The sequence below is a fragment of the Schistocerca cancellata genome, chromosome 2 (assembly GCF_023864275.1).
Source record: "Schistocerca cancellata isolate TAMUIC-IGC-003103 chromosome 2, iqSchCanc2.1, whole genome shotgun sequence".
In the NCBI taxonomy this organism is placed as follows: domain Eukaryota; kingdom Metazoa; phylum Arthropoda; class Insecta; order Orthoptera; family Acrididae; genus Schistocerca; species Schistocerca cancellata.
In genome coordinates this window covers 167,739,577-168,027,934 of record NC_064627.1, presented here as the reverse complement: position 1 = coordinate 168,027,934, position 288,358 = coordinate 167,739,577, and the positions used below count along the sequence as shown (strand labels likewise).

The following is a 288,358-nucleotide window of genomic DNA, read 5'->3' as shown; positions in this document are numbered from 1 at the left end:
AAAAGACAATCATTGAAACTTAGTCTGTATATCGTATCGCCAATAAACTGCTACCTACTGCTTACTGCTATTAATGCTTATGTCATCTACATTTAATCGAGTACATTAGCAAGGAAGCTATTGCTTTGAAGAAAAGCGGCTACCTCCTCACTTTTACTATATATCTGTTGTTTATCTGCTATTACTAGCTTTTACTTGATTAGAATTGTATTTTCATAATAAAATATATTTTATATCTATAAATATGGAGCCCTGTAAATATTCTTCAGGGGATAGATGGCCGTTGGCGTATACGACCCCGCAGAATTGTCAGAAGAGTCCAGGCTCGACGAGGGATCGTTATGGTCCTGGGGAATGTTTTCGTGGCGTTCCCTCGTCATTCTGGAAGGCACAAGGAATCTATCCTTGGGGACCATGTCCATCCCTACGTGCAGTTTGATTTTCCTTCGGCACGATGGTATTTACCAACGGTACAATCCAATGTGTCGCACAGCCCCTATTGTATGTGAGAGTTGCGAAGAGCACCAGGATGAATTTACCCTACATCCGTGGTCGCCAACCTCCGTAGATTTCAACCCAGTCGGAAATGTCTGGGGTCCTCTCGATCCAGCTTTTGGCGCCATGGGTCCTCAATCGAGAAACCTAGTACAGCAGGCCACAGCACACGAATCTGCATGGCGTTACATCCCTGTCAGTACCTTGCAGGATCTCATTGACTCTCTTCCTAAGTGTCCATGCTGCAGAAGATGGTTATTCTGGCTTTTGATAGTTTGCCATATTGATGTGACTGGACCGTGTAGCACATTACCACTTGTCGTGTAGGGTCCAGTATTTCAAGTATAGTTTATACTGGTAACTTGACAATATTACAAAAACGTGTTAAATGCAAAACCTAAACGCCAACGAGAAGTAGTCTCTGCTGTACAGTAAATATCACACAACTGCGTGAAATGTCAGCGACAGCAGCTTTGGGTTCCATACTCAATAAGTTTTCCAACTTTTTTGTTGTGTTTCACTGCGAATTTTAAAAAGCGTCAAATCACAGTATCTCTTCTAACAAATTCTACAATGAAGCAAAATAAAGCATACTGGCCTGTTAAAAAAAAACAGTTGACTGATAATCTCGGTTGACTTCGGTCACGAATCATTCAGTCAAAATACTTGTCCTTGTGCCTACTACCTGATGTCGGAAGCTTTGAAGCGATAAAGCTATGAAATATCAATGGTGGACACATTACATAGAACATCTACCACATAATCAATCTCATCTATCATTTCATGCGTCTACTATTTCAGTACCTTTGGCGTTTAGACTTTTAATTAGGAAATACCTGGCACCGCGTATCAACCTTTCATAATTGTTAGACCCTTTGTCACTTTTCGAGGTGCAATATGGACACTTGCACCTGCTACGACACCAACTGTGGGCTAGAGTTTTGACACAGGTCTCTCATGAACAGCTCGTACAGCGCCTGAGGCACAGCTGAGAACGCCGCCTCTGCTGTAGCACCTTATCGCCCTACCGTAAAGCAGCCAGACACGCTAGCGAAGCCTACAGACTCACACTTACCGATACGTTACGCAAGGCAGACTTCGTAGCCCGTGCTACCGATCTCAGAAGGGTACTGGTGCACAGCTGGGCGGCTTTTTCCACCTGCCGTGATCGGTACGCAACAACGTGGGATGCGACACGCTGACAGTCCGGGCGGGTGCAGCGCCTTTGTTAAATAAGTCAGTTCGCCACCACTCTCTGTGCTTTTGTGTGCAGTGTTAGTGGTACTGTGGCATTCGATTGATTATGGCACGAAGGAGTCGTTCTCTGAGTCGTTATCAGCACAGAATCTAGGTGGATCAGTGGCATCCATTATACTTAATAAACGAAGGAAGATACTAACCAGTCACTGCTTTCTATTTTTTAATGCACACAGAAAACTTTTGCACGTGACGCACTGGTGCCAATTCATGTATGTCGCCTTCAACTAAGTCAGTAAAGTAAGCACACGGACGTAACACCTCTTCGACAACCTTGTGATTTCTGTATATATAGCCTTAAAGTCAAGTAGTGTCTCATATGAAACTGTTATTTAAAGCTCAGAACATCTCCATCTACATTGATTATGCACAAGCCACCACTTGATCTTTGCAGCAGCGTACATAACGTATCAATTCCATTTTAGGCTTTAACAATTCAAATCACAAATATTTCGTTAGAAAAAACTAGCGTCAGTAAGATTTTGGGGCAGAAGTTCTTTGATTGTAAGTCATGGTACTTCTCCTCCACAACATTTATCACATATTTGCCTGTTATGCTGCCAATCTCTTCCTCGAAATACGGAAACACGAACACTGCTCACTTAATTTTAAATAACAGAAATAAAAACGGAGGTTTAAGGCATCAGATGGATTTACGTACTGGCATAATATTGCCACAGTAAATACTTTCTCTGCGAAGTCTTCGGGTTTTAGGGTGCTAGGGATATTAAAGATAAGAAGTCCAGTAAACATGGGCTTCAAAATGCCAACGTCAAGAGCTGATCTTCTAGGCTACTGTGAAACAAACTGCTTCTATTGAACAAGTGCTCGTAGCTCTTTAGGTTGGCATTTTAGAATTTCGTTTTTATCAGACTTTTTTTCTTGCTTTGGTCTATACTCGAAATACGGAAAGCAAAGGGCTAGCAGCAGAAGAGATGTTTCACAAAAACGGATATAAACAAGTGCTCATAGCTCTTACACTATGCGTTTTAAAGCCCATGTTTACTGGACATTTTTCTGTTGTTTTGATCCATAACGCCACCTCTCAAAATATTGAACACTTTTCTTTAACATCCTGCGTATTTAATAAGGAAGGAAAGAAAATTGAAATACGGTGGATGGATACCACCTGCCTAAATAAAACACCCACTGTTTGCAGGGTAAGACCTAATTTAAAACACAATGGAAAACAGAACTTCCTTGTATTGTATTGTACGTGATGTATGTTAACCGAGGGCCGAGAAACGACGGAGAGGCTCCGTCCCTGCAGCAGCAGCGGTGGTCCACAACCCCGCGACGACTACCGCAGTCCACTTCAACCCTCCGCCGCCCCACACCGAACCACTCTTTCACGGTTATTGTGCGGTTCACGTCTCACACCATACGAATGTATCTCTTACGTTTGCGTGGTAGAGTAATGATGGTGTACCCGTACGTGAAGAACTTTTTTGCGCAGCAATCGCCGACATAGTGTAGCTGAGGCGTAATAAGGGGAACCAGCCCGCATTCGCCGAGGCAGATGGAAAACCGCCTAAAAATCATCCACAGACTGGCCGGCCCACCGGACCTCGACACAAATCCGGGGACCAGGCGCTCCTTCCCAATTCGGAAAGCCGTGCGTTAGACCGCACGGCTAACCGGTCGGGCGAACTTCTTTCTTAATAGTTGCGAGGACATGTTTCATTTCACTGTGCAATGTGTGGCTCCAGACACTTCTTCCTCCTATTTCCAAAACACAAGTCCTAGATATTGATTGCTGCACCTATCCTCTAATGTTTAGATCCTACCTTCGAATCAAGAATGTCTTGAGTAATATGACAAACATTAAAATTAATATCCTCGTTGTAGCGAAGCAGCTTAAATCACTTAATAAAAGCAAGTCTTCAGGTCAAGACAGTATATCAATTAGGTTCCTTCCAGAGTATGCTGATATAATAGTCTACAGACAGAAATCATATACAACCGCTCACCCTACGAAATATATGTACAAAAAGACTAGAAAGTTAGACAGGTCACATTAATAGTCAAGAAAGGAAGTACGAGTAATCCGCTCAATTTTAGATCCATATCACTGACGTCGATTTGCAGTAGGACTTTGCAGCCTATACTGTTTTCGTACACAATCTGTTAACACAAAGCCAACATGTATTCAGAAAATATCGTTCTTGTGAAACATAACTAGCTCTTTATTCACACGAAGTAATGAGTGGTGTCGACAGGGGATCTCAGATTGATTCCCTATTTGTGGGATTCCAGAATGCTTTTGACACCGTTCCTAACAAGCGACTTCTGATCAAACTGCATGCCTATGAGTTTCGTGTCAGTTGAGCGACTGGGTACGTGGTTTTCTGTCGAAAACTACAGTTCTTAGTAACTGAAGGAAACTTATCGAATATAACGGAAGAAAAACATCTGGCGTTCTCCAAGGAAGTGTTATGAGCTGTCTACTGTTCGTCAGCTACATAAATAATTAAGGACAAAATCCGAGCAGTCCTCTTACATTGTTTGCAGATGGTGCTGTCATTTATCGTGAAGTAAAGTCATCAGGACATCAAAACTATTTGCAAAATAATATAGACGAGATATCTTTAGGGTACCAAAAGTGACAACTGACTCTAAAAATAACGGAAAGTGTGATGACATTCACGTGAGTACTAAAAGGAATCCGTTGGAAAAAATGGAATGATCGTGTGGCACTTGGCCAGGAGGCGTCACCTGGGTAAGTTCGGCCGCCTGGTTACAGGTGCCGCCACATTGGGCGACCTATGTGTCGGTGATGATGATGAAAGGATCAGAAGGACAGCACAACACCCAGTTCACGATTGGAGAAAATCGCCAACCCGGCCAGGAATCGAACCCGGGCCTGCCGCATGGTAGGCAAACACGTTACCACTCATCTAAGCAGGCGGACAAGAAGTCCATTAAATTTCAGTTAAACAATCAATCATACAAATGTAAAGGCTGTTAATTTATCTAAATCCGCAAGGATTACAATTACGAGGGCTATTCGGAAAGTAATGTCCGATCGAAATCGAAAGCACTATGATAAGCCAAAATATTTTATTTTCAACAATGAACTACACCTTCCAGCTTCTTTTCTACACTGTCGTCGCTCCGACTTAGACATTTGTTGTGACATTCTACCAACCTTCCAATACCATCGTCATGGAAGGCAGCCGCCAGTTCTTTCGCCAATTCTCTACGTTGCTCTACGGCTCGTCTGTGCCATAATGTTGTCCTCATATCTAACTGTTCATCTGAGCAGCGATGAAACTCAGAGACAGCCAATTACTGGCTGTATTGTGGATGATCAAACACTTCCCATCGTAAGCGCTGCACGAGCATCTTAATTGCCCCCACCAGACTAAGGCTGAGAAATGTCACCAAGAAGGAAATGAGTGACAGTTACGTTATGTGGGGCTGCATGAAATCAGGCGAAATCTCTCACGAAGCCCTCATGTCTGGTGGGAGACACTATTTATATAGGCATCTTCACGTGCTCATTGCGCGCTGAGAATAAACGAGCGACGTAACGCGATCGACGGGCATACTAGAGGCACTGCCCAACACATCTGTGCGAAGCTTCACCAGACTTTCATTGTGGTTTCCATTTCGCGCCTATTGCTTTCCGAATAGACCTCGTACGACCCACTTAAAAAGGAGAGTTCACATAGACAATGTTGTGGGTTCAAATGGCTCTGAGCACTATGCGATTTAACATCTGAGGTCATCAGTCGCCTAGAACTTAGAACTAATTAAACCTAACTAACCTAAGGACATCACACACATCCATGCTCGAGGCAGGATTCGAACCTGCGACCGTAGCTGTCCCGCGGTTCCGGACTGAGCGCCTAGAACCGCTAGACCACCGCGGCCGGCAGAGAATGTTGTGGGAAAGACGAACCAAAGACTGAGTTTAATTGGCAGAACACTTAGAATATGCAGCACATCTACAACATAGATAGTCCACACTACTCTTGGTCGTCCGCTTCTGAAGTATGCTGCGAGTTGTGGGATCCTTACCTGATTAGATTGACGGAAGACACTGAAAAAAGTGAAAGTAGGGCAGCTCGTTTTGTATTATAGCGAAACAGGTCAGAGAGTGTCACAGATACGATGCCCAAATTGGCGTGGCAATCATTAACAAAAGCGTTTTTCGTTGCGACGAGATCTTTTCGCGAAATTTCAGTCTCCAACGTCCTTCTTCTAATGCAAAAATGTTTTGTTGAGACCCACCTACATATGGAGAAATTATCATTGTAATAAAATAAGAGAAAGCACACTTCGCACGGAAAGATTTAAGTGTTTGTTTTTCCTGTGCGCTGTTCAAGAGTGAAACGGAAGAGAAATAGTCTGAAAGTGGTTCAACGAATCCTTTACCAGGGACAAGGGTGCACTGCAGAGTAATCACGTAGATGTAGACGTACTTTATGATTTCATTAGTTGATTACAAGTCTGGAATCGTTTTTTGTCCAAGCAAAGTATCTTTAAAGTTGTCGATGCATATTTATCGATATTTTAATTAATTAATTAATTAGATTAAACAAATTACCTGTACCGGAATTATTTGACCTCGTATTTCGACTGAAGACCTCGATAGCTTCAAAACGGTTTTTTAAGAAATTATCAAAAAATAAGGTGTGCCGTGCTATCGTATCACGCTCAGTGGGATTCGTCCATTGCAGCTGTCTCCCACAAAATCTGGTAAGTCACTGCGAATAAGTGGGCTTCTGACTTCCACTAAATGTTAGTAATATTGAGCATACTTTGTAAATATCAAAGCCCTTAGCGAAACATGCATCACAGAAGTAAAGATACTGATACTAAAAGAGATGAATAATTTATTACAACAAAAATTATCTGTTACATTGCATCAGAACCAAATTTTTTACGTAAAAATTGAGATTATGATGAATAAAGTACCCTACGTCAACAGCAATGGATTAGATGTAGATCTAGTGCATGCAGTCGATCTAAAATTGACAAAAATAGCGGAGAACTCTGCATAATTACAATGCAACACCACCCTTCTGATTTTCTCTTTCGAATAGCCACCACAGTTTAGTGTTTGCATACGATAAACAGCACACGATCACACGCAGCACATGCTGTCTGAGGGGTAGGCGGAGATGCCGCTTCTATTTGGAATCCCTGAAGGCCAGTTTTAACTCCACTTGGTATTCCCCTCTAGGACCACTTGAAATGTCTAGTTTATGATAACCCAACATAAACCTATGAAGCTCTGGTAGTAGAAACTCCAACTCTGGACGCTGTGCGCTGTCTCAGCAGTGAGGCAGAATTAATTCCTCGACCTGATTTTGTACCATTTGTATCAAGGGATAGGTACCTCTTCCGCTCATGCATTCTTATTCAAATCATTATATTCTCCGGCTGAACGCCTAAACACTTTCAATGTTTGCTGATAACGAGCCGTATGGCGACACAATGTAAATTTAAACGGTCGTCGGAAGAAAGTACAGGGTGTTACAAAAAGAATATACGTATTACGAAGTATTATATTGTCCAAATCATCGATCGCGGCGCCACGGTTCAGTTATTGGGAGAGTGAATACATTGTCTAGTTGGTATTCATTGCTGCTATATGTCAGTTGCCTTCTCTTAACTTGTTCTTAGTCACATGTTGCAAAACGGCTACTCTGCAGCAATAATCATTTTGTGTTCTCGAGTTAGCGACGTTTAATTCCGTGATTAGAGTGCGAGGACTTTACCGTTGAGATACCAAACTAATCCTCCTAATGGATGGAACATTCGCAGACAGTTTGGAGACGCAGGATGAGTATGTAAAGGAGAGAAACTTGGCCGCTCTTGTGTTTCCGACGATAATGTCGCACGAATTCAAACCGCTTTCCAACATAGTCCTACGAAATCAACTCGTCGTAGCAGTCGGAAGTTATAACTGCGTAGAACAATAATTTTGCTTCTTTTGAGAAGTATGTCGGTTATGAAACCATACGAGTTGCAGCTGTTACAGGATCCAAGTCATGACGACGAACGCAAACGTGTGGCATTTTCTGACGAGCTTCAAAATTCTCTCGACTATGATAACACTTGCGCACAACGTATCGTGTTCAGTGATGAAGCGACTTTCCACCTACTGGAAGAGCAATGTAACACAGTGCTCGAATTCGGAGCCTACAGAACTCACATGTACACATTGAACATGTAGGAGATTCACTCAGAGTCAATGTGTTTTGTGTGATACCTCACTCATCTGTTTATGGCCCCTTTTCCTGTGACGGAAACGCGGTTAACGGTTAAGAGTATGTTACAAAACCGGTTCTTTCCGAGACTGAACGAGAACTATTCAATTTTTCAACAAGATGGGGCAACCACTCACTGGAGTTGTCAAGTGTGTGAATATCTGAATGAAACTCTACAGAGCCGTTGGACTGGTCGTCAAGGAGCTGGTGACTTAGCATGTCTCAACTGGGCTCCACGATCGCCGGATTTGACGCCCCGTGACTTCTTCCTGTGGGATTTATGCACCAATACTACCACAGAACCTAAAAGATTGAAGCGCCTGATATGTACTGCCATAACGTCAGTGACGATCAGCATGCCTACCCAAGTATGAGAAGAATTCGAGTGTCGATGTGATATTGCTCGTTTCGCTAGTGGAGGTCATGTTGAATATCTCTAATCTATACTTGAGACTTTCGTAAATATGTGTCCCAAGTTTCATAGTTGTTTGTCTTACGTGCTTTCGAAATACGTATATTATTTTTGAAACATCCTGTACTAGCCCACAATTTCTCCATGAGTAGTGTCATTCCTTTGTCTATTATGTTTTCAATGTTGGTAATAAGTAGTTACATTAGTACAGCTAGAAGGAACTCTCTATTGTATGAACTGCTTTGTCTTACTGTACTTGTATTATTATCTTCGAATTTAACCAACATGTAACGTGCAGTAACTTAGATGCTGTCGTTGGTTTGCAGTTCCTTCCGTCAATCCTTTCAGTTTCACAGCCACTAAGTTTTTAGAGCTCGCGTTTCAGAGTTGTGAAACTCTTGACAAGAACGTAGCACGTAGTTCCAGCTGACACATTAACTGAGGCAAAGATTACAAACACATGGGAATGATGCTTCCGGCCGTGTGTGACGTCACCGACCTTTACGTCGTAATTACTCCCGGGCGAGTATATCCCGCTGACGGATAACACAGGACAACCTTGAAAATGTGTAACATATTGCCAACGGCACGTTATGCTACTTTGTTAGAACTAGTTGTGAAGACTGTTGGTGAAATTTGGCTGTCACCTGAGGATGTTCTTCTAGAACGAATCTGGCTGTGGCATAATAAACGTACCTGAAATACATCTTTGGTGGTTTTTATGACAGGTACTTTATGCAGCCACGGAACACAAAATAATCAAGATTTATTAATCTCACTGTAAATCAAAATACATGGTCCAGTGACATTAATGTGACCTCCGCCTATATTCGACGTCAACAACAACCTCTCACAGACGGTAGGTGCATTACTAGCAGTGGAGTACATAATACGTGTCGGAGGACACGGAAAACAGTGCAGTCCGGGGTGTAATGCGGAAACGTAGTGACTTATATGACGTCCAAATGGAATGATCATTGGCTTTCGGGCCACGGGTGAAAGCATTTCTGAAACGTCTAAGCCAGTAAACCGTTCACGTGCTGCTGAAGTTAAAGTATACCGTGCATAACAAAATGGTGCTATCCAAAACCGGCGCTTTAGCAACTGTGGTGTACCACAGGCTGCTGATGACAGGGGCTAACGGCTGCTACCGAGATGTGTACGGAAAATCAGACGTACAGCTGTTGAGCAACCAATCACACGGATGAGCCAATGGTCTACCAACATTGTCTGTTTAACGATTGTCCAGCGAACGTTGCTAAGTATAGCTCCCCGCAGTAGGAGCCTATTGATGCACTCATTCTGATCACTGACGACAAAGGCTGGAATTGGCACTCCAGTACTGTTACGTCGTAAAGCCACTCCTGGCACACCAGCCGCGAACGACAGAGAAGAGACGGCTGTGACAAAAGGTCAACCAATCGCACGCTGACTGACCTCCCTCCAGGACGACAACGCAACGGCAGTGGTCCCTAAGCGAAGAGGACATAAGCGCCGCCCCCGACTGGTGGTGGCCCACTTTGATAGCAGCTTCAATGTTAGCCACTTCGTTAGCAGATGCACCTTAGCCTATATCATTAGTACTCTGTATGTAGCAAAGGACTAGAAATTTCTCTGAGCACTATGGGACTCTACATATGAGGTCGTCAGTCCCCTAGAACTTAGAACTACTTAAACCTAACTAACCTAAGGACATCACACACATTCATGCCCGAGGTAGGATTCGAACCTGCTACCGAGGCGGTTCCAGACTCAAGTGCCTAGACCCGCTCGGCCACGCCAGCCAGCTCTGAAGAAGACTGATTATTTTGTTTGTCGCCCTTTGTTTGCGACACATCTATCAAAAAGTATTTGTAATTGCCTTATTGCAATAAAACTCATTAATACGAGTTGTTTGCTTGTTTGTCTAGCAAACTGAGTATACAGGATTCCTAGACACAACAAATACCACAAATGGACGTCCACTGAGTGGTGACAGGTGGCCTTTTCGGATGAATCACGCTTCATGCTCCATCGGACAGATGACCTTTGACGTGTACAGCCCTGGAACAATCGCTGGCAGAGAACAGGCCGGAGGAGGGAGCTTTATGGTCTGGGACATGTTTTCGTGGCATTCTCTGGATGTTCTCGTCATTCTGAAAGGCACAGTGGGTCAACACAAGTATGCAGTTATCCCTGAGGACCATGTTCACAGCCGGCTGGGGTGGCCGAGCGGTTCTAGTCGCTACAGTCTGGAACCACGCGGCCGCTACGACCGTTGGAATCCTGCCTTGGGCATGGATGTGTGTGATGTCCTTAGGTTAGTTAGGTTCAAGTAGTTCTAAGTTCTAGGCGACTGATGACCTCAGAAGATAAGTCCCATAGTGCTCAGAGCCATTTGAACCATTTTGAACCATGTTCACCCCTACTCACAGTTTGTTTTCTTCGGCACGATGGCATGTACCAGCAGGATAATGCTGCTGGTCACACAGCTTAGATGTACGTGCCTGGTTCAAAGAGCACCAGGATGAGATTGACGTACTCCGCTGACCATCACACTTCCTGGATTTACACCCAATATACAATCTGTTGGATCACTTCGATCGGGCTGATCGCTCCATGGATCCTCAACAGAGAAACCTAACACAGCTGACCACGGCACTGGCGTCGGCTTAGCTACACACCACTGTCTGTACATTCAAAAACCTCACGGACTCCCTTTCCTGCACATCTCGCAGCGGTTCGCGCTGAAGAAGGTGGTTAGTCAGACTTTTACAGGTGGTAGCATTAGTGTGACTGGACATTGTACTTTGTTCTGTACTTAGGATATGAAATAATTCATTACACTAGAGAGATTTTCAATGTATTGGCTTAAGTTAACTGGTTTCTGAGGGAGAGGTAGTCGTTATTTAACGAATTTTGCTCTCACTCAATGTTTCCCCACTTCAGATTGCTTAACGTATCTAAGCAGAAATAAAGAACTGCAGAAACTGCACTCGCTCTCCTGATCTGAATACGCCAATTTTTGTAATGTTTTGCTATGTAATATCAGGCAGCTGTCCTTAGTCCACCCGTTTGCGCAATTGAAAGCCTGGCAAAAAATTAGCATTTTTGATTAACCTTAATCGCAATGGAGGCCAAGCGAATATTTCTGCCGTAATATTGCGCACGATGCAGATAACAAGAACATAAAGCACGCGAAATTTCTCTGCTCATAGAACAGTTTTCTATCCACGTAATAAAGAAAATTGTGATCCCTCCGACCCGCCCACCCCGCACACCATGATGCCCAGGTTTGGTCCAGTATGAAGGATGAAGATTAGGGTTCAACGTTCCATCGGCGGCGATGTCGTTCGATACGGATCACGAGGTCCGACTGGGTAAGACTGCAAAACAAAATTGGCTGTTTCGTTTCCAATGGGATCATCCGGGCATTCCCGTGTTCAGTGTAGGAAAGTCACGGGAAACATAAATCGGGATGGACGGGCGTTTGAATCTTCGTCCTCCCGTATACATTTGGTGATCCGATATGTCGCAGCCTGGATGCAGTACACGCTTAAACATTCACAAAAATGACTTCACTATTGTGATCCCTGTAATTAGACAGTTTGTACGTACCGTGTGGTTATATTTAAAGTGCAGCCACTCACGGAGATCCAGTGTTGGCTGTAATTATAATACTGCAGCGAAACTTGGTAACCATTCTAATGCGCTAATGCACAGCCGATTTATGCTGGAAAATAATTAGTTCCAATTTTGGTAACCGGGTGCAAATCCGGCACCGTATACTGTTTTTATGACAGTATGATGTCAACGCTCTTATCTGACGAGCCATGAAGTGTGTAAACAGCGTGGTTATAGGGAAGAGAGACCGTGCGCTGTTAACGAAACTGCTTTATGTGAACCGTAGCAGTTACAGTGATACATGGAGAGAGTATCGTCCAGTAAAAGGTCTGAGAAGAGGCCTGATGTCAGTAAATGGTGTAAAGAAGTTGATAATGAAATTCGAAAACACGGGTGAGCTTGGTTTGGCATCTCAAATGGCAAAATGGCTCTGAGCACTATGCGACTTAACTTCTGAGGTCATCAGTCGCCTAGAACTTAGAACTAAGTAAGCCTAACTAACCTAAGGACATCACACACATCCATGCCCGAGGCAGGATTCGAACCTGCGACCGTAGCGGTCGCTCGGCTCCAGACTGTAGCGCCTAGAACCGCACGGCCACTCCGGCCGGCATCTCAAAGAGGAGAGCTTTCTGTCCCGGAGGAAGTTACTGACTAGGGTATTCTTGCTGTAACTGACCACGGAGCAGGTTCCATGGGTAGTGTTAGAGCTCGTGCAGTCTCATGAGAATTGTCTATCCCATGGTCAGCAGTATCGAAAGTCTTATGGCCTATATTTCACTGGTACCCATGCAAGTTCCGTACGGTGCAGAAACTGAGACCTCTTGATCCGCAACAATGTTTTGAATTTGTCTTCGGCTTCTGGGAACGATCGAAGTTGATGACATATGTCCGGGCAATTTTCTATTGAGTGACATTTTACACAACAGTGTACAGTGAATACTCAGACTGCCGATTTTGGGATTGTGTTAAATTGAGAGATGCGCGCGAAGCCACTGCATTCGTCGGTTTGTGACTATGTGGTGTGGATTCGCAAGCATCTCAGTCCGTCCTTCTTTGAAGAGAATATACCCAGAGCCTGTGCCAGATGTACAGTGACTCGCTCTTTGGAAGAGCGTAACTGCATGGGAAGCATTGTTTTCATGCGAGATGGGGAAACACCTCATGTTACTCGCCCACTGAAAGATTTGCATAATGCAGTCACCCACCAATGTTTTACCTTCAGAGGTTTTCCAGATGCAGGGCCTGCAAGCTCACCTGATCTGAATCCATGTGACTTTTCGCTCGATCTGATCTGAAGGCCAGTATGCAGGAACACGTTGCTCACACTTACCGGAACTGCTGCGAGCAACTGTTGATCACTTCGATTTACGGACGCAACATCTCGTCGAAGCCTCCGGTGTTCATATTGAACGAACTGTAAGCGGCAGCTGATGATAAAATCAACATCATGCCTCTCCCACTTGTTTGACTTTTCTGACCACGTCCTGTTCCTAACCCATGAAATATGGAAACATTTCTATACGTCTTCCTTGCATTCACAGTGCGATACTTGCACCTGGTGACCAAAATTGCAACTAATTTGTTCCAGGGTAAAAAAGTTCTCCATTAACGCATTAGATTCTCTATCAAGTTTCGTTGGCATAAGATAACTACAGTCGAACTGGACCTCTCTGACGAGTGAACATTGACTGTGAGACAACAGGAACAGATATAAGAATCTTTAACAACCCGGTATGAGCGGCTAGACACATATTTATTCTCTTTGCCATCACTTGTTAGCAGTGGAGGTCTACTACTTCACAAATGGTACACTTGTACTTCTCAGCGAGCTCGTACGCTCTACACTGAAAAATATTCAAATCACACATTACTATCTGTTGAGCTATTCAGCAAATTTTCCATCTTGTTAGGGACACACAGCTTCTCTGGCTCCACTAAGGTAAACAGCGACAAGTCTCACCCAGCACACACCTGAGGCTCAAGAGCATATACTACACCGGTGTGTAAAACTCAAGAATGAAAGTAACATTCGCATGATGTGTTACTACCAAATAGCCTAGTTCAATGAAAGAACTGCGACAATATACACTACTGGCCATTAAAATTGCTACACCAAGAAGAAACGCCTTGACGAACGGGTATTCATTGGACAAATTTATTATACTAGAACTAACATGTGATTAAATTTTTACGCAATTTGGATGCATAGATCCTGAGAAATCAGCCCCCAGAACAACCACCTCTGGCCGTAATAACGGCCTTGATACGCATGGGCATTAAGTCGAACAGAGGTTGATGGCGCGTACAGGTACAGCTGCCCATGCTGCTTCGACACGATACCGCAGTTCATCAAGAGTAGTGACTGGCCTATTGTGACGAGCCAGTCGCTGGGCCACCATTGACCAGACGTTTTCAGTTGGTGAGAGATCTGGAGAATGTGCTGGCCAGGGCAGCAGTCGAACATTTTCTGTATCCAGAAAGGCCCGTACAGGACCTGCAACATGCGGTTGTGCATTATCCTGCTGAAATGTAGGGTTTCGCAGGGTAGAGCCACAGGTTGTAACACATCTGAAATGTAACGTCCACTGTTCAAAGTGCCGTCAATGCGAAAAAGAGGTGACCGAGAAGTGTAACCAATGGCACCACATACCATCACGCCGGGTGATACGCCAGTATGGCGTGTGCTTTCAATGTGCATTCACCGCGATGTCGCCAAACACGGATGCGACCATCATGATGCTGTAAACAGAAACTGGATTCATCCGAAACAATGACGTTTTGCCATTCGTGCACCCAGCTTCGCCGTTGAGTACACCATCGCAGGCGCTCCTGTCTGTGATGCAGCGTCAAGGGTAACCGCAGCCATGGTCTCCGAGCTGATAGTCCATGCTGCTGCAAACGTCATCGAACTGTTCGTGCAGATGGTTTTTGTCTTGCAAACGTCCCCATCTGTTGACTCAGGGATCGAGACGTGGCTGCACGATCCGTTACAACCATGCCCGTCATCTCGACTGCTAGTGATACGAGGCCGTTGGGATCCAGCACGGCGTTCCGTATTACCCTCCTGAACCCACCGATTCCATATTCTGCTAACAGTCATTGGATCTCGACCAACGCGAACAGCAAAGTCGCGATACGATAGACCGCAATCGCGATAGGCTACAATCCGACCTTTATCAAAGTCGGGAACGCGATGGTACGCATTTCTCCTCCTTAAACGAGGCATCAGAACAACGTTTCACCAGGTAACGCCGGTCAACTGCAGTTTGTGTATGAGGAATCGGTTGGAAACTTTCCTCATGTCAGCTCGTTGTAGGTGTCGCCACCGGCGCCAGCCTTGTGTGAATGCTCCGAAAAGCTGATCATTTGCATATCACAGCATCTTCTTCTTGTCGGTTAAATTTCGGGTCTGTAGCACATCATCTTCGTGGTGTAGCAATTTTAATGGCGAGTAGTGTAGTAGGGTGCCTGAGCACTACCAGACGACAGTGTACCCTCTGCAATGTGCTCCCTTGCAGGCCACGAGGCTGGTACGACTTATTGTGGAAGGGCGTTCTCCTCCCCTGGTGCGGTTGACAATTGCTGGATGAGCGTTGGTGCATCCCAAGCGTGCTCGATGGCATTTAGGTCGGAGAAACGGGCAGGCCAGTCCATTCGCCGAATATCCTCTCGTTCCAAGAGCTTCTCCACCTGCGAAGTCCGATGAGGTCGTGCACTGTCATTCACAAAAATGAAGTCGGGGCCTGTAGTACCCCTGGAAAGCCGCATATGGGGAAGCAGTACAGAGTCACAATAGCCGGCAAGTGTACCGTGATTAAAGATTTGAAGGTCAGTATGCCCATTCAAGATTATGCCTCACCACACTGTAATACATGGATCATCAAAACGATCATGTTCGATAACGCACGAGAGTGCATTACGTGTTCCCATCTCTCGCCGTACGAGGGTGTGCGAACATGATCGTTTTGTTGGTCCATGTGCTATGGTATGGAGGGGCATAATGTCGCACCGACGTTATCTTTGAACTCGGTACACTCACCATTCAATTTTGTTATGAAAATGCGCTATCGCACATAACAGATACGTGGAGGATCTCGGAGAACAAGAAGACATGCGGTGAGTGGACTGGCCTATTCGTTGCCCCGACTTAAATCCCTCGAGCACGTGGAAGTTGTGTTGGGAAGACGTGTTGTAGCACGGCCACATGCACCGACAACCATCCAGCAGATGTTAACCGCACTACCAAAAGAACTCCTTACCAGCATGGGAGGGTATATTGCTGTCCGTGGTGATCACACACTCTATTAAGAAAGACCAAAGACCCGCCTTTCTTAATATCCAGGGGAACATCATAAATTGAGGTGACTTCATTGTAATTATTGTCTTTAAATAAAAGTGTCATTTCTGTTAATGCCATTGTGTATTTCTTTGACTTGCCCCCTACACTATACTATACTACACCATACAATTCTGTAGTAGTTCTGTCTATGTATGGTTCAAGTTTCATTGAGCTACATTACTTGGCACAGACACACAACGCGAATGTTACTTTCGTCCGTAAGTTTTGTACATCATCAACCCTCAAAGTACCGCACCCTTGGGGACATGTAAGTAATCAGACTTCCTGCGATCCGTACGTGAATGGAATGCACGAAAGCCCTGGTGCAATGGGAAGTACCCTCTGCCATTTGCTTCACAGTAATTTGCAGAGCATGGGCAGTTCGATGCGGTCACGCATTGTGATCCATAATAATGAAGTCAAAGCCCAATGTAGTTGATACCTTTATTCGAGGACAATAATTACACTGAAGTTATCGCGATCCATGATGGTTCCCTGGACATTACAATAGACAGAACGCGATTCTTAATGGAGTGTGTGATCATCAGAGAAATTATGATCTCCAACGCGTGACCTCATGATGGCCACAAGATTGGTAAGGAGTTCTTGCGGTACGGCATTCCATTCCTCCACCAGCGCGCTTCACATCTGGCGAAATACTTTTTCCTTTTTTTTATTGAGGCGGAGAGCAGCGTTTCCCAAAAATGTACTTGTCACTAACGTAAAAGAGCTTATGAAACATCCCAGAAGGTACGAGGCGTGTTTTTTAAGTAAGTACCGTTTTGAAATTTAAAAAAAGACATGCTAAGCTATCTAAATACTTTTATTTTTACATGAAAGCCTGTACCTTAATCTACTCACTGACGCCATTACAGTCTGATTCTTCCTTGTTTACGTTGTGTACTGAGTGTTTAAGATGCCTCCGATAATCGTGAGTCCCGCCGACTGTGAAGTACGGGCTGTTATAAGATTTCTTAGTGCTAAAGGCCTAAAAGCAACCGATATTCATCGTGAGATCTGTGCAGTTTACGGAGAAAACTTTATGAATGATGGAATGGTAGGAAAGTGCGTGAGAGCATTTAAAGATGGCCGCACAAATGTGCGTGATGAACAACGGAGTGGGCGTCCTTCGGTCGTTAATGAGAGTTTGGTGCAGGAAGTAGACAATAAGGTGAGAGAAAACAGACGCTTTACGATTTCCTCCTTGCGGGATGACTTTCCCAATGTTTCTCGTAGTGTTTTGTATGGCACTGTAACCGAGCACTTGAATTACCGAAAATTGTGCGCACGTTGGGTACCGAAAACGTTGATGGATGTGCATAAAACCAAACGTTTAGACAGTGCATTGACTTTCCTTGAGCGGTACCACAACGACGGTGATGATTTCTTAAGCCAAATTGTTACGAGCGATGAAACATGGGTGGCCTAAGTCACACCAGAATCAAAGCAACAGTCCATGGAATGGCGGCATTCAGATTCACCTAGAAAAGTGAAGTTTAAGCAAACAATTTCTGCCGGGAAAATCATGTGCACAATTTTTTGAGACAGAAAAGGAGTATTGCTTGTGGAATTTCTGCCTCGTAAAGAGACAATCAATGCAGCAGCTTACTGTAAGACATTGCACAATCTGCGCCGTTCAATTCAGAACAAAAGACGTAGCAAGTTGAACAAGGGCATCGTTTTGCTGTAAGACAATGCCCGACCGCAAGTGGCGAATCATACCCAAGATCTCATCACATCTTTTCGATGGGAAACTCTAGATCATCCTTCGTACAGCCCCGATCTTGCGCCCAGTGACTACCATCTGTTCCTGCACTTGAAGAAACACCTGAGCGGTCAGCGTCTTCAAGACGATGACGAAGTCAAAACAGTGGTGATGTAGAAAAGTAGATTAAGGTACAGGCTTTCATGTAAAAATAAAATTATTGAGATATCTTTGCACGTCTTTTTTTAATTTCAAAACGGTACTTACTTTAAAAACACGCCTCGTACATTCAGGCTGACCAGTGAACCAAACCAATAGTTGTTAATTCGACGCGAGAACTCGATCTGGGTCTGCCTCACCTCGCTGTCTCGTAAGAATGTACCTGTAAGAGCAAGTCATACTGGCGTCATGTCTTTCCCAAAAGAACTTTCACATGTAATTACAAAACTTTCTAATTACCGAATGTATGTATGAAGAACCGGTAAGAGACTTCTGTGGTATGTATATAATAATATCATAATATCAATTTGTAAAAAGTTTGTGTAGTAAAATTGCAATTATGAAATTGGCGGTGAGCTTTCCAATTTGCTGAATTACGACAAATGAAGGTATTGCACTCTGTTGATTTGAGATAAATATGTGAAAATTGTAGGCCAAAATTCGAGATATAATACATTTTATTGCCTCAACCGACAGCTACAATCCCGTCTTGGTTCACCACATCTTACATAGGAAACAAAAATTAAAATTCATATTCCTTCTTTATGGCCCATCTACTGCCCCTCTCTGCAGCTACAAGATTTCCTACTATGTGAAGAACATCACAGCCCAGACTGTTTTCAATAGCAAAGAAAGACCCAGTTAGTAGTCGGGAGTGGGGGTATTCAAAATTATTTGGTCTGATAGTGATAAATTTTATATTGGTCGGTCAGCCAGAGACATTGCAAAAAGGCTGGCTGAACATTAAATTAACATAGCTGGAGGGTGTAGATTTCTCTCTCCACATTTGCTGAGCATGTACTGAGTGACGGTCACAACTATCACCCACAGTCCAATGTTCTTACTTAGCAAACAAACGCCAAAGACTCAGACTGCTGATAGCCCTGGAAATCGATATACATTTAGCCCACTCACTGATATAATCTTAAATGACAAAACACAGCTTAATATTTCCCTTCTTAACTTCACACAGTCCTCTTGGTTTTCCACTACATTTCACACTGTCTGTTCCTTCACATTCCTCCATTTGCCTGTATTTTTTTGATTTATTTTATAAAAAATGGCTCTGGGCACTATGGGACTTAACATCTATGGTCATCAGTCCCCTAGAACTTAGAACTACTTAAACCTAACTAACCTAAGGACATCACACACATCCATGCCCGAGGCAGGATTCGAACCTGCGACCGTAGCAGTCGCGCGGCTCCGGACTGAGCGCCTAGAACCGCTAGACCACCGCGGCCGGCGATTTATTTTATACGAATTACCTATGTACTCCAAATATTCTGTAGTTACAAATGTTAATTCTTTCTCTTTACTTGGTTTCTGTGTCCCTTTCCATATTTAAGGTCCCTTCAAGTAACCTTGTCGAGTACTAATTTTATTTTATTGGGTTTGTTTATTAATGTACACTGTTATGTAGGCACGGTTTTCCAGTTTAGAATAAATGTTTTTTCCTGTTTGCTCCCTTTATATTTATTTGTTGTTTTGCCTTTTACCTTCTAAATTGCATTACCACAACACTGGCAAACATGTCATTACTGTGTGTTTGTGCCTCAGTCTAGATGTGCAGCGTCTTTCCAATGATTAAAAATATTGTAACTTCTTTGACGACGTGACCCATTTAAAGTCTGAGGATGGTCTTGCAAGCAGAGAACCGGTTAACGCAATAGATCAGCCTTGCAGAACATAAGCAGTATAGTGCATTTCATTTATCAACACTCGAGAGTTTCTTTAATGTCTGTATAAGACGTCCTTACATCTCATGACTACACGTCTGTTTCTGTACATATTGTCTAAAATAGTACGCATTTGGTTTTCCTCAGAAAGCGCCTCGCATCAATCTCACTTAGCCGGGAGTTATACAACGGCAGTTAAGTGACGGACGTTTCTAATGTGTTAATGAAGCTCCAACAGCGCACTAATTAGCAACGAGAATGTGATAAGCGATGCACAACACGCACTCGCTTCTTTTACAGCTATGTTGTCAGACGATATCAGAATCATGGTCTCGAGCCTAGATAAACAACCCACTTCTCTCGGCAGATTGCAGGATCCATTACCGTAATGGACAGTGCGTTCTCCCCCAACTGAAAACGCTTGACAGTGACGAATCGAGAGGGCATGGGTAGTAAATTTTGAATCCTGATCCATCTCTCTTCCGGCTCTCTCTCATGGCGTTCCTTGTCTGATAAGGAGTGATAGCATTCTTATTGAGTCGTGTTGTTTTCTGCGAAGTTGCTTTCTGTTCTTGTCCACCATTGTTAGATTAGCGATGACACTACCGTACTTCAGTGAAGTAATGAATGTACGGGAAACAGTTGTGTACACACGACAATGTAAGATTTTTCAATTCATTTTCCTGCAGCCAATCATATTTTCCTTAAGGACTTGTCTCACAAGGCGATGACAGTAGCAAGACGTATATTCATGTAAAGTGCAGCGTACCTCAGTTTACTACACAGACCGTCACATCCTAAATAGACCTTAAGTTTCGAATGACGCAGTGCTGAATCCTACACAAGACGAACTGCTTACCTCTTTTCCTAACAGCAAAGTATTTCGCTGTTTGCAGCACCCACGACTTACTTCAATTACGCTCGGATCGGCCCTCGAATCTGAGCGACTTTCTTTCAAGAGCAAGGATCTAAAGGAAAGGAGAAAGGTAATAGGGTCTTGAAATAGTGAAGTGATATTAAAAGGCAGGTAATCCTCGAATCCCCAAGTATTAATCAGTCTTGAAAGCCAACAAGTCAAATTCGAACGACGTTAGTAGCAATTACATACAGCCGTTATACTGAGACTGTGTCAAACATAAAAATAGAAAGTTATTGATGGTGGGTTGTTCGATTAGGTAACACATTACACTGTAGTGATAGCAGCTTACGATAGAGGGCTTCTGTGGAAGAACCTCAAATTAATGTTAAAATTTAGACCCAACCACCTTTTACAATGCAAAACGACTTCACGCCTTTCGAAAGAACAAGACCAGTCATCAGAATTAACCTACAAGAAAATTTTAAAAATGATAAAAATAATATCTTTATAAGTAGAATGTAAATGTTAGGTTGTTCACAATTGTGTATGACCGAAAGTTCTTCACCTATTGCTTTGAAGTTCTGGCACAATGTTGCATGCGAATGTGCGCGTGTTTTTATATAGCTATTATTTTAATACATATTTTAATAGATAATATATGTATGTATATAAATGGGAAAATATTACAAAGAATCTGGAAAAGTTCTTCACCGATTTACTTCAAATTTTTAAACAATTCTTTAATGAACATTCCGAACTACGTAAGCTATATATTTTATCATTATGTAATATGTAAATATATATGTAATATATAAATGGGAACATTGTTAAAATATTTCAAAAAGTACTCGACCGATTTATTTCAGATTTTTACACGTTACTGTAATCAACTTTTGGACACATATAGGCTAAATATATTTTTAATGTATGTTATAACTATATGGACAGAGAAAGAGAGGGCGGGAGGAGATGGAGAGAGAGGAGGGAGGAGAAGATGAACATAGAAAGGGGGGAGAAAGCGATGGACAGAGTGAGGGGTAGAGAGAGGGAACAGGAGAATATGGAGAGAGAGAGAGAGAGAGAGAGAGAGAGAGATAGAGAGAGGATAGGAAGAGATGGACAGAGAGAGGAGAGAAAAGGAGATTGACAAAAAGAAGAGGAGGAGATGGATAGAGACAGGGGAAAGAAGAAGAATAGGACGTATATTCAGTTCCCGTACATATTAAAAATGTGTGCTTTCTCTCTTCTTTCTTTTCCACTCAACCAGACTAAGCCACAGCAAAGCGTAGTCAGAACAGCTAGTTATAAAATAAATCGGCGTATTCAGTATCATAACAACAGCTATTCCCCCAGGAAACACACACCCGGTAACAAACATGTAGCGTGTGTAGATAACATTATGTTATGCGGGTATAGTTAAGGATGTAGCGTGCAGTATGTGCCATACTATTCCACTAACAAGGAAGCCACCTTACGTTGCGTTGCAAACGACAGGTACGGCAATCTGGTCTAGAATTCCATGTTACAATAGGGACGAAGGTTAGGAGGTTCGCGAAAGCAAAGCAACTGACACAGCCTTGGGCTGTTTAGCTTTACTGCCAGCTATTCCGGTACTTGTTGAGTCTCATTAATCTCAACCTAGAAACACGGCATCTGTCGCAATGTCTGCAGATTCTGAAACGGACATACTTTACGCAGCGAATTTAGACCATGATGTGATTCACGGCCTAATGGGGCTCTGATTAGCACTGCGAGCGCAGTGGAGACAAAACACCAACGTGTGCACTCTGGCCCATCAAAGACACCACAGTTTTGGTCACTATTACTAATGCACATGCAGTCTGTTAAGTTAGAGGGTGATTGGCATTATACATATGATGGTAAAAGTTCTTTCACAGTCCCCCTAGACGGAAATTTTGTCCTTCGTGCAATGTCCATAAAGCATTAGTTTACTTTGAATTCTTGACTGAATTTGCACGTGTTTGCTGAAGATTTAAAAACGCAGATGTTACCAATTTATCAAAGATGTTTGATGCCGACTGTCAAACGGTGGTTCATCGGCAAAAATGAACACTGGATACTGCAGGAGGACAATGATCTGAAGCACAGCAGCAGGCTTTACAATGACTGGAAAAAGGAGAAAGGTGCGCAGGTACTGTATTGGTCCTCACAGTCACCTGACACTAATTCTTTTGAAAATGTATGGCTTCACTTCAAAAAGAAGTTGAAAGGAGAACAGACTTTCACATTGAAACAGCTGTCAACTCAGATGTGACGCATTTGAAGTTCTCTACCACGTGAACATGCGGAAAAGTTGGTTTCAGACACGCCTCGGAGATGCCAAGCAGTTATCGGCGCTGCGGGCGATAGTAAGTATTGTTAATTGTAAAATAATTTTTATTTTGTTCATGTATGGTGTATGTATATGTTTTAGTTTGTTATCAAATAAATTTTTCTACTTATTAACCTGACTACGATCTTACTTAAGAGATTGAGTTCTTTCCACTGCGTAATAATTATAATTTGACGTGGCTCAATGGCCCTCTGCAAGTCTTCCAATTGCACGCTGTTTCGTGTACTTGCCTGGCTCTAACTTGCCCAGCCATCCTACCGGGCAAAAGGGTTCTACAGCTAAACGTGGAGTCGGAACGACGTGGTATTTCTGGAGAATCTCCATAGACATTGAAAAGTGAATGTTAGAGGAACTACAGACTGAAAAATGAGTTGTCTGACCGGGACTGAATCCGTGACCTTTGGTTTTCCAGACACGCGTTTCATCGCCAGACCACGAGGCCCAATACTCCAACAGTGAAAACGTCCTTCACCTCATGCGTTTCACATATTGAGGGAATAGATTCGACACAATAGGTCAAACTCCTACGAAGAACACATTTTTCATTATCTCATTGCATCACACAATTCCTGCGCACCTGCTGTGTTACGAGCTGTTTACCGTAGATAATAGAGCGAACGTAAAGGAAAGTTTGATTGAAAGAGGGGAACGGAATTCAACAGACGACGCATGATAGCTTTGAGAGAAGAGATAGTAAAGGCACCAAAAGTTCAAATAAGTAAAAAGACAAAATCTAATCGATATCCTTGGATGACACACGAAATACTGAAGTTAACTGACTAAAGGGGAAAATAAAAATGCAACAATTGAAGCTGGCGAAAAGAACTATAGACGTCTAAAAACAGAGACTGAAAATACAAAATAACTAAGCAGGAATGATTCGAGTACGATGCGGCGTTGTAGTAACGTGCATGATTAAGGGAAAAATAGCTGCCACCAATAGGAAAATTAGAGAGAAATTTGAAGAAAAAACAAGCAGCTGTGCCGACCGATGTGGCCGAGCGGTTCTAGGTGCTACAGGCTGGAACCGCGCGACCGCTACGGTCGCAGGTTCGAATCCTGCCTCGGGCATGTGTGTGTGTGACGTCCTTAGGTTAGTTAGGTTTAACTAGTTCTAAATTCTAGGGGACTGATGACCTCAGAAGTTAAGTCCCATAATGCTCAGAGCCATTTGAACCAACAAGCAGCTGTCTGAATATCAAGAGCTCAAATGGAAAGCCAGTACTAAGCAAAGGCGGGAAAACTGAAAGGTGGAGGGAATATGTAGAGGGGTTATACAACGGAAATTAAGGCAGTGATACAGAAAGGGACGAGGAAGTAAATGAAGAACAGGTTGGAAATATGATACTACCAGAATAATTTGACAGATCATTGAAACACTTAAGTGGAAAGAAGATCCCCTGGATCAGGCCACATTCCCTCAGAATTTCTGAGATCCTTGACACAGCCAGCTATGTCAACTATCCCAGCTGGTGAGCAAAATACAGTACATGAGACAAGTAAAATACAGATATCTAGATGAATATAATAACAGTTCAAAAGAACATAGTTGTGAAAACTACTGAATCATCAGTTAAGAAGGTAATGTACAGAAGAATGGAATAACTGGTAGAAGCCACCCTTCGGGAAGATCAATCTGGATTCCGGAGAAATGCAGAAACACGCTAGGCAATACTGACTACGACATATCTTAGGTTGAAGAAAGACAAATATATGTTTTTTACATTTGTAAATTTAGAGAAAACTTTCGACAACGTTGATTGGACTAAACTCTTTACTGTTTTGAAGGTAGCTGGGATAAAATACGGGGAGCGAAAGGTCATTTACAAAGTGTACCGAAACCACACTGCATTTATAAGAGTCGAAGGGCTTGCAAGGCAAGCAGTATTTTTCAATCCGTTCGTTCAGCAAGGAGAAAAGACAACCAAGAAGAAATTTGGAAAAGTAATTAAAGTTCATGTAGTATTTACAAAAAATTTGATGTTTGCCGATGACATTGTAATTCTGTCAGAAACACCCAAGGATTTGGAAGAGCAGTTGATCGAAATAGATAGTGTCTTGAAAAGAAATTATCAGATGAACATTAAAAAAGTAAGACAAAGATAAAGGAATGTAGTCGAATTAAATCAGGCGAGGTGAGAAAACTAGGTTAACAAATGAAACACTAAAAGCAGTAGACAAATTCTAAAAAAAAAAAGTGGAATTTATTGTCTAATATAAATTTAGAAAGTCTTTTCTGGAGGTATCTGAAGTGTAGTCTTGTACGGAAGTGAAACGTTGACGATAAGCAGTTCGACAAGAAGAGAGTAGCAGCTTTTGAAATGTGGAGTGAAGTGCGTTAGTGGAAGCATCGGACAGGAATGCGAATGGCGCATTCGATTGAGTTCAATGATATATGTCAAAATCAATTTTACTACACAAGCCACCAAAGACAACATATGACTCTTCTCATAAACGAAATGAGGGGGAGGGATTCTCTTGATAATCTTAGTAACATTTACTTCACTTTTCGCAAAATATTGATTGGAGCTCCATCGGCCGTTTTATCAACAACTACATGCAAAAAGTAAGAAAGATAAAAATATCAGGCCGCGCGCCTTAGAACAAAAATAACATATTAAAAAAAAATTATTGACCATTACGCTACGTCCTGTCCAGTTCAGGGATTTATCATAACAGACAGGATATGATACGTGGAAACTATAATTGTCATATTTTGACTTTAAACTGAACCAACACAATACGTGAAGAACAAATACCTTCCAGGCACATTAAATTAACATACTCCAAACAGTTAGGAACAGGAGAGGTAACAACCCACACCTCAATATGTGCTTATATATATATATATATATATATATATATATATAAGGTTTATTTCCATGCAATTTGCGTTTTTTGCGTTTATAGGTTATTAACGAATGTTTCTTGAGCCCGTTACGCAGATGAAGCCGCTATTATCACGGTCCTCGACAGGAGAATTATGTTGGTGGTATGATTTATTATCACTACACACAGTTCCAGGGTTTCGCGTTACACCATATTAATGAAATCTTAAGGACAGCAGGCCTTCTTGCCTCCTAATATTCGATCGACATGCCGGCCTATCTTCAAAAAGAATTTTTCTGTAAGACCTTGTGACCCAATGAGGCCTCAGAGCAAAATGTCTGCTAATAAAAAAAAAGCTCTGTTATTACAAAAATCTCTGTTAACAAAAAATGTAATGAGCTATTTTCTTAAAATAATTGAATTATATTGTTTAATAGATCACTAATAATATTCAGCAAGAATATATTTTATAGCTCGGGAAAGTAATTTGAGTCATAGGGGATATATCATATTGTAATAAAGTCCACAACACGTTTACCACTGTCCACCAACAACCACGGCGTCAAGCAAACAATACACAGATACACAGTTATCGTAACATTTCAGACAGCTGTAGAACTTTTATGTACAAACCTAAACCATTCAACAATTAATTTCACTGGATAATGGAGGAAAGAAAGCTTTACATTTAACATTAGTCCTTGTGCAGCATTATAATATTGCTATTACTGTTACTTTTCTTTTTGGTTTCAGGTTCGTCACCAACATTCCGACAGTGCAGGAGGAGGCTCATACATGCAGTCAATCACTGAAAGGCGAAGAACGCGATCATGGAATGGCGATACGGTCCAAATAACAGTGAATCAGGTCAATATTATGGTTGCAAAAGTACAGAAACAATCTCGTGAGAATGGTAAAGGAATAATAGCTTTTTGGTAGTCCTGAATGGACCATAACGGCCATTGTTGAACACGATGGTACCTGGAACTATAGTTATTCATTTTACAGACTAAATTGAAAGCCAGTTATTTCAGAAAGTGCTCAGTTTTTAAAATCTCTCAAATGAAGATAAAGAACCGTTCTCCATTACTGACGTAAAAAAGATTACACTGTCTTCTGTCGGGAAGGGCAATCTATCGGCTCCAGGTTTTGAATAATTAAGATATCTCATTATGTAGTTTGGCCAGGTGAAACCTATCCGAGTGTCGGTTCCACACTTGTAAACAATTAACTTACGAAACATCCAGTACTTGAGCCCGTATGGGTTGCAAAGGGTAAATGAATCACGGGCGGGGATACAGAAATGTCTGCATGATTAATCCCAAATTCTCTCCCAAGGAAAAGAGAGAGCTACTAAGAATACATGGATTATACCTGTATCGTCAGTAATAGCGAACTCCTGGATGCCTGTAACGACCACAATGTCGATTGAGGGAGACGTAGAACATATATGAAATGCAGAAAAAAGCCTATTAGTGCAAGACTTGTGCGACGAATACGCGAAGCCGAGAAAAATGTGAAGACGCAAGTGGTAATGGTAAAGCAGGAAATTAATTGGAGAATTCAGATAACAAAGAAGGAAAATATTCTGGCACACATATTACATCTAAAAGGGATTGGAATTTGTAAACAAAGATTTCCTGGACAAAAGAAATACGCAGATACCAAATGCTGACAAGAAAGAAAAGATGTTTCTGGGTGCAGCATTGAATGTAAGTTAAACTTTAGTGGTGATAAATCCTGAAAGCAGGAACTGGAAGAATTTTGAACGTCGTACTATGTAAATGAATGGAAGCAGCACGGAGTTAGTTACAAAATGAAAGACGAGGAATAAGTCTGTTGAAAGTCATTGCCAGAAGAAGGAACAGCTGAAGGAAATGTCTGACAAAACATCCAAATGTAGTTAACCTGGAATTGAAACGAACAGAAGACGGAAAAAATGTTTATGCACGACAAAGATTTTAATGTAGAAATGAGATTATCATGGATGTTAGGTTCACAGAAATAAATGACAGAAGCAAATGTAAGACGTTATGGAACCATCTAGTACAGTGGTTCCCAACCTTCCTTAGACCATTACTCTCGAGTGCAATTAGACACTAGCTATACCCCCACCGCCCCCTCCTCCTTGCCCATCCCGCTGCCGTCTGTATCCCCTCCCGCCCCCCTGCTCCACTTTATCACCAATTTTAGCACCCAACTAAACTGCAGAATGAAAGACTTTTCTTGGAATACTTCTATTTTTAAAGTTATGAGAGATGAATGGTATGTAGTTTGTTGGTGGTGTGGGAGGGGGGGGGGGGGTGGAGGGTATTAGAATGAATGACGAAGGAATTTGTGGAGCATCGCAAGTGCTACACACGACTCCTCCTCAGATAAGAAAGCTAACTATCCACAGTGAGGGTAGACACTTGTCACAGCACATACTTCCCCTGCATTACTTCTCTCCATTCCGGCACTTGCTTGACCTACACACTGCAACCCCATTTCAAACCAACCAAGTTCAGCTCTGTGCACTGTACTTACTGTTGCTTGCTGCACTTCTTACTTCTGAACTTGCAGAAATAGGAAGACTTCAGGCTCTTAATGCTTTGTGTCTGACCAATAGCAATAATAATAATAATACTGTGTACATTACGGTAGCAGTCCTTATGTAGTTACTGCCGTGTCATACTGTCAAGTAATTCGTTTATCTGTTTCGAAGCGAGTAATGAAGCATATTTCTGGACTACTGTAGATGAGATCTACAACTTGAAGACGACATTTTCTTGAGATATTTAGCAATTGTTATGTATATGTTTCACTTTTATCATCAGCGATGTACGGGAAAAATAACAACATATGTGTGTAGTGGATGGACTATGTGAGGAACCTGTAACCTCCATCGCTTTAATGCTAGTAATCGAGAAAAAGTAGTTATTGATAACTTAATCAGTATCAGAGTATTACAAAATTGTGATAATAGTAATGATCTTTTGAAAATAATTTACTTTCGTGACAGAAACAGAATCGAATCGTTTAGTTTTTACCTCTCAGGAAATTTCATTTTACTCCTTATGCAGTAATTACCCCCAGGTTGGGAACCACTGATCTAGTGAAACTGTAGAAAATACGACAGAAGAAAAATTGCCTGAGGCGGTTCATCAGTTGCAAGCGTTATTGAATGGATCTTCAGGAAAAAGTGTGATGGAAGATAAGGTACTTGTCTGAGTTAAAGGTGCAACTCATGACTTCGGTTCAAGTGACCATAAACAAAAATGGCAGCGACAGCAGTGATGATTCCTCTGTTAGTACCAATTTCTCGCCTCGGTAACCATACCATGAAGATCGAAAATGTGGCTGTGTGACATTCAGCCTCAAAATTTCAGTGCAACGAATGCAACAACCCCATCCTACAAGAAATGGTTACTCGACTCCTGGAGCATGAAACAGTAAGTACTACTTTACTCTGAATTCCATAATGTTACTCTTAATTGCATAATGTATCCACTAAAACCACTGACCAAATCAAATTTGCTCGTCTGTGCCTCCACTGTACATCCACGTGTATACGTACCGCCCACTAGACCGGAAGCTACGTTAGATGTCGGCGTTTGGTTGTCAGTACAAGTAGTTGGCCAGACCGTCACACTTGGGCGTGGGCGTGCAGGGGCTCGGTGGGAGATGGTGCCTTCGGTGCCCTAAGGCGCTAATAAAACATAATTAACGAACATTTATTGTTCAAAATACATGACTGCCAGCAGTAAATGTGAGCAGAAGTGGCGCACGCCCCGCCAGGACGCATTGACGCCCGTGTGCGCCGCGCTGTCTCGGTCCCTGCAGAGATGGAAGAACGGACTCACCGTCCAGCGGCGTCACGGATCGCTGGACGCAGCTCAGCCACAGTCTGTGCTGCCTCAGCTGCTAATAGGACTGGCGGGGATGTGGGGGAACCAGGATACAGATCTTTGCCTTTCGCGGGCAAGTGCTCTACCAACTGAGCTACCCAAGCACGACTAACGCCCTGTCCTCACAGCTCAGTTGGTGGAGCACTTTCCCGCGAAAGGCAAAGGTCCCGAGTTCGAGTCTCTGTCTGGCACACAGTTTTAACCTGTCAGGAAGTTTCATATCAGCGCACACTGCGCTGCAGAGTGAAAATCTCATTCTGGAAACATCCCTGAGGCTGTGGCAAAGCCATGTCTCCGCAATATCCTTTCTTTCAGGAGTGCTAGTTCTGCAAGGTTCGCAGGAGAGCTTCTGTAATGTTTAGAAGGTAGGGGACGAGGTACTGGCAGAAGTAAAGCTGTGAGGACGGGGCGTGAGTCGTGCTTGGGTAGCTCAGTTGGTAAGCACTTGCTCGCGAAAGGCAAAGGTCCCGAGTTCGAGTCCCGGTCTGGCACACAGTTTTAATCTGCCAGGAAGTTTCATATCAGCCCACACTCCGCTGCAGAGTGAACATCTCATTCAGGATACTCTTGTTGGCATCGTAGACGGCGGCCCAGGAAGTGCCCATTGGTTTCGCACAGAGTGTGCAAAGTCCGGCTGTTTCACATTGCAGCCTCCGACAGTAGTAAAGCCCACAGCATCGAAGTACGCCCACACGAACGGAAGGCAGGCAGTGGCTACAGCGTGCCCCCCACAGTGTCGATTGTTGACTGCTCCCTCGACCTACCAGAAAGCCTGTTGGCTGATGTCATCCCCCTACATATTGACCTGACTGAAAGGACGGCACTGAGGCTTGCAGTGTCCTCCAGGTAGGATGTGCTCGTCCATCAGAGATTGGAGACAGTCTTAATGAGCACAGGATAGACCAACACTCCTCCAGGTTGGAAGGCTGCAGGAGTGATGTTTATATCAGGTTGGCTCATGTGCTTTGCTACTGTGAAAGGGGCATGATGTCATCTAGAAATAACTGGACACGACAAGGCTATTCTTACAATGCAAATCGTGACCAAAACAGACACCACCCGTATGACAACCGTTGCAAAGTAGTAATAATTACAGGGAATGATCACCTCTCAACGGTAATGACTATGACAGAGACAATCAGAGAAACAGACAATGTGGGAACCAAAATAATTATTATCAAAGGCGACAGAATAACTTCAGACGCAACGGTCCACCGCGCAGTTACGACTCATGGGGAAATTCTCCACCACGTGACCAACAAGAAAAAAATTACAGCAACTACCGACATGAAGACAGACGATTAAACATTAACAATAGAACAGAATTCAATCAGAACTGGCGGGATTCAGACAGGGCAGGGCCCTCTCGACAAGGTGAATTTGTAGAAGTTAAGTCTCCTAATCCCAATACCGACGCGCGCCAATAAAGAGACAATAGGCAATGACTCACACGGCTAGCGGCTACAAAACGTACTTATGAAGCTAACGACGTAGCTGCCATGGCTAGTAATTACGTAAAAATGGAAGTCATTAGGGATATATTACTCCAGGAACACAACGTAAAACATAACAACATTGCTTATCCTGTAATTCACATTATAGTAAATGATGTAAAATTTTCGGCAGTACTTGACTCTGGCAGTCCCATTTCAGTAATTAATGAAACAGCTTTTAGCAAATGCAACAAATCGAACGAATGCCCCACACTTCCTTTTCGTAAGATTAAATTACAACGTGCAATTTTTGGAAAAAGTTTAGATGTACACCAACAAACCAACTTAGAATTCTTTTGTCAAAGCCACAGTTCTCTATGAATTTTCTTATTATTCCATTATTGTCGACGGAAATTTTATTGGGAGTAGACTTTTTGAATGAATACAAAGCAATCTTAAACTTTCACGGGGGCTGTGTAAGTAGGCCATTTAGGTTTTTATGTTGGTAACGTCGCGTAGCGCTCTGTATGAAAATCACTGGCTGTGCTGTGTGCAGTCTGTGGCTGGTTGGCATTGTTGGAATATTCGCTATTGTAGTGTTGGGCAGTTGGATGTGAACAGAGTGTAGCGTTGCGCAGTTGGAGGTGAGCCGCTAGCAGTGGTGGATGTGGGGAGAGAGATGGCAGAATTTTGAGAGCGGACGATCTGGACGTGTGTCCATCAGAAGGAGTAAATTTGAAATTCTGGATATCATGAACTGATATATTAATATGATGACTTTTGAATATTATTAAGGTAAATACATTGTTTGTTCTCCATCAAAATCTTTCATTTGCTAACTATGCCTTTCAGTAGTTAGAATCTTTTATTTAGCTGACAGAATTGGCGCTCGCTGTTTTGCAGTAGTTCGAGTAACGTAGATTTTTGTGAGGTAAGTGATTCATGAAAGGTATAGGTTATTGTTAGTCAGGGCCATTCTTTTGTAGGGATTATTGAAAGTCAGATTGCGTTGCGCTAAAAATATTGTGTGTCAGTTTAGTGTTGATCAGAATAAGTAAGGAGCGAAATGTCTGAGTAGGTTCAGTTCTGCTCAGCTGTTTGAAAATCAAATAACGTAAGGGGTTTATCAGCACAGTAATTCATTAATTTTTCTAAGGGGATGTTTCAACTATAAGATTATAGCAGACTCGTAAATAATGGCGAGAAATTCATAACAAACAGGAACATTTCTACAGCCATGAATGTATATTAAAAAAGACAGACATAAGACATCACCAAATTATACTGGTATCCTACGTTTAAACAATTTCGCCCACCCAACTGTGCTGCTACCACCACCATTGGGATATGAGAGGAACAATAACGATGTATTTATTATAAACAAGAAAAAATGTGGGAGAGTATCTTCCATGATCCGCTCCGTTCGCGCCATGACACACCAGTCATATAGACATCATTCCATACACGGTCAGGCCGCCAATTGCTGCCACTGCTGCTGCCTCTGCTACTGCCTTCACTCACACTGCCTTCACCACCTCAGTCATCACCACCTGTCATCACCGTCCCTGACATGCAACAAGGTCACCTTACGTGCTGCGTCTACTCAAGTCGGAAATGAAGTCTCAAATGATTTTAATAGCGATGCCAGCAACACTGTGCAAGGATGGAACAATTGCCAAGGGGCTACTGCAGGACACCTGCATAAACAGGTCACCACAACCAGTAGCAGCAGCAGAACCAAATAGACCTTACTCTTCGAACTCCGGCACCGCCCATTCCTCTTTTGTTCACCACGCACGCAACCATCGTGACCAGCCCAAAACAGCTTGTAAAACTAATGCTCATGATCGGAGAATCATAAACGACTCTTAACAGATCCACGTCTAATTATAAAATTTACTCGAGAAGTTGCTTCCATCTTAGCAATACACAATCTACATTCCACTCACACTGTGTGATGAAAAGTATCTGCAGACCAACCAGTCGACATTAATATGTGGTGTTCCCACCTCTCGTATCTGAACCTTTTTCTTTTTAAATAAAAAAATTATTACTAGTAGTAGAAGCACGGTTGGTTAATGGTGGCAGGGGACAAAACAGCGAGGTCATCGGTTCCATACTCATTACACAATGAAGCGCCAAAGAAACTGGTATAGGTATGCGAATTCAAATATAGAGATATGTAGACAGGCGGAATACGGCGCTGCGGTCCGCAACGCCTATATAAGACAACAAGTGGCTGGCGCAGATGTTGGATTGGTTACTGCTGCTGCAATGGCACGTTATCAAAATTTAAGTGAGTTTGAAAGTAGTTTGTTATAATCGGCGCACGAGCGATGGGACACAGCATCTCCGAGGTAGCGATGAAGTGGGCATTTTCCCGTACGAACATTTCTCGAGTGTACCGTGAATATCAGGAATCCGGTAAAACATCAAATCTCAGACATCGCTGCGGCCGGAAAAACAACCTGCAAGAACGGGACCAACGACGACTAAAGAGAATCGTTCAACGTGACAGAAGTGCAACCCTTCCGGAACTGCAGATATCAATGCTGGACCATCAACAAGTGTCAGCGTGCCAAACATTCATCGATTGAAATCATCGATATGGGCTTTCGAAGCAGAAGGTCCACTCGTTTACCCTTCATGACTGCACAACACAAAGCTTTACGCCTCGCCTGGGCCCTTCAACACCGACATTGGACTGTTGATCACTGGGAACATGTTGCCTGGTCGGACGAGACTCGTTTCAAATTGGATCGAGCGGATGGACGTGTTCAGGTATGGAGACGACCTCATGAATCCACGGACCCTGCATGTCAACAGGTGGAACCTCTGTAATGATGTGGGTCGTGTGCAGTTGGAGTGAAGTGGACCCCTGATACGTCTAGAAACGACTCTGACAGGTGACACGTACGTAAGCATCCTGTCTGATCACATGCATACTTTCTTGTCCGTTGTGCATTCCGACGAACTTGGGAAATTCCAGCAGGACAATGCGACACCCCACACGTCCAGAATTGCTACAGAGTGGCTAAAGGAACACTCTTCTGAGTTTAAACACTTCCCCTGGCCACCAAACTCCTCAGACATGAACATTATTCATGTCTGGGATGCCTTGCAACATGCTGTTCAGAAGAGATCTCCACCCCCTCGTACTCTTACGGATTTACGGACAGCCCTGCAGGATTCATGGTGTCGCTTCCCTCCAGCACTACTACAGACATTAGTCGAGTCCATGCTACGTCGTCTTGCGGCACTTCTGCATGGTTGCGGCGGCCATAAACGATATTAATCAGGTGTGCCAGCTTCTTTGGCTCCTCAGTGTATATGCACCACAGATTTGCAACCAATTGTCTCTTACACACGTCAATCAAATACTTTTTCAAACATATAATGTGCAATTTCTGGGCTGATTTCTCATCTCCCCAGCAAATGGAATTTTGTGGAAGAACAACAACTAGGTCCTTAAGCTAATTGGTTATTTTAAGGAATAAGCCTTTGAGGCAAACTGTGTGATAATCATACTGCTACCATCATAAATATATTTTGTGTAGAGGCCATAGGAACAAGATCAGAGGGTTTAGAGTATGTATATACAACCTCAATTCCATTGCTCAATATGCATACAGGGCAGAAAAATGGCTAAACTCCTTATAAAGCAACACTCTGACGTGTACAGTGATCTGTGGTATTTGTATGGGTCTAGATGGGATGAAAAGTGTATTTAATATTTTGAGCTATGCGTCGCTTAACAATGTTACACACCGAACAACAAGATACCATATGTAAAGATATAGGGGTTTCAAATGGTTCAAATGGCTCTGAGCATTATGGGACTTAACATCTTTGGTCATCAGTCCCCTAGAACTTAGAACTACTTAAACCTAACTAACCTAAGGACATCACACAACACCCAGTCATCACGAGGCAGAGAAAATCCCTGACCCCGCCGGGAATCGAACCCGGGAACCCGTGCGCGGGAAGCGAGAACGCTACCGCACGACCACGGGCTGCGGACTATAGGGGTTTGATGCAGGCATTGATTAGATTAGATTAGATTAGATTAATACTTGTTCCATAGATCATGAATACGACACTTTGTAATGATGTGGAATGTGTCAGGTTAATAAAAGATGTCTGCACAAGATATTACATTACACAAAATATTGCTTGACACTAATGTTTAAGTTTTTTTCCCCCTTAATTTATATCTAAACATTCAGCCAATGAGTAGAAGGAGTTGTCATCTAGAAATTCTTTTAATTTATTTTTAAATGTTAGTTGGCTATCTGTCAGGCTTTTGATGCTGTTTGGTAGGTGACCAAAGACTTTTGTGGCAGCATAATTTACCCCTTTCTGTGCCAAAGTCAGATTTAACCCTGCATAGTGAAGATCATCCTTTCTCCTGGTGTTATATCTAGGCACACTGCTATTACTTTTCAACTGGGTTAGGTTATTAACAACAAATTTCATAAGTGAATATATATACTGTGAGGTTACTGTGAGGATCCCTAGATCCTTAAATAGATGTCTGCAGGATGACCGTGGGTGGGCTCCAGCAATTATTCTGATTACACGTTTTTGAGCAATGAATACTTTTCTACTCAACGATGAATTACCCCAGAATATGATGCCATACGAAAGCAGTGAATGAAAGTAGGCATAGTAAGCTGATTTACTGAGATTCTTATCACCAAAGTTTGCAATAACCCTAATAGCATATGTAGCTGAACTCAGACGTTTCAGCAGACCATCAATGTGTTGCTTCCAGTTTAACCTCTCATCAATGGACACACATAAAAATTTTGAAAATTCTACCTTAGCTACAGACTTCTGTTCAAAGTCTATAGTTATTACTGGAGTTGTGTCATTTACTGTATGGAACTGTATATACTGTGTTTTATCAAAATTTAAAGAGAGTCCGTTTGCTGAGAACCACTTAATAATTTTGTGAAAAACATCATTTACAATTACATCACTTAGTTCTTGGTGTTTGGATGTTATTACTATACTTGTATCATCAGCAAAAAAAAACTAACTTTTGCATCTTCATCAATGTGGGATGGTAAGTCATTAATGTATATCAAGAACAGTAAAGGACCTAAGACCGAACCCAGTGGGACCCCGTACTTGATAGCCCCCCAGTTTGAGGAATCAGCTGTTGTTTTAACATTACATTGTTCATCTCCCATGTCTTATTCAAGTGTGGGATTACATTCATACTGGATTTAGTGCAGGGTAGCATATATTTCATCCCTTTATTTTAGAAAGCTAATAGCAATTTCTTTAATATGGATCTGCTTAAGTCTATTTCTTACATTGCCTCATCTTCTTAATACCTGTAGAGTAACAGAGTTTACGGGAGCAGTAACAGTTTACAGTGATTTTTCTTAAATGCTATAGAATACTACGATGCACAGCGTCCAGTGCATCACATACTGATATAAAGTAAACATTGTAAGGTGTCAGTCAAATCTAACACCTTCCATGAAAACCCTGACATGATAAGCAAATCCAGTAGTATGTCACATAGCTCCGAATAAATCGTGACATTAAATTAACCAAAGTAATACGAGTAACGAGTGAGCAAATGGAATACCACAGACTAACACAAGAATGCCTAAATGCATGTCATACCTTCCCACCGCGAGACAGACGCAGTTCCGAGGGGACAAACGAGAACAGAAGCCGAGAGCAGAACCGTGTTAAGCTAGAAGGCCCTACGATAAGGGACGGACACCCACGTCGCCAGCTAACCGACAGGACCACCCCCCAGCCCATGTTAAAAGCTAGAGCCCTCCAGAAAAACAGTATAGATCTTATGATAACACTAAAAGGGCCACACCAGCTGCAAGTTTTAGCGTGAGCCTTTTTCGCGTCTCTGTTACGTTGCAAACTTTAAAAACATTGCCCCACCATGAAAAGTATAACGTTTCTCATTGGATAGACAGAATTTTTGTAGATGGAGCTTAACATTGAGACCCTGATTGGTCAGATGAAAACACAGCCAGATAGTTTTTTTTTTAAACCAAATTTGGTAAATTGTAGTAACGAGACGTTAGGGGAGAGTTGCTTCCGAGACGGCGAGGTGAGCAGAGCTGTGCTGCCCGCCGCCCCCTGACGAACACCGACAAGGTAATGAACGCACGCGATGCCGCATTTTTGAGCGCATAAGGCTTCACTCAGAACTGCAGAAGTCTCTTCTGTTACATCCCCATTTTACATAATACTAGTGTCGATCGTCAATTGAAGCTCATGGTATTCACATTTGCTACGTAAGTTAAAATCTGAAACGCGATGATTTTTCTGTTATATAATTATTGAGAAGCCACATCAGCCAATGTAATTTACGACAAGTTAGATAAGCAATTAAAGATAATTGAGTGTCACTGTAGACCATTTTGATACCTTTCTCTTTTGTGAAACTTAATTTAAACCTAGATTATAGATGTGATGGCATAGGTCATCCTTCGATCCATTGTAGAACTTGGAAACCCATTCAGGGAATATTCGTTCACATTTTTGTTGAACGCAGTTGGTTTTTATCATCCTGTATTAAAACATTTCCTTTTATCAATAGTGCAATTTATAAACAATGTTTTGTGAGTAGAATAAAATTTCCAATGGTAAACTTAACTGCTTTTTCGACGTTATTTTACCAGCTAACTAAAAATAGGAAAGCCTTGAACCCCTTCCACTAAATTTAGTTAGTATTAAGATTCTTTTACAGGGAGTACAGTGGAGCTGACGCTGAAATCATTAAGTATTTGGTTATATCATAGCTAGTCTCACTGAACTCTTCTGAACTCTACATGTCATGTGTGGTCTGGCGTCTCCTTACCAGCAACAGGTCCCAGGTTCAAACTAGTCAATTCCCTAAAAAACACTCTCAGAGCGTCGTTGCGCGGAAGTGGTAGGGAGACACGACTTAGAACAAACAGACACCACGCAGAATGTTAGAACATCCTTTTCGAAGTGAATCCAAACAAATGTTTGTTAGTATTCTTGGCAGCAACTCTATACTAAAAAGATATTGTCTACACTACATCTCTCAGTCTGCTTTACGTTATTGCTTGTTACTAATTTTTCATATATTCTTACCATTATCAAATGAAACATAAAAACTACAGTCCTCATGATGCATCCCCAATTCCCGTCTTCCTGATGTTGTTATGCAATTTGCTTATTGTTGTCAGCACATCTCTTTCTGTAATTGTTACATTTTAATTTGGAAATCATCCAAAATGTACTAATCCACTGTTGATTCCATAATGGTATACTCCTTCGACAACTACTGGTATACTCCTTCCACAACTACGGGATTGGTAGGTTCCTAGTACTTCTGCATGACAGCAAAGAACCGCTATATATTATAATGGTTCATTTGAGCTCAGTTGTAGACCACATATCACCACCAAAGTCAGGGCATTAGCCAGGGCAATAGGCTTCCCCTCATTAAGTTCCAAAATGCGAACACTGTCGTAGCAGACAGAGATTTATAATCTCATTAATGTATTATGGCACGCAACCTACATGTGTGTTTTGTAGGAACTGAATTGGGATTCCAAGGAAAAAAGCAACACCTTAGAAAGGTCGATGGAGTTCCCCTCATTAAGTTCCAAAATGCTGACACTGTCGTAGCAATGAGTGATTTACAATCATACTACAGTATCATGACATGTAACATGCATGTGTGTTTTGTAGAAACTTAAATGGGATTCCAAGAAAAAAAGACAACAGCTTTCCGAGATGAACCTAGTGCCTATACCGAAAATCAAAGGTGCAACACCCGCATGCAATCTTAAGATAAGGGTTTCCATCATTTAACCCATGTTCATACTCCATTCTTGTAAAAAAAATTCTGTCGATAAGAACCCAATATTAACTCTAATTTCTCATTGTGATCATTTTGTAAGACGTACGCGGGAGGAAATACTATACTGCCCAAAACGTACCCCAATGTATTTTTTAGCAGTTAACCTCTACCATCTGTTGAGCAAGATGTATGAAACAGGCGAAATACCCTCAGACTTCAAGAAGAATATAATAATTCCAATCCCAAAGAAAGCAGGTGTTGACAGATGTGAAAATTACCAAACAATCAGTTTAATAAGCCACAGCTGCATAATACTAACACGAATTCCTTACAGACGAATGGAAAAACTAGTAGAAGCCGACCTCAGGGAAGATCAGTTTGGATTCCGTAGAAACACTGGAACACGTGAGGCAATACTGACCTTACGCCTTATCTTAGAAGAAAGAGTAAGGAAAGGCAAACCTACGTTTCTAGCATTTGTAGACTTAGAAAAAGCTTTTGACAATGTTGACTGGAATACTCTCTTTCAAATTCTAAAGGTGGCAGGGGTAAAATACAGGGAGCGAAAGGCTATTTACAATTTGTACAGAAACCAGATGGCTGTTATAAGAGTCGAGGGACATGAAAGGGAAGCAGCGGTGGGGAAGGGAGTAAGACAGGGTTGTAGCCTCTCCCCGATGTTATTCAATCTGTATATTGAGCAAGCAATAAAGGAAACAAAAGAAAAGTTCGGAGTAGGTATTAATATCCATGGAGTAGAAATAAAAACTTTGAGGTTCGCCGATGACATTGTAATTCTGTCAGAGACAGCAAAGGACTTGGAAGAGCAGTTGAATGGAATGGACAGCCTCTTGAAAGGAGGATATAAGATGAACATCAACAAAAGCAAAACGAGAATAATGGAATGTAGTCGAATTAAGTCGGGTGATTCTGAGGGAATTAGATTAGGAAATGAGACCCTTAAAGTAGTAAAGGACTTTTGCTATTTGGGGAGCAAAATAACTGATGATGGTCGAAGTAGAGAGGATATAAAATGTAGACTGGCAATGGCAAGGAAAGCGTTTCTGAAGAAGAGAAATTTGTTAACATCGAGTATAGATTTAAATGTCAGGAAGTCATTTCTGAAAGTATTTGTATGGAGTGTAGCCATGTATGGAAGTGAAACATGGACGATAAATAGTTTGGACAAGAAGAGAATAGAAGCTTTCGAAATGTGGTGCTACAGAAGAATGCTGAAGATTAGATGGGTAGCTCTCATAACTAATGAGGAGGTTTTGAATAGGATTGGGGAGAAGAGAAGTTTGTGGCACAACTTGACCAGAAGAAGGGATCGGTTGGTAGGACCTGTTCTGAGGCATCAAGGGATCACCAATTTAGTATTGGAGGGCAGCGTGGAGGGTAAAAATCGTGGAGGGAGACCAAGAGATGAATACACTAAGCAGATTCAGAAGGATGTAGGTTGCAGTAGGTACTGGGAGATGAAGAAGCTTGCACAGGATAGAGTAGCATGGAGAGCTGCATCAAACCAGTCTCAGGACTGAAGACCACAACAACAACAACAACCTCTCCGTGAAGCATAGCTCCTCTCTTGTAGCGACTGCCATTGTAATCTGCTTAACATCTGCTATACGCCTAGGGACGAAATTTAGCGGTGTATATGTATTTAAGTGTGGCAGCTACACTGCATCCTTGTGCAGTAAAGCGATACATACTGCAAACCTCAATGTATTGTCAACATTCTTAATTACTGCGATCTCATACTTGAATCTTTGACAAACTGGTGAAGTGTCCCCAGACAGTGTCGTCTTCACAAAACGCATGCTTTATGTTCTGGGTCACAATACCATATTCGGACTATGTAGCACATTTAAAAATACATGAACAGTAGAATGCCCTTTCCTTACAATAATCGAAGTAAACTGCACCCACTTTATTATTTACAGAGCACTGCTTCCCTCCCTCTTGCTTGCAAAAACAGTTCATGACGTCCTTTCAATTCTATTTTTAGCCTATGACCTACTGTTTTGCTGTGAAAGGTCTTACACCCAGGAAATTCAAAATAGTAGCCCTCCCCACCACTCCACCCATCTTGGCCATCCTGGACTAACTTGTTTCAGTTTGCTCACTCTACTCCATCACCCTTGATTGACAGGTTTGAACAAGCTCCAGCTTGTTCACCCTGGACTGATTGGTTTCAGTTTGGTACCTCTCCCCACCACTCGAGGCTGACGTCGGCTGTCTTGATTGGTAGACAGTAACCAGTGTGGGGTGAGTCTGTGTGGCTGTAAATCCTGCAGTTGACCTATCTAGGTAGCTGTCAAAGCAGTATTGCCATTCATAAGTACGTTTTATTTGACTTCTTGGAGGTCAAAATGTAGTATTGTTGGAATAGTGCCAGACTTCGAGTTTGCTGTGTTTGTTGAATGAGAGAGTGCATAACAGTGCAGAAATGTTCAGTTTGATCAAACAGAGTGGAGGTGCTAGTGTAAAAATCTGCCATAAATCAAAAAGTCAACTGACTGCAAAACACATGTCCACACAAGCTGAACATCAACACCAGCAGTATCAGCCTCAATAGTGACAGTGTCCGGTGGTACAGCACTGAAACCACTGGATCTTGAGGCTACACATAGTGTATGTTTAAAGCAGCAAAATGTTTTACACATACGAAGTCCATTTGAAGCTGTGTATTTTGCCATAGACAGAACATGCCAGTTAACTGACAGTGTAGATAAAGTGTTCAATAACATGCTGGAATGTGCAATGTGACTTAAAGTTTGTGTGGGCATCAAATTGGGTGATTACATATCTGCACAAAATTTAACGTTTACAAAAGACAATTATTTGCTAAATATTGCGGTATGCCAAATGGTTATGATGAAAGACGAATAATCATGTATTAATAAGTTTGTACAGTATATATGCCCGTCCTCGTTAGCTGAGTGGTCAGCGGGTTCGATTTCCGGCTGGGACAGGAGATTTTCTCCGCTCAGGATCTCGGTGTTGTGTTGCCTCAGCATCATTTCATTCCCATCTCCGACGTGCAAGTCGCCAAACGTGGCGTCGAGTGCAATAAGTACTTGCCCTCGGCGGCCGAACTTTCCCCAATGGGGGACTACCGACCCAAAAAGTTACATCATATGTTACATTTTCAATCATGCCTGTTACTATACTCCCATGTATTACTTTTAAACATTTATTACAATGTGAGAGATGCATAAAAGTGTTCTGACTTCTAATATGTTATTATCCATTATAAATGGTTTTCCTGAAAACCTGGTACTGAGAAAACAATGCTACCAGTCACGATTTTCTTTTATTTACGTTTTACACGACGCGTTTCGGGAAATGATTCCCACTTTCAAGTGTGTATTTCTTTGTATTATGCTATTTCTTCGTAATGTTTCCTGTGTCTGAAGTTCTGCTTCGTTTTGTTGACGTTACAGCTATCTGCATTGCACATTTTTGACATATTTGAAAATGCCATTTTCGACTGTGTTATGATGATTTGAAAATGGATCAAGGCCCGAAAACAGCCATCGAATGAAAAAAAGTAAAAATTTGCCACTTTAGACTGGTTTTTCGTCCTACTGATTAACAGACGTTGCTGACTGAAGCTACTCCATTATTCTGGAAGTTCCTATAGAACACTGAAGTTACGAAATTAATGCTACAAGTGTGTTTTATACTCCAAATCTTATTTGCTTTTGATAAATAATGCAGACAGTTTTTAATTTTGGATTGAGTACTGAATTTTTTCATATGCAATTAGAAATCTATAACTGTACTTGCCTATCACAAAAAGGAGCAGACATTTTTTATGTATGATGTTACTCGGTGGCCTATCTGGAGATCTGCAGAGCGCTTCCGAGAGGGAAAACTTTAGCTCTGTGTTTTTCGGGGTTGCGTAATTTTGATTTGCGGTGTACTGATTCTTGTGAGTGCCGACCAGTAAGACGTTGTTTTACAATATTCGGGCCTCCCGTTCTTACTCGTTTACTTTTTAAATTTTATTTCACAGGTCTTGTTTCGTAGGGCCAAATTGAGTATCAAGTCTCCAAGGTCATGGATTGTGTCAGTACATGAAATCACAGCATAAAAGTAACAACAGATAAAATTAAATGTTTATGAACCCAAAAAAATAAAAGTCATAAATTCATGTAAGCGCAGTCAACAATATAACACAGGAATCAGCTTAATGTTTCAAGGAACACCTCGACAGAATTGAATGAGTTACCCATGAGGAAACTCTTCAGTTTCGATTTGAAAGCACATGTATTACTACTAAGATCTTTGAATTCTTGTGGCAGCTCACTGAAAGTGGATGCGGCATTATACTGCACACATTTCTGCACAAGAGTCAGGGAAGTGCGATCCAAATGCAGACTGAGTTCCTGGCTAGTATTAACAGAGTGAAAGCTGCTAATTCTTGGTAATAAGTTGATATTGTTACTAAGAAACGACAGTAAAGAATATATGTATTGAGAGCTCAATCTCAGAATACCCAGACTAATGAACAGGTGTTGACAAGAGGTTCGCGAACTTACACTTGCCCAAACCGCCCAGTTCTCGGCCAAAAATATCCTTTGCGAATGGCAAAAGTTACCCTTAATACAATACCACGCGTCATAAGCTAATGAAAATAAGCAAAGTAGACTACTTTTCGTTTCGAATCATCAGTTAGTTTAGATACCGTTCGAACAGTAAAAATGGCAGCATTAAGTCTTTGAACAAAATCCTGAACGTGGGCTTTCCACGACAGTTTGCTATCTATCTGAACACATGAAAATCTGAGTCGTTCAGTTTCATTAATTATATGCCCATTCTGTGAAACTAAAACGTCGGCTTTTGTTGCATTGTGTGTTAGAAACAGTAAAATCTGAGTCTTACTGTGATTTAGCGTTAGTTTATTTTCTACAAGCAATGAATTCGTGTCATGAAATGCACAATTCGAAACGGTGCCAATGTTGCATACAACATTCTTTACTATCAAGCTATCTCAATCATCAGGAAACAGACATATTTTAGAATCAACTGTAATACTAGAGGACATATAATTTATATACATAAGGAACTGGAGTTGCCCCAGCACTGATCCCTGGGGCACCCCCCAGTTTACTGTGCCCCACTCAGACCCTACAACATAACCACTCTCAACACTGTGGGTAATGACCTTTTGCTGTCTGTTTTTAAAGTAAGAGGTGAACTAACTGTGAACCACTCCCCGTATTCCATGACAGACCAATTTCTGGAGCAATATTTTGTGATCAACACCATCAAATGCCTTAGATAAAACAAAAAAGAAGCCTATCGTTTGAAACCTTTTGTTTAATACCTCCAGTACCTCACAGAGAAAAGAGAACGTAGCATTTTCAGTTGTTAAACCACTTCTAAAATTGAACTCTACATTTGATAGAGAACTATGTGAAATATTATCCTTACATACTCAGCCATTTCAATAACTTTAGCAAACACTGATGGCATAGAAATAGGTCTAAAATTGCCTACATTATCCCTTTCTACCTTTTTATAAAGCGGCTTTACTACTGAGCACTTTAATCGTTCAGGAAACTGACCATTCCTAAAGGAAAAATTACAAATATGTCTAAGTACAGGGCTGACATGGGCAGCACAGCGCTTTAATAATCTGCTAGGCAGTCCGTCATATCCATGAGAGTCCTTAGACTTCAGAGATTTAATTATTGACGCAATCTCCCCCTTGTCAATATCACAGAGGAGTATTTCAGACATCACCATCGGAAAGGCATTTTCCAAGAGAGTTATATGATTCCCTGTAGAAATTCACCACCAATGCTCAGAAAATAATTGTTAAATGCTGTACATATATTTGACTTAACAGTAACTGAAATATTTTTACTACGAACTGACTTTATATCGTCGACCACGTGCTGCTAACCAGACACTTCCCTCGAGTCTGACCATATGATTTTAATTTTATCATATTCTATTTGCGTACCACATATTCTTTGCCTTCCTAATAACATTTTTACGCACCTTACAACACTGTTTGTAATGAGCTACTGTAGCCTGATTGTGACTACTTCTAACATTTTGACATAATTTCCATTTTGTTCTACATATTATCAATTTCCCGCTAGTCAGCCACGCAGGCTCCCTTTTACTGCTATTACCCTGTTACGTTCTAACGGAAATTAATTTTCAAAGAGCATGAGAAATGTGTTAAGGAAATGATTATATGTATCATCTATGTTATCAGTACTATAAACATCCTGCCATTCTTGTTCCTTAACGAGCTTTGAAAAACTCCCTATTGGCGTCGGATTAGCTTTTCTACATAGTTTGTAATTATATATAACATTCGTTTGATTACAAAAGCCTTTTAGTGTTAAAATTTGTGTGTCATGATCTGTAAGGCCATTCGCCCTTTTTCTAACAAAGTGCCGATCTAGTAATGAAGAAGGAATAAAAATACTGTCTATTGTTGTGCTACTGTTCCCTTGCAAACTGGTTGGAAAAAAAACACAGGCTACATCAGATCATATCCTTTTCTTGCACAATCACACATAAAATAAATATTGAAGTCATCAAATGTAATTAATTTTTGGTACTTCCTATAAAGTGAACCAAGAACCCCCTCTAGCCTCAGCAGAAATGCTCTGAAGTCAGAATTAGTGGACCTATAAACAACAACAATTAGAATTTTAGTTTCACTAATTTCGACTGCCCCTGCTCAACATTCAAATACCTGTTCAGTGCAATGCCGTGATACATCTACGGGCTCAAATGGAATACTCTTCTTTATGTTCATGGCCACTCCCCACTCCACATAGAACTGCTTCATATGGTCACCTAGTTAAATTTGATAGTCTTGGGACTCTAAAATGTGCTCGATTCACTCCTTCTCTTTGCCTTTCATCATATGCTGGGCAATATGGTTAGATTCTCTTCTCCCACTCCTACATTCTTTATGTGAGCCAATAGGAGCTTTCTTTACATTTCTTTAAACATTCATTCAGTCACACTGTCGGGTTTTGGCATCTCATGTACTACAAAGAAGTCTCAACTTCTTCTCCCATTCCACACGCTAAGCTGTTATCTTAACAGTCCATCTTCCTTGGCAAAGTTTGACTTCATGCTCTTTGCCCTTACACAAGCAGTTCTTCTGGGACTCCGGACAGTAGTTAGCATGCATCCTGTGGACATGGCTTGTTAAAAACAAACTGTTGTTCTGCACATTTATGATATGTACTCTGCATTGTCAGTTGGCAGACACGGTGTCAACTGTGTCACTCTTTCTCCCTCTCAGCAAAACACTGCTCTGGCCGATTTCACATGCCTCACGTTTCCTTTTGTGGCCTACACCACGGCCCTGACACTCATCAACGTCCAACTTGCTTTTACAGAGGCCTCTCATGTAGCTAGGCATGCACTTTAACATGTGAAGTCGAGATATATGTAGTTATGTTTTGCCCATTTACTAGTAAATTCAGATTCATTATCTGGTGAGGATTAAGTTATTCCAGTTTAATATGACCATCGAAAGCGGGTTTCACAAAAGTTACACAACAGTTTGGGTAAAACGTTCATGTAACACGCTGAACAACGATGAAAAACAGTGCCGCATTCACTTATAAAAGACTGTCTTCCCGCACTTTTCCGAAGGAGTGGAGTTCAAGAGCAAAAATCTTTATGCTACCATTGGCTGGCCGTCATCATTGGATAAATACTGATAGCAGACATTGAAAGGTAGGGAAATATCAGAACCTTATTGTTGTCATGCCGCCACTACAGTTGAAATCCACGAACGCCACACACATTTAAGATAAAGTGTTAAATGTGCTGTATCACAGTACCAAGAAGAATGGCTTATACTGTAGGTTTTATGAACATATGAGTGCCAGCCATAGTAACTAATACAATGAGGTGACAAAGTCGTGGGATGCAACCTAATATCGCGTCAGACCTCCTTTTTCCCGGCGTAGCATAGTATGGATTCAACAAATCTTTACAAGTCCCGTGCAGAAATATTGAGCCAAGCTGCCTCTATAGCCGTCCATAATTGCGAAAGGGCTGCCGGTGCTGGATTTTATGCACAAACTGACCTCTCGATTAGGACGATGGGGTTCGTGTTGGGTGATCTAGATGGCCAAATCGTTCGTTCGAATTTTCCAGAATGTTCTTCAAACCAATAGCGAACAATTGCAGCCCGGTGACATGACATCGTTGTTTGGGAACGTGAAGTCCATGACTGGCTGCAAATAGTCTCCCAATAACCGAACGTAAACGTTCCAGTCAATAACCGGTTCATTTGGACCAGAGGACCCTGTCCATTCCGTATAAACACAGCCCACACCATTATGGAGCCAATATCAGCTTGCACAGTGGCTTGTTGACAACCTGAGTCCCTGAAAGTTCCTGGCAGATTAAAACTGTGTGCCGGACCGAGACTCGAACTCGGGACCTAACCGAGCACGACTCACGCCCCGTCCTCACAGCTTTACTTCTGCCAGTGTCTCCTGCCTTCCAAACTTTAAAGAAGCTCTCCTGCTTGGTTGGTAGAGCACTTGGCCGCGAAAGGCGAAGGTCCCGAGTTCGAGTCTCGGTCCGGCACACAGTTTTAATCTGCCAGGAAGTTTCATATCAGCGCGCACTCCGCTGCAGAGTGAAAATCTCATTCTGGGAACCTGTCTACGTAGGGTCTGCGCCAAGCTCGAACCCTACCATCAGCTCTTACTAACTCATCTGACCATGTCACAGTTTTCCATTCTTGGGTAGAACCGATATGCTAACGAGCCCAGGGGATGCCCCGCAGGTGAAGTCGTGCTGTTAACAAAGAACCTCGGGTTCATCTGCTGCCACAGACGATTAACGTCACATTTCGCCGCACTATCCCAAAGGATACGTCAGTCGCACGTCCCACATTGATTTCTGCTGTTGTTTCATAGTGTTGCTTGTCTGTTGGCATTGACTACGCAAATGCCGCTGCTCTCGGTCGTTAATTGAAGGCCGTCGGCCACTGCGTTGTCTGTGTTGAGAGGTAACGTCTGAAATTTGATATTCTCGGCACGCTCTTGACACTGTGGATCTCGGAATATTGGATTCACGAACAATTTACAAAATGGTACGCCACATGCGTCTAGCTCCAACTACCACTCCACGTTCACAGTCTGTTAAATCCCGTCGTGCGGCCGTAATCACGTCGAAAAATTTTCACATGAATCACCTGAGTACAAACGACATCTCCGCCAATGCACTGCCCTGTTACACCTTGTGTACGCCATACTGCCGCCATCTGTATTTGTGCATATCTGTATCAAATGGTTCAAATGGCTCTAAGCACTAGGGGACTTAACATCTGAGGTCATCAGTTTCCTAGAACTTAGAACTACTTAAACCTAACTAACGTAAGGACATCACATACATCCATGCCCGAGGCAGGATTCGAACCTGCGACCGTAGCAGCAGGGCGGTTCCTAGAACCGCTCGGTCACAGCGGGCGGCCATATCGCTATCCCATGACTTTTGTCACCTCGATGTATTTGTAGAAGAACAGTCCAGAATGAATGCAGTTTCAATAACGACGACGGCTAGAGGCTTCTGGCGTTGTGGCTACTCATCGTCAAGGAAATAAATACCTAGTCACTGCGCGCGGGGGACATAAAAAACGACCAGGAAACCACAGCGGCGGAACAACCACATTTTCAAAACACGCCCTCCGTCTTTCACTGCCACCTATGATTATCTGTTCAATGTCTCACCAATGACAGGCTGAAGACTTTCACCCAATAACTTCCCTAGAAAAGCGCAGGGAAACAGCCTTCTATAAGTGGACGCGACGCTGTTTCTCGATAGGGTTCAGCCACCTGATGACACCAGTAGAATCCCGAAGAAGATCGCAGCAGAGAGATCGAAACGTCGGGCATGCTAGATTTTTTAGAGAAATATGACACAGCCTAACAGCTGAGAAGATTTTATCATCAATAGCGTACGTATAGCCTGGAAACGGAAACCTTCCATTCCATTTCCACAAATATCGTTCAAATTATCCACAGAGCGTTTAAGTAACTAACAAAACACGCAGATGACAAGTTAGAAAATTTATGTTTTGGCCTTTCTCACTGAGTATAGTGCGTCTGAGAATGAGCTAAACTGGAAAGGAAGGAAGGTAAAGCAGTTATCAACTCTACTTGTTCTAACAAAATCACAATGCTTTAGTAGCAGTGGTTTTAACGGAGTGAAACTCAGTTACCGCTTTTCTTCATATTATATCCACTTCCTACGATCGAGTGGGACATCAAGTGAAATTTATGGCTCGATTGAGGATTTCCGCGTAATAATAATAATGTCGTGTGGTTCAGTTACAGGGGGCAAGTCTTTCAATTGGACGCCATTTCATCGCTTTGCGAGTCCCTAATCACACCAGTTATCCTCCAGGGGAAAGAGGATCTACAGTTTAACGTGGAGTACAAATCAGGTACCTTAACCGGTGACTCTTCACGTCACTGAGAGGGAAGGCTAGTTTAAAGGCAGACAAAATTTCCAAAATTTCCTTGGTCCGACCGGGATTCGATCGCGTTATCTTTTCGTTTCCAGAAAAGTGCTTTGCCACATAGTAACGACAGTATCATGCGACTAAAATACCCATGAGTCACAATTTGAATCACTCAACACACAAATATCTGGTGGTAACAGTTTGTGGATTTGTGAAATATAATGATCGTGTAGGTTCAGTTTAAGTAAAGCAAACTTCTGTTCATAGGCAGATACTGACAAAATGCTGTCAATCTGTAAAGAAGACTGCCTACAATACACTCAAGTATTCTATCCTAGAATATATGCTCAAGTATATGGAACCCACACCAAAAGGGACTAACACGGGATAATGAACATGGCGGTATGTGTATGTACAGTATGCAACCAGTCGCTTTTTGAATGTGTTATGTATTTATTGTATCATTAACTACATTTAGATGCACTTGATTTCTGGTTTCACAGTAAAGAGTATGAAGACGCAATATATCACATTTTGTGAACCTGAACGCAAGATGGATTAAATTACAGAATAAAATATTTATAAGCATAGAAAATAGACGTAAATAAACATTGCAAGATGCAGATGTGTCCAACTTTTGACAATACGTATCTGCAGCTTGCGGTTTTCATCTACGTCCATTATATACGTATCTCATGTCACAGGCCACTATGTGGCAAAGTGTGATACCTACCATCTTCATACTCTACTATTTACTGTGAAACCAACTGCAGTTAATTCTGAGTGTGTGTGTGTGTGTGTTTGTGTGTGTGTGTGTAAGCTGAGAAAATGTAGATCAACAGAATGAACTTGTCTTGAATACCACGAGGCAATCCAGTGCAAATAAGCCTTTAACATAATGATCTTATCATTTCGTAAATATTTCATTAAGGTAACGAAATTTCCGTTATTTCCATCAGCACCACAACCCTAGAGTCTAGCTGCACTTTCTCCAAGATGTTATTATGTGGCAGTTTATTTCAAATTCTCCTGTAACCTATTCTGTAATTTAATATGCAGATCACAACAGTCATTCAAGTCAAATCATTAACGCTGCATAAGAAGCGCAAGAAATACTCACCACTGCTTGTGATTGAATTTCTAATTATTTCTATACCTCCTTCCCTCTTGGTACAGTGAGAGGGTCGTGTAATTACGGCAGCCTTGGGGCTTTTACCTGGCTCACGAAAGGGAAGTTTCACTGAGGGGAGTGAGTGGTCGTGAAGCTGTTTTCTGTTGAAAGTTATTCTCCATACATATGTAGAGCAGAGGAGGAGACTCTATCAGCACAACCCAGCAGGGCATGGAATATGGATGGGCAGTGCGCCATAAAACTACATTGTGTGAAAATCAAAAGGAATCCTTGTTAGCTAAAATAAGACGCTGAAAGACAGGAGAGAACATGAGCCTACGAAATGCGGGAGCAGCTGTTATGGCCAGTGAACGCAGCTGCAATGTTTGCTGAAATTTTAGAAAGGAGTTCTCTGTTTTGGCTCATAGTAATTATTTCAGTTGCAGGGAGAGTTCCCGCAGGAGAAATATACCTCATTGGTTAACTGCGACAAAATCTGAAAGAGTAGGAAATTATTTAGATGGTTTATCACATTATCATTGGTTGGAACACGCAAGGTCTGCCGCAATTGGCCAGACAAATTCCGACGTTAACTTGCTTAGAGTAAAGTAGGAACACACTTCTCCTTAGGCAGGTGCAGAAGATACCTGCTCCAGGTTGTTGCAGAGCGTTTCGCAGATCTAACTTTCACAGTCAGGTAATTACACTCATCCTGCACTAAGGCGAGTGTATTGGCGTTCGTTGTTGCTTTTCCGGGACCTCTCTTTAAATCATTAACCTTCTACGCAATACAGTTTTATATTGTTTTTTATGTATCCTCTACCTGTGAAAGGTTTAGTTCATATTTCCAGTCCCTTGTCCACTTGATAAATTTTGGAATTTTTAACTCAGTACGCAAATTTTTATTTTAAATCTTTTGGCAATAAACCATTGTGTAATAGTGACGATTAATTACATTTCATAGTTTGATGGGTCCCGTTATAAACATATCCGTGTGACGTCAGATAAACACGATTTCGTGCTTAATTGGAGCACCCGTAGTAATTTTCATTTAATAATCTGTTATCCATAGCACAACCTCGTGTCCTTTAAATTTGATTGTTCTCGTGGGAAGCTTTCCATCCCTGTAACTTAACAAGGATAGGATCTATAGTATCTTAGGGATATGCTACACAGCTCAAATATCACCTCACAACATAATGTTTCTGTAATACGTCAATATGACAACGAGCCTGCGGTGGGTCGAAAACCAGTTTCGGTACAATAAATCAAAAAGCGATTGGTTCCAAATTATACCTATATATACCGCCAATTTAAACCACAATTGCAGTTCGCCATCCGCAACGGATATAATGCTACTGAACATATACAAAGGAAGGAAGCACAAGTGGTCACAGAAACGCTGACAAAATCTCAGTCAGCAAACGATAGATAACAGACGCCAATTTCCCGCGAAAGCCTACTTGCAAACTTTCAAGAACCAGTATTCCTGGAGAACCTAGGAATACACAACAGCTCCCAAGTATGGTTCACATTGTGACCTCAAATTCAAGATTAGACTACCCCACACGCAGAGGCGTTTAAACAATCATTATTTCCACCCTCTGTACGGGGGTGGAACGTGATGAAATTGTATTATGTGGTGCATGGTAAGTACACTAGGCCATGCACTTCACAGTGATTTGTAGAGTACGAATGTGGATGTAAATGTAGGTATAGATTGTACATTTACGTTCTCTGTCAAACGCAGAATTAAGGGATCACTTTTTCGAAATTCCGTAATTCTCACCTACGAGGTGCGACAATAAAGTAATGAGACTTATTTTCTTTGCAAGCTGTGGCAATCCTACAGGCTTGCGCAGGCACAGTATCTTAGACCTTGGTCTATAAGCTGCTTCTAGTCCAAGCGGCACACCGATGCATCTACTCACTCGTGAGTTGTGCTTTAATAAGTTAACACGTGTTGGTGTCTCTCGTCACGGAAATGGAACCGCATAACATTGCGCAACGGTATGCTATTTCTTTTTGCGTTAAATTGGGTGAAAACATGACGACAACTTACGGTAAGCTTCAGAAGGCTTTTGGAGAGGAGTTTATGTCAAGAGCTCAAGTTTTTCGTTGGCATAAAATGATTAGTGAAGGGAGAACGAATGGTGAAAATGAAGACCGCAGTGGAAGAACATCAACCTGACGGATAGATGTCAACTTGGCCTGGGCGCATGAACTCGTACGATCTGATCGAAGATTATCCATGAAAATGATTGCAGAAGAACTGAACATCAGTCGAGAAACGGTTCGTCTCATAATAATTGAAGATCTTGGTATGAGAAAGATTTGTGCAAAAATTGTCCCCAAAAATCTCACACCGCAACAGCGAGAAACGCGGAAAAATTTGGCAGCCGATCTGTTAGAGCAAACGGAAATCAATCCAGAATTGTTGAGCCGTGTTATCAATGGGGTTGAAAGTTGGTTTTTTCAGCCGGCCGCGGTAGGCGAACGGTTCTAGGCGCTTCAGTCCAGAACCGTACGACTGCTACGATCGCAGGTTCGAATCCTACTTCGGGCATAGATGTGTGTAATGTCCTTAGGTAAGTTAGGTTTCAGTAGTTCTAAGTTCTAGGGGACTGATGAGCTCAGATGTTAAGTCCCATAGTGCTCAGAGCCATTTGAACCATTGTAAGTAGGCTGTTTAGGTTTTCTTATTGGTAACGCCACGTAGCGCTCTGTATGAAAATCACTAGCTGTGCTGTGTGCAGTCTGTGGCTAGTTTGCATTGTTGTCTGCCATTGTAGCGTTGGGCAGTTGGCTGTTAACAGTGCGTAGCGTTGCGCAGTTGGAGGTGAGCCGCCAGCAGTGGTGGCTGTGGGGAGAGAAATGGCAGAGTTTTGAAATTTGTAAGACTGGATGGCATGAACTGCTATATATATTATGACTATTAAGGTAAATACATCGTTTGTTCTCTATAAAAATCTTTCATTTTCTAACTATGCCTATCAGTAGTTAGTGCCTTCCGTAGTTTGAATCTTTTATTTAGCTGGCAGTAGTGGCGCTCGCTGTATTGCAGTAGTTCGAGTAACGAAGATTTTTGTGAGGTAAGTGATTTGTGAAACGTATAGGTTAATTTAGTCAGGGCCATTCTCTTGTAGGGATTACTGAAAGGCATATTGCGTTGCGCTAAAAAAATATTGTGTGTCAGTTTAAGCACAGTCATGTATAATTTTTCTAAGGGAACGTTTCATATATCGACACCTAGCTGAGGATACCTCACTGGAATCTTCTGATTGTTTTCTTGTAGTTTGTGCAGTTAGTGCAGCCTTTGTTTATTGCTAGCGCGTAATTGTAGAGAGAATTACCTTTGTAGTTGTAGTTTTTCATTGTTGTACAGTAAAACAGTTGTGGCATACATGTAGATTTGCACCAAGTATTTTGCAGCTGCGCTTGCAAATAACGAGATATTATTTTCAATGCTATGTTAATGTGTTTTCTTATTTTGCTCTGAAAATTGTGCTTTTCTGTGTTGTCGTGTGAAATATTGTGACAATAATGGCGTGTGAATAACGTAATACTAGGCTCCAAAGTAAACTGAGAAATGACAGCGAAGACGAAAGCAGTGTGTTAGCGCCCCCGTGTAATGAATTAACTAATGTTCAAAATAGTAATTTGGTAATTGTGCATAGGGAAATGGAGCGGGCTGCAAATAATGGTGTAGGCAGTGAAACAATTAGTGAACAGGGAAGCATTATCGATTGATCGGTCGGCAACAGCTTGCCTCAGGGATCCGAAATGACAGGACACAATCCTGCAAATACTGTAGATTCAGGTTTTGCGTCCTCGCCGTTTTCTCAAATAAGTCAAGACACATTTCCTGCTTTTCAAAATGCGAATATTGCCGGTTAAAATGCATTGCCGAATAGCACTGAGGAACATGTTTCAGACACCAGTGCGTTGTTATTACAATTAATGCAGCAAATAGGACAAAAGCTTCAAAAGTTAGACACAATGGAACAACACCAGAGACAAACACAGCAACAGTTAAACACAATGGAACAAAATCTTCAAAAGTTAGACACAATGGCACAACACCAGAGACAAACACAGCAACAGCTTCAAAAGTTAGACACCACGCTTGAACAAACACGTGAAGATTTAACTACTGAGTTACATAACATTGAATCGAAATGTCAAAAAGTCTGTAATGACGTAAAAACACAAATTTGTGAGCATTTTCAACCTATTTTTTCGCGGCATGAAAATGCATTACAGAATCACGAAGCAGCCATAAAAGAACTGCAAACTATTGTTCATGAAAAACATGAGACCTTGCAAGCTAAAATTGACTCAGTTTCATCTACCGATTCGGTTACGCAACTTGCAAAAACTCAGGAAAACTTAAAGGACACAGTAGATACGATTTCAACACAAATTGACACTCTGAAACTTGGTTCAGAAAAACACACTGAGGAAATAAGTACACTATCGGAGAAAGTAGCCGAATTTTCGGATCAGTTCACTAACTTATCTACAAAGGTAGATGATGATCTGAATGACACAAGACCTGTAGTCATAACTGACACAGAAGAGTATGAACAAATTAAGAAATTAAAACAAAATCAGAATCAAATTAATACGCAACACAAAAGAGAAATCCGGGAAGTACAAGCCAGTTGGCACAAGTAATACAAAAATTACAAATTTCAGAGGACACTCGCGCTCCAACACGGGAAGAGGGACTTAGAAATACGAAACAACCACAAAATAATAACACAGGACACTTCGGAAATTATGAAAGAAATTGGCAAGGCGCACCGAATTTTGAGATGGAACCGCCGACACGACGTAACAATGACCGACATGCGACTCGCCGACACGATGATTTTGACTATAAGCTGTTCATTACTACACGTAAATTCAAAACATTTAAGAATTCCGGCAATGACATTCCCCCCCCCCCCCAACTGGTCATTAGAGCACAGATTAGAATTTATGTGTGGCTATTTAGAGAATGAACCAGCTGTAAGAATGCGATCGGTCATTCACGATTGCCACAGTGAAGGAGAATTTTACCATGCCTTCCTCTCAGCATATTGGTCTCAAACCACACAAGACCGAGTAAAACATAGCATCATAATGATGAAACATTTCGAACAATCTGAATTTTCCAGTCTTGTGAAATATTTTGAAGACATGTTGCACAAGAATCAGTATCTGTCAAACCCATACAGCCCCTCAGAACTCATCCGCATTTGCTTAATCAAATTACCTGAACATTTACGACATATTATTTTGGCAGGACGTTGCAAAGACGACATTGAAGCTTTTCAGGGACTCTTACAAGAATTAGAAATTGACACTGACAATCGCGAAAACAGGAACACAACAATTACAGGTCACATACGTCGCAATTCCGCGATGAAAGAACTGATAACTGGACACGACAAGGCTATTCTCACAACACAAATCGTGACCAAAACAGACACCACCTGTATGATAACCGTTGGCAGAGTAATAATAGTTACAGAGAAAGATCGCATTTCTGTAGTAATGAATGTGACAGACACAACCATAGAAACAGACAATATGGGAACCAAAACAATTATTATCAAGGGAGACAGAATAACTTCAGATGCAACGGTCCACCACGCAGTTACGATTCCGGGAGAAATTCTCCACCACATGACCGACAAACAAGAAAATATGTAAACTACCGACAAAACGACAGACCTGAATTCCATCAGAACTGGCGAGCTTCAAACAGGGCAGGGCCTTCTCGACAAGGTGAATTTGCAGAAGTTAGGTCTCCTAATCCTAATAACGACGTGCGCCAACAAAGAGACAGACAATGACTCGCACCGCAGGCAGCCGTGTGCTCCGGCTGGCTCAGAGAAAAATAACATAGAGGCTAACCTTGAGAAAAATTCCAGTATTCTTTACCGACGTTACCGCATGATAATTGCATTGAAGTTGAAACTCTGCGTACTAGGAAGAGTAAAGGATTGCACCACATTTCACATGTAAAACCGTTTATTGAAAGATAATCTGCTTTTTAACTTAGTCTTTGCCATATAACTTTTCACTCTACATTACTAGTATGCTTTGTCAGACTTAGAATCTGTTAACATGCAACAATGTTTGAAGTTAAAAATCCAATCAAGAACCAAGAGAACTTATTTAAACAGAAATTACGAATGCATTGTTATAGTGAACAGACGACACAGTGTTATTGTGTGTGTACATTCTTGCTTGTTAGTTGCACGATTACGTAACGACCATAAGGCTCACATACTTAGAACATGTACTGGTACTGCTAATGAGATTTTAATGCAACATTTTGGTTTACTTGAAAATACATTCTGGATTTAAAGTACTTTCTGTGAGATACCAGATGATACAGTGGTTAGTTTATGTGACAGCTACACGATTTTATCACGACACTACTAATGAGTGACAATTTACAATGTTGCTTTTGTGGTGTTTCTGTTTTATATCTGCACAGTTTTTCTGAATTATTCTGGAAAGTAAAACATGTTTTAGTAGTAACGTTTGTGGTATAGCTACAATGAGACAGCCTATTTCGTAGCACAACAATACGTTACACTATAGTACTTTCTTGATCGCGGTAAGGTACGTAATAACTACGATATCTATACGCAAAGCATTTCACTTTCGTTTATGATGAGGTAAGTACATTGACTTCAGCAGAACTTTGCTTACAGAGGACGATAACTACGACACTTCCACAGAATTATCTTACAACAAGACGCACATTTAGCGCTACAGGAGACACATCTGAGTGATTAATTTTGTACTTAAACCATTTATTTTTCAAGATTTTTTAATTACAAAGAAAGTTTTCCGTGATACATTTCATTCCATTGCTGTAATCTGTAACACCTGAGGGTATAATTACATTAATCCTCAGGGTGGTACACGTTTACTTTGTGTATCATATGTTTGGCAAGCACAAGGAGCCCTAGCTAATATGGTATTTGCTTATACAACTTTACACATCGGTACCATATTTCTCTAACACAGATTTAGACAGCTATCTGATTATTTAACAGAGAAACAAATTTTTTTTACTACGTCAGTGACAGATATTTATGGAATTACACAGTTGGATAGGTTCACACTTATGAAATTGTATTTCGTCTGTACTTTGCGAACTGTTCATATTTTTTCAGAACCATTGTGATACTATGAGAGCTAAGAATGATGTATTTGGTAAGGGATCATGATTTTTGAAGTATGTTTGAGGTAGATGACTTTATTGAAGGTCTTGAAATTATTGAAAGAAGCTGCAACGATTCTGAGATGTGATTGATCTGTTTTGATGTTATTATTGTGATGACGATGTGTATTATGCTGATGAGGTTTCTTTATGATCAATAAGCTGAGAATCGTACTTTAAGAGTTATGAAATGTGTGTGCATGTGTGAATGTATCACAATGCTGCCAAAAATTTTTTGGACTCTGTTATATTGATAGGATTTTGTTTCTACACATTTGTAACGCAAATTCTCGACCTGTGAAATTTTTTATATGAGACTGTCACTGTAGTGGAAACTGCTGTCGTAAATATTTCGGTAGTAAAGTTACGTGACCTCCACGTAATGCGTGGTGGGCACCCAGCTGCGCGATAGTCGCCTGGGAAAAAACCATTAGTGTGTGCCTTTCAGAGGCACAGGTGGAGAAAAAAAGAGACCATTAACCTCGCTATTGACATTCCTTTGTAGAAAGCATCGCAAATATGACACACTCATTACTTCAAAACATATGATTACTCATACTTTGTGCTACTTACTGAAATGTTTATGAATTGATGGGAAATATTCGTACATCTGCACACCTGATTATGACAAGTGTCTTTCTACAAGAATTGAGAGAATTTCTACTAACTTATGAAATGTCTCATGACTACTGGATGATTATGTTATGCTTTACTTTGTACATAGTTGCTTATTTTATTTGATATCTGTTTCCCAGGTGTGTTGCATTATTGCTTTTATAAAATAAAATTAAATGCATTTGCTAATGTGAACACTTTCTGTCAACAGATCTTTTAGATATTAATTTTACGATCCACATTCTTCAAAAAAAAAAAAGGGGGGGAGCACTTGAAAAGGAAAGGACAGTAAGAAGGGACTAATAACAGTAACTACATACATAATTTACTTTTCAAGTACTTGGTAATTTTTATGGTAGAATAAGTTGTGGTGCACCACTTTAATTACACAGACATTAAGATGTGAATAGACATTTCCCTTACCTGCATTGTTGTCTTTAGTGTACTATTTTTTCTGCTTGAGCTTTGTCATGTTTAGGTATAAGTTATTGCATTTGCTGCTGCTGTGTGCCAGGCATAGTGCTACTGATTTTCACTTTGTATTACTCTGTTAAGCCAGTTTTACTACTGATTTATTTTTCTTGTTGCTACACATTGGCTCATATTAGTTGTAATGTTGCATTTTCTCTGTTAATTTAGATTTACTGCTGCTTGCTTTGCCAATTTGCATGTTTTTTTGTCATTGCTGTTTGTGTTAATTGTTTTGTGCTGCTGCTTTGCCTCGTCCCTTAGTTTAGCATCTGAGCTCAGTAGATTTAAGTTAGCTTAAGATGGGGTAGGCTATATAAGAGAACAAGTTGTGATGAACTGGAAGAAATGCATTGAGAAGCTATAAGAAACTGGTTTGGCCAAAAAAAAGTATTTTGAAAGAGGATATCAACAAAAAAGTAGGGTTTATGGACAACAGGTTTAGGTAGGATTTTCTTGGTAAGATAATGGAAAATAAATAATGAGGTAAGAAATGTATGAACATATAAATACAGAAAGCATGCTTGAATAGAATTTTTTTGGTGGAAACAAATGTTGAAATAAGAGGAAAGATATATGGAATGAAATTTTGGGGTGGGCTACCAGTACAAAATATCACACTGAAAACAAACCCTGTCCCGTATTTTTGTGTTATTACACTATGTGAATTTTTGTTTTTCTTGTCTGTATGTGTTTAGCTAATAAGATTTATGTTGTAGAATTTTTCTGATAACATGTTCTTTATCTTGTAAAGATGCTTAGACATTATTTATTCTGTTTTGTTTTAATGCTCATGTGTGAAGTTGATGTTTCAAAAATTATTCTGATCTTTTATGTATACACTTATGTCATAATTCCTGTAACACTGATGTATATGTTATTTCGATTCTTTTGTAAAGCCCGTATTAGTACAAATGTTATCTGTATTGTTATGTTCTTTAATGATGTATATGGAACCTTTCTTATTGTATTCTTATGTTATAAAATTGTAATTGACACCAGTTTATCAAATTAAGTAAGTTACATTTCACTTTGTTGGTCATAGTATATGGACAATATGTGAGAAGTAGGGACTGATAGTGTTTTCACGTGTGTTAATAATTCAGCAAGGGACTGGATAACAGCATTGCTGGTTCTAAGGACAATTCCAAAAACTTTGTGAGTGCACAAGTGGTGGTTCATGGACTTGCTATATTGTCCACAAGACTCTTCTATGGTGACTGTGCACCTGCACAGTCGCAATGGATGGCTGCTAGCCATCTCTACAAGGACTACAGTGGGTCTGCACCTTTAATGGCTCACCAGTACCATTATTTCTACAAGGCGTACAGTGGATCTGCACGTATGATGGCCCACCAATACCATTATCTCTACAAGGACTGCAGTGGGTCTGAACCTCTGGTGGCCCACCGATACCATACTCTCTACCAGGACTACAGTGGATCCGCTCTGTGATGACCTACCTACCAATATTCTTCAAAACTTCGACTGACTCTGCTGTGGGTTTGCTCTGTTGTGGCCCATTACCTGTCTGCATGTCAAGAGTCAGCACTGTCTTTCTGTTGGAAGGACAACACTACTTCTTCAAGACGGCATGGAAATCCACTACTTCCGTGTGCATTTTCTTTCACTGCTCAGACTTTGAGAAAAACACTGCAATTTTACTGTGATGAACGATCAGGACTGTCTTTATGGACTGTGAGAAAATTTTAGCTTTTGACCAACATTGTATCAATAAGTGTGTGCATTTGATTTCTTTGTTATTGTAATTGTGAAAAAATTTTAACAATTATGTATTGGCCAGTGCCCAAAGGAGTTTGTAAAATTTTTTGTGGGGAGCATGGGGGCTATGTAAGTAGGCTGTTTAGGTTTTCTTATTGGTAACGCCACGTAGCGCTCTGTATGAAAAGCACTAGCTGTGCTGTGTGCAGTCTGTGGCTAGTTTGCATTGTTGTCTGCCATTGTAGCGTTGGGCAGTTGGCTGTTAACAGCGTGTCGCGTTGCGCAGTTGGAGGTGAGCCGCCAGCAGTGGTAGCTGTGGGGAGAAAAATGGCGGAGTTTTGAAATTTGTAAGACTGGATGGCATGAACTGCTATATATATTATGACTATTAAGGTAAATACATATTAAAATCTTTCATTTGCTAACTATGCCTATCAGTAGTTAGTGCCTCCCGTAGTTTGAATCTTTTATTTAGCTGGCAGTAGTGCCGCTCGCTGTATTTCAGTAGTTCGAGCAACGAAGATTTTTGTGAGGTAAGTGATTTGTGAAACGTATAGGTTAATTTAGTCAGGGTCATTCTCTTGTAGGGATTACTGAAAGTCAGATTGCGTTGCGCTAAAAAAATATTGTGTGTCAGTTTAAGCACAGTCATGTAAAATGTTTCTACGGGGACGTTTCACCATTTCTTTGGTTTTTTCAGTACGATCCAGAGACAAAACGCCGAAGTTCGCAATGGTGCTCAAAGGGATCACCCATATCAAAAAAAGAAGCTCGCATGTCAAAGTCAAAAGTGAAATGTATGCTTGTGTGCTTCTTTGATTCCAAGGGAATTGTTCATAAAGAGTGGGTGCCTCCTGGACAAACAGTTAACCAATATTACTACAAAGAAATTTTAGAAAGACTTCGTAAAAGAGTTCGTGTGCATGCCAACACTGCTGATTATTGGATTCTGCATCACGATAATGCGCCATCCCATACTGCTCTGTCAGTACAGCAATTTTTAACCTCAAAACAAATTTCAGTACTACCACAGCCACCTTATTCAACAGATATCGCTCCGTGCGACTTCTTTCTTTTTCCAAGAGTCAAAACGGCGGTCAAGTGACACCATTTTCAAACAACACAAGATGTCGAAAAACCTGTGATGAGGGTCTTGGAGGACATTACAGAAGATGAGTTCCAAAAATGTTACCACCAATGGCAGAAGCGCTGGAAAAAGTGTGTGCAATCAGAAGGGAACTACTCTGAAGGAGACAACACTAAACTTGACTAAAACGGTAAGCGACATTTTTTTTCACATCAGTCTCCTTACTTTATTGTCGCACCTCGTATTGCAACACTTAACTCTGAAATTTGGCTCATAGCTGCGTACAACGTTCCTCTGTAATGGTGCGGATGCCACCGAGGGTATTGTTGAACTGGGGCGAGAGAGGTGGGGGGGGGGGGGGGGGTAGGCTCTTAGGGTGACTCTTTGGCGTTTTATTCACGCGTGTCAGTGTAGCATCCCCCTGCGATCACGCCGCAGAAGGACACAAAACAGGAGCGCTGAAAAAACATAAGTACCTTTTACTGATTTGAATCACGTTCAAATGTCGTCGAGTGGTTTTGAACGGTCGCTAGTAGTTCCAACCGAAAAGTGTGGTCGCGCTACATTCAAAAAGGGTGCCATCACATTCGATAGCCGTACGTTGTCCTTAGAGGAGGACTGAAATGCCCAAGGGTATCAGCGGTTACACAGGGTGTGAAGAACGTCTTACTATTTCTCATCGCACTGCAAACCGCAAAATCTGCCGGATTCAACGTCACAGTAACCGGGGTGGTTTCACTGATGCCTTTTAAGCCACCCCCCTGAGGCCTTTTTGTGCCGATTCTGAGCGGCGGTAGGTCCGGAATGTTTTCTTCGGTCAACCATAACAAAACCGCGTGGTTTCGACGCTGGGGGACGCCGTTCTGACCTCCATCGCAGAGGCGTCAAAAGAATGGATGAACTGTGGGTAAGAGGGGGTGTTACGACACTTCGATTGTGTACAACGTCCTCAATGGTATTGGTCAGAAGTATGATGAAATTTGGTGCCAATATTACATCATTAACCCACCTTAGACATCATATGAACTACTAGGTTGTAGCCTTTTTTCCGCATGTGTGGACACCTTGCTGTTGTGGAAAGCCCATGTTCAGGATCTTGTTCAGAAACTTAATGGTGCTTTATTTACCATTAGAACAGTATCTGAAATAAGTGACACTTCAACACGAAAAGTAGTCTACTTCGCATATTTTCATACGCGTATGTCATATGGTATTATATTCTGGGGTAATTCTTTTGATTCAAAAAGGGTATTTTTGGCTCAAAAGCGGGCTGTTCGAGCTATGTGTGGTGTAAGTTCGAGAACCTCTTGTCGACCCCTATTCAATAGTCTGGGAATTCTGACATTGCCCTCACAGTATATATTTTCCTTAATGTCGTTTGTTGTTAGCAATATTAGCTTGTTCCCAAGAGTTAGCAGCTTTCACTCAGTTAATACTATACAGAAATCAAATCTGCATGTCGAATGCACTTCCTTGACTCTTGTGCAGAAAGGAGTGCACTATTCTGCTGCATCCATTTTCAATAAGCCACCACAAGAACTCAAAAATCTTAGCAATAGCCCAAACACTTTTAAGTCTAAACTGAAGAGTTTCCTCATGGCTCACTCCTTCTATTCTGTCGAGGAGCTCCTGGGAGAGCTGAAAAATTAAGCAAATTCCAGCGTTACATTGTTGATTTTCTTTATTTAAACTTACGAATTGTCGCCTGAATATGTTTTTTATATTTCATGTTATCTGTTTCTACTATCGTGTTATAATTTCATGTATTGACTCGTTCCATGACCATGGAGACTTCTTCTTAATTTGATCCCTCGGAACAACAAATAAACAAATAAATAAATAAAATAAATAAAGCGCGTCGAGCCTGACGGTGAAGTAGCGGGGCGCCACGTTTTTTCGCCATTGCAGAGGAAGATTGTACCCATCTTTGAGCCAAATTTCAAACATGAGCGTTCAGGTGGGAGGGAATTACGGGATTCCGAAAGAGTTATCCTTTAATTCTGTTAAGTTTGTCGTTAACGCCATTACGCGAGATTGTAACCATGTGAAAGAGATTTTAAGATTCATTCATTACTGTTATGAGTACAATACGGGTAAGAACATTTTTTTCCTGCAAATTCGGAATTTCACACGAACGTAATTTCGGTTTGCATTTGATCATAATAAAGAACGCAATGACTGGACGGTACGGCCGTTTTAGCCTTGCTACGTCGGTGTGTAATACTGATGAGGTCTTCTATGCCACAAAAGAAATCAGACGTATGAATTGTTGGCATGCAACGCATAATTATGTGAATAATAGCCTACCTGCATAGTCCGATAGCTAAGAATATTGTCTGCGAAAGGGGTGGTTGAGAATTCAATTCTCGGTTCGGCACGGAATGTGCCACGAAGTTCCAGTTTGTTTAAGTAATGATACCGTCCGTCACCTGTTGTTATTTTGGAAACCACGGAAAACCTGTATCGGAAGGGCCGAGTGGGTATTGATCCCCGCTCTCCACGAGCACAGCGCACTACTACTGTGACTTAATCCAACCACCGTATCGCCTCGCTCGCTTTCGGCTAATCCTCGCAGACCCACCCTCCGACATTAGCGTATCTCTTTGTGTCAGCTTGCTACTACATTTATATCATGCAAATATTGAATATCTGCGCAGCCCTTTTTGTATACGGCATGCCAATGTTTGTTCATAATGTAACTCCTCTTGCTGGGGATACAAATATCCAGGTCTGTGAAGCCGTAGAGGGAATTATATCGCTGATTCGTCACCTCTCGTGACGAGATTAATTAAATTAAAATATGGGGCACGATCGGTCACAATTGTACCTTCAGCTACGTCACTGCTTCCAGAAATTTTACACAGAAATTTGGGCTCACCATCAAAACTGAATAGCTCCTTGACCTTTCAGCCTCGTGTTTGAATTGCTTACGGGAAAAAAGCAAAGCAGCTTTCACAATGCTGGAAAAGCCATAAATCTACAATTCTGGGATACTACTGCCACAAGCGAGCTATCAACAGTGTAGTAATACGTGGGAAATTACTCGATGCATTGAGAGAGAACCAATCAGAAGGAAATAAACAAGCAGCTAATGAGCCACGAGAGCAATAGAGACGGAAAAAGAAGAGGCGGGCAGATGAACGCATTGATTTTCACAGATGCATTTACGAGCACTCGGTGGAAGCTTGTAGAATCGGGACTGCGTCTCGTTACTCCGATCACGGCCATAACGTGCATCGACTTCAGATGTGTCCAGATTCCTAAATTGAATTTACTGTACTCGTCTGACTTCAAAGCAGTCAAGTTCAGAACATGTTCCAGCTAATATAGCGGCTAACTTTCAGGCCCAACGTCCCGAAGTACTGAAATCAACCGACTGCAACTAGAAGATGCTTCAGAGTGGGACTCCGGAACGAGCGTCTCGGTTTTGTTACGTCAGCGGTGGCGTGGCTACTCTGGAAAGAAACTTGACCAAGCGGCAGTTCTGACCTCTTGTGGTGTTTCAGCAACACCACCTAGATGCAAAAGCCCTGCAACTGAGAAAACTCGAAGTTGTGACGTCACTGAGAAGCGGCAGAAAGTCAACAGCTGTCTTGCTTTGTATCAACGAAATGTTGGACATAAAAAAAAAAAATCATTGTGCTATGTGATAGTTACGAGGTTGGTATTTCAGTAAACAGAAATCATTATGTGTTACTAAGTTGTGTTTCTATGCGTTTAAAGCAACATAATACAAGTTTATTCATTTTCATCTTCATTATGATTACGATGTGCCGAAATGTAAAGGAAATTACACAGAAGAAAACAAGGTCCATGTGTTCAAATTTCCTGAAGACGGTATAATGAGACAGAGATGGCTCTATTCAGTTCCAAGGCAGGATTTCACAGTTACAAATAATTCACTGGTAAGTTTAACACGTATCTTTGTTTTGAATGAAATTTACTAATGCGTGTTTTAGATTATGGTATACAGTTTACCGCACCACTTGGCTTGGCTACGATATTCCTGTACTTTACGGCTCACTTTTCAGGTGCGTCACAGACATTTCAAAGCTAAAGTCATTATCTGGGAAGTATCTGCCACAGATGGAAAAACCGTAGCTGCTATACTTTCATTCCAGCGGCTTGATTCAAATGTAGTGTCATGCACTTTTCCTACCTGTCCAGCCTAACAACCCTCAGCTATAGGACCATCCACAGAGGGACCAGATGAGAAAAGGAGCACGTTGGAGGTAGAAGCATTGAGGGAAAGCATCAAGATTGTTGTAGGCAGCCAGAATGAGTATTTAAGAAGAACATCACATAACAGCGTCCAGCAAGTGAAAGATATAGTTAATCTGATATATTTACATAAGAACTGGTTTAAAAAATAAAAGAAGAGTATATTATCTTTAATACATCGAGCTGTTTGTGGAGTCCCATTAGTTAGTGTATATTGTGATTCCAGAATGAGATTTTCACTCTGTAGCGGAGTGTGCGCTGATATGAAACTTCCTGGAAGATTAAAACTGTGTGCCAGAAAGGGACTCAAACTCGGGACCATTGCCTTTCGCGGGCAAGTGCTCTACCATCTGAGCTACCCAAGCACGACTCACGACTCGTCCTCAGAGCTTCAAGTCTGCCAGTACCTCGTCTCCTACCTTCCAAACTTCACAGAAGCTCTTCCGCGAAGCTTGGTAGAGCACTTGCCCACGAAAGGCAATGGTCCCGAGTTCGAGCCTCGGTCTGGCACACAGTTTTAATCTGCCAGGAAGTTTCATATCAGCGCACACTCCGCTGCAGAGTGAAAATCTCATTCTGGAAACATCCCCCAGGCTGTAGCTAAGCCATGTCTCCGCAATATCCTTTCTTTCAGGAGTGCTAGTTCTGCAAGGTTCGCAGGAGAGCTTCTGTAAAGTTTGGAAGGTAGGAGATGAGATACTGGCAGAAGTAAAGCTGTGAGGGCGGGGCGTGGGTCCTGCTTGGGTAGCTCAGTTGGTAGAGCACTTGCCCGCGAAAGGCAAAGGTCCCGAGTTCGAGTCTCAGTCTGGCACACAGTTTTAATCTGCCAGGAAGTTTTATATTGTGATTGCTAATCAGTCGAAAGTGTAAATCTATTGAAAAGGAGTTTCATTAAATAAAATTCTAGTCATTGAACTTGTTCTTTGAGTTATACTGGTACAGAAACTTGTATACAACCGACTGTTTCGTACATGTCTTACAGTTTTTGTATAAAAATACACCCTAAGACAAAGAAAACACGATTCACTACAAGGGAATTATTCGAATCGGAGGGAAATCGGTTGATATGATGTACATGAGCAGACAAGCAAATGATTACTATTTCAGAAAAACTGGATAATTTATTCAAGAAAAAGAGCTTCACAAACTGAGAAAGTCAATAACGCGTTGGTCCACCTCTGGCCCTTATGAAAGCAAGTATTTGGCTTGGCACTGATTGACGGAGTTGTTGGGTGTCCTCCTGAGGGATATGGTGCCAGTTTCTGCCCAACTGGTGCGTTAAACCGTCAAAATCCTGAGATGGTTGGAGGGCACTGACCCTTAATGCTCCAAACTTTCTGACTTTTGGAGAGATCCAGTGAACTTGCTGGCTAGGGAAGGGCTTGGCAAACACGAAGACAAGCAGTAGAAACTCGCCGTGTGAGGTCCTTACCTTGCTGAAATGTAAGCCTAGGGTGGACTGTCATAAATGGCAACAAAAAAAGGTCGTAGAATATCGTCGACGTACCGCTGTGCCGTAAGGGCGACGTGTATGACGACCAAAATGGTCGCTATGAAATAAATATCACCCGAGACTATAACTCCTAACTGTCGAGCAGCATGGAGGGCAGCAGTTAGGTTTATATCCCATCGCTCTCCGGTGCGTCTCCAGACACATCTTCAGACTGGAATCTCGTTGACCTGATTACAACTGTCTTCTGTGAACAGTCCCGGTTCGAACTGCGCTTCGATGACCAGCGAATACGTATTTGAAGACGTCCCGGACAGCGGTGATGTACCAACTTCACTTTCGCCAGCCATGCTTCCCGACAAGCAAGAGTGATGGTCTGGGATGCCATTTTTTTTCATAGCAGGACCCCTTTACTTGACATCAGCGGCACCCTTACAGGACAGCGGTACGTCGACGATACTGTACGCCCCGTTCTGCTGCCATTGCATAAGGGCCAGATGTGGACCAACGCGTTACTGATTTGCTCAATTTGTGAAACTTTTTCTCTTGAATGAATCAACCAATTTTCCTGAAATTGTAATCGTTTGTTTGTCTGTACATCTACACTCCTGGAAATTGAAATAAGAACACCGTGAATTCATTGTCCCAGGAAGGGGAAACTTTATTGACACATTCCTGGGGTCAGATACATCACATGATCACACTGACAGAACCACAGGCACATAGACACAGGCAACAGAGCATGCACAATGTCGGCACTAGTACTAGTACCTTTCGCAGCAATGCAGGCTGCTATTCTCCCATGGAGACGATCGTAGAGATGCTGGATGTAGTCCTGTGGAACGGCTTGCCATGCCATTTCCACCTGGCGCCTCAGTTGGACCAACGTTCGTGCTGGACGTGCAGATCGCGTGAGACGACGCTTCATCCAGTCCCAAACATGCTCAATGGGGGACAGATCCGGAGGCCAGGGTAGTCGACTTACACCTTCTAGATCACGTTGGGTGGCACGGGATACATGCGGACGTGCATTGTCCTGTTGGAACAGCAAGTTCCCTTGCCGGTCTAGGAATGGTAGAACGATGGGTTCGATGACGGTTTGGATGTACCGTGCACTATTCAGTGTCCCCTCGACGATCACCAGTGGTGTACGGCCAGTGTAGGAGATCGCTCCCCACACCATGATGCCGGGTGTTGGCCCTGTGTGCCTCGGTCGTATGCAGTCCTGATTGTGGCGCTCACCTGCACGGCGCCAAACACGCATACGACCATCATTGGCACCAAGGCAGAAGCGACTCTCATCGCTGAAGACGACACGTCTCCATTCGTCCCTCCATTCACGCCTGTCGCGACATCACTGGAGGCGGGCTGCACGATGTTGGGGCGTCAGCGGAAGACGGCCTAACGGTGTGCGGGACCGTAGCCCAGCTTCATGGAGACGGTTGCGAATGGTCCTCGCCGATACCCCAGGAGCAACAGTGTCCCTAATTTGCTGGGAAGTGGCGGTGCGGTCCCCTACGGCACTGAGTAGGATCCTACGGTCTTGGCGTGCATCCGTGCGTCGCTGCGGTCCGGTCCCAGGTCGACGGGCACGTGCACCTTCCGCCGACCACTGGCGACAACATCGATGTACTGTGGAGACCTCACGCCCCACGTGTTGAGCAATTCGGCGGTACGTCCACCCGGCCTCCCGCATGCCCACTATACGCCCTCGCTCAAAGTCCGTCAACTGCACATACGGTTCACGTCCACGCTGTCTTGGCATGCTACCAGTGTTAAAGACTGCGATGGAGCTCCGTATGCCACGGCAAACTGGCTGACACTGACGGCGGCGGTGCACAAATGCTGCGCAGCTAGCGCCATTCGACGGCCAACACCGCGGTTCCTGGTGTGTCCGCTGTGCCGTGCGTGTGATCATTGCTTGTACAGTCCTCTCGCAGTGTCCGGAGCAAGTATGGTGAGTCTGACACACCGGTGTCAATGTGTTCTTTTTTCCATTTCCAGGAGTGTATATCAAATCTACCAATTTCCGTCCCATTCGGACAATTCCTTCGTGGTGCGTTCTTTCGTCTTCTTTCTTTCTTTTTTGCTGTCTGAAGACGTATCATTTGGAAATGTGTGAACGCTTAACTAAATAACTGCAATACGTATGTTTTTGGATAGCGTCTGCCTTAATAAAAGCACAGTTTTGTATTTTAACACAATCATGATTCACTGCAGTTGCAGAATCTTCAGTGGGCTTTTATTTTCCATCTGTTAAAGATAAAGAATGTTCTTCACTGTTTGTATACGTGTAACTATTAGTTTTTAAATCATACTTACAGATATTTGAAAAAACACATAAATTATGAATTCATACCTTTTTACCACATGGTGTGGTTTTTCTGATGTGTTGTGTTTCTACAGTGACTGTTTTGCTCCACAGCTTGTCATCTGCAACCACTTACACCTTAAAGTAGATCAATTGCTTAAGCCAAAATTACGATTTGAAAATTGTTATTTCTATGCCTGAAATTCATTAATTCTATGCGTGTGTGTGTGTGTGTGTGTGTGTGTGTGTGTATGTGTGTGTAAAGGGAGAGAGAGAGAGAGAGAGAGAGAGAGAGAGAGAGAGAGAGTGACGGTAGGTTTTAGGATTTGTGTGTGTGTGTGTGTGTGTGTGTGTGAAGGGGGGGAGAGCTCTATAGGTTGCTCTTGTCTAATATTCTTTGAGGTCAGAGAAAAGAGGTCCATTGCAGAGAGCTGTGTATTCATTTATCACTTGTTTTCCTTCCACTATGGCTTTTTGTATCTGTAATTTTCTTGAATTATTACTTTAGTTTTGTGGGGCGGGGGGGGGGGGGGGGGCTGTTGCTGCATTTGAGAATTTTCAAATCAGTATTGATATTTGTTGGGTTATGTTTCTTGTCCATGAGGTGTCCAGCAAAAGTGGAATGACAGCTGTTACTTTTTAATGCTCTTCTGTGTTCTGTGTATCTGGTATTAAAGTTTCTGCTTGTCTGCCCTATCCAAAAACATACGTATTGTTAAAGCAAACACGAAAAAAAAGAGCTTCAACCTCAAGATGATTAAATACCTACAGTACATTTAAAAACGCTCCAGACATTCCTAACAGAAGAAAAGACGTGAGTTCTGTTTAGAAATGTGCTAGTTATATTGCACATGCTATGCACCAAATTAATCGCAATTACGCGTTCTTAATTTTTTGTCTGATTTCCACTAAAACATCTACATGTAACGTCTCTGTTAATTAACTTCATTTAAGTACATCTCAAGGATCGATAGTTTTACAAACCACATAGTTCTTTTGGCGTTGGCTCTTCCGTATTACGCTTTCCGCTTGGCTATAATGTTACAATATGGTCGTTTGGCCTTGCCCCTAGCTGGTTCAAAAAATGGCTCAAATGGCTCTGAGCACTATGGGACTTAATTTCTGAGGTCATCAGTCCCCTAGAACTTAGAACTACTTAAACCTAACTAACCTAAGGACATCACACACATCCATGCCCGAGGCAGGATTTGAACCTGCGACCGTAGCAACTGCGCAGTTCCGGACTGAAGCGCCTAGAACCGCCCTGCCGGCCCTCTAGCTGGACTTGGTTTCAGGTGGAGAGGCGGGGGAGACCCCCGGCGTTTTAGGTTGGACACTCTGTGGGGACGCCAGATCAGCCCCCACGCGAGAACGTCTCCGTCTACGGAACTGTGTCTTTCGAAGTGAGTTTGAACTCGGCGGCTCATGTCCCCTGGTTCAACGAACAAACCGTATTCGTACTAGTTTACTATATTGATTTCCATAAATCTAAACAACATTATGTGGACTTTACTTAATGAAGTCCTTTTCCTTGGAAACACAGTGGTCGGTTCGAAATCACTGGGAAAATTACTTTTAACGGTGAAATTTGCCAATCAAAATTAGCAACTCGTTAATTATCCTTGCAATCAACTATGACACCAGTTGTTTGGTTTGTCATCTCTTTTACAATTCGAATTTTCTGTCGAATTTTACATTAATTAACCATTTCACATACCGTTCTTTGTAACGCTAAACTAAATGGTCGTTGGGACTTCCTAACGTGGGTTCTCTGTATTATTAGAAAAGTTTCCTATTTACAACCTTGACTTGGATACAGATACTGCACCCGAGTAATCTCCATTATCGGTCACATAAGTGGATCATGAGTGTTCTCTTTGTTAGATAAAAGAATCATCCAGCATCCAAATCCAATCTACCCCTTAGATTTCATATATTCACCACAGTTACTCCCATAGAATGATATGATTGACTCCAGTTAAGGCTCTTGAATTGTGCAGTACAGATTATGAAGTGCACAGCTCACATTTTACTAAATTTTTTGGGTGATTCACAACCCGCTTGAAATACTGTCATCTGTGGCATACGTATGGTTTTTTTTCGGATAGTTTTTTTCCATTGTGCCTGCAAGAACTAATCAATATACAGACAACTATTTATGTGGTGAGATATGTGTAATGTACTGTAACTAAAAAAACAAGATACGTTTACGTGTAACTAGAGTACAAAATCAATTCACACGAATGTAAAGTATATGTTGTGATATTTTGTAGTGTCTTTATTACAGACGAATAGATCAAAACTGTGTGCCGAACCGAGACTCAAACTTTGGACCTTTTCCTTTCGCGGGCAAGTGGTAGAGCACTTGTCAGCCGAAGGCAAAGGTCCCGAGTTCGAGTCTCGGTCCGGCACACAGTTTTAATCTGCCAGGAAGTTTCATATCAGCGCACACTCCGCTGCAGATTGAAAACCTCATTCTGGACAGACGAACACTCTGCAAAAGACCATTAAATTCACATTATCTACCCCATACTGATGCAAATACGATTGTCCACCTATAGATGAGACATTAGGACGACGACTAAGCTACAATTTGTCAGTGGGAAATTTCGAGTATGATACCAGAAATGACAGAGGCCACATACAGGCGAATTTGCCGTTGGGATAACATATTTGCCCTTGCAGAGGAAATATAAAATAGACTTGACAGGGATCAACTGAAACAGACCAATTTAATCTAAAGGTACAGAAATTTTATAGGATATGACCATTTCCGAGTCTGAAGCGATCCGTAAAATGCAGATTAAAATAGATAGACAAGAAAAAAGAAACGACTCATCAGACAGGAAGCCCGAAATGTAGATGGTGACATTTAACGAAAGAGAGACGTAACTGATGAATTCAAGCAAAAATCAGAGGCTCTTATAAGGATAAGACGATATAGAAAAAGGCGAAAGATACTTACGCAAATAACAAAAGCTGTTACATCAAATGGAAAGAAGCAGCTACCACAGTAAATGTATTTCAAGTAAACGATAATAGAGACATGTTAGAAAATACAGACTTAGCCAAAACTATTCGGAAATATCTTCGAGAGGACAGGAGATGATGCAAAGAAAACCTGGTGAAAGAAATCACAGAAGACAATAAGACAAGGAGGCGAACGGCAATTAAACTAATGTTGCGTAAGAAGCTCATTAAAGCCGTTAATAAGACAAATGACACAGTAACTATACTATACGAGCTTTCGAACATTTGTTTTAACATATGTACAGCTCAAGAAACGAATGAGAAATACATATAGTTAATAACGAAAATAATTTCATCGCTGAAGGCATACGGGATACCGTATATAAAGCCATTCCAGGTACGAAAAAAGAAAAGACATCACAGAAGAATGTACACTCTAAGAAAAAAAGAAAGAAAGAAGACATGCTCCACAATGGCATTATCCGAATGGGGCGGAAATTGATAGATGTGATGTACAAGTAAAGACAAACAAATGATTAGAATTACAGGAAAATTGGATAATTTATTAAAGAGAAAGAGCTTCACAAACGGAGCAAGTGAATAACGAGTGGGTCCGTCTCTGGCCCTTTGACAAGCTGTTATTCGGCTTGGCTTTAATTGACAGAGTACATGGATGTCCTCCTGAGAAATAACGCCCAATTGGGGCATACTGCGTTAAGACTTTGACAGAGCACTGAAAGACCTAAGTCGAAACAAGGCCCCGGGAGTAGACAACATTCCATTAGAACTACTGACAGCCTTGGGAGAGCCAGTCCTGACAAAACTCTACCATCTGGTGAGCAAGCTGTATGAGACAGGCGAAATTCCCTCAGACTTCAAGAAGAATATAATAATTCCAATCTCAAAGAAAGCAGGTGTTGACAGATGTGAAAATTACCGAACTATCAGTTTAATAAGTCACAGCTGCAAAGTACTAACGCGAATTCTTTACAGACGAATGGAAAAACTGGTAGAAGCCGACCTCGGGGAAGATCAGTTTGGATTCCGTAGATATGTTGGAACACGTGAGGCAATACTGACCCTACGACTTATCTTAGAAGAAAGATTAAGGAAAGGTAAACCTACAATTCTAGCATTTGTAGACTTAGAGAAAGCTTTTGACAATGTTGACTGGAATACTCTGTTTCAAATTCTTAAGGTGGCAGGGGTAAAATACAGGGAGCGAAAGGCTATTTACAATTTGTACAGAAACCAGATGGCAGTTATAAGAGTCCAGGGACATGAAAGGAAAGCAGTGGTTGGGAAGGGAGTGAGACACGGTTGTAGCCTCTCCCCGATGCTATTCAATCTGTATATTGAGCAAGCAGTAAAGGAAACAAAAGAAAAATTCGGAGTAGGAATTAAAATCCATGAAGAACAAATAAAAACTTTGAGGTTCGCCGATGACATTGTAATTCTGTCAGAGACAGCAAAGGATTTGGAAGAGCTAGTAAACGGAATGGACAGTGTCTTGAAAGGAGGATATAAGATGAACATCAACAAAAGCAAAACGAGGATAATGGAATGTAGTCGAATTAAGTCGGGTGAAGCTGAGGGAATTAGATTAGGAAATGAGACACTTAAAGTAGTAAAGGAGTTTTGCTATTTGGGGAGCAAAATAACTGATGATGGTCGAAGTAGAGAGGATATAAAATGTAGACTGGCAATGGCAAGGAAAGCATTTCTGAAGAAGCGAAATTTGTTAACATCGAGTATTGATTTAAGTGTCAGGAAGTCGTTTTTGAAAGTATTTGTATGGAGTGTAGCCATGTATGGAAGTGAAGCATGGACGATAAATAGTTTGGACAAGAAGAGAATAGAAGCTTTCGAAATGTGGTGCCACAGCAGAATGCTGAAGATTAGATGGGTAGATCACATAACTAATGAGAAGGTATTGAATAGAATTGGGGTAAAGAGAAGTTTGTGGCACAACTTGATCGGTTGGTAGGACGTGTTCTGAGGCATCAAGGGATCACCAATTTAGTATTGGAGGGCACCGTGGAGGGTAAAAATCGTAGAGGGAGACGAAGAGATGAATACACTAAGCAGATTCAGAAGGATGTAGGTTGCAGTAGGTCCTGGGAGATGAAGAAGCTAGCACAGGATAGAGTAGCATGGAGAGCTGCATCAAACCAGTCTTGGGACTGAGGACCACAACAATAACAACAGCAATCGTGAAGACAAGCAGCAGAAACTTTCTCTGTGAGCGGGCGGCATTAACTTGGTTCAAATGGCTCTGAGCACTATGGGACTTAACTTCTGAGGTCATCAGTCCCCTAGAACCTACAACTACTTAAACCTAACTAACCTAAGGACATCACACACATCAATGCCCGAGGCAGGATTCGAACCTGCGACCGCAGGTCTAGAACCGCTCGGCCACTCCGGCCGGCGGCGGCATTAACTTGCTGAAATGCAAGGCCAGGATAGCTTTCCATGAAGGGCAACCAAATGGGGCACAGAATATCGTCGACGTATCGCCTTGCTGTAAGGGTGCCGCGGATGACAACCACAGGGGTCCTGCTAAGAAAAGAAATGGACCGAGCGAAATGCCGCAGTGGTTAGCACACTGGACAACGGTTCAAACTGGCGTCCGGCCACACTTTTAGGACTTCCGTGATTTCCCTAAATCACGCAAATTCCAGGGTGGTTCTTTTGAAAGGGCATGGCTGATTTCTTTCTCCATCCTTCCCTCATCCTACTGAACCAATTTGACCTCGCTGTTTGGTCCCCTCCCCCACGTCAACCAACCAACCAACCAAAATAAATGGCATTCCAGACTGTCACTTCTGGTTGTCTGGCCGTATGTCGGGCGATATTCAGATTGATGTTCCACCGCTGTCCGGGGCGCCTCCAGACATGCCTTTGACCTGTAATTTTGTTGTCTGGAGTAGAAATGCTTCAGTGTTGTGTCCCGCTTCCAACTGAGCCCCGGAGACTAGTGAAGATGTGTCCGAAGATGCCCCAGATAGCAATGGGATACCAACCAGCGTGACGCCCGGCATATGGACCCACAACCAGGAATGATGGGCTGCGGTGCATTTTCTTTTCATACAGCACCCGTACAACACAGCGGTACGTCGACAATATTCTGCTCCCCGCTTGGTTATCCTTCATGGTAAGCTATTCTGGGCTTACATTTCAGCAAGATAATGCCCGCCCTCACATGGGGAGAACTCTACTGCTTGTCTTCGTTCTTGCCAATCACTGCGTTGGCCAGCAAGGTCGCCAGATCCCTCCCCAACAGAGCACGTTTGGAGCTCTATGGGCAGGATCCTAAAACCTGCTCGGCAATTTGTCGATTAAACGCACCAGCTGGACAGAATTTGGCACGATATCCCCCAAGAGGACATCCAACAACTTAGTCGATCAATGCCAACCCGAATAACGGCTTGCATGACGGCCAAAGGTGGGCAAACGCGCTACTGATTTCCTCAATATGAATAAATCATTCAGTATTTCTGAAATTGTAATTATTTCTATTTCCGAACGTGTTCAAATGGTTCTGAGCACTATGGGACTTAACATCTGAGGTCATCACTCCCCTAGATCTTAGAACTACTTAAACCTAACTAACCTAGGGACATCACACACATCCATGCCCGAGGCAAGATTCGAACCTACAACCGTAGAGGTCGCGCGGTTCCAGACTGAACCGCTCGGCCACAGCGGCCGGCTTCCGTACATGTAAATCATATCAATCGGTTTCCGTCCCATTCTGATAATTCCTTCGCGGTGAGTCATTTTTTTACTGTTTTTTTCTTAGAGTGTATTTCAGTATGAATTATTATATCTACAGTGTAAGTTGAAAAGAAAACTGCGAAATTATTTACAGAATGTTGGCGAAAAAAGACAGATCTGAAAAAATTGACACTGGCTGTTATCATTCGATATCATGGAAACCTTGTGTAAAGTTTTACAAAAGTGAAGTGCAAAAAATGAAAATTTGGCAAGATAAAATTCGGGTTCCAAAAAGCATAAACTTGCGAAGGGATAAAGCACAACCGTGTCTTCTCACGGCTACAGCTTCTGCTAGACTGTCAACTTGAATCATGTAAGAAGGAGTAATAAACACCACTCAACGCTGAACATGGTTTGCAAATGGAAGTAAAGTGTGTCTTATGTAATCCTGTCCTACATTTCTGTTTGCTTAAGACAGAAAAAAATAACGGGTATGTTTCGTTTGTAAAACACATTCTAAACCAAAAGCCGATATTACATTTACGTTTTTGTCTGTTCGTCAGCCTCAAGAACTGGAGGTCCTATGCAGGAAGCCCAGAATGTTCGGCTCACTGAACAGAATTTGGCATAAAATTACCATCTGGAGAATGACCATGATGAACACAATTTTTATTTGTCTTGATCGCACAAATTTTTGAACAGAATTACCGGTTGCTGTTATGCAATAGGCATCTTCATATTGTACAATGGAAGTAAAAGGCAGTACATTGCTAAGTAATAAGATACTAAAAACAAATGACAGAAGTTATAAAAAATATGTACCTCCGATTATACTGCACTGCAACAAGTCACAACACGTCAAAAAACACGAGTCAAAACTGCCATGCATGCATCAACCAGTTATATGTAGGATGCAACGCAATCCTAGAGATGGTTGATACATACATGACGTTCATTTAAAATTACATGTCTTTATTCCCAGCTGATTATAAGAAAGCAGTTATTTTAATGTAAAAAATGTTTGTTCATATAAAATGAATCCGCCTTCTGACAGATTAAACTGGTCAGAATTTAACAAACTGTTAAAAAAGAAGAACTGATTACAGATATCATTCTAAAATTGAATACAGTGCATAGGCTCTAAAATCAGACCTAGAAAGGAAGAAGACGGAATTAACTTCAAGAAATAAATATTCTCCTGTTTCTCATATTCCATTTTATATTTAGATTAGGATAGTGTGTAATAAAAATAAATATAAAACGGAAATAGACGTAAAGTAACCAAAAAATATACGACAAAGTTGAAATAAAATAAAATATCGCTATTTATAATAAAACGAGTGGTAGACGGATCAACTCCGTCGTGCTTGTCCGCTCCTTTGTTGCACTTCAGAAAGGGATGACTCAAAAACAGGCTCGTAGTAAATCGTTACGCACTCAGTGAAGTGCGGTAGTAGGTCAAAGCTTGCGCGCAGAACGTTTAGGGCACTTGCCAATGGGCTGCGCTCGTTCGTACGTCGTCCCCCGCCGCCGAGTGGCTGGCGCACTCACAGAGATATTATTTGTAGCGGGGGGTCCAGCGACCTTGGTGCACAGCCCGCGGCTAGACGCCGGCGCCGCACCGATCGCTCCGCTCTGCGAGTCCAGCATCCGCGACTCGGTGACGTCACTGAGGCGCCGCGTCACGTGACTCCCTATGCTGTCACAGCGGAGGGGGAGTAGGGGTCGCTGTCGAGGGAGACGGGGGTAGCGGAGGTGCGCGCGCAACCCAGTTGGGTCTGCAGTCAGGCAACGGGCGGCTCGGTGGATCCTGCAGGACACGGCACGCGGGTTCTGGTCGATAGATACATCAAGGCGCAAGATGGTGACGGCAGGGTCGACAGTCGCTTTGGCGGGATTCTTGGTCCTCTGCACGCTTGTCGCAGGTGAGCCGACGTCTCTATCATGAATGGTTCGCTGTAGTACGATGTGTGCTTCAGCAAGAATGAATGAATGTGTGTGTGTGTGTGTGTGTGTCATAGGAAATGGCAGTTAGCGATGGAACACCTGTCGACAATCAATCTTCTGTGAAGTATTACGCTTGTTTGCACTCAGAAGTCTCTTGTTTCTGACATATAATATTTCAGCAGTCACTTTATACGACACAAATCTGTGCTGTCTGTACAAAAGTACGTATTAAAAGGATTACCGGAAGTGGGTGCTTCACATTTCAAATCTGCGTTAAATTGTGCGCCCCGAAAAACAAAATACGTAGGTCTAATTCAGCTTCCCGACAATTTAAAGCATTGTGCTAGATCCTTCACTGTGGAATGTCCTTACATTTACGTCTGTAATCAACCCGCCTTTGTAGGACTGCAGAAGATCTTCAACTGAGAAAAGGATCACAAAAAAAGACAATTTGTGCAATAAGTCGTTGCTTTCTAGAGAACGTAATGTGAGAAGTTTAACAACGGACGTCCTTCAGATTGGCACATTTAGCTCAGTTAAAATTCCAACAACGTACTTTGTCGTATCCATACAAAATCGAGAATGCGTTTACTGGACGAATATTATGTGAAACATTCCCATGCACTTATTAGAAATGCACGTCGCACATTAAATTGTGTTTTTCTTGCTATGGCATTTACGCTACCTTCCTGTCATGAAGATGGTTTCATGGTGTCGCACAACAGTCGTTTCTGTTATTGACTGCATGAGTCCTTATTGTTACATTACTTTACCGTAATCTATCTCAGTAAGTTTGTACTATAACAGCTTTAGAAAGGTTAAGTTTTATGTTTGATGTTATTGCATGACAGGATATTGGTGACAGTGCTGGAGCGAGAAGCTGCCATTTGATATTCTTATAGAGAACAATATTTCCTCTTGTATTCTGACTTCAGTAGAAACTTAAACGGCATTTTTCAGTGTTGCATTCCAGGCCGGCCGAAGTGGTCGCGCGGTTCTGGCGCTGCAGTCTGGAACCGCGAGACCGCTACGGTCGCAGGTTCGAATCCTGCCTCGGGCATGGATGTGTGTGATGTCCTTAGGTTAGTTAGGTTTAACTAGTTCTAAGTTCTAGGGGACTAATGACCTCAGCAGTTGAGTCCCATAGTGCTCAGAGTCATTCCAGGATTCCTCTCCAGTGAAGCAGCTACTTAGGCAGGGAAATCGTTAATTTGAGAACAGTGCCAACGACATTGCTGGGAGATTAAAAATTTCAACCATTTGTTTGGATCCTGGCAGTGTTTCTTTGAAACAGATACTCTCATTCACAATGACTCGTACAATCGGTCTTCCCTGCGCAGTACTGCTGGAGAATGAAGCGTTAGCGCTTCAGACCAATTCCGATCGATATGATGAGTTGTTTAAGAGTGTCAAAGGCAGATGTAGTTTACGATTACAGACGAAACAGGCGGTTATCACGGCACGCCCAACAGAATTCTTAAGTTCGTAAAACACAGCAACATCTCAAGGCAACGGTTGTCGTCTTCGACACACGAAATAAGACTTCATGTAACTGATTCGTTGCAATCACTCTGCAAGCATGTTTGTAGACATCCCCACTGAAAATTGATTCATCATATTGGTCTGACGGTGATTTGTCTTCCTGTTGTACAACACAGTGCGATCACACGCTGTTCTAAAAGCCCCCAGGAGGAAACGGGTCAAGGCCTCGATCGCCTTCCAGATTTAAGATTTCCGTGATTACCCTAAATCACTTACGGTAAGTACCGGATGTTTTTTTTTTGGTGGGGGGGGGGGGGCGGCACGGTCGATTTTCTTCTCCAGTCCAAGACTGTATTCTGGTCTCTGAAGACCTAGCCGTCTGCGGGAGTGCACAACCGTAAACATTTTTCCTTTGAAAGACCATTCAAAGAGTACGAGTCATTAAACGAAAATATTCACGGTTTATCCAGACCGAAACCATTGCATGACTTCTTAAAATGAAAATATTCCAAAGTCTTTGCGATCTAATCTTGACGAACTACTTTCCTGGTGCGAAGAGATTGACAGTAAAATGTAGACGGAGAGAAATGTAAAGTTGTGCACTTTGACTACACAGTCAAAAATGAAGGACTACATGTGACATGGAAGTTTGGAAGTAACAGTGCTGAAAGGTTTAAACGGTCGCGTACGCTCAGTTGTAGGTACAGTTAATGGCATATTTCGACTTTTCGTTAACATACTAAGAAGACGAAGTTTATAGGGAGAAAAAGGAAGATATGGGTTAACGTCAAGTGGATTATGATGTCATTAGAGACGACGCACAAGCTAGGATTGCGTAGAGAAACCGGCCGTTTCCTTTTCAAAGAAACCATCCCGGCATTTACCTTCAGCTGTTTAGGCAAACCACGGAAAATCTAAATCTGGATAGACGGTCAGGGACTCGAACCCCCGTCCTCCCAAATGCGCGTCCCGTGTCTCACCACAGCGCCATCTCCCACTGTCTGAAGTTTGCCTACGCAAGATACTGTTTGTAATCACCTGTACGACCTGTATCCACTAACAGATTAGCAATACTGTCATAAATCGAAATAATTAAAAATTAGGATTTTAGCTTGACAAACCTTTCACATCACTTAAAATAACTCCGTGTAAAAGTCTCCAAATGCGCGGTTTGGGTAGCCCTCTACGATGCAGTCCACATTCTTCCACTTCCTTTATTGAGATACTGTGTACATGATTGGCATCTGTGTCGAAATTGAGAGTGGACATGGGATGTGCACAACGAAATGTGGTTCAAATGGCTCTGAGCATTATGCGACTTAACTGCTGTGGTCAAAAGTCCCCTAGAACTTAGAACTACTTAAACCTAACTAACCTAAGGACAACACACACATCCATGCCCGAGGCAGGATTCGAACCTGCGACCGTAGCGGTAGCGCGGTTCCAGACTGTAGCGCCTAGAACCGCCCGGCCACTCCGGCCAGCAAACGCGGTTAGTAACAGGCGTATTTCATTGAGGGGGAATTTAAATAATCAGGCACTTGAAGAAAGACGCCTAAAATCTCACAAAAATCTGCTAAGAATAGTCCCGGAACTGATTATCACCCTTAAAATCTGTTAACATTCTTTACCTCCATACATATCCATTCAGGGATTGCGAAGAAACACTAGTAAGAGGTCACACATGGTCCCATAAGCAATCATTCTTCTTGGGGTCTGTCCATCAATGATACAGTAAGAAATCGAACTATACAAGGTGTTAGTGCAGATATTTTTATTGGGGATCGAGGACAGTGTGCTGAACAACATTACATCATCACTTACTTCATTTGCAGACTAATAATTATAGCTATTGGGAGTAGTATGTTTTCAGGTTGTTTAGTACCTCCAAGTGCATGTGGCAAGAGCAACCCATTAATCCCAGGCAACATGTAAGGTGTTCAAGTGTGGATGCGAGGATGCGAAACAGTTAGTCTATAGTGACAGATCTAGCCCACTTAGTGATGCAGTTACGACCGTGTAGAAAACATCAGGTAATAAATTATCTGACGTGTTTGCGGGAAGGCTTAAATGCACAGAAGAAAAACAACTAACACAAGTGGATACAATTAAGGTAGCAATGATCACGGTATCTCCTAACTCCCTGTATAAATGTATGGCTATCAGTCTCGGTTTGAATCCACTTCGGTGAGTCGTGTGTCAGTTTAGCAACTTATTTAATCAAATAGCTTCCCATTTGGATCGAGTGGGTCTCATTTCAATCTTTACCACCAGCAAAACTAGGTAAGTGATCACCACGATTTCTTCCTCAGCATCTAGCGCCGTTAGTCAGCGGACTACGAAGGTGGGTAAAGTATTGTCTGTCACGAACATATTACTGATCTGCAGAGTAAAGCTGTCAGTTGGAGGGTTAGTTTGATCACCTCAATGCCTGAGTAGGTATGGTCCTACTTGGAGTGGCGTCCCCTTGTCTTCTCCGACTTATAATATACAAACTGTTGTCAGAGAAAGATGCGCTAACAAAATCCTAGGATCAGGTGAGAATTCAGAGCCAGACCTTTGGACTCGTAGTCAGACGGTAATCACTATAATTTATCTGGGTAAACGGCCCAACATTTTCAGGGCTCTAAATCGTGTCTCGATATTCGAGAGTTCGAGGACAAAAAATGAAAAATGAACACGTTCGCAACATTACCTTTAAATTGTAAACTATAAATTCCTATGACAGTTATTTATTTAATTTTTAACGTTATTTGCGTCACCGCATTTCAGCAACCTAAAGTCTCTGCCATTTCTGTTTGCCCATTGTCTAGGTCTCGCTTACATACAGTGCTGCTGAGACCTTAATATGCAGTTTCAGACGTTATGTTCTCCATTGTAGGCCAGTGTTAGACTCCAGATAATTTCGTTTGATGAAGGCATCTTCTCTTCACCTTTGATAGCCTTCTAGTTAAAACCTTCGTTGCTTCCGCCATTTTGTATAACCTCACGTTCCAAATAGGGACAGCGTCCAGTTTATTTATTGCATCAGTTCGCCTGCCATTATTCTTTAGGTTTTCGTCAAAACAGTTTTTGGCTACTGACAGATAAATTCGTCAATTTACACTGTTCCTTTCACTACTTTCGACCGCTAAGGGCAGAGTTATTTCATAGGCACTTTTCATGGTGCCATTCGCAGACAATGACATTTTTTGTGACCGGATTTTTGTTGTAAGCCTAAGCAATGTAATCACCTACAAGCAAAACTAATTTTCACAGTCACTGACTTTTCCATGTAACGTAACTTGCGGAATACAAAAACCGACTATCAGAAACCGTGTTTCGCCTTCATGTTTAGCCCGATCATATACCTGTTTTCCAAGCAGAGTTTGTTTCACAGGAACTGTGTTTAGGAATCAGCTGTTTCGACTTTGTAAGTTTTCTCAGACGAGGTTATTAGTAGCTTCGTCATGTTTTAGTAGACAGAGAACACGATTTACTCATTGTTGATATTGAGATAGTAGGGAGGCGATGAGATTGTTTAAGAAAAGATGCGAAAATCTTACCCAGGCCAATTAATACCTGAGAAACTTACATTATAGCCATCTAGATCACGAGCTATGTGGAAAAATGTGCAAAGTGGTCATTGGTGGAAAACATTGTTGTACTCCAACAATTTGGCGACTCTGGATGGCTTGGAAAACTTCCAAACGTGAGACACCGATAGACGTATTCCCGTGCACAGTATCACCAAACGTTTTATCATCATCCACTGTATGTGTGAGCCTTTGGTACAAAAAGAGATAATGGGGAAAGAAGTTTACAAATTAGATATCTGTGCGACATGGAAGATCGTCAACAATTCGATTTTGCTAATTTAGGAAATTTAACACAATATCTATGACTCTTTCCGTGTAATAAAGTTAAAATGTGCGTGTTTTAGAGCAAACATAAGAAATTATTAACATCCCATCGAGTCCAACACAGTTTCTTTTCCTCCGTTCTGTACAAAATTATTTTCTCTAAATTAACTGACGTTTAAATAAGAACCTAGCAATCTGACAACCCAGTCACAATTCAAATGCGGTATAGCTTTTACATAGAGAAAACCCACAATTCCCTAATCGTTAGTGGAGTGTATACGTGACGAACGAAAAGCGGTATTGGGAAATCGGTGATTGGATAAAACGAATAGGTCTATGGGAGCTCATGTAAACGTTCTAATTATAAAGTGAATTATTTATTTGTAATTAAAAATGAACGTCATCAACTTGTTTATACCTAATTTCTTTCACAAAACAATAAATTTTAATGGAACCTGCTCAACAAGAGAGAGAAGCAACAAATCGTTAACATGTACCCTCAAAACCACATGTGTGTCAACTTGTCAACTCAGTCATCTCTGATCATCAACGGTGATTTTAAAGGTTCTAGTTGACATAGTTAAATATAAAATTAGTTATACATAAATAACCTTTTCAGATCACAATATTTGTCAGACTTTTGTATCGGATTATTACAGAGCGCATGCTACCACATGATTCATTTCGATATTAGACTCATTAGAGTCTTTATGTTTGTTGCCAGAGGACTCGGCATTTTCCACAATTTACTTTCGTACAGAGCATAATTAGTGCATCCCATTGTAACTGTTAACGAGGATCCGAACGTGCGAAACAGCTTCTCAGATGTGTGAGCACTTGAAGACAGTAGAAAGTTGTCCTGGACGGCGAGTGTTCATTGCAGAAAAGGTTATCGTCAGGAGTGTCTCGGGGAGTTTTAATAAGTCTGCTCTTTTGTTCACTGTATACATACACGATTTGATGAATAGGTTGGGCAGCAGATTGCGGCCGTTTGCTGACGATGCTGTAGTTTACGGGGAACTGTCGTCGTTCGGCGGCTGTAGGAGGGTGCAGAATCACTTACTCACAATTATTATTTGATCTCGCTAATGACAACTTGCTCTAAATGTGGTAAAATGTAATGCCCACAAGTAGGAAAAATAATACTCTACTATTTGAATACGGTTATTAGTGGTATACTGTATGCCAGAGTCACTTCGATTAAATATATTGGCGTAACATTGCAAAGCGACATGAAATGGAACGAGCACATAAAGTCGATTGTAGGGAAGGAGAATGCCCGACGTCGGTTTATTGAGAGAATTCTAGGAAAGTGTAGCTCAACTATAAAGAAGACCGCGTATAGAATACTTTTGCGACCAGTTCTTTAGCACTATTCGAGTGTTTGGAATCCCACCAGGTCGCATTTCAGGAAGACGTCGAAGCAATTCAGAGGCTGGCTCCTAGATTTGTTACCAGCAGGTCCGATGAACACGTGAGTATTAAGAAAATGCTTTTGCGCTAGACTGCAGATGTGAATATTAAGGAAATGCTCCATGAAGTCAAAGGGAATCCCTGCAGAGAAAGAGACATTCCTTTAACGAAACGCTGTTGAGAAAGTTGAGATAAACGGAATTTGTGGCTGACTGAAGAACGGTCGTACTCCCAACAACATTACTTGTCGCGGAAGGACCACGAAAACTGGATAAGAGAACTCGGGGTTCGTACGGAAGTATACGGACAGTCGTTTTTCCCTCGCTCCATTTGCGTGTGGAAAGGGAAGGTACCCTCCGCCACGCAGCTTATGGCGCCTTGCGGAGTATGTATGTAGGATGTAGACCATAATCCAAATCTCTGTCCTCTCCTGAGTGTTCAGTGCATCTGATAGAGCCCACTGTTCTGATCCTAGATGCCGCGCATGCAGTTTACACTCGTCGCATCAGTGGAAGCGCTGCTGACCTTCGCTCGCCCAACTGTCGTTTCCGCGTGCAGAATGTGTTTTGCTTGTTGTGAAACAAAGCAGTACCTTATCCGCGGCTGCGCGCACTGCGAAGCAACTAAACCGGTTCCGATACGCCAAGAGAAAACAGTCGGTAGTCACTGATAAGGAAACACTGCTCACGAGACAGCAGCTCTTTAACTGTACTTCACAGCTGATAATATGTCATTTGTTCGAACTGGCATAAGCGTCGAAATTGTAGGTCATACTGTATTCGCTGCTGTAAAAAGTAGTAAGAATGGATTTATGATCTGTTGAAAGAAGGGGGACCCAGTCTTAGAAAGCATTAAAATTGATTGTTTCGTTTTGTCCCACTTTTGCAGGAATTGTCTCTATCAGCTTTATTTCTTTTTCCACTTTTAATAGCACTACAGATATGCCTCTTTATTCGTTGACTGTACAAACGCTGTTCTTTGTGCCTTAGTACTGTAATTGTTTGTACAAGGTGCATTCAAGTTCTAAGACCTCCGTTTTTTTCTATTTAACTACTCACCCAAAATCCATGAAACTGGCGTTACTTCTCGACGTAATCGCCCTGCAGACGTACACATTATTCACAACGCTGACGCCATGATTCCATGGCAGCGGCGAAGGGTGCGGCCACCGAGAGTGTCTTTCATTGTTGGAAAAAGCCAAAAGTTACTAGGAGCCAGGTCAGGTGAGTAGAGCGCATGAGGAATCACTTCAAAGTTGTTATCACGAAGAAACTGTTGCGTAACGTTAGATCGATGTGCGGATGCGTTGTCTTGGTGAAACAGCACACGCGCAGCCCTTCCTGGACGTTTTTGTTGCAGTGCAGGAAGGAATTTGTTCTTCAAAACATTTTCGTAGGATGCACCTGTTACCGTAGTGCCCTTTGGAACGCAATGGGTAAGGATTACGCCCTCGCTGTCCCAGAACATGGACACCATCATTTTTTCAGCACTGGCGGTTACCCGAAATTTTTTTGGTGGAGGTGAATCTGTGTGCTTCCATTGAGCTGACTGGCGCTTTGTTTCTGGATTGAAAAATGGCATCCACGTCTCATCCATTGTCACAACCGACGAAAAGAAAGTTCCATTCATGCTGTCGTTGCGCGTCAACATTGCTTGCAATATGCCACATGGGCAGCCATGTGGTCGTCCATCAGCATTCGTGGCACCCACCTGGATAACACTTTTCGCATTTTCAGGTCGTCATGCAGGATTGTGTGCACAGAACCCACAGAAATGCCAACTCTGGAGGCGATCTGTTCAACAGTCGTTCGGCGATCCCTCAAAACAATTCTCTCCACTTTCTCGATCATGTCGTCAGACCGGCTTGTGCGAGCCCGAGGTTGTTTCGGTTTGTTGTCACACGATGTTCTGCTTTCATTAAACTGTCGCACCCACGAACGCACTTTCGACACATCCATAACTCCATCACCACATGTCTCCTTCAACTGTCGATGAATTTCAATTGGTTTCACACCACGCAAATTCAGAAAACGAATGATTGCACGCTGTTCAAGTAAGGAAAACGTCGCCATTTTAAGTATTTAAAACAGTTCTCATTCTCGCCGCTGGCGGTAAAATTCCATCTACCGTACGGTGCTGCCATCTCTGGGACGTATTGACAATGAACGCGGCTTCATTTTAAAACAATGCGCATGTTTCTATCTCTTTCCAGTCTGGAGAAAAAAAATCGGAGGCCTTAGAACTTGAATGCACCTAGTAATATACTTGGGGCATAATGGGCGCAGAAAACCGACCAGTATTCGCTCCAAGGTTGCCCAACGCACTATGTCAATCGTCAATACGGATGTGTCTCGGTCAGTACTGAGCAGAATTAACTGAGGAATCGTGCGTTCTGCTTTTCCGGCGGCTAAAATTTCCGTAGCGGAGCCAGTGTACGACAAGAAAGACGAACTTCATTAATGACGAGGGACAAACTCGGATTGAGGGCAGGATGGGAAACTAATCGGCCATGCTCTTTTCAAATTAACCATCTCAGCATTTGCCTTACCAATTACGGAAATCACAGAAAACATTAAGCTGGATGGTTAAATGTGTGGCCTCAATCGCCGCCCTTTTGAATGAGCGCCTAGTGTACTAACTGTTGTTCCATATTCCTCTGTAAGAGAATATGGTGTAACGTTTGGGGACGACGGTCGCTAAGTATTTCCTCCGTACAAAATCCGTTCCAACATTACCTGGAAATAAGTAAGAGAAAATACAAAAGCAAGAAAAATTGGAACTGGATGCAGTTCTACTTTAGATGAGCGGCGTATTGGGACTTCAGGGACGACATACAGTGACTGATTGCTTCTCGAACGGTTGTGATGCTGTCTCTAGCAATATTTCTATAGTAGGACTATTATTACATCTTTTGCGCAATAACGAATCGTCTGACGTAGTCTGTAACAAGCAGGAAGTTGGGTTCCTTCTGCTAGAAACATTGTAGCATTGTAGAAGTCTTGCAACACCCAAGGACTATGACATAATGCAGAGTCAAGAATTATGGATCTGAAGGCGTAAGGAAGCGAGAAGATATACCTTTTTCATACGTAATGAGTCTCACAGACTACAGTTGTGGAATAGATGATGTTCCGAAAAAATGCCCAAAACCCCTGACCGAGTATCGTGTCCGGTTTTGTGCACGTTGATGAAATGCCTACGCAAAAGTTTAAGCAACAGCTTCATTCAGAACTTACTGCAGAACGACCCATTTAGGTAGGCCACTATAAGGACTTCCAATTTAGTCAACCGACAGTTTTTGTCCAGACAGGTTCTGCAAACAGGGCCTCACTATCTAGCTAGATTTCGAAGGGACAAGACGCGCTTTCACATTCTGTATAGCCTGTGAGGAATACATACGCGTCCACTGCTTAGGGGCCGTTTTGACAGAATTATTTGCTGAATGCTGAAGCGTCGCAATAATAGGAAAACCAGCGCAAGTCTTGTTACCCTCGAGATGCGATACCACGTCTGCAAATTTAACTATGACATTTGCAATTTTGTACACCTAGCGAATGACTGCTGTTACGTCGTCGTGATTAATGAATGTATTCGAATTATATGTTGCCCGTGTACTGCTACGTGTACACTACTATTTTTCTGGATATGCACTTCTCTTTTGTCTGAATGTCTTTAATTCATCAATAGTTTGCAGGTTTGCCTCCTTTGAGACAGATTAGGGCGAGAAAGGAAACTTCCAGAAAATCGGGGTAAAATATCTTTCATTCACACACAGTTGTAGGGTCAAATGATAGGTCCAGGTCTGTTCTATGAAGTTTACTATGCCGATGGAGGAGAAACAGTGCTGCATCCGTATTCATTTTTTAGATACCGCAGTGTAAATTCTGGGTGTTCACAAATTTTTAGATTCAGAAAAATTTGAGTGTGTGAAATTAATAGCATCTACTGTATAACAGTTGCGCTTATCAACAAGTTTATACAACTACAACCACTGCCAATAATAATAACAACTCTAATAATAAGAAGAAGAAGAATAAGCATAACTTATCTGACGAAAGAATTGCTTTCTGGAATTTTGTTGTTTTGTACACAGTAAGTACGGTTTAGGGTAATAAAGAAATAATGTGTAAGCGTTCGCAACTCTCCATTTCGCATTTTTGTGTAAATGGGAGTTTTCGTGATTTTCCATTTTTTCGGACAAAGGTACAGGATCCCTAACAGATATATTAGTTCACGAATTTACTTCTGGGCTGAAAATTAAATATTCTTACGCTGCACCTGCAAGTCAACTTTGTGCTAACTGTAAACTGTCTTTTTAAACGTGAAATTGCAGTCACGCTTGTTTCATTCCGTCACTCAGTCAAAGGATCTGTTCTCGGAGGCTAACTTATCCTGACAATTTTATTTTCTGTTCCGTGAATGAGATTTTCATTCTGCAGCGGAGTGTGCGCTGATATGAAACTTCCTGGCAGATTAAAGTTGCGTGCCAGACCGAGACTCGAACTCGGTAGTTTTGCCTTTCGTGGGCAAGTGCTCTACCGTCTGAGTTACCCAGCCACGATTGACCCGTCCTCACAGCATTACTTTCTGTTAACTCTTGAAATAGAGACAACGTAGTTCATGTTTACACTGCACACGAAAGCCGATTCCCGCACAGTCAACAATCAACTCCAAACACAATGTGCTGTTTATGGAAATGATTAAACTCAAGTAGTAATATCTACCAACATGGTCACTTGAGTAGAATACAAATGAGGCGCTGAGATCCATGAGGCCCTAAAGCACACAGTGATACAGCTTTTCGTGAATTTTTTTATATGCAATGTGGGCCTACAGCACAGATAAACCTGACTCACAATAAGATCAACAGGTTTCAGAAGCATGAATAAATGCTACAATCTTACAATCGACGGTGATGTGTTTTAGGTCCTTATGGTTCTCAGCGCCTCAAATGGAATACTGTACGATAAATTCCATAACGTAATATTCAATAACTCTTTCAGAAATGCACAAAATAGATTTACTGTCAGTACAACTTTAAAATATACTGACGTCCGAACTAATTTTACTACAGTATACAGTGAGTGAATTAGCATATTTGAGGCGTGTGTCTCATCTATATAGCAGGATTTATGCCGAGCGAACAGGGATAAAAGTCTGCTGCAGTGTGCTACCACCTGGTGACACTGACATAAACTCCTAGTTGAGTGGTAAGGACTAGCTGTGCACATCCTGAACCGTGCACATTGTTTATCAGATCTGTATGTATTTGGCCCGTAAGGCAATTACGCCACGCAAGTTGCGCATGCGCAAAAGCTCCTTAAAACGTGCACAACTGAAGTTGTGCTCGCGATCCTGATGCCAAGTTTCATGGAGCCTAGAGGAGCAGTAGCGCAGTAGATTTAAGTGCCGTTACTTTCAAATCGCAGCATCTATGTTGCGTTTAACAGCATTCAAAGAAAAATAAACAAAAAAATCCGCAGGTGTCGAAAGGTAGGGTGTTCACGTGCTCTTATGCTCTTACGCAGCAGCCACCACTACTTCTACAGAAACATTACACTTATTAAAAATTGTTGTAATATTATATTCCACCTTACAAAAGCTCTACATTTATGATAAAAATGCAGCATCCCTTCGAACTATAAAACACTCATTCCAGTATTTCAGTACGGAAAGATGACCACACAGCAAAATACTCACATCTGTGAGTTGTATCAACTGTCGGAAACTATATTTCCGTAACGTTTATCTAGCATTAATTGTGTGCACAGTAAGATTGTGGCCACCGGCCAGTACTAGCATAAACAACGCCGAAAGGAAATATTGAGCACTATGTTTTGGAAAGCGTAGTGTTTAAAATGCTCATCCATGCCCAAGCGGTATTCGAATCTGTAACATTCAGTTAGACCAGTGGTTCCTAATCTTGGGCTAATTACACATCAGAAACTACATAATAGCTACTATACTGCTGTACACAGTATTATTATTATTAGAATGGCTAGACACAAAGCATTAACATCCTGAAGCCTTCCAATTTCTGCCAATTCAGAAGTAAGGAGCGCAGCAATCAAGTGACTTACAAACAGTAAGTATAATGTACACTAACTTCGTTGATTTTAAATGGGGTTGCAGTGTGCAGGTCAAGCAAGTGCCAGAATGGAGAGGAGTAATGCAAGGGACGTATGTTTTGTAACGAGTATCTACACTTACTGTGGATAGTTACCTTTCTTATCTGAGAAAGAGTTGTAGGTATCATTTGTAAAGCACCACGAAATGCCTTGGCAGGCGAGAGGTGGAAAAGAAGTGAAGAGGGATATACATGATGACGATGATACTTGGTTTGTGGGGCGCTCAACTACGTGATTATGAGCGTCTGTACACATACTGAATCTTTTCAGTGTCCAGTCTCGCTCTTCCTCAAATGATGATGAAATGATGATGAAATGATGAGGAAAACCCTCCCCACACATACACACAATTCACCTTTCATCATTTTAAAAATGGAATTATTCCAAGAAATGTCTCTCATTCTACAGTTTAGTTAGGTGATAAAGTTGGTGATAATATGGGGGAGAGGTGGGATACAGACGGCAGTGGGGTAGGGGGGGGGGGGGAGGGGAGTGCTAGCTAAAGCCTGACTGCACTCTATGAAAGATTGGGAATCTGTGCGTTTGCGTATCGCCAAATAGAACAAAGGTTAAAGGGAACTAGTAATTTCTTCAGAAAGGTGTAACTTACTCGAGTTCCACACAAAGAAATGTGGCTAAGACGACAAAGAGACTGATGAACCTCTCCGAAGGCGAGGGAGAGAGAGAGAGAGAGAGAGAGAGAGACCGCACATGAATGATTACAGCAATAGCAAACTTGTCAAGTAAGAGAAGCAGCGCGGCGCTATTAATGGGTGTAGTTTCTGCTGACGCCGGGCACTAATGCACCCTGTTAGCACCTCATTGTTTCGTAACAGCAGCGGAGGGTGCATTGCTCCCCAGAGACGGAAGAAAGTGGGGCTGCCTCTCGCCAGTGCGGCATCGCAGCTATTGATTTTCGGTCGCGTAGAGACGCAGACGCTTTTCAGCCTTGACCCACATTTCACCAGTTTCCAGTTTCCGCCCGGTCCATTGTGTGGAGTGTGAGCAAAGAAAAGTAAATTTTTTGAGGGAAATCAGGGGAGTGAATTTGGCAGGTGAGAGGTGGAAAAAAGATGAAGGGGAATATGCATGATGACTATGATAATGACGATGATACACTGCTGGCCATTAAAATTGCTACACAATAAGAAATGCAGATGATAAACGGGTATTCATTGGACAAATATATTATACTAGAACTGACATGTGATTACATTTTCACGCAATTTGGGTGATAGATCCTCAGAAATCAGTACCCAGAACAACCACCTCTAGCCGTAATAACGGCCTTCATATGCCTGGGCATTGAGTCAAACAGAGCTTGGATGCCGTGTACAGGTACAGCTGCCCATGCAGCTTCAACACGATACCACAGTTCATCAAGATTAGTGACTGGCGTATTGTGACGAGCCAGTTGTTCGGCCACCATTGACCAGACGTTTTCAGTTGGTGAGAGATCTGGAGAATGTGCTGGCCAGGGCAACAGTCGAACGTTTTCTGTATCCAGAAAGGCCCGTACAGTACCTGTAACATGCGGTCGTGCATTATCCTGCTGAAATGTAGGGTTACGCAGGGATCGAATGAAGGGTAGAGCCACGGGTCGCAACACAACTGAAATGTAACGTCCACTGTTCAAAGTGCCGTCAATACGAACAAGAGGTGACCGAGACGCCATCACGCCGGGTAATACGCCAGTATGGCGATGACGAATACACGCTTCCAATGTGCGTTCACCGCGATGTCGCCAAACACCGATGCGACCATCATGATGCTGTAAACAGAACCTGGATTCATCCGAAAAAATAACGTTTTGGCATTCGTGCACCCAGGTTCGTCGTTGAGTACACCATCGCAGGCGCTCCTGTCTGTGATGCAGCGTCAAGGGTAACAGCAGCCATGGTCACCGAGCTGATAGTCCATGCTGCTGCAAACGTCGTCGAACTGTTCGTGCAGTTGGTTGTTGTCTTGTAAACGTCCCCATCTGTTGACTCAGGGATCGAGACGTGGCTGCACGATCCGTTACAGATATGCGGATAAGATGCCTGTCATTTCGACTGCTAGTGATACGAGGCCGTTGGGATCCAGCACGGCGTTCCGTATTACCCTCCTGAACCCACCGAGTCCATATTCTGCTAACAGCCGTTGGATCTCGACCAACGCGAGCAGCAATGTCGCGATACGATAAACCGCAATCACGATAGGCTACAATCCGACCTTTATCAAAGTCGGAAACGTGATGGTACGCATTTCTCCTCCTTACACGAGGCATCACAACAACGTTTCACCAGGCAACGCCGGTCAACTGCTGTTTGTGTATAAGAAATCGGTTGGAACTTTTCTCATTTCAGCATGTTGTAGATGTCGCCACCGGCGCCAACCTTGTTTGAATGGTCTGAAAAGGTAATCATTTGCATATCACAGCATCTTCTTTCTGTCTGTTAAATTTCGCGTCTGTAGCACGTCATCTTCGTGGTGTAGCAATTTTAATGGCCAGTCGTGTACTTCGTTCTATCGTGTTCTATTAGGGTGTGCTGAAAAGTAATGCCTTCGAATTTTTATGTGAAAACCCTTAAAGCGTTTTAAATCAAATATACGTTGTTAACATTGTACATCTTTATTCTACATGTTTATTTCTCAATATTATCACCCTGGCGGCGAACACGTTTCTGCCAACGAGAGATCAGTTTGTTGGTACCATCACTGTAGAATGTTTGCATTGACGGAGCCACGGCGTCACCTCTCTTACACCGCTTCATCACTATCAAAGTTTAGTTCTCGACGGTGCTCTTTATGTTTTGGAAATAGATGAAAATCCCATGGTGCCAAGATGGGACTTTATGGAGGATGCTAGATGACAGTGAACCCAAGACCTAGGGTTGTTGCCGACGTCGCTATGCTCGTGTGTGGTCTGCCATTTTCACGCTGAAGGAGAGAGTGCTCCATGAGCGGACGAACTCTTCGAATTCGAAAATCGGTTACAGCACTCTCTTTCGCGTGCGCCTGAATAGCTTCGTTACACACCGCCATATTATACGCTACAGTTCGGAGCCCTGCAGCGGCAGAGGGCTGCAGATACGTAGACATGCAGAATAACGATGTAGAATGTTAATAACGTTTGTTTTATTTTAAAAGTTGTAAGAGTTTTCGCATTTACTGCATCTGTACCCGGTGCATGCTACACTGAGGTGACAATAGTCACGGAATAGCAATATCACATGTACAGGAAGTAGCCCGTACACAAGGTATAAAAGGGTAATGCATTGGCGGAGTTGTCTTTTGTACTCAGGTGATTCATATGAAAAGGTTTCCAAAGTGATTATGGCCACACGAACTGAATTCACAGACTTTGAACCCGGAATAGTAGTTGGAGCTAGATGCATGGAACATTCCATTTCGGTAATCCTTAGGTAATTCAATATTCCAAGATGCGCAGGGTCAAGAGTGTGCCGAGAATACCAAATTTCAGGCATCACATCTCACAACAGGCAGCTCAGTGGCTGAAGGCCTCCACTTAACGACCGAGAGCAGCAGCGTTTGCGTAGTGTTGTCAGTGCTAACAGACAAGCAACACTGCGTGAAATAACAACAGACATGAACGTGGTACGTACGACGAACGTATCCGTTAGGACAGGGTTGGGAAATTTGGCGTTAATTGGCTATGACCGCAGACGATAGAGACGACAGCACGACATCGCCTGCAGTACCTCTGTTGGGCTCGTAACCACATCGGACGGATCCTAGACCACTGGAAAACCGTGGCTCGGTCAGATGAGTCCCGATGTCAGTTGATAAAAACTGACGGTAGGGTTTGCGTATGGCACGGACCCCACGAAGCCATGGACTCAAGTTGTCAACAAGGCACTATGCAAGCTGGTGGTGGATCCAGAATGGTGTCGGTTGTATTTACATGGAAAGTACTGGGATCTCTGGTCCAATGGAGCTGATCATTGATTGTATGGTTATGTAGAGCTATTTGTATCAATTAATGGACTTCATGTACCCAAACAACGACGAGATTTTCATACTACACAATGCGCCGTGTCAGCGGGTAACAGTTGCTCGCAACTGATTTGAGGATCATTCTCGACAATTTTAGCGATGTTTTGCCACCCAGATCGCACGATAAAAACCTATCGAACATTTTTGGGACATAATCTAGAGGTCAGTTTGTGCAGAAATCCTGCACTAGCAACACTTTCGCTTTAAGGACAGCTTACTGGGCAGTATGGCTCAGTATTTCTGCAGAGTGCTTCTAATGGCTTGTTGAGTCCATGCCACGTCGAGCCGCTGCACTACGCCGGCCTAAAGGAGGCCCGACACGACATTATGAGGTATCCCATGGCTTTTGTCACCTCAGTGTATAATGTGTTAATCAGCATTACACAGACATGAAACTTCCTGGCAGATTAAAACTGTGTGCCCGACCGAGACTCGAACTCGGGACCTTTGCCTTTCGCGGGCAAGTGCTCTACCATCTGAGCTACCGAAGCACGACTCACGTCCGGTACTCACAGCTTTACTTCTGCCAGTACCTCGTCTCCTACCTTCCAAACTTTACAGAAGCTCTCCTGCGAACCTTGCAGAACTAGTACTCCTGAAAGAAAGGATATTGCGGAGACATGGCTTAGCCACAGCCTGGGGGCTGGTAGGAGACGAGGTACTGGCAGAAGTAAAGCTGTGAGTACCGGGCGTGAGTCGTGCTTCGGTAGCTCAGATGGTGGAGCACTTGCCCGCGAAAGGCAAAGGTCCCGAGTTCGAGTCTCGGTCGGGCACACAGTTTTAATCTGCCAGGAAGTTTCATATCAGCGCACACTCCGCTGCAGAGTGAAAATCTCATTCTGGATTACACAGACAGTTGTGGGCATGCCAGCATAGGCAAACAATACGTAGAATTACAAGAGGCAAAAATTAAATGCATTGAAATTTTATCGCCGGGTTCTGTGGCCGAGCCGTTCTAGGCGCTTCAGTCTGGAACCGCGCGACCGCTACGACCGCAGGTTCGAATCCTGCCTCAGGCATGGATGTGTGTGATGTCCTTAAGTTAGTTATATTTAAGTAGTTCCAAGTTGTAGGGGACTGATGACCACAGATGTTAAGTCCCATAGTGCTCAGAGCCATTTGAACCATTTTTGAAACTTTATCAGTTACGAAAACCTCGATGTTACTACAAGGGACAATACTGCAAATAAAAGTTGGTAAGACTTTTCCATACTCACACTTATTTCGTGTATTTTGCAATAGTATATCACTACCCCACCATGCGCTTATGATGTTGCCCGAAGGGAACTGTCTTTCAGATGAAATTTCTGATCAGCTCTCGCCGCCAAAATTTCTTTCACTATTAGGTCTTCCAAATCTCCAACTTGAGTACACGTACTTCGTCCGCACCTTAGAGCTAATTCATCTGCTTGCGTTGCCGAGCTGACGAAGTGCCATTCTAAGCCGAAGGTAGTTGTTTCAAATGGTTCAAATGGCTCTGATCACTATGGGGCTTAACACCTGAGGTCAGCAGTCCCCTAGAACTAGGAGGTCCTCGTTTTCCAAAAATCGTCATAGTACGTGAGCATGAAACGTATTCCACACTTCTGCAACAGATTGACTTCCGATATAAGCCTGTAATTGTGTGCATCTGCCCCCGGACGCTTCTTGAACGCGGGAATGGCCTTCTCTTTTTTTCCCTCGCTAAGTATCCTTCGTTGGTACAGCGACCTACGAAATATCACTGCTAGGAGGAGAGCAAACAGTCTCTGCAGAATCTCACACATATACAGATGCCGTTTACTGTTCCTACCTTACCTCCGTCTCTACGCGAAAAAGTTACTTCTAAATGCTGGCCCCATAGTGGATTATGCTTTAGTGAGAACTTTCTGTGGTATCTTCAATAATATAATTATTGGCGACCGCGTAGCCTAGTACAATTAGTGTTACTCTGCTCCAAATTACACTTTTGGCACAGCGTGCCGTAGTAAGAGAGAGGCAGCAGACAGCTACTCAGAGACCACTCCTAGGATGACTCTGCGCGATGTCTTCGCCGCGCCCTACTCCCAGATAACAAGATCGCAGCTCGGCCTTATCGGCGAAATCCTCCGCGTCTAAGCCAGCCAGTCCCCCCTGTTGCCCAGCTTCGGTCGCGAACAGTCTCCAGATGGAGCAACCCCGCCCTCACGCCCTTCCTTCCCTCGTCGCCTACGTGCTTCTGCATGCTGCTCCCCTCGTTAGCTGCTGCGGTGGCCAGCAGTCTGCCGGTGCTTGGACTTAACGATCACCGCCATTCCTGCACGTCTTCCTGTAAGGCAGACCGTAAAACATAAAGAGAGCGGCGTTGTGGGACTCCGCCGTGTTGCCTTGTTTCTGATGATATGATAAGACCTGCGTCCCTCCCGAGCAAATTGTTACCCAGCTAATTAGATTGTTATTAATATGCATTGCAAAAACTTTCTGCTTTGGGCTAGAATAATTTTCTTCTTTTTCACCGATGGATTTTTTTTAAACCACACTTTATTGCAGTGTGAAATCGGGGCTCTGTTCGGTGGCGGGGGTGGGGAGGGGAGGGCGGACGTGAGATCATAGTTTGTTACTGTCTCCGCCTCCCCCCCTTCTCCCAAATGTAACTTACGGTCACTCCCCCCCCCCCCACCACCCATCTTCACTTTTAACGTGTCTCAGATTACTATGATTTAAATGCTAACAACGGTAAAACATAAAATGCTTTAATATAATAATACACTGTTTAGTTACCATAGAATGTTACAGTTTACGGCCACGCCGCAGACATAAAACTGGTTACCCTCACATCACCGAAGTTAAGCGCTGTCGCATCTGAAGCCGCGCCGTGACGGAACGCTGCGTCTGGCATACAAAAGTGGTGATCATGTTGATTTTGGTTTGTGAAGTAGTGAACGGCGTGATTCTTAGCGCCCGTACAAATTTCCAATCTTTTCACTGTCCAGCCTTGCCACTTTCCCGACTGGTGATGAAATGAAGAGGACAACACTAACACCCCGTCTCCGGGCGGAGAAAATCCCGAGCCGCGACCGGGAATCGAACCAAGGATCACGTGATCCAGAGACAAAAACGCTAGCTAATAGACCATGAGCTGCGGACGAATACACGGAGTGACTGGTCTTTAAAGGACATGGTTAGAAACCGAGCGTTAAAAAATAAACGTATCAATAAAAATAGCAACTGTCAAGTGAATAACTTATAGATATAGCCTAAGATAAAACCCTAAAGCTTTTTGTTGGCCATTTACAAACATATAGAATTATAAAAATCTTAAAGATTATCACAATTTCTTCAAAATTTCTTCTTTTTATTAAGATCTGCGCCTGATTATGTAATTTAAAACTACGAAACCGATCATGTCTTTAGTAAGGGATATATAACAGTTGCAGCAGTTTTTATTCAACATATAAAATATTGTCATGTAATAATGTTAATTTGTTTACATAAGTAGCCGTGCATTGCCTTAGCAGAACGTTTAAAGGTATACAGAACGCCCTATGCTTACAATGTTAAATTGAGCTAAAAGTTAGGAACATTTTCTCATTTGTTATTTGAACGATACTCTTGATTTTTTCACAGAACGCAGAGATATGTTCTGCTTTTATGCTGAATTATTAATTTTGAAAAAATAATGTATAGTTTTTCATATATTTTATTTTTTGTAAATGTTAAAAAAAGTTATACATTTTAACAAGTATTTTAAAATTTTCATCCATTAATACAAAATAATTCCACATGTCTTTTAATTCAGATACATTAGAAGGTCTTAAGGAACAACTACAGATAATTTCATCTTTCTACTATAAATAGGCCCTGAGAAAATGTACCTCATACACAAAAAAACTAAAGTTACGGGAAATTAGCTTCAAAGTTTTTACTTCAGTACAAGCCTGCTCCATAGCTTGTATCATCAGAATCGTCCAACAGCTTCCTCTTGATGGCTCTGCTATGCTGTCTAACCATCTTTGAATATACTTTTATGGCATTGTCTGAAGACCTGAGCCGTTCCTTGTCCAAACAAAGCATAGCTGCGGCAGTTCGTAGTCCTACACAGAGCCCCAACTTCTGCAGAACTTTGCACTTTGTTATATTTCCCTCATTGAATGATGAAACAGCATCATAAACGCCAAAGTGAAGTGTGTTTATACCCACAAACACAGTTTTAGGTAGTCTATTCCATATCACATGGTTCACACACTCATTTGGATTTTGAGTCCAGCCATGAAAACATTTCTTTAGTAGACTAATATCTGCAAGGTCTCGGAATATTGGTTTTATTTCATCCATTATGGCAGGTGGCAGGTGATATGGGTGATTGTATTGTTTCTTAGTTACCTTGCCTCTGTTGTATTTGCACCAACTATCGTCTCCTTTTGGACATAGCCCATGTTGGGGATTCTAATTGTTTGAAGCTGTATGAAAAAACAGAGCCCAGACTGCTCTTCTCATTAATTCTGCATCTGCTGTATTCTGACTTATTGCTAGACCATAGCACTTCTGAATATGATCTATTGTAGCATCTGTCAGTCTATTTTTCCCATCTAAAGTTTTTCCATCGCTCAATTTCTTCCTTTTCATGCTAGCCTTGAGCCGTCGAAGTCTTGATCCCATCTTTTTCTGAACATGGCCAACACACTCCAGTTTGGAAATTTTCACATCGTTACCATAGAGTCTCAGTTCCTCAATTTCTTTGAAAGCCTTTGAGTCACCATCTCCAAGATAATTTATGTATCTAACGTTGTACCATTTTACTGAGCGTTGATAAATACTTCTTACACCAGCAACTTCCACACCACCACTTGACCCATAGTAATTTGCCATGCACTCCTCTTCATGATTAGTTTTCATTTTCTCCTTGCATCTGCAATGCTTGGGAAGTATTGCCACATCAACTACCTTACCAGTGTCCATACTTGTAGCTGTTACTACACCATTCAGAGATGTGTGGCCTCTCTTCTGCCAGCTTCCATCAAAAGCTATGGACAAGTCTCTGCTATTATTATTTTCAACAACTGCTTCCTCAACAGCATCTTTCATGTTTTCCCGTGCCACATCTTCTACAGCAGAGCCTATTGCAATTATGTGTTTGTTACATTTTGAACGTGGAGGAGGGAGGTTCATCACACCACACAACATGGCACCTGCAGCCCTGCCCTTTCCTATACACCGTAATCCATAAACCAGTCAAATGTTTATATCGTATAGTTTACCTGTATCTGCAGTAACATGTGAGGAATTGAAGAAAGTAACACTGTGTTTGCAATAACTGCACATCAACTCTAATTCACAAGCAAGTCCTACATGTAAGTTTGTTTTCAATGAAACACCACATTTTCCACATTGTTTGCAGCACACATTGTTCTCCAAAACGTCTGATAATAAAGAGACGTTAATTACCTCATATTTTGTAGTCCCAGCATTTAGTTTCTTGTATTCTTCTTCAATTCCAGCTAGTTTTCTTCTTGAAGCACTTTCTGGTGTAGTGGCAGCAGCATCACTCAATGTATCACTACCAGTGTTGAGGTTAGTCGCTACTGGGACATCAGATACTGATGAAGATGAATCAGACGAATTTTTAGTACACTTTACTTTTTTGTGCCAATGTACACGCTTTGTAAATACCTTCAGACTAGGTCTTGGCATGTTGAAGGAAAGAAAACTCAATGACTTCTCCACATACGACTTTCACAACAATGACATGGATGTACTCACAAAGGAAACAATACAAGTGGTGCAGAATCTATTGTGAACTGGCTGGCAGTGTAGCCAACAGAAAAGCTAACTCTCTTGTGCTCAATTATATCTCTGGCAAGGCTGTCTATATCAGGTATATTTCGCGTCTCATATACAAGGTGCGGAACATCGTGTGTCGAAATTATTTTAAAAATTTATTTAAAATAGTTCTATTCACGTCATCCAAATATTTTATACATGGTACTAAACGGGAGAGTCTAAATTTTTCGAAAATGCATTTACCCAAAAATCGATTTTTTCATCGAAAAACTCATTCCGATACCCTTAAGACTTTGCAATTCAGAAAATCATAAAAGCATAAATCGGAAAATGGGAGTAGTTCGTGTGTCACGCGGTTAATTTAAATCTATAACAGCAACATTCATTGTCTTAAAATTTTGGGAAACGTCGTAGTTGGAGGAGTCTGCGGAAGACGAGCTAACACTCTACTTAGGAAGGATTAAAATGTTCACGTTGTCTGTTGTGTTGTCGAGTGCATCATATGTTGGTAGCAATAGTTCCATATTAGGCGCTAGAATGCACTGTCTATTGGTTCAGCAAAATCAAAAAGTGATATCAGATCAGTCTCCACCTACTAGCTGAGCAAGAAAAATGGCAATATGTTTTCCATGTCTCCGTAAAGAATACCACAAGCATGCCTATAGCAGTTATGTGTCACATTAGCTCAAAATGGCTCTCAGCACTATGGGACTTAACATCTTAGGTCATCAGTCCCCTAGAACTTAGAACTACTTAAACCTAACTAACCTAAGGACATCACACAACACCCAGCCATCACGAGGCAGAGAAAATCCCTGACCCCACCGGGAATCGAACCCGGGAACCCGGGCGTGGGAAGCGAGAACGCTACCGCACGACCACGAGATGCGGGCGTCACATTAGCATTACAATTAGTTTTTAATATTCCATTATCATCATTTTTCACTTTTAGCAAAGTTCGCATTGGCATTATCTGTTGAATATGAAGCCAGACTTATAGAAAACCGCCTAAATGACTGAGCGAATTTTTTTAGGGTTTCATAAGCACTGGACACTAATTCGTCAGCATCTTCAGTTACATTCAAAACCAACAACGAAATCAAGGTTGAAAATTATATAGCCAGTTAACCCAATCAAGAAACGCCTACTAATAAAAATAAATTGTTTCCACCGTATTCCTACGCAGAGCATATGGAACGGAAATTTTTGTGTTTCTTTTTCTTGGAAGCATCAGTGGAAGGAAATGTTTTTACTGTGTGCGTTCGAGGAGGTCCTTCAATATGTCCACAAAATCTTTTACATCTTTCGGTGCTGTGATATGATAACGCAAACGACGTTTAAACGCCACAACTGAGGTCTGTTCACGAAACCGTTTTGTGCAGAAGTAGTTACCGCTTCCCCTCCCGTCAGCGACAGATAAATTACAACTAACATATTTCGCCGTAAACGAATTATTACTGACGCCTGATAGCCATGGATATTTCTTTTCCACTCTGTTTAAAACACATAGCTATTTAACTCACTTAATAGGTGAGTTAGACATTATTACTTCGATGTTAATCGTATTCGTGCAACAAACTACTGATGTCGACTGTTTATGATTGATGTCTATTGTCTAGCGGTCCGCCTGCTTAGCTGGGTGGTAACGTGCTTGCCTCCTATGAACTGGACCCGGGTTCGATTCCCGGCCGGGTCGGAGATTTTCTCCGCCCGTGGACTGGGTGTTGTGTTGTCCTTATCATCGGCCGCAAGTCGCACAATGTGGCGCCGAATGAAATATGACTTGCACTTGGCGGCCGAACCTGAATGGGACATCCCGGCCAACAATGCCATACGGTCTAGCGTAATTTCCTTTGGTTCGGAGCCACAGTTAGTATTAGCTGCTTTAAATAAAGCATCGTTCATTGTTGTCGCAACCTTTCAAACCATAAAAAGTAAATTTTAATAATACATAAACCGTATTATTTAAATTTTCAATAAATGTATACAGCCAATAGGTTACATGAAGCTCATTAGAATAAGTCGATTGACTGTCTACATCTATCCTCTGCCATGCACTTCACGGTGGTTTGCAGAGTATAGATGTACATGTTGAAGTGGATGTAGATCATTTATTGAACGTCTGTTTACAGTTGCTGCTGTCGCCAATGTTTAAGACTGTTCATATTATTTAAGTTATTCTGACAATTGACTTCGGCCACAATTTAAATAAGATAAATTCAAACTTAATTGCACTGTCCAATAATAAATAAGTAAATTGATGATGTACCGTACCGTGCTCATGATAAACGTGTTACACGACGAATTCTTACTTCCATACTTTGATCAGCGACATGTAGGCCTGACAATCAAGTAAATTCGAAAAATCAATTACACGAATGGGATAAATTAACGGAAAAATATCAAATACGAGTTCAGTTTTTTATTCCGTAAATACGGGAAGTCCCATACAATACGGGACGGTTGGCAGACCAGAATATCTCACTTCGTTCCACACCAAAAGCTGTAGCTGAAGTTACTTTATAAGGCATATATTTGTCTCTATTAAGAGACAGCTGTCGTCGCCATTTGGTTAATGAATAAATCGTGCCAATGCTGCGACGTAGCTCTTCTGCTTATTCGCCATTGTCTTGTCGTCCATCGCATACGACTGACCATCTGCACCACGTGCCATTTCTGGCCGCTCAGAATTAGCGACAGCGAGTGGCGCCCGTTTCCCCATATATCTCGTGGGTATTTTTAACACTAGTGTCAACTGCAGCAGCACCGGCACTGCACATGCTGTCTCTCAACGTGATCGGAAGGACTCTACGGTTGGTAACATGTAATTTATACCTGTCAATCAGTTGCAATGCGCCTGTCACATTTCAGTGGTAAAATTTGAACTTTAACCTCTTTTGGTCTCGGCGAGAGTGAAGCGCTTCACGGTAACTACGAGCGTTGCTAACAGTAGGAAAGGTCAGAGCTGCAATGGAGTATGCGTTATTATTATGTCACCCAATATGTAATACAGTTATAAAATTCAGATGCGGGCCGGCTGGGGTGACCGCGCGGTTCTAGGCGCTACAGTCTGGAAGCGCGCGACCGCTACGGTCGCAGGTTCGAATCCTGCCTCGGGCATGGATGTGTGTGATGTCCTTAGGTTAGTTAGGTTTAAGTAGTTCGAAGTTCTAGAGGACTGTTGACCACAGCAGTTAAGTCCCATAGTGCCATTTGAACCATTTTTTACAAAACTCACTGCAGAACTGAATGTCGTAGTCGCGAACCCTATCAGTAGCAAAACAATAAGAAGGTGCTCCAGAAACAGGGAACTGTAGGACGAGCTGGAATTACAAACCCATCAGTGATGAAAATGCTCTTCACTGGAAACGGCAGTGCACAAGCTATAAAAGCCGGATTACGGAGCAACTGAAGAATGTCATTTGATCGGATAAATTTTGTTGCACACTATTTCTAACTTGTGGTCGAGTTCACGTTCCAAGAGTGAAACATGAGTGGGGTTCGGTGATAATTTGGGCAGCCGTATCGTGGTATTCTAGGGGCCTCGTAGCTAGACTGCAATTTCTCATTACTGTCAAAGATTATGCAACTGTTTTGGCTCATCAGGTCCAACCCATGGTACAATGTTTGTTCCCCAATTGTGATGTTGTGTTCCAAGACGATTGTCCCCTGTTCACACATCCCACATCGCGTAGGACTAATTTTGAGAGCACGAGGATGAATTGGCGCAACCCCTCTCGCCACCACAGGTACCAGACCTCAATATTATTGAACCTTTGTGGACTACTTTGGAGAGAACTGTGCCGAATTACTATCCCACCCCACCATCTTTACCTGAGAGTGGCACTATTTTGCAAGAGGAATAGCATAAGATACCATTGAAAACCATATAGGACCTGCATTTACCCATTCTGAGCCGACTGGAATCAGTTTTGAATGGTAGCGGTATTTGTACACTATGTTATCATGGTAATGTGTTTCTTTTACCAATCCCTTGTTCTGGTATCACTTCTCCATAGATGTCTTTTCTCACCTATTCTTATTGCTTGTTCATTTTAGACTTTATTTTTAGCATCCGTCTATAATCGCTACTATTTCTCAAGTGCTACCTTTCCCGCAATTTACAAAACATTCTCATGCACGGAAATACATTGAAATTTACTTTAATATTTCGTTCCGAAAGAAAGAAAGGTTATTGTTTAACATGCCGACGACTAAGTGGTTCAAATGGCTCTGAGCACTATGGGACTTAACATCTATTGTCATCAGTCCACTAGAACTTAGAACTACTTAAACCTAACTAACCGAAGGACATCACACAACACCCAGTCATCACGAGGCAGAGAAAATCCCTGACCCCGCCGGGAATCGAACCCGGGAACCCGGGCGTGGGAAGCGAGAACGCTACCGCACGACCTAAGTGGTTCAAAACAAAATGGCTCTGAGCACTATGGGACTTAACATCTGAGGTCATCAGTCCCCTAGAACTTAGACCTACTTAAACCTAACTAACCTAAGGACATCACACACATCCATGCCGGAGGCAGGATTCGAACCTGCGACCGTAGCGGTCGCGCGGTTTCAGACTGTAGCGCCTAGAACCGCTCGGCGACCCCGGCCGGCGACTACGTGGACATTGGAGATGGAGCACAAGCTCCGATTAGGGAAGGTTGGGAAATAAAATCAGTCGTGTTTTTTTCAATGGAGTCATTTCGTTATTTGCCTTCTGCGATTTAGAAAAATCGCAGAAAATCTGAATTTGTATAGCCGGACTGGGATTGAAACAGGCGTCCGTCGAACGCGAGTCCAGTGACTTACCACTGCCCCACCTCGCACTTTAAGATACGCTTTGAGTATTGCAGCAAGCTTAGAGCACAGAAGAATAGGAGTTTTAATTAAAGTACAGCAAGAGTTCCAATCTCGTCGACGTCGAGAACCTTCGATAACGTATATTAACTCAGTCGAAGCAGGGATTAAGGAGGAAATCATTTGTGTCCACGGGCCTGCAGTTGTTTACATAAACCACGGAACACGTAAATCAACTAGGCCGAACGCAGAACGCTGCTCCTCCGAAAATAATTGCCCCGTGCCTCTCAGTATGAGAACGTTAATGTAGTAGCGGCAGGTGGGCTTTAAACTGTTTCTCTAAACAGGGCATTGTGAAATCATCGACCCTGAACTAGTCGCCTTGTGCAAGCCCTGTGTATCCAACCGGACTGTTCTATACGCTTCGAAAGTGTTTGTTCTTCCCGTCACTGTTTCTTCTTTGCGTGACTAGTGGAGGGGAGTGGAAATGGGCTGGAGATAGAGGAAGGGCAAGCTAGGCTAAAAATACTCCCACGAGCTGCTAAGCGTTACAGACCTACTACGCCTCAGGTGGCGCAATGGATGGTCAGTCATAGGTCGCTATAGGGAGTATACAACTGATATTTCTAGCTATCCGGTATTATTTTTTGAACAGAAGGTCGATAATAGACAGCCGAACAAAAAAAAAGAAAAAAAAAACGATCCGGAGATCGTGTTGGCTACGGAAGTACCTCAGCATCACGTAGACAACTCACAGAGGCACGCGCCATGTGTGAACGAGCGTTGTCCTGTTGAAAAATGGCATGACGATACTCTCGCAGAAGAGGATGCAGTTGTGCAGTCAGAGTTTCCTCAGTCACTAGCAGCCGGAATCTGAAGTTGGATACACCATGACACTAGAAGTAACACTACTGTAAGAATGAGACCTCTTTCCATTTCACCGCCTTTAGAAGCCGATGACGATAATGAATGGAGGTGTAGAACCGAGATACATCGCTGAACACAATGCGACGCCGTTTTCTGGCATCCTATGCCTCCGGGTCACAGCAACACTCAAAACACAGCTGTTTGTGGTTCAAATGGCTCTGAGCACTATGGGACTTAACATCTATGGTCAGCAGTCCCCTAGAACTTAGAACTACTTAAACCTAACCAACCTAAGGACATCACACAACACCCAGCCATCACGAGGCAGAGAAAATCCCTGACCCCGCCGGGAATCGAACCCGGGAACCCGGGCGCGGGAAGCGAGAACGCTACCGCACGACCACGAGCTGCGGGCAGGCCGTTTGTGTTGGGGTAATAACGGCGGACTACGCATGGGACGGTAATTTCCCTGTCCGGCTGCTGCTGTCTCAGGCCGATGGTGCGATTTAACTCAGAATGTTAAAAGGAGTCCATTACTTCCATCTCGGATGGCAGGCGCAGATGTGTCACCACATCCTCGGCACTCCACTGTTGGCACTGCACACAGCAGGGAATGATCTCTAGGAATTATCCAAACCCAAATCCTTCCATCGGATTGCTACACGGTACAACCTGTAATATGGCCAGTGCTAGTTTCCCTCCTGATCCTTGTCCAATTGAGATAGTGTCTCTGACGAGCCTGATATCTACGAGACGTTAAGCTCTAACCTTCCTTCTTGAAATATGATAGTGTTACGTGATATCGGGAAACGGTAAGTAGCATAACAACATTTTATCGCTGATATTTAATGCTTAAGACTGAAATTCAAGACTTCTGGGACACGCGGCATCTCTGTGTACACAAGGACAAACACAATTTCATTTATTTGTTTGTATGAAAAGCAGTACACACTTGTGAAGTGGCTCTGGTTGTTGATTATGACCAGTGTTCACGCCTGTTTGCGGAAAGCGTAATATTTTTCTTGGAATTACACGCTGAAATTTACAATGAAATTTTAAAATGTGTGCATTTCTCTGTGGCATTCGCCTAGAAATTATACAAGGGATTTCCTCAGATTAGAAAGTGCATAGTCAAGAGTGTACGCAATCTAAATCTTTAGATTAAGAATATATAATTCTCACCATAAATGTAACGGGGGGGGGGGGGGGGGGGGGGGAGAAATGGTCTCCTCGGGGTAAAAATCAACCCCTCCCCCCTTCCGGAAATCAAAAAATTGTTAGTGTGTCCCCCTCCCAGCAGGAACAAATCCACCCCACAAATTTTATCCCCCCAGAAAAACATTTAAACATTTTTAGCTATTACATTTATGCTCTTTTTCCATATGATAGTATGTTTCGTTTACTATGGCTGGCAGGTGCGCCAACACCTCGAAGCTGAAAGACCTCACTGCGCTGGGGAAATAGGGTTAACTCTAAAAATTCTCAAATATGTTAAAGTGTTTCAATTCCAATATCTTTGAAGCTGCCAGATAAGTCGAAAAGATAGTTCGCTTCTTTTACATCCCTAACACTGCCCAACACATATTCGCCTTTTTTATGCTACGTTAGGGGCATTTTTCAATCTGATTCCCAGTTTTTTCTCTACCATAATTTTGACATTAGAACGCCACAACTTGGCAACTGATGTAGATTGTTGTTGACTCAGACGACGACAGAACCGGTATAGTTTCCTCTATTGTGTTTCGAGCCGTGCTGCTTGTATGTTAGCCGGCCGGTGTGGCCGTGCGGTTAAAGGCGCTTCAGTCTGGAACCGCGTGACCGCTACGGTCGCAGGTTCGAATCCTGCCCCAGGCATGGATGTGTGTGATGTCCTTAGGTTAGTTAGGTTTAATTAAAGTTCTAGGCGACTGATGACCTTAGAAGGTAAGTCGCATAGTGCTCAGAGCCATTTGAACCATTTTTTGCTTGTATGTTAGAAACGGATAAGGCTTTCACAAAACAACAGGACGACCATTAACGACGTGATTTGGATCTGTTCCCACAAGTTCGAAACATTGAAGCAGCGCGCGTAAAAAAAATCACAAAACATGTATTTTTTGCACACAAAATACTAATGAAGGTAGCTTTTTGAAAGCGTGTTTCCAATGTTATCGTAAGAACGTATTTCTTATTTATTTGATTCACTTTAAACCTTTTCCGCTCATTCACTTCACGTAAGAACGAATTTTACGCGCCACACTTAGCTCTACATTCAGCTTGACATTACACCATCGCATCTCGATAACCGATAAACATTATTGGATAAAATGATATAGTTTTAACTTTGTTCATTTGTCTATCATAGTCCAAAGTTTGAACCGATTCGCACAGGTTTGAAACACAGAAGCGGCGCGAGTAAAAACCTCCCAGAAAAACTTGTTTTTGCACGTAGAATCCAAACGCAGCACCGTTTTTCAAACGGTTAGGAGTGATCTTGGACCAAGGTCCAGTACACTGGTGGACAAAATTTGAACGATTAGACCCGCTCCAGTCCAGAGTTATTTAAGGGTGACTGTTTTTGCACGTAAAAGCCGAACGAGAGCTACTGTTTTGCACAGCATTTTCCTAGTTCAAATAGGAGCCCCCCCCCCCCCCCCCCACCAGGTTGGCGCCGGTGGCGACACCTACAACGTGCTGACATGAGGAAAGTTTCCAACCGATTTCTCATACACAAACTGCAGTTGACCGGAGTTGCCTGGTGAAACGTTATTGTGATGCCTCTTGTTAGGAGGAGAAATGCGTACCATCACGTTTCTCACTTTGATAATGGTCGGATTGTAGCCTATCGCGATTGCGGTTTATCGTATAGCGACATTGCTGCTCGCGTTGGTCGAGATCCAACGACTGTTAGCAGAATATGGAATCGGTGGGTTCAGGAGGGTAATACGGATCGCCGTGCTGGATCCCAATGGCCTCGTATCACTAGCAGTCGAGATGACAGGCATCTTATCCGCATATCTGTAACGGATCGTGCAGCCACGTCTCGAGCCCTGAGTCAACAGATGGGGACGTTTGCAAGACAACAACCATCTGCACGAACAGTTCGACGCGTGTATTCGTCATCGCCATACTGGCGTATCACCCGGCGTGATGGTATGAGGTGCCATTGGTTACACATCTCGGTCACCTCTTGTTCGCATTGACGGCACTTTGAACAGTGGACGTTACTTTTCAGATGTGTTACGACCCGTGGCTCTACCCTTCATTCGATCCCTGCGAAACCCTACATTTCAGCAGGATAATGCGCGACCGCATGTTGCAGGTCCTGTACGGGCCTTTCTGGATACAGAAAAAGGTTCGACTGCTGCCCTGGCCAGCACATTCTCCAGATCTCTCACCAATTGAAAACGTCTGGTCAGTGGTGGCCGAGCAACTGGCTCGTCACAATACGCCAGTCACTACTCTTGATGAACTGTGGTATCGTGTTGAAGCTGCATGGGCTGTACACGCAATCCAAGCTCTGTTTGACTCAATGTCTAGGCGTATCAAGGCCGTTATTACGGCCAGAGGTCGTTGTTCTGGGTACTAATTTCTCAGGATCTGTGCACCCAAATTGCGTGATAATGTAATCACATATCAGTTCTAGTATATTTGTCCAATGAATACCCGTTTATCATCTGCATTTCTTCTTGGTGTAGCAATTTTAATGGCCAGTAGTGTAATTACGAGTCGCCGAGGAAGCTTCCGTTAATCTGAGGTGTCCGTCACTCGAAGACTGCCACTGGATGTCGATAATTAAATACACATTACAGAAGCTTTTGGTGGTTTCGCGATGCCGTTTTTTATCAGTTGAACTATGATGCTGGCTTCATTACGTACACGGAAGACAGATGACAAAAAAAAATACGATACGCGTGTTATTAACGCTCCGATACAGCAGAAAGACTGCCACAGTAAGAAGCAGTTGGCGTTCTCTCTTCTTTCGCGAGTCCAGCAGACTGTTCGGCTTAGTAGTTTGCCCATTGGCTGGTCGTAAAGCGCCGCCCGGGTTTTATCGCGCTGTTACTTGGCTGCAGTCGCTTTGTGGCTAGCCGCGAGCTGCAGGCGTCCATTGACGGAGCGAGTGCTTACAAAGGGTACGCACCTGCCCAAATATTTGGTGTTTGTGTGTGTGTGTGTGTGTGTGAGGTAAAAAAATCAATGGAATTCTGAGTGACTCTCTACAGACTTGAACCGTTCGATGACTGAAAGAAATGTTCTGAATAATTTTGCTACAAACCACTCAGAGATTCTGCGCCAGAAACATTCGATTGAAGTCGTATAAGGAAAGGTGGACTGCTGCACTGAATTGCTGTACTGTTCGTTTCTCAGTTACTCTCAAGAAACTTGATGAACTCTACTGCGTTATTGTTGATGGGTCCTTGGGCTCAAGGTCCGTTTCACATCGCTTGATAGACCGTGTGACGCAGTGTACCGTCCGTGTGACAGCCTGTCACGTAGCTACGAGTTCATCATTTGAACAAAAGCAATGGTATGTTTTTCACTGTCATAGAAAATATAAATATGGATCCATACAAGAACACGCGTGTTTTGTACGTAAGCTTTGAATAATGAGGCTTCGGTTTCTCCTTTTAATCACTTCAGTGAAAAGTAGTACTTTCTTAACTTTTCTTGCAGCGACGTACTTCGAGGTAACAACGGCGTTAGTGTGAAAAGCATTTAGTTTGGAACATGGTGCGTCGTTGCTATCAAAGTCGTTTGATATTATATTCTAGTACCAAAAGTTCGCCTGTTACAGGGAGTGTTTATAATATAATTGAGGTTATCGCACAGTGATACACATGGCACGGAAAAGTGACGAAAAGACGCTACGAAGGTATCTTGAGGGGCGCCAAGAACTTGAAACTCTACAGTATTACTGATAAAACTGTAATTCTTAGCTGAACTTGGAGTGATCAATAACAAGTGACATGTTGAAACTTCTTTATTTAAATGAGTGCGTCTGTACTTAAACTGCTGAATGACTGAGACCCACAATATCCTAGCGCAATGCAATCTGACTGCTCAAAAAAAAACCTGACTTCAAATAATTAATTCAAAAGAATGGCCCTGACTAAAAAGAAATCCTAACAATAACCTATACATTTCATTAAGCACTTACTTACAAAATTCTTCATTACGTGAAGTACAGCAATACAGCGAGCATCAATACTGCCAGCTAAATAAAAGATTCTAACTACTAAAGCCCCTAGCTACTAATAGGAATGTGGTTAGCAAAGGAAAGATTCTGTTGCAAATCAAATAATGTATTTTTTTTTTTGCCTTAATAATGTGACATCTCGTTCAGACACGAAAATAAATCGTCATTGACATCTAGTGCAAAGGTTTATATATAATCATGAATAACATTCAGTCTCCAAGTCGAACATGTACAGGTCGTTAGCCTACGCTAACGCTTCAGACCTCTACCCTCCATCAATGCTAACTTCTCACACCTAACATCCATCACTGCTGGCTGTTCACCTCCAACTGTAATTCCATCGCAGCTGCCGACTAACTTCCAACGAGTCCGACCAGCCACAGAGTCTCCTACAAACGGCCGGCCGGAGTGGCCGAGCGGTTCTAGGCGCTACAGTCTGGAACCGCGCGACCGCTACGGTCGCAGGTTCGAATCCTGCTTCGGGCATGGATGTGTGTGATGTCCTTAGGTTAGTTAGGTTTAAGTAGTTCTAAGTTCTAGGGGACTGATGACCACAGCAGTTAAGTCCCATAGTGCTCAGAGCCATTTGAACCATTTTTTTTCTCTTACAAACAAACCGCAGTCAAAGATCCAATCAAAAGCGCTACACAGCGCTGCCACCACAGAAGCAGCCCACTTACAATGTCAAATCAAACATTTCATTTGCGGCCGTAAAAACTAGTAGGAGACAGAGCTGTTCCTAGAGAATTTCTGGAACACAGGATTTTTTTGGTTGGTACTTCATCTAGTCACTGATTTTTAGAATTACTTTGAAGGAATGCGCATTAGAAACTCCCATTTCCCACAGTATTTGATGTTGTTAGACACGAAGTGTGTTTTGTGCAGCATTTGTAGAAATTCGCGTTCTACACTTTTACGTCCGTTATAATACTGGGTGAGTCACTAACTATTGCCACCTGGATTAACTCTGAAAGTATGATAGTAGCTGAAAAGTACGTGGAACAAATGTTGCATGGGCAACGGGGGCCATAGTACGAAGTTGGTTTTTTGTTGATAGGTGGGTTCGCGTCAGTTGTGTAGGTCAACTTTTTTTTTTTTTTTTAATGGGATGCTATAGTTTGGTACTTGTTTTCTGATAGCTCCTCTCGAAACGAATCCAATGATGTGTAACAGAAAGTTATTTGAAGGTCAAAAAGGGGGCTTGAACGTCGATTTACAGAAGGTGTTCGAAGTGATGACCATTGGTATCAATGCAGTGCTGCAATCTTCTTATCATGCATCGACTGGTATTCCTTATCACTTCGGCACTTATCGAAGCACATGCTCTGTCACTCCTCTCTCGTATATCATGCAGGTTGTAAATATTCGCCGAATACAGCGTATCCGTCTGAGATACCGTGTCAGGTCGGACTAACAAACGACGTTTACAAAGACACGTAGTGTGATTGGTTACAGAATTGTTCGTCTGGAGGGATAGTTTAGTGGAAATTCTGTCCTCTGTCAAGTGTTCAGGTGCGTTTACACTACGCGGGACCTGCCTCGCAAAACAGTTGCTCGAGTCTCTTTCGTGAGATACCTGTTTCGCGCCCTTATTTACAGAGAACGAAACGTTGCATGAAACAGCCACGAAAGTGGTAGGCCAAATACCACAGAAGGATACCAGAATGGTTCTCGCCAGCTGCCGATTCTCCCTATCATCACCGAGACAGTGGTTTACCTCGAATATCTTCGTGTAGAATTGACATTAAACTGTTACAGTTATCCTCGCTTATAGCGACGTGCCGATATCGTGGGAAATAAAATATGCATTATCGATCATTCGTAGGAATGGCATGATGGCTTAGTTGATCGAATGCTGGTGCAGTGCCTCAGTTTACCGATCAAAGCGACGAAGTTTGTACCAACCAAACCATCTGCCCTTCATTCCAGCATTCAGGTTGATGATTGTTTTATTTATTTATTTATTTATTATTAATAGCATTCATCTCAAGCGATCGCCCATATGAAGATAGTATTCGAGCATACTTCCTCATTTACACATTGTCATCTACTCATTGAGGATTATAGCTACTTACTGAACAGATATTTGCTCATGCCATTTGAAAACCGTCTTATCAGCTTATGTGCGCCTCCAGCCTTTGTAGCCAGTTAATACACTTTAGTATTACAGCGTAACCCACAGGTGGGCAACTGGCCATAAACATCAATCTCACGGAAGCTACAGTTTTGACTTGAAGCGCTATGAGCGGTGCTTTCTCGTGCAGAGGCGTCCCGCGAGTTTAAATATGTGAATCAGGCCTGTTGGTCACCAAAGGTTGCCCATTCCTGGCGTAACTGATAGACGAAACTCGTGATGCTAGGTTGATACTCTTATGTACCCGCGCCTTTTGGAAAATTTACAGCAACTGCAAAAATTTACTGATGACATGGGAATGCAGCATTTCAGTTAACATTACAACAAACAGCAAAATTAGAAAACAACTGCATAAGTATTTTGCAATCAACGTACTGAATATTTCCCCCTGATTCGCAGATTAAGGTCTGCTTCAAAAGGGTGCTGAGTACATATTTATTTTAATTAACAGAAAAGCACTAAAGCAACTCTGTCCAGTTAATGTATCTCTTTGGCACCATAATGTATCTTTTTCTGTCGTTGCATGTTTAAAGTTTAAGTTACTTTTGTGCCACCAGGTATGAGTTGATACGATGTTAACTAATGGAAGTATTCAACAATTCCTTTCCAGTGGACCCACGGCTTAAAATAAAATAATGGAAGTATCTTTGAAAAGTAATTTAAAAAATGCTACAAGGCGGGACGAATATGGCATACAGGTCATATGGAGCGCTGTTGACAGACTGCAGCTCGTAAGAAAATTCAAATGAAGGGTTAACCTCTTCAGGAATGAAATCGAGTGCAAAGGTTTTCTTCAGGTTTCGCGAGATCTGTGCCATGTCGTATGTGAGGCGGTAGAGTTGAGTGGAGATGGAGTGAATACCAGTGGCACATTTGACTCGAGCAGGTAAGCAACACATTTTTCGGAGTCCACTGAGTACCATACCGTTTTCTGGATCGGGTGCAAAACAGTAACGCGACCAGTCTTCCAGCTTCTCAATTAACTAGTCAGTGGAAATAACAGTATCGAGAAACCTGATGAATAGGGATGGAAGCTTCGATTTTGATAAGGCCAGGAATTGGACACTTAAATTACTAAGATCTGCCGCGCCAGATTGGGATAATGCTAAGTGAAGGAACGGATTAGGAATGCAGCTGCCGACGCCGGACGCAACGTGCACATTTAACGACGCTGGCGTGACCGACGTTGTTAATCGAATCTGAGTATAAATAGCGGCTAGAGTGCAATCAATGTATCACAGCCGGTTAGAGTCGAGACACTGAGTACGTTTAAAGGTTTCCCTGTCGTAACACCTGTCGGACACTCATTAGATTCACTTGCCCTAGACGAAGTATTGTATTTTTCTCCGAGGTATTTCTAGAAGAAACGAATCGTAACCAGCTTGATAACTAATACAAGGTGCATTCAAGTTCTAAGGCCTCCGATTTTTTTTCTACGGACTGGAAAGAGATAGAAACATGTGCATTGTTTTAAAATGAGGCCGCGTTCATTGTCAATACGTCCCAGGGATGGCAGCACTGTATGGAAGATGGAATTTTACCGCCAGCGGCGAGAATGAGAACTGTTTTAAATACTTAAAATGGCGACGTTTTCCTTACTTGAACAGCGTGCAATCATTCGTTTTCTGAATTTGCGTGGTGTGAAACCAATTGAAATTCATCGACAGTTGAAGGAGACATGTGGTTATGGAGTTATGGATGTGTCGAAAGTGCGTTCGTGGGTGCGACAGTTTAATGAAGGCAGAACATCGTGTGACAACAAACCGAAACAACCTCGGGCTCGCACAAGCCGGTCTGATGACATGATCGAGAAAGTGGAGAGAATTGTTTTGGGGGATTGCCGAATGACTTTCGAACAGATCGCCTCCAGAGTTGGCATTTATGTGGGTTCTGTGCACACAATCTTGCATGACGACCTGAAAATGCAAAAAGTGTCATCCAGGTGGGTGCCACGAATGCTGACGGACGACCACATGGCTGCTCGTGTGGCATGTTGCCAAGCAATGTTGACGCACAATGACAGCACGAATGGGACTTCCTTTTCGTCGGTTGTGACAATGGATGAGACGTGGATGCCATTTTTCAATCCAGAAACAAAGTGCCAGTGCTGAAAAAATGATGATGTCCATGTTCCGGGACAGCGAGGGCGTAATCCTTACCCATTGCGTTCCAAAGAGCACTACGGTAACAGGTGCATACTACGAAAATGTTTTGAAGAACAAATTCCTTCCTGCACTGGAACAAAAACGTCCGGGAAGGGCTGCGCGTGTGCTGTTTCACATAGACAACGCACCCGCACATCGAGCTAACGTTACGCAAGTTTCTTCGTGATAACAACTTTGAAGTGATTCCTCAAGCTCCCTACTCACCTGACCTGGCTCCTAGTGACTTTTGGCTTTTTCCAACAATGAAAGACACTCTTTGTGGCCGAAAATTCACCAGCCGTGCTGCTATTGCTTCAGTGATTTTCCAGTGGTCAAAACAGACTCCTAAAGAAGCCTTCGCCGCTGCCATGGAATCATGGCGTCAGCGTTGTGAAAAATGTGTACGTCTGCAGGGCGATTACGTCGAGAAGTAACGCCAGTTTCATCGATTTCGGGTGAATAGTTAATTAGAAAAAAATCGGAGGCCTTAAAACTTGAATGCACCTCGTACTTCTTCTACCTTCATCTATTCTCCCCAAGCAGTCTTACGGTGTGTAGCGGAGAGTACTTCAAGTAGCACTATCGTTTCCCCCTCCCTCTTTCCCCCCTTTTTATTTTCCCTTCTCGAATGCCGCATGCGAAGAATAAACTTCCGTATGAGCTCCCAGTCTTTCTGAAGTTCTCGTTGTGATTACGCTAGATGTATGTAGTAAAAAGTAATGTTGTCTGACTCTTCCCGGGACGTACTTTCTCCGAATTTCAGTAGGAGATCTCTCTGTGATGCACAGTGCCTCTCTTGTAGCGTCTGCTAAGGGAGTTGGTCGAGCATCTCCGCAACACTTTTGCTTTGACTATCGGATCCCGCGACGATACGCGCCACTCTTCGTTGGATTTTCTCCATGACTTCCGTTAATACAACCTGTCCCTGGTCGTATAGCGATGAGCAGTTCTCAAGTATCAGACGAACAGGTGTTTTGGAAGTCACTTGTTTTATGAATACATTATATTTCTTAAGAGTCTCATAATGAAGGTCAGTCTGGTTGCTGATTTTCCTATAATTTGCTTTATGTGGCCATTCCTTCTCCTAGGTATTGTATGGTAGTTACTGTTTCAGTCATTTTTCACTAATTTTTCAGGAATTCTTCTACATGTGAAACTTCCCCTTAGAAAAATTATACATGACTGTGCTTAAACTGACACACAATATTTTTTTAGCGCAACGCAATCCGACTTTCAGTTATCCCTACAAGAGAATGGCCCTGACTAAATTAACCTATACGTTTCACAAATCACTTACCTCACAAAAATCTTCGTTGCTCAAGCTACTGCAATACAGGGAGCGCCACTACTCCCAGCTAAATAAAACATTCAAACTACTGAAGGCACTAACTACTGATAACCATAGTTAGAAAATGAAAGATTTTGATAGAGAAAAAACAATGTATTTACCTTAATAGTCATATATAGCAGTTCATGACATACATTCTTACAAATGTACTGTTTCTGATGGACACACCTCCAGATTATCCATTCCCAAAAATCCGCCATCTCACTTCCCCACATCCACCACTGCTGGCGGCTCGCCTCCAACTGCGCAACGCTACGTGCTGTTAACATCCAGCTGCCCAACACTACAATAGCCAACAACAATGAAAACCAGCCACAGACTGCACACAGCACAGCCAGTGATTTTCATACAGACCGCTATGTGGCGTACCAATAAAAAAACCTACACAGCCTACTTACATAGCCCCCATGCACCCCACAAAAAATTTTACAAATTGTTTTGGGCACTGGCCAATACATATTTGAAAAAAAAATTCATAATTACAATAACAAAGAAATCAAATGCACACACTTATTGATACAATGTTGGTCAAAAGCTAAAATTTTCTCACATTCCATAAAGACAGTCCTGATCGTTCATCACAGTAAAATAGCAGTGTTTTTCTCAAAGTCTGAGCAGTAAAAGAAAATGCACATGGAAGTAGTGGATTTCCATGCAGTCTTGAAGAAGTAGTGTTGTCCTTCCAACGGAAAGACAGTGCTGACTCTTGACATGCAGACAGGTAATGGGCTACAACAGAGCAAACCCACAGCAGAGTCAGTCAAAGTTTTGAAGAATACCGGTAAGTAGGTCATCACAGAGCAGACCCACTGTAGTTCTGTTAGAGATTATGGTATTGGTGGGCCACCAGAGGTGCAGACCCACTGCAGTCCTTGTAGAGATAATGGTATTGGTGGGCCATCAAAGATGCAGACCCACTGCAGTCCATGTAGAGACGGCCAACAGGTGGACAATCACCATCGAAGAGTTTTGCGGACAGTATAGCAAGTCCATAAACCACCACTTGTGCACTCACAAAGTTTTTGGAATTGTCCTTAGAACCAGCAATGCTTTTATCCAGTCCCTTGCTGAATTATTAACACACGTGCAAACACTAACAGTCCCTACTTCTCACATATTGTCCATATACTATGACCAACAAAAACGTGTGCAGTGAAATGTAACTTACAAGTTAATCATTTGATGAACTGGCGTCAATTACAATTTTATAACATAAGAATACAATAAGAAAGGTACAAAATACATCATTAAAGAACATAACAATACAGATAACATTTGTAGTAATACAGGCATTACAAAAGAATCGAAATAACATATACATCAGTGTTACAGGAATTATGACATAAGTATATACATAAAAGATCAGAATAACTTTCGAAACATCAACTTCACACATGAGCATTAAAACAAAACAGAACAAATAATGTCTAAACATCTTTACAAAGTAAATAACATAGTATTCGAAAAATTCTACAACATAACAACATCAGCTAAACACATAAAGACAGGAAAAACACAAACACACAAGGGTACACAAACACATAGAGGGATAAGACAAAAGGAAAGGACAGGGTTTGTTTTACTGCAGTATTTTGCATAGAGATCTCCCTTCGTTCTGCATTATTCTCAGAAAGTCCTATCTAAGCCTGCTTTCTGTATTCTGTTCACATCCTCTTTCAAAAATAGTTTTTCTCCACTATACACTACTTTTTTGGCCAAACCATTTTCTTATAGATTCTCAATGCATTTCTTCCAGTTCATCATAGTTAGTTTCTTATATAGTCTACCCCCTCTTAAGCCAACTTAAATCTACTGAGCTCAGATATATATACCAAGGGACGAAGCAATGCAGCAGCACATAACAAATTAACACAAACAGCAATGACAAAAAAATGGAAATTGGCAAAGCAAGCAGCAGTAAATATAATAACTTATATCTAAATATGACAAACCCACAAGCAAAAAAAATATTACAGTAAAGATGGCCATGTCTAATACCTATGTCAGATCTTAACACTAGACTGATGCATCACAAAATCTTACTCTGCAAGAAAGTTACCAAGTTGTTAAAAAAATTATTTATGCAGTTCCTGCGAAGGGAAATGTCTATTTGTGCTTTCTTTTCGAAGCAAGTACATCATAAACGTATTCTTTACTGGGTCTGTAGACAGAAAATAGTGATATTAGTACATCTATTAAATTTACTGCAGTGCAACTAGAAACTCGATATTAAACAAAATGAGCAATCTCTCAACTAGAAAGACAATAGATGAAAAATGTTTCTCATCATTTCGTTAGGCATTTTAGTAAATATCAATGCTTTCTACAAAGAAATGTCAATAGCGAGGATAATGGCCTCCTTTTTTCTCCACCTGTGCCTCTGAAAGGCACACACTAATGGCTTTTTCCCAGGCGACTATCGCGCAGCTGTCCACATAATGCGTCGTGCCCATGACGCATTACGTGAAGGTCACTTAACTTTCTTACTGAAATATTTACGACACCAGTTTGCACTACAGTGCCATTCTCATATACAAAATTTCACGGGTCGAGAATTTGTGTTGCAAATGTGTAGATACAAAATCTTACAAATATAACAGTGTCCAAAAAATTTTCGCCACCTTTGTGATACATTCACGCATTTACACACATTGCATAACTCTTAAAGTACGATTCTTGGTTTCCATCATCCTTTTTCACAAGTCAGAGTCCCTAACCACTATTCATTACTCCTTACCTTATTACACATATACATATTCGTCGACAATTCAATCTTGCGACGACACTTCAATATTTCATCACAATAAATACATAGCATAATCAAATTTCTCATATAGCATCAGGTTATTGATCATAAACATACCTCAACAGCATCGTAATAATAACAACATAACACCTCAGTCAAATCTCAAAATCGTCGTAGCTTTCTGCAATAATTTCAAAACCTAAAAAAATTCTCTGCTCATTTCAATAGTGTCATCTACCTCAAACGTACTTTAAAAATCATGATCTCATACCAAATACATCCTTCAAAGCTCTCATAGAATCACAATGGTTCCGAAAAAATATGAACAGTTCACAAAGTACAGACAAAATACAATTTCATAAGTGTGAAGTTACCCAACTGTGTAATTGCGTAAACATCCGTCACTGATGTAGTAAAAAGATGTTTGTTTCTCTGTCGAATAATCAGATAGCTGTGTAATTCTGTTTTAGAGGAATATGGTGCCGATGTGTAAAGTTGTATAAGCAAATACCATATTAGCTAGGGCTCCTTGTGTTTGCCACACACATGGTACACAAAGTAAGCGTGTACCCCCCTGAGGATTAATGTCATTATACCCTCAGGTGTTACAGATTACAGCAATGGAATGAAATGTATCACGGAAAACTTTCTTTGTATGTCAAGAATTTTGAAAAGTAAATGATTTAAGTACAAAATTAATCACTCAAATGCGTGTCCTGTAGCGCTAAATTGTGCGTCTTGTTGTAACATAATCTCTGTCATTACTTAATGGTAAAAAATGTGCCAAGTGTCGTAATTATCGTCGTCCCTAAGCAAAGTTCTGTGGAAGTCAATGTACTTACCTCGTAATAAACAGAAGCGAAATGCTATGTGTATAAATATCGTAGCTATTACGCTTATTGCCGTGATGAAGAAAGTACTGTGCTGTAACGTACTGTTGTGCTACGGAAAAGGCTGTCTCATTGTAGCTATACCACAAAAGTTACTACTAAAACATGTTTTACTTTCCAGAATAATACAGAAAAACTGTGCAGATATAAAACAGAAACACTGCAAAAGCAACATTGTAAATTGTCACTCATTAGTAGCGTAGTGATAAAATCGTGTAGCTGTCACATAAACTAACCACTGTGTCATCTGGTATCTCACAGAAAGTACTTTAAATCCAGAATGTATTTTCAAGTAAACCAAAATGTTTAAATCTCATTAAATTTCATTTAAATCTCATTAACAGTACCAGTATATGTTCTAAGTATGTAAGCCTTGTAGTCGTTACGTAATCGTGCAACTAACAAGCAAGAATGTACACACACAATAACACTGTGACGTCTGTTCACTATAACAATGCATTCGTAATTTCTGTTTAAAGAAGTTCTCTTGGTTCGTGACTGGATATTTAACTTCAAACATTGTTGCCTGTTAACAGATTCTAAGTCTAACAAAGCATACTAGTAATGTAAAGTGAAAAGTTTTATGGCAAAGACAAAGTTAAAAAGCAGATTATCTTTCAATAAACGGTTTTACATGTGAAATGTGGTGTAAACCTTTACTCTTCCTAGTACGCAGAGTTTCAACTTCAACGCAATTATCATGTGGTATACGTCGGATTCTGTAAGGTCCATTGTAAACTAGAAAGAATTTGTGACTCAAGTGTTTCTTCTTATGTGACAATAAATGAGCTTTAATGAGAACTTTCTGACCAATATATAATTTCTTTGCATTTGCTTTACCGTGTAGTTTTCTCCTTTTGTCTGCTGCAGATTTTATATTTTTAAGAGCCAAATCAATTATGTCTTTGTGTCGAAGTTTACGTGTATTCGGGAAAGGTACAAGCTCTCTGATTCTGTTCGGTGGTTCTTCATTCTTCAGTACAAGAGTAGGTGGTAAAGCAGTGGAATCAAGAGGCATTTCATTCAGCAAATTTTGAAATAAGTGTAAATATCTGTCCCAATGCTGATGCTTCCTGCGACAATAAAGTCTGCAAAGCTTATAGATTTCTTTCATAATCCGTTCAGACGGGCTACAATATGGTGAGTACAATGAAATAAAAACAGGTTTGATTTTATGATTCCGAAGCATGCGTGACCAAACAGCAGATCTGAATTGCGGTCCGTTATCTGAAATGACTTTAGCAACGTGGCCAACTTCACGTAAGAAATTTTTAACAAAGGCGTTGGATACAGACTGTCCAGTGGCTTTACATAACGGAGTGAAAGAAACAAATTTTGAAGTAAGTTCAACAGCGACTAGAACGTACGAAAATCCATTTGATGTTCTGACAAGGGGTCCCAAGAGATCAACAGCAGCAAATTCTTTTAATTTAGAAGGAATAATAGGAAACAACGGAGCACGATGTGAGATAGTAGATGGTTTCGCCTTTTGACAAAGTTTACAAATAGACAAGACTCTTCGAATTCTCTTTTCCATATTGTTAAAATAACAAGTCGTTCGAAGAATATGATAACATTTTCGTGGACCAAAATGTGCGTAGCTGAAATGAATGTACCAAATGAGCTTATTAACAAAATCGTCTGGAATGCAAAGTACCCATAGCTTGTCATCGACAGTGCAGCGTTTGAAGAGTATGTTGTTTCTAATCAGGTAATAATGCCGAATCTGAGTGTGTGTCTTTTCATGCCATTTACTTTTGATGTCTTTCCAAATCGGATCTTTATCTTCTTCATGAGCAATGTCCTTTAAAGATGTGGTGATGAAGTTTTCAAAGGCGACTTTCTGAATGTAAAGAACACTGAAATTTTTCTCGAGGTTGCCTTCTGTGTTACTTTTCTCAAGCCCAGCCGGTGCGCGTGACAGTGCGTTCGCAACAAAGTTCTCCTTGCCGGGAATGTAGACTATTGTGAAGTGGAATTATTGCAGAAACAATGCCCAACGTTTTAACCTGTCATGATTTAATTTTGAAGACATAAGAAATTGTAATGCACGATGATCACTGTATACTTTTATGTGCTTACCAGAAAGAAAGAAACGGAATTTGTTAAATGCCCAAACGATAGCTAAAGCTTCTAATTCAGTAACGGAATAATTTTTTTCAGATTTTGTTAGCACTCGGCTAGCAAAAGCAATGGTTTTCTGAACAGTAGTGTCATTTTCTGTGGCTTCTTGAAATAAATGGGCACCAAGACCGACTTTAGAAGAATCCGTGCTAAGGCAGAAATCTTGTGACAGATCTGAATGAGCTAGTATTGGCGCGTTAAGTAGCGATTCTTTCAAAGAATTGAATTCCAACTGTGCTTGTTCGTCCCAGTTCCAAATAGTATTTTTTCCAGTGAGAGAACAAAGTTTTGGTGTAACTAGAATTTGCATATTCAGAAAACGACAGTAAAAATTTACGAGACCTAGAAAACTGCGGACTTGTTTTTTGTGGATAGAACTGGAATGGCACTGATTGCTTCTAACTTTTCAGGATCCGGCTGAATGCCTTCAGAAGAAATAATATGTCCCAAAAACTTCACCTTTCTCCTACCGAATTCAGACTTTCCCAAGTTAACTGTAATTCCAGATTCTGCAAAAATATGTAACACGCTGTTGAGGATGCGATTGTGTTGTTACCATAAGGCTTCTGCTATCAGAATACCGTCCACATAAAAGGTGATGTGACGTTTTAAGAACTCACTTAATATGGAATTTAGCCCGCGAATGAATGCTGCCGATGAAATGTTCAAACCAAAAGGAAGTTTCCGAAACTGATAACAAACGCCGAAACAAAGGAAAGCTTTTAATTTTCTACATTCTGGATGAAGTTCGATCTGATAAAAGCTGGATCTGAGATCAATAGAAGACAACACTTTTACACCATTAAAATTATGAAGAAGTTCTTCTAACGTTTGCGGCCTGTCTGTTTCAGGAATGATGATAGTATTGTTTTGTCTCGAATCTAAGACAACCCTGATTGATCCATTTTTCTTCTCAACAACATGTAATGGATTGTTGCATGAGCTTACTGCAGGCTCAATAATGCCCTCGTCAAACATAGATTGTATTTCTGTTCTAACACGGTCCCTATAATGTCCTGGAATTACGTATGGTCTAACACAAAATTTAGTATGCTCACGAACACGAAATTGGTATTGAAATCCCTTGATTGTTCCTGTTTTGTGAGTAAAAACTGTGGAATGTGCTTGCAAAATCTCAAAAAGGTCTAGCCTATCAGTGTCATTACAATTCTCAATTGTTTGAATTTTATTCTGAATTAACTCATTAGTATCAAATGCGCCATCGATATCATCCCTGTCAGTACTTGCAGAGTGATTGTTAGTGTCAAGTTCCATCGAAAATTCCGTACTGTTGTCTAACAGGAGGTAAAGCTGATTAATTTCTTCGTCATGGTTTGAGAACCAATCTTCAAATTTCAAAGCTATTGACCTACCTTCTTTCTCTAAACTTATTTCAGCATCGTGAAAGTTTAAGATTACTTTGTATTCATTCAAAAATTCTACTCCCAATATAATTTCCGTCGACAATAATGGAACAATAACAAAGTTCATAGAGAAGCTGTGGCTTTGACAAAAGGATTCTAAGTTGGTTTGTTGGCGTACATCTACACTTTTTCCAAAGATTGCACCTTGTAATTTAATCTTACGTAATGGAAGTGTGGGACAATCGTTCGATTTGTTGCATTTTCTAAAGGATGTTTCACTAATTACTGAAATGGGACTGCCAGAGTCAAGTACTGCCATAAATTTTACGTCATTTACTGTAATGTGAATCACAGAATATGCAATGTTGTTATGTTTTACGTCTTGCTCCTGGAGTAAGATGTCCCTAATGCCTTCCATTTTTACGTAATTACTAGCTACGGCAGCTGCGTCGTCAGTTTCATAAGTAGGTTTTGTAACTGCCAGCGGTATGAGTCATTGCCTATTGTCTCTTTGTTGGCGTGCGTCGTTATTGGGATTTGGAAACCTAACTTCTACAAATTCACCTTGTCGAGAGGGCCCTTCCCTGTTTGAATCCCGCCAGTTCTGATGCAATTCAGGTCTGTCGTTACGATCATATTGTCTGTCGTCATGTCGGTAGATTCCATAGTTTCTTCCTTGTCGGTCACGTGGTGGAGAATTTCTCCCTGAATCGTAACTGCACGCTGGACCATTGCAGCTAAAGTTATTCTGTCCCCCTTGATAATAATTATTTTGGTTCCCATATTGTCTGTTTGTCTGATTGTCTCTGTGATAGTCACTACTGCGGAGAGGTGATCTTTCCCTGTAATTATTACTACTCTGCCAACGGTTGTCATACGGGTGGTGTCTGTTTTGGTCATGATTTGTGTTGTGAGAATAGCCTTGTCGTGTCCAGTTATTATTTCTTTCATCGCGGAATTGCGACGGATGTGACCTGTAATTTTTGTGTTCCTGTTTTCGCGTTCCGCGATTGTCAGTGTCAATTTCTAATTCTTGTAAGAGTCCCTGAAAAGCTTCAATGTCGTCTTTGCAACGTCCTGCCGAAATAATATGTCGTAAATGTTCAGGTAATTTGATTAAGCAAATGCGGATGAGTTCTGAGGGGCTGTATGGGTTTGAAAGATCCTGATTCTTATGTAACATGTCTTCGAAGTATTTCACAAGACTGGAAAATTCAGATTGTTCGAAATGTTTCATCATTATGATGCTATGTTTTACTCGGTCTTGTGTAGCTTGAGACCAATATGCTGAGAGGAAGGCATGATAAAATTCTCCTTCACTGTGGCAATCGTGAATGACCGATCGCATTCTTACAGCTGGTTCATTCTCTAAATAGCCACACATAAATTCTAATCCGTGCTCTAATGACCAGTTGGGAGGAAAACAATGAGAGAATTGATGGAGCCACACTTGTGGATGAATGCCGTTGCCAGAATTCTTAAATGTTTTGAATTTATGTGTAGTAATGAACAGCTTATAGTCAAAATTATCGTGTCGGCGAGTCGCATATCGGTCATTGTTACGTCGTGTCGGCGGTTCCATCTCAACATTCGGTGCACCTTGCCAATTTCTTTCATAATTTCCGAAATGCCCTGTGTTATTATTTTGTGGCTTTTCCGTATTTCTAAGTTCCTCTTCCCGTGTTGGAACGCGAGTGTCCTCTGAAATATGTAATTTTTGTATTACTTTTGCCAACTGATCTTGTACTTCCCGGATTTCTCTTTTGTGTTGCGTATTAATTTGATTCTGATTTTGTTTGAATTTCCTAATTTGTTCACACTATTCTGCGTCATTAAAGACTACTGGTTTGGTGTCATTCAGATTATCATCTACCTTCCTAGATAAATTATTTAGCTGATTCGGAAGTTCAACTACTTTCTCTGATAATGAACTAATTTCCCCCCTGGGTCTTTCTGAACCAATTTTCAGAGTATCTACTGTGTCCTTTAAGTTTTCCTGAGTTTTTGCAAGTTGTGTAACCGAATCGGTAGATGCAACTGAGTCAATTTTGGCTTGCAAGGTCTCATGATTTTCATGAACAATAGTTTGCCGTTCTTTTATGGCTACTTCGTGATTCTGTAATGCATTTTCATGCCGCGAAAAAATAGGTGGAAAATGCTCACAAATTTGTGTTTTTACGTCATTACAGACTTTTTGACATTTCGATTCAATGTTATGTAACTCAGTAGTTCAATCTTCATGTGTTTGTTCAAGCGTGGTGTCTAACTTCCGAAGATTTTGTTCCATGGTGTCTAACTTTTGAAGCTTTTGCTGTGTTTGTCTCTGATTTTGTTCCATTGTGTCTAACTTTTGCTTTGTTTGTCTCTGATTTTGTTTCATTTGTTGCATTAATTGCAATAATAATGTATTAGTGTCTGGAATCTGTTCCTCTACGCTTTTCGGCAGTGCATTTGCACCGGCAACATTCACATTTTGACAAGCAGAAAATATGTCTTGACTTATTTGAGAAAACGGTGAGGACGCAAAACCTGAATCTACAGTATTTGCAAGATTGTGTCCTGTCATTTCGGATTCCTGAGCGAGCTGTTGCCGACCGATCGATCGATAATGCTTCCCTGTTCACTAATTGTTTCACTGCCTACACCATTCTTTGCAGCCCACTCAATTTCCCTATGCACAACTACCAAATTACTACTTTGAACATTAATTAATTCATTACTCAGCGGCGCTAACACACTGCTTTCGTCTTCACTGTCATTTCTCAGTTTACTTTGGAGCCTAGTATTACGTTTTTCACACGCCATTATTGTCACAATATTTCACACGACAACACAGAAAACCATAATTTGAAGAGCAAAATAAGAAAACACATTAACATAGCATTGAAAATAATATCTCGTTAATTGCAAGCGCAGCTGCGAAATACTTGGTGCAAATCTACATGCATGCCACAACTGTTTTACTGTACAAGAATGAAAAACTATAACTACAAAGGAAATTCTCTCTTTAATTACACACTAGCAATATACAATAGGTACACTAATTACACAAACTACAAGAAACAATCAGAAGATTCCAGTGAGGTATCCTGGCAGGGTCGCCATATGAAACGTCCCTTTAGAAAAATTATACATGACTGTGCTTAAACTGACACACAATATTTTTTTAGCGCAACGCAATCTGACTTTCAGGAATCCCTACAAGAGAATGGCCCTGACTAAATTAACCTATACATTTCACAAATCACTTACCTCACAAAAATCTTCGTTGCTCAAGCTACTGCAATACAGGGAGCGCCACTACTCCCAGCTAAATAAAACATTCAAACTACTGAAGGCACTAACTACTGATAGGCATAGCTAGCAAATGAAAGATTTTGATAGAGAAAAAACAATGTATTTACCTTAATAGTCATAATATATATAGCAGTTCATGACATCCATTCTTACAAATGTACTGTTTCTGATGGACACACCTCCAGATTACCCATTCTCAAAAATCCGCCATCTCACTTCCCCACATCCACCACTGCTGGCGGCTCGCCTCCAACTGCGCAACGCTACGCGCTGTTAACATCCAGCTGCCCAACACTACAATAGCCAACAACAATGCAAACCAGCCACAGACTGCACACAGCACAGCCAGTGATTTTCATACAGAGCGCTATGTGGCGTTACCAATAAAAAAACCTGCACAGCCTACTTACACATGATAATACTATATTAATGACTTTTTGGTCTTGCAAAACTAATATTGCCTTTCTTCAGTTGCAAAAAGCGGGTCCTAACCTAAAAATCATTAATATCATAATGTTCTCGGTTTTCCAAGAGGGTGTATTCACCGAAATAGTGAGACGCTTAGGTGAGTGTCACATCATATTCTGAAAAAGTATCGAAGCGGTATCTGTGTCGTTCTTTATAAATAAAGATGATGGGAGAGACACTATTCGAAACGTCACGCAATTTCGACGAATTGATTGGAAACCCGAGAACTTTATATCCCAAAAGATTTTACTGGAACTAGTCTCAGTTCACAGTAGCAGAAGACAGTAAGTATATTCGGAGACAAGCTGCTCTGTACTCCATCCACTTTTTATTTCATGAAGATGTATTGCGCAGATCCTTGACAAATTCAAGGGAGGGAAACAGCATAAATGACGTCTCACTTCCATAACAGAAGTTTTGCGAGTTGAGGAATTGAAGAAGGGCCAAGTTACACATGGTATCCCAGGAAAGAATGTCAATATTCAGGGATGTGACAGAAACGATCATGTGAAGCAAAAACGGGCTTTGCTGTGCACAGTAGCTAATATGCATACCTTAAGAGCTTCGAGCAATTGATCAGTAGAAGAGATGTGTTTCACAATAAGGAAGATGAACAAGTGCTTATAGTTCTTAAAGTACGCACTTTTACTGGACTTATTTTCTTGTTTTGGTCCATACTACCAATTGCCAAAATGTGGAAAGCAAAGAACTTGCAGTTGAAGAGATTTGTTTTACAGAATGAAGATGAAGAAGTACTCGTAACTCTTAAGGTATGCATTTTAGAAGCCCTGTTTCCTAGACTTTTTTGCTTCGAATGGCTGTGCCTGTCATATTCCTGAATACTGACCACTCCACCTGGGACACAGTGTATATTGCGCAGACATGCGGGTTTTCTGTTAAAAACACTACATCTTTATTTGCAAAGACATTAATTGTGTCTCTTAATGAGAACTGCCACATTCGTTGCACCATTGTTGGTAAATAAGAGATAACTTTCTATAGACGTAGCCCAGCATGCTCTATAGTTTACAACATTGTCCTAGGAACACTACAGATTTGTCAGCATTCCATCGATCAGGAGAGCTTACGACCAAGGAGACGCTGTTCCGAATATAGTCACGAAAACTTTGTCAGAAATTACCCATTACGTAAGCCATAACGAGTGGGATCGATGTGCTTGAATAATCCCTGAGTACTCAAACAGTGGCTGCGTGCCCCAAATACTGTTCCAGAGTTTGGTAATACGTCTTTCAGGCACATTATGTTCGTCCATCAGTCAAAAGAAAGTGTGGAGTTTACAAATGGTTACTCACCTTGTGCCATTATGCTTGTCGAGTCTTAACTGCTGGAGGTCCTGAAAACACGCTCTGCACCAACTTACGACGCACGCGATTCCTCAACACGACATAACTACAGCTCTGTCGAAGAAGAGACGGTTTATGAACGGACCCGCATCTATTCTCTACACTACTGTATTAATGAAAAGCTTGAAGTTATACCGCCTCTGCAACTGTTGTATAGGAAATCTTTAAACTTTCACAACCTGCTGCATTCATCCAACATCATCTGACAACAAATGCCTAAAACCTTGTAGAGTGCTATGGTACATATCATTTTCAACAACATGTAGCTCTACGTAACTGATATTGGACAGAAGGGTAGTGAGAGAACGACAATGCTTGCGTGCAATATATTTTACAATTATTCAAAGCTGATTCCTTAAACAAATTCTACTAAAGATAATTAAAATTTATGCTGCCCAGCGTTATCTCTAAAGTGAAAAATTCAACATTTTAACGAATCAGAATATGTAATCCTGAGAACCGTTAATCATATTTAACAATAACGCACTGTACGACACTAAAACCATTTTGAAAATCAAAATTAACCTTGCAGGATTTACATAATACAGAACTACATCACTGCCTTAAAGATGAAAATTTGTCTTTCATGATAGCCAGTTAATTATAAGAAATATTAACGAAATCCATCAACCAAATATCAAATTAAAGAATTGACAGATGAACTGGGGTCGCGTTTAGGCGCTTTGGCCAACCGACCGACCAAATTTTCTTGTCGGGCGTTCGATTTCACCGCAGCCCACAACGAAATTTGCCGTGCGTTGCCCGACAGAAGTTCATCTTTTGCCACTGCACCAGGGATTAAATGCTGTTCTAATGAGGTGGATACAATTTTGATGACAAAGTTTCTAATGTTTGTGCGACACGTCGTGCGAGAAGTATAGCAATAGATATGCAAGAAATGAAGCTCTTGCTTAATTTTTTAACGTCATCATCATCATCATTTAAGACTGATTATGCCTTTCAGCGTTCAGTCTGGAGCATAGCCCCCCTTATACAGTTCCTCCATGATCCCCTATTCAGTGCTAACATTGGTGCCTCTTCTGATGTTAAACCTATTACTTCAAAATCATTCTTAACCGAATCCAGGTACCTTCTCCTCGGCCTGCCCCGACTCCTCCTTCCCTCTACTGCTGAATCCATTTTTTAACGAATAAAATAAAAAATTTTTGACGAATAAATATCATGTGGTACACAGAGACAGTAAAAGATTATAGTTTTATGAATGAAAGTCTGTCCATCTCCTGTGTTTCGATTCTTAGGTGTTATTTCCATCGGAAATAAAACCTAAAAGCCGAAACAGAGACAGATTACATGTTAGATTTATCGTAAATAAAATACAGACAGATTAGATTTCAGATTTCATTTCCCATATGAATCAGTAATAAAACCAAAAACTGAAATCTAGGCAGTCGAGAGATTTTTATTCATAAAATATGTACTTATTCATTGTAGCAAGTGTTAAAAAAATTCGAGCCTACCGCCACGTCTTTTGTTACAAAGAGCAAAGTGTAGGATATTTTTTTTACAGTTCTAGCATCAACATCTATATCTACGTGATTACTCTGCTATTCACAATGAAGTGCCTGGCAGAGGGTTCAATGAACCACCTTCAAGCTGTCTCTGTATCGTTCCACTCTCGAACGGCGCGCGGGAAAAAAGAAGCACTTACATTTTTCTGTGCGAGCCCTGAGTTCTCTTATTTTCTCGCGATTATCGTTCCTCCCTATGTCAGTGGGTACCAACAGAATGTTTTCGCAATCGCTGGAGAAAACTGGTGATTGAAATTTGATACGAAGATCTCCTCGCAACGACAAACGCCTTTGTTTTAATGACTACCACTCAAATTCACGTATGATGTCTGTGACCATCTCCCCTATTTCACTATATTACAAAACGAGCTGTCCTTCTTTGAACTTTTTCAATATCCGTCAGTCCCACCTGATGCGGATCCCACACCGCACAGCAACACTCCAGAATAGGGCGGACAAGCGTGGTGTAAGCAGTCTCTTTAGTAGACCTGTTGCATCACGTAAGTGTTCTGCCAATGAATCGCAGTCTTTGGTTTACCCTACCCACAACATTATCTATGTGATCGTTCCAATCTAGGTTATTTGTAATTGTAATCCCTAAGTATTACGTTGAATTTACAGCCTTCATTTCTTTTGTATCTGTTGCCTTATTTATTGTATGATGTGTGCCACCACCATTTGTAGTCTTTCTTCTTCTATTCTGAAATAAGTTTCTTAATACTACATAAGTAAATAACTTAGTAAAGTTTGCATAGCGTTTGTTTTGTTTATTTAACTTTACCGTGATGTTCTTTTCAGGCAGCTATAAACCACAATGAAGGTTTCAGGACTAAATTTAGATAATAATTGTGAGGATATAACTGGAGTGATGCAGTGCTTGTAATTTCTGCTAGTGGTAGAAACCGAATTTGTAGCTAACAGCCCCTCCTCACAGCTTATAGGTTCTTTCTTGAGTGTACTCATTTTTGCCGGCCTAAGTGGTCGTGCGGTTAAAGGCGCTGCAGTCTGGAACCGCAAGGCCGCTACGGTCGCAGGTTCGAATCCTGCCTCGGGCATGGATGTTTGTGATGTCCTTAGGTTAGTTAGGTTTAACTAGTTCTAAGTTCTAGGGGACTAATGACCTCAGCAGTTGAGTCCCATAGTGCTCAGAGCCATTTGAACCATTTTTTGTACTCATTTTCGTCAAATATGGTTTGACGACATTCAGCAGCTCCGAAAAGCATGTTTCTTCCATTCTTAAATAATTTCTAAAATGTTCGGTTCCCAGCTCATTACGTAGCAGAGCGTGCGTGAATTTCTTCCGTTGCATTGGCCGCCCGTTGTGGTCGAGCGGTTCTAGGCGCTTCAGTCTGGAACCGCACTGCTGCTACGGTCGCAGGTTCGAATTCCGCCTCGGGCATGGATGTGTGTGATGTCCTTAGGTTAGTTAGGTTTAAGTAGTTCTAAGTCTAAGGGACTGATGACCTCAGATGTTAAGTCCCATAGCGCTCAGAGCCATTTGAACCATCCGTTGCGTTAACTATTTCTTTGCCCAAAACTTTCTTTCGGGTTTTTTGGCCTTATTAGTTGCAAAACAGTTTTTATGTCTGTGTAATACCGACCTTAACAAACAGAAGATAACAATCCACAAACAGCAGCAGGAACAAGGCGACGCTGTAATCGCCGAGTGAAGTCGGTCGGGACGTGTGTAGGCTGCAATGACATTGGTCGGGCGGTCGGTTGGCCGATTAATTGGTGCGTGTATAGCACCCTTAAGACTTCGTCTCTTAACTGGTGACTGTAATGACAACCGAAATGACCTAATAGATTACTTAGGACAACAATCGAACCGACGTAAACAACAACATACAATGACCGCATCGCCAACTCATCGAAGACCGCAGTGTGAATTCGGTCAGTGCCCCTCCCACCAACTCAGCCACGCCCGGGTGGCGGCCTACTTCCTGGTTGCTGTCTGCTCGCGTAACCGTCCATCTCGGCCAAGACGTGGACAACAGTGCACCTCTAGTGTCCTCGCTCGGCAGTGACGTCGGTAAATTCAACTGGAACGGTGCCGTTCCGAGCAGGGAGTAAATTAAAAGATGCCGTGCCCGTCACAGCACAATACTAAAGGTACACGTAAGGCTACTAGCTGCTGAAACCGTTTTGACAAGTGTCAATGCACTCCACTAGGTCTGACGCACTTTTCAACAGTTGACGTTCGAGTAACATTGTTGTGAGTATTTAAGCATTTTCCAAACAGCCAAGATGGGTGTTCGCATGTACCTTAAAGTATCAACAGCAACTTGATCTCGAGTCTCGGAAAATGCTTAAAATTATTGTAAATAATCGTCGTCAGCCGCGTTATGACCCGCGAGGCGCAATTCAAATGACAGAAGTCAAAGTCAAATGACACGTGTCTGATGCAACTGATTGCCGCCCAGAAAGGTAGGAAGAGTAGGGTTAAGCCTCTCGTCGACGACCCGATATTTACTGTAGGCTCATGGGAAGCTTTAGGAAAATCAAGGAAAAACTAAATCTTATTCAGCCTATGGAGAACAGCGCCCTGATGCTATATTTAAGTTAAAATGAACAGTCGAGTTCGCAAAAATATTTTATTGACCTGCTTCAGCTTATGTAGAAGCCACCTTCAGAATTTTTGGCCCCCTACAGCTGGTGCTCGTGGCTCGTGGTATAACGAGAAAATCGACGAGCCGCCATCAGCCACAGGGGGTCAAAAATTCTGGAGATAAAACCGGTCAATAAACAAATATTTTTGCGATCTCTACTGTTCCTTTTAACTGAAATCTTGATTGCCGGAAGAGGATTCGAACCGCCTTTCTCCCGAATAGCAAAGCATTGTCTCCCTATTGCGATATCTCTTTGCGTTTCATGTCCCAGGAGTACACCGTCTGCACTCAGACAAATTCGTAAATCCGAGCAATAAAATTCAGCCGGCCGGTGTGGCCGAGCAGTTCTAGGCGCTTCAGTCTGGAACCGCGCGACCGCTACGGTCGCAGGTTCGAATCCTGCCTCGGGCATGGATGTGTGTGATGTCCTTAGGTTAGTTAGGTTTAAGTAGTTCTAAGTTCTAGGGGACAGATGACGTCAGATGTTGAGTCCCATAGTGCTCAGAGCCATTTGAACCAATGAAATTCAAATATACATCGCTACCAGTCTCTTTTTAAACTCCTACTGGCTGCTCGCAACATCGTTATCATCTCAACATAGAGAAAGCAACACAATAGCTGATGAAAGATTTGGAGGCCCGAAATTGTCATTATAACGTCACTGCAGTAAGTGCTGAAACTACATAGCTTATTTTACTCTCATAATCTCATAAAGTCTGTTTCTTCGACTAGTACATACTCCAGCTATCAGCTCTCCGATCTAGTATAAGGCTATCGCTCAACAAAGACGTCCATTTAGGCTAAACTACGGAATGCAAAGCCGGAAACTGTGAATCACCTGTCATTATACCAAAGACGCCAAGGTAAAATGACGTTTGCCTTTGCTAATAACGCAACATTCGCCTACGTAACTCGTAGCTGCCTCCGTGGGACCATGACCGACTCCAAAGTTCCTGAAGTATTATAGAGAAAGACGCTCGAAATTGGTAAAACATTTGAGGCCTTTTACCTAATCAGCGCTGAGGCTGTTGAATGATTGGATTGTCACTCGTCCGTGGGCACTCTCAATGGTTTCACTGCCCTCTACAGCTAAAATCAACTGCATTCTGTGCTACCTCCTGGCAGAACAAGTTATGACGATAAGAGTTTGCGTGACGTCACGGAAATCCCTTTCTACCCTTGTCAATTCTAGGCTAGGTCCTGAAGTTTCAGCAAAGCATTGAAAGCTCTCCTGAATATCATAGCACGCTCGGTTCAGAACAACTTTCGAAAACACCGCCAATGTTCACAGTAGTTTCAAGTTCTATGTGGTTTTTCGCATCGCAATTATAGTAAGTAAGGCCGCTCCTTCGCTAGAATAATCACCCTTTCATCAAACAGGCCTTACCGACGTAGAAAAGATACATTACAGCTCTTAGCAGAATAGCGCTCCCGTCTTCGTGATAGAGTACGAGACATGGCCCTGTGCAGCCATTTCACCAGAGAGAAATGCTTGCGTGGTCTCTAGAAGGCAAAGGTACCGAGGTGAGATTTTAGCCACTCCATACGCCCACTACTATTCAGTTGTGTGAAAGAATTCAGCACTGCAGCAGAGAAAATATTAGAGCATTGCACAACGAGAATTGCCAACCATGATGAACGAATAACAACTGTCTCATACCTTACGATTAGGAAGTCGTGAACGGACATGATCACGTTATCAGAAGGGCAAAGAACCAATAATAAATGGAAAAGCTGAAGTATATACGATTGATGCCTAATCTGCTCGGCTGACAGGTTTCTTTCAGAATATGCCACTCTCGACATTCTTATCAAGGCTTACATGTTATGAAATCAGTAAAGATAAAAGAAGCTGACGACTAGAACATGCTTGTCTCTAGCGTTCTGTGTTGGTCCTTTAGCAACAATACAGTCGCTTGTTCGAAACATCTACTTCTTCACTGCTGCTGCATAACCGGTTTTAGAAGGCATCAAAAAAAAGCTACAATGTTCCCTGATCCTTTACTTCCACTAAATCTAAATTCTTAAGTCAATGGGATATTCACTGGTTCTAACAATACCGCTGTCAACTTTAAGAACTGTTGTTCACATTTCCTGTTATCACATTTATAGAATGGGATATTAGCGATCCCACAACGTATATTTTCGCAGTATACATGCAGCCCTCTTATTGATGAATATTTTTAAAAAGTTTTTAAAGATTATCAGTTTTCGTTATCTGTTGCCTATTTCCGTGCAGGTAGGGTGGGCATCTATGTTCTTAACAATTACCAAAATTAATATTACCAAAACTACTGTATTATTGTTGTACCCATTGAAGACGCTTTCGCATGTTGTCACCACAATTGCTGTGCCCATACACTTTCTTGAAATCCAACAATAGCAGTTACCATGGCAGTATGATACAGCTTCATTCTTGGAAATGGTAAACTATAAGTGACAGTTGCAACTGGAGCTAGCTTGCCAATGATTTTGCAGCCTCTCTCGGCGACTCTACAGAGATGACACAAAAAATTTATTTTTTCATCTATGTAAAATCCTAAACATGAAACGCTAAAAGTGCAATGAAATTACTGAAAGTTGTACTGTCTATTTGGAAGTTGGAAAGAGTTATCCTAGTCTTTCGTCAATAATTAGTAGTTTGTCGTTGCATCACAGCGAAGGAAACTGTGAAAGTGCAAAGATATCCGCCCCATTTTCCACTTTGACAACGTGATGGAGCATCGACCTGTGATACGTTTTTTGATTAGTGAAGCTATTAAACGTGTGGAATTGCAACGTTGGGTAAAAGTACAGAACGGTGATTCGTGTGTATTCCTGCAGCAAGTGTGCAGGTAGTTTAAGAGAGCCGTAACTTTTGTGGAAGACTATGCTCTCGGGCCAGGCACACCTTGACTAACGAAAACATTGCCACAGTGGAAGAGCTTGTGAAGAAAAACGGGAGTATTACTGTAAACGAAATAGTCACTGTTTTGGATCTTAGTCTTGGTTCAGTATGAAAAATTGTTCATGATATGCTACGATTCAGTCAAGCGTCTGCAGGATGAGTCTGCAGTTTTCTATCGATTCCAGAAATCTTTGCGTCGATGCCTGTGAGGAACTTGCGCGCCGTTTCTGGGTCGAAGATAATGGACTTCTGGGCAGATTTGTTGCAAGAGATGAAACCCTGGATGCACTATCACCAACCTGAAACGAAAAGATCGAACAACGAATGGCGTCACAGCTTTTTCTCAAAACTAAAAAAATTCTGCATTTAACCTTCGGGGCAGGAAAACTCGTACTCACTCTATTAGGTTCCTAGGTGATTATTAATCACCATTCCTACGTATCGAATCTGCTACGAAATCTCCATTGCTATGCAATTATATAGAACTACGAGGAATCCTCACAGTAGGTGTTCTGTTACAACAGGACAATGCTCGGTCTCATGTTACCCATTCAGTCGTAGCAACAATAGAGGACATGGAACTTGAGCGTCTCGAACATCTACCTTACTCGGAAGATCTCACCCCGAGTGACTTTCCTGTGTTCGGACGGCATAAAGAAGTGCTGAGAGGCAAGCATTTCAGAAGTGACGATGATGTGAAAACCGCTGTGCACGATTGCCTACAATCACAGCTGAAATAATTCGTCTACCGAGGTGTCTATGCGCGTCCGGCCATCCTGATTTAGGTCTTCCGTGATTTCCCTAAATCACTCCAGGCAAATGCCGGCATGGTTCCTCTGAAAGGGCACGGCCGACTTCCTTCCCCATCCTTCTTTAATCCAATGAGACCGATGACCACGCTGTCTGGTCTCCTTCCCCAAACAACCAACCAACCAACCAGGTTGCGAAACGGTGAAATGCTTGCATTACACGTCGTGGGGACTACGTCGAAAGTGTATTTGCAGTCTTCTGCATTACCTCACTTGCATAATAATGAATTATTAAGGTTTTCGTTTGAATCTCTCAAGCACCAACACATAAGCGAACGGAAATCCCTCAGAGGTTAAATTTCTTGTCAGGTAAAAATCTACCATTCAGCAGACTGGCATTGACGAGTTCCGCTCCTATTTAAAAATGACCAGGAGTGGTGGTGTAACTGGGAAGAACGGTGCAGCCCATCACAGACAGCTTTGTAGCGCCATTGGGTTCGATAGGCCAAGGGCACACGGTCACAGGTGTGCGCTCCACCCAAGTGACGCAAGCCACGCAACAGCGCGCTCCGCTACTGTCTGCAGCGTCGTGACGCCTCTGTGTTTTTGACATCACCGCCCGTGTTTATGAGGCTCTGCCTGTACAAGGAGCGACTCCGTAAGGCACAGTCACATGTGTGGAAGAGCCATCTGTAGCCTTGTCCCTGCATGGGCGACATCTGTCTTGTCCATCTGCCCAAGGAGTCGTGCAGCGTACGCCCTAATCTTTCCGTGACTTGTCAGAAGCCTGTGATTGTGTGAATCACAGCATTGTCTTAAGTAAATTAGAATATTATGGTGTCACCGGCAGCGCTGCGAAATGGTTGGAGTCTTACATAACAGGAAACAAATGGTGTCATTGCGAAATACCTCTGGAGTATGCAATCAGTCTTCATCTGATTGGAAGTAAATTACATTTCGTGTTCCTCAAGGTTCCATCTTTGGTCCATTGATGTTTCTTGTGTCCATTAATGACCTCTCGTCTGTTACATTGCCAGATACTAACTTTGCTTTGTTTGCAGATGATACGAAAATTGCAATAAATAGCAAGTCAAGTACACATTTAGAAATCTCAAATTTTCACTGACATTAATAAATATTTTAAAGCTAATTCACCGTCATTCAACTTTGTAAAGACCCACTATGTGGAGTTCAGAACCAGTAAGATATTTCTTTCCATCATGTCCAAAATAAACGAGGACGTGCAGATAGAAGAGAATGAAAGCGTTAAATTTCTGGGATTATAACTCGATACTAAATTCAGTTAGGAAGGTCATGTCACAGAATTGCTAAAGCGCCTAAACAAGTCTCTATTTGCAGTGCTAATGATGTCAGATGTAGGGGATAGAAATATAAAAGACTTGCATACTTTTGTTACTTTCATTGTATTATGTCACATGGCATCATATTATGGGGTAACTCGTCAAACCAATAAAATGTCTTTAGTGTGCAAAAGCGTGTGATAAGGCTCATTTGTGCTGTAAATTCAAGAATATCATGTAGAAACCTGTTCAAGGGAGTGGGTATTCTAACCACTGCTTCTCAGTGTATTTATTCCTTAATGAAATTCGTTGCGAGTAATATGTTTCTGTTTCCAGCCAATAGGGCAGTACATAATATCAGTACTAGGAATAAGAACAATCTACATAAAGATCTAAAATCATCTACCTTGGTCCAAAGAAGGGTTCACTATTCAGGAAAACACATTTTCAATAAATTGCCAGCAAACTTGGTTTCAGGTAAAGCATAGTTTAAACAGAGTTTGAAACACTTTTTGATAGGCAAGTCCTTCTATTTTATGGATGAATATCCTAACAGCGTACGTAAAAATGTCTGTTAGATTTCAATTTTGACAGCACATGGTCTTAACAGTCAAGATTAGGTATTTTGTATGTGATAAATTTATTAAAAGTGCATAACTATGTTTCACTGTGACTGCATTAATTCTGTACATATTAGCAGTTTCAGTTTACTGTAATGTATTCACATAATTTGATAATCTCCTGGCAAATGATGAGGGAAGTGAGTATTATATTCAAATGTTTTATTTTTTATGTTATACATTCGGTTTGTTCCACATCCACGAGAATCACCTCATTTTTGGGTCTATGGAACGAAAACTGAATCTAATCTCTAATCTAATCTTTTGGGTCGCTGTGCAAGCACTGTCATATTTGTACTGCTAGACATCACCAGATGCCAGTGAAATTTTCAGCTAGTGCTACACGCCAGTTTCGTCCAATTTTATATGTGCACTCTTTGAAAGGTAACATTTACAAGTCACGAGAACCATGTGTGACACAGTGATCATGGCTAAAGTGACCAGCATAAGCGACAATGCACCGGCTACAAACTTTTTTTCGATATTATTATTTCATCCCCGTGCCCATATGGCCGGCTACTACAATGAGTAGAACAAGTGGCTTGTCGCATTCTTCAGCTACATTTGTAGTAGCGCCATAATGCAAACCGGACTACGAAGTCGTGCTGAAAAGTGATGCCTCTGAAATTTTCATTCCGTTCTCAGTATTGACTGAATTACGAGGTGCATTCAAGTTCTAAGGCCTCCGATTTTTTTTCTCCGGACTGGAAAGAGATAGAAACATGCGCATTGTTTATAATGAGGCCGCATTCATTGTCAATACGTCCCAGAGATGGCAGCACCGTACGGCAGATGGAATTTTACCGCCAGCGGCGAGAATGAGAACTGTTTTAAATACTTAAAATGGCGACGTTTTCCTTACTTGAACAGCGTGCAATCATTCGTTTTCTGAATTTGCGTGGTGTGAAACCAATTGAAATTCATCGACAGTTGAAGGAGACATGTAGTGATAGAGTTATGGATGTGTCGAAAGTGCGTTTGTGGGTGTGACAGTTTAATGAAAGCAGAACATCGTGTGACAACAAACTGTTGAGTGGTACTTAAGTAAATAAATTAGTGAAATCAAAGTGAACTAGAAATTAGAATATAAATGGAAAACTTGGTTTAGTTAGAGAGTTACATACTGGCATTCAGCGAGCCGAACAGCGGAACAGCAGAGACAATGACCGTGAAGTCAGCAAGTTCCACATAAGCGGGCGCTGTCGATTCAGCCGTCAGGGCATCGCCCGACCGGCTCACGTGTTTCTCAGTTGCCGCATGTGAGCAAAGGCCCTCACCTACATCCCAAGAGCCAATGACCGACGTTAAGAAGATTCTTCGAGAATCTTTTCAACGTGACAGAAGAGGCAATGGCCGTGAAGTCGTTCACCTCCAGTAAACTGAAGTGAATAAATACGCGAGACGCAGTGGGCCCGGGGGATGTAGATGAAGACGAGAGGAAGACGAAGGCGAAGACGGAGACGAAGACGGAGACGAGCGACGAAGAAGACGAAGAAGAAGCGTAGCAGTTGTTTTAAGTTAGTTTCGGTGCTGAAGATCGTCAGGCAAGAAGAGACTACATGATGCACAGACGCACCGAGTCCGCCGCTGTAATAGAATAGCAAGCAGCAGCCTCAGTGCCAGAAGAAGAAGTTAAAAGGTATTTTGAAGTCTGATTTTACATACCCGGGTGACTCGTGAGGACGGGAAGGAGACGGCCTCACATCAGCAGTCACCTGTGATCTGGGATGAAGACCTGACAGCCGAAGACTGGCAAGCGGGAGTCCGTGGTTCGAGTCCGGGACACTGGCCTTCCCCCGCCGCGCCGCTCCGCTGGTCGACGCACAACACACGCGGCCGCTTAGAGAAGAGAAACACTGGGACGCCACATTCAAGGTATCACCATCCGATGCACGACGTCGCTCGCAATAATTAAACAGGCCACCTCGCGCTGCGCGTCTCCGGTCAGCTGGGCGAGACGGCGACACGAGATACACACCGCTACGCGTAATCAGACGCCGCCGCCGCCGCCGCCGCCGCTGCCGCAGCAGAAGGCTACGCAAACGACACGGCTGCCGCTCTCCGAACCAGAACGTCCAGTAAGATAACAGTTGTACGAAACTTTCAATAAAAGTTATCTTTTGTAAAAATGATGTTTCATTCGACCTCATACCCGAGCCAAGGAAGAACCCACCCTGCCCACATTTTGTAAGAGAGAAAAGTTTATTTATTTAATATTTTCACCCTGACAGAATGCTTGAGAATGCTCATCCTGACAATTGACAGCATCAGAAGAGAAAACCCAGTTACATTGAGTGACAGAAGTGTCACATTTAGTAACACAGCTGTTACATTTGATGTCAGAAGCCGTAGTAACTGTTACATTAGTGGTTACATTTGGTGTCAGAGAAAAAACCCTTGGCTCAATATGAGGTGTGAATGACAGTCACTAAAGATCCACAGTTAGTATTGTTTAATGTGTGAAAGGATAGAGGTTTGCATAGCAGTCGTAATATTTTCTTTCTTTAGAAGTGTATATTCTCTCATGATTTTAAGAGTTTGTCGAAAATTTTTAAACATCTTTTTAATTCAGTGTGGTAAAATTGTGTAACTAACAGTTTATAAAATGATGACACGAAATCGTACAAAGTCAGAGTCAGCACCACAAGGGGTTTCTACTGAGGAAGCTATTCAGAGCTTAGTTAATCAAATAGCACAGCTTAAAAATGATAATAATGCATTATTTAAACAGTTGTGTGAGGTTAGGCAAACCAGTTCAGTCCCTCCTACCCTAGATTCCTCAGCAGCAGCCTTGGTAACTCCTTTTTCAGGTAAACCTGGCGAAGACATAACAGCCTTTTTTGATGATTTAGTAGCAGCTGCAAAGTTAGGATCATGGTCAGATGAACAGCTCTTACAAATGACAAAGTTAAGATTGCTAGGAGAGGCTAAAGCACACGTATTATACCATGAAGAATTACGGAATGCTCCAACATTTGAGGAATTGAAGAAAGGATTACTTAAACGTTTTCAAAAACAGAACAGCTGTAGATTTTATAGGGAACAGTTAAACACTATCACTCAGAGGCAAAACGAGTCGTTAGAAAGCTTTGTAGATAGGATTAGAAAAGTTAATATTAACACCTATCAGTTGACAACTAGTGATGAAGCAAATAGAGTTATTTTACAAGAGGCAGAAAATAGAGCTCTGGATACATTTTTACGTGGGTTACCTCCTGAAACGTCTCGTCGTGTCAGGGCAGAGTTTCCTAAGAATTTAGCAGAAGCTGTATCTGTGGCGACAGCTTTTGAAGAAATTGACATTGCCACCAGATACAAGGAGAAGCGAAATGTATTTTCAGCAGGAGTACGATGTTTTAGGTGCGATCGACAGGGCCATATAGCAAAAAACTGCAGACAACCTCAATGCACTAATTGTCAAAGAATAGGTCACACATTCAAGGAATGCAGGTCCAAGAAAGTTTTTGGAAATAGAAATCAGTTAAACTCAAACGGGAATGTCGGAACCGCCGCCAGGCGTTCCCAATAAAATTTCATGCCATTAAGGCGAATGTGAAGGCGGAATGCTGGTTATCTGCTACCATACGGGATAAAGAGGCAAGGATACTGGTGGATACAGGCGCAAATGTATCAATAGTGAGTAATGAATGTATTGGAGAAAAGAAATATGACCCTCCAAGGTATAGATTGAGTGGAGTAGGAGGAGGTACAGTGAAGTCATTAGGATGTACATCATTGATTTTCTATATTCACGGTGTACAATTTCAAGAAGATGTAGAAGTGGTAACAAAGATAACTGACGGGTACGACGCGATCCTAGGGTTGGATTTCCTGAATAAACATCACGCTAAAATTGACCTCAGACAGCAAACTGTAGAACTTAGCGGAATAGTATTTCAGCTAGGTGACACCGCTGCAAAGGGCCCTCTGCCGCAAGATTTCCCTAACCGGAAGGCGAAATCAACTATACTGCGTGCAACGTCCTTGAAGGTTGATTCGCGGGATCAGATACCATCTGGCTCAGGAAAACTTCTCTGGATGACCGTTGACCCCGAGGTACCTACAGATACAATATGTCTAGTAGAGCCACTAGAGGAAAATGAGGAATTAGATGTATCACATTGTTTTGTACGTAGAAGTGTTGTACGGGTTCAAGACGTTGAGGGAGAAAGAAAAGTACCGGTACATATTGACAATTTCGGAGTGGAGGACAAAGAGTTGCATAAGGGAATATTAGTAGCTACAGTCAGTACTTTTGAAGAAGAAGATTTTATTTGGTCAGATATTAATAATGGTCAGAAACCAGACGCCTATAAAACCGCATTACGCCAGAAGATTGAGCATTTGCAAGGAAAGGATAGAGACACGATAGAAGCAGTTTTAGTAGAGTTCCAAGATTTATTTAATGCAGAAGGTCCACTGCCAGCAACAGATATCACACAGCATAGGATCCCAACAGGAAATAGCCCCCCAGTTTATAGAAAGCCTTATAGAGTTGCGCATCACTTACAGCCAGTACTGGATGAATTTTTAGAACAGCATCTAAAAGATGGAATCATAGAATATTCTGATTCGCCTTATAATTCAAATATTGTAATTATTCCAAAGAAGTCTCCCGACGGTACGAAACGATATAGATTTTGTTGTGACTACAGACACCTTAACAAACAAACTATCTCAGATGTTTATCCTCTTCCAAACATTACAGATATCATTGACAGTTTAGGTAACAGTAAATACTTTTCAACAATCGATTTACGTAGCGGATATCATCAATTGGAAGTTGCAACTGAAGATAGGCATAAAACAGCATTTTCTACCCCTGGAGGCCACTGGCAATTTAAAAGAATGCCTTTCGGTTTGAAAAATGCACCAGCAACTTTTCAAAGACTACTCGATGGAGTATTGCGAGGACTAAAAACTCAGCAATGTTGTGTATATCTAGACGATATTATTGTATTCTCCAAAGACATTAATGAACATGCTGTGCGTCTGCGTAATGTTTTTCAGAGACTTAGAAAAGCTAAATTAACATTAAATATGGAAAAATGTAGTTTTGCATTGACAGAGGTTACATACCTAGGGCATGTCATTAGTGAAAAAGGAATTAGAACAGATCCTCGATTAATTTCGGCAGTTAAGGACTTCCCAACACCACAACGCGTTAAGGAAGTACAAAGTTTCATTGGTCTCGCATCGTATTACCGAAAATATGTTCAAAATTTTGCTGAAATTGCCCGACCCTTAACCCAATTATTGAAAAAGGGTGCAAAATTTCATTGGTCTGAAGATTGTGAATCAGCATTTCAAACCCTTAAAGATAAGTTAACACACAGTCCAGTATTAGCCTACCCAGATTATAACAAAGAATTTATTTTATCCTGTGACGCAAGTGGTCATTCAGTAGGAGTTGTTTTGAGTCAGAATATTAATGGCGCGGAACACCCCATAGCCTACGCTTCGAGACAACTAACAACAGCAGAAAGAAATTATTCCACAACAGAGAAAGAATTGTTAAGTGTTATTTATGGCATCAAATACTTTAAATGCTACTTGTATGGTAGGAAATTCAAGGTTATTACCGACCACGCAGCTTTAAAATGGTTGCTTGGGTTAAAGGATCCATCTAGTCGTCTCACGCGTTGGGCCCTATGTCTTTCCGAAATGGATTTCGAAGTTATCCACAAACCAGGCAAAAAACACACGAATGCAGATTGTCTAAGTCGGAAAATAGCACTTTTGGAAGCAACAGGCCGAGATACTGAGGACTGGAGAAAGGCACAAGATGAGGATACAGATTGCAAAAAATACGCATCTCAAAAACAATTTTACTTTGAAGATGGTGTATTATGCCGTAAAACAAAACTTGGACCGCGAATTGTTGTTCCCCAACACCTTAGACAAGAAATAATGGCAGAGGCCCACGATCATATCCTTGCAGGACACGGTGGACAACGGACAACCGAAAGACGTGTAGCAGAGCGATTTTGGTGGCAAACCAGAAAGCAGGATGTTGCGCAGTACGTTCGCAATTGCATTGCGTGCGCACAACGAGCTGAACTTTCTCGTTCAAAAATACCCTTACAGAGGCTCCCCGAGGCTTCATGTCCATTTCAAATCTGCGGAGTAGATCTCTACGGGCCATTTCATAAAACACCTGCTGGTAATAAGTATGTTCTTACAATTATAGATCACTTTTCACGCTATCTAGCTATGGTGAGTCTCCCAGATCAGCAAGCAAATACAGTTGCCCAAGCTTTAGTTAACAACTGGATACTTAAATTTGGCGTACCTGAAGCTATTATCACAGATCAGGGATCTAATTTTATGTCTGAACTAATGAAACAGCTATGCCACTTACTAAAAATACGTAAATTACGCACAACTCCGTTACACCCTCAGTGCAACGGACGCACAGAAAGAGTTCATCGGACAATTGGCAAGATGCTTAGTTATTATATTAACGAACAACATTCTAATTGGGATACGTATTTACCAATAATCGTGTCGGTATACAACGCCAAAACGCATGAAGCAACTGGCATGTCACCTTATGAAGTGGTTTATGGGAGAAAAATGCCGTCCCCTTTTGATGTAATCAGGCAGAAAAACGGAAAAGTCGGAGAAACAGTAAGAGATTTCAGTCGAATGATGAAAGATGTATGGAAAAAGGTTCAAAAATCTAATACAAAGGCTTTGGAACGACAGGAAAGATTAGGTAATGCCCAAGCTAAATATCCAAATTACAAAATCGGTCAGTGGGTTATGCTTTCAGCTCCATACGTTGCGAAAGGAAAAACAAAGAAATTTGTAACAAACTACAGAGGTCCTTATCAAATTATTGAGATCACGTCACCAGTCAACGTTAAATTGCAACTGCCCACCAGAACTACTGTTGTGCATGTAAGTCGTTTAAAACCTTTTAAGGGCGCTCCAGATGTAATTCCTTCAACAGTAGTGTCTGCTTTTCCGAAGGGTGGAGGAAGTTCACGAAGAGGAAAAAGAGTGGCCACGCCAGCACAACATACAGACATGCCACCATACGAGTACAATCTTCGACCAAGACTGCGAATGTCCTAGTGGAATCTCAGTAGACTGTGGATAGTATACATATGTAAATAATTAATAAATGATAATGGTTTATTTTTTAAGAAAAAAAAAGTTGAACGTAGAAACATGTAGATCTTGTAGTTAACAATGTATTCCTTCTTTTCTTTATTTTTGTTTTTACTAGGTTGGTAGGTTCATAACCATGTTGTTTGCTCGTTTCAGAAAACGCCATGCAAAGCATTTCCTACACAAAACCTATCCTACCTCAATGACTCCCTTGACAGTTCCCTTCTGAAGTCATTAGATATGTTCATAAACTCGCAGCAAGGCAAAATTGATGCCAATGTTATGATGCAACATGTCTTAAAATTAAAAGGTGAACACAAAACTAAAATTATAATGCTAGGAACGGGTATATCTGGAACCTTTGTGTTGGTGTTTCTGCTTTGTACAGTTTTCTTTTATTTAAGACGAAAAAATAAGCCAAATAATAATATACCACTTCATCAAATCCCTGTTAACTGGATACCACACTCTTACCTGATGTACTTCAATGGCTACTTTTGAGCATTAGTGTATTAATTTTGTTTATTGTACTTCATTCTTCATTAAACAGTCTCTTGTTAAAATAAACAATACTGTAGAATAGATATTCTTGCATTAGTATAGCGTAGATTAAACAGCTGTTGCTATGTAATTTTCTAAGTGAAAAATCTATTTTTTTGTTTATTCATTCTCATCAAGATTTGTTACTCTTATTATAACCATTTATGTGTAAACTATGTGATTCATGAGCGCACAGGGCTTTTATAAAGTGATACAGTATTTTCAACATACTTAATGTGATGCATGTGTAAGTCGAGAGTTTTCAGTGCTTGTGTTTTTTCCGTGTGAAGAGTGGAGGAATGTTGAGTGGTAAATTCGAGGGCGAATTTCTCCGAAGGGTGGAGGAATGTTGAGTGGTACTTAAGTAAATAAATTAGTGAAATCAAAGTGAACTAGAAATTAGAATATAAATGGAAAACTTGGTTTAGTTAGAGAGTTACATACTGGCATTCAGCGAGCCGAACAGCGGAACAGCAGAGACAATGACCGTGAAGTCAGCAAGTTCCACATAAGCGGGCGCTGTCGATTCAGCCGTCAGGGCATCGCCCGACCGGCTCACGTGTTTCTCAGTTGCCGCATGTGAGCAAAGGCCCTCACCTACATCCCAAGAGCCAATGACCGACGTTAAGAAGATTCTTCGAGAATCTTTTCAACGTGACAGAAGAGGCAATGGCCGTGAAGTCGTTCACCTCCAGTAAACTGAAGTGAATAAATACGCGAGACGCAGTGGGCCCGGGGGATGTAGATGAAGACGAGAGGAAGACGAAGGCGAAGACGGAGACGAAGACGGAGACGAGCGACGAAGAAGACGAAGAAGAAGCGTAGCAGTTGTTTTAAGTTAGTTTCGGTGCTGAAGATCGTCAGGCAAGAAGAGACTACATGATGCACAGACGCACCGAGTCCGCCGCTGTAATAGAATAGCAAGCAGCAGCCTCAGTGCCAGAAGAAGAAGTTAAAAGGTATTTTGAAGTCTGATTTTACATACCCGGGTGACTCGTGAGGACGGGAAGGAGACGGCCTCACATCAGCAGTCACCTGTGATCTGGGATGAAGACCTGACAGCCGAAGACTGGCAAGCGGGAGTCCGTGGTTCGAGTCCGGGACACTGGCCTTCCCCCGCCGCGCCGCTCCGCTGGTCGACGCACAACACACGCGGCCGCTTAGAGAAGAGAAACACTGGGACGCCACATTCAAGGTATCACCATCCGATGCACGACGTCGCTCGCAATAATTAAACAGGCCACCTCGCGCTGCGCGTCTCCGGTCAGCTGGGCGAGACGGCGACACGAGATACACACCGCTACGCGTAATCAGACGCCGCCGCCGCCGCCGCCGCCGCTGCCGCAGCAGAAGGCTACGCAAACGACACGGCTGCCGCTCTCCGAACCAGAACGTCCAGTAAGATAACAGTTGTACGAAACTTTCAATAAAAGTTATCTTTTGTAAAAATGATGTTTCATTCGACCTCATACCCGAGCCAAGGAAGAACCCACCCTGCCCACATTTTGTAAGAGAGAAAAGTTTATTTATTTAATATTTTCACCCTGACAGAATGCTTGAGAATGCTCATCCTGACAATTGACAGCATCAGAAGAGAAAACCCAGTTACATTGAGTGACAGAAGTGTTACATTTAGTAACACAGCTGTTACATTTGATGTCAGAAGCCGTAGTAACTGTTACATTAGTGGTTACAAAACCGAAACAACCTCGGGCTCGCACAAGCCGGTCTGACGACATGATCGAGAAAGTGGAGAGAATTGTTTTGGGGGATCGCCAAATGACTGTTGAACAAATCGCCTCCAGAGTTGGCATTTCTGTGGGTTCTGTGCACACAATCCTGCATGACGACCTGAAAATGCGAAAAGTGTCATCCAGGTGGGTGCCATGAATGCTGACGGACGACCACATGGCTGCCCGTGTGGCATGTTGCCAAGCAGTGTTGACGCGCAGCAACAGCATGAATGGGACTTTCTTTTCGTCAGTTGTGACAATGGATGAGACGTGGATGCCATTTTTCAATCCAGAAACAAAGCCCCAGTCAGCTCAATGGAAGCACACAGATTCACCGCCACCAAAAAAATTTCGGGTAACCTCCAGTGCTGAAAAAATGATGGTATCCATGTTCTGGGACAGCGAGGGCATAATCCTTACCCATTGCGTTCCAAAGGTCACTACGGTAACAGGTGCATCCTACGAAAATGTTTTGAAGAACAAATTCCTTCCTGCACTGGAACAAAAAGTCCGGGAAGGGCTGCCCGTGTGCTGTTTCACCAAGACAACGCACCCGCACATCGAGTTAACGTTACGCAACAGTTTCTTCGTGATAAGAACTTTGAAGTGATTCCTCATGCTCCCTACTCACCTGACCTGGCTCCTACTGACTTTTGGCTTTTTCCAACAATGAAAGACACTCTCCGTGGCCGCACATTCACCAGCCGTGCTTCTATTGCCTCAGCGATTTTCCAGTGGTCAAAACAGACTCCTAAAGAAGCCTTCGCCGCTGCCATGGAATCATGGCGTCAGCGTTGTGAAAAATGTGTACGTCTGCAGGGCGATTACGTCGAGAAGTAACGCCAGTTTCATCGATTTCGGGTGAATAGTTAATTAGAAAAAAAATCGGAGGCCTTAGAACTTGAATGCACCTCGTATTACTTGTCATGCGTAGTAGTCGGCCGACTTTCCCGCTTCGCTGCAGCAAGTTGCAATCCTCTGCCGCTAGATGACTTCGGCGTAGCTTGGCTGTGTGTAAAGTAAATATGTTGGTGTGTGAGAAACAGAGTGCTGTAATCGAGTTTCTAACCGCAGAAGATTTCGTCCACACACGGAGCACTTCTTCTATATGATAATGCCAGACCACATCCAAGCGCTGCGACATGGGCAACAATCCGACCGACGCCTTGGGTTCATTGTCAGTCCCGACTTGGCCCCATCCGGCTTTCAGCTGTTTCCAAAACTTAAAGAACACCTTCGAGGGTTTCACTTTGATGGTGATTAAGCGGTGCAAACAGAGGTAAGGTCGTGGCTCCGTCAACAGAGTCTAACTATGTATAGTGACGGTATCAAGAAAATTGGTCTTTCGTTGGGAGAAATGTGTTCGTCGCCTGGTAACTACGTTGAGAAATAAATATTTAGGCATGAATAATAAAGATATAGAATGTTAATAAAGTTGTTATATTTAAAAAGCTTTAAGATTTTCACACAAAAAATTCTGAGGCGTTTTTTTCAGCACGCCCTCGTTTGTTTTCTCTAGATGCTGCTGATAATATTTAAACATTGACCTTCAGAGCTGTCCCACATCCAACAAATTTGTCATCCATGGGTAAAAGAAAGGGTGTGACGGCTTACAAACATTTTGACGTGGAAGTAATTAGCAACAGACCAAAAATCATCTGGATGGAACAGCATACCCTCCGCTTTTGTGAAGAATTGCTACGGCTTTAGCCCGAAGCGATGTAGAGAAGCTGTGAAAATCTGTACCACGGTAGTCGAATGCATATTTGAATCCAGTAATCGCGAATATGAGTACAGCGTCTTTCCACAACTCTATCCTCCCTCGGTTCATCCAGTGCCTACACTGTAGTTCGGCGAAGCATTGTTCTGGTGAGAGAGGAAAACAGCAGTGTACTTCTGGGAATCGTTGGTATAGTGGTTTCCTGCTTGCTAGGACGGTATTGATGAGCGAGTGATTAGGCGCAGCCTGTTCAAAGTAATGTGCGTTGTTACCTCGCACTCCAACCCTGGAAACTGAGCGCGTAAAGAGAAGTTTCGCAAACAGGCACAACGGCTTGCTAATGACGATGAAAAGGAGAAAGTATGACAGTGTACAAGGAAAAGATGTAAGCAAAATGTTAAAGTAAAGTCGATGGTGTGCAAGTTACGGATAGAGGTACGCGATGTCTAATAGAGCGTGACTCAAGTACCTGTTTCCCGTAACAAGAAGCAAAGTGCACACAAAAAATATCCCGTTGACGACATGGATAAATGTGTTTGGTTTTAGGCAACAGTCTCGGCGATGTTATGAAGAGCACAAAGAAGCACCAGTTGCGAAAACTTCACTGCTTTGGTGCACGTAACAGGAAGGCGAGGCTAGCAAGAAAATTCGAAGAAAAAGAGATTTGGTTTTGCGAGGTGCCAGAATAAACAACGGGCGAGACGATTAGACAGAAAAAAAATGCTAAGAAGTTTTGGTCTATCGAATCATCAAACGGATCTGTGACTATAATAGCACTGAAACGGAGGATTTCATAGAAAAAGCCGAAACACTAAAAGTCTTTTTCCAAAACTGTTTCACACGGGAAGATCGCACCGTAATACCTCCTTTAAATCATCATACGAACTACAGAATGGCTAATTTCGAAATAAGTGATCGTGGAATAGAAACGTACCTGAAACCGCTCAGCAAAGGAAAGGGAAACCAACACGATTCTACGTAGACTGTGCTAAAGAACTACTTTTCTAGCAACACTGTTTCGCATGTCGTGAAGGAGCGATGCTTTCCTAGTGGTTGAAAAAAAGACACAAGTCATTCCCGTTTTCAATAAGGGTCATCGAACAGACTCACAAAACTATAGGCCTATGTCTATTGTAGAAGTTTGGAACATGTTTTATGCTTGCGTGGTACGACGTTTCTGAAGACAAAAATGCATCTCCATAGAAATCAACATTGGTTACGAAACGATCTTGTGAAATCCAGTTCGCTCTCTTCCTCTATGAGATCGGAAAGCAATACATACAGGCGCCCAGGTAGATGCCCAGTTCCCTAATTTCCGGAACTCATTCGATACAGTCCCGCACTGCCGCCTAATGTAAAAGTTCGATCTTATGATATACCAGACCAAACTGTGTCATAGGACTGAAGTGTTTCTAGCAAATAGAACACAGCATGTCATTCTAAACGGAGAGTGATCGTAAGACATGAAAGTAGCTCCGGTCTTACACCAAGGGATTGTTGTAGGACCATAACTTACACAGTATGTAATGATCTACTACACAACGTCCGAAGTTCCGTGAGACTTTTCGCCTGTAATGCTGTTATATACATAGACTTTACAAAGCAGGTAGGCCTGTAGAGGGTCGACGCTTGGTGCAGCGAATGGCAAGTGATCCTCAGTATCAACAAATGTAACATATTGCGTTTACTAAGACAGAAAAATCCATTACTGTCTGATTACACGATTGCAGAACAACCATTTAAAGCACTTACTTCAATAATCATCTAGGAGAATGCGAAGAGAGCAATTTAAAGTGGAACAAGATAAAACTATTTTACTGTGTGTGTAAGTACAACCCAGGTTTCGGCCTTTGATGTCATTTTCAAGTATTTGCTAAAAGCAAAAATTTCATACAGTGCGACCACGTAAAATTTCAGAAGATGTAAAATGTCTTAAACAACGAATGGAAATTGGTGTGTAATTACGAAATATGTACTTACATTTTATGTCTTTATTGCAGGACACTTAGTATGTTGTCAAGCTCAAAGTTGGCCATAAAATAAGAAAATATTGGCTCCCCAAGAAACGCCAGATGTAAAATCACCATTTTGTAACAGATCAGTAAATAATCATGTGAGCACGTCATATTTGGTAAAAACAGGTCAACGTTGGTAAATAAAAGATGAGCATATGTTAGTAAAACGTAATGAAAGTGAATACTGAAATGACAAAGTATCATAGAAGATATATGAGTATTAATGGTAAATATCTTCAGACTAGGTATAATTATCTTTGGGGTGGTACTGTGCACCATCATATTTGCAATAAACATGTATACATCAGATTGTCAGCAACTGTAAGTGAACTTACGTAAAGTTGGAAGAGGAACTAAAGTCTGAAAGGAACAAAACGAAATAAAATTCAGAGACAATGAATCACATGTAAGAATATAGTAAGTGCAATCGATAATACAAAACAAGAAAGTTAACAATGGGAGTTAAAACATGGGGAGGGGCGGTGCGGAGTGGGGTGGTGGTAAATGGATGGTGGCAGAAGACGAATGGGAGAGATACAGGAATATACGTTGTTAAGCCAAGATTTATAAAATTGATAAAATTCAGATGGTTAACAGTGTAATTAAGAGACAGAAATAGGTTTGGAAGAATCAGTTATGGAGGGAGGGAAGGGGTGGCAGTGTCAAAGGACAATAGCAAGATGGAGAAATGGGAAAAGCAGTATCAGAGGTGGGTATATGTAGGGGTTGGGGATAGGAGGGGGCTGAATAAAAAAACAGTATGGATATGAGTGCATATTTGATTAAATGTTGAAGCAGGAAAATCAAAATGAGAATGAAGAGGTGGGAGAAAGTTGGGTGGTGGATGGGGGGGGGGGGTGTGGAGGGGGCAATAAACCTCAACGGACCTAACCATAGGTGAGTGTTGAAGGCTCAAAGTGGGGAGGGAGGGGGGGACAAGAGATTGTGATATATAACGACGAACAAAGCATTGTGGAACTTGGGGGGGGGGGGGGGGGGCGGCAGGTGGATAGAAAACATTGGACCGCAGTCACTGTGCAATATTTATAAAATACGGTAAAAGTTGGAGTGTATATAGTAATCATAATATGCTTATGGAAATGTAAAAATGCATTACACTTGTATGAAACAGAGTAGCAGCCGCACCTAAAGAAAGCCACTTTGATTTTACATGGCATAAATAGGTTAGTGTATGTGTACAATCCTTCTTAATTACAATAGATACAGATCTTATTTGTTACAAGAATGTTAACTAAGCACAGGGTGTGTTCCTTTAAAAAATATTGTATGACTGTTGCTCAACAACATCAAAAAGATAAAACTAATTGCAGGTAATGCAAACGCCAGACTGAGATTCTTTGGAAGAATCCTGAGGAAATGCAGTCCGTCAACGAAGTGGGTTGCTTGTAAGACCCTCGTCGACCGATATTTTAATACTACTTGTCATTCTGGGATACGTAATAGATAGAATTGAAAGATGAAACGGAGAAGACCCAAAGAAGAGGAGCACATTTCGTTAAAGCTTCATCTAGTAAGCACGAGAGCTTCACGGAGTTGCTCAGTAATTCCAGTGGCAGACGCTGGAAGAGAGGCGTTCTGCATCAAGGGGTGGTTCCCTGTTTATAGGCCGCAAAAAGAGCACGAAAATAAAACGAGAGAGACTGGAGCCCACACGGACGTTTACCAGCAGTCGTTCTTCCCAAGAACCACTCGCGATTGGAGCAGGAAAAGCGGAAAGTGACTGTGGTACAAAAATACTTTCAGCCACACACCGAAAGGTGACTTGCGGAGTATAGATGCAAATATTTCAAAAACCTTTACAAAAAATGAAGCATCACTTTTAAATCAACCTCTGATTTATTCAGACACATTACACTGTGAATAAATGTTGTGTCAGTGACAGTGTGCTAGGCGTGTTTTCGTAATTGTGCTCAGTAGGACACTGGAGTGTAGAAGTGCAGCATTTAAATTGCAAGAGTACTGAAGTGTACATTGCTGCTGGCTACACTTTCTGGCGTAACACGACTTTGCCGCTACTCTGGTCAGAGTTTGAGTCTGCTTTGCCTCGTAGGCGAGTTTCAGCTCCTTTGGTCGTCACTGGACGACTGTCTGTGAAAGTGTGTGTACCCGTTCAGAAAAACTGAAGCTCGAACAGTAGACGCAATACCAATAAAAACAGCTTCTCTGTCACACTGTTGCAGCCGGCTAACCAGCTGCGTTTTTTACACACTTAATGAAGTTTTCAGCCTGCTAGTAGATCGAGACCAACACACGACATGCAGTATGAGGAAACACGTTACTCTTAATATTGTTGTGACGCTTAAAATATAGAAACATAAAAAATATAAATATGATGGGTATTTTATCGCCGCAAGAAGCTTGAGTCAAGGCGGATTCACAGATCCCATATTGCTTCGCTGCCCTCCTCTCCGCGTGAATTGACTTGCGGGGTATCCTGTGTCACTTATTTACTAGCTGCTGACCCTTGCAGGCTCTTTCTTCTCCGTAAGCAATCTTGGAAACTGCCAGGTAGATTCCACAAACATCACGCAACGAAGACCAGACTCTAACAACAGGGGAGTAGGGAAATCACGTATCTGTTGCAAATCACTGTAGTTGACAAGTCGCAATTTTCACAGCAACAGTTTTACAGTGTTTGTCTGCGATTTCAGTCACAACTAGAAGTCACAAGAAGCAAGTACCACCTAAAAGTAACATTTAACATTCAACACCGTGTGTCGTCTGTTGATCGACTTTCGAACATTGTTGTAAGAACCTCGTGTCTCATGCTACCGATGTATAACCTAAATGTGGTCGATGAAATGAACAAAGAAGCTAATTTTCTCTGAGATAAATTTTACACTTGGTATTTTACCTGACAGCAGCACTTAAATTTTTGGCCAGAGTGTGATATTGCACCCCTTGGTTGTGTGGCGTACTCCGAGGTCTAGTTTAGGTTGGAAGATAATTCGATTGAGAGTCGATGAAGGCAACGAATATCAATGCCAAATAGAATTTATGGTAATAGATTCACCTATAGTGAAGCCTTATGTTCACGTTCGCGCCATATTTAAACAAACTTAATGCACTTTCCATCATAAAAACTGAAACTGTAAGGTAAACGCAGTAAACGTACATTAAATAATGGACAAGACTTCGACGATTATTTTGATGCATATTATATTCGTATCTTGTACATAAACAATGAAAAAATGCAAGTGTATGCCCATTACCTAACTAGTGCATAGTTTTTCAGCACTACAGTGTACGCGCAAGTAAACTTTTATGTTTATCTTCAGGTATTGCACTTAAACTATTTCCGATATCAACTTATAACTGGAAGATCTGTACTTCTCACTGTTTTCACTTGCATATTATCAGTCTTAAAACACATAATCAAGTGAATGAAATGATCGTAAGGGCCCGACGGCCGGGAAGTTCGGCCGCCGATTTGCAAGTGTTTTCAGTTGAATCTACATTTGGCGACTTGCGTCTCGATGATGATGATATGTGATGAGGACAACGGAACATTCAGTCCCCGAGAGCAGAAAATCTTCGATCCCTTCGGGGATCGAACTTGGGCCCGCTGTGCGGCAGACAGACACGCGCTGGTCATACAGCCAAGGGGCGGAAGATAGTCAACCCTTTATCAATAACTACTTGGTATAAAGTTCAGGGGTATGGACGGCTTTAACAAGGGGACAATATAATTTTCATTATTCACTCACAGTGTAGTTCATATTTATTTATCAGCCCTTTCAAATCGCCTAACTACATCAATGACACACTGCGGAAATACTCAGATCGCACACTTTACAGGAGAGAACGTATTATCGCTTCTTTGCATTGACACAGTTCACCTGCCAGAAATAGCAGTTAGCAGATATACTTGCCAGTGCCTGTTAGTGGATTCTAGCGACTAACCACAATGTAACATCTACGGTGTTAAATCACGGAAGTCGCATTTTAACGTTGGTAGAGAGCGGAGCATACAAGTTGTGAATTCGTGAACTGCTATTCTAAACTCTGACAAATCGCAGTTTAAAATCGCAGATACTGAACAGTAGTAGCATTCACTGAAATCACTGATTTCGGGAAGTCACAGTTTAGACCATCCCTATAGGGAAGGGTTGTGGATCTGTTACATGGCTTCTGAGTTACGCTCTAATGGCTCATCCTACTGAGTAGTTGCAGTAAATCCAGGTTCAGTTTCCATTGCGAGATAATCAACAGCTTTACACTGTCGCCAAGAGAATGAATCCGTATTGTACCTCTTTATCCGAGACTGTGTATCGAACATGAATACAGTATAAATCTTCTATAAATAGATGGCGATCTCTTCAGAGTGACTTAGGTGGTTGGGCTAGTCCGACTTCCCAGTTTCTCAGAGTTTGATTGTACCATTAAGTAGTCGAGTATGCAACCAGTAACAAAAAATAAATAAAAAAATAAAAGAACACCAACTTTCTTGACAGATCTTTTGTAAAAACCCTTTAGGAGGAAACTGTGTGGGAGGGCCAAGGACAAGTTGTTGAAACCGGAGCAGATTCAGTCTGAACTCGACAAGACAGATGCAGAAGATGAAGAAGAAACAAAGTAAGAAGAAATTTTACCCCAGATAGTGTGCATTGAGAATACAATCCAATGAGAGCGGTTAAGCGAATATTATCGGTACCTACTGGTACCACCTTTAGTTTAGTGATAGCTTTTTGTGCACTGCTTCTAGAGGCATTTTGTACCATTAGCTACGCAGTACACCTTGTATTTCCGACAATGAGGAAGAAAATCTGCACCAGATTTTACGCTCTGACACTAATGGCAGGTCTCAGCAATGTTTGTCACGTAACTGAGATGTTAACCAGAAAAGACATAGTAGCGTGAATTAAGACGACGTCTTGGCTGGGATACAGTTCCTTTCCTATAGCTTGCCCTGGAATGCCTAAAAGGTCACTTCACCGAGGCACATATTTATGTCGTAGAAAGTAGCAATTGTACCACTGTGAGACTACCGTCATCATATTTAATCGAGTGGAATTGGCCTTATGACGCATAACATTTTTTGGACTTTCACTGATTTTGTTGGAAACATGCTGAGTATTTAGCGGACTGCTGCTTTGACCGTTTTCTTCGTCTCAACGCGTCTTCTAAGTTTGGAAATTGACACTAGGCCTTGGATGGTTGGTTGATTTGAGGGAGGGGACGAAACAGCGAGGTCATTGATCCATCGGATTAGGGAAGGGTGGGGAAGGAAGTCGGCCTTGCTCTTTCAAAGGGACCATCCCAGCCTGAAGCGATTTAGGGAAATCCCGGAAAACCCAAACCAGGACGGCAGGAAGCGTGAGTGAGCCGTAGTCCTCCCGAATGCGAGTCCAGTATGCTAACCACTGCGACACCACGCTCGGTAGGCCTTGGATGTTGAGATTCTGCAGCTCACATTCAACTGTGTTTTAGGAGAGCAGGCTTTCATCAACGTAAGGTTGCTTCAGTTCCAACGTCACTTATGTAGCACTGGCTGCATTGCTCTTTATCGGCATCCTTTCCACTATCACTCTTAACTGTTATGTCTTTGCACGAGTCGCGTGTTCTATTACAATCATTATCACCCAGGAATCTACTACTTTCCATGGACCCCACTACTTTGTTCCATGTACCTATTATCGAACATTCAGAGCTTCTTGAAAGTAAGACTGGTCTATCTGCCACGCCTTGGTATGGCCAGTGGCACACACGAATACGCACTGCACTCTCCAGGCGTATTGCACACTTGAGTCCTGCGTTCCAGCGGATACGTTGTGCCTTGTTGTATTATGTGATTTGTTCATGACAGGAAAAGCATGTCACATATGGAAATATCACAAAAAATGTGTGTTTCAGTGTAATTGTAGTCATGGATGCCCGAATACACTCACACGTCAGTTAAGTCATTTGAATGGTAACGAAGAAGCTCATATGACGGAGTGCCTAGTAATCCTCCTGGCGACGTCAGAAGCAGACATTCTCCCCTGTAGCTTCTGTAAATGAGATCAGTCGTGTCCGGGCAGTCGAATCGGCTTAAGCAAATCAATAATCGAATCGCGTTCGAAGCTCACTATTAAAGCAATTAGCCTTTGTAGGTTAAACTGATGACCAGGCAGATGTGCAGTTTAATGTAGTAGGGCACATATTCGCTGAAATAAATCAGCAACCAGCTGCACAAAAGAGTTTTCCAAAAAATACACTTACATATAATGTAGGCTTTCACGGCTATTTTCATTATTGCTCATATTTGATTTATTGACAATATCGCAAATACATTACATTCGCTGAAGATGTGTAAAGTACTATATACACTCCTGGAAATTGAAATAAGAACACCGTGAATTCATTGTCCCAGGAAGGGGAAACTTTATTGACACATTCCTGGGGTCAGATACATCACATGATCACACTGACAGAACCACAGGCACATAGACACAGGCAACAGAGCATGCACAATGTCGGCACTAGTACAGTGTATATCCACCTTTCGCAGCAATTCAGGCTGCTATTCTCCCATGGAGACGATCGTAGAGATGCTGGATGTAGTCCTGTGGAACGGCTTGCCATGCCATTTCCACCTGGCGCCTCAGTTGGACCAGCGTTCGTGCTGGACGTGCAGACCGCGTGAGACGACGCTTCATCCAGTCCCAAACATGCTCAATGGGGGACAGATCCGGAGATCTTGCTGGCCAGGGTAGTTGACTTACACCTTCTAGAGCACGTTGGGTGGCACGGGATACATGCGGACGTGCATTGTCCTGTTGGAACAGCAAGTTCCCTTGCCGGTCTAGGAATGGTAGAACGATGGGTTCGATGACGGTTTGGATGTACCGTGCACTATTCACTGTCCCCTCGACGATCACCAGTGGTGTACGGCCAGTGTAGGAGATCGCTCCCCACACCATGATGCCGGGTGTTGGCCCTGTGTGCCTCGGTCGTATGCAGTCCTGAGTGTGGCGCTCACCTGCACGGCGCCAAACACGCATACGACCATCATTGGCACCAAGGCAGAAGCGACTCTCATCGCTGAAGACGACACGTCTCCATTCGTCCCTCCATTCACGCCTGTCGCGACACCACTGGAGGCGGGCTGCAAGATGTTGGGGCGTGAGCGGAAGACGGCCTAACGGTGTGCGGGACTGTAGCCCAGCTTCATGGAGACGGTTGCGAATGGTCCTCGCCGATACCCCAGGAGCAACAGTGTCCCTAATTTGCTGGGAAGTGGCGGTGCGGTCCCCTACGGCACTGCGTAGGATCCTACGGTCTTGGCGTGCATCCGTGCGTCGCTGCGGTCCGGTCCCAGGTCGACGGGCACGTGCACCTTCCGCCGACCACTGGCGACAACATCGATGTACTGTGGAGACCTCACGCCCCACGTGTTGAGCAATCCGGCGGTACGTCCACCCGGCCTCCCGCATGCCCACTATACGCCCTCGCTCAAAGTCCGTCAACTGCACATACGGTTCACGTCCACGCTGTCGCGGCATGCTACCAGTGTTAAAGACTGCGATGGAGCTCCGTATGCCACGGCAAACTGGCTGACACTGACGGCGGCGGTGCACAAATGCTGCGCAGCTAGCGCCATTCGACGGCCAACACCGCGGTTCCTGGTGTGTCCGCTGTGCCGTGCGTGTGATCATTGCTTGTACAGCCCTCTCGCAGTGTCCGGAGCAAGTATGGTGGGTCTGACACACCGGTGTCAATGTGTTCTTTTTTCCATTTCCAGGAGTGTATATATTACGTAAGAAGTTCCTGCAAGCACGAAAATTTAAAACTGCTGTGCTTTACAAAACTTGAGGACGAGGTGTATAAAGTAACATAACATATTAACATCTCGGTGGAAATGAAAGAGCGGTAGCATGTTGCCAGAGGTCTTCCAGCATCACTATCTTGAGGTGGGGGTGCTTCCAGTCGTGCACAGAATGCTGGACATCGCCTGGCTTAAGTAAGCGTGACTATAGAGCCCAACGGGGCTGTCCCCGCAACACGAGGCAGTTGTAGGAACGGGAAGAAGTGCGTGTCAGTCAGCAGGCAGTTACGGTGCAGTGTGGTAGTGTTCTTTTTTACAACACATAGGGAAGAGTCATCGGGAAAGTGGAAGACGAAAGAAGTGTGACGAGTGTAGCCCAGGAGTTTGGCATTGCCCACAACATTGTTTCACGTGCGTGGTTTCGAACCACACGCACTGCTGCCCAAAGGAGGTGATGTGGTCGACCACGGTCAACAACAGCAAGAGATAACCGCTACACTGAGCACAACAGGTGTAAGTAGGCTGTTTTGGTTTTTATATTGGTAACGCTACGTAGCGCTCTGTATGAAAATCACTGGCTGTGCTGTGAGCAGTCTGTGGCTGGTTGGCATTGTTGTAATATTCGCTATTGTAGTGTTGGGCAGTTGGCTGTTAACAACGCATAGCTTTGCGCAGTTGGAGGTGAGCCGCCAGCAGTGGTGGATGTGGGGAGAAAGATGGCAGAATTTTGAGAGCGGACGATCTGGACGTGTGTCCATCAGAAAGAGTAAATTTGAAATACTGGATATAATTAACTGATATATTAATATGATGACTTTTGAATATTATTAAGGTAAATACATTGTTTGTTCTCCATCAAAATCTTTCAATTTGCTAACTATGCCATCAGTAGTTAGTGCCTTCAGTAGTTAAAATCTTTTACTTAGCTGGCAGTAGTGGCGCTCGCTGTATTGCAGTAGTTCGAGTAACGAAAATTTTTGTGAGGTAAGTGATTTGTGAAAGGTATAGGTTAATGTTAGTCAGGGCCATTCTTTTGCAGGGATTTTTGAAAGTCAGATTGCGTTGCGCTAAAAATATTGTGTGTCAGTTTAGTGTTGATCAGAACAGGCAAAGAGCGAAATGTCTGAGTTCTGCTCAGCTGTTTGAAAATCAAATAATGTAAGAGGTTTATCAGCATAGTAATTCATTAATTTTTCTAAGGGGAAGTTTCACAGGCAAAAAGGGATCCACCTGAAGCAGCGGATGCAGTACTGCAACCACATAGAACAGGACTGCAAGAGACAGACTGTCACGCTCCACAGTAACACGGTGACTCCATTACAGCCGGCCAGAGTGGCCGTGCGGTTCTAGGAGCTACAGTCTGGAACCGGGCGACCGCTACGGTCGCAGGTTCGAATCCTGCCTCGGGCATGGATGTGTGTGATGTCCTTAGGTTAGTTAGGTTTAATTAGTTCTAAGTTCTAGGCGACTGATGACCTCAGAAGTTAAGTCGCATAGTGCTCAGAGCCATTTTTTGACTCCATTACATTTGTTCGACAACCAGTGTGTTGCGTTCCGTCGACGCCTTTGCATCGGCGGCCCCATTTGCAGTGGTGCCAAGTGCTTAGGGACTGGACCAAAGAGAAGTGATATCGCGTGCTCTTCTCGCAGGGAACAAAATTCATTGTGAGCAGTGATTCCGGTCGTACCCCCATACTGTGAGAGGTGGGAACACGTAATGCACTCAAGAACGTTGTCGAACATGGTTGTTTTGGTGGTCCACGTGTTTTGATGTGGGGAGGCATAGTGTTGCATGGGTTTACTGGCCTCCAGATCTTTCAACACAAGACACTCACTTGTCAACGTTATTGTGACACTGTACTCCTTCCCCTTGTGTGTCTTTTCAGGGCTACATTCGGCGTGGCTTCATTTTTGTGGATGAAAATGAGCAACTGCATCGAACTGCGCAGATGGAGGAGCTCTTGGAACGAGCTTGCCCATTCCTCCTCTTAAATCCCATCGAAGAGGTGTGGAATGTCTTGGGGAAACGTATTACAGCTCACCTACATGCGCTAACGGCCATCCACCGCGCTGTTGGAGGAATGTAACGCCCTACCACAACAACTCGTTGCCAACCTTGTGACCAGCATTGGAGCACGTTGCAGACCATGCGTTGCCGTCTGTGGTGTCACACACCCTGTTAAGAACCGTGTTCAAAAATGGTTCAAATGGCTCTGAGCACTATGGGACTTAACATCTGAGGTCATTACAACCCCTAGAACTTAGAACTACTTAAACCTAACTAATCTAATGATCTCACACACATCCATGCCCGAGGCAGGATTCGAACCTGCGACCGTAACGGTCATGCGGCTCCAGACTGAAGCGCCTAGAACCGCACGGCCACACCGACCGGCAAGAACCATGTCCCGTCTTTTGTAATAACCAGGCGACCATCATAAATCGACGTGAATTATTGTGTTTGAATACAAGTGTCATTTTTGCTTACCTCATCGCGTATCGCTTTTTGTTCCTTCCCTACTGTACTGTACTATAGTCAGCAGTTATTTCTATGTGTGGTCCTAGTTTCATTGAGCCATGTTACTTTGCAGCAACACGTCTTGCGAAAGTTACTTTCATCCTTATGTTTTGCACACCGATGTAGATCGAAAGCGGAGATAAAACTCTGGAAATATTAACCTCATGAACGTGGTTGTTGGATAGAAATTAATTTTTAGTTTTCGTGCTACATATTGCAGTGATATGGGGCGGAGGTTTTTTAATTCGACAGTACGTCTAATAAAAACGATTTTCCACCCAGATTAAATGTGTTAAACTTGATTCACCTTGTACGTTTCACACAGTGTCATTAAGGTAGCCTCCTGTTTTAAACTGGCAACGCTGTAGCGTAAAGTAGCCGGTTTTGCCCTTCCTCTTTAGAAACACCAGAACAAACACTGTTATAAATATATTGCTTAGGGGGCTTCGAATAGCTTTAGCAAATCTCCCAGGAAGTTTCATGTGAGCGCACACTCCGCTGTAGGGTGAAAATTCATTCTGGGAACAGACCTCCAGAGGTTGAGGCTACGCAATGTTCCCGCATTAATTTTTTTTTTTTTTTTTTCCTCTCCAGGAATGCTAGTCCCCCAAGTTCCGCAGGAGAACTTTCGTGAAGTTGGATGGTAGGAAATGAGGTACTGCGGGAAGTAAAGCTGTGACGAGAGGTCGTGAGTAGCGCTTGGGTAGCTCAATTGGTAGAGTATTTGCCCGGTCCGGAACACAGTTTTGATCTGCCAGGAAGTTCCAATTTATTAAATGTTACGAACTGCATCGTGGAATACACAGCTGTAGGATTAATTTTTTTTTTTACTCTATAAATCGATTTCGGTCACGATCTCATCATCCTGGGGTCATAAAAGACGAATTTAACTGTGCATTTCATAACTGCAAAAATTAATCACTCTTGAAATGCTCCATTGTTGTTTAAAATTGGGCAGTTGTAACAACAGACAGGGCACTATGGTTCTTTCAACAGTATTGATAGTTTACATCGCCAGGCAGAAGTAATGATTAGCTGTATCAAAAGTTATACGAAGATGCAGCATTTGAAGATTTTGCTTAATTACTACAGTTGAGAAATGCACAGTTAAATACGTCTTTCACGGCCCGACGATGATCAGCCTATGTCCAAAATCGATTTGCAAAATAAAAATACGCCCATTTCTTTTAACACATTTTGCCGTTGCGAACGTTATTGTGATCGTCCCCTCTGCGAAATTCTTTTATTGACTAAGTAAATTCGGTTACATTTTAAACAGACGCGATTCAGATCATTTATTCCCGGAGTTTTTGGCGTGTTTATTACGATCATTGCCGTAGCTATGCTCTGAATGGTCTTTTTTTCTGAATACGGTATATAGTACATGATACTTCTCTAACAATTCACCCTAATTTCATTGCTTGGATTGCCACCTTCGATTCATACGATATAGTCTGAGGTCTGAAGGTGATTGATACAACGGAGCATGATCTGCTGTACAATTAGCCAAGAGAACTAGTCAACCACGTCCAAAAGAATTTTGTGCTGTTCTTAATACGGTTAGTATCACCATAATGATGAAAATGGAAGGAAATGTATGCGGATTCTCAGCTGTAAACAGACGACAGCTATTCAAATTGTTTCGAGTCTGAATTAAGCCGGATCTTGTGGTGTTACGAACAAAACGGAGAGATGTTTGTCAGTTTCCTAGTTGAGCAGTTTAATTTGAATCTTCCGTGGAGTCCCTGAATAATTTCAGGCGAACTCCAGGAAGGATTTTTAAGCGCGCCTGTGTGATTTCTTTTCCCATTCATATTGAACAGCGCCAGAGCACTGACTAAAGACCTTGACGTGGCGGGGAGTTGTATCCTAACTATCCTCCTTCCCAAGTTTTCTGTCGAGAATACCGTTCTGCTAACAAAGGGGCATGGATGTTATAGAAGGCCCACTATTGAAAATTCAGCGCATACCAGTATCTCAAAACATCATTTCTTAATGTACTGTAAAGTTGCTAAGCTCTCACATAAGGAACCATTTGCGTACTTGCCCGAAAATCATCGGAAATAAGAAAAAGTGAAGTCATTGTAGCCGTTCAGTGGTTATAAATCGACTCATTGGGATAGCAGTGGTATTATTCAGTAGTTCGTAGATATCTGCATAATTCGGCAGAACTCGGCATTTTCTGACGGGGTAATGTGTAAACATTGTCGTGTCAATGGCGCAGAGGGAAGCTTTTCACATTTTTGAAAGATATCTTCACAAACACCTTATAGCTGCATCAATATTACATTCATTAACTTGTAGACATGTTTCAGGATAAACGCATTATCAAAAGCCCTGTATGAAAACGTGCAGAATTAACAGTGTTTACATACAGATGTCACCCAAATACTTACTTAGTCGTCTTGTTTTTCAGTGTACGACAGTTAAGAAGTAGTTGTAACATACGGTGTTAATAAACATAAAATTTCATCAGGTAATGGCGATTGTGAAGATGATGTTATTGAAAATATATTCTTTGACTAAAAGACATGGTTTACATTCCAATATTTCAGCCCGCATGATCACAGATACAACACTGTAGGCGTGGTAAATACGATAACAGTTTCGCTTATGGGTAGTTAATTATGTAGTAGCACTTTTCCGTTGGATACTGTTAGCGAGGCAAAAGAAGATGATAATGCACGTCGTGACATTGCTAAAATACTGTGTGCGGTTTTATATGATCAGTATTCTTTTTCGACTCCCAAACAGGACGACACATATCTGCATTCAGTTCTATTGACCGCTACGTATGCTAATGTCCTGGACAAATGACAGTGTCCCTCCAGTAGTTCATGGAGAGCCCACAGTTGATGGTGATTCGCCTGTCGGATAGCGCTGTTAAGTTGGACGGCTCCCCAGGTGCTACTTGCGAGTAGTGGATTGAGTAAGGACTCAGCGGTCATTTTGCTCCCTTCTGCCTCGTTATCCTTAGCATCAACATACTACTCTATCCACATTCTCACTGCGAACTATGATAACTACACTTTTTATTTGTATAAGCAACATAAGTATTACTATTATCATTATCATTATTATTAATATTATTATTTCTATTATTACGCTCAGACATAACTTTGTAATCAATCAAAAAACATAACAACCTATTATAAGAATAGAATAAATAGGTCTAAAGGAAGTAATAAAAGAAACGTCAGTTGTCGATTAGCTGGCTGATGGAGCGAAAAGTGGCAGTTGACTTCAAATAATTAATGTGAGGTCATGACACAGATTTAAAGGTTGTCGATGTAATTAAATGCCCACATATTCTAATTACGAACATGTAAAACTGGACCCATCACACAGAAAACGATGTAGGGAAGATGAACCACAAACTGCATTTATTGGCAGTACACTTAGATACAACAAATCTACTAAAGAGATTACCTGCACTACGATTGTCCGACCTCCTCTGGAGTATGGTTGCGCGGTATGGAAGATGACGGAGGGCATAGAAAATGACCGAACAAAGGCAGCTCGTTTCGTATTATCGGGAAATAGGGGAAAACAGGTCATAGATATGATATGCGAGTTGGGGCGAGAGCTACTCATTAAATTTCAAACTTTCTCCTCTGAATGTCAAAATATTTTGTCGGCTTCCGGCTGCATAGTAAGAAATGACCGTTGTATTAAAACAATAGAAATCAGAGTTCCCACCGAAAGATTTAGGTTTTCACGTTTGCGACGTCCTATTGGAGAGTGTTACGACCGAGAAATAGTCTGAAAGTGTACCACGAACGTCTGTCAGGCTCGTAAGCGTAAACTGCAGAGTAGTGTTGTAGATGTAGATGTAGGAGAGGTGTTCAGCAAGCCAGTGTCGGTTGAAAAAATGCGGAGCTCGTTCTGGGACATCATGAAATATTCCCGCTTCACCACCTATACTTTCATGAAGTTCCGTTAGGTGGCGGTGCTATACATAGCCTTCAAAATGGCGTCTGTAACGGAGTTGCATTCCAAGCAGAGACCTGTAAATGAGTTTCATTTGCCGGAAAACCAGAAGATTGCAGATATTCATAGGTGGTTACAGGATGTATGCGGAGATCTGGCAGTGAACTAAAAGCACGGTGAGTCGTTGGGCGAGACGTCCGTCTTCATCGCAACAAGGTTGTGCAACCTCTCCTATCTCCTGCGTGCAGGCCGGCCGCATACAGTTTTGATTCCTGCAGTGTTGGAACGTGCAGACACTCTCATTCGAGGTGATCGAGGGATCACAATCAAACACCCCACTGCTCAACTGGACGTTTCTGTTGGCAGTGTTGACACATTCCTCCACCAGTTGGGTTACTCTAAGGTGCGTACCCCCGCCGACTAACAGAACACCATAAACAGCAACGAAGCGTCGTCTGCAGAATTTCTTGAGCGTTACGAGGCTGATCGCGACAATTTTTTGTCAAACATCGTCATAGGCAATAAAACAGGACAGCAATCTTTCGAATGGGAAACAATTCGGCAATCCATGGAGTGGCGGCACTCTGTTTCTCCGAAGAAAAACATTCAGAGCCGGACCCTTAGCTGGTACAGTCATGGCGACGGTCTTCTGAGACTCTGAGGGGTTATTCTGTTCGATGTCCGCCCTCATGGTGCAACGATCAATTATGAAGTGTATTGTACTACCGTCAGGAAACTGAAGTAAAGACTTCAGCGAGTTCGCGTCACAAAAATGCTTATGAACTTTTCCTTCTCCATGACAACGCAAGGCCTCATACAAGTCTGCCCACCCGAGAGGAGCTCAAAAAACTTCGTAGGACTGCTCTTCCTCATGATGCAGCAAGACGTTGGTTTCGCGTTGGCCGGAAGAGTACTACATTGCGAGCTTATCAAACTCTGCCAGTAACGTGGCGTAAGGCTGTCGAAAAATAGGGTTTTGTAGCCAGAAGGATGTGGAATAATGTGATGTACGAGGTGCATTCAAGTTCTAAGGCCTCCGATTTTTTTTCTCCAGGCTGGAAAGAGATAGAAACATGCGCATTCTTTTTAAATGAGGCCGCGTTCATTGTCAATACGTCCCAGAGATGGCAGCACCGTACGGCAGATGAAATTTTACCGCCAGCGGCGAGAATGAGAACTGTTTTAAATACTTAAAATGGCGACGTTTTCCTTACTTGAACAGCGTGCAATCATTCGTTTTCTGAATTTGCGTGGTGTGAAACCAATTGAAATTCATCGACAGTTGAAGGAGACATGTGGTGATGGAGTTATGGATGTGTCGAAAGTGTGTTCATGGGTGCGACAGTTTAATGAAGGCAGAACATCGTGTGACAACAAACCGAAACAACCTCGGGCTCGCACAAGCCGCTCTGACGACATGATCGAGAAAGTGGAGAGAATTGTTCTGGGGGATCGCCGAATGACTGTTGAACAGATCGGCTCCACAGTTGGCATTTCTGTGGGTTCTTTGCACACAATCCTGCATGACGACCTGAAAATGCGAAAAGTGTCATCCAGGTGGGTGCCACGAATGCTGACGGACGACCACATGGCTGCCCGTGTTGCATGTTGCCAAGCAATGTTGACGCACAACGACAGCATGAATGGGACTTTCTTTTCATCGGTTGTGACAATGGATGAGACGTGGATGCCATTTTTCAATCCAGAAACAGAGCGCCAGTCAGCTCAATGGAAGCACACAGATTCACCGCCGCCAAAAAAATTTCGGGTAACCTCCAGTGATGAAAAAATGATGGTGTCCATATTCTGGGACAGCGAGGGCGTAATTCTTAGCCATTGCGTTCCAAAGGGCACTAAGGTAACAGGTGCATCCTACGAAAATGTTTTGAAGAACAAATTCCTTCCTGCACTGCAACAAAAACGTCCGGGAAGGGCTGCGCGAGTGCTGTTTCACCAAGACAACGCACCCGCACATCGAGCTAACGTTACGCAACAGTTTCTTCATGATAACAACTTTGAAATGATTCCTCATGCTCCCTACTCACCTGACCTGGCTCCTACTGACTTTTGGCTTTTTCCAACAATGAAAGACACTCTGCGTGGCCGTACATTCACCAGCCGTGCTGCTATTGCCTCAGCGATTTTCCAGTGGTCAAAACAGACTCCTAAAGAAGCCTTCGCCGCTGCCATGGTATCATGGCGTTAGCGTTGTGAAAAATGTGTACGTCTGCAGGGCGATTACGTCGAGAAGTAACGCCAGTTTAATCGATTTCGGGTGAGTAGTTAATTAGAAAAAAAAATCGGAGGCCTTAGAACTTGAATGCACCTCGTATTGAGATCCTGAACAAAAGCACCGTGCCACCAGAAAATCTGTGATCCATTGCTTATTAAACGTCTCTCGTAGAAAAAAAGGTAGATAAGTGTTTCATGCCCCATCGACAACGAGGTCATTACAGACGGTGAACAAGTTCGGAATGGGGAAGAATGGGGAAGGAAATCGGCCGTGTCCTTTCAAAGGAACCGTCACGGAAAACCTAAATCTGGATGGCGAGCCGCGGATTTGAACCGTCGCTCTCGCGAGTGGGAGTCCAGCGTGTTAATCATTGCACCTCCTCGCTTGTAGATGTGGATTAGCCCCCTCAAAAAAATATCTCACAACTTTTACTGTATTAAATGAATCTCTTGTGGCGACAGAAGCAAACATAAGCATCTGCAAACAGATATAACTCGTCCCGGGGGTTGGGTGTGGGGTGTAAACTGTCTGGGCGTGAAAGGAAGCCGAGTTTAGGAGCTGGCGCGTCTAAACTGTGGCAGCAAAAACCTGCCGCTAGCTGAGTAATAATTCAGACGGTGTGCCGGCGGCGACCACAAAGGCGAAGCCGCCCACCGCACAGCGGCCCGACAGTTAGCTCTTCTAGCCCTTCTGCAGAGCTCTGTAGTTAGCAGCTTTCAAACGCTGAAAGAACTGTATGCACGATGCGTCACTACAAAAGAAAGCTCTTGACATTTATTATTCTTCTTGTCACACTTTCATTGACTTCATAGTCTACAATGCCCCTCTAAATTACGCCCGGATCCGATGGGGTGGCAAGATTGGCCTCAGCGAGGAGTGCAGGAAGAGAGGTGACAGAAAAAGTGACTAGGGAAAAAAATCCGATAAATGCGAGTAGGACTCTCGCACTGAGAGTTCCCGTACAAACGCAATTGTGTACGAGGGATATTCGGAAAATAAGGTAGGATCGGGCGCGAAATGGAAAACACAGTGAAAATCCGATTAAGCTCTGCGCAGATGTGTTGGGCAGTGCCTCTAGTACACCCATCGATCGCATCATGTTGTTCTCGTCAGTTTTGAGCGCACAGCGAACACGTCAAGATGCCTAGAATAACAGTGGCTCCCACCAAGTGAGGGGCCTGGTTTCATGCAGCCCACGTAACATAGCTGCCATGCGTTACCTTCAAAAAAATGGTTCAAATGGCTCTGATCACTATGGGACTTAGCATCTGACGTCATCAGTCCCCTAGACTTAGAACTACTTAAACCTAACTAAGGACATCGCACACATCCATGCCCGAGGCAGGATTCGACCGTAGCAGCAGCGCCGTTCCGGACTGAAGCGCCTAGAACCGCTCGGTCATAGCAGCCGGAGCGTTATCTTCTTCACGACGGTTCTCGTCCGCGTTCTGCAGGAGCAATGACAAAACTCCTGCAGCATTTCCGATGGGAAGCCTTTGATCACCTACAATACAGCCCATAACTGCCTCGTCCTGAGTTTCATCTCTGCTCACATGAGCCGCTGGCTATGAAGACAATATTTTCGCACAGACAACGAACTGTAGACCAGCGTAGACAATTGGCAGAAAGCACAGGCGGCTCACTTCTATGACGAGGGCATTGAAAAGTTGGTACAGCGCTGCAACAGATGTCTGAGCCGCGACTGTGTAGAGAAGTAGCTGGAAAGTGTAGTTAACTGTGGCAAATAAAACATTTTTTATTTTCACAGTGGTTTCCATTTCGCGACCGATCTGACCTTACTTTCTGAATAGCCTTCGCATATGGACACTTTTGTTTTGATGTGTATTATTCTTAAATTACAAAAAAATTCACTTCTCGCTTTTTATGTAAATAGGTGATGACTTACGTTTCTTTATATTTTTAGTTGGCGTCGGTGTTTACTCTCATCTGGTCACACGGAGGTCGCATTACCATTCTACTTACGAAAAATAAGCGTGTTTTGTGTTTCGAACATTTTTCGAAAAGTGGGAAGGAAGGATCGAGCCAAACGCTGAGCAGCCTCGTCTATGCTATGAGAATAACTTACACTAACTGTATCTCGTGGTCCGATTAAATGCGCACGTAACCGCCTGATTGACTAACTTCAGTGCTAATTAATTACGAAAAATTATTTCTCAGCGCAAGCTATCCTGGAACACCCTTACAAGCTTTTCAGACTACTTCTGACTCCCTTATATGTTGATAAGCCGAAGCCATAAAACTTGTTATGCGAATATTTCACTATAATAAACTTGACGTTTCAGGAATAGGGTGCCATGTAGTGATCTGGCAGTTGCTAACCTTCGTTTAAGATTCACGTTTGCAATCGCTGTATGCTTTAATGGATGCGAGATATCCATGTAATAATATTCATTTGCACTTGCTAGGAAAGTAGTGACTGTTTGTGACAGAAATTACGACAATAATACCTTGCTTGAGAGCAACATCGTAACAGAATTTTAGTCGATAAATAAGATCACAGTCATTATAACAAAAATATCTTGAACTATTTAGGAGCAACTCAACAGAACTATTTGTATCAAAACTGAGTATCACTACAAGACTACTGCGGAAGCGTAATTAATGCAGAGAGAGGGTAGCTTGCAAGATGTTCTTTCGACCTATTATTGAGTATTGCTCGTTCGTTTGAAACCCTCACCAAGTAAGATGGAGGTAAAGAAGTGCAGTGCTTTTCCAAACGGTTTCGTCTGATAAACCGTGGCATCATGATGGAGATGCTCATCCGAATCCAGTGGCAGGCGCTATAAAGAGAGGCGTTGGGCTGTCACGGAAAGATTTACTTCTGCAATTTCGAGAGCATACGGGCCAAGAAGAGTACGGCAATACATAACGGCCTCCCAAATACACTTCGGAAAGTGACCATGATGGTAACATCAGAGAACATACGGAGGCTTCTTCCCGAGAACGATTCGCGCGAATGGAACATAAATGTGAGATCATGATAATGATACCTGAAGTATGATGGCCTGCAGTTTCTAGATGTAAATTTACAAATAAAGAGTGATCCGATATTGTGACTATGTACGGGGTGAGATGAAATTTCTTTTGAGACACAGAATATTACTCGGCGATATGTGCAGAGTGTTAAGAAATATGAAAGTTTTCATACTGTTAAGTTTGTTTAGTTTTAAACGAACTTTCAAAGAAATTATTAGTGAATTTTTCTTTAGGTAACAAAATAACTAACGTGTGGAACACCAGCTGTGAAATAAGGAACGAAATCAGAAAACGTAAATTCTCTGATGCTGCCGACAGGATTAATATGCTGAAGTAACAGAACGAAGGCGTTCAGATAACGACTGGAATTTTTGAAACTATCATCGGATATTGTCTTATCGACTACGAGAGTCAACATTTAGAGTACTAATTACTGCACAGTTAGAGCAGTGGTGCCATCTGTACACCTGTAATTACAGTAGTGTGTTGTTATATGCCATAAATAAAATGATATCATACCTCCCATGGAAGGACGCAGCACACAGCACAGTCACAGAGCTGTGAGTGGATAACTCAGTGGGTTATCTCTAGGTGACCTCTGCATGAGCTTTATTTGCAGTTACTTAGTTCTCTAACTCGTGACAGTATCGCAACCCAGGCAAGTAAAATATTTACAAAAAATTTACTGTAAAGATTCTGAAACAATGAACCATCAATAAAAATCAAATGCCTGTAAAATTCGAATATGTTGAAAGAATACAATTATCAGCGCTCTGGTACGATTTTTTTTTACTTTTGAGCCTGAACTAAGAGCAGTACAGAAAAAATAAAACTGGTGTTATCTCTGATTTCGACGTTTCTTGAACACTCAGCTATAAATACTTTACATTAACTTAAGAAGTGAGCAAAGTACTCAAGCTTGAGGCTCACCCCATGTCGTAATGCCCTGGTAAATCGAAGATAATTAACTGTGTCATGACAGGGTAGGACGGCTTCTTGCTTTCTCATGCACGAATAGCAGGTCTGCTAATGTACCATTTCTCCCTCCATGCTTGTTATTTCAGTTTAACCCTGAAGAGTCTCAGGTGCGGTCTCACAGAGCTCTGTTGTTAATGCGGAGAAGTGGGGTAGGAGATTAAAGCATTGTCTAGTTGTTCTTTCCCGAAGCTTCCGTCGTTTCCTCTCTCACTATCCACTTGAATTTGACATGGACCAATACTATTACCGCTTCTTTCATGCTAGCGGTCTCTAAGTCCGCACCTGGGACTTTGCGTCACGGATTCAGTAGCCAGGTCTTCTTCTACTGTTCATATTACGGACCCTGACTTTGAGAATACTGTTCTAAAATGGTCTGAGGACCGTTTGGGAAAAGTTGTATCCCAGACAGTGACAACGAAATTTAAAGTGAACGTAATTCAGAACAGAAACAATGCAACAGCGAAGAAGAGCTTGTTTTGCCACCTGTGAAGTCCTTAAATGAAACAAGTGATCATTGAGATGAAGACAGATGAGCAGAGACTGAATGTTTAGCGAAAGGTTCTGCTGTAAATATATTTGGTCGAAACAAATATTGGGGTGGCCGAGCGGTTCTAGGCGCTACAGTCTGGAACCCCGCGACCGCTACGGTCGCAGGTTCGAATCCTGCCTCGGGTATTTGTGTGTGTGTTGTCCTTAGGTTAGTTAGGTTTAAGTAGTCCTAAGTTCTAGGGGACTGATGACCTCAGAAGTTAAGTCCCATAGTGCTCAGAGCCATTTTTGAAACAAATATCACTGGCCGTCGAAGCCTCTTCCAACGACGGTCAATGGCATTATTTCTCCGCGTGTTGGACATGAGTGGGGTGAAAGCTTTTCTCCTTCACAATTCCTACAAAGATAACACTCGAGTGAGCCACTTTAATTTTTTGAAGAAGCTTGCTAATTCGTGGTGACAGCACAGATATAAAGCGAGTCAACAACTATCACAAAGCCGATGAACTTCGTGCGTCCATTCACTGTGTTTTAAGTTTATCTGAACCAGAATTAGAAGTCGTTGTAGAACGATTGGAAAAACGCAAAACACGATCCACCCATGAGCCAAAAGAAGAGAAAAACTCCTTATATTGGCCACTGTCGCAAGAAGCCAATCTATCTTGAACTCTCTACAAAAATTTCCAGCGAATGTAAAGAAGGCCTCTGAGAAGAAAAGTAAAAATCTACGATGTACCAGTGCACTTTTTCATTGTTTATTGTTTTATGGGAGATTTTATGTTTTTATTATTAATGTATAATTTTTACGTTTTTATTATTACATGTATAATAAACTATAAAAATGAAAGAAAAAGTAAAATGTAGAGTGTAGGGCATTTGAGTTTCCATAACATTAACATCATGATGTAATATTATGTTCATTTTGTGCAGTTTTCCGTTTAAATGTCTTTCTTTCGAAAAAAATAAACTTTAAAATGTTTTTGAACACCGTATATTTTTTGTGTGATATTAACGTAAGCTTTTACATTAAAAAACTGAACTGTTTCACTGAAATTGCTGAATGCAATTTTCATGGTCATTTAAATATATGGTCCTTCAGACCACGTCTGGGACAGAGCGTGACAAAAAAGAAAAAAAGTCCAGGGAAGCTAAGGCCATAGTCTACACGATGGAACACATAAATTAATCCCTGAAAGGCAGCTCACCGGGCGTAGATTTCTACAGTTCCGTGTGAAGTCACGAAGAAGACAGTCATTAGCGAATAGCGAGTCACGCTATTTTGGTATTACGTAATGATACCTACTACCGTCCTACGTCCAATTCTTGTATCGCTCTCTTGTTCCGTTCTAGGAAACCAAACATAAAACACGTTTGGCGACACCATCTCTGACCGGATGCTTGAATTTGAGCACGCAACGTCCTGGTTGGCTAACTTTAATGCTGATCAACTTGTAAACTATTATTTCACAACACAACCTTCCCTGCAACACCCTTACAAGCTTTTCAGACTGTTTCTGATCATCCTGTATATGGCGTCCCTCCTAAAAGTCATCTGGCACATTTTCTCTGGCATTTTGGTAGATATTAGCGATTTAGTTTTTGCAGTGTGTAGCCAGAGTCAATCCAAACAAATATTGATCATCGCGCCATTAATACGACACCCCGTGACGACGGAAAACGACTTCGTCGTCGAAGTCAAAGACAGCTAAGAACATGGTGATTAGGTATAGATCTAGATTAGATTATATTCGGTTTTCGTTCCATAGACCCAAAAATGACTTGATTCTCGTGGGTGTGGAACATGTCGGAAAGTATAACATAAAAACATAGAACATTTGAACATAATACTCACTTCCTTGATCATTTGTCAGGTGATTGTCAAAATATGTGATAACATTATACTAAACTGGAACAGCCAATATTTACAGAATTAATAAATTGTCAGAATGAAATATGGTTATGCATCTTTAATCAATTTATCGTACACGAAACACTTAATACTGACTGTTGTGACCAAGTGCTGTAGAAACTGAACTTTAACAGACATTTTTACTTAAGCTGGTCTAACAGTTCCTGTTAACATATTCATCTGTAAAATGAAAGAGTTACCTACCAAGAAGACTTTCAAGCTCTGTTTAAACGGTGCTTGATCTGAAACCAGGTCTTTAATAGTTGCTGGCAATTTATAGAAAATATGTAATCCACAATATAGGACCCCTTTTTTTGATCAAGATAAGTAATTTTAGATCTTTATGTAGATCGTCTTACTCCTAGTACTAATACCATATACTGAGCTATTGGTTGGAAACAGAGACGTATGCTTGCAACAAATTTCATTGAGGAATGAATATACCGAGAAGCAGTGGCTAGAATACCCATTTCCTTGAATAGGTTTCTACTCGATGTTCTTGAATTTACACCACAAATGAGTCTCATTACACGCTTTTGCACTCTAAAACCTTTTCCTAGTTTTGACGAGTTACTGCAATATATGGTCCCATATGACGTAACAGAATGAAAGTAAGCAAGTATGCAAGTTTTTTTATATTTGTATCTTGTGCATCTGACGTAATTCGTATCGCAAGTATAGACCTGTTTAGGCGCTTCACCAATTCTGTAGTACGCCCTTCCAAACTGAATTTATTTTCGAGTTGTAATCCCAGAAATTTAACACTATCAACCCCCTCTATATATATGTCTTCATATGTTGTACGCATGCTGAAAGGAAATCTCTTACAGGTTCTCAACTGCATATAGTGAGTCCTTCCAAAGTTTAATAACAGTGAATTAGTTTTAAACCATTTATTAATGGCAGTGAAATTTTTACTATAAGACGTTTCTACCCCATACTAAGTGACAAGTAAACAAAGGGAGATTTTATCCTCCTACGATAGGAACTGAATCGATAGCCCTGTATATTTTTTGGATATTGTGGATGTTAGTTTCTTGACTCGAAAACGGGTTATGTATTGTGAAAACTGACATTTCTGAAAACAGACACTGTGATCAGGGATTGTTCTTTTGGACACCTAGTCGTTGTAGCTGTGGCAGATAGCAATTACTGTTCAGATACATTGATGTGACAGACGACAGTTATGAAGGAAATTCAAAGCAGCTGATCTAGAGAAAAAAAAATTACGCACGGGCATTAAATTTGTCCCAGGCGAAACCAGTTTAGTACACCTCTTCCTTTTGTATTTGTAGCTGATGAAGCAGTCAATCTATGCAATAACTTCTTAAAATGTTTCCCAGAACAAAACTTGACACCTTAAAAAAAATCCACTACAATGATTAAGAATTAGGCGTTTTGTTGAAGCGTTCGTTTTTTTAGCAAGTAAATGACGAATTTTGCACTGCCCGATAAATGTGATTGTTGAATTTTTTGACATTATAGTTACAACATACTGGGTATTCCACAATTATGTGAGCGTTGTAGACAGTTACAAATTTGAGGACACTTGGACATGTACGTGACAAGTACGCGGAGCGTTCAATAAGTGAAACAACACTTTTTTTCTCATCCAATTTCGGTTGAAGAAATGCGGAGTTTGTTGTGAGACGTCATGGAATATTCCTCCGGCTTCACTCTCTTATGGTTTCATGAATTTCCGATAGGCCGACATCAATATGGGGTATGATCACCATGCACACGTACACAGGCCGCACAACGCGTTGGCACACTGGATCAGGTGGTTGAGCAGATGCTGGGTTATAGCCTCCCATTCTTGCACCAGTGCCTGTCGGAGCTCCTGAAGTTTCGTAGGGGTCCGAAGACCTGCAGCAATATGTGGACCGAGAGCATCCCAGAGTTCTCGATGGGGTTTAGGTCTGGAGAACAGACAGGCAACTCCATTCGCCTTCGACTGATGACCTCATAAGTTAAGTCGCATAGTGCTCAGAGCCATTTGAACCATTTTCTATTCGCCTTATATCTTCTGTTTCAAGGTACTCCTCCACGAAGGCACCTCGGTGGGGCCGTGCGTTTTCATCCATCAGGAGGAAGGTGGGACCCATTGCACCCATGGAAAGGCGGACATACTGGTGCAAAATGACGTCCCGATACACCTGACCTGTTAGAGTTCCTCTGTCAAAGACATGCAGGGGTGTACGTGCACTAATCATAATCCCACCCTACACCATCAAACCACGACCTCCATACAGGTCCCTTTCAAGGACATTAAGGCGTTGGTATCTGGTTCCTGGTTCACGCCAGATGAAAACTCGGCGAGAATCACTTTCTCACTATACCTGACTCGTCTGTGAACATAACCTTGGACCACTGTTCCAATGACCATGTACTGTGTTCTTGAAACCAGGCTTTACGGGCTCTCCTGTGACCAGGGATCAGTGGAATGTACCTTGCAGGTCTCCGGGCGAATCAACCATGTTTGTTCAGTCGACTGTAGACTGTGGGTCTGGAGACAACTGTTCCAGTGGTTGCGGTAAGGTCCCGAGCAAGGCTACCTGCAGTACTCCGTGGCTGTCTGCGGACACTGTTGGTGAGATATCGGTCTTCTTGTGGTGTTGTACACTGTGGACGTCCCGTACTGTAGCGCCTGGACACGTTTCCTGTCTGCTGGAATCGTTGCCATTATCTTGAGATCACACTTTGTGACACACGGAGGGCCCGTGCTACGACCTGCTGTGTTTGACCAGCCTCCCGTCGCCCTAGTATTCTACCCCTCATAACGTCATCAATAGTTGTTCTTTGAGTCATTTTCAACACACAGTCACCATTAGCATGTCTGAAAACGTCTGCACACCTACTCGCTGCACCGTCCTCTGACATGCGTATGTGGACTGCTGCCAGCGCCAACGTGCGACGACCGCAGGTCAAGTGCACCGCATGGTCACACCCCGAGGTGATTTAAACCCGCAAACCGCCCACCAGAGCGTTGTTTCACTATGTATCAGCATTATCCTTAATGTAGGAGCATGAGTGTAATTTCTTTTATCGGAAAACCAGAGCATCACAGATATTCGTAGGTGTTTGCAGAATGTCTACGAAGACCTGGCAGTGACACAAGCACGGTGTGTCTTTGAGTGAGTCGTCTATCATCATCACAACAAGGTGGTGCAAAGCTGTCCGATCTCCCGCGTGCCGACCGCCCGCACATAGGTGTCACTCCTGCATTGTTGGAACATGCAGACTCTCTCATCCGACGTTATCGACGGATCTCAATACAACATCTCGGTACTCAACTGGACGTCTCTGTTGGTAGTGCTGACACACTAGTCCACCTGCTGAGCCACTCGAAAGCGGTTTGCATACTGGGTTTCTCGCCACCTAACAGAAGTCCATAAAGAGTAACGATGGATCAGCTATGCAGAATTGCTTGCGCGTTGTGAGGTTGATCCTGACAATTTATTGCCGAACATCGTCAAAGGCGATGACACATGGGTTCATCACCTCGAACCAGAAACAAAATGGCCATCCATAGAGTGGCATCACACCACTTCTCCTCCGAAGAAAAAGTACAAGGCTGCGACCCCAGCCTGTAAAGTCATGGCGACTATCTTCTGGTACTCTTAAGGGGATTATTCTGTTTGATGTCCTCCACCATGGTGAATGAGCACTCTGAAGTGTACTGTGCTACCCTCAGGAAACTGGAAAAACAACTTCAGCGTATTCGTCGTCACAAAAGTGCAAACGAACTTCTCCGTGACAATGCAAGGCCTCACAGAAGTCTGCTCACCCGAGAGGAGCTCACAAAACTTCACTGGACTTTGCTTCCTCACCAACCCTACAGACCGGATCTCGCACCTTCCGACTTCCATTTGTTTGGCCCAATGAAGGATACACTCCGCTGGAAGCAGTACGTGGGTGATGGGGAGGTTATTGATGCAGCAGGAAGTTGGTTCCGACGTCGACCAGTGCAGTGTTATCTTGCGGGTATGAAGACTCTACAAGTAAGGTGGCGTAAGGCCGTCGCATTGAACGTAGATTATGCTGAAAAATAGGGTTTTGTTGCCAAAGAGTGGGGAATAATATGGTGTATTAGAATACTGTACAAAACCAACATGTTTTCAGGAAAAAAGATGTGTTGCATTACTTATTGAATGACCTTCGTATGTCTGAATCCGAGACTAGAGGCGACACATGCGGCAAATTCGTCTGAGGCCACTTTACTCACTATTTCGTTTGTAGTTGTGGGTCACAATGGTTCAAATGGCTCCAAGCACTATGGGACTCAACATCTAAGGCCATCAGTCAGATGGTTCAAATGGCTCTGAGCACTATGGGACTTAACATCTGAGGTCATCAGTCCCCTGGACTTAGAACTACTTAAACCTAACTAACCCAAGGACATCACACACGTCCATGCCCGAGGCAGGATTCGAACCTGCGACCGTAGCAGCAGCGCGGTTCCGGACTGAAGCGCCTAGAACAGCTCGGCCACAGCGACCGGCAGTTGTGGATCAGTTCCTCGGAAAAATTCTTTTAATGAGTAAATATTAAATGGTTTAATGGTTTACCTAAACGGAATTTGAAGAAGAACTTGCTTGCGACTGTATGTAACAGGTCACTGTCCACATAATCCATATCATTATAGTCGAGGGGGGCGGGGGGGGGGGCGAGAGAGGCTGAGTGCCGCATGGAAAACTGCTCGTGTGGACAGTCACAGGAAGCCTGTCGGAATTCTGCAGCATCCTGCTGCGAGCGTCCTTGAAAGCGAGCCCCGTCTGTGCAGCAGCGGCGTGAGTTACAGACACTGCAGTTCTATTTCTGCCGCATTTTTCCAGCTCGAGTCTCGTTCGAGGAATACCACATGTGGGCGTAGCCTTACTCTCTCCCACTCTTGCCGATGGGACAGTGAACCGTAGAATTGAAACAAGATTCTCCGCTTTTCCGTGCCAGCTTCGTCTCTCTATCGAGCGCACACACGAATATGACTATACACACACACACCCATTTCATGTTTCGTAGTAAAACACACCAGAATGACAATATGTGTTTTGGAATTATACTCTGAAAACATAATTAACACTTGGCCTAAATCACGCCATTGCAGCAAACGATGAAGAGCGTATTTCTTACATTCTCAAGGAGCTGTTGGAAGAATAAAAAAGTTGCGCTTGAAAATTAATTTTGAGAAGACGGAATATCTATGTTGTGGAGGAGGGAAGTAACCTGGACATTGACGGACATCTTATTACATTGTGCAAGGAGTTTAAGTAGCATACTTGGGTAGTATCATATCACGTGATCGAGGATGTGACAGAAATATCCAACGACGGATCAGGCAACGAAGAGCGGCTATCCAAAAATTAAACCCTGTGTTTTGGTCATCAAAAATGAGTTTGAAGGTTAAAATTCAGTTACATAAATCTATCGTGGAACGAATAACAACCTATAGGGGTAAGTGCTCAGAACTCTCGGAATGAAATAAAAAGAGAGCTTTAGGAATTGACCACTTTAGAAATGCCTGTAGTATTTCCTGACTTGACCACGTAAGAAATGAGGAAGTAAGGGAAAGGAATAGAAGAAAGGCGGCTAGGATGATTTGGCCATGTGAAAAGAATGGATGAAGGCAGATGGCCCAAGAGAGTAATTTGATGGCAACCTCCTGGATTGAGAAGGAGATCACGGAAAATGTGGCTAAATGGTATCCAAGGAGCGATGGAGAGAAGAGGAATGGAAGAGGATGAGGAAGAATGGCCAGATCGAGGCATTTGGTGACAGAGATTTGGGAAGCGGCGACAGCTGTACGACACCCGCAACAATGAAGGAAGGGCTTAAATACAATATCTTCCATAAAGCAGTCATGACCATTCAGGAGTATATTATCGTATGTGTCTCACTAGATTACGGGATAGTAATTGCGCTGGAATGTTAACCGTCGTTTCTAGCTCTGTTGGATCAAGTGATTCGCTTTGTTATATGTAGTATATAGGCTATTAATAGGATACACAAAAATGAGTGTATCAAATATTGAACATCGATGTTAACAGCAACTGTGAGTAAGCTTCAGTTAGTAAATAGCCAATTAGTTTATTTACCTATACTTCATCTAGCTTTCAATACTACCGTGAGTAACATCTTCATAAGTTAATGATGTCCTTGGTTGTCGTCACAGCTTCACCAAGCTGCGGAGACATCGAAAAGTTCCTCCATAAGTTCCGAAGATTTGTCGGCATGCTCATAAAGTGACAGTGTATGAAACTAAACATACAGTAAAGCATTTATTGCCCGGGCAGTAACTCATTCAAGCTGGCACTTTTTTTTTTCCTATTCGGGCACGCTTGGTTCTTCTTTCTCTTGAGCTGAGAGACATTATGTTCATAACGTGAATCTGCTTAAAGCAGATGAACATGATCAATAATTCTGAAGTCCAGCGTTATATGGGCGCTCTTACTGGAGGAGAACTTGATGGTAGGAAAAGATTAACACCCATCGTGGACAGTCACCACGTTTTAACCTTCCGCTCCAACGGACGATCGTTTTTAACTGTCTCTTGCATACAAAACGAAACATTTTTCTGTGTCAGGCGACGTTGTTTTAGGAAGGAGTGTCTTTCTGATATGCTCACCTTGACACACCCGAAACTGTTGCCGTTCTAAAACTGTTACAGATACTTGATTGACTATTATATTAGTCCGATGCCTTCAGTCAATGATGAAAATTTTCGGTTGGAATAAGTGGCATATGGTGTCCCACGATATAAGAACGCACAGGTGCACGGGTCATATCGAATGTAGACGAAAGAAACAGCCTGAGCAAAGGTCGCAGTGAGATTTCCATCTTACATCTAAACAAATGCAGGTGGCTTGGTTCAAATGGCTCTGAGCACTATGGGACTTAACAGCGGAGGTCATCAGTCCCCTAGAACTTAGAACTACTTAAACCTAACTAACCTAAGGACATCACACACATCCATGTCCGGGGCAGTATTCGAACGTGCGACCGTAGCGGTCGCGCGGTTACAGACTGAAGCGCCTAGAGCCGCTCGGCCACTCCGGCCGGCACCAACAGTGAACCTTGCTTTATAAGTTCTAAGTTGGATCTGATGATGGAACTAGCCGACACAATGTTGCAAATAAAGACACATCTTAAGCGATCTAGAAACTATCGACAAAATCTCCGACACGTACAAGTTCAGCGAACCAAGTGTGACGACACAAATGAAATCACAATGTTTAATGGGGCAAAACCAGTAATACAAAAACTGCTTGATTTACTCTTTGAGACCTCATCAGTACAACAACTCTTGTCAGACTACTACCAGTTCTTTGAGCACACGGACCAAATAAAGTGCTGGGAATCCAGTGTCGTGTTCGCCGGAAAGGAAGCGACCAGCCGATAACGTAGAGCTGTTGGGAAGGTGACTTGGCTGACCGCACAGACCTACGCGCCGCAGATAACGTTATCTAACCTCAGTCAGGACACAGCACGACCGTTCCAAACAGCTCATCAACCTGGCGTCGCGTCGCTAGACAACTTGCGGCTGACATCATCAAAACTTCGCAGTACATTCTTCACTCATTATAGCTGGAAGTTACTTGTTTAAATTTACACTACTGGCCATTAAAATTGCTACACCCACGAAGATGACGTGCTACAGACGCGAAATTTACCCGACAGGAAGAAGATGCTGTGATATGCAAATGATTAGCTTTTCAGAGCATTCACACAAGGCTGGCGCCGGTGGCGACACCTACAACGTGCTGACATGAGGAAAGTTTCCAAACGATTTCTCATACACAAACAGCAGTTGACCGGCATTGACCGGCGAAACGGTGTTGTGATGCCTCGTGTAAGGAGGAGAAATGCGTACAATCACGTTTTCGACTTTGATAAAGGTCGGATTGTAACCTATCGCGATTGCAGTTTATCGTATCGCAACATTCCTGCTCGCGTTGGTCGAGACCCAATGACTGTTAGCAGAATATGGAATCGGTGGGTTCAGGAGGGTAATACGGAACGTCGTGCTGGATCCCAACGGCGTAGTATCACTAATAGTCGCGATGACAGGCATCTTATCCGTATGGCTGTAACGGATCGTGCAGCCACGTCTCGATCCCTGAGTCAACAGATGGGAACCTTTGCAAGACAACAACCATCTGTACGAACAGTTCGACGACGTTTGCAATAGCATGGACTATCAGTTCGGAGACCATGCCTCGTCACAATACGCCAGTTACTACTCTTGATGAACTATGGTATCGTGTTGAAGCTGCATGGGCAGCTGTACCTGTACGCGCCATCCAAGCTCTGTTTGACTCAATGCCCAGGCGTATCAAGGCCGTTATTACGGCCAGAGGTGGTTTTTCTGGGTACTGATTTCTCAGGATCTATGCTCCCAAATTGCGTGAAAATGTAATCACAGTTGTAGTATAACATATTTGTCCGATGAATACCCGTTTACCATCTGCTTTTCTTCTTGGTGTAGCAATTTTAATGGCCAGTAGTGTAAGTGTAACTCTTCAAAACAAAAGGGTCTTTTGACGGCTAGTTTGTACACCGAAGTTAGCGGAAGGTTAATTTCGACCGTTAAATCCTCTGTGTATCGTCCTAAACTGAGAATTCTATGCAGTGGAGGCACATACAACAACATATGTATAGAACAGGTAATGAAGTGCAGTCTTTGTAGACTGCATACAGCGGTCATGGCTTACGTGACAGCAAGACATTCGATGTGACTTGAACCCCCCAACGGCACCAGTGGCGTGACTCACATGAAATTCCCAGCAGACGTTGTTGTAGATGCCGATCGATATCCCAATTCCATTACGTCGAACTGTGACCTCAATCAGCTGAGCATCCGCAGTTATACGACATGAAATCAAAATCCTATTTCAAAACTATGTTCCTCGGATGCAGAGAAAAAAGCGGACGAAACTACACCCCGTCGCTTTACATTCTTTAGACAGCTTTTACTATCCATTATCTAATTTTAGAGTCAATGCAAACTCACCGTGATGTGCTGGGTATGTATAGGAATTTTAAGTTGGCTATCTAGTCGCAAATAGTTCTTGTGATCTCATACAGCAGCATGCTGTGACCTTGGCTCTTAAGAGGGAACTGCTACATACCACCATCGAAACACAGCATTTGGATGCACGTGCTTTAACGTATATAGCGTATAAATGCTTTGTGTCCGCTTTGGTATATAGTAGACCTTTTTAGTGCCATCCTCATAACCTCCTGTACATTACGATGTCTCCACTGACCCAACGCCTAATTGCACATGATATACAACATACAGCTCCTGCATTACCCATCATCTTAAGATGAGCCTGAAGTCCCTCGAAAGCTAGCGAATGGTAAAGTAAACGACTTAAAAACGTTATAAAGCAACTGGTTGCAATTTCAAATGTTCAAATGTGTGTGAATTCCTAAAGGACCAAACTTCTGTGGTCATCGGTCCCTAGACTTACATACTACTTAAACTAACTTATGCTAAGAACAACACACACACCCATGCCCGAGGGAGGACTCGGACCTCCGGCGGGAGGGGCCGCGCAGTCTATGACATGGCGTCCTAAACCGCGCGGCCACTCCGTGCGGCTGTTGCAATTTCCACGCAGATTAATAGCTATTTAACAATAGTCGCAGTATTCAGCTTCCGCGATACAGAAAATAAATTTACAGAGTAAAAGTCTTCACGATGCTACCTATCTTTGAGCTGTTCTGCTATTTCTCGCAATAGCGCCACAGCTGTGGCAGCTTTTTAGAAAGCACTGAAGAAAACACCACGTTGTTCTCACGCTGGTTGTCTTACGTACCACCTCAAAGGCTACACGCAAGTAGGTCAGAGGGAACACGTGTTGAGATCAGTCTGCTATCGCACATATGATCTCCATCTGTTAGCTGTTTCGTCAAAGAGATTAGGACAGTCTGTTGCTGTCGGCAGTCAGTAGCCTTGAAATCCAACGTGCTTCGCAAAGACAGTAGAGCACTCAGTCTTGTGGACAGCCAAGCTGCCGGTCTATTGATGCGCCAAAAACATACACCTCGTAACTACTGCGCTGCTTGCATCGCAGCTGTGGATTTACTGAGTTTTCGAACATAAGCATACCGGATAAAGAATTATTCACTCCCAGGAGACATCACGGTAATACTGTGTAACACCGCTTCTGACCTAGATAAATGGTCTCCGTTCAGCAAGGAAGAGAGTCCGTAAGTTTCTTCAGGAGCTTGTCATGGGTGGCACATCCAGCTAAAGCCATCCACTGACAATTAGATCCCACAGAGTTATCAAATTGCGGAAGTGTTGGCTTAAGATTACTAGGGGTAGTGGTCCGGTCGAGGTACGATGCCGGCCGGGGTGGCCGAGCGGTTCTGGGCGCTACAGTCTATAACCGCGCGACCGCTACGGTCGCAGGTTCGAATCCTGCCTCGGGCATGGATGTGTGTGATGTCCTTAGGTTAGTTAGGTTTAAGTAGTTCTAAGTTCTAGTGGACTGATGACCTCAGAAGTTAAATCCCATAGTGCTCAGAGCCATTTGAACCATTTGAGGTACGATGAAGTGCGTAAGTAGGGCTTACCTTAGCTCATCAGCTCTACAATTTTATGATTATTCTGTGCCGCTTCCGATTGTCCCTCGTCATTGGTGCTCATTCCGAACCGGGACTCATCACTGAAGACAGTGCCACGCCAGTCAATGAGATTCTAGGCCGAAGATGTTTCTGGAGACGGCACGGAAAGCGGTGAGATACCAATCTGACTTTCGTCCTCCGTACTACCCGACAGCTACTGGTGGTGGTCTGGGATGCCATGTCAGTTCACAGCATGACACCTTCGCTTGTCATCCGCGGCCCAATGCAGTGGAGAGGTGAGTCGACGATATTCTACGCCCCGTTTTGTTGCCCTTCATAAAAGCAAATCTTCTGGTCCAGACTGTATACCAGTTAGGTTCCTCTCGGAGTATGCTGATGCATTAGCTCCATACTTAACAATCATATACAACCGTTCGCTGGGCGAAAGATCCGTACCCAAAGACTGGAAAGTTGCACAGGTCACACCAATATTCAGGAAAGGTAGTAGGAGTAAGCCACTAAATTACATGCCCATATCGTTAACGTCGATATGCAGCAGGATTTTAGAACACATATTGTGTTCGAACATTATGAATTACCTCGAAGAAAACGGTCTATTGATACACAGTCAACATGGGTTTAGAAAACATCGTTCCTGTGAAACACAACTAGCTCTTCATTCACATGAAGTGTTGAGTGCTGTTTCCAAGGGAATTTCATATGGATTTCGTAGTTCTGGATTTCCGGAAGGCTTTTGACACCGTACCACACAAGCGGCTCGTAGTGAAATTGCGTGCTTATGGAATAACGTCTCATGTGACTGGATTTGTGATTTCCTGTCAGAGAGGTCACAGTTCGTAGTAATTGACGGAAAGTCATCGAGTAAAACAGAAGTGATTTCTGGCGTTCCCCACGATGGTGTTATAGCCCCTTTGCTGTTCCTTATCTATATAAACGATTTGGGAGACAATCTGAGCAGCCGTCTACGGTTGTTTGCAGATCACGCTGTCGTTTATCGACTAATAAAGTCATCTGAAGATCAAAACAAGCTGCAAAACGATTTAGAAAAGATATCTGAATGGTGCGAAAAGTGGCAGTTGACCTTAAATAATGAAAAGTGTGAGGTCATCCACATGAACTCGTTAAACTTCGGTTACACGATAAATCAGTCTAATCTAAAAGCGGTAAATTCAACTAAATACCTGGGTATTACAATTGCGAACAACTTAAATCGCAAGGAACACATAGAAAATGTTGTGGGCAATGCTAACCAAAGACTGCGTTTTATTGGCAGGACACTTACAAAATGTAACAGACCTACTTAGGAGACTGCCTACACTACGCTTGTCCGTCCCCTTTTAGATTACTATTGCGCGGTGTGGGATCCTTACCAGATAGCACTGTCAGAGTACATCGAAAAAGTTCAAAGAAAGGCAGCACTTTTTGTATTATCACGAAATATAGGAGAGAGTGTCACAGAAATGATACAGGATTTGGGCTGGAAATCATTTAAAGAAAGGCGATTTTCGTTGCGACGGAATCTTCTCACGAAATTCCAATTACCAACTTTCTCCTTCGAATGCGAAAATATTTTGTTGACACCGACCTACGTAGGGAGGAACGATCACCACGATAAAATAAGGGAAATCAGAGCTCGTGCGGAAAGATATAGGTGTTTATTCTTTCCGCGCGCTATGTGAGATTGTAATAGTAGAGAATTGTGAAGGTGGTTCGATGAACCTCTGCCAGGCACTTAAATGTGATTTGCATAGTATCCATGTAGATGTAGATGGGAAGCCATCCTGGGCTTGCATTTCAGCAAGATAATGCCCGCCCGCACACAGCGAAAGTTTATACAACTAGCCTTCGTGCTTGTCAAATCCTGCCTTGCTCACCAATGTCGCCGGATCTCTTCCCAGTGGACAAAATTTGGATCATTATGGCCAAGGCCCTCCAACCAGTTCGGGATTTTGAAGATATAAGACTCCAATTGGAAAGAATTTGGAATGGTATCCCTCCGGAGGTCATCCAATAACACTGCCATACATTTCAAGACGAATAACTGTCTGCTTAATGGCCAGAGGTTGATTAGCACGTTACTGACTTGGTCAGTTTCTGAAGCGCTTCCTCTTGGATAGATCTTCCAATTTTTCTGAAATTGTAGTGATTTGTTTGCAGTGCATGTACGTGACATCTACCCATTTCCGAGTCCTTCTAATAATTCTTTCCTGCTGAGTCTTTTTTCTTAGAATGTATTATCAGCAAACACTTACGTTACATACTTCACTTCGTGAATGTTATGTGACATAATAAAATAGCGCGGAGGTTTTAATCGTTTCTTACAAGTGAGCTTGTGCAGTTGTGTTGTATGCCTGCGTTAGCCCGGCAGTCGAAAACAATTTTCCTTACAAACGTGAACATGTTCACAGCGATGGTTTCACTTACTGTCGTTTCTCAGTTGTAATGTGTTGTGGCAAGTTCCTGCAACACTATCGCTAAGAAAGACTCATTACATCTTTGTTTTACAGAATTGTGGAGGCCCAAACAAATTTGATATTTATTTTATTAGGCGTAATTAGCGTCTTCAGCCCCTCTTGTACATTTAACCTGCCACCTTAGAGATTCTGTTTGCTGATAATATTTCGTTGCGCCTAATAAATGAGTTGCACATAATGATAATAATAGTGATGATGATAATGAAAACAGCTATTGGAATAAACCCAAATATTACAACAATATCAGTCGGTTATAATTACATTCCTCATAAGATAACGTTCCTCTCAACATGGAATAATGATAAACAAAAAAACAAAACAAAAAATACCGGAGGTTTAGCAGCAACACGGAAAGAATAAAATCTTAAGTAGATGTTAATTTGTCTACGGAAGTGCAAGAAATTAATGGGAAAAGTAAGCAGAACGTATAATGAAAGGAAAGTTATCATGACCCAAGACAAAGAGAGAAGGCAAGCAAGGAAGAGGGAAGGTGGGATAACATTCACGATATGATAGAGGTACAGATTTTCTGACGGACAGGAGGAAGAGAATGGGATGTAAGGATAGGGAATATGCCTGCTTCCAGAGATTAGGTGTTGCAAAATACAAGCTATAGAACTATTTTACGTCAGTTTAGTCTTGCTAAAGTGCTGCACTGATAGTAAATTCGTACGGAAAGCAGCATCCTGCACAAACAGAGAATGCCATTCAAATGTTCAAATAAACGACACCAATTTGAGTAATGTAAAAGTTAAGAGCTAAATACTCGATCTTTATCTAACGATCTAGCTATTTTGAGTAATCCAGTATAAGTATCCTCGAGATTCGTAAGCACTTATCGTCTCTCTGGTAGTAAGTGTTCAGTTAGCAGCATATTTCAGAAAAAAATTCTTGCTTGCAGAATAATATCCGGTAATTCCAAGATACATGTTGAAACCTTACGGAAATTGTATTTTTGTTGGCGGTGGAATGAAATGTTAAAATGTCATTCTATCCCGTGTGCTTGTACAGTTCTTGTTGTTACCTTCTCAGTGGAGGGCCTTTAGTCGAGTCGGGGAGCCAGACGGATTGCATGTGATCCCAGTAGCTGCCTGCTTCATTGCTGTCTTCCGTTAATTTAAATGCCGCCGCCTCGCGACTGAGATCTGTAATGGCCCGCCACAGTCATCCGCAGTTTCCTTTCGCACTCTTTTTTCTTACCAGACACAAGCGCTGCCGGACAATACGGCGCCGTCGCCGGCGCTCTGCTTGTGTGCAAGCTCTTCTCTAAATCAGCAGCTGCTCTGCTTTCAAAGAGAGGGAGCCCAGACTCTCAAACAATGCAGACGTCTTCGCACTGAAAAGCCTTTTCAAAAGACGTCGTTTTCTTTCCGTTCGTCAAAGACGCCGGCTGGAAGATGACGCACAAGGTTAACGCACGAGACAACTTCGAACACAGCTGACCACATGCAGTCAATGAAGTCCCTTATTTCTGTTGTTTTATTCCCTTCTGTTGTTCAGACTCATTAGTCCTCCGACTTGGTATTTCATCTCCTATTCCTTACCAACGTATTCGGCTCTGCGTAATCGAGTGTTTTCAGTTTAGAATCTTTGTTTTCCTTCTACTACTGCCTCAACTGCCAAATCAGTTAGTGGTTTACTTGAATGTCTTTTCACATATTGGTACGAGAGTCACCCAAAAGAAATACACTTTATTTTTAAGCATCCGGTTTCACTGAGGTGACATAAGTCATGGGGTATCTCCTGATATCGTGCCGGCCCTCCTTTTACCCAGCGTACGAGGTGCATTCAAGTTCTAAGGCCTCCGATTTTTTTTCTCCGGACTGGAAAGAGATAGAAACATGTGCATTGTTTTAAAATGAGGCCGTGTTCATTGTCAATATGTCCCAGAGATGGCAGCACAGTACGGCAGATGGAATTTTACCGCCAGCGGCGAGAATGAGAACTGTTTTAAATACTTAAAATGGCGACGTTTTCCTTACTTGAACAGCGTGCAATCATTCGTTTTCTAAATTTGCGTGGTGTGAAACCAATTGAAATTCATCGACAGTTGAAGGAGACATGTGGTGATGGAGTTATGGATGTGTCAAAAGTGCGTTCGTGGGTGCGGCAGTTTAATGAAGGCAGAACATCGTGTGACAACAAACCAAAACAACCTCGGGCTTGCACAATCCGGTCTGATGACATGATAGAGAAAGTGGAGAGAATTGGTTTGGGGGATCGCCGAATGACTGTTGAACAGATCGCCTCCAGAAAAAAATGGTTCAAATGGCTCTGAGCACTATGGGACTCAACTGCTGTGGTCATAAGTCCCCTAGAACTTAGAACTACTTAAACCTAACTAAGCTAAGGACATCACATACATCCATGCCCGAGGCAGGATTCGAACCTGCGACCGTAGCGGTCGTGCGGTTTCAGACTGTAGCGCCTTTAACCGCTCGGCCACTCCGGCCGGCATCGCCTCCAGAGTTTGCATTTCTGTGGGTTGTGTGCACACAATCCTGCATGACGACCTGAAAATGCGAAAAGTGTCATCCAAGTGGGTGCCACAAATGCTGACTGACGACCACATGGCTGCCCGTGTGGCATGTTGCCAAGCAATGTTGACGTGCAACGACAGCATGAATGGGACTTTCTTTTCGTCGGTTGTGACAATGGATGAGACGTGGATGCCATTTTTCAATCCAGAAACAAAGCGCCAGTCAGCTCAAAGGAAGCACACAGATTCACCACCACCAAAAAAATTTTGGGTGCTTCAAAAGTGCTGGTGTCCGTGTTCTGGAACAGCGAGGGCGTAATCCTTACCCATTGCGTTCCAAAGGGCACTACGGTAACAGGTGCATCCTACGAAAATGTTTTGAAGATCAAATTCCTTCCTGCACTGCAACAAAAACGTCCGGGAGTGGCTGTGCGTGTGCTATTTCACCAAGACAACGCACCCGCACATCGAGCTAATGTTACGCAACAGTTTCTTCGTGATAACAACTTTGAAGTGATTCCTCATGCTCCCTACTCACCTGACCTGGCTCCTAGTGACTTTTGGCTTTTTCCAACAATGAAAGACACTCTCCGTGGCCGTACATTCACCAGCCTTGCTGCTATTGCCTCAGCGATTTTCCAGTGGTCAAAGCAGACTCCTAAAGAAGCCTTAGCCGCTGCCATGGAATCATGGCGTCAGCGTTGTGAAAAATGTGTACGTCTGCAGGGCGATTACGTCGAGAAGTAACGCCAGTTTCATCGATTTCGGGTGATTAGTTAATTAGAAAAAAAATCGGAGGCCTTAGAACTTGAATGCACCTCGTAGTTCAGTATCTCGACGTGGCATGGTAACAACAAATCGCTGAAAGTCTGCTGCAAATATATTGAGCCATGCTGTCTCTATAGCAGTAGTAGTAGTAGAAGTAGTAGGTATTCTGCCTTACGACAGGTCTTGTCATGGGTTAAGCCTCTTCCACTTTTGTCTGTCCATAGCCAGTCTTTTCATTTCAGAATATTTTGTCCAGCATTTGATATCTTCTTTTTCCTTTTCCCCCTTTTTACCTCCACCATTCCTTCTATGCCTTCCTTCAATAAACAGTCCTCAAACAATGTCTAATCCAGTTCCGTTTTCTCTTTCTAATGACTTTCAGCATGTTTCTTTCTTCTCCAACTCTTCTTAATACTTCTTCATTCCTTACTCGGTCTTCCCGTTTCACTTTTTCCATTCTTCTCCATATCCACATCTCTAGTGTCTCCAATCTTCTTTCATCTTCCTCAATGTCCAGGTCTCCGCACCATACAGTGCAACGCTTCAGATGTAACACTTGGGAAGTCTTTTCCTCAGATCTTTGTTTAGTGGTCCGCAAAGTAATTTCTGTTTCCTCTTGAATCCTTCTTTTGCCATTGCAATTCTTTTCCTAATTTCTGTTGAGCAATACATATCATCCATTATTACACTTCCCAAGTAATTGAAGTTGTTCACTTGCTCTATTTCCTCTCCCCTTATTTTCATACGGCATTTTCTCCCCTTTCCTCCAATTACCATGTTTTCGTTTTCTCCTTGTTAATCTTCATTCCATTTTCTTCTAATTTTGTGTTTAGATCATGTAACATTTGTTCCATCTCTCTTGCGCTCTCTGCCTCTATAGCCATAGATAATTCCCAAAGTTTTGATGGTGCAGGTGTTTGTGTACGAATTGACCTCTCCATTAGCCCCCATAAATGTTTGAAGCGATTCACATAGGGTGAGATGGGTGGCCAAATCATTCGCTCGAACTGTCCAGAATGTTCTTCAAATCAGTCGCGAACAGTTGTGGCCCGGGGAGATAGCACATTGTCATCCACAAACCTTCCATTATTGTTTGCATGAAGTGTATGAATTGCTGCAAATGGCCTCCATGTATCTGTACATAACCATTTCAAGCCAGTGATTGGTTCATTTGGACCAGACCGAACCAATCGATTCCATGTTATCACAAACCACTCCAATATGGCGCCACAATCAGCGTTGACTATGCCTTGTTGACAACTTGGGTTCGTGGCTTCGTGGGGACTGCGCCACACTCGAAACCTACCGTCAGCTCTTACCAACTGAAATCGGGACTCATCTGACCAGGCCACAGTTTTCCAGTCGTTTAGCGTCCGACCAATATGGTCACGAGCCCAGGACAGGCGCTGCAGGCGATATCGTGCTGTTGGCAAAGTCACTTGCTTCGGTCGTCAGCTGCCATAGCCCACTAACCCATTAACGCCAAATTTCGCCACACTGTTGTAACGGATACGTTCATCATATATCCTACGTTGACTTCTGCGGTTATTTCAAGCAGTGGTGCTTGTCTGTTATCACTGAAAACTCAGCGCAAACGTAGCTGCTCTCGGTCGTTAGGTGAAGACCGTCGGCCGCTGCGTTAAAAGGGGTAAGAGGTAATTATTGAAATTTAGATTCTCGTCGCCCTCTTGACACTGTAGATATCGGAATATTGAATTCCGTAATGATTTCCGAAATGGGATGTCCCATTCGTCTAGCACCATTCCGCGTTCAAAGTCTGTTAATTCCTGTCGTGCGGCCATAATGACGACGGAAACCTTTTCACATGATTCATCTGAGCGCAAATGACAGCTCCGCCAGTGCACCGCCCTTTTATACCTTGTGTATGCGATACTGCCGCCTTTTGTATATGAGCACATCGCTCACCTCAATGTAATTACTGTTATACTTCAGTGTCTTTGCACATATTGGTACGTGGGTGACTCGGAAAGCATCCTATTTATGTTGTTGTTGTGGTCTTCAGTTCTGAGACTGGTTTGATGCAGCTCTCCATGCTACCCTATCCTGTGCAAGTTTCTTCATCTCCCAGTACCTACTGCAACTTACATCCTTCTGAATCTGCATAGTGTATTCATCTCTTGGTCTCCCTCTACGATTTTTACCCTCCACTCTGCCCTCCAATGCTAAATATGTGATCCCTTGATGCCTCACAACATGTCCTACCAACCGGTCCCTTCTTCTTGTCAAGTTGTGCCACAAACTCCTCTTCTCCCCAATTCTTTTCAATACCTCCTCATTAGTTATGTGATCCACCCATCTAATCTTCAGCATTCTTCTGTAGCACCACATTTCGAAAGCTTCTATTCTCTTCCTGTCCAAACTATTTATCGTCTATGTTTCACTTCCATACATGGCTGCACTCCATACGAATACTTCCAGAAACGACTTCCTGACGCTTAAATCTACACTCGATGTTAGCAAATTTCTCTTCTTCAGAAACGCTTTCCTTGCCATTGCCAGTCTACATTTTATATCCTCTCTACTTCGACCATCATCAGTTATTTTGCTCCCCAAATAGCAAAACTCATCTACTACTTTGAGTGTCTCATTTCCTAATCTAATTCCCTCAGCATCACCCGACTTAATTCGACTACATTCCATTATACTCGTTTTGCTTTTGTTGATGTTCATCTTATATCCTCCTTTCAAGACACTGTCGATTCTATTCAACTGCTCTTCCAAGTCCTTTGCTGTCTCTGACAGTATTGCAGTGTCATCGGCGAACCTCAACCTTTTTATTTTGCATATATTTGACGTTTTTGTGGTGTTTTGATACATTTTTGAGAGACGAAATGAACTTTCTCTAGATAATCTCCGTCCCTTTCAACTGCTTTCTCCACCATGGATTTGATGCCTATATACCTGCACAGTAACAGTCAGCACCAAAACGTTTGGGCCACTGGTTATCAGCCTTCACAAGGGAGTCACCACATCCAAATCTCGTTCTGCGAAGAAATTCCTTTAGTCTTCCTGAATCAAAAATACAGTAGCCATCAATGTGCAGTATGGATCTTTTTCTTCCTCTGAAAGTTTGCATGATGGCATTTCATAAGTTGCGAACTTATAGTAATGTAAATACTGTAATCTCAAAAACTGGTAAATATGATTTTTCTTTGTACATTGTTCAACAGATAATAAATAAAACCCACTGAAGATGGAGAAACTGATTCGAAACGTGTATGGGTAGTAAATCAAGAAAAATTACATTAGCTCAAGGCAGAACCAGATCTTCTTGTTACATACTAGGAAGCAAACGCGGACCACGGCTTTTTTTCAGTCTTCATTTAAGCCTAGCCTTTACCTACCAACGATATGAGGAGTCTCCCGAAATAACGTGTGTTTCGGATTCCACGTTAAGCAGCATCCAATAGAAAGAGTTGCTCCTTGTCTCTGAGCCACATGGAATTATTATTGTTATTATTATTATTATTATTATTATTATCTGCGTACCTAATTAAGTTTGAAAGGAAATCTCAAAGTGCGAGCCCCACTCGCAGGTGTCCAGTTTGATGCGACCCATAACGATCCTTTGCTGCGTCAATATCTTCCTCTCATAATAGAACTTGCATTTCGTCTCTTCAATTATTTATTCGATATATTGCAGTCTCTGTCTTCCTGGACTGTTTTGAACCTCTACAGCTTCATTATTATGCAAGTGTTACCCTACTGTCTTTAAAAGACGTAGTGTCAACCTGTTTCTTTTTCTTGTCTGTGTTCTCCACGTGTTGGTTTCCTCATTTGTTATCTTACCAGTAAACAATCGATTGTTTGAAGCATCGAACTTCCATGAACAAAACAGCTATAGTGTGAATACTTCCCAAATAAATAAACGCGTTAAATGTTTGGTGTTAAGCATGTAAGCCAGAACAATAAGAAAGGTTTGAATTTACATATAAAATTAGTTGGAAGTCACGAAGTGCTCTCATTGTTAAACTCTGGATGCTGATAATCCGTGTAAATCGCACTCCGTATTAAGCAAAACTAATTTTTGCCGCATCACAATGTTTATGACTCTGTATCTCCTGAATTACGTGTCGTATAGTGAAAAAATTTTGTACGTACATTCAGTGGTATATGTGGATACTGTCTGCAAAACGTGTTGCAAATAGAATTTAGTAGTAAATAAGTAATAGATTAAAACCTCATGCCTGATACGGTAGTTTTACTGCATGAACAGCGTAAATGTACTAAGCGATGTACTTTTTGTTGTACACGACTTTGTACACAATGGCAAGGAGAGGTGGGCTACAGAGCAGTGTGGCAGCTGTCGTACAAAAACTGGAAGCAGCAGAAATGCATAGTGAGCAAGTTAACATCTCAATCAGGAGATTTACTTAACTTGTATTTCTCCAAGTGTACGAAGACTCGTTACAAGTAATGCGGCAATAAAAAAAGTCCAGCTATCACCATGTCCACAAGGAAAAGGCCGTCTTTACTAAAGCACGAACGATCAAGATGCAGCCGGGACCAGGCGACGTCTCCGTAGTATCACGTTGCTAAGTGGCTCCAAACACAAGAGGGCCGGGTCGCTGGCCCCGCCCATCTTATGTTGCAGCGGCAGAGGGGTGCAGCCCCGAATCCTCCCGAAACCAGGTAGGTAAGCAGGTAACAGGGCCGAATCCTCCCAAACTGACACAAAGCGACAGAGCACTGTGTGCGCTAATTACCACAGCTGCCTGCGGGCTCTTCGCGGCAGATCGTTGTAGACTGAACGTGTCCTCAGACGAGCCTACAGTTTCAGTAAGAAGGAAGGGAAGGAAAATGTTGGTTTCGAAAGGTAACACCTTCGGTTTTCAAAAACTGCTGAAAGGTGGTCTAGCGCAATGGACGTGCAACATTAATAGCTGCAGAAGTTTTGTTAAAACTATTTCTATTGAGGAGCTGGATGTCGTGGAGTCTCAAGAAGAGCACAATCATGAAGAAATGCCTCATAACAAAAAAGAGGCAAGAAATCATTTCTGACCTAAAGAGAAAAGCCATTGAAGGTATTTGTGAGAGACCGTTAAAAATAATTTACCAGAAGTTAAAAGGAGAAGATACGCAAGATATAACTACGAGAGATGTCAACAATTTTCGTAAATCTGTTTACAAAGCTAGGCGCAAAATCCTGCCAAAACTGCCCAAGAATGCTGCAGATGTTCATGATGTTATAACCAGGCTGAATGTGGAAACCACAGACGACACAAAGTGTTTATTAGAAAACAACACCGAGAAAAAAGTGATCATATTTTGTGACTCTGCAAACCTTAAAACATTAACGCAGTGTGAATCTATATATGTTGATGGTACGTTCAAGTGGTTCAAAGTTTTTTTGTCAGCTGTTTAGAATACTTGGGTTAGTTAATGGCCATTACATTCTATTGCTCTTCTCTTTATTGAACGACAAGAAAATTTCGTCGTATCAGTATGTATTTCAAAGTGTTGTTGATAAATGTAGTGATATAGGTTTGAACTTTTCGCCATCAACAATGTTTTCTGATTCTGAAGAGAGCATTATGTAAGTCGGAAGTGAGGTCTGGCCTGATATTCGCATTCAAGGATGCAAATTTCATTTAACACAGAGCTGGTGGCGAAAAATACAAACGTTGGGGCTTGCACATGACTACTACGCAAAAAATGAAATTGGAAGGTTTCTGTCGTACATATTTGGTTTGCCCATGCTGGCTCCTGATATGGTTGGCGACTGTTTTGTTGACGATTTCGTGGCAGAGGTACCTGTATCGGAAAAATTGCAAGCCGTTTGTGACTATTTAGTAGAAACTAACATAGAAGAGAATGCACTCTTTCCCTCATCCATGTGCGCAGAACTAAGTTGTAACACACAGCGAATAACTATTGCTTGCTGGCGCTGCAGTCCGGAACCGCGGGACTGCTACGGTCGCAGGTTCGAATCCTGCCTCGGGCATGGGTGTGTGTGATGTCCTTAGGTTAGTTAGGTTTAAGTAGTTCTAAGTTCTAGGGGACTTGTGACCTAAGATGTTGAGTCCCATAGTGTTCAGAGCCATTTGAACCATTTTGAACTATTGCTTGCGAAAGTTTCCATAGCAAATATAATAGTCAGTTCTACTTCTCCAGTCCTGGTATTTACCGATTTCTTGAAGTGCTGAAACAAATTCAGTTCGATTCTAAAATATCTAAATAAGATAAAAGATAAAACTTTTAAACATACAATACACGCGAAAAATTTTTATATATTCTACTGTAACTTCGTATGCTTTCCTTTGCCTGCTTGGAGTATTCATAACGTTTAGAACTGCTACCTGCTTCAAACGGGAGGATTCGGTCCCATCGTTTTTCAGACCCTTGCGGGCTTGGGAGGATTCGGTACCATTTTTCTGACCGCTGGAGGATTCAGGGCTGCGCCCCGGCAGAGGACGCTTGTGATACGGAGCCACTGGAGGTTTTGCTCAGTGGGCACGAAGGAGGGGGTCCACCAGATCACGCGCGGCCTCTATCACCGTCTGATGGAAACTTACGATTTCGGTGCTATGGTGCCTCTGGAATGGTATCGATATGTGATACTTTTTTCCTTTCATCGCTTTGTGAGAGGGTATCAACAGGAAAAAGATTCGAAAAAGTATGAAATTAAGTGTAAAGTTTGTTGCAAGTTACTAAATGCTCCCATTCTGAAATACTGGATGAATATGTTCTGGGTATTTGCGCCCGGTGAGTTATGCTGCCTCAAAACATATACACAGTGTGAAGATTGTCAAGGTGTGTTACACATTTAACATAAAATTATACCTCTTACTGAGTAAATTACGACAGCATTTTAAATATTTAATTACGGTTAGTAATTTTATGAAGTACTGAAAGTGAAATTTTTGGTGCCTTTGGAAGCCGTTAGGTAGGCAACCTGCAACTGAGAATATGAACCATGAGCCATGAACCGTGAACTACGTCAGCTGTTCAGTAGTATAGATCAGTCCACCCAAGCCGGCCGGAGTTGCCGAGCCGTTCTAGGCGCTTCAGTCTGGAACCGCGCGACCGATACGGTCGCGCGTTCGAATCCTGCCTCGGGCATGGATGTGCGTGATGTAGTTAGGTTTAAGTAGTTCTAAGTTCTAGGGGACTGATGACCTCAGAAGTTAAGTCCCATAGTGCTCAGAGCCATTTGAACCATCAGTCCACCCAATTTCCAACATCCTTCTATGGCACACGTCTCAAACGCTTCCATTCTCTTCTTTTCCGTTTCTCCGTCAGCCCATGATTGACTTCCAATAAATAATGTGCTCAAAATGTAAGAACATTCTCAGAAATTTCTTCCTGAAATTAAGGACTATGTTTGATACTAATACCAGTGCTGGTGTGCCTTTTATGCTGCCTCTAGCTTCGTCTGTCATCTGTTACTTTGCTTCAGTGATAGTACAATTCTTTAACTTCGCCTGCTTCTTGGTCACCAACTTTGATGGTGAATTTATCGTTAATCCATTTCTATTATTCCTCGTAATTTTCTTCTTCCTTCGGTTAACTCTCAATCTACATCCTGTGCTCAGTAAACCTGAGATGTCAAACTGGCATTGTAGGGCGGAACCTTGGGCAGCATGTGTACCGATTTTGCTATTAATTGGTAACATACACACATTTATGTGTTGTGAGCTGTAGATTAGCTGCAGTGAGGACGTGGTAAGTTAGCAGCCAGCCCCGAGTACTAATCGTTGAAAGTTGCTACCATTCGGTAAACTTCGTGTCGACTGTTCACTGTTTCAGATTGGGGCTATTATCGCTGCCACCATCAGCGATCCCAAAGTTGTGCTTTTTTTCTTTATTGGATTTCAATCCCCCTCCCCTTCCCCCCAGAAGGGGGGGCCGTGCTGGCAGCAGCACAGTACGCCGCTCTGCAGCGTACAGAAAAGTTAAAAAATAGAATCAGGAGATATGAATAACAAACAAAAGCAGGCGATAAAACGATGACTGTTAAAAATTGAAACATGGAGGAAAAGATACGAAGAAAATGTAAAAACAAAACGGTCGGCGATGCTGATTAAAACACATAGTAAATAGACAGGCAAACCGCCCCGTTGGCCGTGTGGGCCCGCATCTCGTGGTCGTGCGGTAGCGTTCTCGCTTCCCACGCCCGGGTTCCCGGGTTCGATTCCCGGCGGGGTCAGGGATTTTCTCTGCCTCGTGATGGCTGGGTGTTGTGTGCTGTTCTTAGGTTAGTTAGGTTTAAGTAGTTCTAAGTTCTAGGGGACTGATGACCATAGATGTTAAGTCCCATAATGCTCAGAGCCATTTTTGGCCATGTGGTCTAACGCACGGCTTTCCAGGCGGGAAGGAGCGCCGGTCCCCTGCACGAATCCGACGGCGGATTTGTGTCGAGGTCCGGTGAGCCGGCCAGTCTGTGGATGGTTTTTAGGCGGTTTTCCATCTGTCTCGGGAAATGAGGGCTGGTTCCCCATATCCCGCCTCAGCTACACTATGCCGTCGATTGCTGCGAGAACAAGTTCTCCACGTACGCGTACACCACCATTACTCTACCACGCAAACATAGGGGTAACACTCGTCTGGTGTGAGACGTTCCCGGGGGGGGGGGGGGGGGGGGGGATGTCTACCGTGGGCCGAACCGCACAATAACCCTGGGTTCTGTGTGGGGTGCGGAGGGGTGAAGTGGACTGCGGTAGTCGTCGTGGGGTTGCGGACCACTGCGGCTGCGGCAGGGACGGAGCCTCTCCGTCGTTTCTAGGTCTCCGGTTAACATAACATAAATAGACAGGCACAATTTAAAAAAACACGGCGACAGTCTGGTGTCTGTTCACACTAGATAAAAAAACACATCTAGCGACAGTATGATGGCTGTTCGCAACACTGCAAAAGTTGTGACACTCACTACGTTTAAATGCGACACAACTTCCGAAAGACGAAAACCGAATTTCAAAAACCGTTTTTCGCTGACATGATTACATGTTAAGGTTTGAAGCGGATTTGCTAGCCCAGTTAAATATGGCTCCTGGAAAACAGCTGTTCCAGTTTCTGATTTAGTCAGTTAGACGAAGTGTAAACAGCTTCAGTCTAATATTTCTACTTATCCTTCACTGTGCAAAAAGCCACTCCGTCCATATTAGCCAACAGTTTTTAACAACAAGGTGAAAGCTGAGAGCGCAAGCGCGTTCCAAAACCGGTTGCGTTTACATGGGCGCGAAAATTTATTGCGGAGTTGGAAAACCGGCAACTAGAAGCGGATTTCCAGAATCCATTTTGAAGTATTTACATGACCACCCAGAAGCGGTCTTGGGAAATCCGATTTTAGGAGCAAGGTGACTGTAATTGCCACGTGAGTTGTTCTTTTTTGTTGTGTTTTCTGTGTGAGCGAATGATTACCTGATTAACAACAGTAACTGTACTTACATTTAAATGTATTGTGCAGCATGAGACACGATCACAAATGTTTGCTAAATGCATTTATGTCATTTTTAATTTCATATTGCTTGCTACATATACATACCGCATTTGAAGATGACCAACTCTATAATGTGATTTCACGAATTTGTGTTAGCTCCGTGTTAAAATTTATACTATAGCTGCTGATTAGTATGAGTCGCGCACGCCCATTTGTCAGCATTGGTTGATATATAATAGATATATAATAAGAAATTCACCCTCTCACATCCTCTTAAGCCTGCAGTGCTCGTCTCACTTACCCTCTGTTCCTTTTACTTAGCTCACAAACGAACTCACCAATGTCAAAATTAAGCACATCCTAAAATATTACTGTCTCTGTAAGTATTTTTGTTTGTTACTGAGCACAAATATTACACTCTTAAGAAGCTCGTAAAGTTATTTGGCGTTTCTGGAGTCTGCTGTAGATGCATCCGACTGAGAACCTCGGACCGCATGAACTCTTGATTCGGATCGCCGCAGTTTGACGACTACCCCAACCAGACTATTCGTTCCATTCAACAGCTCCTGTGGTTCTTCACCTTCCCTGATGATAACGAACTAATCAGCGATTCTTATCACTGTTATTCTTTCAGCCTGAATTTTAATCCCGCTCTTGAAGCTTTCTTCTACACTACTGGCCATTAAAATTACTACACCAAGAAGGAATGCAGATGATAAAAGGATATTCATTGGACAAATATATTATACTAGAACTGACATATGATTACATTTTCACGCAGTTTGGGCCCATAGGTCCGTAGAAATCAGTACCCAGAACAACCACCTCTGGCCGTAATAAGGGCCTTGATACGCCTGGGCACTGCGTCAAACAGAGCGTGGATGGCGTATACAGGTACAGCTGCCCCTGCAGCTTCAACACGATACTACAGTTCATCAAGAGTAGTGACTGGCGTATTGTGACGAGCCAGTTGCTCGACCACCATTGACCAGACGTTTTCAATTGGTGAGACATCTGGAGAATGTGCTGGCCAGGGCAGCAGCCGAAAATTTCTGTATCCAGAAAGGCCCGTACAGGACATGCAACATGAGGTCGTGCATTATCCTGCTGAAATGTAGGGTTTCGCAGGGATCGAATGAAGGGTAGAGCCACGGGTCGTAACACATCTAAAATATAACGTCCATTGTGATTTCGAGGACTTATTCTTCACGGGTTTGCAGCCGGATCATGTCGTCGTCCAGAAGACATGATCCGGCCGCAAACCTGTGAAGAATATCAGAAATAACGTCCACTGTTCAAAGTGCCGTCAATGCAACAAGAGGTAACCGAGACGTGTAACCAATGGCACCCCATACCATCACGCTGGCTGATACGCCAGTATGGCGATGACGAATACACGCTTCCAATGTGCATTCACTACGATGTCGCCAAACACGGATGCGACCATCATGATGCTGTAAACATAACCTTGATTCATCCGAAAAAATGACGTTTTGCGATTCGTGCACCCAGGTTCGTCGTTGAGTACACCATCGCGAGCGTCAGTGTCGCGATACGATAAACCGCAATCGCGATAGGCTACAATCCGACCTTTATCCAAGCCGGAAACGTGATGGTACGCATTTATCCTCCTTACACGAGGCATCACAACAACGTTTCACCAGGCAACGCCGGTCAACTGCTATTTGTGTATGAGAAATCGGTTGGAAACTTTCCTCATGTTAGCACGTTGTAGGTGTCGCCACCGGCGCCAACCTTGTGTGACAGCATCTTCTTCCTGTCGGTTAAATTTCGCGTCTATAGCACGTCATCTTCGTGGTGGAGCAATTTTAATGGCCAGTAGTATATTTCCATCATTGCGTCTTCGACGTACAGATTGAACAGTTTATTGCTGCTTGTTTGGTACGGATTTTGTTGCTGCATCAATTCGCTTTATGACGAGAAGGATGATTCTTCGCGGTAACCTCGTGGGCATCCTGGGAACTGATTCAATGAGAGACGCGAGCAGCGTTAAAACGGAGCAGCGTGTCGCTGAGACCTCCATCCGCACTCGGTGTATAGCCTGTTGACAGCGCCGGCGTCGCTGCTTCAGAAAGGCCGCTGCATCGACCGCCGGCTTGGTAAACAGGCTCTCGTCAGAGTTCCGTGAGGCGCCTGGAGACACGCGCCATTATTGCTCGCTGTTTGCCGCGGCTTCTGCAGACACAGCTGGCGGGCGCTAGCACTCCTGCTCGCGAGTTGCGTCATTATGACGCTGCCAACAGCCGTCGCACATCGCAACACCGGCAGCGGGGCTCTTCCTGGAAACCGTTGCGTTGCGTCGCTGGAACAAGCATCTACATCTATACAGGGTGTTTCACTATTGCTATTACAGACTTCCTACGGTTCCAGAAAAAGTATTGATGGAGTCCATGTCCATGTCTTTTAGTTACATATTATTCATTTGTACACTCAATTCTTAGCTATGGAATTCTTTTTTGGGGAACAAATGCACAAAATATGAACACAATTTTCAAACTCCAGAAAAGCGCCATAAGAATAATAACCAAAAATACTAGTCGAGCTCAATGTAAAGATCTGTTCAGAACACTGGGGATTTTAACTGCTCCATGTGAATACATTTACCAATCAGCTGTACACACAAAAAATTACATTGGTAATTACTGCACAAACAGCTCTGCCCATGACCATGCAACAAGAGATAGACTCAACTTACATTTACTAAGAAAAAATTAACATAAAACTCAAAACAGCATTTTCCACCAAGGAATAAAACTGTACAATAAATTACCAAAAGAGATTAAAGAAATGACCAAAATAAACTTATTTAAAAAGGCAGCTGAAAAGTACCTGTTATGCAATACATTTTATACATTGAAGGATTACTGAGCTAAAACAGAGTAGGGGTTTGATAAAAAATGTTATACAAATAAATAACAGTAATAATAATAATTATAAAATACCCAACATTCCACATAACACCTTCACTTTATGTTTTTTTTTCCTTTCTAGAAGTACTTACCCCCAAGCTATGCATAAAACAATACTAACACCTCTTCCTCTTTATGAGCTCAACATCTCACTCATTAAGGAGGGATGCTGACTCAGTTTTTCAGGATAGCAGATGGGAAGTTGCGGTACAGAAAATGGCCCAGAGATCACCAGTGTGTGTGTGTGTGTGTGTGTGTAGTGCGTGAAGTGATATGAAACAATGTGTGTATAGTGTGTGCAGTGACTAATAGTGAGATATGAGTGAACAATGTGGCATTACATTATTTAATAAGTTATTTGTAAAAAAAAGTATTGTATACCAGGAGAAAAAATAATGATTGTCTCTAACTAGAAGTCTGTAAATATATGTGTGTACGAATTAGCTAATTTTAAATTGATCTAAATTTGTAAATACTTTAACATGTCCTATATCCTTGTAAAAAGAGATCTACTGATGAATAAAGCTACTACTACTGCTACTACTACTACTACTTAATGTTCCTTTTCAATATACAATAAGTTTGAAGATTGGATCACTTTGAAATCTCCCGCTTCACGGTACGCTCACAAAATGAGAAGAGGACCGGCCCTGTAGCGTGCGTCGCTGCACGTGACACTACAGTTTGTAAGACATATAGGGGTAAAAAAAACACCTAAATACACCGATGAGCCAAAACATTGTGACCACCTGCTGAGTAGCTTGTTTGTTCGTCTTTGGAACGAAATACATCAATGATTATGCGTATCAGGGGTCAGACAGTTTCTTAGTGGGTTTATGGAGGTATGTGGCATTAGATGTCGACGCACAAGTCATGCAATTCGTGTAAATAACCAGTCGCTGATTTGCGTACGCGTTTATGGCGCCCGTTAGCGACCCAGAGGGGTTCCACGGAATTTACATCAGGAAAATTTGGTCGCCGAGACATCAACATTATTTCACTATGATGTTCCTCAAGCAACTGTAGCACGGTTCCGGCTCAACGGACATTATACTGCTGAAAGATTACATCCCTGTCGGGGAAGACATCAAGCATGAAGGGACGCATGCGGTTCGTAGCTGTCAGTGTGTCTTCGATTACTACCACAGGTTCCATGCAAGCGCAGGAGGATGTCTGCCATAGCATAATACTGCTCCCACCAGCCTGCGTCCGTAGCGTGCTGCACGTTTCGAGCAGCCGTTCATATCGATGACGGCGTTTGTGGAGACCTAGCGTAGTAAAAATGTGATTTACCCAAAGAGCTGACACGTTTCCATTGATCGACGGTCGAATCCTGATGGTCCCGGAGCCCCATGTTCAACACTGTACGTTAAACGGTGTGCTCCGAAGCACTTGTGCGGGCAGCAGCCTTGTGCTCTTTCAGCAGAGATGCCCCAGATCACCATCTATCTTACTTTACAGAACAGACAGGCCTCCGAAGCCCGCATTCTGCGAAGAGTCGTCGGCGTCCAACCATTGAGCGCCTAGTGGTAGTTTCAGTGCCCTCCTATATCTTTCTGTAGATGTTCACGACAGCGGCGCGTGGACATTCGACCAGCTTCTCCGTTTTCGAGATACTCGTTTACACACTCTGCTCAATGATAATCTTCCCTTTGTCAAAGTCACTTATCTCAGTGGATTACCCCATTTGCAGCCCATGTCTTCGCTAGGGTTATCTCCCGTCTTTGCTTTACATACTTTCGTTACCGCGTCACACGCCCGCATCGTCAACAGTCGGTATCCATCGTCGCGGTGGGCAGTGGTCATAAAGTTTTGGCTGATCAGTGTTTACTGGTACTTCTAGTACACGGCACAAGCCACATGAAACACAGCGACAAGGGCTGGATATTTACCACGTACCTAAACCCTACGTACCTGGTTTCGTCCGAATTTTTACTCCATCCATTGCTAGCTGAAGATTTGGCCCTATAATGGTAATTAGTTATGGCAGGTTGGGGAGACACACAATGAGATACAGGTTTAACTGGCAAGGTCCAAATATATTCTGATTATCAAACATTTTATGTTTTGGGCTTAACTCTTCAAAACGAATATATCAAATAATCGATGTAATAATTCATTAACATTTCAACCACATAGCCCGTTGGAATGTCTATTGTCGAAAAATTATCACTGGGTACAGCACATGAAATCCACTTTTCAACATGCTATTATAAGCTTAGATGAGTGACTCACTTCTTGCAACTGGCATTAATCCGTCCGAGTGACGAAATTAGTTGTTCTCACTAACATACGCGGCTGTTTGATGATGTGGCTGTACGATATCCGGACGAAGAGTATCTACGCTCGTAATACGAGGACTATTCGGACAGTAAGTTTCGACCGATAGCGAAATGGAAACTACTGTGAAAATCCGATGAAGCTTTGCACGTATGTGTTGGGCACTGTCTCTAGTATGCCCCTCGATCGCGTCATGTCACTCTTTTCAGTTTTGAGCGCACAGTCACCACGTAAAGACGCCTAGAACAATAATGTCTCCCGGGAAGTATGAAGGCCTGGAGAGAGATTTCGCCTGATGGCATGCAGCCCACATAACGTAACTGTCGTACTGTTCCTTCTTCGCGACAATTCTCGGCTGCACTCTGCAGGTACAATGAAGATGTTCCTGCAGCGTTTTCGATGGGAAGTACACTCCTGGAAATTGAAATAAGAACACCGTGAATTCATTGTCCCAGGAAGGGGAAACTTTATTGACACATTTCTGGGGTCAGATACATCACATGATCACACTGACAGAACCACAGGCACATACACACAGGCAACAGAGCATGCACAATGTCGGCACTAGTACAGTGTATATCCACCTTTCGCAGCAATGCAGGCTGCTATTCTCCCATGGAGACGATCGTAGAGATGCTGGATGTAGTCCTGTGGAACGGCTTGCCATGCCATTTCCACCTGGCGCCTCAGTTGGACCAGCGTTCGTGCTGGACGTGCAGACCGCGTGAGACGACGCTTCATCCAGTCCCAAACATGCTCAATGGGGGACAGATCCGGAGATCTTGCTGGCCAGGGTAGTTGACTTACACCTTCTAGAGCACGTTGGGTGGCACGGGATACATGCGGACGTGCATTGTCCTGTTGGAACAGCAAGTTCCCTTGCCGGTCTAGGAATGGTAGAACGATGGGTTCGATGACGGTTTGGATGTACCGTGCACTATTCACTGTCCCCTCGACGATCACCAGTGGTGTACGGCCAGTGTAGGAGATCGCTCCCCACACCATGATGCCGGGTGTTGGCCCTGTGTGCCTCGGTCGTTTGCAGTCCTGATTGTGGTGCTCACCTGCACGGCGCCAAACACGCATACGACCATCATTGGCACCAAGGCAGAAGCGACTCTCATCGCTGAAGACGACACGTCTCCATTCGTCCCTCCATTCACGCCTGTCGCGACACCACTGGAGGCGGGCTGCACGATGTTGGGGCGTGAGCGGAAGACGGCCTAACGGTGTGCGGGACCGTAGCCCAGCTTCATGGAGACGGTTGCGAATGGTCCTCGCCGATACCCCAGGAGCAACAGTGTCCCTAATTTGCTGGGAAGTGGCGGTGCGGTCCCCTACGGCACTGCGTAGGATCCTACGGTCTTGGCGTGCATCCGTGCGTCGCTGCGGTCCGGTCCCAGGTCGACGGGCACGTGCACCTTCCGCCGACCACTGGCGACAACATAGATGTACTGTGGAGACCTCACGCCCCACGTGTTGAGCAATTCGGCGGTACGTCCACCCGGCCTCCCGCATGCCCACTATACGCCCTCGCTCAAAGTCCATCAACTGCACATACGGTTCACGTCCACGCTGTCGCGGCATGCTACCAGTGTTAAAGACTGCGATGGAGCTCCGTATGCCACGGCAAACTGGCAGACACTGACGGCGGCGGTGCACAAATGCTGCGCAGCTAGCGCCATTCGACGGCCAACACCGCGGTTCCTGGTGTGTCCGCTGTGCCGTGCGTGTGATCATTGCTTGCACAGCCCTCTCGCAGTGTCCGGAGCAAGTATGGTGGGTCTGACACACCGGTGTCAATGTGTTCTTTTTTCCATTTCCAGGAGTGTATTTGGTCGCCCACAGTACAGTCCGAAACTGGCTCCCGCTGAGTTTAATCTCTGCGCACGTGAACTGCTGACTATGAAGATAACGTTTTGGCAGAGACAACGTGCTGTGTGTAGATCAGCGTAGAGAATTTGCGGAAACCACAGTCAGCTGTCTTCTATGACGAGGGAATTGGAAAGTGGGTACAACGCTGCGACAGATGTCTATGTCTAAGCGGTAATCAGGTAGAGAAGTGGCTGGAAGGTGTGGTTTACGGTTGCAAACATAACATTTTTGATTTTCACAATGTTTTCAGTTTCGCGACCGATCGGAACTTACTTTCTGGATAGCCCTCGTATTTAGTCAGACGGATTGTATCTCTCCCTCTCACTTCTAGTGCTCACACGGATAACTGTTCTGTATACGCTACTTGCCCATTACCCTTCAGACGTGTTTGGACTGTTGTTTTCCCGGCACCACACACGATTTCGGAATCATCGTTCTCAAGTTAGTCACAATTTCTGAACCATCCACACTCACATGAAATATACAAGATCCTTGGATAAAAAGTGATCGGTTTACTTGCCGCGTCAAATCTTCGTCAGGGGAAAAACTGACGAAGATGACGGAGGTAGTCATCGAAAGCTCGGGATTTTATCCAAATTTGACGCTGCAAGTAAACCGAGAACTTTTTATGGAAGGACTCCGTCGCGAAAGAGTTCGTAGTCATACAAGATCCTTGGTATGAATGATAATTAATTCGGCAGCGAACTGTAAATAGCGTTCTGCAGCCGCGGCACCAACACTGTATGAGATGCTCACACCACGGAAGCTTAGCCACGACACTACAATCGGGCTCCGTACTTTGCCAGAAAGGCGACTACCGATATCCGCAAGTGGGACAGGCAGAGATACTACAGTATGCTTACACGTTCATACGAGTGCCAGCGACCGTCTCTGGCGGGCAGCCTGTTACTATTTCACACCAATTTAATACTTCATAATCAGTTTAATACTTCGTAGCTGCGCGTTTAAATACAGTGAAGCTCTCGATACCACGGCAAAGTTAAGGGCTTTAGTGGGTGCGTTTTCTTTCACAAAAATGAAAGAAATGATCGTATGACATTGTTCGCTGGGCGGCCCCATGCGGGGGAGTTCGGCCGCCGTATTGCAAGTCCTTTTTAGATGACGCCACTTCGATGAGTTGCGGGTCAATGATGATGAAAATGATGATGAACGACACACACAACACCCAGTTCGCTGCCGGTAGTCGAACCCGGACCCCTTGCGTGATAGGTGGAAACGCTACCGCTACGCTACGGAGGCGAACATTTTCTTTCCCAGATTTCCCTCAAGACCTCGGACGTAGCCGGGCATTCGCCATATATGTCGCGCAAGGCAACTAGTGTGACGTCACAAGTTCGCTGCTGGGCCCGAATTTATCGCGGGCCCCGGAAAAGAGGGCGGCGATGTCCATCCATGTTGTAACTACGACATCACAAACAGTTTTTTTCGACTACAGTAACGGCTGAGAGAAACTAGTACGTTCGCAGTTAGGATGGTTGACTGTGGTGCGCCGTTCTCTCGACGTAGAAGACTGAAATGTTGCCCATGCTGCTGCAGAGCACACAGATGAGAGCTGCATGTCTCCGATACGTCCGTTCCGTAAAGCGAGACATTCGATAGAGTTCCGACTTGCAACCTTATTTTACATCTAAACGCTACATTTCCGGACATTTCCTTATCAAAACTTCATCTACTATGTCCCCTCTACAATATTCAGAAGTCAGAATAGGAATTATGTAAATTGAAGATGGAGTGGAGAGAAAGTAAAGGGAAGGGAGGAAACTAATGATAACAGTTGCATTGGTACTTTATGTGGAATCAGTGGCAGTGACTGATATTATGTGCAGGACTGGTACTCGAACCCGTGACCTCCTGCTTACTCGGCAGCTGCGTTAGCCAATAGTGTTTGTCACAAATGCGGGGACTACTTTGACAGGTTCCCCAGCTGACCCACACTCCCACCTAGTGCCACCTAGCTGCAGTCCCCATCTACGTCCTCCATACTTACTAATTTTAGAAGAAAGAACAGACACCACGCATTCATATAACCGATTTGCCTCGATGGACAATTAATTCACAATCTTCGTTACAGATGCACATTTACGTTCGAGGTCCAGCGGGAATCTAAAATTAGCGAGCGTGGAGGACACGGACGGGTATTGCGGATTGAATCCCCTAGGTGGGAATGTGGGTCAGCCGGGGAACGAACCGAGATAGTCCGCGCATTTACAGCAAAAAATTGTGTCCGACTGACACAGTGGTTGACGCAACTGGTTAGTAAGCATGAGATCCTGGGCTCAAGTCCTGGTCCACCACAAATTTTCACTCGTCGCCACTGATTCCGCATAAAAGTCCAGGATGAGTTTACCATAATCCCCTGGCTACCCAATTTCTTACGTGTAACCGGATCCTTCCGTGTTGCGGTGATTACATATTACAACCTTTTTCAATGCTGTGAAAATACTTTTTTACAGAAAAACAGGTAAATGTAAATGTCTTGTGATTAGGGACTCCCGTCGGGTAGACCGTTCGCCGGGTGCAAGTCTTTCGATTTGATGCCACTTCGGCGACTTGGGCGTCGATGAGGATGAAATGATGATGATTAGGACAGCACAACAGCCAGTCCCTGAGCGGAGAAAATCTCCGACCCAGCCGGGAAGCGAACCCGGGGCCTTAGGATTGACATTCTGTCGCACTGACCACTTAGCTACTGGGGCGGACAGAAAAAAGGTAAGTGAGGTAACAAAACGAATAAATCATAATTCCGTTAGCACTCTGTAACGACCCACGTGCCCCTTATATCAAAGTACACGAGTTCGGGTTCACTCTGTGTGTGTTTCGGAACGAAATAATATGTTTTGGGAAACGCTTTTGAGAAAGTTTAGAAAACATGCCTTTTTAATGGACTGCACAACAATTCTACTGCCTCTAGCTTTCACTTTCTGTGGACCATAAAAGGACGAATTGAGGGGGACTTGGAACTCGTACAAAGCAGGCAGATGAACCGGCTACATCTGTTGTCTATCACCACAGTACGAGCATGTGTTGACTACCTCGAGTACCCTGTACCCACGTTTTACATAACGATGGCAATGAAATCTGTGTTTCCAGAGTGAAATTTTCACTCTGCAGCGAAGTCTGCGCTGATAGGAAACTTCCTGGCAGATTACATGTGTGTGCCGGTCCGAGTCTCCAACTCGGCATCTTTGCCATTAGTCCTCGAAAGGCCGGCTGCGGTGGTCTAGCGGTTCTAGGCGCTGAGTCAGGAACCGCGCGACTGCTACGGTCGCGGGTTCGAATCCTGCCTCGGGCATGGATGTGTGTGATGTCCTTAGGTTAGTTAGGTTTAAGTAGTTCTAAGTTCTAGGAGACTGATGACCACAAATGTTAAGTCCCGTAGTGCTCAGAGCCATTTGAACCATTTTTAGTCCTCGAAAGGCAAAGGTCCCGAATTCTAGTCTCGATCCTGGAACACAATTTTAATCTGCCAATAGGTTTTCTAACAGCGCACACACCGCTGCATAGCGAAAATTTCATTCTGGAAGCGTCCCCCGGGTTGTGGCTAAGCCATGTCTCCGCAATACCCTTTCTTCCAACAGTGCTAGTCCCGTAAGTTAGCAGGAGAGCTTCTGTGAAGTTTGGAAAGTAGGAGACGAGAATCTGGCTGAAGTAAAGCTGTGAGGACGGGTCGTGTTTGGGTAGTTCACTTGACAGTTCGCTTGCCCGTGAAAAGGGAAGGTCCCGAGCTCGAGTCTGGGTTCAAATGGTTCAAATGGCTCTGAGCACTATGGGACTTAACTTCTAAGGTCATCAGTCCCCTAGAACTTAGAACTACTTAAACCTAACCAACCTAGGGACATCACACACATCCATGCCCGAGGCAGGATTCGAACCTGCGACCGTAGCCGAGTCTGGGTTCGACACACAGTTTTAATCTGCCAGGAAGTTTCAAATCTGTGTTCAAATCTGTGTTGTAGCCAGCAGGCCGCGGTGGCCGAGCGGTTCTAGGCGCTACAGTCTGGAACCGCGAGATCGCTACGCTCGTAGGTTCGAATCCTGCCTCGGGCATGGATGTGTGTGATGTCCTTAGGTTAGTTACGTTTAAGTAGTTCTAAGTTCTAGGGGACTGATGACCTGTGCAGTTAAGTCCCATAGTGCTCAGAGCCATTTGAACCATTTGTGTTGTAGCCAGCCTTTAACTGCAGTGCAGATTACAATATTTGTTAAAATATTACCTTAAACTGTACTCGGCTACGAAGCACAGTGCTCTGTGCTCAGGTATTATGTGGCGAAACAAATTAAATAATTAATTTATTCATCTTTTAATTGCACAATATGTTCAAAGTACCTACCCTGTACTTGACTTCATTAATTATGCAATTACAATAATAACTGTCAGACTCGTTCAAAGTAGCACGTCTCTACTTAATTTCTCCAGTCAAAGCTAATACACGGACAAGCATTTCCTCGCTTTTCTCTTTCATGTTCGCATACTTGAACTTTCCACGAGAACAGTGCCTTGTGAGTCATGAGTCAAGAGGCAAGAGGTAAGCTGTAGGTTTTCCTGCAGCGATAATATTCCTGTATGTTTCTTCACAAGATGCTATGGCTAGAATTTCGGAATCGCCAATAAAAGTTTGATTAGACAGGACTGTTCTGAGTATCAGTTGGAAACACCGAGGACTATCAATGAAGACTCCTTTACATTTATGATCTCACTACGCATTTAAGCAAATTTAAACTCCCATCATCAAATGAATTCGCTCGTCATCGAATGAATAACGAAATTTGCAAATTTCTTACACGATTTTGCGGCGTAGCTAGAGTCACTAATGCTCATAGGTTGCTCCCACAAAGCCATCGTAAGCACATGCTTCAGCTAAAAAGTTATTCACAAGAATAACTGTCAGAATACGTTACAGTTGGTTTGGAAATTAAACATTTTTAAGACGATTGACAACAGCTGCTAAGCACCTTATGAAATGCATAGCATGCAGCTGTCTGTATGTCCTGTATTACCTCTACCGCGTTCCGTTTATAACCATCTTTGCAGTATAAAACTTCATATGCTATTTACGTAGTATCATTGTCATTTTCATGTGACATCACAGGATACGTAAATAGTACTGAACTTTTATACTGTGATGATAGTTATTAATGGTAAACCGTAACGTTAATGAATGATTTATAAACAGCTATATGTTATGCGTTTCATAAAAAGGTTTGCGTGAGTGAATGCACCGAAACGTATTGTGAAGTTTTGGATTTAAACTGAGTTATTGCAGAGAGTCTTTGGTGTTAAAATTTTTACGTATTGTTTATTTTCCAGTCAACGATTCATATTTTTATAGTACAAATAGTTTCGATGTCGCTAGTTCATCTTCATATACTACGTAGTTGCATCAGCAACCTATCGTGTGTGTATCGGAGCTACACATCAAAATACTGTATTCTGATGTGTAGTTCCGATACAGATGCGACAGACTGAGACGGAAGTACGTAGATCTGCAGATGAAGCAGAAAGGTAGAAAACGCTGTATAAAATTTTTAAATGTCTGTACAGTTGCTGACTTCTCTTGCCTCCAATATATCGGCTAAGCGAGTGTTACGTGTTTCCAACGGCGGGAAATTTTCGCAGTCTGTGCAGATTTTCGCCGTACAACAGGTTAATGACGTTTTGCTTCTCGTTTGTGTGACGTCACTAGTGCAGTGCACCATCTTTAACGAAGCTATGGGACGTTAAGCCCTGACCTTCCTTCAGGCACAAACTAGGATCAAGTCAGTATTCGAAAAGATGAGCTGAAATTACCTCATGAACGGAGTCGAAAGTGTTCTGATTTAGAAAATTATCGTACTGTCAGGCTCATTTAAGTGACACATACCACAGGCAAAAGAAGTCTCCTCTGTTATTCTGATATGAAACTGCTCTTTGTTTCGTAACTGTTTCATAGTTTGGAACATGCGACGTTCTGAAGGTTACTGCTTGACATTGTGTCTTTCTTTGTTACACGTGGCACATACAATACTTAGCGTTCCTCTCTGTAGAGAATAATCCTAGATAACTTCACGCGTGTGTGCAAACAACTAACCAGTTTGATGCAGAGCTACAACGCAAATAATTCACAGGCTTCGGCGCGCAACAGAGAGCGTATATCTCTCTGTTCACAGCGCACTAACGCAGGAGAAATATTCATTCCGTTATAAATAGAGTGACATTTTACCAATGACATTTTCCAAAACAGAACTACAATGGGTACCTACGCAACTGTATGAAGCACGTATCGTGCATATTGTCACTGCAAGCGTTGGTGGAGTCGTACAAACGTTTTTGCACAAGGTAACTGCCTCCCAGAATAACGCACAACATACAGTTGACTTGCTGCGTACGCACTGCAATCTGCTGCTCCGTACATGTACTGCGTATTAGCCATTTCAGGCATGAATACATTGTTATGATGGAAGTTAAGCCAGCATTACAGGACACACCTATCCTATACCTGCGCCCCGAGCGTACAAGTCTGAAATTGCCAGCTTATTCATTAGCCCTTTTATATGGTGGCGTTACGTATATACGATATACATAACGAGTTAGTCTGCACCAGAACCCTAAGAGTACATATTTGGAACTACAGGCTTGTTTACGTCGTTGAGAGTGAAAGTCAATATTTTTTTATAGCTGCAATATTCTCATATTGAAACTTCTGAGAGGTCTACATTCGTATTTATTAAACAGTTACTGTTATCTTGTGCGGCTTGTATGAAATTGTGTTATGATTATAAAGGATTATGGATTTATGTCATGGTGGTACAAGCAGACGATTATCTGTGTTTACCTTTCGCAGCACTGTAGACACGGAGGGCGCAATTATCCATGCAGCATTTGCCGTGACAGTATCCGCCCTAGTCGTTAGGAGAAGGGCAGAACGACGACATAATGCCAGGACGTCTACCCCCTGTTAATGACAGAGCTGACGCCCGAAGATCCAAAAGAACTTAGGAACTTTGTCAAAATGCATGTGCCTTATCGATCGTACATTCGATTCGCGCAACTGACACAGTCGTGAGGGAAGCTATTTCACATTAGTGCGTCCGCAAATATGCAATACGGTTTTCCTGTCCTCACTGGTCGCGTCCGGCACAACTGCTCTGACTCTTGGGGTATTCAAGGAACACTGTCCTTCCTAGCATACTGAAATAACACAAAACATGCAATCAGGTGAAACACGTGCGATACTTTCATCAATGAAGATGATTATCGAAAGTACAATTACCTGCAGATTAACGTAAAACGTACGAAATCTGTATTAAACATTTGTAGACATTCCTTACTATGGTACAGAGTATCTAGAGGATCATACAGACACCTTCACTTGCTGTATGCCTCAGTAAACTCGCATTTACTTTGTTTCATTCTATTCTTACAATATTAAGCTGTCATTAGATATATAGCTTTCCTCGACAACAAAACAAAAAATATATTTTGATTTGATTTATTACAGTATTTATAAAAAATTACTCACTGAAAAATGTGTAGAATGCCTCGCCCAATGGCCAAAACAGTCCTCGAAAGTTCACGTATTTCTCGTTTGCTGATCAGAAATGAAAAACAATGAGTAATGGGCAGTAACATATCTAGTTTCGTGGAAGATATATTTCTCAATCATCTGAAAAGTAAGTTCTTTAAATACAACGATAGATTCAAAAGTAAAGTAATATATTACTGGAGTTACGTTGATGATACGCTGCTGCTATTTGATAGAGCAAAAGAGGAGATTGAAGAACTAACATTATTAAGTTCTTTCCACAAAAAACAAAATTCAAAACAGAACAAAACCATAAATTTTCTGGATCTCAAAATCACCAACCACTAACCAAAACATAAGTTCAGCATACACAGAAAACACACATACACAGACATAACACTGGACAACTCACCATATCATCCTACCACTCAGAAATATGCTGCATTTAGGTCCATGTTACAAAGAGTACACTCTCTTGACTTAGAAAAAAAAACAGCCTCAGGAATGAGCTAGATACACTAAAAACCAATGCCATAAAAAATGGCTACACAGCTAAAACTATTGACAATTTAGACAGATAAATACACAAAAGTAAGACAGCAAATGGCCACAGTGCGAAAGAAGTATCCCGTAAATGAGCTCCATATCACAAATAAATCACTAACCCTTTCAATAAAACAAATGTACCAGTTGCATTCTCAACTAGTAACAAATTAGGAAACTTACTCGACCATAACATAAAATCAAATGTACAAAAATTCAGCAGCAGTGGAGTGTACAAAGTATCACGCCCCGGTTGTCCTTTTTATGTAGAGAAAACGGGCAGAAACTTCAAAACACGTTTTCAAGAAAACATCAATGCGTTCAGGCTCAACCACTTCGAAAAATCAGTTATTGCAGAACATATGTTGGAAAGTAAACATATCATCGTCTAGAAAACAATTTGGTATAATGAAACCAAAGGCAAGACCCTAGACCTGGAGGTATACCTCAATAAAATCATAAAACCAGAATCTACGTTAAATGAACAGACAGATTTTTCATGCCACAGCTATTTCAGTAATTTTAAAGACCTATCCCAAAGTTATTCCCTGCATATGTCAATTGTTTAATAATTAGATCTCTGGCACTACGAATAAATTCACCTTTTATCACACCATGTACAACAACATCTGTGAAGTGTTTACAAAAATGTGTAAGCAAATTTACCTCTTGAGTGAAGTGATATGCATGAACAGGCTGGAAGACCCAAGTTCGCTGGCGTTAAAAAGTTAAAAACGCTTTTCTTGTATTACGTGGTAAGTTTACACTATTCATTTTTTTCCGTTGTTTCGCACCGATTTTCCGCATATGACTTACGAATTTCATAACCTATCATCAGACAGGAACATGCATTTCACCTCATTCGAAGACCAGAATGATTCCTATTTTTCTCTAGCAGAAAAACCGTCTGCTAAAATTGCAGCTTCAACAGCTGTGCCGCTAGATGGCTGTCCGCTCAAACTTGACTTGTACACGTTAGGTGTATCATGTAATATCGGCTTTACCCTGAAACAGCAAACAACAAGCAGACATAAAGAAAAAAATATCATCACCTCCTATGAACAAGAAAATGAGTACAAATGATGTTAACTACACAACCAGTAGTCACTGTAGAAAATTCCTTTCATACCTCCCTAACGAAGGATTTTCGGACCAATGTTCATATGAAATTTTGTCATGTCTTGATGTCGAGAATAAATTTCTAAAGTTTCTGACACATGTTTTTGTACACTCTGTGTATGCACGCTTCACAGGACTCGAAAAAATGGCTTATTGGAGCACCGAGTGCCATAGCTACGTCGTCAGACGGTTCCGTCTTCTACCTCAGCCCAGCCTATGAATACAGATGAATACGCTGATAACCTCGACGTCCAGGATCTCCTGAAACACAACACAACCTCAGACCACGTAGTAATTTATATGATATGGGTCATAAGGTAAATAATAAATGAATGTAGCCCGAGAACTATGAATACAAACGTTGCAGATGAAAGCAGTTGTGATACTGAGGACAGAATGGCGCCTCTCACTAGAAATGAAAACAGCGTCAGATATTCTTCTTTGGGCAACAAACACTTTGTTTCATTATCACATTTAATTTCACCCATCTCATGTACAATTCGAATTGTTTATTTTTTTAGTACTGCCTGATCCTGAAAATCCTTCCTCCATTGCCAAATTGACGGTTCCTTGGAGCCACAGGTTGTGTCCTAACAACAGATCCTTTCGTTTAGTCCAGTTTTGCCTTAAAATTCTTGCCTCTCCAATTCTATTCACTACTCGTCATTAGTTGTCCGATCTACCCATATAATCTTCAGCATTCTTCTGTAGCACCACATTTCAAAAGCTTGTATTCTCCTTTTGTCTGAACCATTCTTTGTTCACATTTCAGTTCCATACAAGGCTACGCTCCAGCCATAAACGTTCAGGAAGGACTTCCTAAAGTTTAAATTTATATTCGATGCTTACAAAATTTCCTTGTCGAGAAACGTATTTCTTTTTATTGCCGGTCTGCATTTTTTCCCCTTTTTACTTATCCATCGTCAATTATTTTGCCGCCTAAATAGCAAAACTCATCTACCACTTTTAGTGTCTCAGTTCTCAATGTAGTTCCCTCAGTACCGCTTGACCTGTTTCGAATCCATCCTTTACTCTAGTTTTACTTTTGTTGATGTTCTTCATGCAGCCTCTTTTCAAGATACCATCCATTCCGTTCTACTGAAATGCTGTCTATCACCGAATTGCTAGTCATCGACACACCTTATAGTTTTTATTTCTTCCTCCCTGAAGTTTAATTCTCTTTCAACATTTTTCGCTTGTTTCCTTTACTGTTTGTCCACAGTACAAATTGAATAAGGTAGGCTACAGTCCTGTCTCACCCTCTTCTCAATTGTAGGCTGGTTTCTGTACAAGTTGCAGATGATCTCTGTCTCCCCGCTACTTTCAAAATTTCAAAGGTGTATTCCAGTGAAAATTATCTTAAATTTTCTGTAAATGCACAAATGCTATGAATGTATATTTTTGCCTTTCTTCAGTCTATCTTCTAAACCGTCGGGTCAGTATTACCTCGAGGATTTCTACATTTCTCCAAAATCCAAGTTAATCTTCACCGAGATCGGATTCTACCAATTTTTCCATTCTTCTGTAAATAACTCTTAACATTATTTTGCAAAAATGGCTTATGAAACTGATTGTTCAATAATATTCAAACCTGCCGTCTTTAGACATAGAATTGTTGCATTCTTCTTGAAGCCTGTGGGTATTTTGCTTGTCTCATACATCTTGCATACCAGGTGGAACAGTTTCCCATTACTGTCTCTCCCAAGGATTACAGTAATACAGGAAAAATATCGTCCACTCCATCCTCCATGTTTCCATGTAGGTCTTCAGTGTCTGTCAAATTCTTTTTTGCAGTATCATATCTCCCATATCATCTTCATCTGCTTCCATATCTTTTTTCTATTTCGTTTCCTTTGTACAGCCCTTCTATACATTCTTTTCACCTTCATTTGTCCCTTCTTAGTTTAGTCCTGGCTTCCCATCTGAGCTGTTAATATCCATATAGTTCCTTCTCCTTTCTCGAAAGGTGTCTTTTAGTTTTACTATAGGCATTATCCATCTTTTCCTTAGTAATACATCCTGCTTCAGCTTTGTATTTCTCCTCTAGTCATTTCTGCTTTCCGTTTAACACTTCTTGTCAATCTCATTTTTTAGACGTCTGTATTCCTTCTTGCCTGCTTCACTTGCTATGTTTTTATACTTTCTCCTTTCTTCAATTAAAACACATTAGAGCGTTATAACCAATATTCCTGTTGTTTCGTGCTTTACTTCACTTTACAAGACAATAATTCACAAATATTGCCGTTATTACCGAGATTTGTGCCCATCCATTACATCTGCCTGTTTTTCAGGCCCCTCGTGCAGTATCCGAGATTATTCATTGTCATGTTAAATGTTGACGTTGAATCACCTAACAGTTACTCGGTACAGTAAGCGTTGTTCGTAAATATTAATAGATTTTTCCAACGATACAGTAGATTATACCCTGTTCATGTTTTTCATTCTTACGTTACTAATAATTTATTAATCTTTTCCAAATGTGGCTTTATTTCGACTGATATCATTTGCTCTGTTACTGGTGGCGTAGAGAGTTTTTCACTCTGAAAATGAGGTTCCAGTTCGCTCGTCGATAAGCCTTAGGCAGTAGCTTGGGAACTATCAAAAATAACTACAACAAGTCAGACCAAAGGAAAGTAAATACAATCTGTAAATGTTCAGTTCTTGACGTACCACTGAAAAATCATTTTATATTAAGCTAGCGAGTAAAGTAGATCTGTTGATAAATTCCCCAATATCTTCTACATAATATACTCCAAGCAGCAACAAGAATCATGATGGGATTGAAGCACATTCGCATTGTGTTTAGACACCTTGGCCGATGTCTACTACGATAAATGGGCAGGTAGAAGAATAGTTTCAAGCGCTGCAAGTTCACTCGATCCCATTTCTCTTCTTTTTACATTTTTATTCGTGTGGGCGCCTAAAAAAATTAGCTTGTACAACGGACATTCAAATGACTGGACGCTTTTTCAACGTGTCATGGAAACTAGCAAGACCTTTAAACACCTTCTGGTGGTCGTTTAAAAGGCGCCAAGCCAATGGTCCTGAATAAACAGAAACTAGAGGAGATTTTTAGTATTTTCAACAAGTTGGTAACATTATAACAATTTTTATGACTTCAAAATTTCGAACAGACAGTCTAATGTACAAACAGATCGGCTAATGTGCAATTCTAAATTTTTTTCTACATTAATCTCATTACGTTACTTTGCGGGCAATTTATGTTTTTCTTGTTACGTTGTGAGAAAAGTGTGTCTGTAATTCCTTGACATATCATACATGTATCTGCACTCTAACTGTCTCAGGAAAAATTTCTCACATATCACTGAAGGAAGCCAGCCTTTCTTAGAAACTGCGTTTCAAACAAACTTCACGCTGGCAGAAAGCAATATGTCGCTGATGCAGGTGGGAGCTTCAACTGGAATTCTTACATTTTATCACTTGACTATTTCGATTTCTTCCCAGCTAAATGTTCGTTTAGCTACGCGAAAATCTATGCCAGTTCACTACGAAGTCTGACGTCATAATATGGAAACACCAGAACTTTTCACTCGTGTTGCACATGCTTCTAACAGTCTTCCACGTTCCATTTACATTATAAAGGTTATTTTCCAGGGACTTAAGCCGGTCTGTTTACAGGACCTCCTCAAGGCAGAAGGACGTCGATAAGTGGAGTCTTCCTGTTCGCGAAGCGACTATAAGTGGCCCCTTCCTGTGCTAGAGGGCAGTTCTCAAGATTTTTAGCATTCGCATCAGTAGTTATGGGTTTCATATGACAAGACTTTCAGCTTATCTCTCCGACACAGGGAAACAAGTGGACACGAAATTCAACTGCAGTTACTCCTTGTACATGAAAAAAACGTGTCACCGAATATCCTTTCATGCAAAGTGTTTCAAAACCGAAAATGTCATTTTAAACACTTATGCTAGTAACTGAGACAGGACAAATATATAGCATTGATGGCAAGCAGATGCGTCAGAGCTGTTAAGCATTGAAAACATATTTCTTTTTTACAGTTTTTCTAAGTTTCATTCGCCACGTTTTATACGTAAAAAAATCGAGTTTGCACTTATGTTGATGATATTATCGTAGATAAATGATTCGACGACTATTTTCAACTCATGATTTCACGATTAAAAATAATAACCTTCCAGTAATACTTATGACTAGGCATTTAATTTGTGTTTACATTCTTTGTTACAAGATAGCCGAAAAATCAGAAACGGAATTTTTTTGGTAGAATGTTTGAGCGCAATGAAAACAAGACCCCGTGCAAACTACACAATGGGTTTTTGTCTGAATTTTCATATCCAAACTAAGAGTGAGAAAAGCACAAATGGAATATCAAACTGAACATGGTGAGGTGTAGTTTTGCAAAGAAATTGATTGATAGTAATTAGCGCAATTAAGAAAAACTCAATTAGTTATTTGAGAGAAAATTCAAATGTTTTACGAGCAGCGTCAAAAAGTTCATCTCCTAAAAGCATAGCTGTTTTGCATGTAAACGATTGCTGATTGCTCTGATACTTAACTGTCGAAAGAGCTTCCTTCGAATCAAGTACTGATTTTAAGATATTTCGAGGACAGAGGACACTATGCAGGGAAATGAAGTGCAAAAAAGTTCATCTCTTCAAGTCCTAACTGTTTCGCTCCTAAAAAGGTGCGTGGTTGTGACTTTTAACTTTGATGTGCGGTTGCAAAAAATGGTTCAAATGGGTCTGAGCACTATGGGACTTAACTGCTGTAGTCATCAGTCCCCTAGAACTTAAAACTACTTAAACCTAAATAACCTAAGGACATCACACACATCCGTGCCCGAGGCAGGATTCGAACCTGCGACCGCAGCGGTCACGAGGTTCCAGACTGTAGCGCCTAGAACCGCTCGGCCACGCCGGCCGGCTGTGCGGTTGCAGCTGTTTGGAGACGTCAGATGCGTCCCCGAATGGAAAAGAGTGTGTTGGCCCGAGTGCAACCATTCACAGCCGTCACTGGGTCGATGTCAGCGATACTTGGGTCCTACGGCTGTTTTTATTGAGGCATTTATCAGCGGCTCGCATCCAAGTCAGCTGCCTCACACTCGGGCAGTTTCCGTGAAGTATGTCTTCGTAACAGTAAACACAACAGAAGTCTCATGAAAGGTACAATACATCATAGAAAATGCGGGATGACATATTCTGTTTTGAGATAAATAGACAGATGGTGGTAAGGACACTTACTGTCCTTGCTTTTACAGTGTAGCTGGGGTGACGACATCAATTTGGGACGATATTCATGGGCAAGGTGAAAAGTGTTCGGTCAGTAAGAGAAAAACTATCGTTAATCGATAATTTCTGATCGCTGTGCGCTCTACTTCTCTATTGGTAGGAGTCATTAGTAATCTGAAATATCGGGGCATTAGCATTTCATTTCCTGCAACTGTCAATGTTGCATATCTAACAACAACACTGTGTTACATCGTAGCAACTCTTTTGTGTCGTTTTACGTTCAGCGAAATTTGGTACTGTCAAACTGAAGGATACTGCCTATTTTAAAAAAATACTTTATTATTGACAAATGTCTTGATCACATTTGTTGGATTTATGACCGTTCTTTTGTTTCGACTCCAATGAATCGTCATCAGAACCAGTATCATGTTACAGTAGTAACACATCAAGTCGTTTAGCTGAATATAAGTGACCATGATGAGCGCTAGATGACGACTTGTGGAGTTACTTTCATAACAACATACTGGCTCTGATGACTCATTAGAGTCGTAAGGGGTTAAATGTCAAATCTATCAAAACCATTAGTACGTTTCTGAATAATAAGTTATGTTATGGCTGTTAGCTTGTTTATTTCAAAATGGGTCATGAAGCAATTTTGTTTCCATTGTGGCAGCTACCTACGCTTCCTCAGATAAAATATGTTCTAAAATATGTCATATGAGGAAATAACTAATGGTGTCACCAAGTACTGATTGAGACGTGTTGTACGTGCACTGCATGGGGTAGGCGGAACCTGTCTAGTCCTTACTGCACCACGCCCTTTCACCCTTCCGCACCACCCCTTGTCAATCTGTCTGCCGGGCAGAACTTCCTTTCTGCTCTACCTACCCCCTCAAGAGAAATGATATAAATAAACTTTTTATATCAGAAATCCATTTATTTTCCGGTTTTAACACATTGCAGTTTGTCTTCATATTTCTCAGTTTTCACTTTTCTCAAGGAATCTATGTAGGCTGGTGCATCATTTAGATATTTTTCTTTTGCAGACAGGCCTATTCCCACATTTTTTCATCCATGTGGTCCAGAATAGTTATGTAATGTCTTCTTCAGTTTCTTAATCGAAATAAGGTCTTTCATACACATATGTTGATAGAAGGCCTCGTTGTGAAGTTGTGGAAATTCTACGTGAGGTAAACAATGTAGACATCTTGGACAGTTTTAACGTCAAAGGATTCGTCTTTAAACTCGGAATTACACTGCAGGGCAATCAGCTACATCTGCACAAGTACAGAGGCACTTTCAACTGAAACGGTAAGCAGTCTTGTAAGAGTCCGTAAAAAGATGTATGACTGGCAATATCTTCAAAACATTTAGAAAAATATCCTTGTTATTTGAAGACCACAATGAATTCTTCAATCATTGCGTGTTCTTTAAGGCCAGTGAGCTTAGGAAATTGCAGTGTGTTTTTCTTGTCAGAATTTGTGGCTTCTACAACGTGATTTTCTTTTTAAATGCATTCTCAGCAAATTAGAAATAAGTTATTTATCATCTTGCAATGACTTGCTGTGGGCAATATACAGTCAACTTCATTTAAAATGCGAGGTCTGCACTCCATTCCGAATGTTCTAATTGTCTTTCATGCATTCCTTTCTCATTCAGAAATTCAACAATAGTGGGTTTTGAAATGGAAATAAGGTGCCAGCATGGCCCTTGAAATAACAAATGTTCTTTGCAGTAACATTTAAAGTTTTCACACCGTTTCGATTTGTTTCATCGAAAACTTTTATGCATGCGACTTCAGAAATTCTACTATTCATACCACCATACAAATTTTGCTCAGTGCACTTCCCGATGCACAGAACAATAAATCCTCTCTGCCGATCGCTGCAATTTTTTGCTGTTTGACTGCGAACTAAATATTTAACTTCTTTCTGCTTGGTACTGTAATGCTGTTTCATAATTAATTTGCGTACTGAGTCGATAATGCGACTGCACAATAGATATTGAGAATTATCGTCGCTCTTTTCTACCATTGCCATTCATTTTTAAAGTTTTGTGAAGATCGGTCGCTAGACTGCCTCTTTTTCTGCAAACAGCCACGGGACCTGTGAATGTACTTCATACCACGAACAAATAGCGAAGGGTAAACAGCTGACACCACGATTCCGTCAAAATGAAGAGAGTCTGCCGACCGAAAAATGTCGCACCGCGACACTAAATGAAATGTCGCACTGTACTCGGTACTTCCAAGAAGGGCGAACAAAGCCGAGACAGGCCGAGCCTTGGCCAGCACGCGATCCGCACATCGGACTGGCGTACGTTTTGGCGCATCGTGGCCAGCCCTGGATTCGCAACGAAATACATGCAACACAACTGCCTTAAAACGTATTAACTAAATTTAGCTCATTTACAAAGTAAGTGGCTCACAAAACACTCACACAACTTATTTTTGAGAGCTGCTCTTTAGTTCTTTGGCTGATTTGGGGAAGGGGACCAAACAGCGAGGTCATCAGTCCCATGGGATTAGGAAAGGATGTGGAAAGAAGTCGGCTGTGCCCTTTCAAAGGAACCATCCCGGCACTTGCCTCATGCGATTAAGCGAAACCTAAATCAGGATGGCCGGGCGCGGGTTTGAACCGTCGTCCTCCAAAAAATGGTTCAAATGGCTCTGAGCACTATGGGACTCAACATCTGAGGTCATCAGTCCCCTAGAACTTATAACTACTTAAACCTAACTAACCTAAGGACATCACACACATCCATGCCCGAGGCAGGATTCGCACCTGCGACCGTAGCAGTCACGCGGTTCCAGACTGAAGTGCCTAGAACCGCACGGCCACCGAGGCCGGCAGTCGTCCTCCAGAATGCAAGTCCAGTGTGCTCTTTAGTCTGGGCCACGCGGGGCAGCCGTCTGGTCTTGGGCGTCTTGTCACGGTCCGCGCGGCTCCTCCCGTCGGAGGTTCGAGTCCTCCCTCGGGCATGGGTGTGTGTGTTGTCCTTAGTGTAAGTTAGTTTAAGTTAGATTAAGTAGTGTGTAAGCTTAAGGACCGATGACATCAGCAGTTTGGTCCCATAAGACCTTACCACAAATTTCCAAATTTTCTTTTGCCTGTGATCGTTAAGAGGTAGTGTTACGCATAATACTGGAGGAAGAGAAGATCCAAAGAAGAGCGCCGCGTTTCGTCACTGGTCCATTCGGAGAGAGTGAGGGTGTTACGGAGGTGATCATCAAATTTCAATGGTAGATACTATTAGAGATTTGCGTATCACAGAGAGGTTTACTGTTAACTTTCCACAGAGCACATATCGCAAGAAGGGTCAAGCAGCTTTATTTCCTTCCATACACATCTCACGAAATGACCATGCCGAGGAAATAAGCCGGCCGGGGTGGCCGAGAGGTTCTAGGTGCTACAGTCTAGAACTGCGCGACCGCTACGCTCGCATGTTCGAATCCTGCCTCGGGCATGGATGTTGTTTGATGTCCTTAGGTTAGATAGGTTTAAGTAGTTCTAAGTTCTAGGCGACTGATGACCTCAGAAGTTAAGTCCCATAGTGATCAGAGCCATTTGAACCATTTTTGAGGAAATCAAGGAAATTATGACCCATACAGAGGCTGAGTAACAGCCACTCATACTGTTCGTGAACGGAATAGGTTCAAATGGCTCTGAGCACCATGGGACTCAACTGCTGTGGTCATAAGTCCCCTAGAACTTAGAACTACTTAAACCTAACTAACCTAAGGACATCACACACATCCATTCCCGAGGCAGGATTCGAACCTGCGACCGTAGCGGTCGTGCGGTTCCAGACTGTAGCGCCTTTAACGGCTCGTCCACTCCGGCCGGCCAACGGCATAGGAAAGTGAGGTAAGACAATAAGGGGAACAAATTTATACTTTGCCACCAACTGTAATATGGTTTACAGCGTATACGCTGATCAGACAAAAGATTGTGACCTCCTACCTAATAGCCGGTATGTCCACCTTTGGTGAGGATAATAGCGGCGACGCGTCGTTGCATGGAAGCAGTGAGGCCTTGGAAGGTCACTGGAGGGAGTTGGCACCACGTCTGCTCACACAAGTCACGTAATTCCCATAAATTCCGGGGAGGAGGGAGAAGAGCTCTGACATCACATTCAATCACATCCCACATGTGTTCGATCAGGTTCAGATATGACGAGTTGGGGGCCAGCACATCAACTGGAACTCGCCGCTGTGTTCCTCGACGAACTCCATCACACTACTGGCCTTGTGTCATGGTTCATTGTCTTTTTCAAAAATGCCACTGCCTTCAGGAAACATGATCATTATGAAGGGATGAACTTGGTATACTCGGTGGCCGTCATGATGTCTTGCACGAGCTCCACTGGACCTATGGAGGACCACGTAAATGCTTCCCAGATTGTAATGGGGCCGCCACCAGCTCGTTTCCGTCCCGCAATACAAGTTCAAATGGTGCAAATGGCTCTGAGCACTATGGGACTTAACAGCTGAGGTCATCAGTCCGCTAGAACTTAGAACTACTTAAACCTAGCTAACCTAAGGACATCACACACATCCATACCCGAGGCAGGATTCGAACCTGCGACCGTAGCGGTCGCACGCCTCCAGACTGTAGCGTCTGGAACCAATCGGCCACTCCGGCCGGCGCAATACAGGTGTCAAGGAGCTGTTCCCCTGGACGTCGACGGATCCACGCCCACCCATCCGCATGATGAGGAATGTATCGGGATTCATCAGACCATGCAACGCACTGCCACTGCGTCAACGTCCATTGCTGATAGTCACGCACCCACTTAAGTCGCAGTTTCCGATATCGTCGTGTTAACATTGACACGTGCAAAGGTCGTCGGCTGCGGAAGTCCATCGTTAGGAGTTTTCTTTTTTATAGGAACACACCGCCATTTGATTATTGTGTTGTTTATTTCAGCACAACTCAGGTTTCGGCCTTTTAACCATTTTCAAGTATTTGATTTTATGTGTTCGACATATATTGCAGGACACTTAAGATCTTGTCAGGCTTCGAGTTGACCATAAATCAAGAAAAATATTGGCTCCCCACGAAATGCCAGATGTAAAATCACCATTTTGTAGCAGACCAGTAAACAGTAGAGTCAGCACGTCGTATTTAGTAAAAACAGGCTTACGTTGATAAATGAAAGATTGAAACCCTCTGATGGCCGGCGGTTATTTCCGTATAAGTACGAAAATACTTGTTTCACTCGAATATATATGCTCTCTGGAAGCATCAGCGTCTGCTACGACCTACTGGCGTCTGGGACACAGTTATCAACTTCCAGGTTAACTGTAGTGGTAGCCCTAACTCTCAGAGAACAAGAACTGTGGACGAGTAGTATAAGTGCGACAGAATAAAACTTATACTCATTCACTGCCGGTTATTTCCATAGACGAATGTTCTGCGCCTCGGCAGCTGCGCAGTCTGCGCGGCGAATTGCTAACCACAGGAGCGCGGATTCGATTCTCGGCCGGGTCGGAGGTTATATCCACTCGGAGACTGGGCATTGTTGTTTACGTTTGTGTCGTCGTAATTGACATTCCACTCTTGAGATGGCCATATGTGCTAGTTCCGAAAATCAATAAATTGGATAAAAAAATGCTTATGGTCACACTGTGTAGTTAGATAATATGAAAGACTAGTACACACTACGATAAACCGATGGCGCGCAGTCTCACAGTTATTTAAGCTGCAGAATACCTCCTGGATCTGTGGTCGTCAAATTGCGGTCGTGCGGTCCACGCTTCTCGGCATTATTTTGTAGTAACACACATTTAGCAACTGATAGCTGAATCCAAAAACGTCAATAGCTTCTTAAAAGCGTGGTTCTCCTTCTCAGTTACAAACAAAAATAGTTACAAACACGGTATTAAGAGATGCTTAACTGTAATTGACGTTAGTGACTACGGTGCTTGCTTCAGAGGCATAGGGGTAAGTAGGGCGGCCTCTGCGGGGATGTGAAGGAGGGAATGTTTTATGCTTTGTCTCTCGGTACTGAAAATCCACGGGCGTGCTCGACTGGTACCGATCAGCTGCTATGGTATACATTTCAAACGGAAGTGGATTCGTGAATGTACGAGGGTCATTTTTGAAGTAAGAACCGTTAGCGCATCGTACCAGCGCATCCTGTCACGTGACGTCCTTCACGGTCGGCCACTCTTGGTCAGTCTTTCACTACGCCGCCATTACGTTTCACAATCTGCCAGTGTTGGTTGTATGGTTATACTGATTCGTTTGTCGCCATCTCAATCAGTAATCCCGCTGATTGTAAAGTGCGCTCGGTTATTCGGTTCTTAAATTCAAAGCAAGTTCGTCCTGCTGAAATTCACCGATAGCTTGTTGACGTTTATGGTGCTGGTGTAGTGAACTACGTGCGTAAATGGAGTGTTTAATGAAGGAAGGACAAATGTCCATGATGAAGGACGATCTGGACGGCCTACTGTCGTGAATGACGACTTGCCAGAAAAAGTTGATAAGGCAATTCGCCAAAACAGCCGCCTCACTATTAACGAGCTGCACCAGAAATTTCCGTAAGTTTAAAGACCAGTAGTTTTTCACATTGCTACTGTTAAACTTCACTATAAAAATATGTGTGCGAGATTTTTTTTTTTAAATCCTATGGCTAGGGCCCCCCGTTGGGCAGACCGTTCGCCAGGTGCCGGTCTTTCAAACTGACGCCACTTCGGTGACCCGCGGTCGATGAGGAGGAAAGGATGATGATGAGGACAACACAACATCCAGTCTCTGGGTGGAGAAAATTCCCCGACCCAGCCGGGAACCGAACCAGGGCCCAGAGGATTGACAATCCGTCACGCTGACCATTTTTTTTTTCTCGATACAGTTCGTTGCGTTTGGTCTCGGCGGACGTCACAAGACATCCGCTCAAGTTGATCGTTGATTCCTTGACTCAGTTTTTTTATTACAGAGAGCACGCAACCCTCTGACCGAACACGCTGAGCTACCGTGCCGGCATAAGGCATGACCAAGAATCGAACACAGATCAGCAGCTTGGCAGTCTAATGCCTCGACCGCTCTTTTTTTTAATTATTATTTTTCATTTTGTTCAGTATAGTTCGCTGCGTTTGGTCTGTGCGGACGTCAAATGGCGTCCGTTCAAGTTGATCGTTGATTCCTTTACTCAGTTTTTTTATTACAGAGGACAATCAGCCCTCTGACCGAACACGCTGAGCTAGCGTGCCGGCAACCATTGAGCTACGGGGGGTGGGCGAGATGGGTGTCGAAAGTGTTGACGGAAGAACACAAAACAAAGCGAATGGCACATTCACTGTCCGTTTTGGAGCGCTATCACAGGGATGTTGACGAATTAGCGCTATCACAGGGATGGTGACGAGTTCTGGAGTCACATTGTGACCAGGGATGGAACGTGGATTGCGCACCCACTCCAGAGAATAAACGACAATCCAGTGAGTGGCATCGTTCAAAGTCCCCGACGAAACCACGAAAATTCAAACGAGAACCTTCAACATGGAAAATCATAGCCACGGTTTTTTTGACCGGGAAGGCATTCTTCGGTTAGATTTCTTGCCAAGGGAATGACAATAAATGGTGAGAGGTAATGTGAAACATTATTAAAGCTTAGGCACGCCATTCAAAATCTCCGGCGGTGATTGCTCTCTTGAGTCGTCGTTCTGCTTTACGATAATGCTCGGCCTCACGTTACGGCAAGAACAAAGACGCAACTGGACAAGTTTCATTGGGAGTTACTGGATCATCCACCATAGAGCCCTGACGTAGTAGCATCAGACTTTCATCTGTTTCCAAAACTGAAGTAATTTCTTGGTGGAAAGCGATTGGAAAATGATGTCATGTTGAAAAAAACTGTTACTGACTGGTTTAACGATCAGGCAGCAGAGTTCCTTGTAACTAAAGATATTCCTGAGCAGCTGAGTTCTTTGATACTGGGATTCAAAAACTGGTGCCACGACTAGACAAATGTTAAAATGTTCATGACGACTTTGCTGAAAAGTGAAAAAAAGGTGTATATTCTGGTTTGTGATAAAATTTACGTTCATAAATAAAGTTTCTTTTATTCCACTACAAATCGGTTTGTGCTTTAAACATCGTCGCCGTATATTATAGGGACTGAATTGAAAATTATAAGCGAAAATCGTTGTGATTCCTCTGACAGCGGTCATATGGGGTAGGCTTTCACGGCCGGCGTCATCATTAGTTAAAGCTTCCGGGCCGAGAGGCCGTGATCGATTTGTAAGACTTCTTCTTCTTCCTGGCGTTTCTTTGCCAGCTGCGGGCAACATCTTCCGAGGTGAGTCAGCGACTGGCTGCCAGGCCGTTGAGTTCCCGTTTACATAGAGCGCATAGAGGGCACCACAATACGTCACGTGGGGCCGACTGTAAGTCTATCTCTGACTAACGTCATTATTCTCGATTAAAGGTAATCGATTGTCGCATTGTTGGTGCAAAGTCGACTGCCATTACTTGTCAAACTTTAAGCCTTCCTCCTTTCTATTTACCGAGCGAGGTGCCGCAGTGGTTAGCACACTGGACTCGCATTCGGGAGGACGACGGTTCAATCCCGTCTCCAGCCATCCTGATTTAGGTTTTCCGTGATTTCCCTAAATCGTTTCAGGCAAATGCTGGGATGGTTCCTTTGAAAGGGCACGGCCGATTTCCTTCCCCATCCTTCCCTAAACCGAGCTTGCGCTCCGTCTCTAATGACCTCGTTGTCGACGGGACGTAAAACACTAACCACCACCACCACCACCTCCTTTCTATTAAAGTTATTGTGGTGATTATGAATCTCTGTAGCTTTCCTGTACATACGTACATAATAATGCGATGTCTCACTGAATTTTAATTCATAATCACCGTCTTTAAAAACATGTTCCGCTGCAGCTGATTTGTCGGTATGTCCTGGTCGACAGTTCCTTTTGGTTCGCTTAAGCACGTATTGACACTTCTGTTCGTTGTTCCAATATAAACCTTCCCACAACTACATGCAATTTTATGCACCCCAGGAGTTGCTAATGGGTGTCGTGCGTCTTTCGCCATCTTAAACACTCACTAACCTTCTTGGTGGGTCTAAAGATTGTTTCAACTTGAAACTTGGCCAGAACTTTCCCAATACGGTCCGTAATATTGCGAATAAATGGAAGAAAAACTTTTCCAGCTGACTGTTGTTGTTGCTGTCAGACACTTTTCTTCTGGGATGAAGTGCTCGAACTATCTCGTTGTCAGCGTGTCCATTTTTCTTAAAAGTCGTTCGCAAATGATTTGTTTCATCTTGTAAATAAACTGGCTTACAGATCTTATTAGCTCTGTCCACCAATGTTTTAATGACACCTCTCATGTGCCTGCGACGATGGTTCGAATCCTTACGGAGGTAACGGTCGGTGTGTGTATCTTTTCAATACACTTCATGCCCTAGTCTTCCATCTGCCCGTTTGATTACTGATATATCCAAATAATTTAGTTGTCAATTGCTCTCTTTCTCCATAGTAAATTGTATCTTTGGATAATACTATTTAAGTGCACCAAGAAACTATAAAATTCCTCTTCACTGTGATTCTATACCACAAAAGTACGGTGAGAGCTGACCTATCTCATCGTATTCTACGGCCTTCAGTGAACCATTCTGCACATACCCGTTGCACTGCCGAAACGCCCCACACGAGCAGCAATTCCCTGGATGGATTCATCACATTCTCTCAAGCCAATAATACGCCCGCTTTCGAACTCACTGATCCGAAGGCAGTATTCGCTCATACGTCTGCGAGGCCTTCTACACCTCTGTTCAAGTCACACTCGTCCATTACCTTAGGTTTATAGCGACAACGGGAGCCGCAGGCACATTTTGCCGCTAGGTGGTGTTGCGCCGCGATGTCGATGTTGACCTTGAACCTGCGAGCCCACATGGTTCAACTGCTAATAATTTCTGCAGAACATACTATTGTACACGTCCTACGAATATGAACAGCCTATCTCTAGTCGTTCAAAGTGTGAACATGAGTATATATTCTTTAATGTCGCTTCTGCTTAACAGTATCAGCTTATTCCCAAGAATTGGCAACTATCAATCTGTTAATACTTAGCACAAGTCCAATCTGCATTTAGATCGGACCTTCTTGACTATCGTGCAGAAAAGCGTGCTGTATTCTGCTGCGTCCATTTTCAATAAGCTGCCACAAGAATTCAAAAATTTTAGTAGTAATCCACGATCTTTCAAATCTAAACTGAAGAGTTTCCTCATGGGCCCCTCCTGTTCTGTCGAGGAACACCTTTAAAAATGGAGCTAAATCCTGTGTTACATTGTTCACTGCGTTTATACAAACTTATAGCTTGTTGTCTTTTTAGAATTCTTAAACATTTTATTTTATCTATTATTACTTTATGATGAAATTTTAGGTACTGACACGTTCCAGGACCACGGAGATTTGCTCCTCAATTTAGTCCTACGGTGACAGACGCGTAAAATAAAAAAAGAATCAACACTTTTTCAGGTCGTTACCGTGTAACAACTTTGGAGTCGCTGAGATTGGCAGGCATCTGAAACTGAATAGTCGAAACGAAACGTTCCAAATGGTGCCGATTTCTAACGATCAATACTTGGTGGTCAGTGGGCTTCTTATTACGCCGTTACTAGAGCTAATGTACTGGGCGCTCGTAACATACTAATTTGTGTAGGTTACCAATTAATAATACGATAAGTGATTATGCGGCCCGAAGTGCCGTCGCACAATATCATTATTGGCTCTTGAACAGAAAAAGTTTCACAACTACTGTTCTAGATGGTATATCTCTCTGCTGTGTTCATTTATCCGTGGACGGACATTAGATGACGCGAAATCGTAGTACAGACCTCGGTAAAACGATGGCGCCGAGCACTGTATTAAAATAACTGCTAGCAACAGATGAGCAATTGTTACAGTAACTGCTTCTTCTCTGTAACCGGTTATTTGTGTAACATAGGTTATTTTTTGCCATCTCTGATATGCTGATCTTCGAGCCCCAGGGTCTCCACCACTATTGCTTCCCGGTTCTTCACGGAAAGATGGTCTGTCACTTCGTTTTCATCATTCAGACTTGTATCGCCACACTGGAAGCATCTCCGCTACCTTACCACTGTTTCCGCATACTTTCATCAACTCAGAATTGTCTGTTGCAGCGTTGTTCTCCTTGAAATGTAGAAAACGAGTAACTTTATTAGTGGACCGCGCTGCTGTGGCGTGCTCCGGTACTTTGTCGCAGTGATTGCAATGTGTTAGGATTGCAGACGTTTAGTAGGTATGCGAGAAAAGTAGTGAGATTGATTTTCTATCTAACTAAGCTTTTATTTTTTTGTCAAACATCAATACTGTCCCCTTCAATGTGGTTCTCTTCGGCAGCTGTGCACTGGTGGAGTTGTTGCTCCCATCTTGGTATACGCGCTGGAAGGATTTCAATTGGTAGGGCCTTTAATATACCGGCCACACACTTTTGAATGTTTTCGAGAGTCCTAAAATAACGCGTTTTTAAAATTTTTTAATTTCGGGGAAAGAAGGAAGTCACAAGGACTCAGATCAGGTGGATAGGGGGACAGTGGAACTGCAGGAATGCCTTTTGAGTTCAAAATTTTCTTGATGGAAGTGGCCGAGTGACATCGGGCTTTGTCATAATACAGTGTCCATTTGTCTGCAATGCCATATTTCACTAGATTCACCCTTTTGCTGTACGTTTCAAGGACATCTTTATAAATCACTTCGTTAGCAGTTTGTCCTGGACGCACAGATTCTTTATGCACGATACCCCTACCGTCAAAAAAGCAGATCAGCATTTTTTTGATCTTTGATTCGGTCCTTTGGGCTTTTTTCGGTTGAGGAGATGTCTAAGGGTGCCACTCCTCACTTTGCCGCTTGGCTCTGAGATAGTATTCGACGCACACGTTACCTTGATTGACTTTCTGCTTTGTTGTGAAGTTTTTCGACACCATTTCGGCACAAATCTTTTGCATGTGCAAAACTTTGGTCAAAATTTGATGTACGGTGAACGCGTTTAACAGGTCACCCATCATCCATATGGTTAAACGATGGTCTGGTCTCACAAGAGCAGGCACGCGTTGGACATTGTCGCCTGTTTTTTAAGTCGAAGATCTCCCTGAGCGAGCTTATCTTCCCAAAAACGATTCGTGCCAGCGAAATACTTGTACTCTTGATGAGGAGTGCTCCCCACACGCCTGTTTCAACTTTTCAAAGGTCACATATCCGGATTCACCAATTTCAACACAAAACATGTCGGCATAACGTTGCTCTAAATTCCGCTGACCCATTTTCGTAACACGCAACAAAGACACAGCTTCAGAGACGGCGCTCTCAAAAATCCCGTGATGGCTGTACGGAACTGAAACTCGGACTGAGCATCTGGAAGGGATGAACAAACCGGTCCACACTAGCAGAACAACACGGCTTTGCCAGATCGCTCGCAGTATTGTCAGTCTCCCTACTTTTCTCACGCGCCTCGTATCTGCAAACAAACAAAAATTAATTACGTACTTAAATTTTTCTATGTGACAATTAAAACTTTTCCGACTACCTCTCGTAGTTGTGAAGAAAGGTGGAGAGAGTTGGTTTAATTTCTTAGGTACTGGCGCCGGTGGCAGTCGGCGATAGTGCGCGCTTGCGGCACAGACTAACAAGGAGAGGCCACGACGTTTGGAACGCGGATTTACTGTAAACTTCGTACACTCGCAGTACTCCATCAGGACAACAAAATGTGTAAGCAGTAGCGCGTACTTCTCAAGCGTTACTGAGAAAATCGCAAGATAATTTCGGTCGTCGAATGTACATGGTGATTCAAAAAGAATACCACAACTTTAGGAATTTAAAACTCTGCAACGACAAAAGGCAGAGCTAAGCACTATCTGTCGGCGAATTAAGGGAGCTATAAAGTTTCATTTAGTTGTACATTTGTTCGCTTGAGGCGCTGTTGACTAGGCGTCAGCGTCAGTTGATGCTAAGACGGCGACCGCTCAACAGAAAGCTTTTTGTGTTATTGAGTACGGCAGAAGTTGTTCCCTCAGCTCGAACAAGAAGCACAACAATTCATATTTCAGCAGGATGGAGCGCCACCACATTGGCACTTATCTGTCCGTAACTACCTGAACGTCAACTACCCGAGGCGATGGATCGGCCGACAGGCAGCCCGTGACAGAGCATTTCATCACTGGCCTCCAAGAAGCTCTGATCTTACCCCCTGCGATTTTTTCTTATGGGGGTATGTTAAGGATATGATGTTTCGGCCACCTCTCCCAGCCACCATTGATGATTTGAAACGAGAAATAACAGCAGCTATCCAAACTGTTACGCCTGATATGCTACAGAGAGTGTGGAACGAGTTGGAGTATCGGGTTGATATTGCTCGAGTGTCTGGAGGGGGCCATATTGAACATCTCTGAACTTGTTTTTGAGTGAAAAAAAAAACCTTTTTAAATACTCTTTGTAATGATGTATAACAGAAGGTTATATTATGTTTCTTTCATTAAATACACGTTTTTAAAGTTGTGGTATTCTTTTGAATCACCCTGTATATCTGTGCGTGGCCATTTTAATAATGAAGCGACTGCAGCTGAGTGGTGACGGCACGGTAGCTCAGCGTGTTCAGTCAGAGCGTTAGCTACCCTTTCTAATAAAAAAAACTGAGCGAACAGATGAACGAACAAACTGAACGGGTGTCGTCGAACGTCTGCCCTGAACAAAATGTTTTTTTTTTTTTTAAGACACTATTAAAATACACTCGGTACTGCATAACCAATTATCAGCGCCGATTTTTAAGGAAATACTGCGTTATGCATGGTTTGCTTCCAAACTATCGTCTGAAAGGGAGGTTTTTCAAAATGTTAACAAGGTTTGTTTCCCACAGAAAACGTCAGAAGACCTTGCGTATGCGGAAACATAGCATTTATTCAATGGACCTGGTGCCGTTTAACTTCATGTTTTCCATATTTTTACGAAAAATACCATCCTGCAACTTGTGCTCGTAATGTCGAAAGCGACGATTAATTGTACATCTTTCGAAAGCCGTCTGTGCCGGTCAAAACTCGGAGGTAACAAGTGGTTTCGGGCTCCTTCCAGGTATAAGGGATTTCTCAAATCACGGACAAGCATACATTTTCAGTATGACTTTATGCATTTGGTCGTTTACTAAAGTGCGCGTCATTTATGACGGCGGCGAGTTTAGGTTCGTTCTGCGCATCTGACGTCACAAAATACAGTCAGCCAATGAACAGAGAACGACGTTGCCAGAGCTCGACTGCAGTGCAGAGCACGGATGAGTGTCTTCAGTTTTAGAAACGTTCAGTCATAAATAAAGTAATTGAACAAAAGCAATGTCTTGATAGCAGACTTTCTTTTATAGAAAGCTTGTAAAAAGCATTCTTATACTGGAAGCAACAAGCCTCCCTAATTCAGGCGATAGCAAGGAAAGTTGTTTGTATCATTCTCACTAACCGCTTTTTCGCAATAAAGAACAGCGGTAATTGTTTATTTCCTATAGTACTTCGACGAAACGTGAGTAATTCATAATCATACCAACAGTGTTTGTCAGTATTGAGTCCTCCGGGAGACATATTGAACGACGAGCTGCGTTAGCGTAATGGTTAAATTGTATGGCTGCTAAGTGAAAGGGTCTGGGTTCAAACCTTGATCGATGCTTAACATTTCCTTTATTTAAAAACAATATCGAAGTGTCTTACTTCATGAATTTTATTCGTTTGAATGTAATTTTTTGAAATTTCTAGTGGCAACTAAAATCGACCACACGGAAAATATACGCTATGGACTTTTTACCTCTGCAAACTCTGCAAAATTTCGTGCAATGGTTTACTACATCTAATGCTGCACTATAACTGCGTTGAACATCAAAACAAACCGAGCGGGGTGGCGCAGTGGTTAGACACTAGACTCGCATTCGGGAGGACGACGGTTCAATCCCGCGTCCGGCCATCCTGGTTTAGGTTTTCCATGATTTCCTAAATCACTCCAGGCAAATGACGGGATGGTTCCTCTGAAAGGGCACGGCCGACTTCCTTCCCAATCCTTTCCTAATCCGATGAGACGGATGACCACGCTGTCTGGTCTCCTTCCCCCAACCAACCAACCATCGAAACAAAATTAAGTCATTTATGGGAGGAAGGTATCAGTCAAGAAGATATGTAAAAATCAAATTTTTGGGCCAAATAGTTTTTGTGAAATCGAATGATAAAGTGTGTCAAAGCAGTCGAAACGCCACGTGTCTGCACGGGCGAGTAGTGCAATGGTGACAAAATCGCGCACATCGCGGAATGCGGGGAGCACGTCTCTGTAGCAGCGAAAGGGTTAATGCGGCCTTATTGGCTTTACTTCATAAACTGCGCGCTCCCCCCTAAACGTAAGTTTGCGAACTATACTACGGCGCTGCTTCTCTTGGCGCGTAGAACTGGCAACGCAGCAATCTCCCGCGTATGGGCGGGCATGCGCGAACCGCCAAGATAAAAGAATTGGATTATAGTCGATAGTTATAAATATTACATTATTTGTGATAATAAAAATTGGTAGACTGCCAAATAACATTGTAAATTTAATAAAATATCATCCGATTACACGTACTTTCCCCATTATATCAGTTGTAATACAAATAATAAAGAAAATGACTGTGTTGAAAATAAAAAAGAAAAACTGACGAACGCAACTAGATCCAGCGATCCAGCGGCTTGAACGCCAGTTTTTTTTAATTTGTACTATATTGTTCGTTGAATTTGTTCAGGGCGGACGTCCAATGATACCCATTCAGTTTGTCGATGATCCGTTCGCTCAGTTTTTTTATTATAAAGAGTAGCTAACGCTCTGACCGAACACGGTGAGCAACCGTGCCGGCTCTACTCTTGCAGCAGCTTAATGGTTAAAATGCCCACGCATATATATATATATATATTCGACGACCGAAATTATCTTGCGATTTTCTCAATAACGCTTGGGAAGTGCGCGCTACTGCTTACACACTTTGTTGTCCTCATGGAGTACAACGAGTGTACGAAGTTTGCAGTAAATCCGCGTTCCAAACGTCGTGGCCGCCCCTTGTAAGGCAGCTGCTGTGTGGAGCTCAGCCTCCAGCCTCGGGCCTCGCGTGGTCCTGCGGCGGGCGGTGGCCGCGTATTGATCGGCTGAGCGCGGCGCGGCGCGGCGGTGGCCGAGTTCCCAGCACTGACCTCAGCTTCACACCCGCACCTTCCGATAGCTCCCTCCTCACGCGCCGGCAGCGTTCTCTCTGCAAATCACCAGCGCAAGGAGTGTTTCTGGTGGGGGGGAAGAGACCTTTCCCGGAAACACATCTTACCTGGCGTACACGCACAGAAGCAGGTCACCGTCTAGCTGTGCAATGCAGCATACATTCTGTTAACGTACGTTTCTGGCGTTTATAGTAGTCAGTAACTTCTGTTTCCATATACACCGATCAGCCAAAACATGACTGCTGCCCACCGCGACGTTGGATGCCGTCAGGTGGCGTTGCGAGCACGCGACGCGTAACGGAAGTATGTAAACCCTAGTGAAGATATGGGCTGCAAATGGCGAAATCCGTTGAGATAAGCAACTTTGACAAAAGGCAGATTAATATTACGCAGGGCCTGTGAACGAATGTCTCGAAAACGGCGAAGCTGCTCGAATGTTCGCGTGCTACTGTCGTGAGCATCTGGGGAAAGCAGTAGAAGGGCAGTGAAACTACCACTAGGCGCTAAATGGTTGGACGTCCACAACTCGTCGCAGAATGTGGGATCCGGAAGCCTGTCTACTCTGTGAAGTAGAATAGATGGTGATCTGTGGCATTTCTGCCGAAAAGGCACAACACTGGTGCACGCACATGTGTTTCAGAAAGAAATGGCTCTGAGCACTATGGGACTTAACATCTATGGTCATCAGTCCCCTAGAACTTAGAACTACTTAAACCTAACTAATCTAAGGACAGCACACAACACCCAGTCATCACGAGGCAGAGAAAATCCCTGACCCCGCCGGGAATATGTGTTTCAGAGCACGCCGCTCATCGTACATTGTCGAACATGCAGCTCTGCCCCTCCCCCTCCCCCCTACGTGTTCAAATGTTTACGCAACGACATCGTCACTTATGATTGCAGTGGGCACGGGGCCACAGGGATTCGACCGTTGATCAATGGAAACGTATCGGATCTTATGTCAATCCTTCCGCAGTTACATTAAATCAGTGACAACTCTATGATAACTTTATGTTTCTATAAAACTAATGTCCCGTGCAGCGCTTTATGTCTGTATGTTCGGGATAATCTCAAGAACTACAGTGTAGCTCTTCAGTTCGTCATCTGTTGAGTTGGAGGAGAAAAAGAAGAAGAAGAAGATAATTACGTAACCGTACAACAGAGATTTTATTTTATCATTATTTGTATCTCCATCCCTCTCATGAAATGAGGGTGGTGACCCGCTCGTCGAATGAAGACGTTAAGCTCGCCCGAACCCTCGGCGCATTTGAAGAGGAGTTCATGACTAGATACCAGGCTTCACCGTCTCCTCCTGCTCAAGATACTCGGAATCGGTAGGAATCGAAGTTAAATCTCTGCCTGACCATGCAGATCTAGGTTTCCCTGAATGGATTAATTCCTAGAACTAGATGTATCCCTTGAAAAATAGGGCCATACTTTACCATTGTGCCATTCTTGCCAATGTCCGACCTGTTGCTCCTTCCTTAACGACTTCAGAGACAATGGCTGGCTGAAATGTAATCTTACTTACTTCTTTGAATAGCTGCACGTCACACTAATATTGCTGAAATATAATCTTACTTACTTCTTTGAATAGCTGCACGTCACACTAATCTCAAGTATCACTCGTCTGTACAACCCAGATACATTTAAGACACAATATATTGTCTTCGAAAAGCGGGTTGCCAGTGTGCATGGAAGCAGAAACCCGAATTACGCCGCTGGATAGCCTCTCAGTGTCTCCCATCCAGTGATGTCATGGAACTCTGTCTTTTTATGACTGTGTGTTAATTATCAGCAGATAGCAGTCCCGGTATACACACAAAAATGGTTCAAATGGCTCTGACCACTATGGGACTTAACTTCTGACGTCATCAGTCCCCTAGAACTTAGAACTACTTAAACCTAACTAACCTAAGGACATCACACACATCCATGCCCGAGGCAGGATTCGAACCTGCGACCGCAGCGGTCGCGTGGCTCCAGACTGTAGCGCCTAGAACCGCTCGGCCACTCCGGCCGGCTATATACACAAGTCAGTGAAAGTTTTGTCGCGAAGACAATGATGTAAAGCGTTAACAAAAGATCTGGGCCGGCGGAGGTTGCCGAGCGGTTCTAGGCGCTACAATCTGGAACCGCGCGATCACTGCGGTCGCAAGTTCGAATCCTACCTTGGGCATGGATGTGTGTGATGTCCTTAGGTTAGTTAGGTTTAAGTAGTTCTAAGTTATAGGGGACTGATGACCACAGAAGTTAAGTCCCATAGTGCTCAGAGCCATTTGAAATGGTCTGGTTAAATTTGATATTGGACGTCGCCTCAACAAAAGAAAGATACAATGGGCACTAAAAGCCAACAAGGTGCTATAACATTCGCATAGAAAGTGACTGTCCAGCAGTTAATATGTGTGCAGTATGGGGAATGGAGATGGGTCAGTCACACTTAGTAAATGAAGTGAAGTCGTGCTCCTGCTACAGTACTACCGCTGGGGATTGAACCCAGTGGGTGGGACGGATGAGGAGAGAGGTAGAGAACAAAAGATACGCTATAGCGATTAATATTCAGTACCTCACAGTATGTCACCAGCGGCGTCGCTATATGCTGCCGAAGAACTAGCAACTCGACTCATCGATCCTTCAAAACTTATGGACACAGTACACCACAAGTCGAAATCCTTGCCAGTAATAAACTACTTGCGTTTTTGTCAACATAGTACTGTAGCTCAAACAGTATCCTTCTCATAAACTGCTGAAACTAAGACTGGTGCATCACGTGGAAATGTCAACTTGTGTGCTCTTCATCTTATTAGGGAAACGGTGTGCTGCCGAATTTCGAAGTTTTGTTCGTGCACAATTTCACGTCTACGTCTTTGTTACGTAATTCGTTGTCCGATTTGTAGCAGAGAGTGCAAAGTGTACCAAAATATTCCCACCCTGTTGTGCTTCACTTTTTTATGGCGTGTGAGAAGAGCGGCTATCGGTACGTCCACACATAATCCCGAAACTGTCTGATCACACCGTCATAGTCGTTATTACTCGGGAGAGATACTTGCAGCCCAACAAAACAGAAACTATTTCATATCATTTATTCGTCCATCTACCAGGAGCAATGGAACCAGTTTTACACTAACATAAATTGCAGTGGTTTAAAAGAATGGCCACCACAAGAAACTTGTTTACTCTGACAATTTAGTCTGTGGACGGGCTGAGCGTTTAATTAAACGCAGCAGCAGTTTTGTCTCCACAAACTACCCGGAGATCAATCTATCTGAATTATGTTACACAAGGCTCCTTGGGTAACAGAAGAAATATTGAATTTAACTGATGAAAGGAGAAAATATAAAAATGCAGTAAGTGAAGCAGGCAAAAAGGAATACAAACTTCTCAAAAATGAGATCGACAGGAAGTGCAAAATGGCTAAGCAGGGATGGCTAGGGGACTAATGTGAGGATGTAGAGGCTTATCTCACTAGGGGTAAGATAGATACTGCCTACAGGAAAATTAAAGAGACCTTTGGAGATAAGAGAACCACTTGTATGAACATCAAGAGCTCAGGTGGAAACCCAGTTCTAAACAAAGAAGGGAAAGCAGAAAGGTGGAATGAGTATATAGAGGGTCTATACAAGGGCTATGTATTTGAGGACAATATTATGGAAATGGAAGAGAATGTAGATGAAGATGAAATGGGAGATACGATATTGCGTGAAGAGTTTGACAGAGCACTGAAAGACCTGAGTCGAAACAAGGCCCCGGGAGTAGATAACATTCCATTAGAACTACTGACAGCCTTGGGAGAGCCAGTCCTGACAAAACTCTACCATCTGGTGAGCAAGATGTATGAGACAGGCGAAATACCGTCAGACTTCAAGAAGAATATAATAATTCCAATCCCAAAGAAAGCAGGTGTTGACAGATGTGAAAATTACCGAACTAACAGTTTAATAAGTCATGGCTGCAAAATACTAACGCGAATTCTTTACAGACGAATGGAACAACTAGTAGAAGCCGACCTCGGGGAAGATCAGTTTGGATTCCGTAAAAATGTTGGAACACGTGAGGCAATACTGACGCTGCGACTTATCTTGGAAGCTAGATTAACGAAAGGCAAACCTACGTTTCTAGCATTTGTAGACTTAGAGAAAGCTTTTGACAATGTTGACTGGAATACTCTCTTTCAGATTCTGAAGGTGGAAGGGGTAAAATACAGGGAACGAAAGGCTATTTACAATTTGTACAGAAAGCAGATGGCAGTTATAAGAGACGCGGGGTATGAAAGGGAAGCAGTGGTTGGGAAGGGAGTGAGACAGAGTTGTAGCCTCTCCCCGATGTTATTCAATCTGTATATTGAGCAAGCAGTAAAGGAAACAAAAGAAAAATTCGGAGTAGGTATTAAAATCCATGGAGAAGAAATAAAAACCTTGAGGTTCGCCGATGACATTGTAATTCTGTCAGAGACAGCAAAGGACTTGGAAGAGCAGTTGAACGTAATGGATAGCGTCTTGAAAGGAGGATATAAGATGAACATCAACAAAAGCAAAACGAGGATAATCGAGTATAGATTTAAGTGTCAGGAAGTCATTTCTGAAAGTATTTGTATGGAGTGTAGCCATGTGTGGAAGTGAAACATGGACGATAAATAGTTTGGACAAGAAGAGAATAGAAGCTTTCGAAATGTGGTGCTACAGAAGAATGCTGAAGATTAGATGGGTAGATCACATAACTAATGAGGAGGTATTCAAAAGAATTGGGGAGAAGAGGAGTTTGTGGCACAACTTGACTAGAAGAAGGGATCTATTGGTAGGACATGTTCTGAGGCATCAAGGGATCACCAATTTAGCATTGGAGGGCAGCGTGGAGGATAAAAATCGTAGAGGGAGACCAAGAGATGAATACACTAAGCAGATTCAGAAGGATGTAGGTTGCAGTAGGTACTGGGAGATGAAGAAGCTTGCACAGGATAGAGTAGCATGGAGAGCTGCATCAAACCAGTCTCAGGACTGAAGACCACAACAACAAACAACAACAACAAGGCTCTTTTTAAGAAAACTGTGTCTGAATTCGTTTGTAAGCCTCTCATTGATCTCCTTTCATATGACATACACCTATCATGTGAATTACGGCGGTAAGTACTCGTGCGTGATTTCTTTTTGTTGTTACGACTGGTTATAAAAATGAGAGCAATGTACAGAATAAAACTAACAGATTTCACGATTTAACTGCTACCGTTGGCCAAAGGCTGGTGATTAGACACGGGCGTTGCTATTAACCTCTCCTTGCCGGCCAAATTCAGATGACGAAAACGTCTTCCAACTTAAAGACTCGAACATGCTACATTTGAGTCGAGATCCAGTGTAACAGCGTATGCTAGCGAAGCCATAAACGAAGACTAGAGGTAGTATTGATACACATTAACAAAAAATAGACGCAGCACGAAGGAATTATCCGAATCGGACGGAAACTGGGAGGTTTGGTGTACATGTACAGATAAATAATTACAATTACAGAAAAATTGAATGATTTATTCAGAAGAAAGAGCTTCACAAATTGAGTATGTCAATAACGCGTTAGACGATCTGTGGCCATTATGCCTTCAGTTTTTCGGCTTGGTATTGATTGACAGAGTTGTTGGATGTCCTCCTGAGGGACATCGTGCCAAATTCTGTCCAACTGGCGCGTTAGATCGTCAAAATCCCGAGCTTGTTGAAGAGTGCTGCTCATAATGCTCCGAATCTTCTCAGTTGGAGAGAGATCCGGCGAACTTTCTGGCCAAGATACCTTTTGGCAAGCACGAAAATTATGAAATGTAAGCCCAAGATGGTTTACGACGAAGCGCAACAAAACAGGTCATAGATTATCGTCGACGTACCGCTGTGCTGTATTGGTGCTGCGGATGACAACCAATGGGTGCGTGTTAAATCTTATGGGCACTTAAATGCTAAGGTCATCAGTCCCTAAGCTTACACACTACTTAACCTAAATTATCCTAAGGACAAATACACACACACCCATGCCCGAGGGAGGACTCGAACCTCCGCCGGGACCAGCCGCACAGTCCATGACTGCAGCGCCTGAGACCGCTCGACTAAACCCGCGCGGCGACAACCCATGGGGTCCTATTATGAAAAGACAAGGCACTCAAGACCACCTCTCCTGGTTGTCGGGCCGTACGGCGTGCGACAGTCGAGTTGGTATCTCACCACTGTCTGGGATGCGTCCAAACACGTCTTCGCAGGCCATTGGGGCTCAAGGAGAGGTGGAGATTTGGATAAGGTAGTAGAGGTTCCATGTGGGGGAAGGTAAACGGTTACAGAAAGCTAGATGGAGTGTATGTCGTCCGAGGGCTTAGAGGGACATCTAGAACTTTGGTGGGATGGATAGCCATGCAACATTTTGCATAGCAGGGGATTGGTCGAATCAGGATTTTGTGTGTGGAGAACAGTGGTGAGATGCAAACGCCATGTTCGACCTATTAGTAATTTTAGTCTACTGTGTAATAGCTTCGCTGTATTGCTGACTGTTTTGTGTCATTAAAGAACCTCATCCGAGAAGGAACTACGTTTCTCTGAATTCTACATGTTTTTATTGTTGTTCTTCATCTTTCATGTTCGGTACTACAATGTATTTCATAGAACGTTTTCTGTTTGCAGTGGAGTCCCTGGAATGCTACGAGTGCAACAGCCACACGGACAGCAACTGCGCGAAGGACGTGCCTCCTGACACTCTGAAGAAGGACTGCTCCACGCACATAGAAGGCGCCAAGTACAAGCTCTGCCGCAAGATCGTTCAGTACATTGACTTCGAAGTGAACGGCAGTAAGTTTATTCAGATGTGCTCGATTATAACTATTATTTATTGGCTATCTCATTTCAAATGACTTTGATCATCTTAAGGTTGGCAATATGCATGCCAGCCGCTCGTTGGCAAGGTTTTCTTCGCTTATGGCGGGTTCCAGCCTTATTATATCCTTTCACTTTGCGCGAACTAAACAGATCTGCGCTATTCTCCATTTGCACCAATGAAGAACAGCGTTCTGTTTTCAGTTTTCTGTGTTCTGGAGGGGTACCAGGAGCTAAATCCATAAAGACTTTCAGTACAATACGGGGCAATGCCTTACCATAGTGAAGTACACTATGTGATCAAAAGTATCCGGACACCTGGCTGAAAATGACTTACAACTTCGTGGCGCCCTCCATCGGTAATGCTGGAATTCAGCATGGTGGTGGCCCCCCCTTAGCCTTGATGACAGCTTCCACTCTCGCTAGCATACGTTCAATCAGGTGCTGGAAGGTTTCTTGGGGAATGGTAGCCCATTCTTCACGGAGTGCTGTACTGAGGAGAGGTATCGATGTCGGTAGGTGAGGCCTGGCACGAAGTCGGCGTTTCAAAACACGCAGGTCAGGTCTCTGTGCAGGCCAGTCCATTACAGGGATGTTACTGTCGTGTAAACACTCCGCCACAGGCCGTGCTTTATGAACAGGTACACGATCGTGTTGAAAGATGCAATCGCCATCGCCGAATTGCTCTTCAACAGTGGGAAGCAAGAAGTTGCTTATAACATCGATTTAGGCCTGTGCTATGATAGCGCCACACAAAATAACAAGGGGTGCAAGCCCCCTCCATGAAAAGCACGACCACACCATGACACCACCGCCTCCGAATTTTACTGTTGGCACTAACACGCTGGCAGATGACGTTCACCGGGCATTCGCCATACCCACACACTGCCATCGGATCGCCACATTGTGTACCGTGATTAGTCACTCCACACAACGTTTTTCCAATGTTCAATCGTCCAGTGTTTACGCTCCTTACACCAAGCAAGGCGTCGTTTGGCATTTACCGGCGTGATGTGTGGCTTATGGGCAGCCGCTCGACCATGAAATCCAAGTTTTCTCACCTCCTGCCTTACTGTCATAGTACTTGCAGTGGATCCTGATGCAATTCCTGTGTGATGGTCTGGATAGATGTCTGCCTATTACACATTACGACCCTCTTCAACTGTCGGCGGTCTCTATCGATCAACAGACGAGGTCGGCCTGTACGCTTGTGTGCTGTACGTGTCCCTTCACGTTTCCACTTCACTATCACATCGGAAACAGTGGATCTAGGGATGTTTAGTAGTGTGGAAATCTTGCGTACAGACGTATGACAAAAGTGACACCCAATCACCTGACCACGTTCGAAGTCCGTGAGTTCCGCGGAGCGCCCCATTCTGCTCTCTCACGATGTCTAATGATTACTGAGGTCGTTAATGTGGAGTACCTGGCAGTAGGTGGCAGCACATTGCACCTAATATGAAAAACGTATGTTTTTGGGGGTATTCGGATATTTTTGATCACATAGTGTATTTACCAGTGAACTGAACGATTCAAAATGGCCTAACAGACATGAAGGAAAAGGAAATAATAGGACGTCCGGTCACCTCCACTACTGATGCCGTATTGTGCAGGTTTGTAAATTTTAAACAACTGATGAGTGTCTGTTGATGAATTGCCATGTTAGTCACGGTATTGCATGTGACAACATCCATAACAGGCTAATCTTTCGAAGAGTCCGTGCAAAAATGGGTTGTAAATCAGCAAAATGGAGAACGGAAGTGTGATCGTATAAGAATCTTCAACAGCCACTGAACTGCGATGCTAATGAAGATGAAAAGCTTTTTGAACGAATCCTCACTGGAGATGAAACTTGAGTCCATCACTTTGAACTAGAGTGCAAACGCGAGAGGGAGCAATGGAATGGATCTCCAGCCAGTAGGAAATTCAAGAATCAAACCTCTGCAGGAAAAGTGAAGCTCACTGTTTTTTTGGGACGCACATGGGCAAATTCTGAAACATTGCCAGGGAGATTGGTCAATAGTCAACGCTCCATTGATATGTCTTGAAACGAGTCGAGGCCTGCAATGCGAAACAAACGCTGTTGTCGATATAAATTCACATATTGCTGCCCACACCGTTCAGACTCCTTAGAATATACATTTTGAAGCGTTAGGGCATCCTGATGTGATATAAAAAGAAAAAGGAGTCAGTTTTGAAGAGATGGCTGATCCAGTATTAGAATCAAACTTAAGGGAGCTTCGGAGCACTTAAGATCAAATAAAGCAGAAGGGATAGACAGCATTCCATAAGAATTTTTAAAGTCATTGGGGAAAGTGGCAACAAAACGACTATTCACATTGGTGTGTAGAACGTATGAGGCTGGCGACATACCATCTGACTTTTGGAAGAATATCATCAGCACAATTCCGAAGACTGCAAGAGCTGACTGGTATGAGAATTATCGCACAGTCAGCTTAATAGCTCATGCATCCACGTTGCTGACAAGAATAATATACAAAAGTCCGGGAAACAAAATTGAGGATGTGTTAGAAGACAATCAGTTTGACTTTAGGAAAGGTAAAGGCACCAGAGAGGCAATTCTGACCTTGTGGTTGATAATGGAGGCAAGACTAAAGAAAAATGAAGACATTTTCATCGTATTTGTCGGCTTGGAAAAAGCGTTCGACAACGTAAAATAGTGCAAGATGTTCAAAATTCTGAGGAAAATAGCATGAACTATAGGGAGGGACGGATAATACACAGTATGTACAAGAGCCAAGAGGGAATGATACGAGCGGACGACCAAGAACGAAATGCTCAGATTAGAAAGGGTGTAAGATAGGGATGTTGTCTTTCACCCCCTACTGTTAAATCTGTATATCGGAGAAGCAATGATGGAAATAAAAGAAAGGTTCAGGAGTGCATTTAGGTGAAATACTATCAATGATACTACTCGCTAACAACATTGCTATCCTGAGTGAAAGTGAAGAAGAATTACATAATCTGTTGAATGGTATGAAGAATCTAATAAGTACAGAATATGGATTAACAGTAATTCGAAGAAAGACAAAAGTAATGAAAAGTAGCAGAAATGAGAACAGCGAAAAACATAACATGAGGATTGATAGTCACAAAGTAAATGAAGTTAAGGAATTCTACTATCTAGGTAGTAAAATAACCAATGATGGACGGAGCAAGGAGCTCATCAAAAGCAGATAAGCACTGGCAAAAAGGGCATTCCTGGCCAAGAGAAGTCTACTAGTATCAAACGTAGGCCTTAATGTGAGGAAGAAATTTCTTAGAATTTATGTCTGGAGCACAACATTGTATGGTAGTGAATCATGTACTATGGAAGAGAATCGGAGCATTTGAGATGTCGTGCTACAGATGAATGTTGAAAATTAGGTAGACTGATAAGGTAACGAATGAGGAGGTGCTGCACAGTATCGGGATATGTGGAAATCACTAACAAGGAGAAGGGACAGGATGATAGGACATCTGTTAAGATATCAAGGAGTGACATCTGTGGTACTAGAGCGTGCTGTAGAGGGCAACAACTGTAAAGGAAGACTGAGACTGGGATACATCCAGAAAAGTATTGAGGTCATAGGTTGTAAGTGCTGTTCTGACATGAAGAGGTTGACACGGGAAAGGAGTTCGTGGCAGTCTGCAGCACACCAGACTGATGACTCAAAAAAAAAAAGAAAAAAGAAAAAGGCATCCTACGTCCAATATCCATCTTGCCCTGTCGTATTTTCTGTTGGATCCTCTTACAGGTGGCGTAAGGGGTCTAGGGCGTCATACTGGCCGCCTTGGAGCAGGAGAGGCACCACAGGACGTTTTCATTTCCACTGTCTATACCTTTACAAATAAATTCATAAAACTTTGTCAGCATGACCAGGAAGGAATCAGGATTTACACTTATAGCAGTGGAAGTTCAAAAACATAACAAAATGAATTTTTTACGTGCGAAATTTCATCATTTTTTCACTTACTATTGGCTGCATTTGTTGCTATAGGTACACTTTTCTTTATAAGTAAGAGAGATTCTTCGATGAATTTTGCACAGGATACAAACCATAGTTACAGATGTATAAAACTCTAGAATATATTTAATTTATTAAAAAATGAATGAGCTGTTACATTTTAAACTCCATGTTTAGAAAAAAACACGTATTTTATAGTTAATTATCTCAATTTTTACCACAGTTTTAACCCGGTTAATAAACTCGACTACAATAAGTTTCGCATTAAGGAGTTTGTGTTTGATAAGCATACCAAGTTTGAAAGTAAAGGCATATTTATTTTCTATATTACATGTACCTAAGTTCAGAAATTTGTATTTTGCGGAAAATGGCCGTTAAAGTTTCAGCTTGTATTTGGCATTATATTAGAACAGTCCAGCGCCATAAGCAGGTTCGTTTTCATTTTCTAAATCAGTTTTCTCCCTTTTCACATTCCTATGATGAACTCTTCTTGATTCTTACCTCCTCCAAAAATGATTAATCTTCTTACCCTACACGCCCTCTGTCTATCGCATACAAAGCTTTGATGCTGTTCACTCCGGGCTTAATTCCCATTTTCTCTAAAACATATATCCTGCTTTGCACACCATCATTAGGACATGAAACTGCGTCATAAACACCAATAGGAAGTGCATTTCTTCCCACAAAAATGGTTTTTGGCAATCTTTCCCCTAAACATTGGTTAAAACTTTCATTTGGGTTCTGGGTACCGCCATGAAGGCACTTCTTCAATAAGTGTTCATTTGCAAGGTTCCTGAACATAGGTTTGATGGCTTCCATTACGGCAGTTGGTAGAGAATTCCTGTGATGACATTCTTCGCCTCCGGTAATTGACGTCTAGTAACCAAACAACGATTCACTTCCTTTTGGGAACAAGTTGTGGATAGGGTTATTGTCTGTGGACATTTTGTGGAAGTATAGAGCCCAAACTGCTTGCTTCATATTTTTCAAGTCCCCTGTGTTCCTTCTTATTGCCAAGCCATAATATGTCTGTTGTTGTTGTGGTCTTCAGTCCAGAGACTGGTTTGATGCAGCTCTCGTACAGTGAAGCTGCATACCCTCGGGAAAAATTGCGGCTGTAGTTTCCCCTTGCTTTCAGCCGTTCGCAGTACCAGCACGGCAAGGCCATTTTGGTTAGTGTTGCAAGGTCAGCTCAGTCAACTATCCAGATTGTTGTCCCTGCAACTACTGAAACGGCTGCTGCCCCTCTTCAGGAACCACACGTTTGTCTGGCCTCTCAACAGATACCTCTCTGTTGTGGTTGCACCTACGGTACAGCTATCTGTATCGCTGAAGCACGCAAGCCTCCCCACCAACGGCAAGGTCCATGGTTCATGGGGGGGGGGGGGGGCTAGTCAATTTCTGCGTCCGTCAGTCCCCCTTTCCCTTTTATTCCCTTCCCATCAGATAATTTTTTCTCCTGACAAATCTTGTCTCAGCCTTCTAAGTCTAGAGCCAAGTCTTTTCTGCACATGTCCCACACATTCTAACTTCTGCACAACAGTCTCAGCTCCATATGGAGCACATTTTTGAACCTCAAGGAAAGCTTTACTATCATCATCACTAAGGTACTTCACGTATCGCAGGCCATGGGAGGGAACAGGATCTGGTAAGCAAGCTGTCAACTCCCTGCACTTCCACACCTCCGCTTGAGCCTTTATAGTTCAGATTACATTCCTGATTGGAATCCTTTTCACACAACTACGACAAAATTTGCTCAACACTTCAACATCTAATACTTTGCCATTGTCAACAGATGTTTCAATGCCGTGTCGGGAACTATGTCCTCATTTTTGATAGTAGATTCTTCTGCAGCACTTTTTATTCTGCAATTTCTTTTACAGTCCCAAGCAGTAAGCCATAACATCTATCAAATTTTTCTGAGTTAGGTGGAACATTCATCACTGCAGAAAGTGTTCTTGCTGCCTTCTCTCCCATCTCAATACAGCGCGTGCCTTATGCTACTCTCAAATCCACATCATAACCTTTGTTTACGATATTAGATGTCATGCAAGACGCACCAACATTGCGTTCGGTGCATATCACAGGTAAGTTCGTAGCAACCCTTTCGTGGCACACTCATCTTCCACCATAGAAACACACTGCGTACCAAAGCAGTGCTTGCACATAACATTGTCCATGTTAACATCAACAATAATACTACACGAACCTTCAGATTAACAGCCTTCATTTTCATTAGCACCAAAAACAAGTTTCCTTTTTGAAGCACTCGGCGCTGGTTTGTTTACCGGCTGTGAGAGGTTGGTGTAACACTTGTTGTAGCATCCTTTACTGTGTATCTGTTGCCCCGGTGGCATTGTTTACGGTTGAAGCAACGAATTCTAGACATCTTGTGCGATAATATGACAATCTCTGGCGCAGATATAAACATTCGAATTCTACAGAGCGAAATACACTTACATATGACAGAATGCTGTGCAAAAAGGTGTGGCGCTGCATCTTGGTAACTTAAGACCAAATAACGTGCCTTATAATCTCTCAAAAATATACATGTTTTATACACCAAACTATTCAGGAAAATGTACGCTACAAAACAGGCATATTTTTGAAAAAATGAATTTTTTTTAAATTTTTGGCGTCCCTGCCCCCCTCCCCCCCCCCCTCCCCGCCCCTCTTAAGAAGTCGTCGAGTCACCTCCGATGAAAAGTTGAAGGAAGTGGAGCGTTTGTGCACAGGTTTATTTGACCCATGGTAGAGTCTGAGGAAGACGCTGAAAAGGCTGAACCGGCAAACGCCTTTAGATAGATCCCAACTATCTCGTGAAAGCATATTTAAAAAGCTCAACGATCCAATTTTGACTGATGAATCAAAGAATATACACTGGCGTGCAAAACTTAAGGATGGAAGCAACTTTCACATGATGTGTCACTGACAAGTAACATAGCTCGATGAAACTTGAATCATACATAGACAGAACTACTACAGCATGGTATAGAAGGTAACCCTATGAGACTAACAGAAAAGACGTTTTTATTCAGAGACAATATTTACACTGAAGTCACCGCGATTCATGATGGTCCCTGGCCATTAAGAACGACTGGACATGGTTCTTAATAGGGTGCGTGATCGTCACGAAAGGCATTGCATGCTCTGCAACGTGCTGCTTTGCTGGCCCAAGATTCGTGAGGAGTTCTTGTGGTAGGGCGTTCCATTCTTCCCTCAACACGGTTAACAACTGCTGTTTGGTCGCTGGTGCAACACGTCGTCCAGATCCATCCCACACGTGCGCGATGGGATTTGGGTGGGGAAACGGACAGGCCAGTCCATTCGCCGAATATCCTCTCGTTCCAACAGCTCCTCCACCTGCGCTGTTCGATGCGGTCGTGCATTGTCATCCATAATAACGGAGTCAAGGCGGGATGCACCCCTGAAAAGTTGCAGATGGAGAAGACGTATAGCGTCACAATAACGTTGGCTAGTGCGTTCGTGTACCTTATTTTCGAGATCATGTTCGATAATGTACGTGGCTTTATTATGTGTTCCCATCTCCCGCCATATCAGGGTGCGCCTAGCATTGTCGAACATGATCGTTTTGTTGGTCCATGACTCATGACGTGAAGAGGAATAATGTTGCATGGACGTATTGACCTCCAAATCTTTGAACATAGTGCACTCACCTGTCAACGTTATTGTGACACTCTTCTCCTTCCTCACGTGCGTCTTTTCAGGGGCGTTTATGGAACTGACTTTGTTTTTATGGATAATAATGCGCTACCGCAATGAACAGCTACGTGGAGGAGCCCGTGGAATGAGAGGATATTCGGCGAATCGATTGATCTGCCCGTGCCCCCGTCTTAAATACCATCGAGCACATAGGAGATGGGTTGGGGCGACGTATTGCCACCACATCCAAATGTACCAACGACTATGCAGCAGTTGTCAATCGCGCTGGAGGATGAATGAAACACCTTTCCGCAAAAACTCCTTACCAAATTTGCTGCCGTCATGGGACCACGTTGCAGAGCATGGAGTGCTGTTCGTGGTGATCACACACCCTATTAAGAACCATGTGCTGCCTTTTGTAATATCCAAAGACCATCATAAATTGAGGTAATTTCAGTGTAATTATTGTCTTTGAATAAATGTCATTTCTGATCGCCTCATTGTCTATTTTTTTCAGTTGCCTTCTATACTGAACTGAAGCGCGAAAAAAACTGGTATAGGCATGCGTATTCAAATACAGAGATACGTAAACAGGCTGAATACGACGCTGCGGTCGGCAACACCTATATAGACAACACGTTTCTAGTGCAGTTGCTAGATGGGTTACTGCTTCAACAATGGCAGGTTATCAAGGTTTAATTGAGTCTGAACCGGCCGTTACAGTTGGAGCACGAGCGATGGGACTAGCATCTCCGAGGTAGCGATGAAGTGGGGATTTTCCCGTACGACCATTTCACGTGTGTACCGTGAATATCGGGAATCCGGTAAAACATCAAATCTCCGACATTGCTGCAGCCGCAAAAACATCCTGCAAGAACGGAACCAAAGGCAACTGAAGAAAATAGTTCGACGCGACGGAAGTGCAATCCTTCCGCAAATTGCTGCAGATTTCAATACTGGACAAGTGTCAGCGTACAGAACATTCAACGAAACATCATCGATATGGGCTTTCGGGGCTCGTGTACCCATTATGACTGCCCGCCATGAAGTTTTATGTCTCGCCTGGACTCGACAACACCGACATTGGACTGTTGAAGACTGAAAACATGTTGCCTGGTCGGACGAATCTCGTTTCAAATTGTATCGAGCCGATGGAGGTGCACGGGTATGGAGGCAACCTCAGGAATCCATGGACCTCGCATGTCAGCAGGAGCTGTTCAAGCTCGTGGAAGCTCTGTAATGGTGTGAGACGTGTGTTGGAGTGATATGGGACCCCTGATACGTCTATAAACGTCTGTGACAGGTGACACGTACGTAACCATCCTGTCTGATCACCTGCATCCATTCATGTCCATTGTACATGCCGACGGACTCGGGCAATTCCAGCAGGACAATGCGGCACCCCACAAGTCCGGAATTGCTACAGAGTGGCTCCAGGAACACCCTTCTGAGTTTAAATACTTCCGCTGGTCATCAAACTCCCCAGATATGAATATTATTGAGCATATCTGGGATGCATTGCAACGTGCTGTTCAGAAGAGATCTCCATCCGCTCGTACCCTCACGGACAGCCGTGCAGGATCCATGGTGTCAGTTCCCTCCAGCACTACTTCAGCCATTAGACGAGTCCATGCCACGTCGTGTTGTGGCACTTCTGCGTGCTCGCGGGGGCCCTCACACGATATTAGGCGGATGTACCAGTTTCTTTGCCTCTTCAGTGTATAATATACTATACTAGACCATACTATTACCGAACAATCAGTTTAATAAGCCACAGCTGGAAAATACTAACACGAATTCTTTACAGACGAATGGAAAAACTAGTAGAAGCCGACCTCGGGGAAGATCAGTTTGGATTCCGTAGAAACACTGGAACACGTGAGGCAATACTGACCTTACGACTTATCTTAGAAGAAAGATTAAGGAAAGGCGAACCTACGTTTCTAGCATTTGTAGACTTAGAGAAAGCTTTTGACAATGTTGACTGGAATACACTCTTTCAAATTCTAAAGGTGGCAGGGGTAAAATACAGGGAGCGAAAGGCTATTTACAATTTGTACAGAAACCAGATGGCACTTATAAGAGTCGAGGGACATGAAAGGGAAGCAGTGGTTGGGAAGGGAGTGAGACAGGGTTGTAGCCTCTCCCCGATGTTATTCAATCTGTATATTGAGCAAGCAGCAAAGGAAACAAAAGAAAAATTTGGAGTAGGTATTAAAATCCATGGAGAAGAAATAAAACTTTGAGGTTCGCCGACGACATTGTAATTCTGTCAGAGACAGTAAAGGACTTGGAAGAGCAGTTGAATGGAATGGATAGTGTCTTGAAAGGAGGATATAAGATGAACATCAACAAAAGCAAAACGAGGATAATGGAATGTAGTCGAATTAAGTCGGGTGATGCTGAGGGAATTAGATTAGGAAATGAGACATTTAAAGTAGTAAAGGAGTTTTGCTATTTGGGGAGCAAAATAACTGATGATGGTCGAAGTAGAGAGGATATAAAATGTAGACTGGCAATGGCAAGGAAAGCGTTTCTGAAGAAGAGGAATTTGTTAACATCGAGTATAGATTTAAGTGTCAGGAAGTCATTTCTGAAAGTATTTGTATGGAGTGTAGCCATGTATGGAAGTGAAACATGGACGATAAATAGTTTGGACAAGAAGAGAATAGAAGCTTTCGAAATGTGGTGCTACAGAAGAATGCTGAAGATTAGATGGGTAGATCACATAACTAATGAGGAAGTATTGAATAGGATTGGGGAGAAGAGAAGTTTGTGGCACAACTTGACCAGAAGAAGGGATCGGTTGGTAGGACATGTTCTGAGGCATCAAGGGATCACCAATTTAGTATTGGAGAGCAGTGTGCAGAGTAAAAATCGTAGAGGGAGACCAAGAGATGAATACACTAAGCAGATTCAGAAGGATGTAGGTTGCAGTAGGTACTGGGAGATGAAGAAGCTTGCACAGGATAGAGTAGCATTGAGAGCTGCATCAAACCAGTCTCAAGACTGAAGACCACAACAACAACAACTATACTATACTATAGCAGGTCTTTCCATGTACAGTCGGGTTTCATCGAGCTATGTTACTTGCCACTGATACATCATACGAAAGCTACTTCCGTCCGTAAGTTCTGCACACCAGCGTACTACAACGCCCTAAGTATCGCTCACGCAGGGATCGTGAAGGCTAATTGCAGCGTTCTCAGAGACATCCAAGCAATCAATCTCCCTGCGATCCTTATGTGAATGGAATGTGAAAAAAACCCTAATAACTAGTGCAATGGAAACACCCTGTGCCATTTACGTCACAGTAATTTTCAGAGTATATATGTAGATGTAGGTAAACGGTGACTTACTACTCAACGGATTTTTTTTTAAATTTTGTTTCTGGTGATATTGGAAAGCTTGTGCATCGAAAAGCAGCGTGGCTATGATGAAAAATTATATCATTCCAAATGTTTTGAATAAATCGGAAAAATGTTGGCAGTCACTTTGTGACCTGCCTTCGTATGTTATCCGACGACGGAGGAGGAGGGAGGAGGAGATTAGCATTTAATATCTCGTCGACAAAGAGGTCATTAGAGACGGAGCGCAGGCTCGGATTAGGGAAGGATGTGGAAGGAAACCGGCCGTGCCCTTTCAAAGGAACAATCCCGCCATTTGCCTGAAACGATGTAGGGGAATCACGGAAGACCTACATCAGGATGGCCGGAGACGGGTTTGAGCCGTCGTCCTCCCGGATGCGAGTCCAGTGTGCTAACCACTGCGCCACCTCGCTCTTCTCCAATAACTTGACGAACAGTTTTGTGGGAGTCGCAGCCTCGCCTTCAGCATCTGCCAGCAGAGCGCAGGACGCAGTTTTGCGTCCTGTAGGTTCCTCGCAGTCTATTTATACTTCCACTGGAAGTATGTGCAGAAATTTTTATTTCCGATTGTCTTTTACTTCTGCCAGACCCCAGTTATGGTCATCCGCTCGTTTCGGTCGGCTGGGAGATTGTGTGTGTTGGTTATAGTCATGCTTATGCAGTGGCGGATACAAAAAAACCTCAAGGAGGGGGCGCTGAAGATATCTTGAGCTTCCTTTACTATTATTATTTATTATTCTGGATTTACAATGTGAGTACATTTTTCCAGCACCTATTCTAGATTACAGTAAGTCACTAATTATTGTTCTCCACTCTTCTCTATTTGTCCATAAATCTTCAGGAATGTTGTTCTTCCTCATTGCTGACTGAACTCCCTGTTTCCATGTATCAGGTGGTCGTCCCCTTTTTCTTCTTCCAATTGGTACCCAGTCGATTATGCATTTTGGTAGCCGTTCCTGTTCCATTCGTCTGATGTGTCCATACCATTTAAGTTGTTTGTGCTCGATGAAATCAATAATTGAATTTTTACATTTCATCTTGTCTCTGATTACTTCATTTCTTATTCTTTCTCGTCTTGATATTCTTGCTGAACGTCTCCAGAAATCCATTTCTGTGGCTAATAATTTTGATTTCAGTTGCCATTTTGTTGTCCACACTTCTGAACCATATGTAATAATGCTCCTAACTATTGTTTTAAACATCCTTATTTTGTTATCAGTTGTTATGTGTTTGTCCCAGAGAATTCCATTCAATAAAGAGATTGTCGTCTTTCCAGAATTTATTCTTGATCTAATTTCTTTGTCCTGTTTCCCATCATTTGTAATTTTCACACCTAAATATTTATATTCCTCAGTAGCTGTTATTGTTCCCATCCCTTCTTCTAATATTAAGTCTCCATTCACTCCACCAATTACCATGTACTTTGTTTTATTCATGTTTACATTTAGACCTGATTTTTTATATTCTTGAATCAATTTTCTGGTCATATACTCTATGTCCTCATAGTCTTGGGCTATAATCAGTTGGTCATCTGCAAATTGTAACGAGTATATTGTTCTATCATTTATTGGTATTCCCATAGCGTGACATTTTCCAATTCTGTAAAGTTACTTCTGTATATATTTTATACAATGTAGGTGAGATGCTACATCCTTGACGTAATCCTTTTGTGACTTGGAATCCATGTGATAGTCAGATCTAGTACAAACAGACAACGCTTGCATAACAGAATCACGATCATTAAGGACGTTTATGCTCGTTTGCTTGTATTGAAGAATCTCTCCCATTAGTCTCTTTTTAATCACTGACTTAAGCACTGATTCAATTTATGTGCCAGATCATTACCGTCATGTTTCAGTAGTTGTAAGGGCAGAAGTATGTTGAATTTTAAATGATAAATATTTCCTTCATCAAAATGTTCTCTCGTGTCAGTCGTAACGTGGTCCAGTGTTGGAATAAAAAAAGTTCTTTTCCAATATGTCATGATGACGTCATCTGGCAATTTATTAGTGTGGAACTTCTATTATCGATTTTGTTTCTTTCTAGTGGAATCGATAGATGGCCTACATAGTAACAATGCGTTTTCAGGAAACTTCTCGAAAGCCACTATTACCGGAGATATACGCATCAATAGTTGGGTATGGGAAACTATTGTTACGTTATTAGTAAAAATTTTGTTACGAGTCTTGTAACAAAATTTTTACTGAGAAATTGCTACAAATTACTATTATTAATAATTCACAATCAACTGATCACCCTCACTCTCAACTAATCTTGACACTTTCACTTGCTACAACTACGAGTTTTTACTTATTCATTCTTGGATCTTAATATTTCTGCTTCTGAATGTAAACTACCTTCCCATTTGGCGAATTGTCCGTATTTATAACGCTACGTATCGAAGGTTCTCTGTACAACAAAGCAGTAGAATATTCGCCACTTTTCTCGGACAAATGTCAGACAGAATAACGTATCGAGATCAGTAGAATGGCCGCGATTTTTCTCGTAGGTATGTATTAGCTTTCTGTGTGCCAGACAGAAACGTATAAAATACGATGACGCGGACGCGCTTGCTGCATAGGAAAGTGCAAATACTCGATAACTCGATTCAGTCGAGACGACTGACGAAAGAAACGAATAGCGTGAGGGCTGACTAGCGTGGGCGGCGCGGGTGGATGCGGGTGACCCCGCTGGGGGGGGAGGGGGGACGCCCCCCCAAATGTATCCATCACTGTGTCTATGAGGATTTGCTCAACTCTGTTGATCTTTGGTACGTCAGGCTCATTGCATAGAACTGTTTCATCAGGTATTATATCTCATTTGTAGTCAATTTTGAATTTGTCTTTAGGCTTGAGCAATCGCTCCTCGCTGCACAACATGGGGAAAGATAGGTACCTGCACATAAATTTCACTGTGTACTCCTTTCCGCGATTATATTGCGATAAATTCTTCAGTATACCAACTTCATGCGACTGATCTTCGATTTATTCGCAGCTGCTCTATTCGTTTATTCAATTACTTGTACATGAGGCAGCTGTGATTATCTCTGTCTGGTAAACGTTTAGACGACATTAAAAGTTGTATAGATTCTGTAAGGGACGATGAAAAAGTTTCTGTTTGAAGGCGTTGCTGCAACGTATATGCAACATAGCGCGACTCCGACATGTAGGCAAGGGGCCAGTGCAGCATTGGTGTCTTCCCGACGTGCGCTGTAAACGCGGAAACATGCAGTATGCCGACGTTAATACCAAATGCGTCCAAACAGGACCAATGGTGTTTTTCTTTTCTTGGCTGCCGAGGGGCAAACATGGCTAGACATCCTTAGGAGAACGAAAACTATGTATGAGGCAGCATGTCTGTCGAAAACCACCGCTGCGGACAAGCTTCATCGTAACGCACGTCCCCAAATCGCAAAATTCGTAACGCAGAAGTTGTGTCAACTCAAGTGGGAGACACTCGAGCACCCGCCCTATAGTTCTGATCCCTCCCCATGCGATTATCATGCCTTCGGTCGCTTCGAAAAGGCCTTGAAGGATCGACGAGTCCTGTCGGACGAGAATTTGCAGCAAGTAGTTACGGACCTCTTCACGCAGCAGAACCCGGTGTTCTACCAAACGGATATCTTTAACCTGCTGCCTCGGTAGTTTGATTGCCTCAGTGCTTATGGTGATTTTGCCAGATTGGCATTCCGATTCGGAACTGTACGGCCTTCGAAAGGGAACTTTCTCATCGCCCGTTATGCTTCTCGCTGACTCTTTGACGTGTCATATTTAATACAGATGATGAACTGCGTTAGCTGTATCCATGTTTCATTGCTTTGATTAATTTATCCATGTTAATGGTGGTTGAACTCTGTGACTGTGGATTGAATTACTTCAAGAAATACAGCGTCTGGCCACTTGTTATACTGCTTCATTTATGTCAAGATGCGTTTCAGGCTTTCATCCATATTCAGTTAGCGAATTACAGTTATATCTTCATAAATACAACGTTTTTGGCGACTGAAGTCTGTATTTATGAAGTTATAAATAAATTTCGACATTAATGGAAGTTGCTAGGCGTGTTTTTACACCTGAAAGATAATGTCTGTTCAAATTTTGTGCTAGTCGTAAAAGAGTGGCGCTAATAGCACCACTATGACGATACAAATCAGGTTTGCTTTAAACACGCACTGTAACGGTCATGAGCGTAGTTACCTTTAAGATTGGACGAAGTGAGTTGATTTTAGTCAAAAACTCCTTTAAGGCGACAAAGACGCTATCAACACTCCACTGAGTTTGAACGAGATGGTGTAACAGGTCTTCGAGAAGCTGGATGTTCCTCCTGCGACATTGCAGAAAGACTTGGCAGGAATGTAGTCGCTGTACGTGGCTGCTGGCAACGGTGGTCACGGGAATGTACGGTCGCAAGAAGACCGGGCTCCAGAGGGCCGCTTGGCAAAACCGAGCGGGAAGACCATCGTGTTCGGAGTATGGAATAATACTGCATCTTCAGTAGCAATTTGAGCAGCAGCTGACACAAAAGTGACACAACAGCAGTTCGCCGCTTTACCTCCGAGGATGTCTCCCGCAGTTGGAGACGAAACGTCGGGAGAGAGTTTTATACTTCGACCACGGCCTATCAGCCCGGAAGTTTTAAGTGAAGACAACAAACGGTTACAAATCGGTTACTTCAAGGTCAGCTCCCAGCCACACGCCCTGCAGCGTACGTTTCACGGACTCCTAAATGGTACAAGCGGCTCTAAGCACTATGAGAGTTAACTTCTGAGGTCATCAGTCCCCTAGACTTAGAACTACTTAAATCAAACTAACCTGAGGACATCAAACACATCCATGCCCGAGGCAGGATTCGAACCTCGAGGCAGGATTCAAACCTGCGACCCTAGCAGCAGCGTGGTTCCGGACTGAAGCGCCTAGAACCGCTCGGCCACTGCGGCCGGCTCACTGATTCCTAACCACCGCCGTTTCCGACTTCAGTGGTGTCTATCAGAAGCTCATTGGATGGTATGGCGAAGGTCTGCTGTTTTTTCTGAGGAAAGCTGATTCTGCCTTGGTGCCGTTGATGGCCAGTTATGATCTGAAGTGCGATTTCATATGAAAGCAGGAGCACTCTCTTACTTCCCCACACTCTGACTGCAAAATCGTACGTCAGTCGGTCGATTCGACCTGTTGTGCTGCCATTCATTAACAGCATTTCAGGGGGTGTCTTCCGGCAGGTAGGTCGCCCACACATCGCTGTTGTAATGCAGCATGCTCTACAGAGTGTCGACGTGTTGCCTTTTCCTGCCCGATCACAAAATGTGTCTCCAGTCGAGCACATATGGGACATCGTCGGACGATAACCCCAGCGTCATCCACAAACATCATTAATCGTACCCGTACTGACTGATAAAGTTCTAAGGCGCTGCAGTCATGGACTGCGCGGCTGGTCCCGGCGGAGGTTCGAGTCCTCCCTCGGGCATGGATGTGTGTGTTTGTTCTTAGGATAATTTAGGTTAAGTAGTGTATAAGCTTAGGGACTGATGACCTTAGCAGTTAATTCCCATAAGATTTTACACACATTTGAACTCTTTGACTCATAAAGTGTAACAGGCATGGATCTCCATCCTGCAAACTGTAATCTGGCAAGTGTACAGCACAATGCATGTACGTTCCTATTTTTACATTCAACATACTGGCGGTTACACCGGTTGTTGATGTCCGCCCCTGGTAGCTGAGTGGTCAGCGCGACGGAATGTCATACCTCACGGCCCGGGTTCGATTCCCGGCTAGGTTGGAGACTTTCTCCATTCAGGGACTGGGTGTTGTGTTGCCCTTATCATCATTTCAGCCCATCGTGACGCAAGTCGCCGACGTGGCGTCAACTCGAAAGACTTGTACAAGGCGAACGGTCTGCCCGACGGGAGGCCATAGCCACACGGCATTTCCATTACTGGTTATTAATGTACCAGCATTTTACATTTATAATTCCTTATCTCGCGCTTATATTTAACCGTGATCTTGCAATGTTAATCGCTTAAGCACTTGACCTAGACAAATATATTCCCAAAATTTCATTACTCTACGTTAATTATTGTTTTGGTGCTCCGATTTTTTTGTGGCAGTGTATAAAGAGGGAATTTGAATACCATCAGAATTGATCAGTTTAGTTAAAATGTGAATAGACGTCACTTTATGTCGAACAAAGACATCTGCAGGACAAGCTGAAATTCTTAAGGTGCATGCTGGACTGAGAAAAGAGAACGCCATTTTGCCTGTTTTATTTGACATCATCTTAGAGAAGATCAGTAATAATTGCTTCAAATGGCTCTGAGCACTATGGGACTTAACATCTGAGGTCATCAGTCCCCTAGAACTTAGAACTACTTAAACCTAACTAACCTAAGGACATCACACACATCCATGCCCGAGGCAGGATTCGAACCTGCGACCGTAGGGATCGCGCGGTTCCGTACTGAAGCGCCTAGAACCGCTCGGCCACAGCGGCCGGCAAGATCAGTAATAATCCACGAGGTATCCAACTGCAGAAGGTGAACATTACTAGACTTGCTTACGCATATGATGTACCATTAATAAGTAGTTCCAAGACAGAATTAATCAGAATGATGCAAAATTATTACAAATTCGCTGAGAAGATAGGGTTACGTATTAATGAAGAAAAGAATGATTATCTGCCCATAAGAAAGAAAATCCAAAGTCATTGCATCTTTGGCTGTAGATTGTTTCACTTTCAAGACAGTTGACCGCTTCAAGTATTTGGAGAAGCTTTCTAGCAACAACAGAATGGATGTAGAAACAGATACCCGTCTAGCAGTAGCGAACAAAAAACTTTTTAATTGTATCAAAATCTTAAGGAAGAGATTACTTAGCACTAATTTCAGAATTCGTTTGTGTCAATCGCATGTTGCACAGGTAACATTATGCGAATTTGAAGCTATAGTAAGTTATTTGGAAATAAAGATGAAGAAATACTAAAGAAATACTAAAGAAAAATACTAATGAAAACAACATGGAATGGAAAACGAGAAAAAATGAAGAATTACGAGAACTGTATAAATATCTAATATTGTCGAAATGCTAAAAAAGAGAAGGCTGAACTTGGCTGGTCATGTAGCAAAAATGACGGAGAACAGATTATATATTATGGCATTCTGCGGGACAATATATGGAACTAAAAGAAGGGGAAGATTCAGAATAGGAAGACGAAATATCATCAGAGAGGACACAGCTAGAATGAGCATCATCACCAAATGGGCAAACAGTGCACTCGATAGAAAGAAATGGAAGAGGCTCGTAAAGCAGGCGTGTGGTCGATAGGGCTCTTGCCCCGTGCAAGTATAAGGGGAATTCAGATGAAATGACAGAGATGGAAAAAAGTAAGTAAACTGTTTATTTCAAAAGTAATCGCCATAGCTGTTAATGTATTTATCCAACTGTAAGATAAGACGGTTAGTGCCTTCGTGGGAAAACATTTGCGGTTGCCCACGAAACGATGATAGTACTCAGGCGTGCATCTCCTCGTCTGAAGCAAATCGGCAGCCACGAATGTCTTTCCTATCCCCTATTGTCGCGGGGGATGGAATATGATGGCATCATTTTGAGCCGGATAGTGAACGTCAAAGCCAGCCGTGCGAGCACATGGAGTCACCGCGACGAAAACATTCAAAGCCATGCACGCCAGCTCAGGGAAAATCAAGATGATCCTTTTCTTTGACTGAGAGGCGCGCTAATTGACTTTCTGGAACATGGCGCCCCATTTAACGCACAGCGGTAAGCGCACACTTCGCAAAAACTGAAGCGCGCCAAGTCCAGACGCCCAGCAATGTTGAGGGAGAGCACCATTCTGTTGCAGGAAAATGCCCGCCCTCATGTTGCCAACGTTGTTCCGACTACGCTGCAGAAGTTTCGGTTGGATCCCCTTGAACATCCTGCATTCAGCTCCGATCTCTTCCCGTGTGGTTTCCATCTTTTTGGAGCCCTGAAGAAGACATTCGTGGCCGTCAGTTTGCTTCGGACGAAGAGGTGCTCGCCTCAGTACAATAACAGTTCCGTAGGAAACCACAAACATTTTTCCATGAAAGCTCTGGCGCAGTATTAACTGTTACGTCGATTGCTTTTGAAATAATAAAAAGTTTACTTACTTTTTTTCCGTCCGTCTCGTTTTCATTTGACTGCCCCTTATAAGTAAAAGCGTCTTGACGCAAATAAAGCTATATAAAAATGGTTCAAATGGCTCTGAGCACTATGGGACTTAACATCTATGGTCATCAGTCCCCTAGAACTTAGAACTACATAAACCTAACTAACCTAAGGACAGCACATAACACCCAGCCATCACGAGGCAGAGAAAATCCCTGACCCCGCCGGGAATCGAACCCGGGAACCCGGGCGTGGGAAGCGAGAACGCTACCGCACGACCGCAAGATGCGGGCGCTATGTTTAAAATTGACTGGTTGCTGTATTTCTCCGAGTACTTCGTATTGGAGTTTTGGATACACGCATAGCGCACATTTCATTTCATCTATCACTAACAACGGATACTTTTCGTCAAATATTCGGTGGAAGAATGTCAGCCAGGCTGTAGACGTTTTCCATAAATGTCGGTTTAAGACACCTGTAAATACTATTACAGTTCTTTTATGCTCGTGTCTACTTAGGTTGCCTGAACAGACTTGTACCTTCAAGAGAAAGTATATATGACAGTGGAGGAATGAATAGCGTCTGTCGGGCTCGATAACTGATCACAATAAACAGTACGAGTAAAGTCTTCTTGTGGCGATATTCAGGTTTAGACTTACTCATTTACCCATATATAAACATTTCCAAGTAATCAATGTTATAATTTTAAACACACATCATGTATGCGTCATCATTGGCATCATCATCATCATCATCATCAGCCAGTTCGATTACCTGATTGTCGCCTCTTTGAGTCGGCGTGCAAAATAGAATCCCTGCAGCTCCTTCTATTTCTACTTGTCTTAAGCTTCCTGTTGGCAGTTCAGCCCCGCTGTCTTTCTTAAGTCTCTGTTCCATATGTCCGGTGGTCTTCCCCTTGGTCTTTTATGGTAAATTGGGCTCCAGTTTAGTACTTGATTTGACCATCTGCCATCTTTTCTTCGAGTGACATGACCAGTCCACTGCCATTTCAAGCTATTCACTCTTTCCATTACATCCCTGTTCTTTGTTGTCCGTTTGATATCAACTGCTTTCTTCCTGCCTTTCTTTTTCTGTAGCCCAACATTGATCTTTCCATTCCTGTTTGAGTCACTCTTAGGTTTATAACAATGAATTCATTTCATGTCTCACAGTCATAAGTTATTACTGATAGTATACTTGGACAAAAATTGTTCTCTTCAGCTCAGTTGATATCTTACTCTTCAAAACCAAAGAATATCTTCCATAAGCTTCCAGCATAATTTAATACGTCGAAATATCTTTGGATTTTCGGTCTCCTTTCATATTTACAAGTTGACCCAGATTGACATATTCTGTAACCCTTTGCAGATATGTACTTCCAACAGATATATTTCCTTCCGGTATCCATTCACTCATCATGATCATGGGATTATCACAGTTCATTTTTAGGCCAGCTTCAGAAAAGACTAACGAAATTTCGTTAGCCAAAATCTGAAGCTGTCCTACACGATTTGAAAATAGCACAGTATCATCGGCAAACCTCAGGTTATTTACTTTCTTTTCCAGAATTTAGATTTCCTTTCTTTTCCAATCCAGTCTGGACAGTCCTTTTTCTGTGACTGCTGAAACTTGTTTTAGAGATAGAGCATGTATGCATAGTAAGACATAGGTTAATAACACAGGGGTGTTCATAATGTCCCACTATAATTTCGAAAACGTCCTTAAAGTCCCTCTATAATTTGCAAAAAAATTGTAACTGCTACAGATACAGCGCTCTGGTTTGTTGTAAAACGTTTAGTGGCTCTGATCTTTTCCTTCTATGCCATAATTTCAATGCGTACTCCATTTGTCGACTGTAGGACATCAAAGTGATATTCGAATTCTGCCTATATTGAGGTCAGAATTGCAGTATCAGCAGTTCTGATTACTTCAGTGACACATGCATGAACGGTAACAGTGTCATTGACTGGTGTTGTGTACACACAATTATTGACTTGTCCAATGGCGTGACCCTGGGAAGGAATGCAGGGCATGCGATGGGACCATCACAGCCCATCCACCGCTCAGGAAAGCTGGACAGTTGATCTTGGTTCCTGCAGTTCGCATGAAGCACGACTAATTGACTTCTGGGGGCTGCGTTGAAATACACCTTGCACTCTGTCAACACGTGATTGAGACACAGGGTGATGTTCACTTCAAGAAAAGTCTTCGACACATCCTGTCTCTTTAAAGTTTTTGAACTGCTTCATTATGTTTTTTTTTTTTTTTTTCAGTGGTGACCTCCCATACTGGCTTCGATAATTCTGCACTACTTTGACGCAGATTTGTATTCTGCATGCCAGATAACACACTGCACCTTCTCCTGGACTACCGCCATTTTACTGCACTCCAAATCAAATCTGCACCAAAGGCAAAGGCGAAAACAGCCTTTGAGAGCTGCAACAACAACAAAATTTTGCATCACCTCGCCTCCGAGAGTTCCGGAACCTATACAGAAAATTGCAATAGAGATAAACATAAACATCATTTCCATCCTTTTCAATGCTCATGAAAAACACACATTGCATGTCGTACCACCATATAGCGAGACCTCCAGAGGTGGTGCTCCAGATTGCTGTACCCACAGGTACATCTAATGCCCAGTAGCACGTCCTCTTGCACTGATACATGCCTGTATTCGTCGTGGCATACTATCCACAAGTTCATCAAGGCACTGTTGGTCCAGATTGTCCCACTCCTCAACGACGATTCGGCGTAGATCCCTCAGAGTGGCTGGTGGGTCACGTCGTCGATTAATATCCCTTTTCCAACTATCCCAAGCATGTTCGGAAGGGTTCATGTCTGCAGAACATGCTGGCCACTCTAGTCGTGCGATGCCGTTGTCTTGAATGAAGTCTTTCACAAGATGTGAACGATGGGGACGCGAATTGTCGTCCATGAAGACGGATGCCTCGCCAGTATGCTGCCGATATGGTTGCACTATTGGTCGGAGGATAGCATTCACGTATCTTACAGACGTTACGGCGCCTTCCATGACCACCAGCGGCATACGTCGGCCCCACATAATGCCACCACAAAACAGCAGGAAGCCTCCACCTTGCTACACTCGCTGGACGGTGTGTCTAAGGCGTTCAGCCTGACCGGGCTGCCTCCAAACACGTCTCCGACGATTGTCTGCTTGAAGGCATATGCGACACTTATCGGTGAAGAGAACGTGATGCCATTCTTGAGCGGTCCATTCGGCATGTTGTTGGACGCATCTGTACCGCGCTGCATGGTGTCGTGGTTGCGAAGATTGACCTCGCCATGGACGTCGGGAGTGAAGTTGCACATCATGCAGCCTATTGTGCACAGTTTGAGTCGTAGCACGACATCCTGTGACTGCAGGAAAAGCAATAATGGTGACACTGCTGTCAGGATTCCTTCGAGCCATAATCCGTAGGTAGGGGTCATCCACTGCAGTAGTAGCCCTTGGGCTGCCTGAGCGAGGCATGTCATCGACGGTTCCTGTCTCTCTCCATCTCCTCCGTGTCCGAATAACATTGCTTTAGTTCACTCCGAGGCACCTGGACACATCCCTTATTGACAGCCCTTCCTGGCACAAAGTAACAATGTGGACGCGATCGAACCGCGTTATTGACTGTCTAGGCATGGTTGAACTACAGCCAACACGAGCTGTGTACCTCCTTCCTAGTGGAATGACTGGAACTGATCGGCTGTCGGACCCGGTGTTATAAGTGTGTGTGTGTGTGTGTGTGTGTGTGTGTGTTTGTGGTTGTAACTATTTTGTGTCTTGCTAAATCTGATAGCAGGGATGTCAGTTGTTTGATAAATGTCGTACTCATGACAGACCATTACAGTTTAAAATTTTGTTGGTTTTCTTGGTATGCACTTTTTTTAATGTGGCCTATAATATTCATGTTTATTATTCTGTAAATGCGTCTTACTTTCTTTTTCACTAACTATTTTTTTGCTCAGGAGGAAATGCCACATACTGCATACATAACTAGTTGGAGAAAAGAAGAATCATAAAAGTTTTCTTATATCTGCAGTGGTAGTTTCAGTGCTGTGTATACAATATAAATAAAAAGTTTTTTTATTACCTCATTGTGCACTCTCTTAAGCAGCACATTGTTTGAAGTCTATTAATCTGCCACGGCGCATGCTGACACAATGAAAACCTTCATTTGTGTACTAGCAGCTACTACTCCGTATTACATTCTATCCAGTAACTGAATGATTATCCCATACGCAAATTTTTGAAGCACATCCTTTATGAAACATAAAATACAGACTGACTGTGATAATGCCTACCAAACTTCATGTGACTTTTATGTAAAATAACGATACAAATAGGGAACACTATTTAACTTTATGTAGCCATTTGATTCACTTATAATTGCACAATATCCCACACTACTCTACTGTTCGGTTATTGTACACTTTGTTCCCTTTTTTTGCAGATAAGCCAGAGAAGCGCATCATTCGAACTTGCGGATGGGATGACTCGAACTACCAAAATGCTTGCTATCACCGCTCTGGGTTTGGTGGTCGACAGGAAGTGTGTTCATGTGACAAGCCTCTTTGCAACTCCGCTCCAATATCTTTCACTAGTGCAAGTACTATGGCTGTACTTGTGTTCAATATTGCCAGATTTTTATTCTGAACTTAGTGCTACTGACTACAGAACAGCAAATAATCATTATACCCACAACAACAATATGGTTCTTTCACCACATGTGGGACATTCTGTTTGTAAGCAAAATATGCTTCTTCATCTTTGATGAAAATTTTGTTTGTGAAAAGCATGTTTCCCTCTTTACTGCCTTCATCTTACAAACTGTGCATATTTATTGTTACAAATTTATTATCTTCATGGGAACATGTTTGCACAAAACCATTATTTTCATTTCCAATAGTGATGCACAAACCTATTTTTAAACCCAAAAATAAAAAAGCAACAGTGCATTATTTTTATATTGGTTTTTTGCAGTTGGTTACATTTTGAACTTATGCTTTTCTGATGCATTTATTCAACAGAAGGTAACTGTAATTTTAAGACACACCATTTCATGTCATTTTGTGACCGTTTTACTAGAATATTCTTGCTCTGTAATTTTGTATATGACCTCGGCCCACACAGGATTATACTTTACAGCCACATGAAAAATACCATAGTGAATAAACTGTACTCAGATATTACACATTATCTCCAAGATATCATACAATTTTGCTGCTTCACTGAATTGATAAAGAAGATGAAACATCATGTCACAGCCAGCATTGATATTATAGAGAAATCTTCAGGAATATGTTCTGTTTTATATATAATGCAAAAATGACTTTTTACAATAAATTTCCAATCTGCAAATTTCATTTTAATACAAACTTTTATTTTAGTCAACTGCACTACTAAAGATTACTGAGTGCAGGAAAAAATAATTCAAAGCCAGATTGGCATTATAGCAATTAGAAAAAGTGACTTAATGCAGGGAATCTGCAGACTGAATTTTGGTCATTACACCAATTCTTCTGTGTTCAAAAATAACCTGCCTTGTCCAGTAGATTATATGTGTTGTGAGTGAGTGGCATTCATTGTTAATAGGACAATAACATTATTCACCAATGTAATAAAACAGATCAATAAAATTGAAATTTATGTCAAAATAATGCATTGTAAATGTTATGAAGCAATTTATCTATAGGGGAATATCTTATTACTGACTACATTCTGTAATGTTGGTAAAGCTGATTCATATCCTGCTTTACAAAGGAATTACAGATATCTTAGATTTGTTGATGTTATGAAGTGCTTGAAACAATTCTATCAAAACAAAAATGCTCACTTTGTTGCTACTTGTGTAACACTGATCGTATACATCTGCAGTGAGTTGTTTTTATTGTTTATTTTGTTTGACATATTAATATTTAGGTGATGTACAATCAACTCTCATTACAAAGAAAAGAGTTAATTGCAGGACAGCTGTACACTGAAACAATACTTGTTTCTAGAAATTCATACTGTGTCATAGAGTGCCCTTGACCTCTTATTACAGATGAAATCTCTGCATCAGTAAGTTACACATAATTGTTTTATGTGAAACGATTTAACTATAGGTAAGAAATCTTCGCTTAGTGGTGTAGATTAATAAAGTGTAATGATAAAACACCTGCTAAAACTAAAATGACAAAATTTAAAATCTGAGATGTCCAGTAATGATTATTTTGATGGTGCTCAGTCATATTATATATTATATTTAAATTGAATAATAGCTATGTGCCAATTATTGTCTATTTCTAATGTTTTGTATCATTGTCTTATTACAAATAATGTATAACAGACAAAGGTATAAGGATGGAGTTTGCCTTGAACTAACGCCCAGTCACCGAGTCATGCTCCAACATTTTGGATTTTCATATGTGACAAGGTGGCATTCCTTTGCATCCATGAAATTCAACCTTTCCTCTGCACTTCACCAGGAGACAGACCATTCAATCATCCATAATTTATTGTAAATTAAACAGAATCTTTGAATAGTTTTTATCATCATATCAGAATGGTTTCTGTTGATGCTCTAGAAGTCAACAGTACAGAAAGGATGAGAATTCAAACCTACATCTATGAATTAATTTATGTTGTCTGTTGACTAACATGCATGATATAGAAAGAAGTTAAACCATATTGTAAAAACTGTTTTATCTGCCATCATGCCCCTAATTTTTTTAATGATAAGTGATGCAAACATTTGGCCTTGTAATGGAAATTTGACTACAAACTCATTTACTTACAAGGGAAAACTGACAAACTAGAAATGAAATAAGATATTTATTGTATAACACCAACTGACAATGAAATAACAAAGAATGTATAGTTCATATTGCAGTGAATTTTCTACAGAGAATAATATAAAATGTTTTACAACTGTATTGTTCTGAAAATATTACATGCAAAATCGTGAAAAATCCAAGGTGTAAGAGGACTGTAGGACAAAAATAATGAATTGTCATTAATTGTGGACAAATAATCTGCAGAGAAAATCATGAAATATCTGTAATATTTTCCTCAGAACGTAATACACAAAAACATTTAGTTTTATTGAATATTTTCATCTGCTGCTAACCATCAACTGTTGCGAACATCATAAGAATTTAAGCACTGGTATTTCATAGCTCTCATTACTGAAAAACCATGTGAAATATATTTACAACTTCATCTGGATCTGTCTATCAATTTAACAGTCATTAAAGTGACTAGATTTTAAACTTCAATATGGAAGGGATAGGTTGCTGCTCCCCACATAGAGGAGGTGTTGAGTCACAGACTGGTAGAATACTGAAGTTTTTGGACAAATTCCTTCTCTCACAATAGAAAACACAGACACTTTTACACAAGCACAACTCACTCACACATGACTACTGTCTCTGGGCCCTTGGGAATGGTTGTCTGGGCCCAATGCTCAGAGACTGTGGTTATTTTTGTGTGACTTGTGCTTGTGTGAATGTGTGTGTGCTTTCTGTTTTGGAGGAAGGACTTTGTTGGAAAGCTGTAATGATTTAGCAGTCTTTTTCATTGGGCCTGTCTGTGGCTCAGCATCTTCTCTATGTGGTGAGTAGCGATCTATCCTTCCCATATTGTTATTCCATCCTGGATTTTCCATTGTTAGATTATAAATTTATTATTTTCCATGAAATATTTGCCACATAGTACTACAATTCTCAGTAATGCACAGATTTATTTCAGTTCTTAGTGTGAATGAAAATCTTTTCTTACTTGTACAATAGTTAGGAAGCTAAAATTAAAATTCTGACAATTTGGGATCTCAGAGCTGTGAAAATTTCTTCCAAACAGAAATTTTTGACAGATCTCCAGTGTCAGCCATATGTCTTACGAAATAGTCTGAAAACATTATATACGTGTCATCTTGACTTCTGTTCAACAATATATTTAGCTTATGTTATATTGTAGTTGTTATGTAGATAACAATAATAATAGTGGGCCCAGATATTCTGGATTGTAAGAAATATAATGTATAGAGAGTGATAAAATTTTGTGATAATAAAAAACTTCCCTCGATCTTTTCATTTCACCAAACAGATAAAACGCCTGATTTCTGTGAGTGAAAAACAGTGAAATTTGACATGTTATTAGAAGAAGAGGTGAGCCAAAACACATAAGGTAGGTGTTTTGCAACATGAGGAGAAAACAGAAATAATCCTAGTTCCCAGAGAAAAGAAGGAATTCAAATATGTGCAAACTGATGTACATGTAGCCAGGTCGATACTCTAACATGACTAAAGGTAATCACTTTTAAGGTACAACTTATCCTACTGCAACAAAAGGCTTCTGCTTTTGAATCTATGCTGTTATTTAATCATAAATTGATATCTTCCTCACATCCAAGAAGAGCTGCTAATTTTAGACTGAGAGTTATTTTGCTTTCATATAACCCAGCTGCAGTTTATCCTCTGTTATGGACCTTTGTTATTTATAGGAGAAATTTTGACGTAGTGCTACACTAGTAGCAGGATAACTCTGCTGGCTCCTTTGGCTCCTTTTGACACCAGGTAAATACTTACTCTAACACTAAGCAGTACCCTTGGTTTGTGATTCTTGAAACTAGAAGAAAACTAACGTACATTTGTCTAAGAATATTGCTGCAAAAACTTGTTAACGGTTTATGAAACTGTTTTAATAACATTTTTTGAATATGTGAGCTATGCACAAAACAAATGGGGACATGTCACAATTTATTTAAAAAAGTGAAATCTATTATAGCACATCTTTCAACTCCGAATATAGCTCTGCGGGATAGGACCATACCCTGACGAACATGATTTTCTTTTTCCTATAACTTTTCTGATGATTCAGATGCAGAAGAGCGAAACACATCAATAAAAATATTGTTTCACCTGCAACCAAGACTGTTTTCCTACTGAAATATTATAGAACACTTATGGAGCAGTCGAAGCTGCCATAGAGTAACAGAACATGTGCTCTTCAACTACACCTGATAATTCCCCATCTTGATCTCGCTCCATATTCGAAATTTCCGTTAATTTAAATAACTCCCTAGCTTCTCTCGACTGACTCTTAGTCCACATTCAAACACGTATTCAAAACGCCTCACATGCAAGCACATAAAATATTATTAAACCCAGCCATAATAATTTCGACTCTGCATAAAGGCTGATAGATCCATAGGATGTGGAGTAAAATCCACACGAACCAGAGAAAGCCAAAACATCACATACATGGGTTATTTAAACTGCGACAGCAGAAGTTCTATGACTAACGTGGATTTGTGTCTCTAGAATTTTGATTACAGAACAGTCTAACTTTAATTTTCGAAAATTTACTTCTCTCTTTGCTCTATGAGCATTACGTTTGGCAAATGTTTTAAAAATAGTCATAAAAATTTAAAAGTGTAAGACTTATTCCTGACTACATAACAAAGCCTCCAGTCACTGTCGTGATGCTAGCATGGGTACGCCAGAAATGTACTACCCAACTGCCTACGCCTTTAGGTAAGTAACATGTCCCGGTATGTAGATGTTCAATGAAGTCTTTAAACTATCATTTGTTCAGCAACGATTTCTTTTACAGGCTAAATTATGACCGTACAGACTTCAAAAGGATGGTGGCAGAGCAGGTGAGATACACAATGTGATCAAAAGTATCCAGACATCTGCCTGAAAATTACTTATAAGTTCGTTGCCTGCTCCATTGGTAATGCTAGAATTCAATACGGTGTTGACCCACCCTTAGCGTTGATGAGAGCTTTCACTCTCGCAGGCATACGTTCAATCAGCTGCTGGGAGGTTTCTTGGGGAATGGCAGCCCATTCTTCACACAGCGCTCCATTGAGGAGAGGTATCGATGTCAGTCGGTGAGGCCTGGCACGAAGCCGGCATTCCAAAACATCCCGAAGGTGTTCTATACGATTCAGGCCAGGACTCTGTGCAGGCCAGTCCATTACAGGGATGTTAACTGTCGTGTAACCACTGCGCCAGAAACCGTGTATTATGAACAGGTTCTCGATCGTGTTGAAAGATGCAGTCGCCATCCCCGAATTGCTTTTCAACAGTGGGAAGCAAGAAATCGCTCAAAACATCGATATAGGCCTGTGTTGCGATAGTGCCACGCAAAACAACAAGGGGTGCAGGTCCCCTCCATGAAAATCGCGACCACACCATGAGGCCGTGTCCTACGTGAGCGACAGAAGCGAGTGACAGAGCGCGACAGCTTCAGGCGACAAAACACAACCACACATGTAGTTAGGGAAGTGTCCTACGTGAGCGACATCTGTGTCACTGCCTGTCTCCCGCTGCAACTGGCGACGTTTGAATTCAAACGTGTTTGAATCTTGTCGCTGCAGCACGCGTGACAGAGAGCGACAGGCACGTGTCTTCTTGGCAAAGCAGTGCAGCGGACGCGACGGCAGCTATGAATTACTTAACATCCGATTTTAAGAAAACTATTCGGTGAAAAAATTTGATTCTGTCGCAACCTATAGCTTGATATCTTTAAACGATAACGGTCTGAATTTATTTTCGTTACTCGTCATAGTTACTGTGCCGCACGAAATTGAGTACATGGCTGCGCGAAATTTTTAAGAATTTGCAGAGGTAAAATCACATCGTGTAGACTTTCCGTATAGTTCAATTAAGGCCATACATTATTGCGTAGGAAATTTTACCAATATACCTAAATGTATTTAAAGTTGAGACCGGAATTATATCTCTTTTCATTCTTGAGAAATTGGTTGTTATATCCGCGAACGAGTCGCTCCCGGCGCGTCCGAACCTTTCCTGCGCTTCGGGAATCAAGTGGTCGTAAAAATCACCGTATCTCATAAAAGGTTCAAGATATCGAAACGACGAATTTCGGAAATAACAACGCGCGGAAAGGACTATTTTATCATATGATTAACACTCGATACATTTTTGTAAACGCATGAGCAGAGCGAAAACAAAGACTCCCTATAACTTACACCATGAGGTTTTGTCCAAATTTTCATATCCAAACAAAGGGAGAGAAACAGTTAAACTGGGTATCAAAGTGACCAGCATGATGTCTAGTTTGGTATGAAAATATTTAATTGCTTTAAAGTAATCAGGGTAATTAACGAAAACTTAATGAATAAACTGAGGAAAAATTGAAATATTTCACAAAAAGCTGCTGTAAATGAAGTGTCAGAAATTTCATCTGTTCAAGACCTAGCTATTTTGCACATAAAAAGATACACTAGTGCGGTACTTAAATGTCAAACAGGCTTCCTTCAAATCAAGTACGTTAGGAAAGGCAAACAAGGAGTCAGTAAGAACATGCTTTCTGAATAAAACTTGAAATTAAAAAATGAAAGAAATCAGCCAAATATTTTATGAAATGATTTGTTTAAAAGAAATAAGTAGATCAGAGAAACATGCTACATGCCTTTGAATGCTGCTCGAAATCATGAACGGAAGATGAGGTGCACCAAACGTTTCCCTAATATTTTTTATTTCATACTTTTAGACAAATCAGTACACAAAACATTTTACTTTCTTTTCAAAAATTTTGTAAGTTTTACAGACTATTTAGAGTAATTGAAACGCTTGGCCTTAACATCGACTGCTGATGAATTACCTTCGCAACATCAAATATCTGTAAAATTTTATGATTCATTGTAATTTATTAGGAATTAAATGTGTGTGTTATGTTGGGATAGGTATGAAGATCAAGTTCTTTGGCAAGACCTCAAATACATACTTAGCGATGCACTGTAAAAAGTATACATAAAGCTTAGTATACAGAACTGTAACTGAGTCAATAAAAATGTAAAAACAGGCCAGAATCGAACCCAGGACATTTTCCTAACACATAACCATAAACTGTATATGCTACCCATACGCCACACCTAGCTTTAGTTCACTGGTATCAATCAGTATACTTATTTTTGTATTTAGCGTAGTTAGTCATGTAGTAGTCATTCCTGTGCAGTTATTGGCTGTTAAAAGTTCTTGATCATGTAAAAAAAATTCGTATTTAATTTATTGATGAGACAGTCTAATGCTCCTCTGCTCATCCGAAGAATTTGTCTGGTGATCTTTGTAGTTGATGATATTTATGAAATTCGTTGTGGAGATTTCTCCCTTTGTAACTTTCATGTACAGCATTCCTTTTCGCTTTATTTTCTTAAGTAAACCTAATTCTGTGGCCTTACTCTCCAGCTACAGTATTCTACAGGTTAGGGACGCCATTTTATAGAAACAGATGGCTGGCCCTAAGCTGCCATCTTGTAGCGCGACGTGGTCGCTCACACGCAGGACATCCAAGCTTTTTGCCTGATGCTGCTGCTTGTCGCTAGACTGTCGCGTATCCAGAAGTCGCTCGCTGTCACTTGCTTCTGATGCTCACGTAGGACACGGCCTTACACCAAGCAAGGCATCATTTGGTATTTACCAGCACAATGTGTGGCTTACAAGCAGCTGATCGACCATGAAATCCAAGTTATCTCACCGCCAACTTAACTGTCATAGTACTTGCAGTGGATCCTGATGCAGTTTGGAATTCCTGTGTGATGGTCTGAATAGATGTCTCCTGTTACACATTTTGACCCTCTTCAACTGTCTGCGGTCTCTGTCAGTCAACAGATGAGGTCGGCCTGTAAGCTTTTGTGCTGTACGTGTCCCTTCACGTTTCCACTTCACTATCAAATCAGAAACAGTGGATCTAGGGATATTTAGGAGTGTGGAAATCTCGCCTACAGACGTATGACACAAATGACACCAAACCACCTGACCACGTTCAAAGTCCATGAGTTCTGCAGAGCGCCCCATTCTACTCTCTCACGATGTCTAATGACTACTCAGGTCGCTAATGTGGAGTACGTGGCAGTAGGTGGCAGCACAATACATCTAATATGAAAAACGTACGTTTTTGGGGGTGTCCGGATACTTTTGATCACGTAGTCTATGTATGTAATGAATGAAAACTACTACGTCAGATCAGGCAGACCAAATAAATTCGAGCCCAGATGCCTACGGGAATGTGTTTTGTCCCTGTACTGTCGGTGCCTCAAAGGAGTGCGTTAAGATGTTGTTTCCTATGACCCTCTTAAGATCTGTTTCATATATACATATATGAGGGGCCAGCTACAGGTATTTTTGATATAAGAAAATCTCACACTTCTAGAATCGTCACACCTCAAATACCTTGTTCTGCCGAGAGCACAGAGCCATAAATACCTGTAGCTTTCGCAGAGCCTCCATAATATTCACCGGTATATTCCTCTCCTATCGGCAGACTGGCGCCGTCTTTACTGCATTCTGCGCCCAAGGCTCATTGCTGCCCGCTTTCCGGGACCTTTACTGTACTTAACAACGCGCTCAGCGCAGAAAAACACTTTAGGTACATGGGAGCGGCGGTCATCTCGTGCAGAATCCCGACGGCGTTACCTGCTGTCTGCATTGTGTTGTCTCGTACGGGCGTCCCCTCGCCCTAATCAGTACTCACAACAGCCTTCGCCGAACGCTGTTCTACATGGCGTCGGAATCACCTCTTACAGCCTGCTTTAAATTAATGGTATCCTTCGCCTCGCTTTGCTCTGCCATCTGTCTGCGAAATTGCCAGCCCAACCAAATGCAATTCTCAAGAAATAAAACGCCTATAAGTACTTCAATATCGGATCATCTTTCATAAAAAAACGGTATTTTCCAATCAAATTAATTCGATCTACGTATCACTCTACATAATTTTCATCACAGATATCGATAATGTGAAAGTCGACGAAACCGTCAGTTTCGCAGTCTTTCGCCCTGTTCAATATGTCGGAGGTATAACATTGTGAATAGGGTTTACAATTAGCAGTTATGAAATTCTGCCCTGCCCTACCCTCGCAGCATATAGGTGGGGTCCTGATTTTGTGCATCCATTCCTGTTCCTCCCAGCGCCATCTGTGGAGAAACAAAGGAAAAGCTTCAGACAAAACGTATGTAGATTTTGCCTTAGAATAGTAATCTGTAAATTGAAGGTTTCAAAGTTGCCCCCAGGACCCACGCACCACGCTTAGGTCACCCAAGGGTCACTACTGCAGTGGATGACCGCTACCTGCGGATTTTAGCTCGGAGGAACCCTGACAGCAACACCAAAACGTTAAATAATGCTTCTCGTGCAGTCACAGGACGTCGTGTTACGACTCAAACCGTGCGCAATAGGCTGCATGATGCGCAACTTCACTCCCGACGTCCATGGAGAGGTCCAACTTCGCAACCACGACACCATGCAGCGCAGTACAGATGCGCCCAACATGTCGAACGGACCGCTCAGTATAGGCATTACTTTCTCTTCACCGATGAGTGTCGCATATGCCTTCAGCCAGACAATCGTAGGAGATGTGTTTGGAGGCAACCCGGTCAGGCTGAACGCCTTAGACACACTGTCCAACGAGTGCAGCAAGGTGGAGGCTTCCTGCTGTTTTGGGGTGGCATTATGTGGGGCCGACATACGCCACTGGTGGTCATGGAAGGCGCTGTAACGGCTGTACGGTACGTGAATGCCATCCTCCGACCGATAGTGCAACCATATTGGCAGCATATTGGCGAGGCATTCGTCTTCATGGACGACAATTCGCGCCCCCATCGTGCACATCTTGTGAATGACTTCCTTCAGGATACCAACGTCGCTCGACTACAGTGGCCAGCATGTTCTCCAGATATTAACCCTAATTAACCCTATCGAACATGCCTGGGGTGTATTGAAAAGGGCTGCTTATCGATAACGTGGCCCACCAATCACTCTGAGGGTAGGAGCTGTCCGAATAGAGAGGCTTGTTGGCAGTCAGGAATGTAGTTGACATAACTGTGTCGTCTTCTAGACAGCCGAATAGCGAACTAACACTTAGTATGTGTTGGATAGCTTTCGTGATCACGTGGAAATTTGAGAAGATTCAATATGGACATGTGTTAGCGCTGGACCATTATTCCCTCCTATGTAAATTGTCAGATTGACTGCTTCTTCACATTTCCCGTCTTTATTTAGTTGAGAGAATATCGATTGTAGTGTGCACATCTATCAGGTGAAAGACAGATGGAAGACAGGTTTGCTGGTTCAATAGACATGAGACACACCTTAGTTGACTTTTTAAAGTATAAGGATGATTTGAAATCTGCTATATCACCGACATCGATATTCGCGGGTGGAAATATCAGTGTCCTCTATTTTTTCGAGTTTTCACGTAAAGATCTTAGCAGGCGGTATAAGTTTCCATTTACTCAGTGGTTTACAGCATGCTTCACCTGAATAAAGTTATGGGTTTCTTGGGAAATAATTTCCAGTCTCTATCTTCGGAATTATACTGTGCAAATGATCGGTAACATACTCCTTTGTGCTTGATATCGAAAAGTGTTTCGAAAAAAATGGTATGATATTCTGACAAAACATGTGAAATTACATATGTTCCTGTAATTCCAGAGTCTGGAGATTGGTGCAGGAAGGAAGCAACCAAGCAGATCGGGACCCAAAATGGTGACGTCTTTGTGCCAAGGGGAACCAACCCAGCCTTTGTACAACAGTCTTTTCAGTATACATACGAGTGCCTCACGGTCGATAGCTATATGAACGATGCTAAAGGGGTGATTTTGTATTGGTGCGGGATACAATTTGTATGTTTACTACTACATTGACAAATCCCACCCGGTTGGCCGTGCAGTCTAACACATGGCTTTCCGACGGGAAGGAGAGCCTGGTCCCCGGCACGAAACCGCCCGGTGGATTTGTGTTGAGGTCCAGTGAACCGACCAGTCTGTGGGTGGTTTTTAGGTCGTTTTCCATCTGCCTCAGCGAATGTGAGCTGGTTCCCCTTATTCCACCTCAGTTACACTATGTCAGCGATTGCTGCGCAAACAAGTTCTCCACATACGCGTACACCACCATTACTCTACCACGCAAACGTAGGGAATAAACTCATCTGGTGTGAGACGTTCCCTGGGGGATCCAATGGGGGCCGAACCACAAAATAACCCTGGGTTCAGTGTGGGGTGGTGGAGGGGCAAAGTGGACTGCTGTAGTCGTCGTGGGGTTGTGGACCACTGCGGCTGCAGTGGGGACGGAGCCTCTCCGTCATTTCTAGGTACCCGGTTAACATACAATACAATACTACATTGCCAAGGTATGATGTGATACTCTTATATTGTCAGGTCTGGATCTGTTTCGCGCTCTAACATTCAAGCTTCTGTCCTTAGTGGCAGAGCAGTGTAATTAAGTAAGAGTCTTTCCGTATTTGACTATCTGTAGGTCACTTTTCAGGGTTTAATTGTTGGTGCAATATGGCAATCTGTACAAAATAGTTTTTTGCCACTGAAAGCCACGTCTGAAAAAAATAAAAAAAATGCGGACAGTTCTTACACACCCATGGCGTCAGTAATTTCGCAGGTAAATTCAGTAAGGGCCAATCATAAAGCTCAGTTCATTCACAAGACATCCTTTGTGCTGGGACATAGGAGTCTCTACATAGCAGTGGCAACGTTTGCATTTCAGAGATGTTTGTTGAAAGCAGGACTTAACGATTTCCAGGAAGGGTAAGACTTGATGCCACTTTAGGACCATCAGGAGGAATGCATTCGGCGTTATTCTGCGCTATTTTCCTAAACAGGTTCTGTTAGGACAAGACAGGCTGAGACATCACAAAAGCTCCTACAAAAGCGACTGTTAACTATTTCTGGGACTCTATACAATTTCCGAGAGCTTGTTTCGGCTCTTATTTACATAGCCATGTGACATCAATATAACATTGAGAGCCTTTTAGATGGTGAGTCGCTGCTCAAACATTTTGCGGGGATGTGTCACGCTGGGCAACTATACATTCATGCACAGCTAGATGCAGCTTACATGTCCCTTTAGGATAGCTATGAACAATGCATCCTTTGCTATTCTGGGAAGCATTGGAACTGATTTCTATAGCACGACCTGTGACATCAATATCCACAGGTAGAGAGGTACCGCTCCAGCAATGGTAAACACGCTTGTGCACTCCAGAGGGTCACTTGGCTCTTATTTATATAGACATGTGACATCAGTATAACACTCGAAGAACTCTAACTTTAGACATGACTTTCACCTGCTGGCTGTATGCGGTAGTGGCCTGAGAGCAATGTGAAGCACCCCATGCGTTCGTCTATCTCGCAGTGGCTAGCGGTGGCGTCGAGGTGTGCGCATGTTGGAGCCGCTGATATGTCGTGGTTGACGATAGTTCTAATCCATTTTTTCTTTTACGTGCAATGATTTTTTGTGCATTGCCTTTTCAGCTGTTTAAGCATTCTGAGCATGTTTGCATATCGTTACATATGCATTATCTTCTGACAATTTACGAGTAGTTTTTGTGTCTGTTGCATTATTTTGCGAACAGGTGTGCAAGGGGTGCAATGCATGATTTCGACAGTTGTCGATTAGCAATCGTGTTTGCAGAGTCTTTTACATGCATTATTTTGACAATTTATGAGTTCAAAAATAGTTCAAATGGTTCTAGGCACTATGGAACTTAACATCTGACGTCATCAGTCCCCTAAACTTAGAACTACTTAAACGTAACTAACCTAAGGACATCACACACATCCATGCCCGAGGCAGGATTCGAACCTGCGACTGTAGCAGCAGCGCGGTTCCCGACTGAAGCGCCAAGAACTGCAAGACCACAATGGCCGGCCAATTTACGAGTTGTTTGCGTCTCTGCACATCAGTGTAATGTAATACTTCGGTGGTTTAAGAGAAGTTTGCAGGCTGTAGATTATTTACTGCGAGCTCAAGCATGCCAGGGTGAATGTATCAGTGTAATAAGTGAACTACATGAAATCCATACCTAAATAAATGGTATGCATTTTTTTGACAGTGTTTTATTAGTGAGCGTGTCTGCACATCAGTGAACAGCATTATTTCGATGATTTACGAGTAGTTTGCAGTTCTGTATTCTGTGTACTGTATTATTTCGGTAATTTACGTGTTGTTTGCTTGCTGCACATCAGTGTACTGCATTATTTTGGTAATTTACGAATTGTTTGCATCTCTCTACATCAGTGTACTGCATTATTTCGGTAAGTTACGAGTTGTTTACGTGTCTGTACGTCAGTGTACTGCATTGTTTCGATAATTTACGAGTTGTTTGCGTGTCTGTAGGTGTGACCCCAAGCATGTCAGGTTGAGTGTTTTGTATCAGTGTAATAAATGAACTACATGAAATCAATCCCTAAAAAAATTGTTCTAAAATAAATAAAGTACACTCCTTCCTCTCTCCAGCAGTCTGCAGAAGGGACAACAGCGCCCTCTGGTGACGGTACTGTGTACTAGGTCAGTTGGATTCTGGACCTCATGGTGAACACATCGGATGCAGCTACTGCCTTAAATTGTTTAAATAAAAACTGCATGCAAAGTAAAGACTTACATCCAGCCTATGCAGCAGCCCAGCACAGGCTGAGTCCTTTTCCCACCAATTCCTAGGAAGAGGTGGCAGTCGGATGACTTAGGTTAGTGGAGGTAGACCAAGTGACCTTTTTTCCCCACCATTTTAGTTAGTGGAGGTAGGTGTGGTGTGTTGCATCGTCCTACTGGAATTTGAACTTCTCGCCATTTTATGGGGGACGGGAGGAAATGGAGAGGGAGAGGGGGTTGGGTTAGTAGACGTAGCCCAATTGACCTATTTTCCCGCCAAAATTTGAACTTCCCGCCATGACGTCATTGCGAAGTTGCCATATCTATCGCCACCATCTTGGATGCGCAATCTTGAATAAATTTGGCCACAATGCAGAGAGGGGCCATACATAGTTTGCCCTACAACTAACCTGTACTATAACATTAGTACTCGTCCATAAGATTTCAGTTGACACCATACTGAAAAGTATGCAACTGTTCCAATACATGAAAATAAATATCTTCGTTCATGCACAAAAGGTTATTACTAGTTTTCTCAAATGCAGTATTCTAGGCTCTATTTATGAAATAGTGTAAAATGCCATATATGCAGATACTCAAAAGCTATATTCCACAGTTGAGGAATTACTGTAATTAATAATGGTCTTCATTATAATTATTTCTCTTTTTTGTTACCATTACTACAAATATACTTAAAGTTTGATGCCCATCTCATGTATTTGTAACTATTGGGGAGCAGGCGTGGTAATTACGAAGATAAATAATCACTCGCACTGCCGTCACTTGCTATGAATACTTTTACTCTCGCAGCGCATACACAGTGCGTGCAGCATAGAGTGCATACTACAGAGAACTGATCTGGCAAAGTTATGGTTGTTGCAGTAGGGCAACCAGTGGCTCTACGGACCCACGTATTAATGAGTACTTTTAATACTATTACTTTCTACACTTCAAGTGTGCTATAGTAATATACACGGTAAAGGTTTTTAGTAAACATCTCGAAAAGCTCTTAAGCGAATTACATCAAATTTTTACACAATACTCCAGTAAATAATAATCAGACGGACATAGGCTGCATGTTGTTTTGAACACTAATGTACAGGTCTGCTGTTAAATCAAAACTTCAGAAAGAAAATTCTGCCCGCATCTCGTGGTCGTGCGGTAGCGTTCTCGCTTCCCACGCCCGGGTTCCCGGGTTCGATTCCCGGCGGGGTCAGGGATTTTCTCTGCCTCGTGATGGCTGGGTGTTGTGTGATGTCCTTCGGTTAGTTAGGTTTAAGTAGTTCTAAGTTCTAGGGGACTGATGACCATAGATGTTAAGTCCCATAGTGCTCAGAGCCATTTGAACCATTTGAAAGAAAATTCTGTGCTGCGAAAATGTGCATGTTTTCTTACTCACAGTCGGTTTTAACTACGATAGTAGAGCATTTAAACCATTACACAAGTTGTTTCTCCTATATACAGGATGCCGGCCGTTGTGGCCGAGCGGTGCTAGGCGCTTCAGTCCGGAACCGCGCAGGTTCGAATCCTGCCTCAGGCAGGGATGTGTGTGACGTCCTTAGGTTAGTTAGGCTTAAGTAGTTCTAAGTGTAGGGGATTGATGACCTCAAATGTTAAGTCCTACAGTGTTAAGAGCCATTTTGAACCATATACAGGATGTTTCAGCACAGTGGTTACAAACTTTCAGGAAATGCTTTCCTGGCAAGGTAGTGATAACCGAGTGAGGTGGCGCGGTGGCTAGCACACTGGACTCGCATTTGGGAGGACGACAGTTCAACGCATCGTCCGCCATCCTGATTTAGGTTTTCTGTGATTTCCCTAAATCGCTTCAGGAAAATGCTGGGATGGTTCCTTTGTCAGGGAATGGCCGACTCCCTTTCCTATCCTTCTATAATCCGGTAAGACCGATAACCTTGCTGTTTTGTCTCTTTCCCCAAATCAACCCAACACCAATGGTAGTGATAACGCAAAATACAAGAAATGAAGGACATGAGCAAGGTGATAAAACGTGTTTATTACACTTAGTACAATATAAACCATGAAATAAGAACGGAAACAGACAAAGATCGTTATCAAAGAAGGAGTTCCAGTTACGACTATGGATAGTGAAGCAGGCCTCACATCTCCACAATCTAGATGACTGGCTTAACTGAAGAAACAGATGAATATATTATTGTTTCCTCCATTTTCATGGAGTTCAGTTTCACTTATGAATATGTCATCTTCGGAAATTCCAGAAATTGGGATGCTATATGCTTGTTTGAGAGAATGCAATTAAGGTATGGTAACTGCAGGTCATATAACAATAAAAATTAGCTCATTGATATTATGCCTTCATATAATAATGTCTAAGTACTGCCTACTAATGTAACTACTCTCCAACATTTTTTGTACTTAATTATGAATTGCCATTGCATGTGTAGCAAAAATAGCAAATGTGGAAGGAGGCAGGTTTCAATGTTGGCTTCGACTGAGTCAGTCCTACGAATCAGGCACAATCCAAAGGCAACGCTGAACCTTGCCTGATTTACTATACTTCTCAATCTCACTGTGTTCCACCCCCACTGCGCCCAAGTCACCCCCTGTTAACTTCTCAGACTTTCCTAACCTTAAACCTCACATCACCATCATTCCCCAAATCCCTCAACATGGAAACCAACTTAACAGCCACAGAAAGAACCTTAATCCACCACCTAAAGACTGCCGCCAACCGTATAATCCTACCTGCTGACGAAAGGGATTATCTGCTGCAGGGAATGTGCCAGCTATCAGATTCAGCGACATGCTAATCCTGTTGCAGCCACCTCACTCCAGATATATAGTAGGATATACAGTACCATTTCAGATCCTTAGGTCCATCTTCCCAAGTCTATCTCTCTCCTCTCCCCAACCACTCCCTGCTCTCATGGGCAAACACCTACAGTCTGTTATCCGTAACTTATCCTTCTATATAAAAGACACCAACCATTTTCTTCATTGATTCTCCAAAGTCCCTGTTCCTTAACCACCAGGTGCTCTCCTCATCACTGTCAATGCATCACTCTACATTAATGTCCCCAATGTCCATGGCCTTCCCGCTACTGAACACTACCTTTCCCAATGCCCAACTAACTTCATACATCTGCCTCTTTCCTGGTCACCAGGATGAACTATATCTTCATGCACACTTACTTTGCATTCCAGGAATCACCTACAAACACGTCTGTGATACAGCAATGGCCACCACAGAGTGCCATCCAATGCCATCCAGAGGAAACGTTTTTAATCATCCATTACCCCAAACTCTGCATCTTGTTTAGATGCATTGATGACATCTTTATGATATGGACTGAGGGTGAGGACATCCTATGCACAATATTCCAGAACATCAACACCTTCTGCCTCATTCAATTCACCTCATCCTCCTCAACCCATCAAGCCACCTTCTTCAGTGTTGACCTCCACCTCAGGAACTGCTACATCAGTACATCTAGCCATATCAGACCTACAAACCACTAAGACTTCCTCCAATTCAACAGCTGTCATCAGGTCCATATCAAGAACTCCTTTCCATATAGCCTTGCCATCTGTGCTCGTCACATCTGTAGTAAGGAGCAGTCCCTCTCCAAAGATGCCAAGAGTCTCATGGAGGCCTTCACTGACAGAAATTACCCTCCTATTTTTTTCCAGAAAGAGAAGCTCCATGCCTTGCCTCACCAGTTACCTGCCACCTCCCACATACCCACTGTTCAGCCACAAAGAAGCACAGAATAACAGAACACTGCTAAAGAGGATATGAACTAACATATTTGGCTCTAAGCTCGTATTGTCTAGCATGCCATTATAGTAGAATCACTATGAGAGATGGTACATTATGCATATATGTAAAGGAAGTTATGTATACACGTAAATGAGGTTAGAAAGTTATTTCATCAAGTGAGGAAAACCATGTAGATATACAGCTATACAGACAAGAAAGCCACATATATTTCAAAGACTAACTATGCTATGTATTTAACATTCACCCATTGGTGACATAGATACTTCTGTAGCAAAATTAATCCAAGTATCAGACATGATTTTTAATTTTAAGGGCAAAATTCTCATTTGTAGAGATTTAAACATCAATACCTTGAGCCTGTCTAGGATCTGCAACACACTTTTGAATATTATGTGCAGCCATAGAATATTACCAGTGATTAACACTGCCACCAGGGTAAACAAGCATACAGCATCATACATTGACCATATATTAACCAAGTGGAGAAACAAAGTTGTGATGTTGTAAATAACCTAGGTCTTTCAGATCATTCCACTTAGTTCTTACAATTAACAATAGCTGTAGAAAACAGAACTAACATATATACAGAGGAATTTCCTCTAAGCCAAAAACAGTTGAATTTGCTACACAGGTGAAGAATGAAATATGGGAAGCATTGTGCATAGAGACTAGTATTGATGGGAACTTCTCAAATTTTCTATCAATATTTAAATTCGAATTAGAGGAAGCGTTCCCAAAAGTATACAGTGTCATTAAAGCACGAAACAAAAGCAACTAGGTACCACCAGGATAAGCAAATTTTCTGTACCCTCAAGCACCACAGCAGCATAAAAAACAACTAAAATAATCCTGGACTTTTAAAAAAGTGTCAAACATACAAAAGCATGTATAGAAAATTTTACAAATAGCAAAAAGTCTCAAAATGATAAATTTATAAAAGTGGGAATGTTGTTGTTGTGGTCTTCAGCCCTGAGACTGGTTTGATGCAGCTCTTCATGCTCCTCTATGCTGTGCAAGCTTCTTCGTCCCCCAGTACCTACTGCAACCTAGATCCTTCTGAATCTACTTGGTGTATTCATCTCTTGGTCTCCCTCTACGATTTTAACTCTTCACACTGCTTTCCAATACTAAATTGGTGATCCCTTGATGCCTCAGAACATGTCCTACCAACCAATCCCTTCTTCTAAACAAAATGTGCCACAAACTTCTCTTCTCCCCAATTCTACTCAAGACCTCCTCATTAGTTATGTGATCTACCCATCTAACCTTCAGCATTCTTCTGTAGCACCACATTTCGAAAGCTTCTATTCTCTTCTTGTCTAAACTATTAATCGTCCACGTTTCACTTCCATACATGGCTACACTCCATACAAATACTTTCAGAAACGACTTCCTGA

At 42.5% G+C, this 288,358-nt stretch overlaps 1 protein-coding gene across 1 annotated transcript; it reads left to right on the top strand.

Annotated features, from left to right (window-relative positions):
- The first annotated feature begins 78,254 nt into the window (after positions 1-78,254).
- Positions 78,255-272,875, top strand: LOC126161486 (uncharacterized). Its single transcript, XM_049917384.1, has 3 exons — positions 78,255-78,415; positions 245,476-245,640; positions 269,265-272,875. The coding sequence occupies exons 1-3, from the start codon at positions 78,352-78,354 to the stop codon at positions 269,465-269,467; spliced, it is 432 nt and encodes a 143-aa protein (XP_049773341.1). The 5' UTR covers positions 78,255-78,351; the 3' UTR covers positions 269,468-272,875.
- The last annotated feature ends 15,483 nt before the right edge of the window (positions 272,876-288,358 follow it).

Excerpts from the sequence above, each read along its gene's own strand:
- LOC126161486 (XM_049917384.1), top strand. The coding sequence starts at position 78,352 with ATGGTGACGGCAGGGTCGACAGTCGCTTTGGCGGGATTCTTGGTCCTC. Across the intron at positions 78,416-245,475 it reads CCTCTGCACGCTTGTCGCAG|TGGAGTCCCTGGAATGCTAC; the intron begins GTGAGCCGACGT and ends TTCTGTTTGCAG. Across the intron at positions 245,641-269,264 it reads TGACTTCGAAGTGAACGGCA|ATAAGCCAGAGAAGCGCATC; the intron begins GTAAGTTTATTC and ends CTTTTTTTGCAG.